The sequence below is a fragment of the Desmodus rotundus genome, chromosome 11 (genome assembly GCF_022682495.2).
Source record: "Desmodus rotundus isolate HL8 chromosome 11, HLdesRot8A.1, whole genome shotgun sequence".
Lineage (NCBI taxonomy): Eukaryota > Metazoa > Chordata > Mammalia > Chiroptera > Phyllostomidae > Desmodus > Desmodus rotundus.
Window position 1 is genome coordinate 9,547,708 of NC_071397.1, and position 275,413 is coordinate 9,823,120.

Consider the following 275,413-nt stretch of genomic DNA (forward strand, 5'->3'; position numbering starts at 1 on the left):
CGAAGAGTCTTTGTTAACGCAGAGGCAGTCTAGTACGATTGCTTTGGAGGATGGCTCTCTGGGGACAGAAACAGGAAGACACTCCCAGAGGACTCCACCGTCCACCATAGACAGTTAGTGTCATCCACGGCAGCTGACACGGCCACCTGTGCGGGCATCCCCACGCCCAGCAAGAGGTGAGGCCTGGTCTCCAAAGGGTGGACTCCTGTGTGGCTGTGGCTCCTCTTGCGCAGAAAGGCAGCCCTCTTACCCAGCGCCCCCACAGACAGCCAGAGGAAGTCGTCCGGACCTTCGGAGGCGGGTGTGGCTGGAACGTGCCAGCAACGCCTTGACTTCCTCTGGCCGTGGCTCAGTCCTGGCCAGGCGAGGGCGTGTGAACGAGACACAGCAGCAGGCCTTGGACTGCGTTTTCGGTGGCGGGAATACTCCCCCATCTTTAAGTTCTCACACCCCATGGTTGAAGAGTTCCTCTTTTCCGCCATCACTGCTTCGGAGAGTCCATTACTCTTAGAACAAGTGTCACTCCTTGCCTCCTTCCACCATCACACACACAAAGTGGCTCACCTGTCACCCTTGGCATTTTTTATTTTTAAATGATAGTATGGCCAGTACGTTTTTCCAGACTTCTGTGCTTTTTGCACCTAGCGACGCTTTGGATACAGGATGAAGCTGCATGAAATTCATGATGGCAAACTCATCAAAGGGACATGGCCCTCAGATGTGACCAGTAGCCACAGGGTGGAAATGAACTCAGGTGCTGGGAAAGAGACAGGCTGGCTGGGGCACAGGCATCCGCTGGGAGGCCACCCTGAGGGCCTGTCCACAGCAGTGGGCCTGGGGGCTCAGTCCCTCACATGTTAAGTCAATCCTTCAACAAGTGTTTGCCATATGCTTTTAGGGACCCTAAATGTTCAATCCCACCACCAAGGAGAGTCTTGGTAAGATGGCCACCCTCCTTGGGGGGTTCAGATTGGAGGAGGGGGACAGTCCGTGTTTCTTGGAGTCCACTACTTCTCAGTGTTCAGGAGGGCAGGGACCCTGGGGCCATCAGCCAGCCTCCGGGGCCTGGCCTGCGTCTGCGCCCTCAACTTCCACCTGGTTACTCTTGCCCAGCCTTTTCAAGCTCTCCAGAAAGGCCTTCCAGGTCTCCGGCACGCTCTTCTCCAGCAGCCAGCCCTCACTCTCACACTCAGCATCTTCGGGGTTGGACACAGTTTCCAGTGCCGTGTGCAGGTAGCGCAGCCCAACTGTGACGGTCACCTGGTGGGGGGAGAGAAGACTTAGAGGAGATCTGGGAGCAGTAGCTGGGGGCTGGAGCTCTCAGGAAACCATGGGGGCCACTGGCCTGTTCATAGCTGGGGCTTTTCAAATGAGGTGGGCTCTGGTGAGCCAGGTTGGGGAGGGTCTGCCCCCATCCAGCCTCACTGACCCCTCTCTCCCTTTCTGGCCACCCTCTGCTTCTTGGAATCCTACCACACCCTAGCCTTTCTCTTCTCCAGCCTGTACCATACGCTGCTTGCTGTGCCTAGAACGTTTTTCCTCTCTACATTCATATGTTAATTCAGCTCCAGCCCTCTGTGCACGTCCCTGCTCCTCATTCTCCTTCCCCTTCCTCTCAGGCCTCTCCTGTCCTGCGGGCATTGGGCCTGGGCTCCTCCTTGTGTCCCGCTCCCGTTCCAAACACGTTATTTGGCACATACTGGGTATTCACTATTATCCGGAAGGAATTAAAAAGTGTATGCTATGTGGTTTCCTCTACTTCTGTTATCTTCAGTGGTATAGGGGTGAGTGGGTGGTTCATTTGGATTTGTTCACTAGCAGTCACTGGGACACACCCTGGTGCCAAAATGCTCGAGTTCACATCCCAGCTCTGGCACTTAGCCAGCCATGTGGTAAGGAAACCTCTGTTTACTCATCTGGTTTGCGAATTTTCAGATGGAAGTGTCGCCTGCCCCGTGTGTGTGCTGTGACACTTCAGACCAAGTAGAACGTGGCACCTGGTGCAGTGAGGATGAGTAGAAGTGTCAGCTGTACTCGGTTATTAGTCCGTGGGGTAAGTGCTGTTTTCAGTTGTCTGCTAATATATTGTGTTAGCCACTTGTTTCTACACAAATTCCTGGTTCGCTGTCTTACCCTTCTCCTTTCAGGGCACAGCCAGGCCCGCCCCTGGGGGACACCCACCCCCTGGGGGCAGGGTTGGCCCTGGCCCATCTGGTCTACGCAGCATCCCGTCCCCACAGCAGCAGCAGCTGGTGCAGGGCCTCAGCAAACACCTGCTGGGTGAGTGCTCCGGGGACATTTCGTAACTATGGTAGTAGGTGGTAACCGTAATAGAGTTTTAGGGCTTTGTTACTGGTATTTTCAATTAAAAGTTTAAATTTGGGGTTTTTTTAAGTCCTCACCCAAGGATATGTTTTTTTATTGATTTTATAGAGAGAGGAAGGGCGGGGAGAGAGAGAGAGAGACATTGATGTGAGAGAGGAGTACCAATTAGTTGCCTCCTGTACGTGCACTGACTGGGGATTGAACCCACAACCTAGGTATGTGCCCTGACCAGGGACTGAACCTGCAACCTTCTGGTTACAGGATGACACTCCACCTGACTGAGCCATCTGGTCAGGGTAAAAGCTTAATATTTTTAACAGTGGAAAAACTTACGTTACCTCTTCCTGGAAGTCCTCCAGGTGTGCATGTGCCCACTGAGATCCCCTCCTGCTTTCCTGAAGGAGGCCCCCTGCCGCACTGAGTTTTGCACGTGGTTCGTTCTCCCTTAGGTTCATGAGTTAGATGTCCATTCCTTACTGGATCGTGACACCATGGAGGGCAAGGCTCAGGGCGGAATTCCATCTTAGCCCAGCCACCTTCATGGCCGTCACAAAGCCCTGTCCACCAAAGGCCACCAGTTAAAGTCAGGGGCATTCAAGCTCCCCGTTCACAGTGAGCTGGTTCTCACCTTATACAGCATCTGGATTCCTGGAAAGGTGGGTGCACTGAGAGGCAGCTAGTGGAAGTCCAGCCTTCTACCAGTGAGCTTCTCTCCTAATTTTATACACTCATTCCCAAGACTTTGCCTCAACATTAAAAGAAGCCCTCCCTCCCCACCCTACCCCCAGGGAGTGCAGGCCTGCTAGTGTGATGAATTTCCGTAGCACTAAGAGACTTTCTTAAAGGAACCTTTCAGTGAATCTTCTCTGATGGAAAGTTTCCCCACCTAATGTTTCTGATTTTGTACATTTGGAATTTGGAGTTTTGATATTCTGCTCTCAGCTCAAAGCGGGAGCTGAGTAGCCCTCTCACACCACTCACTAACCCACGCTCTTGTTCAGCACCTGGGACAGCGCCCGGAGCAAGCTGGGTTTGGGAAATCTCTTCAATAAGTAAATTCAGCATTCACTGAGGACTTGCTACATTCTAAGCCCTATAGCAACAGAGAGGAAATAAACGTTACAGCTGAGATAAGATGAAGCCATAAGTAATTAGAATAACAGGTAAATGGCAACTGACATCTCCAGAGAAGCGTGAATCCACATAGCTCCCGTTTACTGAGTGTTCACCCATACCTGTCATCTCCTGTGGCCTCCCAGTGGTCCCAAAGCTAAGAGCTGTCAGCCCCCTACAACAGAGAGGTTAAATAACTTTCCAAGACTTCAAATCAAAAAGTAGAGGCACGGGATGAACCTCTAAAACATGCAAAGTGAAGCAGCCAGGCACAAAAGGTCACCTAGTATATGAGGTCTGTCCAGAAAAAGTCCAATCATTTGTTAATATAGTGAGAATGGTGTGCATGTGGGGGCTAGCCCACAGCCCCATCAGTGTAACCTGGCAGCCAAGGAAACTGGACTGGAATGCACATCTGTGAACAACAACGACTTCACTGTACTAGTCAGTGGGGGCGGTAGACACTGCTGAGTGAGCATGTGTACTGTGTGGCCATCGCACTCAAAATGACTGAGCAAGTAGAGCGATGAATCTGCATCAAATGTGTTAAGCTTGAACGTTTCTCCACGAAACTGTTCAGATGATTCAGAAGGCCGCAGCTATGGGTATCCGGTGATGGGCATCTTCATCACAACAACGCACCTGCTCATGCATCACGTCTCATGTAGAGTTTATTGGCCAAACATCAAATCACCCAGGTGACTCAGCCCCCCTACAGCCCAGATTCAGCGCCCTGTGACTTCTGGCTTTTCCCAAAACTAAAATCACCTTTGAAAGGGAAGAGATTTCAGACCGTCAGTGAGATTCAGGAAAATGCGACAGGGTAGCTGATGGCGATTGGGAGAACTGTGTGAGGTCCCAAAGTGCCTACTTGAAGGGGACTGAAGCATCATTGTTCTGTGTACAATGTTTCTTGTATCTTGTATCTTCTTCAATAAATGTCTCTATTTTTCGTATTACAGGGCTGGATACTTTCTGGACAAACCTCATATGATTCCATTCATATGAAATGCCCAGATTAGGTAAATGCACAAGGACAGACCACAGATTGGAGGCGGCTGGAGTCTCGGGGAACGAGGAGTGACTGCTTAGAGGTTCCCTTTGGAGTGATGGGGGTGTATGGGAACTAGACAGGTGGAGGTTGCACATTGTGAATGTGCTATATGTTCTGAATTGTTCGCTTCAGAATGGTTGGTTTCGTATCCTATGAATTTCACCGCAATGAATTATTTTTTAAAGGTTTTATTTATTTTTAGAGAGAGGGGAAGGGAGAGAAAAAGAGAGGGAGAGAAACATCGATTGTCTGCCTCTCACGTGCCCCCAACCAGGGACCTGGCCTGCAACCCAGGCATGTGCCCCGACCAGGAATCAAACCAGCGACCTTTCAGTTCGCAGGCTGGCACTCAGCCCACTGAGCCACACCAACCAGAGCTCAATGAATTATTTTTTAAGTGACAGTCAGAAATAAACAAAAAGAAAGTGGAGGAGCTAGAGTGCAAGCCTTGGCCTCCAGGACCCACAGCCTAGCAAGAGGGCTGGTTGCAAGGAGGGAGGCCTGTTTAAATGCAAATGGAGCAAGTGGCACCTTCCTCCCCTTCCACCCACCCCGGGCCAGGAGCCTACCTCGAAGAGCCAGACGAGGAGCGTGACTGCGCCCATGGAGTTCATGAGGCTGCTGTAGTAGCTCAGCAGGGCAGCCCTGCAGCCTCGCACCCACAAGTTGAGCTCCTCCGTCTGGTGGTCATAGCTGTAGTGTGCCGAGTTGTTGGTGAGCTGGTACTGGATGCAGGGCCGCGGTGAGTTGGGGTTGCAGCAGCTGAAGGGGACACCGTCCACCAGGTACCGCCCGTCCACGTTGCTCTTGATGCGACTGGAGGAGAAACAGCCAGCTTGAGTGGGGGCTTCTCGGACTTTTCACCAGCCGCCAACGCCTCCCATCCCCCGCCTATACTGTTCCTTCATTCATTTGCTCTCAATATTTGTTGTGCACCTACTATGTGCCAGTCACTGTTCAAGGCACTGAAGATGGAGCAGTGACCCTAGAGAAGCAACATCCTTGCCTTCCTGGAGCTTACATTCTAGAAGGCTGAGATAGGTGATAAACCAGGAAGCCAGTACATAGGGGATGTGGAGGTCATCCAGTCTCCCTGGCATGCATCTGTTTCTTAGAACCACGGCAGGCTGGTCGGAGCAAGAGCCGTGTTGGAATGGGGCTCTGCCTAGTGTTTGTGACCGTCAGGCTAGCCCCAGCCCCGTCTCTAGCTGCTTCTCTCCCTCACAAGTCACAGGACCAAGACACCCTCCGGCCAGATCGGTTCTGCTCAGTAGGTGTTTCCAGGGCCTGCTCAGGGGATGAGGCCCGAGACAGGTGCAGTCCTTGCCCTCAGTTTGCTCACCGTCCGCGTGAGCTCTGTCCGAGCAGGTGGGAGCTCCTTCCTTACCTAAAGGATGCAGCCCGTGTACCTTTTGAATTTCTCTATTTATGCATCTATTCAGTTAGAGCACATTATACGTCCATGTGGGTTCAGAATTCAAAAACACGAGACACCTTCTCAATAACAGGTCTCCCTCCCAGTCCGAAGGGCCAGGTGTGTCCTGCCTGACCCGAGCAAGGTTACCCAGGGTCTTCCTGTGTCAAAATCCATCGAGCTGCTCACTTAAGATTTGCGCATCTGATTGTGTACATATTGTCTTAAGTGAGAAGAGGCTTTTTTAAGTTGCACATGAACGATGCGTTCCATAACAGTGTCAGACTTTTACAACACGAGAAAGCCTGTGATTGTTTAAAATAGAAATTGTTTTCAACAATGTGCATTGACATAATTCCACCCTAAAAGGAAAAGATGTTCATGTTTAGCTTCTAAATAAAATCTCCTGATTCTTTTGTTTACCAGTTTTTCTATATTTTCATTTATTAACTTGCTGTGAAAAGACTTGAATTTCTAAAAGAAACTTCTAAGAGGAAGAACATGTCCCTAAGTCCCAGGACGGAGATGCAGCTGCACCGTGCCGGAAACCAACAAGAAGACTTCCTTCCTGCGGGCCCGTTCTGTTCTGGTTTGTAGCCTGCTACGGACGGCAGCTGCTAGATGGGTTTTGGGTGCTGATGACACGTTTCACACCTGCTCTTAAAGACAGCAGTGCTGGCTCCTTCGGATTCAACTACGGCAGCGTACCCTGGTCGTGTCCTAGAACAACACCAAAAAGTGGCAACTGTCTCACAGCCATTCCGTTCTCGGATGAGAGCGAGCTGCCCAGCTGATGCCATTTCAGGGAATCAGGTTGCCTTAATGAGAAGGAGTTTAAGTGGTAGATTATTTTGTTACCTCCTGGAAGAGTTGTCATCTTGAATTTGTGTCTTGAGAAATTCTACAAAAAATCACTTTATGATTTAATGTGTTAAACATTTGCTTTATAAAGTAATAAATAAATAAAATTTGCTTAATACAATGAGGTCTCCCCCTCATTCTTACCCCTGGGCCTCCAGTCCCCTGCTATGGCCAGCTTGTCTGTCCTTCCAGAGAGGCTTCATGCAGGGACAGGCAGACACGGATTCTGCAAATGTTCTCATCCTTAGTGTGTGTTTGTTTTTACCCAAGTGGCAGCATTACATATGTATTATCTGAAACGTTCTTTTCCCCCCCCCCAACAGTATCTTAGAGACATTGAGTATGTCAGCGGGGGTGTTCTGAGGCTTTCGGTGAGCTGCCCGGTGTCTCCGTTGTGTGGATGATCAGCAGCGTACTGGGCAGCGCCCCGTGATGGATGTTTGGGGCTTCCCACCTCCCGGTAATAAAACATGGACGCGGGTCCTATTGCACATTGAGACTCTTGTCTAGCGGGTGAATTCCGAGAAGAGGCATTCCTGCGTCAGAGGGTAGGGCCGTCTGTGATGACCCAGCCCCCTCCTGTACTTCTCCTGGGAGCTGTGTGGTCACGCCCCACCAGCCACGCGTGAGAGAGCCTGGCCCCGCAGCCAAGCCCACACAGGGCTAACGACAGAGAAGTGAGAGCTGATCGTGAACAGTAGTATCTCAGGGTGGTCTAAATTCCCATTTTCGTCTTTACACGTGAAGCTGAGTATCTCAGTCTGTTCAAGAGCCATCTGTGGTGCTCGCTGCGGCAGCATGTGCGCTAAAATCGGAACCCTGCAGAGAAGATTAGCGGGGCCCCTGTGCAGGCTGACGTGCAGATCCGTGAAGTGTTCCGTATTTTCACTTGATAACACTTGAGACGATTAAAAACGTCCATCTACGATTCCTTTCCAGTGAACTGTCCTTTGCTACCCAGTATGATTGGGACTTGATGGAAGCTCCATACCACGTGGCCTCCTTGGTTCCAGAACAATCCTTGCTTGGGTTATGACGGCCCTATCTCTACACTGACTTGTACTCCATGGAAAGGACCCGCCGCCTGTGGAGCAGGTGGCCGAGTGCACAGGCGGTCCGTGTGACGAGAGCAGAATGCCTGGGCTTGTTCCCGGTTTATCCCTTTGGACGAGTTCCTTAACCTCCCCAGACCTGAGCTTCCTCACCTGTAAAGTGGAATTGGCAGAAGGCTCGCACGAAAGGGCACATGTACAAAGGCTTCAAAGAGTGCCTGGTACATGGTAAGTAAGCAGTGAACGTGGGGTCCTGGGCCAGGGGTGGGTGGGGTTCGGAGCCAGAGACTCCGCTTGCTTTCTGTGCCCTCAGGGAGCGGCTGTGACAGTGTGACCCACCACGTTGCTGGGCTGACACTTCTGAGTGGGTGGCAGGGTTCTGCCACCTGTGAAGAAGCTGTGAGTGAGGACAGCTCTCCACCAGCCGCCGCGGGGCGTGTTGGACGTTTGTCGGCCCACAGAAGCAGCTGCCACAGTTTTCACTCCATCCCTGCTGACTGCATGTGAGCGGCGTCTGCCCCGTTCTTGTGGGCCAGGAGCCCTGGCGCGGCTGAGCAGCACTAGCCTCTCATTCCAGCACCAACCCCGACACGACCTCCTCAAGGCCAGTGTCCAGCCTCCAATGCTGTTCATCCCCCTTCCTGACCGGCAGGCTGCCCCTGGCGCCCACTCCCATGGCTATAGTATCCCACGGGGGCCATTCCCAGGGTCCCCTGGCACCCCACACTTGTGATCTGCATTTGACTCATCTCTGGGAGCTGTGTGAGGTGGGGATAACCACACCCCCCTCTCAGGGTCTGTAGGGAGGTTTCAGTGGGAATGCAAGGAATGCACTTTGACCCAGGTCCCCAAAGAATGTTGGCTCCTCCGCACTTAGGGCCACTCCATGGGACCTCGCAAACCACCAGATCGTTCACAGAGCAGGGAGTGGGCCAGAAGCAGGGCAGGGCCTCACCCAAAGCCACACGGGAAGTGGAAGGACCAGCCCAGAGCAGCTGGCCTCTCCTCCCTTCAGCGTTCCCTCAGTGTCTCAGATCTTTCCCACCAGCTGGCTTTTCTAGTTAAACTTCCTACGAAAGTGTGACTTTCCCTCCCCTGACCCCTGTCCCAGTAGCTCTTTCCTGTCCACCATGCCCCACCCTTTAGCATCTCCAGGTGTCCCTAAGCTGGGTTAAAGCCTGCACACCTGCCCCGTGTGTCCGAAGTGAGGGCCGGGCCTGCAGTTCTGTGGTCTGAAGCCCGTGGAGTCTGATCTTTCTTCAGTCTGCGGGGTGGCCTTCTGGAAAGCCATGTCTCCCCTCTGACTCGGGCTCCCTGAGGGCAGCGCCCTGTCTCCCCCTTCTCATGTCCCATCTTACCGCCTTCAGGACTTTATATCTGTGCCTACCCCAAAAAAGGAATACTAATACTAGCCCTGGCTGGTATAGTGCAGTGCATTGAGCGCGGGCTGCAAACCAAAAGGTTGCTGGTTCAATTCCCAGTCAGGGCACATGCCTGGGTTGTGGTCCAGGTCCCCAGTGGGGGGTTTACAAGAAGCAACCACACATTGATGTTTCTCTCCCTCTCTTTCTCCCTCCCTTCCCCTCTCTCTCAAAATAAATGAAATCCTTTTTTAAAAGGGAAGAAGTACAAATGCTAAAACTATACTGCACCTGCGGGGTACCAGGTGCTGTGTGTGCGTTACCCCATCTGGTCTCCACCACAGCCCTGTCGGGCACCTACCCCGTCATTACAGAGGTTGTGGCACCAAGGTTCCACAGGTGTCTGTAGCTCCCGTCCCGTTGGGATCTCACTCATTAACAGTGACGCTCCTGCCTCCCTCCCGTCCTCGGCCGCGCTCATTTCCATGTGGCTCTCCTTACTGATGTGTTGATTCACTGACTAAAACTATGTTGGTTTTTCCGGGAAAACACGCGATGATTTTCCCGAGTCCCAGGTGGGGTGGCCATGGGATACTGGGTTAGCTCACAGGCTTCGTCGTAACCAAGACCCCTACAAGCCCTGCTGAGCCTCAGCGGGGCGAGATTTGCGGCCTCAGAACTGCTCTGCCATAAATAGCCGGCTCTCTCCCTCAGGAGCCATCTTTGCCTGGCTTTGTCTTAAGAGGCTGTGTGGGGCCTTCACCCGTGGTTGGAACTGGGGCAGCACTGAGTAAACAAGACGATGCTTGTGGTGGGAGCAAGGGCTCGTTCCAGAGGTGTGACCCCAAGAAGTCCCAGGCTGGGGCCCAGGGAAGCCCCAGCCTCCAGCCCGGCCTGCCTCCCCCATACTGGCCTGGGCCCTGTCCTGAGGGAGACACCGCCCTGCCCTCAGGGAGCTTCTAGCCAAGGGCTAGACTCCTTGAGACGTTTACAAATTGTTCAGGTGAGTGAGCAGATGCCTACAGCCAGAGGTTCCCTTGAAGGACAGTTAAGTGAGGGCGTCTGGTGCCAGCTCCTCCCTCAGTCCGAGATCCCAGGCCAGGCCAACGGGCTCCTTCACGTCTGCCTCTGACCGCACGACACTGAAGCTTTGCCCATCCTGAAACTGGGGAACTATGAAAGGGATTGTCGTAAACAGGCCGTCCCTCCTGGGGCGATGCAGGAAGGTGCCCAGAGCGGCGCCCTCAGCAGCGTTCTCGCCGAAACGGAACCTAAATCCAGTCACACTTGGGCCCCGGCTGCTGCCTGTCGGGGAAACTGGGGACAGAGAATACGTTACAAGATAGCCCTTGGCTGCAGCTGCCCAAGTCCTGAATGAGGGGATTCTGCAGGACAAATGGCCCGGTTTCTTCAGGACACACGGCATGAGAGAGAGGACGGTTTCAGAGGGGAGACCTGGGAGACCCCCCAACCGAGGGCAAGGTGTGGGCTCAGTGTGTGTCCTGATCTGAGCGAGCCACCTGGAAAAGTCGTTCTCAGACAATCAGAATAGTGAACAGACTCTGGGTGTTAGATGATGCCAACGTTACTTTTGTTGATGTGATTAATACTGTGCCTACGTTAGACAAAAATAAAAAGGCGAAACACCCTTATGAAATGCCTCCCACAGGCCCGGGCCGGTGGCTCGGTTGGTTGGAGCGCCGTCCGGGACAACGAAAGGCTGCAGGTTCGATCCCTCTTCAGGGCACACGCCTAGGTTGTGGCTTCAGGGCAGCCAATCCGTGTTTCTCTCTCTCCCTCCCTAACCCTCTCTCTAAAATCCATAAACATATCCTCGGGTGAGGATTAAAAAAAGAAAGAAAAGGAACAAAGAAATGCCTCCTAAAACACTCGCAGGTAAAGGGAAACGATGTCCAGGATCTGTGTTGATGAAACAAGGCAAAATGTTTACGTTTGTTGAAGCTAGGTGATGGGAATTCATTATAATCTCTGTATTTCTGTGAATGTTTGAAATGTTTGTAATAGAAGTTGAAAATGCAAAAACTAAAAGCACTGGTTGAGAGCTACAGAGCCAGACCCAGCTCTGAGGACTCAGAGCTCCTAGACTCACTGCTCCCTGCAACCACCCCCCCCCCACACACACGCACACTGCCCCTCCCCGCCAGGCTGGCAAACACAGAAGCGAGAGGCTGGAGCACAGCCCCAGGGAGGCTGTGTCTGGTGTCGGTGGGGCTACCCCCCGATTGTCTGAGACCCTGGGATCCAGTCATAACCCACAGATGTTCTTCAGAGCCCGCATTGCCTCTGCCAACACCGTCCCTTGTCCCTCTGGAGAAGAAAGTGGAGAGCCAGGCAGAGAAAGACAGGGAGAGGGAGGACAGTGAGGCGCTGTCCCCACCGCCACCCCCAAAGTGGTCTGGAGAGTTAGAGGTTTCAGTCAGTCCTAAATGAGAGATTCGTTCACCACGGAACCTGCACGAAGGCACACGTTAACATCACCGGGGGCAGGGGGCAGGGCTGAACCCTGGCAGTCCACGCAGCGGGGCGCTTATTACTCGGCCCTAAAGAAGAGCAAGGTTCTGACACCTGCCGCAGCACGGCCGAACTCTAAGAGCGTTGTGCTAAGTGAAAGCAGCCGGACCCCAAAGGACAAGCATTACAGGATTCCACCTTAGCGAGACATCCTGCCCAGGGAAGGCCCTGGAGACAGAAGAAGGTTAGAGGTTCCTCAGGGCAGGGCCATAGGAGGCTGGGGACTGAAAGCTGACAGCTATGGGGTTTCTCTTCGAAGTGATGAAAATGTCCTCAAACTGGCTGTGGTGTTGGTTGCACATCCACTCTGTGGATGTACCAGAGACCATTCAGTTGCCCACTTTAAACAGGTGAGCTGTCTGTCATGTGAGTTATATCTCAAAAAAGCTGCTTTAAAAAACAGTCTGCTGGGAGTTCTCTGGCATGTCCCTTCATCTCTCTGAGGCTTAGACTTCTCATATAAAATAAAGAGGACAACTCCTAAAACAATTACGTAGTTTTCAGACTATGAGATGCACTCCCCCCCAAACCGGGGGGGGGGGGGTGCGGGGAATAGGAGTGTGTCTTATAGTCCGAATGTGCCTTACCTCGCTCGCCGCGGGGGCAGCGGTGGAGCGGGATTTTTTGCCCTATTTTCCTCCTCTAAACCCTAGGTGCATCTTATAGTCCAAAAATTACGGTACCCCCCCCGCCCCCAGGAGAGATTTTGTCTGTGAATGAGACAAGTCAGCCAGCCAAACAACATCTCAGCATTTGTGCTCCCCGAACGCCCAGTGTCTGCTGTGTGGAGCACACACATGTTCCTGGCTGGGTCTTCCTCCCCCGGAACGCCTGTCCCAGCGGCTTACATGACTTGGCACCTTCCTCCCACCACAGCCAAACCGCGCTGAGCCACATGAAGCTGCCATCTTTATAGATCAAAGATGTTAGAGTATCGCCAGCTCCATGTGGTCCAACCAAGGACTCCTCACGTGCACGTTAATAAGTTGTGCACAGAGGCCACCCAAAGGGGAGGAAAAGAAACTGGGCTTCCGTGTCCCCCATCGCTCTGATCCCGGGTTGGGAGGCCACTCACTCTTTGACTTCTTTGGAGGAAAAGTCCAGGTAGCGGTTGCTGATCCACTGAATCTCAAACCAGTCCCGGAAGCCGTTGTTGCCGCAGCACCTGAACTCGATCTGCAGCAGGTCGATGGTCTTCTTCATGAAGCACCTGCCGGGCGTGTCTGTGTCCCGGTAGTACTTCATGCCGTTCTTGAGCCCGTGGGCCAGCGTACTCTCCAGGGAGCCTCGCATGAGGAAGCAGCAGAGGGCCACCAGGAAGAGGACAGTATTGAAGAGGACGCAGACGGCCAGGTATGGCTTCAGCCAGGGCTTCCACTTGGCGTACTTGGCAGGGTCCAGAGCATCATAGCAGATCTTGCCCGCCAGAGAGTTGAAGACGCAGGACAGTAACCCCACCCCTATCAAGGAGTTGGGCACAAAATGGCTCTCTGAATTACTCATCACGTCGCTCCTCTTCCGAAGCTCGATCTTCAGGAACAGCCCTAGGCTGAAGATGACAACGCCAGCCAGCACGGAGAGCCAGTTCATGAGCCAGAGCCCCTGGGCCAACTTGACCCGTTTCTTCTGGTCAAATTTGATCTTCAGCAGCGCCATGCTTGCCGGTGCAGTCGGGGCAGCCTCGCCCGGCACAGCTCCCTCTGGTGACTTTACTGAGCTCAGAGCTTGAAGACTCAGGGCTGTGGGAAGGGTGCGGACAGCCCAGGTCGCAGGGAGCTGCTCTGGGGGCTGCCCATGTTGACCCCCTCGCCTGGGACCCCCGTTAACTCAGTAGTCACAGTTCAGGAAGGGGCCAGTCCTCCGTGTCGTTCCTGCAGCTCCCTTCCCAGCCAAGAAGGGACAGCCTGAAGGCAGCAGATTAAAAGTGGGATCTGTAGGACGTTTTGCTAATCTCTTCAGCCAGGTTTATCCCATTAGATAAAGCCAGGCCAGTTTCCAAACAGGGAGCCTCCTTGAACACACTGGAGCAGAGAGCGGGGGTTCGGCATGGAGAATCAGGAGACAAAGGACAAGACTGACCAGAGCAAGGGGCTCGATCTGAGGTCTGGCTCAGACCACATGTCTCTCCAGAAGCACATTTCCAGGCCAAAATTTAAAACTTCAAAATTCAAAACTTCCTATGGACAAAAGACATCATTATTCCAGTTGAAAAGTGACAGATTATGAGAAAACATTTGCAATACGTCAACAACCACCCCCCCAAAAAGAATGAATAAGCAAGTTTTTAAAGATTTTATTTATTTATTTTTTAGAGAAAGGGGAAGGGAGGGAGAAAAGAGGGAGAGAAACATCAATGTGTGGTTGCCTCTTGCGCACCCCCTACTGGGGAACCTGGCCCACAACCCAGGCATGTGCCCTGACTGGGAATCCAACCAGCGACCCTTTCGTTCACAGTCTCGCTCTCAATCCACTGAGCTACCTCAGCCAGGGAAATAAGCTTTATTTCTTAGAGCAGCATTAGACTTACAAAAAAACACAAACAAACAAAAAAACCCCAACTAAACAGTAAGTACAGAGTTCCCATAAACTCCTTTTCTCCAAGCAGTTTTCCTTATCCTGTGGTGGTGTGGTACATTTATTACTATAGGTGAACCAATATTGATGTATTATTATTAACTAAAACCCATAGTTACATTAGGGTTAACTCTTTGTATTACACAGTTTTATGGGTTTTGCCAAATGCATACTTCCATGTCCCCCATTGGCACATCATGTAATATCACACGGAATAGTCTCACCGATCTAATAGTGACCCCTGTGTTCTGCCTACACATCCCTCCTCCTCTCCCTGCCCAACTGCGGGCATCCACTCTCTCTACAATTTTTCCTTTTCCTTTAGCCTTTGTAATTAAAATCATAAAGTATGTCATCTTTTCAGACTTGTTTCTTTCCCGTAGCAATATGCAATTAACAGTTCCATGTCTTTTTGTGGCTTTATATCTCATTTCTTTTTTTTTTTTAAGATTTTATTTATTTTTTAGAGAGGGGAAGGGAGAGAGGGAGAGAAACATCAGTGTGTGGTTGCCTCTTGTGTGCCCCTTACTGGAGACCTGACCCACAACCCAGGCACGTGCCCTGACTGGGAATTAAACCGGCGACCCTTTGATTCACAGGCCACCACTCAACCTCTGAGCCACACCAGCCAGGTATGTCTCATTTCTATTTTTAGCTGAATAGTATTCCTTTGCATGGATGTACCACTGTTTATTTACCCATTCACCTATTCAAGGGCATCTTGGTTTGCTTCCAATTTTTGGCAATTATAAATAAAGCTGCTATAAACATTCGTGTGCACATTTTTGTGTGAGTTACCTAGGAACATAATTGCTGGATTATGTGGTAAGACTATGTGTAGCTGAGTGAGAAACTGCCAAACTGTTTTCCCAGGAGACTGTACTGTTCGCAGCCGCACAGGCGATGAGCAGGAACTCCCACTGCTCTGCACCCTCACCAGCGTCTGCTGCTGTCAGCGTTCCGGATTTTCGCCATTTTAATAGGTGTGAGCAATAGGTTGTTTTAATTTGCTTTTCTCTCATGGTGTAAGATCTGGAGCATCTTTTCACATGCTTATTTGCCATCTATGTATCTTCCTTGGTGAGGTGTCTGTCCAGCACTTTTGCCCACTTTTTACTTGGCTTGTTTGTTTTCTTTAGACTGTAAATTTTATAGCCTTTCAAGATAGTAATTTATTTATCTCTATTAAAATTTAAATAGCACATTCCCAGTGATTCAGCAGGTCCACTTTTTAGAACAGCTTGTGCGTAAGCACAAGTTTTATAACAAATCAATCTTGCCCTCAAATTCATGTTCGCCTAATACCAAAGAATGCCTCATATAATTAGAAGGGGCGCCCATGAGCTCAAGGCAGTAAGTGGGTCAAATCTCCAACCTGCAATCTCCTTCTTTCCTTACCTGCATTTCTGACACTCGACTCAGCACCTGCACACTCTCTTTAAGATCTCCAATCCCTAAGTAAAATCGAAGGAGCATTTCTCCGCAGATAGAGGTGCAAGAACAAACCAGTGAGGCATGAGGTTTTTCCCTCCAGTGCATTACCGGACTAAAGGGGTCCGTGTGCCTGTGCACATCAACGCCCACTCAAAAGGGAACCGGAGCCCCGGCTGGGTAGCTCAGTTGGTGAGAACATTGTCCCAAGATGCCAAGTTTGTGGGTTTGATCCCCGATCAGGGCACATGCAAGAATCAATGGATGAATGCATAGATAAGTGAAACAACAAATTGATGTCTCTCTTTCTAAAAAATCAATAAGTAAATTTTTAAAAAGGTGAACAGGAGTTTTCAGCCAAGAAAGAAAGGGTTTATAAGTTGAGGAAATGGTACCAAGCGCAGAGTCACAGGTAAGTCACAGGTAAGACCTGGCTCCTCAGTGGCTGCCAGGGAATGGGTTCTATAGGGGAAAAACCATTAATCATGGCGGCCAAAGAGTTGGGGGCCTGGGCTCTACTGACTGGTTGGGGCCAGTGTAAGGAATAGTTGATCCTTGTGTCGGGCCCTGACGCAGCCACGGCATTGTGCTGTCTGGGTTCATGAGGGGCATTCTGCTCTAGTGAGCCTGGGGCAAAACTCTACTGAGGTCAAGACGGTGCCTTTAGCTTGACCGAACTCTGTGTCTGTGGTTGACGGCTTTGTTCTTAAGGCCGTTTGATGCGGACCAGAATCTGATGTTCTAAGGGCTTCAGTGTTTAAGGAAGGAAGTAGACAGACAGGAGGAGAGAGGGTCATGTTAAAGAAACGCTATTCCACTGCTGAACCCAAGTTTGGACTCCAATTTGGCAGTGATCTCCCAGGCCAGATTCTGAGCTACACTGGGAAATCTGTCTTGTTAGTTTGTTGTTACATGACATTTTACGTCCAAAATGATATTACCCAGGGCATTCACTCTTCTGTTAGCTAAGACTTGGCTTCCAATAGCTTTGAACCTTCAAAGGATTTCAACTCTTCATCATCAAAGATATTGAAAAAAATGTAGTAACAGTTTCTGGAGCTTCCCCCCTCCCCCGCCCCCAAAGAGAGGATGTTTAGAAGTATGATCAGACTCATATCTCATGTACACAAAATCTGAAGCCAGCTGCCCTGGGAGAAAAGGGATATAATGACTGAGAAGCTATCTCGGAGAACCTCTTAGAGATGCATGAGGGCAACAGAAAATCAGAGGAAAGGAAAGGAAGGAAGATTTGATGTAGAAACCAGAAACCAAAATTTAAAAATAGCTCTATAAGGATAAACTGGATTAGTCAAGGACTTCATTCTCTTCAAATGACCTGGAGAGACAGAGTTGAGCCTGTGGCAAGTCCGTGGGTTCCCCCTGGTGGCCAGAAAGAGAATGGCCTCCGTGAAAGGGGTAGGGGGACTTCACCTCTCAGGCTAAGAATCCTCAAGGATGTTAAATTGTCTAGAAAGGTAAAAAAGAACAAACAGACACAGAAGAAGTGTCCCAGGCCAAAGCTTTCGAGTATAAAGCAAGGAAGGCGGTGGTGAGGAACAAGCAGAGGAAAGTGGCCTGCAGAGGAAGGACTAAGGACTCTCTGTGGAGGGTGGGAAACAGCTGCCTCACTCCCCTGCTGGACCAATGGAGGTGAGTCTAGATGCTACAAATCAATTATAAATATAATAGAACAAGTTCATGGAATTAGGGGTGATTTGTTTTTCTTTAGAAATTCCTTTAATGCTATTATAATAATGGGATGAAAATGATGAAATTATACAATTTTTTAAAAATAAAGAAACCCAAGAGATCATCTCTCCAGACATCCCATCCAAGGAACAATGAGCCACAGGTTGGCTCTTTGAATAACTCACTGACTTTTGTTTCCTTAGCCTCTCTCCCTTGACTGTCTCCCCGACTTCCCTTTACCCTGCCTGGGTTGCGGGCCAGGTCCCCAGTTCGGAGTGCACGAGAGGCAACCACGCATTGATGTTTCTCTCCCTCTCTTTCTCCCTCCCTTTCCCTCTAAAAATAAAATAAATAACATCTTTTTAAAAAGCCATAGAGATTCACACACAGGTACAGAAAGATTAGAATAAAAAGTAAATCCTTCTCCTTCCTTTGATCCCAGCCATTCAGTTCTCTTCTGAGAACAACTGCCCTTTACCTGTTTTCCTTTATTCCTGCGCTCTTCTGGCCCATGCATTTACAAACTCATGTACAAAATTTCCTCTTATCCTCTTTAAAATCATACTTTATATACGATCAAGCATCTTGCATTTTTCACTAACATTACAGTAAGTTGTCACTTAACGTCAACAGGTTCTGTGAGTTTAAGCAAAATAACATATAATGAAACAAACCAATTTTACCACAGGTTAATTGATATAAACAAGATGTAAGTTCCTACAACATCCCAGCAATGTTGTAACGAATGACAATAAATGGAACCACCTTAATTCGAGGACTTGCCATATATTGGAGATCTTCCCCTATAAAACATAAGAGTTCTCACGTTCTCTTTAACTGCGGCATAGTATTCTGTTATATGGCCTGTGCCATACTTATGTAGCCAGTCTGTGGTGAACATTTAGGTTGTTTCCAATCTTTAACCAAGAGAAAAATGCTACAATGAATATTCTTATAAATAAATTACTTAGTATGTGCGCAACATTATCTGTAGGCTAAGTACCTAGAAGTGGAATTGCTTGGTCCATAGGTTATGAATATTTATAAAATTGATAGATCCTATCGAACTGTCTTCCAAAGAATGTACACACTCTCTAGCAATGTCTGAGACTGCTGTTTCTCCACATCTTTATCCACGGAGTATGCTACTAGACGTTTGGATCTTTGCCAATCTGATAGCTATAAAATATTATCTTCCTGTAATAGTAATTGCAGTCACTTCCTAACCTGTCCCCCCATCTCCAGTTTCTGAACCATTCTGCATGCAGCTGCCAAATTCGTTTTTTTAAAGCATGTCGCTCTCGGCCTAAAACCCTCCGAGGTTCCCACCGCCTACAGGACTCTCTGGCCTGGAAGACAAGCTCCTTCACCATCTGCTCTCAGCCTCCTGTTCCGACACGATGTTTTACTGTCTCATCACACACACTTCATGCTCCAACTAGTCTCAACTAATACCCATTAATCAAACACACTGTATCAGTTAGGGACCCGCCAGGAAACAGATGGCACACTCAAAATGGACAATTTGAAAAGAGCTTAATGCAGGAGCTATTTGCAAAGCTGTGGGCAGGGTTTAGGAAAAGCAATACCTGATATATTAGTAGGCCAAATCCAGAACTATGTAAAAAGATAATATATCAGAGTTTATTCTAGGAGACTAGAACAGATTGACTTTAGAAAAATGACTGAATCAATTTATCACATTAAGAGATAAAAGGGATGCCCTGGCTGGTGTGGCTCAGTGGATTGAGCTCTGGCCTGCAAACCAAAGGGTTGCCGGTTAGATTCCCCATCGGGGCACATGCCTGGGTTGTGGGCCACATCCCGGGTGGAGGTGTGTGAGAGGCAACCACACATTGATGTTTCTGTTCCTCTCTCTCTCCCTCCCTTCCCTTCTCTCTATAAAATCTTTAAAAGAAAAAGAAGATCAACACTATGAACATCAAAAAGGTAACAGATTCACAACTGTCAATAACTAAATCTAAAAAAAAAATGAACAACTAAGCAAACAACCAGAATAGGAACAGAATCATAGGTATGGCGGAGGGTTATCCGCTGGGAGGGGGAAGGGAGAGTAAGGAGAGAAAGGTGCAAAGATCAAAAGGCATAATTGGTAGGTACAAAATGGACAGCAGGAGGTTAAGAATAATACAGGAAATGGAGACACTAAAGAACTCACATGCATGACCCATGGACATGAACTAAGGAGGGGGACTGCTGAAGGGAAGGGAGATACCGGGTGGAGGGGGACAGAAGGGGACAAAGGGGGGCAACTGTAATAACACTGTAATAACAATCAATAAAAGATACTAAAAAAAGTGTATGGACATTATACTTATTGGTATAATAGTCCCTCATCGTAATGACTATTATCACTAGGTTTGCATAATAAAAACTTACTAAAATTACTTTAATTGATGCTTAAAGTCAGGGGTCTCACTTTAACATAGGTTTTGTTTTGTTCCGGCTTTGTTGTTGTTGAAAATCCACTGCAGTTTAAGTTGAGGGAAAACCGAAGGTTGAACTTTCTGAAATGGCAGGAAGACTTGAGAGGACAGGATGAACGGGCTGAGGACAGAACTGGCGTGATTTGGAAATCTGTTGCTACAAATCGGACAGCTCAGGGACCGGACGCAGACTGCAGACAAGTTTTGCTTCGTTTGTACAAAGTTTTAAAAATTCTTGAAGTCATCTGCCAAGTCATCTGGTCCCCAACTCCCTATTGACTTATTTCCAGCAGCCTTACTCATTGACTTTACCTGGCTGGCCCTCCAAGCACTGGAGAAGTTATATCAATAAATGAAACATGGAACTTGGGAGGGAAAGAGGTGAAAACGGAGGTTTTAAGGATACATGGAATTCGAAAGGCCGGTGAGCCCACTGAGGGCGGAGGTCGGGGATACGAAGGTAGGACTGTGCATGTAAGGTTGAGAGTTGAGGTTCTGAAGAGATCAAATGCAAGCAGCTTGAAGACAAAACTTGGGGCATCACTCACATTTAATGGCTGTAAGTCACCAGGGTCCCAGTGCAGGGACAGGAGCTGCAATAAGGGAAACAGGGCAGAGCAAGGCCCTGGGGGTCAAGGAAAGGTGGGACTGCAGTCACACCTGGAGTGAAAAGATAAAGATGCCGGAGGTGAGGGAGCTGTTAGATTCGGTACTTAGGCTGCTGATACCGTCAAAGAGCCAGCTCAGCAAAGGTAGAACTACCGACACACAGAGGGAGTAGATGTAGATATAGGTGGACAAGCTACTCTTTTAAGATGCCTGACAGTGGAGGGAAGGAGCTGGAACGTCACTCAGTAATAAGTAGGGTGGAGGATCTCGAGACCCAGCGTTTTGAAAAAGAAAAAGGCTGTATGGAAAAGGAGCACAATCTATAGGAGATAAGAAGGTTTGGGCAAGTGGAAGTAGTAACTCCGGGCAGGAGATAATGCCTCCAGTGAGAACACCAGCGAAGATGGACATTTTTTCACATACTGAGGAATGTTAAGGGGGTGCTGGTTGGATGGCCTCCAATGTGTTAGATGAGGTCAGCAGTTACAGGCATGGAATTTTGAGCTGTAAGAAAATAGAAAAGGTCTGGGAGAGTCGGCATAAGTAACGTGGTGCGGGCCATTCGGGAAAGCAGGACAGGCTGGCTAAACAGCAAGCTGAGATTTGCAAGCATTAGCCAGGGTTCCCACTGCCATGGTATTGTGACCTTATTATCTATTACAAACTGCAGGTTTGCAAAAAGGTTCACAAGGTTCATCCTTTAGATATAGTTACCTTCCTTGTAAAAAGGATTACCTTACATTTATGAATTGCAAGCCCATCAGAGGCCTGAGCATGGAGTATACCGGCTATGAAAGCGTCAGCCTTCAGAGGCAAAGTCTCAGGATGCTTGTCATAGTTTCTAGTGTGAGGACATGGTTGAGAATTTCACTAGAAAATGTTTCTCTTGTTATCACTAGGATTATTTCTTCTAAGCAAGTGATATTCGCCACCCCCACCCCCCTTCCTTGTGCATGTTGCAGGTTGTGAAACTGATGAGGATCCCTTTTCAAGTCAGGTAATAATTGAGGGGAAAAACATCTGGATTAACCTCTGGCTAAGGAATAGAGCTCAGCAGGCCACACCTTTTATTGGCTCATTTCTGCCTCTGGCGTGTGACTTTATCCTGTTCCTCCTTCTCATTTGCTTCTGTTGTCTTGTTACATTTCACACATCCTACAAACCACTTTCAATCCTTTTTTGGAACAAGATAGAACACATAAATATTAAACATATAAAAACTTAAGGTACTTCAAGTACATTCATACTTGTGGCAATGGTCAAATAAAAAGCAACGAGTTGCAGGCCACCAGACCCAAAAAAGCTCTTTAAAAATCTTACAACTCTCCATTTACTGCCACTTGATGGACCTTGAGAATATTATGCTAAGTGAAATGTCAGTCAGAAAGAGTTAAGAATCATGTATTTCACTCACACGTGGGATTAAAACTCAAACTCACGGACACAGACAACAGTGCAGTAGTCACCAGTGGGAAGAGGGTGGGCGCGCAGGGGATGGAGGGAGCCCAGTATGTGGTGATGGAAGTTGATTTGACTTTGGGTGGTGGGCACACAGTGCAAGTTACTGATCTTATATCAGAAATGTACATATGAAACTTACAGGATCCTATTAACCAATGTCACCCCAATAAATTTAATAAAATATATTTTTATAACAGGAAAAAAAGGATAATGAATGGTAGTATAGAGAGCAGAAAGCTAAATTTGTAACCAGATAAATATAGCAAAATTAGTGAAAAAGTTGACTGAGTGAGCTAGATCTTGTCGCCATGCCCTCTTCAGCCTGCCATTAAACGTCACGTTACATATTATACTTAACACCACAGGAATAAAAAAAGACCGAGGCGTTTGCCTCGATATTTTTTGTACGAGGGGACGTGACATAATTATTCCTGAAAATTTTAAAAAAGCAATTTGCCCTTTTAAATTATTCTGGATGCTTTCTTTTCGACTCAATTGCCACTATTCGAAATGGCTCTCTTGCAGGGGGTGAGGAAGTGGGCTCGGGAGCCAGCTTTGTTCTAAATTGCAATTCGCCAGCATGTAGGACCTTAAGCAACATACTTATGTTCCCTCACTTGAAAAATACTGCTAACAGAACCTACCTCCTAAGATTCTGAGAACTTAGTAAGTGTATGTAAGGTACTTAGTGTGTCTGACATTTGAAATGCACAAAAAGTTGGTAGCTATAATTATTTTGGTTTTACAGTTGGGAAGGCTCATGAGCCTCTGGGGGGTCCAAGCTAAAATTGTGGACCCAAACTAGCCAATGACTAGCTGGATTCCAGAAGCCCAAGCTAATGCGTAGCTGGAGACCAGAGAGGAACCTTTCCAAAGAGCGCCCTGCTGAGAAATACCTATCAAAGTCAACCCTTCAATTCAAAAAAATTCTCATTAATGGTACTTTGCACAAGTTTGATACCATAACCCCACATTAATTGGCTCCTAATAGAGCCCTACTGAATTCATTTATTAAACAAGTACTTTATTGAAGGCCTGCTTTATTATGTAATAAGTTTTAAATACCACAAATCAAAAAAAAAAAAAAAAAACACAGAACCACACTCTTCCTCCGTATGGCTTCAGACTATCGTAGCCAAATAACAGCTCCTAGACATTACCAAAGTAGCAAAACCTTTTTTAAAGTGTTACACCTGTCGCGAATTTAATGGAAATCTCAAACAGGAGCCTATCACAATTTCAAGTCTTAAATACTCAAGACATACACTGTGTGACAACAATAAGTAAACTTTGGGGTCCCATTTGTTGAGGTCAGTCCCACACAGAAAGAATCTGGTAGGAGTGAAGAGTAGCAACTGCTTAGTCCCACTGGATCATTCGCTCTTCTTCCGGAAGAATACTCCAGTTCGGCGAGGGCACGTCCCGGGCCAGCCAGTTGAAATCGTCAACGTCGTTCCAGTTATTTTTGCTCCTGTCTAAACCAGAGCCCTCGAAGTCCTTGTCGATCCCCGGGTAGCTCCAGGTATAAGGGGCGAACTGGATCCCACTGCAGTCCTCCACGATGGCCCTGCTGGTCACCTGCAGGAAGATGCGGGTGTCTCTCGTAGTGTGTACTCGGAGCTGCTGGCAGGCCACGGCCAGGACGCACTCACTGCAGTCATCCAGAAACACAGAGGTGGTCACCGGGCCGCAGAGCACCGTGCAGCTCCGGGCCTTGGTCAGCCGCAGGGTGTTGGGATTGCCATACAGTCTGATCGTACAGTTGCTCAGTTCGGTCAAAAAGACGTCTCGCTGGTGCAACTCCTCCGCTTTCTTCTCCAAGACTTGGGACTTGAGGTTGGAGAAGCCGCAGAGCCAGCTGGAGCCGAAGTCTCCCTCCTCCTTCAAAGGCGGCGGGGAGGCCAGGATGCCTTCCGCCGCCGGGGTGCCAGGAACCGCATCTACTTTGGTGGCTGAAGCAGCATCTTTCCTCCGGGTTTTAAAAGCGAAACGCTTCTTGGGCTGCAGCTGCTGGCGCTTGTCGGCCAGGGCCGCCTGCAGCCGCGCTAGCGCTTCTTGTCCCTGCCGCACATCGTAGGCGGCCAGGAATAAAACCGAGTCGTTGAGAAGTTTCTGCAGCCCCTGAAGCCGAGCGGCCGCCTCCTCCAGCCGTTCGACGGACTCCCCGCGCTCCAGAAGCTCTTCCACGGCTGCTCGCTCCCGAGCGAAGGAGGCAGCGAAAAAGTCACTGTTTTCCTCTTCCACCTCCTGGTTCTGCCGCTTTTGCTTCCGTCTTTCCACCTCCAGTTGCCTCTCTTGTTCTCGTTTCTGGAGGCGCTCAGGCACCAGGCTGCGGTCCCGCTGGGACCCCGTATCACCGTTCCCCACGACGGCAGCAGAGCAACTAGCTGTCTCCATCTTGACTGCAAGCTTCCTTTCTCCTGCATTCCTTCCTCCGGGCGCGCCCTCCTTGAGGCCTCCCACCAACGCGTCCTTTGATTGGCCGGCCACGATGACGTCAAAAGACCGGCCTTATTTTCTGCGCCCATTGGTTCATCTTCATTCCCCCATCGGTGGGGGGTATGGGGTGGGGTGGGCTGACAAAGAGGGTGGAGAGACAAAGGTCCTTGTGGATGGGTGGGGTGGGAGGCAGGCGGGGGAAGTTTTTTTCTTCTTAAAGGGGCAGGACTTATATCCGGGATTGTGGGGTGAGTTGCAGCAGCGGCAGCTGCACATGTGGGTTTGTTTATAAGAACAAGGTTAGAAACTCGCAGGCTTCCCCCTCCCCCCCAGCTCCTCCCTACTATCCCCTTACAGGCCAGAGATCTGCTACTGGTGGGGGGAATGTGTGCGTGTGGTGGTTGGGGGGACAGATAGTGGTGAGGAAGATGGAGGGGGGAGGGAATATTGCACCGCCCGGCCCGCGCCGGAGGAAGCGGCAGCTGGAACAGCTGGCTAGGGAGCCGCTTGCATGCCTCTGGTTTTTTCTTTCCTTTATCACCACCCCGTAACCCCAACCTATTCCTGCCACCCCCAAACGCTTATCCTACCCGGCCCCCCCGCCGGAGCCTCTGCAGTTTGGCGTGGCCTGAGGTTCCAGGATCTCCGCAGGCGGTTACTAGCGCGGGAGAAGGCGAGGGGCACCCGGATGGGAGAGACTGGGTTCCTCGTTGCAACCGGGTTCAAAGGGCCCTGGGGGAGCCTAAAAACGGATTACTATTTGTTTTTGGCCAATTGCGGCATTTGGCGGGGTGGGGGGCGGGGGGGTGAGATTCCACACCCCCTTCCTCTTCCTCCCACGTCCTCTTCCCCCTTTCGCTGTCACTCCCTCCGCATCTGGGCGCTGCTGGTTGCGCCGTGGTGAGACCCTAGCCCCAGGCTCTGCTACTCTCCTTGGGGCTGTCGGTCTTTAGGAAAGCGACGGGGGGAAATGTTGCATTATTGCTAGAGGTGGTGGGAGGGATTTGTCACCGGAAGTGAATGAGCCTAGCCTACTGTCGGGACCAGCCCGAGTGTGTGTGGGCAGCCAAGACTGCGCAGGCAGTAGCAAAACCCAGGGCAGCCGGCCGCCGAGAACCTGGACGCGGCCGGGCGGGCGCGCGGCGACCTCGGGTGCTCGGTGGAGCCCGGCAGAAAGCAGGGGCCTTTTTGACCCGGCCCACCCTTCCAATCTAGGGCTTCACCTTTATTCTCCCCTCGCCCCCACATTTTCTGGCCTTCATGGTTTTTAATTGGGGTATTAAACTGCCCGAGAAACTATCACTTGACATTTCACCGATATGCCTGCATTTTCGTGCAGAGAAAGATGGGAGGCAAGGGAAAGAATTAAGACTCATCTCCAAGTCTTCACGCCCTATTTTCCTCCTTTCCTTCCCATTTAAAATAAAAAACACATAAATAGCTGTATTTCCCCACCGAAAGCACAGGTCACCCGTTCGCAATTCTGCGCAGGGCTAGTAGGTGTCTTTGACTATGTGCACGTGCACCCGATGGAAATGGGGGTGCTGGAAAATTCCTGCGCTTACCGCTGGTAATATAGGATTCTTTTCGTTTGCTTTGTTTCATGGACAAGAGAGATGAGGCTTCTTGGGCTTTGTGAGGTATGGGTCTAAGGTTGGTGAATGAAATATACTTGGTTATCTTGTCTGAGTCATTATGGAAGAATGCAATCACTGCTTTATTTTATGAGGAGTTGATTTAACCAAGGAAGATTAGGGGATTTATTTTGCCAGGGCAGGGGAAAAACCTGACCTGCCTTTCCTAAGTTTTTCAGCAAAATCTGTCTCCCAAAAACTAAGAAAGTCTGTAGCCAAACAAGGTTTCCCGGACTTCGGAGTTGCAGCTCGGGTCAGGCAACATTTCTGCATTAGCCGCAATGAGTCTGTGAGTGGTTGTTAGTTTGTCTGTATCAGAAGGCAGTTGAACGTCATTAAACTCATCCAGGACTTTCATTTCTGTCCCACAACAGATTTTGGCATAGAGTCCAATGGACTTCAGAAGTTTCTGAATATTTTTAAGTTGGCTAATTCAAACTTTAATGAGAAAGAAGCAGTAAAGGACAAACATGAGCAGATCACCGGTTGACCCAGTGCGGTAGAGGCAGTTTCAAAGACTGATGTGAAGCCCGAGTGGGGCTGGGTGGGGGTCAGTGGTGGGGTCATCAAGAAGTGTTGTTGTGACAGGTTTTTACAGCCCCCAGCACAACTGCTAGGTTAAGACATGGATTTAAAGCTATACTTCCGAGTTCGAAAGCGGTCAGAAGGCTGCGAAACCTCTGGCATTGCCAGGCTGTACTTGTACCTTCTTTCTGACGTTTGAGAGCAGTCAGTTCAGCGTGTACCCTGGAAATAGACCCCAGCCCCTCCGAGGTAAGAAGTAAAGAGGGGAGGTGCTACAACAGAAATACGGCAAAAGGCGTGCAGCCCTGAGTTCTGCATCCTACTTTCAAAGATACCTTAAAAGGCTTGTGAATCAAAGTGCTGCTCTCTCTTAGACATCTTAAAAAAGTGAAAGAGTTTAAAGGAATTATAGACTTTAAACATTACTTTAAAAATAGATACTTTGGGATTCTATTAGTTAGATTTGCTTTGTAACTTTTTGAAACGTTCAAACGTAGTAAAGTGGAGAGAAGCATGTCAGGTGTACTCATCACCCAGTTTTGACCATTAACAACTGACAATCTTCTTTCTTCTAAAACCCTAGACGCTTCCAGATCCCACTTCTCCCTGATTATTTTATAGCAAATCCAAGACATTATATTATTTCATATTTTACAATCTCTAAATATGTCAATATATATCTCAAAAAGATTAGGACTCCCTTTTTAAGACATAACTATAATACTATCAACTATTACCACACTCTAAAAATATCATCAGAGTTCCAGTCTATATTCCCATTTCTTTGATTATCCTATGATTTCCTTTAAGTTATTTTATTTGATAAAGATCCAAGCAAGTTCCGTACGATTGTCTAGTTAATACCTCCCTTAAATCACCTTTAAGTCCTCTCTCTCTAACTGTGTTGTTAGGGAAAAAAAACCTGGTCCTTTGTTCAGCAGAGTCTCGGAGCGTCTGAACTGTGCTGGTTGCGTCTTCATCCTGTGCTTGTTAGATTTTAAATACCTGTCATACGTACTGGATCTTTCAATGTCATAAAGTGAGTGTTTCTATATTGATGTGCCACAGGAATCAATAACCAAGTAGTGTAGCACTTAAGCACAATGAAACAGTCTTTAGGTGTGGTGGCTATGCGGCAAAGAATAAAGCCTTTTGCTGTTCCGTGGAGTTTGTCAGGGACCAGTGCTATGGAAGATGCCGGCTGTACTCAGGTACCATAAAACACAGCCAGGCCTTGTATTCTAGTCACTTGATGCCAGAAGGAGGTGTCACCTATAGTGGATATAAAGCATTCATTAAAGAGCTCTGGCCCTGGCTGATGTGGTTTAGTGAATTGAGTGCTGGCCGGTGAACCAAAAGGTCACTGATTGGATTCCCAGTCAGGGCACATGCCTGGGTTTCAGTCCGGGTCCCTGGTTGGAGGCTGGGGACATGCGAGAGGCAACCAACCGATATATATCTCACACATCGATGTTTCTCTCCCTCTCTTTCTCACTCCCTTCCCCTCTCTCTAAAAGTAAATAAATAAAATCTTTTAAAAAAGGAAGGAAGAAGAAGAGCTCTATATGTGAAGTAGCAAATGCTAGGCAGATATTCCTACCTTAGTCACTGGCTTTCCTGACACAAAGACAGTGAAAGATGATAGCTGGGGGGTTATGCGACCTTCACTTCCGGAACTTTTCCCCTAAATCCTAGCACAGAGACTGGAATGTTTTACTTATCCGACATCAGATTATCGAGCACTGACTGCATCCTGCACTGAGCCAGAGAGTCCCTCAGGCTGCCAGGGTGAATAAAGACAGACCGTCTCTAGCCTTGAGGAGGCCTTATCTAGGGAAATAATCGCACACACTTGTGAAATTCTAAATGACAACTGTTACAAAGGAAAAAAGAACAGAGAGTACCACTAGTGGGTGGGTGGTTGGACCTTGTTAGGGAGGTGAGTGAAAACTCCCCCAAGGGGCTGCTGAGAGGATGAGAAGGAACTCGGAAGGAGAAGTGAGTGAACACTGAAAAGTGCCTTTGAGATGCATGGGCTCCTGGGGTCCCTGGGGCTCCTGGAGAGCTGCGTCAGAGGGGTGCGCTGGCAGAAGGCGGACTGCAGGGGCGAGACGAGGGGTGGGAATGGGGTAATGGAGCTGGCAGATAACTATTTTTTAATAACATTAAAAAAAATTATTGATTTTTGTTTGAGATGTGGTAAGGGAGGGAGAGAGAGAAACATCATTGGTTGCCTCCAGCATGCACCCCAGCCACACACTCTGCAACCTAAGCATGTGCCCTGACCTTTTGGTTTATGGGACTGAGACACCTTCAGCCAACTGAGCCACACCGGCCAGGGCAAACATATAACTCTTTGGAGAAGTCTGACTGGCAAGGGGAAGAGAGAGAACTGTGGGGGCGAGGAGGGGGAGGCTGGCAGCAGTGAGGTGTTTTTGATTTTCACAGAAAGAGAAGACTTAAAGTTCAGAATATAAGGGTCCTGAAAAAGTTGGGGGGTGGGAACCCAAAACAAGGATTAGCTTTGGGTAGGAGGACAGCTTCTCTGTTGCAGTGTTGTTTTAACTTTTTATTATGAACGTTTTCCAACATAAACTTTTTTTTTACCTCAGATTCATCATAATTGATACAGAAGCTTTAAGAAACAGTAAATTACCGTGTGCAATAGATACCATTTTCTGTTCTGTTTATTGCATTAAAAAAATGCTGATCAAGACCCCCTAAATTAAACTGCAGTTTAAAAACGCTGTATCGGCAGGAGACGGGGCAGCCTTAGGTAAATATGTGTCTGGTAGTTGGCAGATGAATCTGATGGTTTCTGTGTTCTTAATAAAGTAGGCAGTGAGGTCCTTTACTGAGTGTGGGAGGACAGGATCGGGAGTTTCTGGAAAGTGTGGGGAAGGTTTCAAAGCTCTGTGGGCAGAGAAATGGGGCTCAGTGGTATGGATGTGAACAAACACCTGGAGGACGAACGAATGAAGGAGTGAATGAGAACTTTCCAGGGGCTGTCTGGGCTGGGGACCAGTTCAGGGGCAGGAGATGGAGCTCGGGGCAGGCAGAGGAGAGAAGCTGGTATTGAGAGCCTGACCCTCAGCCAGCAGGAAACCCTCAGGAGAGTCTGCAGTCTGGACTCCTGTAGCCCCTCAGCACTGCCTTACCTCCTACTGTCTTCGCAGAGGAAGAAGGCCACCAGCTGTGGACCTCACCTTGCCTCCCGTCTCACTAATACCTGACCTTACCTGTGGAGCTCCACCTCTGCGTCTCCTTCTCTTCTCACCCAAAGCCTGAGTTCCATGCCCTTCCCTTGCACTTCCTAGGGCCTCAGGCCACCAGTCCTCCTCTCTTCCTTCGGGATCTTACATCTCTGGCACTTTTGGCATTTTCTTTGGCCTCTCTTAGCAAGCAAGTTCCCACAACTTAAAATAATTTTCCTTCTGTCCTGGCACCCACCCAAGTAAATGCTCTAGGTTTCTTCCTTCTCTTAACAACTGACTTTTAATTTTATTGTATTTTTTCTTTTATTTTGGGGGGTGAGATAATTGGGTTTATTTTCCCCTCAGCTTTATGGAGACATAATCGATATATGACATTGCGTGAGTTTAAGAGGTACAGCGTTATGACTTCCTGTATGTATATGTAGAGAAATGCTTACCACAATAATGAGTTAACACACACGTCACCCCACATAGTTACGATTTTTGTTTATGTGGTATGACCTTTCAGACAGATTCTCTCAGCAACTGCCAAGCGCACAGTCATGCTGTAAATTTCATCCCCCACATCGTTCACCTTAGGATGGAAGTTTGGCCACCTTCACCACTTGCCACATACCCACCCCTCAGCAACCACTGCTCTACTCTTTCTATGAGTTCCGTTTTAATGGCAGACTTCTAAAAACAGTAATTTACATTGCTGTGTCCAGTTTCTCAATTATCATTCCCTCTTTAGCCCCTTATTAACCGACTTCCACTCTGCCAGTTTATTTGAAACTGAAATTGCCCTATCACCATTCCCTCCTAATTTTCAAGTCCATTGCCCTTTGGCCCTGGCTGGTGTGGCTCAGTGGATTCATTGTCAGCCTGTAAACCAAAGGGTCACCAGTTCGATTCCCAGTCAGGGCACATGCCTGGGTTGCAGGCCAGGTCCCCAGTGGGGGGCACGCAAGAGGCAACCACACATTGATGTTTCTCTCCCTCTCATTCTCCTTCCCTTCCCTTCTCTCTAAAAACAAATAAATAAAATCTGTTTTAAAAATCCGTTGCCCTTTGTAGCTGTAAGCTCTCGATTCTCCCTTCTCCAAGCCCAGCTCCCTGGTTGCCTTAGTTCTCTGTCCATCCTTGATGACTGCTTCTTGTCTCCTTTGCCAACTTCTCTCTATCCTCCCCTTCAATATCCGGGAGGCCCAAATTCTATCCTGGCACCTCTTTCCTTGTTCCTCTCACCTCCTTTACAAGCTTACTTCTCCTAGGGCACCAAGTCCTGCCCATGTGCTGATTGGCCCTTGAATCTCTGTCTCCTCCCTCCACCTCTCTCCTGAGGCCAGACCTGAACTTCCAATACCTGTCTAGATATTTCCACATAACTACATACTATCCATGTAATTATCTACTACCCAAAATACCTAGTGTTTAAGATGACTTGAAATGAAATCCTTATTGCTCCGGTGATGTCCTTTGCCTTCTGTATGACAGTTTCCTTTATTTGTTGCTGTGTAACAAACCAACCCACACTTACCAGCTTAAAACAGCTATAACTTATTATTTCTCATAATTCTGTGGTCTCAGCCAAGGCTGCAAGCCTCCAAGACAGCCGCACTCACGAGTCTGGGGCCTTGGTGCCGGCCGTCAGCTGGTACCCCTCACTTCCTCGCAGTGTGGCTCCCTCTCACACTTGGTCCCTCAGCGTCTCAGGAGTCAAGCTCAAGCTTATTCTCAGGTTGGCTGGCTTCCGGGGCAGAGGCGGGGGGCAAAAGCAGATGCCCCCAGGCCTCTTAAGGCTGCGGCTGGAATTGGCACAGTGTCCCTGGTAGTCAAAGCACATTACAAAGCCAGCACAGATTCAAGAGGGAGAGAAACAGACGCCACCTCTTAAAGGGATGCAAGGGATTGCTGGCAGCCGTCTTTGCAGATAATCCACCAGGCTGTGTCTCCTTAGTTTTGGCATTTGCTATGTGCCAGGCAACGGCTGAGCATTTACACGTATTACCTCACTCAGTCTTCACAACATCCCTGCGATGTAGGTACTACTGTCCCCATTAACAGATGAACTGAAGGGGTGAAGGTGACTTCCTTAGGACTGAGAGCTAGTAAGTGGTGGAGCTAAGATTTGAATGGAGGCAGTCTGGTTGCTGAGCTCAAGCTTCTAACTCCACGTGTCCGATCGTGACGCCACACCCACAGTCCTGCAGGCAGGAAGCCAGTCATCTCCAGGGCCGCATTCTCCCTCACTGGTCCAGGTGGCCTGCAAGTACCGTGTTCTCTGTCTGTCTCTCTGGTCTGGTCCCTCTCTTCATGCCTGGACCCCCTCCTCATCTTCTGTACACCCCCCTCTGGTCCCTTGCCTTTGTGTTTCTCTGAATTGCCCCAGTCCCGCACGCCTAAGCAACTGATTGTCCCAAAGTTCAAGCTGATTATGTCACTTTACTTAAAACTTCTGCTGGCCCCCTATGGTCCAACACCGTTCAGAGTCCTTGGTGTGGATGGATGCCAGGCCCTTCACAGCCTGTGTACCCTGTGTGCCTCGCCAGCCTCATCTCCCACTAGTGCTTTTGCTGCAGCTGCACGGTGCCCTGCTGTTACACCGACCCACCACGCTCATTCACTTCTGTTTGTTCAGTTAGCACCCCCATGTGCTAGGCACTTTGCCAGGTGATATTGATGACCACACAGACAGGGCCCCCTCGGAGCTTGCAGGCTAAGTGAGGGATACGGTTACAGGCTGGTGTGATATATGGTACATTGGGAGGGATCTTAGGTGCTGAGATCACCAAAAGTTACCTAACCCTGACCAGGGGCATCCGGGCTGGTAGTCGCAGTGTCTTGTAGGAAATCTAAGCTGGATCCTAAAGAATGACTGAGATCTAACCCAATGAAGGGAGAAAGCAGAGTCCCTCATTCATTCATTTCTTTCTGCAAATATTCCTGGAGCACCAACTACCAGTATGTTCCCGGCACTGTTCTAGGTGCTGGAAATACAGCCGTGAGCAGAGACAAAAAGCGTCTGATTCTTGGCCAGGAAGCAGCAGCGACAGAGCGTATGCAGCAAACCTGGATGTGAGAAAAAGACGAGTTAGAGCAGTGTCCTCAAATCTGGCTTCACATTAGCATCCCGTGCGGGCTTTGCAGCACCCTGATGGCCAGGCCTTCCGCCGCTAATTCCATCAGAATCTCTGGGAGTGGAGCCTTGGCATTGGATTTGTGAAAGCTCCCCAGGTAGTTCTAATGGGCAACCAGCGTGGTAAGCCACCGTGCTGGAGGAACTGAAGCACACTGAAGCTGGAAGTGGAGGTCGGAGATGAGGTTAGAGAGGTGGGCAGAGGCCAGGCCACCAAGGGTTTCCTAAATCCCCTTAGGAAGTTGTGGTTTAATCTTGAAGCCACTGGGAGCTACTGAAAGATTTAAGCGGGATAATGACAGGATCAGATTATTCCCCCACCCCTTTTTCCCTTTAACAAAGGACCAGTCTGGACGCTCCCTGTGGAATGGACTCAGAGTAGAGTGAAAGTAAACGGAGTCAGTTTGGAGGCTGTTGCAGGAGCCAGGAAGTGTTGTTGGGCTACAGAGATGGGGTGAGGGTGGAGAAGGGAGGGGAATGTCTGAGATGTAGGAGGAGACCAGACCGGACCCGGTGATTAATCGGAAGTAAGGGATACAGGAGGGCAAAAAGTTATGGGAGGTTCTGGCTGGAGGAGCTGATCTTGGTGCCTGAGACAGTGAGCCAGGAGGAGCAGGTTTGGAGAGAGGCTGGTGGGACCATTTGGGACCTACCGCTTGCTCCTCTTCTCCTGCCTGTGATCCTGTGCTTTATCTTCTCTACATCCGTTGCCTCCTACAAGACCTGTTTTATACACCTCTTCTGGGAAGCCTATCTGGATTCTTCCTTCTGTTAGTTCTTGGTGAGTGTTTATCAGCCTAGGACGACAGTATACATTTACAGATATCTGTCCTGCAGCTTGGGCTCCTCCAGGTTTTTTCCCCATACTGTATGCTTCGCACAGGGCCTGATACACAGGAGGTGCATAATAAATGCTTGTGAAATAGATGTGCTCGTGGGTGAAGACTTGGGCCAGAAGCAAGACCTCTCCTGGGACTGTGATTAGAAATGAATCAGGGAGCTTGCTATCATTTCTAGCATAAGGGACAGAGGAGGGTCCAGGGACAGAAGGGAGGGTCTCTTTCCAGCCGCTCAGGAAGGAGGCCGAGTTGAAGAGATGCCTAAGCTGTTGACTCTACCACAGAGTGAGGCACAGTCGCTGTCTAAATTGTCTTTTGAATATGGTTTCCTCTCATGTCAAAGGCACAGGAATCTCTTAAAACTGTTCTGCACCTGTTTTTTCTCATGTCTCTTCCTGTTAGTGAGCTATGGTGGTGGTAATAAGCAGACTGATATGAGTTTAAATTCTGATTACTAGCTGTGTGCCATTGGGCATGACACTTAACTCTCTGAGCTCAGTTTCCAACAACAGTAAAGTGGGGATAAAAAGATACATATTTCTCCCAGGACTGTTAGGGCGTTAAATAAAGTAACGTGTGGCAAAGCACCAAGTACTGGGCCAGGCCTATAGCAGACCCCCAACAATCGCCGGGTTGCTTTCTGCCTTCCAGTCACTGGATCTCCATCCCCTTGCACCGCCCGGCCCTCAAAGTGCGGGGCGGAGCCAGAATTGGCTGTGTGGGTCCTGACCTTCTCGGAAAGAGCCTGGGAGTGAATCTTCTGTGAACAGGTCTCTGGCCTTTCTAAAGTTCTGGGGGACAATTGGGCAGAACTGGCATGTAAATAGTGCTGAAAAAACAAACAAAACCCCACAAAGAATCCTAGAAAGACTGAGCTGGGCAAGCCCATGAGGCATCCTTTAATACCAGGACAAAAACTGGCTTATACTAAAAGGAAAAAATAAGGATGTGTAGTGATTTTTTTTTAATGCCACTTGATTCATTCAGTTTAAAGAACAGTATTGTGAGATTATATCCCTCTTCTCTCTTTTTTAAAGTTTTTCTTTTATGAAAGCTGTTCTATCTGTGAAATCTTCCGTTTTGGGAACCACTAATCTAATCTCGCCTCACTTCACAGATAAGGGAGTGTAAACACATTCGTATGTTGTATAATATTAAAGCTACGTGCGGTCTTTTCACGAACGCTAAACTCTCCCTTGGCTGTGGGTTCCCGGAGGGCTCTGGCTGTGTTTACTATTTTTATGCCCCGTAATCCCAGCATACGGAATCCTGCCCAGTGTAGAAGGCTCACAGTGGTTATCTGTGGAAGGAATAAATGAAATAGTCCTGGCAGTCTGGAATCCTAGTTTGTGATGATACATTTAGTCAGTAAACTCATTGAGGGGACCCTCTTTTCTCTGTGGCCCAGCAGTCAGGTGTTCAGGGAGTGATTGGACCAAGAGTCCTTGGGTCCCACGTCCACGTCAATCGATGGACAGACTGGGAAAAGGTAATCCAAGAACTGATGATAGCAGAGCCACCAGCCCCTCCCTTAGGTTACTTCATTTAATCTTCCCAGTAACCCTGCCAGGAGGGAGAGCATTTGAAGCAACAGTGATTTTAAGGTTCTTTAAAAGACACAGCCAAATTAAAACTCCCAAACAGGTGTTTTCAGTGCGGATTCTTTCTGTCTTAGTTTCGTTCTCCCTTGGTGTAGGGAAGTGATGATGCACAGGATTTGAGATAATTTAAAGGCTTTTATAGAAATGCTCATTCATGAAGATTTGTGCTTTTAAAGCATCCTGGCAGTTGAAAGTTAAATAAGAAGAAACAAATTATTCCTCTTCAGCTCTTCTGCCTAGTTTTACAGTTTCTTCTTTAGGATTTCATTATTTGCTAAAAGATGCCACTTTTCTGTGAAATACTATAAAGTACAGCTTCCAACCCAATAAGGTCATGAAATCCATTTAGTAGATGACAATTTGCATTTTAAAAAAATGGTAAAAGATACTTTGACTGGTGTGGCTCAGTGGGTTGGGCGTCTCGTACCTCAAACTGAAGGGTCACCAGTTCAGTTCCCAGTCAGGGCACATGCCTGGGTTGCGGGCCAGGCCCCATTTGGGGCTTGTGAGAGGCAACCACACATTGATGTTTCTCTCCCTCTCTTTCTCCCTTCCTTTCCTTCTCTCAGATAAACACAATCTTTTAAAAAAGTGATAAAAAACATAAAAAATTATCAAAGAAATAGAATATAAGGTGTCAGAGCACATACATTATGTGGTATGAATAGATTTATTTTTATATATATATTTTAAATATACACATATATGACTTGTGAGATAAAATGTATTTCCTCTTACAGGCGATGGTCAGATAAGTTTGGGAAAATGGTTTTATGAGTGAGGCCTGCACAGTGTGGTTCTCAGAGGTGTTCACTGACGCGGATAAAGGGATGTCTCTTGTGTCGTTCTGACGTGATAGCAACAAGGAGATATGGATTCGGAGCCAATTCTTGCAAAGTGTCAAGTGGGAACCTGTTTGCACTGCAGATGCTTTCTGCTCCTTTTGTTAGAACAGTGAAAGTTTGCTTATAAAAAGTGAAAGATGCCGACCTGGACGAGGGAGCCGTGGCCCGTGGGGATGAGCTGCAGGGGCCACGGTGGAAGGATCGGTGCTCGAACAGCTGGGAGTTCCCCTCTCCACGCTGACTCCGTGGCCCGTGACGTGCAGAAATTTGAGAGTTGCTGAGGCACAAATCTGAGTGCATTCAGGGAGGCGAGGCCCGTGGGTCGGGACAGACAGTCCTTTAGCTCCAGTGAGCCACACCCTTGCCCGCCATCTGCGTTCGAACCTTGCATGCAATTTCTCTATTCTTTTTCTTAAGAGCAAACTTCCTTATAGTAATACAGAGCTTGTTTCTGTCTGAAGAATTAATGACCGTGAAACGAAGGGTGAAGCTTGAGTGGAACTTATGATGCGAGAATATGCTGAGGAGGAAGGCTCCTGACAAGGGGGTGAGTCCCCAAAAAGCCAGAGCTGCTGCAGGTACTCTGCGTTCTTCAGGCCGGGGGGTCCTGGAGCCCTGCGCAGGCAGCTGCAGAGGCTGCCGGGAGCCTGTGTCATAGGCTTTGCTGCCTTTTCAGAACCTGGGGGTGAGCAGTGATTTGAGTCAGTGTTCGTTTATTATACAGGGTGGGCCAAAAGCAGGTTTACAGTTATTCGTATGGAAAATAACGCAATTATTAATAAATAATAATAATCCAGGAATCAACTCTGCGCTTTTGAGTCCTCACAACTGTAAACCTGCTTTCGCCCCACCTTCGATAGCCTCTGGAAGATGAAAACTCAGTGTGTCGAAATCTTCATGTTTGTTTAGAAAGAGGAGACTACCTGTGTGTGTGGCTTTTTGTTTGTTTTTGTTGCTTGTTCCAGTGCTTCTTGGCCGATGCTTTAGGAATTGCTGTGCACACTCTGATGTTATCTGAGCGGGTACACTCTTTAGGACGCTGTGTTGTATGTCTCGGGTTTGCCCAGAGCTGAGGCCTTCCCAGAAGCCTGGGTGGGTGGGGGAGAAGATCTGGGGACAGAACAGGGATTGTCAGTGGACAAATCAGGACCAGATTCAGCTTCTACTTTCACATGGAGATGCTGACTCTTTTGAAAGAGTTACACTAAGGTCACTGTGGGTTGACTCACGTGCAGTTCTTCTAAAACCCTTAAACTGATAACTGGGCGGGGGATGGGGTCACTCCACCCTGTTCTCCAGGAGTTGCTGACCTGAAGTTAGCATTCCGTGAAGTGCCTGTGAGTCATACTTGTGACTGTGGGAAGCCAGGGACAGAGAAGGAAAGGGGAGAGGCATGTTAGTTCATCCGGGTATGAGAATGTGCCACGCTTTTCATTTTAAAGACAGTTCGGCTGAGACTCGTTCATTCATCCCCAGGGGCCCAGCTGTGCTCTCTGAGCTCTGCACACATGGAGGCCAGGCGGGCACCTCACCTGAACCATCCCGTGTGTGGAAGGCTCGTCTGTGCCACCCCAACTGACTGTAATCGATTCAGTGGCTATTTGTTGAGTGCCTTCTACCTCCAGCACCAGCCAGGTGCCTTGATACAGTAAACCCCAAGAACTGTTGGCTTAATGTATTGATGTAAGATGCTGTGACCGGCCCTGCGGTGAGGGGAGGTATAGAAATGAACGAAGTGGAGTCCTGTTCCTTGAGGCGCACGATCCCGGGTAGACAAGGAGACAACCAGCACTAAGTCAAGCCGACTGCAATGTGTGTAGCTGTGAAGGAGGGAGGAAGGGCTCTGGAAGCACAGAGGACAGAGAAAAGAGGAGCGAGGGAAGTGAGCGGGCAGGTGAGGTCCCAGAGGAAAGGAGTGCCAGGCATGGGACAAACACGAGCAGAGATGGGAAGGCACCAGTTGCATTTGAGGAGCTTGAGTAACGCCTGGTGGCAGGAGTGGAGGCTAGTCAGAAGGAGCAGAGGGGTGGGTGGAAGAGGGGCTGCAGCCTGCAGTCATTCTGGAAGACCCCTGGGCCCACCCGAGGGCTTTGAGCAGGGAGTGAGGCATCGGACCGGGGTTTCAGGAAGAGGAGTTAAAGAAAAGGGTTGGAGCCGGGGAAGCGCCGTCCGAGGCTGTTGCAGTGGTTCTTTGGGTAAATGACAGGGCTTGACCCAGGACAGTGGACAGGAAATGAGGGTTACTGGAGAATGAATTCGAAAGCCAGTCTGTGAATTTATAATGGCCATGCGTCTACCCAGCCGCCAGGATGATTAGGTCAGCTGGCCAGAGCACAGCTTTTCAAACTGAAGGACATTAATAACCAAAGGTTTACTGGGTGAAAATGGAATTAGGCCGAAGGAGTTGGATGGTCTGAAGACCTTTTACTTAATCATTAGCAGTTTTTGCATAGCAGCAATAATAAAGCTTAGTCCCTGGCGAGTTGCTTCTCCTCCCTGGAGAGATACTTGGCCTGTCGCAGCAGGAGGAACTGCTCCCCTGGCCAGCGCTGGAAGGAGCTAGTTGGCGGCACATTGGTGTATTCGAGGATCTTTTGGTCGCAAGAAGCGGAACTCACTCAGAGATGAGCAAGTAAAACGGGGAGTAAATTGTAAGGAAGGGGAATCTTCCAACCCAAACACTGAAAGGCTGCTAGGCCTCATGGGGCTTACAGTGTCATCAGGGCCTGCCAGAGGGCACCGGTGTCCCCACTGATGAACACCGTTTGGGCAGAGAGGGTCACATGGCCAAGCAGATAACACCCAGGGCTGAGGGTCATTCCCAGGGTGGGGTATGGGGTGCTCACCTAGACACCTCTGGGCTGAGCATGCTCAGTCAAGGGTCCAACTGCAGGTGCCGGCTAGAGGTGCACCTCCAGGACCTAACGGAGGTAGACGGAGGACGGGAGCTGTGATGGAAAAGTACCAGGTGCCTAGCTGTCCTCAAGCGGCAGGGCTGGTCTGACCAGGGGCCAACCATCTGGGGCAAGCCCTGGTCCTAGACCTCCTGCCTAACCCCTACTAGTTTAACAGTCATAGCGCCGGTAGAGGCTTCAAGCCAGGTTCCACCCTAGGAAGTCAAGGGGCCCGTTTTCTGGCCAGTGTCTGCCTCTAGCTCATAAGGTACCTCCAAAGGTGACTTCATGGGTGCCTTTTGCCTCTCTGGGCCACAGTTCACCTCGCTGTAAAGTGATGAGTGAAATTAAGGACTCTCCAGCCTCTTCTATATGAATGTTTGCAGAGAAAGATGGCTCCATCCTTCTCACCCATGGGTCCATGTACTTGGGCCCATGCAGACAGGACACCCTAGAATGTCCAGAATTCATAGTCGGGAGCCCCCAAACTCCTAAAACACCCCGCCAGCAGTCCCCAATAGGGGGACTTGGGCCTTTTCCATAGCTTGTGAAAATGTGTAGAACCCGAAAAATTCACAAAAGGAAACTTGTAGAATAAAAATGAATGAATTTTTAATTAAATGCTTCTATACATAATATATTAACTTTATGAAATGTTAGATTCGGTCTTTGTAAGAAATGTCATTAATTTTCTCACTTCGTGTGGGACACCTACAGGGGACTCAGCCAGTGGTGAAGCAGATGAGTTTCAGAGGGCCAGAGAATTTAAAAAGCAAAGTTACTTTTTCAGGGAAAGAAACACAGGCTTGATCTGAGACACAGGTGCATTTTACTGTTTAATTTGCCGCCTAAGAGGCCTCAGCGTGTGCACTCCTCCAGCAGCGCGAACTGCCCAGGACTCTGTCTCTGTTGTTCCCTGAGCAGGAGCCAGGTCCCTCACAGGGGCTGGATTGCAGAACCCGAAACTTCTCTGGACTCCGAAAGTCCCCAGACCCAGGGTCCCACCCCCACCCCTCTCCTCGGCATCCTGCTTCCCTTCCTCTGATCAGTGCAATCCCATTGTCCAGCCTCCTCCCATTCGCCCCCCATGTGGCATGGCAGCCATCTCATTAAAAATGATCAGGTTCTTTGTTTTCCCCTCTTCCCTTCCTCTGCACGTAGTGAGAGTCACTTCTTCTCCCTGGCACTCTGGCCTGTCCCTATCCCCTCTCAGGGTCCCATCATAAGTGCCCCAGAGTGATGGCCTTGACCCCAAGTCTTTCCAGCCTCCTAGCCTGCTCCCCACAGCTGACCCAGTTTCCCAGGTACTGATACCAAAGGAGAGAATCTGGTTGGTCTAGGTTGGGTCAGGGGCTTTTCCTTAACCTAGTGAGGCTGAAGATGTGATGTGACAGATGCTTTGAAAAAGCAGAACGGTAGTAACAATGGTAACTCTATATTGTTCGACTCTTCTAGGCTTCAGGAGTACACTAGTGGGTTAGTTGTCTATTGCTGTATAACAGAGTCCCCTGGAACTTAGCAGCCTACCACAGCAAGCATTTACTGTATCACAGTCGGTGGGTCAGGAGCCCGGGAATAGCCGAGCTGGGTGTTTCTGGCTGAGGGTCTGTCTTGAGGCTGTAGTCGATCTGTCCCGTGGGTTTGCAGTCATCTGAAGGGTGGTCTGGGGGGTGACCTGGGTCCAGGACAGACAGAAAGCCTTGGTTCCTCACTGACTACGGGCTGGGGACCTGTTCTTCAACAGGTGGGCCTCTCCATAGACGGAGTGCCCTTACGGCATGGCAGCTGCCCCCCCTGCCCCCTGAGGGAGCGTTGGGGAGGAAGCACCTAGGAGAGAAGCTGAAGTTCTTTATACACGAACCTCAGAAGTGACAGTCACTTCTGCCCCATTTCATTGGCCACACAGACCAACCCGGCACCGTGTGGGAGGGGGTACAACAGTGACAATACCAAGAGGCGAGGCTCGCTGGGAGTCATCTTGAAGATTAGTTACTATACTCAGTCAACAAACATTTATTTAGTGCCCACCGTGTGCCTGGTGCCAGGAACTGAGAGCCGTGTGACGCGGGTCGCTGCCGTGGAGCCCCTCACACAGCACAGTGTGGGGAAGCCCTACTTGACATGCCACCGTTTTGTCCCCAGAGCCTTCACCTCCGTCCACCCGGCTTTCCCACCGCCAGACACTCACCCTCTTGGAATCCACATCTGTTCACAGTGATCTCTCATTTAACTGTCTTTAGTTAAATTAACTGTCCCTTTGCCAAGATTTTAAAAAGCTTCTAATCACCCCCGCAGTAAGAAATACATTTTCTGTCACAAACCAGCACACGCACACACAGACACATTTATAACAGAGACAAGTTTCACAAACGTCCGCGGTCACTACTTGCCCTGTAGCCTGGCAGTTTCCATTCTAAGCCACTTCACTTTTGTGTGGAAGCCGGTCACCTCCCCCGACTTTCACCACCTACTGACTGCATGGCCGCCTGCAGCGTGGGAAAGCAGCCTAGAGCGTGGGACATCCACACTCCCGCGGGAGCTCCGAGCCCCAGCTCCCTGACTGCGGCGCCTCGTTTGTATTTAATGACCCCACAGCCCCTCCCCCCACGAGGCTCCTCTACCTGCAGCTCTCCCCCTCTTCCCCACATTTGGAGAACTCTTACTCATCCCTTAAAACCCAGCTGTGGAGTGTGTCCTCTTTCCCTCCTCCTGTGGCCCCAGAGCACTGCAGTGACACCTGACGGCTGGCAGGCCTCCATTCCACTCCCTGCGGGCTCCCGGGGCCCCCACCCCCGCCCCCACCAAGCCTACAATATATTTTCCTCGGGCCACTCCAAGTGCGTTTCCGAGGACACTGGGCAAATTAGCATCGCACAAATGACGATGCTGCCAACGAGCGGTGTGCAGAGTCGGGGGTGTCGCGGGCAGGTTTCCTGTCAAGGGAGCCACGTGCTGCAGAAAAAGGCTCCCTCCCCCTGCGGGCCGCTGTCTCGCCCGCGCATCCATCACAGGTACAATTCGCACCGGAACTTGCCGCCCGGGTTCCTTACCGCGTTTCATGTTAGCTGCTCTGGTTTCTCTTCGGTTTTTCTACTTTCTTCATTGGTTTGTGTTGATGGGGACAGCCTGGCGAGAAATGGAGCTTTAGGCAGCGCAGAGAGCGAGGCCTCTGGGTCTGCACCCGCCCTGCCGGAGGGGGTGGGTTTCCTTTCTGAAGTGGTAGGAAGGAGGGTTTTGAGGTTTTTGAGTATTTGCTTCTAAGTATCTTACCTAAGCTAGAGATTTGGTTGCCCACATTCGCACTCTTTTGGCAAGCTGGCGATCCGACAAAATATTTTCTGGTTGGTTTTGCCTGTGCGTGGTTTTTATTTTTGAGGGGAAAAAGAATCTTTCGTTAAATGGTACTGAAATACAATGAATGGCTGTTTTTAAAATGTGCTGTGAACTTAAGGGTTGAAGCTAGCGTGGCTCCCAGGCCCAGCAGCCTCTTGGGAGTCGCTGATAGATTACGCCGTGCACCGTAAGGGGAAAAGAAAAAAAATTAGACACGAGCAAAAGCTCTTAAATTATTCCTTCACCAGTATTTTCATTTCTGCATTTGTCACGGCTGCGTAAGTGCCCCAGGAGATGCTGACTTGGTTGTGGTGTGTGCGTGTCTGGGAGGGAGGTGAAGACTGACTGTGAACAGATAACTACTGCGCGTGTGATGAATAGTGTAATAGAGGCATGTATCGCGTGCATAGGGAGGGAGTCGCTTATTCACTTCAGTCTTTTTCAGAGGAGGGTCGCCTCCATTAGTGGATCATAAAATTCATTTACAGGGTAACTAACAGCATTTTTTAAGTGAGATAGAATAGAATGAAATATATCACGTTGCATCCTCCATAGTGAGTTTATTTTTTAAGCTTTACTTACTTATTTTTAGAGAGAGAGGAAGGGAGGGAGTCAGAGAGGGTGAGAAACATCCATGTGAGAGGGAAACATCACACCCATTGATCCAATGGCAACCCAGGCAGGTACCCTGGCCGGGAATCGACCCAGTGACCTTTGGCTTTTCAGGGCATCGCCCCACCAATAAGCCACGCCGGTCACGGCCTCCATGGGAAGTTCAGTGAGTGTTTTCCTAAGCCGTTGTTTCAGTTATACATTTATTGCATTGCAGTGTGAAATACATTCCTTGGTAGTGAGTCTTAGGTGAAGACGTGTGAAAGCCACTGCTGCGGGGGAGAAAGAAAGACCCCCAGAGGAGGCGCCATTTGAGCGGGGCCTTGGAGGATGGTGGCCGTGCCCCAGACGAAGAAGGGCATTCAGGCAGAGGGCAAAGGATGTGCCCAAATGTGGACCAGTTTGTTCAGGGCCAGGATATTCTCTGGATTGGACCACAGGGTACTGGGGGAGGGGAGGCTGGAGATGCCCCTGGGGAGGCAGGTGGAGCTAATTAACGAACCTTAGAAGTAGTATGCCTCAGCTCTCCTCAGAAATTCCATTCCCCGCCCTGTCTGGTGTGGCTCAGTGGATTGAATACCTGCCTGTAAAGCGAAGGATCACCAGTTCGATTCCCAGTCAGGGCACATGCCTGGGTTGCAGGCTAGGTCCCCAGCAGGGAGCGTGTGAGAGGCAACTGCACATTGATGTTTCTCTTCCTCTCTCTCTCCTTCCTTTCCCCTCTCTCTAAAAATAAATGAATAAAATCATTTAAAAAATCCCATTCCTCTGGTGATGGGTTTGGTCTTGGGAACCTGTATTCTGACACGCTGCTTTGGGTAGTGAGGTGCCGACAGAGGTGTAACACAACCAGCTCCATGTTTTACAAAAGGTGACTTAGACAGGGAATTGGTTGACTGGAACTAAAATTGGGAGACCAGCAAGAGATAAGGACCTGAATTTGGGTGAAGGTAGCTGGTGGAAAAGAGGGACTCGGGTTTGAGGGAGGTTTTGGAGGTGGGTTGCATGGTTTAAGGCAGATGAGCGAATGAGAAGGAAGCACAGACAATCCTAAAATAGCGGGGGGCGGGGGTTGGTCTATGAACACAGACACCAGGGAGAAGATCACATTCCAGAGGGGAAATGATTATTTGACTTCTGGTTTGTGCTTATGGTGGAGCAGGAATAACTCATCAAGTGCGCACCAAACCCCACGTGAACTATACCTCAAATGTGTACATTTCCTTTGCTCTGATTGCCCCTCTCCAAACAACCCCCTCCCAATTGGCTTAGACCCGACTCAGGTTAATCTAACTCACGAGTGCCTGATAAATACACCCAACTGCTATTGATCAGTATGATTTACGGTGAGGCCGATGTTATAAACCTTTTTGGGAACAAGAGTACTTACACCTCTGCTCAGGGTGTTGTCACCTTTTACAGGATAGAGTACCTGGAAAATGGAACTAGTAATTAAAAGATTTAGGAAAAAGAGAATTGTGTGGTCTGAGGAAGAGTATTTCATGTGGACTCTTAAAAAACCTGATTAACTTTCTTGTACTCAAATAAGAATGTGGCTGTTTAGTGATTTTGGTGATCAAAATGCTTATGGAGGTTATACTTCCTCTTTTTTTTTTTTCCTTCAGTGTTGAGGATATATCTCAGTGCCTATTTAGAACTTAAATGTTTCTTTGCTTCAACTCGAATTTACAAGTCCTCTCTGTGGGGTGGTTCCTTTTTCAGATGTCTTCCCTCTTGGTCACTTTATTTTCAAAAAGGACACTGACATTTATTGAGCAAGCCCCTTTACAGGGGTGCTCCATCTCAGAGGCTGACTTCCTCACCAAATTCTCAGGGTGCTTTATAGGAGCACCCAGCAGCCTATGGGACTTCTCTCCTGCTGCCTCTGCAGTCCACCGTGCTGCAGCGCATGGAGTGGAAGGAAGGCTCTGTTTGGGGGCCTGGGAGCTGGTGAGTGTCACCTCCCAGCTCTGCCTTCCAACAGCATGTGGCGCCCCCCTAACCTGCTGACTGGCCTCCCCCTCACACACTCTGTGGGGAAACAGGTTAAATGTGTAAGACAGCAAGGCCGGTGGGAGTGCTGAATGCCTCTTTTTAAAAAACAGTTCTGCTTGTACTCCTTATCCTTGTACTAGAAGCTTGTTAGGAGTTAGGTTTTTATTTTTAAAGTCTGTCAGGGAAAATAACCAGCTTGAAATATGTCATGATTAGATAACCTTAGTCTCTACAAAGATGATTTAAAGTGTTTATTTATGTGTCAACTAAAATAGTAATGTAGGCAAAGTATTGGAAACATTTGTGATCACTCCAACTAAATTGCTTGTTTAGTACTGCTTTGAAAACAAGCCTGTGTTACTTCTAATAATAGTATTAATCACAACAATAATGGCAACTGTTACAGAGTATTTACTCTATATCAGACACTAAAGCCAGGGTTTTTATACCTAATGTCATTTAACTGTCTCCCTATCAACTGGAGGTATAGGTATTGTTACTTTTATTTTACAGATGAGGAAACGGAACCAAGCGAAGTAAAAAAAGTAGGCCACGGTCACAGGGTTAGAAAGTGACGATGATAAAGCTCTAACTGATGGAGGGCGGGGGAGAACTCTAAACCATAAGGCTACACTGCCTGTGAGCAATTGCACGATGGCTTAATGCAGTTCAGGGAGACCTCCTTACTCCCCGAATACGGGAAAGTGATACAACAATTAATAAATAATGCACGAATAAACCCTGTTTCATGTACTCGCAACAGTAAACCTGCTTTTGCCCTCCCTGGTGTGGAGGTAGAGACATACTCATTTCTTGTATTCTTACACATCTCGTGGATGGGACTCTTTCATCATGCAAGTATTGGCTGTGAGCTAACTATATACAAAGTACTCTGCTAGGCCCTTAGAGAATGGAAAGGCCTCTGAGGAGCTTCCTATCCAGAAAGGACGTAAGAGAGATACAGGAGGTTGAACCACAGGAGATTGCCACCAGGAGTTTACATGGGAAGATGTCACATGGTTCAACCGGACACACAACTAAAATAAGGTGCCATGACAACATTTCACATGCTCTAGTTCCTGACCCCTTAAAATAACTTTCAAACATGGGCACTATAATTATCCCCATTTTATAGATGAGGAAGTGGAAGCACCGAAGGGCGGAGTGACTTGCCCATAGCCACACACCTGGTGTGTGACAAAGGTGGAATTTGAACGCAGGCCAATCTGAGTACAGAGCGAGGGTGCTACAGCCCAGTATGTACCTAAGTCCCTCTGGGGGTACCAATAAAGGATGCGCCTTTTGATGCACACTGAGAATTCTTACAGTTTTACTTCTCAAACACCACACAGAGCACTTGCTAACTCATCTGGTATATTTGGGGATTTCGGTGGTCTGCACACATCTGGTCCAGCATTTGCATTCATTCCCCGTGAGAAGGGGTGACCGAAAAGGAAAACGTGCGGAGGGCGAATGCAAAAAAACAAGAGCATTTTCACTGTCAATTGTTTTGTGGACACTGGGCCCGTTTATTGGAGGCCCAGGCTCAGGCTAGAATATCTCAACAATAATTACATCCTCTTTTTTTTTTCCTTTCCTTTGTCTTTCTTTCTAGGTCACCTACACAGATAGGAACCAAACAGTGACCATTTAATTGCACATAATTAAATTGTAGGCAATACAATTAAAGTTATTTGCATATAGTTAAGCCATTTTAAGAGCTTTCCTCTTAAAAAAGTTTTCTAATCTTAATATTTAGATACCAGAATCCTATCTATATAAATCATAATTAAAATTTTACATACATAGGCATATTCCTTATTTAAAATGTTACATTTTTCATCACATGGGAAAAAATTAAGAATTTTGTTTTGATATATTAAATGATTTCAATTTGGGGGGTGCCTGGTGAATCTGAAATTCTCCCCACTGCTGCCCCTATGTTTTAACAACCCCCCCAAAGTTTAAAATTAGATTTGACAACTGGCATTCTCAAACTAGGTCTTCATGGAATAGAGGGTTGCCCCCCTCTGCCTATGCCACAGTACCAAACACTGTTTATATGAAAACAGCAAAGACTGCTTGTTTCCAAGATCCTCTTCAGAGCTTGAAGAGAGAGGGTGAGTTTTAGAACCAACCTCACCTGGGTCCCCCCACCAGCTCTTACTAGACCGATGACCCCAAACAGAATTACTAAAGCGATTAGGAGATTTATCTGCGAAATCGGGATCGCTAAGCCTATTCTACAGGATTTCATGAAGGTTCAGCCAGTAATATATATAAATATGTAGGAGGCACTTAGTAGGCCCTCAATAAGTGTCAGTGCTCTATTTGGGAATTCTTTTAAAAGCCTGCAAAATCCACAGTCTTTATGGGTATATGAATTCACGTTTTTGTTGTTGTTGGGGTTTGTTTTCTGTGATCTTTCAAAGTCAGATTTGTGTTTCTTCGGGGTTTTGGCCGACTTGGGAGAATAGCTTCCTGAAACCCATTAATATTTCACTGGAGCTGTAGAGCAACAGCTGTAAAACTTGCTTGCTGGGTCCTAATTGCAATGAATAGTCTATGGACTCTTTCGAAATGTAATTCTTCAAAATGGGTATTGTAATTATATTCCAACCAATCCAAAGGCGCTTTAAAACATGTTTAAAATTTTCCCAAGCCAATTAGAAAACTGGTTGGTCCAACTGTCAAGTGTAGAGAAATATGCTAATTTATGCAAAGACTACTGTTCCAGGAAGGCCTTGGCTGGCTGTGAAACACGTGAGAAAACACCTCGATGATACTGTGATACAAAATCGCTGAATGTATTTTTAAGGAATGTCTAAATACAACGCATACATTGTGAAGGACAGAGTGGCAGTTACTAGAACAAGATATGTTTTTTTTTTTTAAAGATCTATCTTGAATATGACATTGTATGCCAGACTTGACATTTATTTTGTGCAAGATAGTATAGTTACAGTACCCTTCTATAAGCAAGCAAGGTGCGCTATCATTACCTTTTTTGACACTAAGGGGACATAGAAACTAAACAATTTCATGTCCATAATTTAAATCTAGGGATAATTTTACTTAGAAGTCACTCAGTATCTGAGGAACATGGTTTTGCGCATTCTGGTCATCGCAGAACCCCATTGCTGTAGGCATTATAAATTAATGCAAAATAACTTGGAACATTTCAGGGGCTTACATATGTATAGTTTAAGTCTGAATCACACGTGTATACAATTCATCCTTTATCTATCCTTGATGTTTATTTAAAGTAAAAGACAACAACCCCCCCCATATTTTTGTGGGCATTTACAGGAAAAATAAATGTAGTTAATCTGGACCACAAAGGCACCCTCTCCCAATCCACACTGTCCGAGTTAACATTTACTTAAACACTCTCAGTGAGCTGGATGGTTTATGGAGACTCTCAACAATGTGACTCGACATTTAAAATGGGTGATAATTACACTTAAAAGGGTGGGTAGCTCCCTTTTGAAGATGTGGGGTTATGTAATGAAAGTTCCACAAATGTGGGGATAAAGGATATCTACACAGCAAGAGGAGACAATAGGCATTGAATGTTTTGAGAGTGACTTATTTCCTCACCTTTATCTTGGCCGATAAATTTGTTTTGTCTTGTTTAGTGTTGACACACAGCTTTCACAGATAAGGTTTTTACAGCATTTTGGAATGGCAAGAGGGGGTTGCAAAGGAAAGGTCAGTACAGGGAAAAGTTAGAACGAATCAGTTATTTGCCAAATAACTAAGTTAAAAGTGACCTTTTAGTTTTATTTTTTTTTAAAGCACATGTAAAAGAGTATTTACTGGGGCTTGTTCTAATTAGAGTTCTAAACAAATATTGTTTTTTTAATACCCCCCCTACTGCGAGCTAGAACTGGACTCTGTGTGTGTGTGTGTGTGAGTGTGTGTGCAGGGCGCCTGCGGAGAATAGCAGTATCTTGTAGATTTTCATTTGTTTAAAGAGTCTAATAAACCTGTTTCTTGAGTAAACCAGTACATTTCTGAAGTTAACCAAAAAAAAAAAAAAAATCCCAAAGGAAACAGGAATTAACATCTTTGGACCTTGATTTTAAAAAATCTCTTCATTAAAAAAAAAATTCTAATCGTAACGTTTTTTGCTAGGCGAGAACCGGAGTTTGGAGGTAGACGAGCAGGCGAGCGGTTTGCCCGGGCGCAGAGCATGAAGGCCGGGCGGGCGCGGGGAGCGGGCGCCCGCCGCCCGGCGCGGGGGTGAGCGAGAGAGAGAGAGCGGAGCGCGTGTGGCCGGCGCCGCTCGGCCGGGAGCTCCCGCGCCCGCGCCCCGCGCCCCGCGCCCGCCGCCGCCGCCGCCGCCCCTGGTGCGATGGCGCAGAAACCCCGTTGACAAGGCACTGCTTTTTCATGACGGTGAGTTTCCCTTTGAGTGTATTATAATTTTGTGATAAAAATTTCAAGGAGAAAAAAAAAAACACACAACCTCCTTCCTCTGCCTCTTTCCTTCGGGGAGGGGACAAGCGAGGGAGGGGGGACTGGAGGAGATCTATCTCCAGACAGACAGAAAAGAAAGAGGAGCAAATTAAACACCGAGTTGCCAAAACCAGGATATTAGGTTTCAGCCCAGAGAGCTATTGGCTAAGGCTGTTTTTTTTTGGGGGGGGTGGGTTTGTGGGTGGGTGATGGTGGTGGTGGGTGGATGTTTAATGGACACGGAGAAAAGGGGAATCGAGTGTTTATGCCTTTCCCAGCGCCGCCCGGGCCCGGGAAGACCAAGTTCAGAGTCTCGGGCGGGGGCGCGGGCGGGCAGGGGATGGCGGGGCCGGGCCGGGGGCGCCGCGGCGGCGTGGGGGCCCCAGCGCCTTCCTTTTTTTTTTTTTTTCCTTTTCCGCGGATGCAAATTTCTGGAGCGGGGAGAGGGAGAGCCTGGGAAGGGGGGTGGCGTGGCGGTTGGTGGTGGGGACGGGAGGGGAGGGAAGCCTTTTAATGACTCATTGATTGAGCCGGTTTAAAATTAGTTGTGTGCGCGAGTGTGAGTGTGTTTTCCGCCCCCCGGAGCCGCCAGGAGCGGGGAAGGAGGGAGCAGGGCTCGGCGAGGGGAGGACGGCGCGGCGGGGCCGCGAGCCGGGGGCAGGGAGGGCCAAGAGTGACGGCGGACGGAGAAGAAAAATCAGCTTTTCCAATCTCCTCCCCTCGGTTTTACCCCCCACCCCCTCGTTCCTTTTCTCCCTCGGAAGCTCTTGGGTGTGAATCGCATTTTCTTTCTTCTCGGCAAAATGGACCCCGCGTCTTCGGAGGGGGAGGGGAGAGGGTGGGGAGGGAGGCGGCGGCGGCGGGGTCTGGGTTTATTTTCCCTGCCGGTTCTCTCCTCGCCGCTTTCCTGGGCGGCCGCGGCGAGGAGCGCGAAGGCTGGGCCGCCGCAGGGAGAGCTCGGGGCCGGCCGGCCGCCCCGGCCCGCTCCCGGGCGCGCGCCTGCGGGCGGGACGGCCCCTTCCCCGCCGCCCGACTCCGAAGCACCGCCGAGGACCCGCAGCCCGGCCCGGACCAGCCCTCGCGACGCGCGGAGCACCCGCGGCCCAGCCGGGCGCCTCCCACGGGCCCCCGCGGCCGGGCCGAAGAGGAGAGAGACAGTGGCGGCACTGTTTTGGCCGAGAGGGCGCGGGCCCGCCGCGCCCCGCAGGCGCCCCGCTTGCGGGGTCTTGCGGAGGGCGAGCAGCGGCGGCGGTTGGAGGGTGCTAAGATGGCGCTGGGCCTGGCCGGTCGCCAGGGCCGGTGGCGCAGTTGCTCCGCGGGCGCCATCTTCCCCGGCGGCGCAGGCAGCGCCCTTCCTGGGCGCCTCGTCCGCCCGGGCTCCGCGGGGCGAGGGGGAGCCACGCTCCGGGTGCCGAAAGCGGCCGGTGGGGTCGGGGGCGCACTGCTGAGCCGGGGGCCTGCGGAGCCCCGTCCTCGCCCAGGCCCCAAAGACCAGGCCACAGGCTGGGAGGGGGGGACGGGGCTGGGGCTGGCGGCATCCTGCTCCTTCCCACTTGGGTTTGAAGAAAGGGGTGGGCTGCGCGTCCCGGCTGGCAGCCCACGGGTTCCCTCCCTGAGCCCGCATCCCCTCGGCCAACACTGGGGTGAGGGGCTCCCGGCACCCCTACTGCTGCCTGGAACTGGACGGCTGTGTCTCCCGTGTCCTGGCTGCGGGCAGGTCATTGAGGCTTTTCCTTCATCCCGTTCCGATTAATTCTGAGAGTAGAGTGAAACCGGGTTACAAAATGGCATGAGTCCCGGACAATGGCTGTATGCCTTCCAGTAACGTGGTCCTCTCTAGCTGCCCTATGTTACTTTTATTTTTTTAGTTGGTTGTACTTTAAAGTAACCCCGGAGAGACACTTATCTAGTTGTCAAATTGTGGGGAGGTAATGAGTTTTAGTGATTTGAAACTTCCTGTTGGCCTTCATATTGTTCCCAACGGTAGTAAATTAAAAGTGTTTTAGAACTCTGATCTGAAAAACTAAACTTGCTTTGACTCACTGTGAGACTTTAACCCCTTTCTTTTTCTTGAAACAAACGAAACAGAAAAACGGCCCTGAGTTTGGGGTAGTCCCTCATCGACATCAGGCTTGTCAGTTCCCTGACTCACTAGTGTTTCCTTAAAAGCTTCCATGTAAGTATCTGTCCAGGAGAGGCGTAGGTTTTAACTGTTACCGAAAAGATTATTGGGAAGAGGAATGAGTCTGTAAAGCTTTGATCTCTTTGGGAGTCCACAGAGGTGGAAAGTAAGTAGTTAATTTCTAGTGGGTAAAAGTAACATAGTAGCAGCAGTGTGTCCTCGTGTTTTAAAGAAATCTATCTAGTATGCCAACAGTGCTTGGTGCTTTGTTTCGTTCCTATTTATCATATCAGCCCTGCAACATTGATTTTATTTTTTATTTATTTAAAAAATATTTATTTTTAGACAGGAAGGGAGGGAAAAACCCATGTGTGAGAGAGAAGCTATTGGGTGCCTCTCCTACAATCCCGGGGTGGGGGGAGGGGACCGCCTGCAACCCAGGCAGCTGCCCCCACTGGAGCCCAAGTGGTGACTGACCCTTGGGTTCTCAGGCCTGTGCTCAGTCCACTGAGCCACACCAGCCAGGGCTGCAGTATTGATTATATTATCTCTACCAGAGGAGGAACTAATGTTCATCTAGATACTGAGATCTTGCGTTTTAAGTGGTAGAGTTGACATTGGATCCCAAAAGCCATGTTCTTGGCCCTGAACTTGTGGTTTCCAAGTCTGGGCGTTACAATGCACTGGGGAGGAGTTTTTAGAGATTTGCGACATCACCTTCTTGATCCTAAATCCTTCCAATTTTGAAGTTCTGGCCCACCCAGGACCTCCTTATGTCGGAATATGTACCAGCAGTCAGCGTTATGCCAGAGCGCCCCGGGTGGTCACCGTGCCAAGGATGTGCTGTGTACTGCGCTGTGCTGCGGGCCCTCTCCGAGTTGGAACGTGAGCCTTGGGCCGTACTGTTCTGAGTCGCCACAGTTTATTGCTTGCACCATTCTCATTTTTATTTTCCTCCTGTAGCTGCCTCTTACCAAATTGTTAGAATCACTTTCTTACAGAAAGAAGGCTTAGATAGCCTAAGACTAAAACATTTTTAAAAGCCTATCTTATTCTCCCGTGAGAAGTTAAATAACATAGTTTTTAAGGTATAGATGGACCATCTAGCTTAGTCAAGGCCATTATGCAACAAAAATAGAATTGAATCCTGGATTGATAAATTAGGAATAGGGTAGAAAAGATCTTGAAATAAAAGCCTAGAGATAAATCCTTGGGAAAAAGGGATTTTTTCCCCTGAATTTTGAATTTTATCTTTTGGGTTTGGGGAAGTAGGATGGGGAGATTTTTCCAGACATGAAACCTGATAACAGAATATGCGAACAGACACAAGGCCAGGAAGAAATGAAAGCGCCGGTGATGATGAATCGCCAGCCTGACCAAAACGAGAACCCAGTGGGTGATGAAATCATTAACTTCTCTGCAGCAAGGACCATATACTGTTTTGTGCTTTCCTTCCTGATTCCCAGATCACTCTTATGCTTAGTAATTGCTGGAGGAAATGGTTGAAATCTTTTCGGTTTTTTGATGTCAAAATTACATGTCCACATTTACCATGTTTTAAGGAGCAGTTGTTGAATACCCGTGTCCAGGCCGTGTCCGGTCTAGACCAGCGGGTGGGCGGGTCCTAGTTTTGGACTGCCTGTGCGGCTTGTCTCCCCTGTGTCTCATGGTAAATGCCAAAGTAATTACAGTCTTTGACTAAACTCCAGTAAGGCTTGAAATGAAGAGAAATCTAAAATAAACCTGCTTATTAAATAAAAAAAGAAAAAAGACTCATGGACATGGACACCAGGGTGGTGATTACTGGGGGGAGAGGGGTGTGAGGGGACTAAATGGTAATGGGAAAACATAATAAAGATTATATATTTAAATAAAATAAACCTGCTTAGAGGGAAAGAGTAGCTGCCTTACTTTAAAGTGCCCTTTAGTGAAATTCAAGACAGACAAGCTCTCTGTCCTCGTGGAACCTACAGTGTAGTGGGGGAAACAGGAAATAAGTGAACAAGTGATCAAGGTAATTACAGATTAGGAAAGATTCTTAGGAGTGACTAAGCTGGTAGATCCCCAAGAGTGTGTTGTGGGAGTGACTGGCTAGTGAAAGTCAAGGAGCATCCCCTATGAAGAGGTGACTTTTGAGTTGGGACTAGAACACGAGCTTGTGCCATTCCTGGCCTGGGAACAAGTGCGAGACCAGAAAGGCCGAGAAGGTCATGGGTGTTGGAAGCAGGAGGCGAAACAGACTGAGGAGGAGTTGGAGAGATCCTACAGGGCCTCTTGTATCAGGCTGTGCCCGGCCTGGGGATGTTATTTCAATGAGAATGAGAAGCTTTTGAAGGGCTTTAATTAGGGTCGTGATCTGCTTTTGTTTTGTTTTTAAGAGATAAGGCTTAAGACCGGAGGAAGCAGAGAGGGCAGTTAGGGGACCACCACAACAGTCAGCCCAAGAGTGATGGAATCTTAGGCCAGTACCGTGGCAGTGGGGGTGGAGCAGAGTAGATGGTGGGTCTCAGTTATATTTTGGAGGTGGAATTAGAAGTGTGTGCTTAATGGGCTGGCTGTGGAAGGAGAAAGGAGTCAAGGGTGGCTTCGAGATTCTGGCCTGAACCTTGTGGGCTGATGGTGCCATTTGCTGGTTGGTGAAGACAGGAAGAGGAACAAATGGGGAGGGGTGGGTAACAGGACTTCTGTGTGGAACCTGTTAATGCTTTTTGAAATGTTTGTGAGACATCCAAGTGGAAAGTCAAGGGGCTGTGAGTGTTCCAAGTTGAGCTGAGAGGAGTGGGCATCGCTTCTGGGACTCACTAGCATACAGGTGGTATGTCATGGAATGGTTGAGGTTATTTTTGATCGCCGAGGCCTCAAGATTAAGCCCTAGAACACTTCCAGTGGCTAAAGGAGACTTACAAGTTTTGGCCCTTAAAGTGGGAGGCTAAGTTATCCTTTTCAAGAAAGGGGACGGTCCATCTGCAAAATGTTGCTGAGAAGTTGAACAGTGAGGACAGAAAAACGTCCGTTTGGATTTGGCATCGTGGAGGTGGCTGTTTTGACAAGTAGTTTCGGTGGCGAGTGGGGATGGAAGCCAGACTGGACCACATTGAGAGGATGGGAAGTGAAGTGAATATAGACCACTTGTCGTGGAAGTTTTGTTGTAAAGTGAAGAGAGGAACAGCATAGTAGTGATTGGGGAGAGAAGTGGGGTCAAAGAAGATCTTTTTAAAAAAAAAATGCTGGGAAAGAGCATTTTCAAATTGGCTGATGAGACTAGGCAATAGAAGTGGAGAGACTGAGGCAGAAGAGAGATGAGACCACCAAGACAGCAGAGTTCTTGAGAAGGGATTCGGAACGCTGGGAGCAAGAAGACTTGCGACGGCCAGAGAGAAGGCAGAGAACGCGGGCACAAGCTCCAGGAGGTTTAAGAATCGGAGGTAGGACATAGGGTTTCTGTTTGCTCAATGACGTCTGAGGCCAGGCTAGCAACTTAAAATAAAAGAAGAAGGGGTATGGATGATTTGAGGCCGGGACACCTCACCCTGGGTAGCAGGAGGAAACAGAGGTAGGATTGCTGGGCATCATGGAATGCCTGGCTGTGGCTCGCTGCGGGTTGGGTCTGAATTTAAGGTGAAACCAATCAACAGGGTTAATTGTATGGTTTTCTGCTAGCAACCTTCAGCTGTTACAAAGGAAACAAAGCACAGGCAGGTGATCAGTTCAACCGAGATTGGAGTTTCGGCCTCCCAGGTGTGACAGAGGAAGAGCAGAGCCGGGGAAGGGAGGGTGGTTGCAGTGCTGAACCTTGGAATGTTAGCTGGGTAGGATGGCAGGGGGAGCGAGTGGGGGGGGGGGTGGCCGTGAACTTAACCGGGAATCATTCTTGGTTCAAAATGAGTTAATGGGTACAGAATTTCAGTTTGGGATGGCGTTCTGGAGCCGGAGAGTGGCAACAGTCACCCAACAATGTGAATGTACTTTTATGCCACTGAACTGCACACTTAAAAATCTCGTATGTATATTTTACCACAGTAAGAAAATTAACATTTAAACATTGAGACAGGTACATGTGGGGTTTCTTTTTTTTGCATACTTCCTTGCACTGTTTGGAAAGTGCTGTATTTTCTGTGGAAGAAAGTAGTTTTAGAAATCAAACGTCAGCTTACTGGGACTAAAGAGCATTCCCTCTTATCATGGTCGCACGCTGGGATGTGCGTAACAGTCACCCACAGACAGAGGTTCTGGGGTGGCACCCAGGAATCTTTCGTTGTTTCTCTGTGCACTGATTTATTTTAAGCCTAGCATTTAAAACAACCTGGGCATTCAGTAAACATTTGCTGACTAAGTGCGTGGAGAACCCAGGGAGAGTAGAATGATGGGAACCAAAGGGAAACAGGTTTTAGACATAGGTGGAGATCAGCGATGCCTTATACTGCTGAGGGATATGTCAGGAAAAGAACAGGAAAGACCATTGGATGTGATTGTTGATTGTTGTTAGGATTTGACATTCTGAGTGTGGGTGATGATAAAAATCAGATTATTTGGGGGGCGTATAGAGGGAGAGATATAGGGAACCTATCCATGTGGAATGGCAAATGTAGCCCAGCCCTATGGGAAAGCCCGTAGTCACGTGGTGGCTCGCAGGACACCGAACCCACGGATCGGCTCTCCCGTGGGAAACCAGGCCTGCATTGTACCTAGGCTGCTTTTGAGGCTTGTTCTTGCTCTTGCTCAAACTCCCTCACCATGAGCTGGGGTAGCAAATGCTTACTGCGTATCTTTAAAGTAACTTCCTGAAGTCTGCTAATTCTCCCAAGGATTGAAGTATAACCAGACCAATTACTCTTATCGTTACCTTGCATTTGCAACATTTTTTCCTTGTTAATCCGTAGGTAGTAATCAGTAACATCCTTTCCAGTTGCTATCTGTAAAAAGTAATTACCTAAAGCAAACCTGAGCGTAATGAATGAGAACCTTCTTTGATGGATGCTATTAGAAAGCCAATAAAAGCCTGTCAAGGCAAGGGTCGAGGCGCTCTCCCCTTGAGAGTGGCCGCACCGTCCCCGGTAGTCCGTGTGATTTGTCTCATCTCATCCACAATGCCGCAGACACTGCGTGCCAGTGTCCACATCAGAGAAAAATGAGTATTTTTTCTTTTTTAATTGAATTTATTGGACTGTGACACTGGTTAATAAAATTACGTGGGTTTCAGGGGTACATTTGAAATAAGCATTTGGAAATGCTTTTTTAAAGGTTCAAGCAATACCAAGTGGAAGCATGCACCCCTCTTGACCACTCTCCATTCTTTCCTCTGAACCTGCTGTCTCATTCACCTTTTCATGAGGTTCCTCTGTTCCCTAGCTGTCCACAGAATAAGTGATAGTATGTGAGATTGGAGAACAGGAGAGTAGGGTAGATGGTAGGACTCAGTATATTAATAGATGTCTACAGCTCCTTAGAAGGTAGCAAGGTCACATGTCAGGGACAGAGGCAAAAAGGGCTGTGAGTTTAAGGAGAGGAGTGAACTTGCAGAATGTATCAGATGGGGGGATGGATCAGAGAAATGGTACTCAGCTGTGATGAGACAGTGTGAATTAGCAACACCGGGCGCGTCTGTGCATGATACGGTTCTCAGGGGCTGAATACCACCATTCTGTAGCAGGAGCGGAAAGGACAGTGGGTAAGGGGCTGGCAGGAAGGGGTGGAGGCAGTTAAGTAAGTGTGGAGAAGTGGGAGAGCTTGCAGAAAAGGAAAGGAGCGTGGACTTGAAAGCCCTGAACTGGAAACCTTGTAAGTGGCCACTCGCTGAGTGGAGCCCAGGACGCGGCCCTGCTGGGGGGTGGCTCGCCCTTCTGGAGCGCAGCTCCAGAGGCGCAGAGGCTGCTAACGTGTTGGAAGGGAGGTGAACGACGTCTGGGGGAAACGCAGCTGGGGGCTCTGACCTGTTGCTTTTTCCTTACCTCATATGTGCTTCCACCCCGGAAAAGAGCTGCGGCCTCCCTACACCAGGTGTTAAACCTAGGTTCCCCTTACGCCTAATGGACTGTAATTTATGTAGCTGTGATGTCTGAGTTATAAATTGCTTTCAAATAAAGTTGTAAAATTGAACACTTTCTGTTTTGTGGGTTCTTTGGCTGTCTTGAAAGCACGTGGAACACGTAAGTCACCTGGAATAAAAGCCCTGGGCGTGCACGAACGAGGAATGGCAGGCGCTGCCTTTCTCGAGGAGGCTGGCCTCCGTCGGGCCGGAGCCCAGTGTGCGTCCTTGTCACCAGCAGTCTCGCTTTGCGCCCCAGCCTGCAATGGGGACTTTCACAAGGAAAGAATGGGGGGAGAAATGGTGTTTCGTAAACCCCAATAGTATTTCCAGCCCTGGTGGGTTTGACACTGAATTCTCACAACCACCCTGTAAACCGATTTTGTCTCCATTTTCTACATGGTAAAACCGAGGCTTAGAAAGGATAAATAAGTTGCCCAAGGTCACGCCACTATGAAGTCTTAAAATTGGATGACCTTTGTTTCAACAGGAGGAATAGGGAAAAATGGCAACTTAATAGCTAAAAAGAAATTGTGACCAAAAAACTGAGTTCTCTTGGGTCGATAGTCAAATTTTAGGTCAAGGCAGTTATTCCGCCCCTCCCGCAGATACTTCAGCTTTTATTTGCACAGTGTGATGAGTCCGTCATGGAGACCGTCCCAGGTCTACATTTGGTAGCAGCCAGGGATTATGAATCATATCTTTCACTTAAAAAAAATCCTAATTGGAAAAGAGAATCTTTGAAAAATAAGACCTTATTTAAAATGTTGTGCAGCTCGTGTTGTTCCCATTTGAGATACTGTCACTGTAAGCACAGTAGTCACAGCACAGGTGCAGATTTGGGGGGGGAAGGAAGTGTTTAAAATAACACAAAGTATGATTTGCTTTGAAGAAACGTTATTTTAAAGAGGTCCTACTGTGGGTTGAACATAAGACAGATTTGCTCAGTTATGGCCGGTGAGATAGCATGTCAAAATGATTTTTTTTTCTTTTAACTCTATAAAAAAGGTTAGCCCTGATGGGCAACAGTGGTAAATGATCCTGAAAGGCTCTCACGGAGGATTCTGCAGCTCACTTAGGCTGGCAGAGCTCTTGAGCATGTTGTCCTCACCCAACAGTCTGAGGCAGCCCGTCACGCAAGGCTGCAAGAGCTGGCGCGAATTGTCCGCCTCGCCCCGTGAGGCCAACCCTCTCCCTACCTGTTAGTGGTAAGCCTAATTTAGGGAAATGAAGAATTTCAAAATCTTATGGTGAGTGTGTTGTGGGAGAGAATTTCAAAATTTGTTATGAAGACTAAATATTTTGAACCTGAGTAAGGAGTATTGAAACTGCTACTGTATGTATGGAATCCACCATCTTTGAAAGTTGCTTGTAGTACACTCGCATTTCAGACGGGACTCTTTATTGTAATTTTTTTAAGAGATAAATCAGTTTATCTGATTTCTTGGTTAAGTTTTCATTTCAGAATTGGTATTCAATTTTCCTTAGAAAATATTGTATAGTGTTTGGGCCACCCCCATCAGTGGATTTTTAGCAATAACTTTTACTTTATTTATTTTTAAAATTTTAAAGTTGACTTTTAGAGAGGAAAAAACATCAGTTTGTTCTATTTATTTATGCATTCGTTGGTTGATTCTTTTACTTATTTACTTTTCATTTTTTAAATTGTCATTGGTTAATTCTTGTATGTGCCCTGACCAGGAATTGAACCTGCAACCTTGGTGTATCGGGGATGACACTAACCAACTGGGGAGGGCCCAGCCAGGGCCTTAGCAATAATTTGTAAAGACCTAAGCATTTCCCCTGAATTAAAAAGAAAACCTATAGTTGTCAACTAAACTTAGCTTTAGTGCAAAGTACATGAAGGTCTTTCAAATATAAAATGACTTAGAGTAGTTTATAATTTATTCTTTTCTGAAATGATTTCTCAGTAAGAAGTAGAACTAGAGAAACCTGGATGCCATTTTGAGAGATTAAGTTTAAAATCATTATATTTGTGTTTGGCAAACAAAGGTATTAGAAAGTTAGAATTAATACCAAAGAAACTTTTCTAAAGCAAATTTTAGTTTTTTAAATTGGACTTAACGTGGGAGGTAGAATAGGTTTTTTTCTAATGTGGAGAAATGTCTTCAAAGTTAAAAGTAACTCTTCCCATGTATAGAGACTGTCAGACTTTTTCTCCTGATGACTGAGAGTGGAAGTTATTTTTGATCGCATGCTTTTGATTTGGAAGTATTTCTTCTAGGATTTAGAATAAATGAGTGCTGCTGTATTTAGGTTTCTTTTAACTCTCATGTTTCCTAGAGGTGCAAAGAAATATACTCAGAAATAGGCCAGTTCATTCTTCTTTCCCATTTACACTCTGACTCTGTGAGAGTCTCAGGGTCGGGAGGTCCATGGAGTCCAACCCCTTTTCTCTAGGTGTGATCTCACTTAAAAAAGGGAGATTTACAACTGGATGTGTTTGGAGCTGCTTTTATCCAGAAACCTCAAGATCTTTTTTAAATTTTCAAATTGTGAAACTGTGTTACTTCTCATTATTAGTCTGACTCTGTACGTCATATGATACTACTTAGAATCATTTTTTGTTACGGCATTCTTATGTGGGTAAAACAGTCTGAAAGTAGATGTCCAGAGAGTAGTACAAAGAAAAGTGAAATTTGGGTAACCATTTGTTTGAAAATGAGGGGTGGGGAGGACCTAAACTTCCTGGGAAATATAAAATGAATAGTGTGCCACACAAAATACTTAAAGCATACTAGAGAAAATGTGTTTATCTTTTTTATCTGATATTTTATGAGTACTAACATATTACTATACATTCTTTTTACATTTGCACTGTCATGTTAAAGTTTTAATCAATTAAGAAATTAGCACCTGGTTAGTGTAGCTCAGTGGATTGAGTGTGGGCCTGCGAACTAAAGCATTGATGGTTCGATTCCCAGCCAGGGCACATGCCTGGGTTGCAGGTCATGTCCCCAGTGGGGGGGTGTGCTAGAGACAGCCATACACTGATGTTTCTCTCCCTCTCTACCTCTCTCCCTTCCCCTCTCTCTATAAATAAATAAGTAAATAAAATCTTTTTAAAAAAAAATTAGCAGAAGTTGGGCGGGGCCTTGCTCAGAGACCCTCCCCTCCAGCACCCACCAAGAACTGCCCCCACACTACAGCCAGGTGGTTGGAAAGATCTTCCTCTAATGTTAGAAAGTTGTCTAAACTGTCTTTCAAAAATGCTCTATTTCTGTGAATACATGTATAGTGTAAATTGAGATAAATTGTTTTAAAGAACACATTTTCTTCATTACAGTTAGTAGATGCTCCCCAGCTAGAACTTTCTGCTATCATTAGATTTTTTAAAAATTAAATAAAACCTATTTGGCATTAACTCTTTATTTCTGTCACATGTTCCATACGTTCCCAACTCCTAATTATTATTTAAAATGTGTTCTGTGTCTCAAATTACCTTACTATCAAGATATTACCTTGAACCTGACTCTCAAGAATGTCCTCAGGACATAAGATGCTATAGACGTCACAAAGCCCGTATTTTCCTTAAGGAGCACGGCACGGATTCAGTGTGATGTATTTACATCATATACCCACACCTCTAAAATACTCCCGTCCTTTTAAAATTAAATATTTGAACTTTTTCTCATACTGCTTTCCAGGATGTTTTTCTAAATGGAATTTGAAAATTATTACTGAAATTATCCCAAGAAAAAGCCACAGCACTGAAATTTCGTCATCACATATTTACTTAGTGCCAATTTTGTACAGGGCACCTGAAGAGCACAGGAACACTCAATCTAGCTGGGAGGATACTAGGGAACAGAGAATACACGCCGGTACGTGGTAAGTGCCAGATGAGTGGTGCAGGTGAGAGCAAGGGGGTCTGTGACTGCGGTGTTCGAGAGCATCCATCATCTTCACACGGCAGATACTGCTGAGCTCCTGACCTATGCCAGGTGCCACTCTAGGCTCTAGGACGTCTCAGTGAAGAAAAGACCAGGGCCTCTTTCTCACGGGCGGGCAGACAGTAAACCTAGGTAAACTTTGTGGTAAGAGAAAGGGTGAAAAGCAGGTAAGGAAGATGTGGAATGTTGGGTGGGGTGGGAAGGTGGTCACGATAGGTCAGGATCGCCAGAGCAGAGACTTGAAAGTAAGGGGTGAGCCTGGGGACATCTGAAGGAAGAGCGTTCCAGGCAGAGGGCAGCCAGGGCAACGGGCAGGACTGAGAATGCCTGGTGAGCTCAGGGCGTGGGAAGCCAGCAGGGCTAGAATCCGGGCTGAGAGAGGGGCGGGGGCGGGGGGCGGCATGGGGAGAGAGTTGTGTAGGGCTTTATATAGAAAAAGATTTTGAGCGTAGAAAAGGATTCTGGTTTTTACCATGAGGGAAATGAGGATACATTGGTGGGTTTGATTTATGTTTTAAAGGGATTACTCTGAAGGTGGGGTTGAGAATAGACTGTAGGGAGTAAAAGAACGCGAGCAGAGAGACCAGGTGGGACGTGACAGCTTGGACTAGGGAGATGGCAGTGGAGGTGGCACACGGTTGGACTCTGGATCCAATCCGAAAGCATAGCCAGTGGGATTTCTTGGTGGAAGGGGTGCGGGGCAGAAAACAAGCAGTCAAGAGTTACATCTGGGAAACGGAGTTTGAACTGAAGCCTAAAGGAATTTGTTGACCAAGAGATGACATAAGCAGAGAAATTTAAGTGGGAAAGAACTAAATTAGGTGAGGAGTTAAAGGGGCAAGATAGTGAGGAAACTTCTTTGGGTGGAGTGAGAAGTTTGTAAAAGGAGAGAGGAAAGTACAGGGAAGGCTGAGAAGGAACATTGGGATCAGTTTGTGAAATGCTCTAAATGCAGGGCCAAGGTATTTAATTTTTTTCCTTATTAATAAATCATAAAGGTTCCAAGCAAGGAAGTGATTTGACTTAAAAAGAAAGCAGCATTGTAATTAACAATAGCTTGGAACCAGGCAGATCTGAATTCCAACTCCTGTTCTTTTCCTTGCTGTGCCTTCTTGAGTAAGTTACATAACCTCTGAGGGGGGTGTGCTTCAGCGTCTTTGTCTGGATTGAGATTTACATTTCAGAGGGAGTTTTAGGGATTAAGGGAAAGCATGCTTATAAAACATGAACATGGTCCTTGACCCATTTGGGTCTTAGCTATCACTGCTTTTTAAAATTACTACAAATATTAAAAAGTAGTATTAAAGCAGTGTTTAATTAGACTAGTCTGCTAAGAGCGAATGAGTGAATGGCCCCTTAGAAAATAAAATAGGCTTTTTATCTAAAATGAACTATTCCTGTCACCAATATTTCCATCTAGGCCCGGGCGTTGCCCCTTGGCATCCCTGTTGCTTGTCCAGTTACTGTTGTCAGAACAGCAGGGCATGTAACGCGGAGTGTTTCCCCAACAACGTATCCAGAGAGCGAATCTGACAGATTCCCCACTCGATAGTCCCAGGTTGGTACAGAAAAGGCTCCGAGAAATTTAGCAGTAGAAATCCGATGTCCCTTTAAAACCCAGTTTCTAAAAATGAATGTCCTGATAAACACTATTCAGCAGAACACAGGTTTAGAAATTGCTTGGAAAATGAAGAACAGGGTATGGGCTTTGGTGTCATTTAAATATAAAAACATAATGAAAATATACTAAAGAAAAAGACTCATAATGTTCCAAGGTATTAGTCTCCTTGGGCTGCCATAACAAAATATCATAGACCGGGTGGCTTAAACAACAGAAATTTATTTTCTGACATTTCTGGAGTCTGGGCAGTCCCAGATGTAGGTGCCCACTAATTCAGTCACGGGGAAGGTCCTCTTCCTGCTCTGGGGACAGCAGCCTTCTCTCTGTGTCCCCACAGGAGCTCTGTTCTCTTCCTCTTCTCCTTTCCTAAAAAAGAGAAAGGGTTTTTTGTTTGTTTGTTTTTGTTTTGTTTTTAGAGAGAGGGGAACAGAGGGAGATAGAAACATTAGTCAGGTGCTTCTCACACATGCCCCAACCAGGGACCAAATCCACAAACTAGGCCTGTGCCCTGACGGGAAAGGAACCCATGACCGCCTGGTTTACAGGTCGATGCTCCAACGGAGCCACACTGGCAGGACTCTTCCTCTTTTTATAACAGCACCAGCCCTATTGGATTAGGGCCCCACCCTTGTGACCACCTTTAACTTTAATGGCCTCCTAAAGACCCTGTCTCCAAATACAGTCCCACTGGGAGTTAGAGCTTCCTTCAGTGTGAGTTTTGGAGGGACACAGTTTAGTCCAGAGCAGTCAGCTCCGGGCAGTGGAATCATAAGTAATCTTCATTTTCTCTTCTGTACATTTCTGTCCTTCCCACACCTCCTGCAGTTGAGGGTGTTGGGTGGAAAGCACTTCCAGATTCCACTTACGTGAGGTTCCGAGAGCAGTCGCATTCACAGAGGCAGAAAGTAGAATCGCGGCTGCGAGGGCTGGAAGAAGGGAGAGCAGGAGCTAGTGTTTCACAGGTATAAAGTTCCAGTTTTGCAAGATGAAAGGACTCGTGGAGATGGATAATGGCGATGGCTGCTCAGTAACGTGAATTACTTAGTGCCACTGAAATGCATAGTTAAAATGGCGTAAGATGGTGGATTTTATGTTCAGTGTATTTTATCACACCTAGCCTCCTAGCCTCCCCTCCCAGCAAAACAAAAACTTCTAAATAAAAATAGACAGCTTTTGGAGCGAGATTGGGTTTAAATACCAGTTCCATATTGATCTAGTGGTCCTCAAACTTGCACGTGTGTCAGAATTACCCAGAGAGCTTGTTTAAGCGCTCCGAGCTCCTGATCCGGCAGGCCTGGGGTGGGCCTGAGGATGCGCATTTTAAACCAGCTCCCAGTTGACTGAGGGCCACTGGGCTGTTTATAAAGTGGCCTAGGAGCCAGCTGTGGGGCTCGTGGGAAAGTAGCAGGCTCAGGGGCTCTTGGCGTCACCTTTAGTGTCCTTTAGCAAGTCGCTGGCTTGCTTTGATCATCAAACAATTTACCCTTGGATTTGTTCTCCCAGGTAATTATGGTCATTTTACATAAACGTGAAGAAATAACTTCTTTTTAGAAACATGTATTAAAATCTTTAAATACGTGCGAGGCATGTAACATTAACTTTCTTAGAAGATTAGGATTACTTCAGTCTAAGCTCGACTAGGGCTGTCTTTGGAACTGACCTTTAATACTTAGCTTTTCCTTTTACAAATTAAATCTGTGTGTGTTGAGGGCAGTGGTTTGTATTCTGGTGAAAATATGAGTTATTTCCTCCAAACCTCTTCCATAAAAAGTCCCATGAACAAAATCTCTGGGAAATTCTATGTAAATAATTAGGGTAAATATTAACCATACCTCTTCAACTGTTCTTAAATCCTCTTAAAGATCTCTACCTTGTCCTCTCCATAAGCACTAACAAGGGGGAATGAACCTCTAGGCCAGTGTTTTTCCTAAATTAAGTTCTATAAATCCGTAGCCCTGAACACTCCAATGTGGTGACCGCTAGCCACATACGACTGTTAGCACTTGAAATGTGGCCAGCACCATTATGATGGGCTTAAAGTGTGAAGTCCACACCGAATTTTGGAGACTTGGTACGAAAAATGATGTAAGTATCTCATTGATTTTATTTTAGTTCAATGTTGAAATGATTATCTACGTCAGGGGTGTCAAACTCATTTTCACCAGGGGCCACATCAGCCTTGTGGCTGCCTTCAAAGGACTGAATGTAATTTCAGCTCCTTAACAATTAAGGAGTAGTTACACTTATACAGTCCTAAAATAACATTCAGCCCTTTGAAGGCAACTGCAAGGCTGATGTGGCCCCTGGTGAAAATGAGTTTGACACCCCTGATCTAAATATCGATAAATACTAAGTAAAAATATATTTTAATACTAAATAAAATCCCCATATTTTAGTTAGTCCAAAATATTTTTGGACATCCTGGACTAAATAGAATATATTAAAATTAGTTACTCTTGGCCCTGGCCAGGTAGCTTAGTTGGTTAGAGCATCATCCCCATACACCAAGGTTGCAGGTTCGATCCCTGGTTAAGGCACATACAAGAAGCAACTGGTGAGCCCTGAATTGTGTGGCTCAGTGAACTGAGTGCTGGACTGTGGGCAAACCAAAGGGTCCCTGGTTCAATTCCAGGTCAGGGCACATGCCTGGGTTGCAGGCCAGGTCCCCTGTTAGGGGTGTGTGAGAGGCAACTGATGGATGTTTCTCTCATAAATCGGTATTTCTCTCCCTTTCTTTCTCCCTGTCTTCCCCTCTTTCTCTCTCTTTGATTTTATTTATCTTTTTGGAGAGAGGGGAAGGGAGGGGAAAAAGAGGGAGAGAAACATCAATGTGTGGTTGCATGCCCCCTACTTGCATACCCCCTACTGGGGACCTGACCCGCAACCTAGACATGTGCCCTGACTGGGATTCGAACCAGTGACCTTTTTGTTCACAGGCCAGCACTCAATCCACTGAGCTATACCAGGTAGAGCTAGGGCTGAAGTACATTTACATTGTCGTGCAACCATTACCACCATTCTCTTCCAGAACTTTTTCATCTTCCCCATCTGAAACTCAGTATCTTAATGGTGTTTGATAGAAATAACTATAAATATAAATTTCCATTCACAAGGTATTTCTTAGGGTTTGTTAAAAATTTCACACTAGATAGAAGTCTGTGTCTCTTAAATGGAGTTTATAAAGGCAAGATTAATTCATCTGTAAAGTTTTTGTAGAAACTGAAATCTTGCTTGGAGTAATATGGCACATACATATTTGTCCATATTTTTTCTTAAATCATTTTTAAACTTAAAAAAAGTTTCTCTCATTTTCTCCTCCTTAAAAAAAAGATTTTTCTCTACATATTCTCCTTTTGTGTCTGTTTTTATAAAAGAGAATCCTTGCACCTCTTCCTTGGTAACATTATTAACTTTGTAAAATGGAATTTTGTTTGTTAATATTGTTAGTTGTTCTTTAGGGCTTTTTTTTTTTTTTGGAACATTCTAGAAACCAACATATTTTGAATGTTACTCATTGACAGAGAGCAATGAGAGTTAAGAGTTTGCATAATAACTTTAAGCAGATTGCTAATACTAATGATTAAGAAAAGAAAAAATTGTTTACAATTACTGCCATTTCAAAGTAATTTTTAAAAGATTGTATTTATTTATTTTTAGAGAGAAGGGGAGGGAGGGAGAAAGGAAGGGAGAGAAACATCGATCAGTTGCCTCCCGCACACATCCCAAATGGGGACCAAACCCTTAGCCGGGGCGTGTGCCCTGACTGGGAATAAAACCAGCAACCTTTAGCTTTGTGGGACAATGCCCAACCAACTGAGCCACACCGGTCAGGGCAAAAGAGTAGATTTTAAATGCTCTCACCACACACACACACACACACACACACACACACACACACACACACACACACAAAGAGGCAAGGTGATGGATGTGCTGACTAACCTTATTGTGATAATCATGTCACAACATACACATATATCAACTCATCACATTGACACTATCTTACTTGTCTTTTGTGTTGCAGGAAAGCTCGGGGTGGGGGAGGGGGGAGGAAAAAGTTCACTGAGCTCCTGCTGTGTGCTAGGTGCTCTTCTGGGTGCTGAGGTGCATCAGCAAACAGATGTGAACCTCTGCCCTGGTGGGGCTGGCGTTCTAAAGTGGGTATGAGTAACTATATGAGTAACAGAAGAAATAAAGGAACTCTCTGTTGGGAAGGGGTGGAAAGACACTGATACTGAAAGTGGTCTGGAGTGATGCACCCCAAGTAAGGTCTCACCTACAGCATTTTCCTTCAGTCAGATTACCGAGAAACTGAACCCTTCCCCTGAGCTGGGAGAGTCAGCAGCCTCAGTTTGTGTTTCTGGGCTGACCAGAGACCCTGTTCGCAGGTCCCACCTGACTGCACATGAGGACAGGTTCCCCAATTCACCTGAAATTTGCCCATGTGTGTACTGTAACATGGGAGAAAGTAGTGACCAGCGGAAGGGGTAAGGGGGAAAAACCCCATAGTAGCCTCAGGTGTTTCGTGAATGAGAATCTGGAGGATGCGAGGGAGACAGGATTCCATGTTTTTAACGACCAACCCCAGTCTATATTATTTTGAAGCAAATTCCAGACGTTAGTTCATTTACACCTATTTCAGTATGGATCTCTAAAAGACATGGGTCCTTTTTAAAAAATGCAAACCCAATTTTATTATTACACCTGAATATTTTTTATTTATTTTTAAAATATATTTATTGATTATGCTATTACAGTTGTCCCATTCCCCCCCACTCCACTCCATCCTGCCACCCCCTCCCTCCCACATTCCCCCCCTATAGTTCATGTCAATGTGTCATACTTATAAGTTCTTTGGCTTCTACATTTCCTACACTATTCTTACCCTCCCCCCGTCTATTTTCCACCTATCATCTATGCTACTTATTCTCTGTACCTTTCCCCCCCTCTCCCCCTCCCACTCCCCTATTGACAACCCTCCATGTGATCTCCATCTCTATGGTTCTGTTCCTGTTCTAGTTGTTTGCCTAGTTTGCTCTTGTTTTTGTTTTAGGTGTGGTCGTTAATAACTGTGAGTTTGCTGTCATTTTTACTGTTCCTATTTTTGATCTTCTTTTTCTTAGGTAAGTCCCTTTAACATTTCATATAATAAGGGCTTGGTCATGATGAACTTATTTAACTTGACCTTATCTGAGAAGCACTTCATCTTCCCTTCCATTCTAAATGATAGCTTTGCTGGATACAGTAATCTTGGATGTAGGTCCTTGCCTTTCATGACTTGGAATACTTCTTGCCAGCCCCTTCTTGCCTGTAAGGTCTCTTTGGAGAAATCAGCTGACAGTCTTATGGGAACTCCTTTGTAGGTAAATGTCTCCTTTTCTCTTGCTGCTTCTAAGATTCTCTCCTTATGTTTAATCTTGGGTAATGTAATTATGATGTTCCTTGGTGTGTTCCTCCTTGGGTCCAGCTTCTTTGGGACTCTCTGAGCTTCCTGGACTTCCTGGAAGTCTATTTCCTTTGCCAGATGAGGGAAGTTTTCCTTCATTATTTGTTCAAATAAGTTTTCAATTTTTTTTTCTTCCTCTTCTCCTTCTGGCACCCCTATAATTCGGATGTTGGAACGTTTCAAGATGTCCTGGAGGTTCCTAAGCCTCTCCTCATTTTTCCAAATCCTTGTTTCTTCATTCTTTTCTGGTTGGATGTTTCTTTCTTCCTTCTGGTCCACACCGTTGATTTGAGTCCCAGTTTCCTTTGCATCACTATTGGTTCCCTGTACATTTTCCTTTGTGTCTCTTAGCATAGGCTTCATTTTTTCATCTAGTTTTCGAACAAATTCAACCAATTATGTGAGCGTCTTGATAACCAGTGTTTTGAACTGTGCATCCGATAGGTTGGCCATCTCTTCCTTGCTTAGTTGTATTTTTTCTGGAGCTTTGAAGTGTTCTGTCATTTGGGCCTTTTTTTTTTTTTGGTCTTGGTGCGGATGTTACTTAAAGGGGCAGAGCCTTAGGTGTTCCCCCGGGCAGGGTAATGCTGGTCACTGTGCTGTGACACTGTACATGGGGGAGGGGCCGAGAGGGAGCAATGGCGCCCGCTCCACTCTCCACTGGATTTCAATATTTCACTCCACTACCCACAATCAAACTGGGCCCCTCTGGTGCTGGTTCCCGAGTGGGTGGGCTTGTGCACGCCCTAGGCCCCTGTGGGTCTCTCCAGCGACCTCTCCTGTGAGGCTGGGAGTCTCTCCTGCTGCTGCCCCAACCCCCACGGGCGTTTTCAATCAGAGGTTTGAGGCTTTCTTTATTTCCCCGCGCTGGAGCCCTGGGTTGTGTGTTCTGCTTTGCTTCCCTCCGTTTGTCCGGTTTATCTGTGCGCGAATGTGGGGCCGCAGGGTCTGCCAGTGGTCAGACTGCCTGCCCTGTTCGTCCCACACTCCACCAGTCTTGGTCCCGCCACGGCAACGCTGCCCGTCTCCGCCCCTCCTACCGGTCTGCATGAATGTTTATTTTTTATTTCCTTGGTGTCGGACTTCCTTGCCGTTCGATTTTCTGTCAGTTCTGGTTGTGCGAGGAGGCATAGTGTGTCTACCTACGCCGCCATCTTGGTTCTCCCTCACACCTGAACATTTTTAACAAAATGTAATATATTATTTATAAGTCATCAGAAATTGCAAAATTTCAATGATGATGGGCATCTTGGAAATTATAACTTCCATTGTCGGGATTACTCGAGAATTGTGTTAGTGTTTAATTGTGCAGGGGCTTTAGGAGCACAGTCTTTGCATACAATACAGCTGCCCCATATGTAAGCCCTGGGCATCTATTCAGTATTTATTATACCTGTTCGTGTGCACGCTGGGGGTATGAAGATGAACACGGTGAGATGCCTGCTTTTGAGGGTAGATTCTTAAGGGATCTCACAGTTTTGCAAACATGCTAAGCAGATTTTTTATGAACCCTTCGATTTTTCAGTGTGTATCATTCTGGACAATTTTAGAATCTGTTAATGTTTCTCAAACTTGAGAACTCAAACCCCCTATATTTATTTCGTCAGACCCCTTTTTGAGAAACATTGAAACTGCATGGTTCTGTAGTCAACAAACTTAAGATTGTTAACACTGTGTTGGAATTCATCTTAAAGAAGTTTGACATATTAGTCAAATAATATATAGACATATAAGAGTACATAATTATATAATACATTACTACAGTGGTCTTCTCTTATCCGAGGGGATGTGTTCCAAACACCGAGTGGCTGCCCGGGAGCATGGCTCGTGCTGACCCTGTGGATACTGTTGTTCCTATACGGACATGCACTTCACGGCTTCTCTCTGGCACATCTGAGTTGCCAGCTTCACTGCTCTTGCGCTTTGGGCCACTCTGAGTGAACTACAGGTGCCTTGAACACAAGCACCGTGAGTCGTCTGCTAGCCGAGACACTCAGTGCGGAGGGGCTCGTGGGCGGGTGGCCTGTGCAGACAGCGTGGGCACGCTGAACAGGGACTGCTGCTCACAGTTTCAGGCCGACGCGTTGTTGTTTCTGCACTTTTCCGCTTACTACTCTTGGACTGAGGTTGATTGTGGGTTACTGAGACCTTGGAAAGCAAGAACATGCATAAGGGGCGACAATTAGTGTGTTCTCTTGCTGCCGAAATAATCTGGAATGACTTGATTCTCCGGATCCCTATACTTCCTTCCATTTTCAGACCGACCACCATGGATAGCCACTCCCTCACAGCACACAGCAAACCATTGAATCTGGGAGTTGGCTAATTGAAATGGTTTTCACACTTTTTCCTCCCAGTTAAATAAGAGTTTCGCCACTCAGCTGACGGGCAGAAGTGGGAGTGTCGGGGATCCTCCACCAACAACTTTTAGGCCCTCACACCATCTCTTCCATGTCCTGGAGAATCTTAGGTCCCTGGGCGAAAAAGCTTAAAAAAAGGCACTGATGTAGCTACTAACTTCATGTAGGAGCAGGAGAAGGAGCCCTGAGAGATGAGCCCTGAGATTGGAGCTGGTCCAGAGTCACGAGGTTGGTCGATGTCAGTGCTGAGACAAGCGCTCTGACTTTCAGAGTCAGTGTTCTCCCCCACGTGTCCCTAGCCTGGCCAGACTTCTCCCTGACCCCCGACATTGCTCACTTTTCTCCCCCATGTTATAACACGTTGTTTGTATCCAGCTGGACTGCGTAATTTATTAGGTTTATTTCTCTTTTTTTTAAGGAGAGAGGGGAAAGGAGGGAGAAAGAGAGGGAGAGAAACATCGATGACATCATGTGTGGTTGCCTGTCACACCACCCCTGCTGGGGACCTGGCCATTGCAACCCAGGCATGTGACCTGACTGGGAATCGAACCAGCAGCTCTTTGGTTCGCAGGCCAGTGCTCAATCCACTGAGTCACACCAGCCAGGGCTGTCAGGTTTATCTCTACCCCCACCTCATTCCAAGTAGGGATTGAAGCAGCTTAAAGGCCTTTTAATTCTGCCCTTTATGAGTTGAACTAATGTCGAAACTGCCGACATGAATGCTCATCTGTTCTGACTTTGAGGAATTCTTTAATTCCTAAACTTTTCTCCTAAGAATGTTTCTTAGTCTTCCCTCCCCTTTCTCGCTGCTAAAAGCCCCCAGTTGACGACAACATGGATGAAGTTCTTGGTCGAACAGCAACTGAAAAACTCAGAGCCCATCATGTTGAGTTTGATAGCCCCTTTTTATTGCAGATGGGTGCAACTGTGAAAATTAGTCATGTTTTCCTCTAGTGAAACGCCGTTGTTTCACAAAAATGCCCCGACTTCACCCGAGGAAGCTGGGGACCCCACCAAAGACTTGGGCACCTGTCGTACTGCACTGCAGTGGGTCACCGCGCGCCTCTCTTCCAAAAGCGAGTGAGTTCCTTAAAATGAGCGGTGTGGCAGGGTTCACACAGATTGCAGTTACAAAATTTATCAGCCCAGAACAATTAGAATGTGTTAAAAGGAGTAAATGAGGAGATTTTATGTCCTAGTTGACACTAACAGTTACTTGCCCTGGGTGAGTGGCTGTTTTATAGCATAACCTTCTGATCACAGTACTCATCGAAAACCATTACTGGTTTGTTTGCCCAAACCAGTAATTCACGTTTCAGCCTTGCGTTTGAAGCCCTACGGAAAACTCTGACCTGTGTGGCTCAGTTGGTTGGGCATCCTCCCGCAGAGCGAAAGGCTGCTGGTTCGATTCCCATCACAGCACATGCCTGGGTTGTGGGTTTGGTCCCTGACTGGGGCGTGTATGAGAGGCAACCGATTGATGTTTCTCTCTCTCTCTTTCTCTCTCCCTTGTCCTCTCTCTAAAAATAAATAAATAAATAAAATATTTTAAAAAGTAAAGTTCTACAAAATCGTTAAGGGTATTTACATTTATTATTACATTTTATGTCACATTCATTTGATATTCCCAGCCCTTAACACAGTACCTGGCACATTATACATGCTAAGTGTTTGTTAAATGAACAGTGAATACTCTTTTCACCCACCGAAGAGAGGAGAGAGCTGTACAGAGAGAAAAGCCTGGAGCTTTGCCAAGTCTCCCTCAAGTCTTCCACCGACAACGGACCAGCGCATGTGTGCGGGGGGCAACCCCAGTCATGGGAAAGCACCAAAGTGCTGGAGAAAACAAAACGTGGCGCTCACATAGGGCAGCGAGGAGATGGTGCTCCCGCCTGCAAGACTGTAGAAACCCTGTAGCTCACGCGGCTTCACGTGAAGCACCCAGAAGGGTATTGCCTGCATGCAGGCCAATCAGCCATAGGCTGAAGACTGACGGGGTTTAACAGCAAGCCTCAGAAGAGTCAAACTGTTCACAAGTAACTTAATGTGGCCAAGACGACGTTTGCAAATATCCATAGGTCTGCAAAAATCTCCAGTGCTCAGTGATGTAAAGTTAACAATGTCTGTCATCCAATAAAAAATGGCCAGGCATGCAGAGAAGCAGGAAGTGACACCCATAATGAAGAGGGGAAATCAATCAGTAGAAACAGACCCAGAAATGAGACAAATGATAGAATTAGTAGAGAAGGACATTAAAATGTTATCACTATTTTGTATAAGTTGAAGAAGGTAGAGGAAAGCTTTAATAAATTAAATAAAGGTAGGGAAGACAGGGAGTAAGAAGACCCAACTTCCAGAGTTGAACACTCTAATGTTTGAAAATAACAATGTGTTGGATGGGATTAACAGCAAATTAGACTGCAGAAGAACAGAGGAGTGCACTTGAACACACAGCAACGGAAACTGTTCTAAATGAAAGGACGGGGGGGTGGGGAGTGTCAATGAGCCATGGAACAAATTCAAACAGCCTGATTATGTTCATGTACTTGGGGTCCTCAAAGAAGAGGTAGGGACACAAAATATATGAAATACTGGCTGAATTTGTTCTAAATGGGAGGAAAACTGTCATGTTACAAATTCTAGAAGTTTAATGAACCCCAAGCACACGAAGCATGAAGAAAATTATGCCAAGTCCTATCATAATCAAATTGTTTAACGCCGTGATGAAGAGAAAACTTTACAGCATTGGGGAGGGGAGAGAGATCTATCATGCGCAGAAGGACGAAAACTAAGAATGACAGCACACTCCTCTGTGGAATGATGCAAACAAGAAACAGCGTGGCAATGGCTTAAAAACTGAAACAAACAAAAATTCAGTGTAGAGCTGTATGCCCATGGAAAATACATGTCAAAACTGGAGGCAGAGTAAACACTTAAAAATACACAAAAGCAGAAGGAACTCAGCACCAGCACATCTGCAGTGCAGATGTACTAAAGGAAGTCTTTCGGGCGGAGGAAAATGATAGCAGATGAACATCTGGCTTCACTCAAAGGAATGACCAGCACTGGAAATGGCAAATATGTGAATGCAAATAAAACTGATTATAGATTAGTATACCTTCAGTAACTCAGAGGACGCACGATTCTGGAGACTGAAACCATTCCATATTCCATGACTGCTTACATAAAGTTTCTCAGTGGTCCCTCTGCTAACCTCAGCATCTTTTTTTCCAATTACAGTTGATACACAATACCATATTAGTTTCAGGTATGGCAATTTGTCATTTATGTAACTCATGAAACGATCACCCCGGTACGTTTAGTACCCATCTGGCATAACTTGAGCATTTTTTAGGGGTAAATTTGTTTATAAATGATTGGGAAATTTTGGCATGTACTGATGCTATACTAAATTAATACAAATAAAGCAAATGCCAGTCATTTTTCCTATGTTAATAGCCTATTGGTTCTTGGTTGTCTTTGAAGTTTTAGCTTATGAATCATCATTTTCCCTAGGTTGTGTTTTTGGCAGAAGGAAGTAAAGAGAGAAGCACGTAAGACAGAGAACAAACACATTTGTTACAGCAATCACATACCAAAGTCCAGTTTGTGAAGTACTTGAAATCCCATTATGGCTTTGAAAGTGTTATTCTACTGCTACTAACTTCTAATATAGGTAGAATTGATTTGTTTAGCTAGCTTTCCTGAAATATCTCTTCTTGAAACCAATATGTTTCTTGATATGAGAGCTCAGATTATTTACCCCTGTGTGAAAAAAATTTTTAATAGCTTGTTATCTTCCGTCATATCTGCCGTGGAGGTCTTTGAAGTCTGTGATCTTAATGGAAATTAAACTGTCTTTAAGATATTCCTTTCAAGGTAACTGTTGTAAATTATTCTTGAGGCCACTAGATTTCTTTACATTTTCTGAGTTCAGTTGACCCTTGAACAACGTGTGTTGAAATGCGCAGGCCCACTTATACACAGGTTTTTTCAATAAATACACAGTCGGCCCTCTGTATCCCTGGGTTCATGTCCACAAATTCAACCAAGCGTGGATCAAAACAATATCCATGAATGCAAAGGGCCAGTTGTGTGCGTTATTTTATGCCATTTTACACAAGGGGCTTGTGCATCCTTGGATTTTGGTATCCCTGGGGGTTCCTGGAACCAACCCCCAGTGGCTACTAAGGGATGACTATAGTTAAGTTTTAGAAAGATGTGCAGATTTCTGACTGCTGGAGGGCAGGTCGGCGCCCGAACTGCCACTCCATTTAGGACTCCACGGTATTTGATGTCTGTTATGTCAGGCTTACCTAGGGTGAGCCTGACTCAAGGTTCTTGTGTTTCAAGGGTCTCCCTCTTTCCTTTTAGTTTTATTGATTGTATTTATTTGTTACAAATAAATGTGGCACAACATCCAGAAGATACAAAAGGACATATATGAGAGAGTGTACACCTTCCTCCGTTCCTAGCCACCCAGTTTCCCTCTCAGAAGTTGCTCGTGTTCCTGGTTATTTGTGCTTCACGTAGGGTCTGAACCTTTGTAAAGGTTCACATGTATGTATTCTCCACACCCCACACTTGGGGGTATAGTGTACACAGCACAGTGTTCTGCGCCTTTCTTTTCCCATTGACCATGTACCTTTCCAAGTCAGTTTGTATAAAGCTGCCTCATTACTTTAAAAAAAAAAAAAAAGGATTCCAGAAAGAGGGGGAGGGAGGGAGAAAGAGAGGGAGGAAATCACCCATGTGAGAAAGAAACATCAATCATTTGCCTCTTGCACAGGCCCCAACCAGGGACCAAACTCGCAACCCAGGCATGTGCCCTGACCAGGAATCGAACCAGCAACCTTTTGGTTTGCGGGATCATGCTCAGCCAACTGAGCCACGCTGGCCAGGGCTGCCTCCTTACTTTTAATGGCTGTGTAGTATTCCACTGTGTAGGTGAACCATAATTTGTTAACAAGGCTGTCATTCTGGGGACCTATGGTTTTAAAAAATACTTTAGTGTGCTGTCCCTGCCAGGAGCATGACTGCACCTTTCCCCCGCAGGTGTGCACCTCCTAAACTCTGCAGCACCCCAGTGACGTACAACCAGGGGAGCAGCGAGTGGCAGCAGCTCATCCTGAGCTGACCCCATGAATCTACCTCCAAGGCCCCCTTTCTCTGCCTTCCCAGGGAGCCCAGCCCAGGCCCTCCTGTTGCTGCTTCTGCGCCGAGCCCTTCCTATGTCACTGTCCCCTGCTTTAATAAACATACTCTCCAAGTAAAAAATAATGAGATAAAAAAATAGTTTAAATTCAGATGTAATTTGTATTCCATAACATTTACGTTTTTAAAGTGTACAGTTTAGTGGCTTAATTCCAGAATATGTTCATCACCCCAAAAAGGAACCCTGGATCCATGAAACCTAGGCCTTTACAGTCTCGCCAAAACCGGTAACGCTGCACTGGATGTTCTCATGCACGTGTCATTTCCCACACGCGCAAGGGTGTGAGCAGGACAAATACCCAGAAATACATTTGCCAGGTGAGACGATTTTCGCACTTAACATTTTGAAAGCTATTTCTCAATCGCCATCTCTGGAGTAATGAGTTTACACTCTCCACTACCAAGGTATAAAAATTCCGTTTTTTCCACTCCCTGACCAACATAGTTCTTAACCAAACTGTATCTTTGTTATCTGACAGGAAATAGTATCTCATCATATTTTAATTTGAAGAAGTCCCCCGTATCCACACGGGGTTCATTCCAAACCCCACCCCCCACACCTGAAACCGGGATAGTACTGAACCCTATATATACTGTTTTTCCTGTACATACACACACTTTACCGCTTCTCTCGGGCACATCCAAACTGCCAGCATCGCTACGCTTGACTTCGGGGCCACTATGAAGTAAAAGGAGGGCGACTTGAACATAAGCCCTGCGACACTGTGACAGCCCATCCCATAACCGACGGGCTACTCAGGGACGGGCTACTCAGGGACGGGTGGGCGGGAGCGGTGCAGTGTGGAGCCGCTGGACACACGATGACTCACGTCCCTGGGGGGCCCAGCAGGCCGGCGAGAGACTTCGTCACACTGCTCAGAACAACACGCAGTTTCAAACTTATGAAGTGTTTATTTCTGGAACTTTCCACCTAATATTTTCAGGCTGAGGTTGATTTTGGATAGCCGAAACCACAAAAAGTGAAACCGTGGACAACGGAGACTTCTAAAAACTTCTAAGTGAAGTTGATTATTTTTATAAATGTGGGGGCTGTCTTTCTTTTTTTATGAATTATTCGTACCCCTTGATTTTCTGCAGGGTAGCTTCTTTCTTTTCCTTATTTATAACCATTCTTTACATACCAGGGAGAAGAGCCCCGTTTGTGATATGAGTTGGAGATGTAATTCCCACTTAAGTTTTTGGGTGTTTTAGTCTTTGACTTTATATTTTTTTATCATGCAGAATTTTAAAATTTTATGTCATCAAGTTGGTCCATCTTTTATGACTTCTTTGTCTTGCGACAGACTTCCCCCACTCCCAGATTATAAAAAGCAATTTCTCCTATGTGTCAGTGGAGTACTTAAAGGTTCTCCTCCCCACTCCCACCCCGTTTAACTCTTAATTCATCTGGAATTCATTTTTGTGTAAGATAGGAGGTGTGGACCCGCCTTGTTTACGTGGCCAGCATTTCCCCCTGATTTAGTGCACTCGCGCTCCCCCCCCTCGGGAAAGGCCAAGTGGGTAAGTGGATACACTGTGTTCTCTTGACTAAAGGTAGTATTCAGTTTTTGTTGTCTCTGGAACAATTTTTAAAATGAGCTTTAATTTCAGAGTGTCAGCTTTGTGGGGCAGTGATTTCTGAACTCTTGGGGTGCCTGCCTACTGGGACTCTGTAAGAGCTCCAGCCCCTTTTCACTGTGAAAGGTTCTCCTGTTGGAAGCTGCTGGTACTGAGGGGAATGGGTCTTGCTTGAGTGTGTTGGGCCAAGAAGCAGCTTTTAAGCACTGATTTAGGGGTTTCCCTTTAGAGGGGGACTTACATTTCATATAGACTTATAAAAGTCACCTGTTGCCAGAGGCCCGTCTAGTGGTTCCAGGGTTGCTACTTTAATGAGAAAAGAACCTTAACAAGAGTCCAGAAGTAAAGGGAAAACCGTTGGAGAGAAAACTGAACTCTTCGCTTTGGAGTCAGTTCCTGATCCTCAGGTTGTCTCCCTCCTTAGAGTCATACTCAGACTGCACAACCTCACTCAGGTAAATTTGCTCTGGCAGACCTTTCCTGGGGAAAGGAACTGCTGGATTAAGCTGGATTATGACTGTGTTTTGTCACTATGTAGAGCTGGCGGTAGAGGGATAAGGGTCAGCTCTTTTAATCTGAAACTGCTTAAAGTCCAAAATGAGTGTGGCCCTTTAAAAAGCAGAATTCTCAGGGCACCCTAGACTATAAAGGCTCCCAGAGTTCCACCCAAAGGGGGTGAAAGGGGTAGGTCTGTCTGGTAGGGCTGATGCCGCTGACTAGGGGCGGGGGTCTCCAGGTGTCCGTCAAATCAAGTGTTTGGGCAGCCTGTGCGGTTTGGTCGGGGGAGATGGGCAATGGCTTTTAATTGTATTCACTGTTGTAAAATTGTTCTTTTATTTGGGCTACTCAAGTAGCTTGTCACTTTGAACTTTGGGGTAGCAGGTGTTCTCTATGTCAGAAGTCCCAGTGGCAGCGACACCTGGGTGGAGGGACCATGCGGCCCTCCTTTCTCTGTCCGTTTGTTGACCCTGGGCATCTTGTTCTCTAGCTGAACTAGGAACCAGGTGTCAAGTAGTGAGGGAAGCTGGGATAATTGTGAAAGAGTCGTGGGGCTTGGCATTTTTTCTTTTTAGGTTATTTTTCCCTTACATTTTTATTGATTAGTTTGTTCCAGAGACTGTTAAACACTTTAAAAAATAAATTTACAAAGAATCTAGTGAAATTCTAAATAAATGGTCACGTTGAAGTAAAGAAATAATGTCTACTTGGTAGGCTTAATTATTCCCCATGACTGTGATTTAGTCCACGTGATCGTGATGTCTGGGAGACGGGCGCGTGGCCCAGTCATTAGCGACGGCTAATGCAGTCCTGCCATGTCAGATAGCAGATTCGGGGGCAGTCCTTCGCACAGACTTCTGTACATCCGTTTGATGCCAGTTTTCCTCTTTTGCCTTTCTGGCCCATTTTCCTCCTCAAAAGTCATGCCGTGTCACCGCAGTCATGCTAGCATGCCCTGGAGGAGGCCCACATGTTAGTCCTACCAGCAAGTGCCACTGCGCCAGCTGCCCGTGGCACAGCGTTAGCCACGGACGTTACGTTTTGGTAAACTGTCCCACTCTTCTCTTGCTCCCGTCTCACGCATCTTCTCTCCTCTCCCCTGAAGTTTCCCTCAAATGGATTGTAATCACCCGGGTCATTCAGCAACTGAACAAGTTCGCCCACCACCGGGAAGGTCCCATATCAGGGGATACTTACCCCTTCCAGACCCTTCCAGAGGAAACAAGTTTCCTTCCATGTGGCAGGAGCCAGTTTTATATTTGTTTGGCCTCGTGACTGATAGTGTAAGCAACTCAGGGGGAGCGGAGAGGAGATGGCAGCTTTAACAGAGAAAAAACCCTTAGTAGAAATGATCCCTTCTGCCTTCTTCGGGCGTGTCCCGCTTCTGGGCATCTCTTCAGGATTTCATTCCTTCCTCCAACTGCCGTTCACACGCACTGCCCTTTCCAACTGCTGCAGAACTCTTGGCCCTGGCATTCCGTGATGTAAATTATTCCACGCATGGCTCGAAATGGGTGTGAAGCCGTGTTGCCATGTGTCGGACCACTAGTGTAAGTTAAAGGACCTTGGGATCGCCGGGGAGGGAGGGGATGGGGAGAGCCGCACTTGGAATTTGTCTGTTGTCATTGTTTGAGCCAGAACCCAGGAACTGTGCTGGCTGGGGAGGGCGGGGGCTCTGAGCCTGGAGCTGGGGTGAGCGTGGGTTGGGACTTTCTGCTTTAAACATTCTAGTGTGGGATAGAGATTGTTTGGAATCGAACAGTTGGCAGTGTTGCTGCTACGGGAGGAACCTGGGGCCTTCGGGGCAAAGGCTGTAGCAGCGCTGCCCGGGACCGTGGTGCCCTGGTCTCGAAAAGTAGGACGAGCCGACTTTTCTGTTTTCCTAAAGATAGCTAAAATATGGCAAGAAATCTAGATTGCTCCACATGTTGGGAAACATCCAGTCACAAAATTTAAAGACCTCTGTATCCATGAGATTTCTTTCTAAAACAAACACTCTTTCCCCCCTTGTTCATGACACGTTTTGAGGAAGTTACCATAAGTTCACGGTTTACAGCCCCTCTGGGGGATCTGTGTGTGTGGGGCTGCTGCCAACTCTCTTTGATTTGTCCAGCTTCCTTTCTGACTCGAAAGTTAAGGACTTGTATTCAGAAAGAACTATTTAAATTGAATACTTAATCTCTTGAATGATCACAGAAAAATAAAGCCCCATTAGTAATAAGCAATTAGAGGAAAAACTCAAATGAAGTGCAGTTATTTATACGGGAAAGTATACAGTGTATTTTTATGTTGCACGGATGCTACTGGCTTTAATCTACCTTGCTAAAACAGTATTTTTTTAATTCCTTTTCTTACAGTTGTCATGGATGATGATGATGACTCGTGTCTCCTTGATCTTATTGGGTAAGATGCTTGTTCCGAAATCAGGGTGCATCACGTGTGTGAGGTTTGCTTACTAAAACAACCTAATAAGCCTATTAAAACCAGATGGGTTTTTTTAAAAAAAATTAATCATCATAGTGTGGATTAACAAATAAAGAGTCTTGAATATGATAGGGGTCATAATTAGGTAATGCTTTATCCTTTATTAAATTTATTTTCTAATAAGTCCCAGTAGGCAGAAATGAGAGATAATAGGAAATAGAAAAACACCAAAAAAAATAAATAAAAAGTAAAACAAAAAACCACTAATAAAATTGTTTTAAAATAGGGAGATAATTTACTCAGGCTAATATGTCATTTTCTTTTTACCGTAGAAAACATAATCTTAAATATAGGTAACATTTTTATTGTTGCTTTCCCCCTTTTATTGTTTTCTAGAGACCCACAAGCATTGAACTATTTTCTACATGGACCTAGTAATAAATCTGTAAGTAAAACTCAGAACATCACAGATACAAATGTTGTTTCTTCTTCACAGTTGAAGTAATCACTCTGTCGAATTTATACCTTTGCAGAGCAATGATGACTTGACTAATGCAGGATATTCTGCAGCCAATTCAAATTCCATTTTCGCCAACTCCAGTGTGAGTATTAGAAACCGATGCAGTGACCCAGTGTTTCTGTCTCGTTCGTGCCTTGTGAACGGGGCTTCACTTGCTTTGTATCATGGGGAGAAGTACTACACTGTCTTTTGTAACTGACACCGAAGAAGCATCTATTGAATTATGTTAATACCTTCCACTTTTAACTTAGTCAAGACAAGGTATATGAGATTTATTTTGCCGTTTTCCTAAGCTTTCAACTTTTTAAAAACTGACTCAAGTGTTATAATCTAAGAAAGTAGTATTACAATGTTTTGCACCTTGTTTACATAACTTTAAATAAATTATTCTTAGTTGTAGTTACTTGCTAAACATTTTCATCTTAAACAAGAAAAAAAATAATAACTGAAACTTACTAAGCATTTAGTCTATTCGTGGCACTGATGGTTTAACATCATTAACTTCATTAATCTTCACAGTAACTCCAGGAAGTAGCTTCTGTTGTTTACATTATAGATGAGGAAACCAAAGCACAGAGAGGTTAGTACTCCCCCAAACTGCAAGCCAGCAGTTGCAGAGCGAGGATTCTAACCCAGGCCACCGGGTTCTGGAGCCCATATTCTTAAGTTCCAGGAGCATCTAGACAAGACACCTGACCTGGAGAATAGGGAATTCCTGCCTAGAGACTACATCCACATTCCTGTGTTTGAGCCTATGATTCTTCAAGCCCTAAGACGGTGTCCAGCTAATGGAGACCACATTAGTCCCCTTTCAACTGTGGATTGATTGAGGGTAGAAAGAACCAGTCTTGGCTTTTCAGCGTAGTTCTCCCCATCATCTAGCCTCCAACATCTTACTAGCCCAGGGCTGAGAACCTAGTTTTGCACGTTGGACCACTCATTCTTTGTTTTTGGGCCACTCATTCTTTATCGATCTACTGTTGTTTTCTTCTTCACCTTTTAAAAAAAATGTTTTGATTTTGTTAAATACATCTGTCATAAAATTTTCCATCTTAATCATTTAAGTGTACAGTTCTCTAGTGTTAAGTACATTCACATCGTCTTCACTGTATTTTATTTATTTATTTATTTTTAGAGAGAGGGGGAGGGAGGGAGGAAGAGGGAAAGAAACATCAATGTGTGGTTGCTTCTTGCGCACCCTGTACTGGGGACCTGGCCCACAACCCAGGCACATGCCCTGACTGGGAGTTGATCCCGTAACCCTTTGATTCGCAGGCTGGTGGCACTCAGTCCACTGAGCCACACTAGCCAGAGCTATTTATTTATTTATTTATTTATTTATTTATTTATAATTAGAGACAAGGTAGCCTTTTAAAAAATTTATTAAAATTTTTTGATTTGAGAGACAGAGACAGACAGAGAGAGGGAAACATCTATTTGTTGTTCCACTTCTTTACACATTCATTAGTTGATTCTTGTGTGTGTCCTGATTGGGGATCGAACCTACAACCTTGGCATATCGGGATGATGCTCTAACCAACTGAGCTACCCAGCCAGGGTCTGTCTTCACCTTATTTTAAATAGCTGTTGATTCTATATCTTCTTCTTTAACAAGAGAAAAAAACGCACCTTTATTCATTTACTTTTGAGTTTAAATCCATGAGGGGCACAGCATTACACAGATACTGTGTTCAAAAGCCTTAGCAGGAAGGTTGCTTCAGAATTCAGCACAGACCATCCACTGTTTCCTTGAGCACAAGTTCCCTTTCCCCAGAATGCTCTGGTTTTGTCTGGTTTGCCACCAGGAGTCACTGCGATTTTTACACGTAAGCACATCTCTCGCCTAGATAGAATTCAGTTCCATCTGGAGCGCAAACACCTACAATTTTAAGAAGAGCTGTGCACTCCTTCTGGTTCCAGAGACCCTGCTTATAGCCAGCAAAAATGGCCTCAGACCACAGCCTTCCAGACATGTTGGTCTTTGTAGAAGTCCTGCTCCCAGCGGGCTCCAAGGTGATGGGGAGAGTCCGTATCTTTTCTTTTATAACGTCGACATGTCCCAGGAAAAACTGCTGGCCAGTGGAGTGTAGCTTATTTATGAGTGACCATGTTCATTCTCTTCGTATGCCCGTATTGTTGACTCTAGTCGGAATGCCTGTTCCTTAAGGACACCTTAAGGACAGAAACTAACTCGTAACTGGGTGCTTGATAAGTAAATGTCGATAGACTTCTTTTTGGATAGGACACTGAAGTAGGTGGGTTTTTTTTTTTTAAGATTTTAATTTATTTAGTTTTAGAGAGAGGGGAAAGGGAGAAACAGAGAGAAAGAAACATTGATGTGCGAGAGAATCATCAGTTGGTTGCCTCTCTCATGCCCCCAACCTGGCCCACAACCCAGGCATGTGCCCTGACTGGGAATCAAACTGGTGACCTTCTGGTTTGCAGGACAGCGCCCAAACCACTGAGCTACACCAGTCAGGTCTGAAGTAGTTTTTAAAGCATTATAATAAACTAATTACTTCTAAGAAATCAGATGATCATTTACTCATTTTATGTGAAAAGCTTGTTTTTCCTGGCCTGGGCTTGCCAAGTGTGGTAGGGAGGTAGAACGGGGGAAGTTCTGAGAAACCTTGAAAGACAGGGCTGATTCTGGGATACCTTCTGAACCTCTAGTAGAACAACACCCTGAACTCCCAAAACTCACCTAGACTCCTTCAGTACAAAGGACTAGAGATGGCCGTCTCCTAGATACACACATACTGGTCTGAGCCCCTCTTAAGCCTTGGACTAGAAGCAATCCTGAAAATTAAATTCTATGCCAGTATAGCAAAAAAGGAAGCTAAACTCTAGGTAGTCATCACTAAGTTACTGTTATTTATCTATTTTCTATAAAATAATTTATCAGGGCAACGAATGTACATAATTACAAAAATAATGTTCAACATCATTACTTAAGAAATACACTATCAGCCCTGGCTGGTGTGGCTCAGTGGATTGAGTGCCCGCCTGTGAACCAAAGGGTCACCTGTTCGATTCCCAGTCAGGGCCCATGCCTGGATTGCGGGCCAGGTCCCCGGTGGGGGGTGTACGGAAGGCAACCACACATTGATGTTTCTCTCCCTCTCTTTCTCCCTCCCTTACCCTCTCTCTAAATAGAATATAAATAAAATCTTTGTTTAGAAAAAAGCAATACACTGTCAGAATAAGGTGAGCAGTTTGGAGAGTTGTGCTTGAAAAGCACACTATCATGCTTTATTCCTCCTCAAAGGTGAGATTAGTTTTTTATAAGAATCTCTTTCAGAGGTTGGATTTGCCACGTCACACATTGCTTTCATTTTTATTTTTAGAATGCTGATCCTAAGTCATCCCTCAAAGCTGTGAGCAACCAGCTTGGAGAAGGGCCCAGCGATGGACTGCCGCTTTCAAGTAGCCTTCAGTTTCTGGAAGATGAACTTGAGTCTTCTCCTCTCCCTGATCTCAGTGAGGACCAACCTTTCGACATTCTTCAGAAATCCTTGCAGGAGGCCAATATCACTGAACAGACGTTGGCAGAAGAGGCATATTTGGATGCCAGTATAGGTTCAAGCCAACAGTTTGCACAAGCTCAGCTTCATCCTTCTTCATCAGCATCCTTTACTCAGGCTTCTAATGTTTCTAATTACTCAGGTCAGACGCTGCAGCCTATAGGGGTGACCCACGTGCCTGTCGGAGCATCGTTTGCAAGCAATACAGTAGGTGTGCAACATGGCTTTATGCAGCACGTGGGGATCAGTGTTCCCAGCCAGCATTTATCCAATAGTAGTCAGCTTAGTGGTTCCGGTCAAATACAGTTAATTGGGTCGTTTGGTAATCAACCTTCCATGATGACTATTAATAACCTAGATGGATCTCAAATCATACTGAAGGGCAGCGGGCAGCAAGCCCCGTCAAATGTGAGCGGAGGACTTCTGGTTCATAGACAGACTCCTAATGGCAACTCCTTGTTTGGGAACTCAGGTTCCAGTCCCGTAGCACAGCCTGTTACCGTTCCGTTTAACAGCACAAATTTTCAAACATCTTTACCTGTGCATAACATCATCATACAAAGGGGTCTTGCACCAAATTCCAATAAAGTTCCAATTAATATCCAGCCAAAGCCTATCCAGATGGGTCAGCAAAGTACATACAATGTGAACAACTTGGGAATGCAGCAGCACCACGTGCAACAAGGCATCTCCTTTGCCTCTTCGAGCTCGCCCCAGGGCTCCGTAGTCGGCCCACACATGTCTGTGAACATCGTCAACCAACAGAACGCGAGAAAACCGGTCACCTCCCAGGCAGTGAGCAGCCCTGCGGGCAGTATCGTCATTCATTCTCCCATGGGCCAGCCTCACACACCCCAAAGTCAGTTCCTCGTACCTACAAGCCTTTCCGTCAGTTCCAACTCGGTACACCACGTCCAGACCATAAATGGGCAAATTCTTCAGACTCAACCTTCTCAGCTCATTTCTGGCCAAGTGGCCTCAGAACATGTCATGTTGAACAGAAACTCTTCCAACATGCTCAGGACCAACCAACCATATTCCGGACAGATGCTTAACAACCAGAATACCGCCGTCCAGTTAGTGTCTGGGCAGACGTTTGCTGCCTCCGGAAGTCCAGTGATAGTCAACCATGCCTCTCCTCAGATTGTTGGTGGGCAGATGCCCTTGCAGCAGGCGTCACCAACAGTATTACACCTGTCACCTGGGCAGAGCAGCGTCTCCCAAGGAAGACCGGGCTTCACCGCCATGCCCTCGGTGACGAGCATGTCAGGGCCTAGTCGGTTCCCCGTCAGCTCATCCAGCACTGCCCATCCTAGTCTTGGGTCTGCGGTTCAGTCGAGTGCGTCGGGACCGAACTTCACAGGAGACCAGCTGGCCCAGCCAAACAGGACTCCAGTAGCGGTCAGTGCGCCTCATCGTCTTCCAGTTTCTTCTTCCAAATCTACCAGCACCTTCAGTAACGCACCTGGAGCGGGAACCCAGCAACAGTTCTTTTGTCAGGTACGTTCCCTTTACAGACAAACTCCTGCCTGGTTACAGAGTGGAAAAGTAGAATTTGCATGTAATATAAATTCTGTGTGTATAAATTCTATTTGTGTTTAACAGTTGAGTTTTACCTTCTCTAGACTTAATTTTCCTCATCAGTGAAATGGACATAGTAATACTACCACCCCCACAGAGTTATTTGGGGGATTAAATGAGATAATCCACAGGAAGCATTTAGCATAGTCCCTGGCAAATGGCAAACATTCAATAAGCGCCAAAGTTAATATAGAGTAGGTCCTCAAATAACATCATTTCATTCAACGTTGTTTTTTTACAATGATCAGATTCCATAGGAATTTAACTGGTTTTTTTTGTTTTGTTTTCTTAAGTATATTTCATTCATTATGCTATTGCAGTTGTCCCATTTTTTTCTCTCATTTATTCCCCTCTGCCCTGCACCGCCCCTCCCACCAGCTTTCCCCCCTTAGTTCATGTCCATGGGTCATGCATGTGAATTCGTTGGCTTCTCCATTTCCTATACTATTCTTAACCTCCCCCCGTCTATTTTGTACCTACCAGTTATGCTTCTTATTCCTTGTACCTTTTCCTCTGTTCTCCCCTCTCCCCGCTGATAACTCTCCATGTGATCTCCATTTCTGTGATTCTGTTCCTGTTCTAGATGTTTGCTTAGTTAGTTTTGTTTTTGCCTTAGATTCAATTTTTGATAGTTGTGAGTTTGTTGTCATTTTACTGTTCATAGTTTTGATCTTCTTCTTTTTCTTAGATAAGTCCCTTTAACATTTCATGTAATAATGGCTTGCTGATGATGAACTCCTTTAACTTGATCTTATCTGGGAAGCACTTTATCTTCCCTTCCATTCTAAATGATAGCTTTGCTGGGTAGAGCAATCTTGGATGTAGGTCCCTGCCTTTCATGACTTTGAATACTTCTTTCCAGCCCCTTCTTGCCTGCAAGGTTTCTTTTGAGAAATCAGCAGACAGTCTTATGGGCACTCCTGTATAAGTAACTGTCTCTTTTTCTCTTGTTGCTTTTAAGATTCTCTCCTTCTCTTTAATCTTGGATAATGTAATTATGATGTGCCTTGGTGTGTGCTTCCTTGGGCCCAACTTCTTTGGGACTCTCTGAGCTTCCTGGACTTCCTGGAAGTCTATTTCCTTTGCCAGATTGGGGAAGTTCTCCTTCATTATTTTTTCAAGTAAGTTTTCAATTTCTTGCCCTTCCTCTTCTTCTGGCACCGCTATGATTCGGATGTTGGAATGTCTAAAGCTGTCCTGGAGGTTCCTAAGCCTCTCCTCATTTTTTCAAATTCTTGTTTCTTCATTCTGTTCCAGTGAATGTTTATTTCTTCCTTCTGTTCCAAATTGTTGATTTGAGTCCTGGTTTCCTTCCCTTCACTGCTGGTTTCCTGTATAGTTTTCTTTATTTCACTTTGCATAGCCTTCACTTTTCCCTCTATTTTGTGTCCATACTCAACCATTTCTGTGAGCATCCTGATTACCAGTGTTTTGAACTGTGCATCTGATAGGTTGGCTATCTCCTCATTGCTTAGATATTTTTCTGGAGTTTTGATCTGTTCTTTCATCTGTCTTGGTGTATTATGTTATAAGGGGTGGGGCCTTAGGTATTGCCAGGTCAGGACAACCTACGTCTCTGTGTTGTTGCCCTGAATGTGGGGGAGGGGTCATAGAGGGAACAATGCCACTTGCTCAGCTTTCTGCCCGCTTTCAGTCACTTCCCCTGCTACCCACAAGCAAATTGGGCCCTTCTGGTGCTGATTACTGAGTGGGTAGATTTGTTTATGTTCTAGGACCCTGTGGGTTTCTCCAACAAACTCCTGTGAGGTTGGGAGTTTCTTCTACTGCTGCAACCCCCACAGGTTTTTACAGCCAGATACTGTGAGGCTTTCTTTTCCCCTGCTGGAAACCTGGGTTGCATAGTCTATCTCGCTCCCCAGTTGTTCCTCCTGGTTCATCCGCCTGGGCAAATGTGGGACCACCAGCTCCCGCCTTGCCCACCCAATCCTCCAGCTGCCGCCTTGCCTCGCATCCTCTCCGCCCCAGCTGCCTGTCTCTGCCCCTGCTACCAGTCGAGGTGAATGTTTCAACTCCTTGTTTGTCGGACTTCCATACATTTTTACTTTCTGGCAGTTCTGGTGGTTTTCTTTTTTAAATTTGTTGTTGTTCTTCTTCTTTTGGTTGTGCGAGGAGGCAAAGTTTATCTACCTACGCCTCCATCTTGGCCGAAAATCCTCTTTTTTTTATTTTTAGAGAGAGGGAGAGAAACAGCAATGTGTGGTTGCCTCTCATGTGCCCCCTTCTGGGGACCTGGCCCACACCCCAGGCATGTGCCCTGACAGGATTTCGAACCAGGGACCCTTTGGTTTACAGGCCGGCACTCAATCCACTGAGACACACCAGCCAGGGCTTAACTCTTGTTTATATCAATTACCCTATGGTGAAACTCATTTCATCATACGTCATTTCACTTAAAGTTGCAGAACCTATTGACAACCTTTAAGTGAAGACTTAATATTTATATTTGGTCGAATGTGTTATTGACATTTAAAATGAAAGCTTATTATAGATTATTTACTTACCTATCATATAGCAAGCCACTAGGTCACATGACCGTGTACTAGTTGTGGCTGGTTCTTGGGTGCCAACCAGAAAGTCTCAGGGACTCAATGTGACTCATCACAGTGAATAACTGGTCTGCACCAGGGAGCATATACAGGGAGGGACCCAGGGCACTGTTATTCAACCAAGTACTAGAATTTGCTCTTTCCATGCCATTGTGTAGGTAAATTAACCATGGGTAGTCAGCTAAACCGCATGAGGATTATGTTTCCGAACAGTCTCAAATGTCTTCAGCTTTGGTCCTCACCCCCATCTGCCCATCCTAGCTTTCGGCTCCCACTCGTTCCCAGTGCATTCCTTAGTTCCACTGCCCACCTGCTTTCACCCCATGGTCTACCCTCCTGAGTCCTCCTTTACTTTTGGTGTCAAAGGTGTGTGTGTGTTTTGAAATAATGACTTGTCAGACTTATAGAAAAGTTAAATTTGCAAGAATAGTATAAGGAATTTTTACCCTGGCTGGTGTGGCTCAGTGGGTTGAGCGCCAGCCTGCAAAACAAAAGGTTACTGGTTCAATTCCCAATCCGGGCACATGCCTGGTTTGCAGGCCAGGTCCCCAGTTGGGGGGGTTGTGAGGCAACAATCAGCATTTCTCTCACATGTTGATGTTTCTCTCTTTCTCCCTCCCTTCTCCTCTGTCTAAAAAATAAATAAAATCTCATAAAAAAAATTATATTCCCTTTACCAAGATTCCCTAGGTGTTAACTTCTACCACATTTGTTTTATCCTTCTCTCTCTGTCTCTCTCCCTCTCTCTCTCTCTCTCTCTCTCTCTCTCTCACACACACACACACACACACACACACACACACACACACACACACACGGAGACACAGAAAAATTTTTTTTTAGCTCTGGCTGGTGTGGCTCAGTGGGTGGAGCACCAGCCTGCAAACCAAAGGGTTGCCAGTTCGATTCCGAGTCAGGGCACATGCCTAGGTTGTGGGACAGGTCCCCAGTTAGGGATATGTAAGAGACAGCCACACATTGATGTTTCTCTCCCTCTCTTTCTCCCTCCCTTTCTCTAAAACTAAATAAATGAAATTTAAAATAAGTTTTTAGAGTTAATTGCAGGCATGCTGCCTCTTGACCCCTACTTTGGGCTTCAGTGTTTACTTTCTAAAAACAGGGATAGTTCCCTACATAACCTTAGTACAATTATCAAAACCAAGATATCAGCTTTATTACAATATTATCATCTAATCTGTCTACAGCCATATCACCCTGAACACGCCCGATCTCGTCTGATCTCGGAAGCTAAGCAGGGTTGGGCCTGGTTAGTCCTTGGATGGGAGACAATATTATCATCTAATCTATGGACCTCATTCAGATTTAGTCAATTTTCATAGTAATGTCCCTTTTAGCAAAAAAGAAAAATTGTTTTGTGTTGTTTTTATGGTTCAGGAGCCAATTCAGGATTACTGTCTAATTTTCTTGTCACATCTTTAAGTCCGGAACAGTTTCTCTGTCTTTCTTTTGTCTTTCATGCCCTTTATATTTTTGAGGAGTACAAACTGTTTTATAGAATGTCCCTGAATTTGAGTTTCTCTGAGGTCTCCTCATGATTGGACTGAAGTCATACATGTTTGGTAGGATTGCCACCGAAATGATGTGTCCTCACGATGCGGACTCGTCCATTACTGGTGATGCTAACTTCGACCACTTGCTTCAAATGGTATCTGGTGCATCTCGCTAAGTGCCTCCTGGGAAACACTTGGAAACTGTGTAGCTATCCAGTTGCTCGTCAGATTTGCATACACATGTTTAAGCTCCCATTGATAATTCCTAACCGAGTCAGTTATTACTGAACCAGCTATTATTATGATGGTCACCAAATACAGATTTTCTGATTCTATCATTTGTTCTGCATTAATTGTTGGCATTGTAATCTAAGGAAAATTTTTTCCTTCTCCTCCTTTTATTTATATGTTTGTTTATATCAGTATGGGCTCACAGATTCCTATTTTATTCAATGGGTTATAATTTGTTACAATCATTTATTTTGATACTCAATTTAACTTGATGGCCAGTGGGCGCCCTTCTAAATTAGCCGCTGGCCCTTCCGACGTGCCTCCACCATGCTTGGAGCGCGCCCTTCATTTTCTGGCAGAACGAGATGTTCCATGTTCATCTTCTACTTGCCCTGCCCCACCCCGGAATCAACCATTCCCTTAAGGAGCCCATCTCTTCTAGTGGAGAACAGAACTTAGAAACCGAGTTCCCAGTGCTCTGTATACACACTACTGAGATTGCCTCAGCTGCGGCTTATGTGCGTTACACTTACCCAGTATTCGTAGCTATTTATTTATCTATCAGCCTGTGTTACACAGTCCTGTTGATACGTCCATCTGTTCAAGGACCACAGGGCTCATTATTCAAGTCTCCTTCTTTTCTGTACGTGTAACTCCCTTTTCTTACACTGAGAACGCCAGCCCCACAGTGTGTTTACTTATTTGCTTAATACGAGAACATAGAGAGAGTGATTTCAGAATTGCTAATCTATACCCCTGTGAAAAGCAAACCTAGTAATTAGACTTCAGGGTTGACTTACAATTTACAATTCTGTATTTAGGTCTTCTGACAGTATTCTGACTAAAGGTATATAGTCAGAATACTGTGTTTAAAAATTACTTGAGTTACTTTTTCTTTTCTCCCTCGGTATACTATTCATTTGAAATGTAGTTCTGTTTATATTTCACCATTATCCTTGTTGACTGTATCTGTTCAATTTCCTTTGAACCGCTAGTATGGTCCCAGAAGTCAGGGCTGTGCAGAGTGTACCTGGAGCAGCTTCACCCCCAGAGCCTCTCCCCGCCCCACCCCCATCCTTTCCTGCCATTCCCCCCCATCACCTGTAAGCATCAATCTCATTAGCTTCTAAACCTATGTTTTTTGTGCAACTAAGCAAATACATGTGTATTTTCTTATTTCCCTTATTTTCTTACTCCAAATAGAGTACACCATAGGTAATTTTTGCAACCAAGGTATTGCAAAAATTTTTCTAAAAACCCAAATTTTGAATAATAGAATGATTGGGTATGATGAATACTATATAACCATTTAAAATATTTTCAAAAAATAAAGATTTTTGGAAACGGCTTACAAAATAATTTTTTAAAAGATTTTATTTATTTATTTTTAGAGAGGGGAAGGGAAGGAGAACAAGAGGCAGAGAAACATCCATGTGTGGTTGCCTCTCTCGTGTCCCCCACCGGGGACCTGGCCCTCAACCCAGGCATGTGCCCTGACTAGGAATCGAACCAGCGACCCTTTGGTTCTCAGGCCAGCACTCAATCCACTGAACCACACCAGCCAGGGCACTAATTTCATTTATTGTCATGTCTCTCTTTTGTCTACAGCATCCCAGGTCAATTATCTTGCAGAGTGGTCCTCACTGTAGAGCTGTCGGAATGTTTCCTTGTGATTAGATTGCGGCTAAATGGTTTTGGCACGACACACAATGTTGGCTTGACCTATCACTGGTGATTCTGAGTGTGAGCACTTGGTCAAGGTGGCCTCCACCAGGTTTTTCTCAAGGTATTCAGGGGTGCCTTGTTCCCTTTGTAAGCAAGTGATTTCTAGGACGGTGTTTTGGGACCACATGACTCTCCTGCTCCCCATCCTCTCACCCAGGGCTTTGAGATTCCATCGATAATCGTCACCTGAAAGTACATCAGTGGTTGCAAAATGACTTTCTAATCGCGTTATCCTTCCTACAGTTACCGGCTGAGATTTTTCCCCATAAAACAGAGCTTTCTCTTTCCCTCTTGCTTTTTATTTATTTATTTACATCATTTGAAGACTTTTCATTACGGGGAGTTTTAAACACAAACAGAAGTAGACAGACAGGGCGATGAGCCCCCACGCCCCGTCAGCGGCAGTGCTCACCAGCTGCGCTTGTCTCTTCCCTGTCCTGCTCACTCTCCCCCGCCCAATGTTATTTCGAAGCTGATCCAGACAGGTGAGTTTATCTGTAGTATTTTAGTGTATATCTCTGAAAGATCGTGTGTTCCTTTGTGTTTAATGTGTTGCAGTCTGTTGCTTTCATTCTTCTTTTTGATGCTTAAATTGTCACAAATTCGATCAGTGGAGGCCTGCTTAAGCCGGCTTCTGTACTTTTGACACTCCCATTTCCCTTCAGCTTTTTGAGGCACAAGATACTGTAGGCTTGTTTCCCGATTACCTTACTTATGTCAGATCTAGAATCAGGCATTTCTCCAGGGAGCCCTGCAAACTGAAATCTCTTAATGCAGAGAGGAATTTACAGGATTTAAGCTTTCTTGTAAATGGATTAATATTTGAAAGCCAGTTATTAAAGGAGGAGATCTACAAGAGTTTCACCTATCAAACAAAAGTAAACAAATTATTTTAAGGCCCTGTCCCCTTGAGAGCAGTGCCTACCATGCTTTGGGTACAGATTACCAGGAGTGATCACAGCTGAGGTCTCCAGCCCCACCTGCCCCTCCCTAATTCCCTCTGCCCCTCTACTTTACTGTGGAACCACTGTGTCTTCAGACACCCAGATTTCGAAACTCGATGTTCTTGTTGTTCCCTCCCCTTCTAGACCTTTAATAAGTTACCAAGTGCTACAGGTTCTTTGAGTGTCACGTGTCCATCCTTTCCAGTAATCACGAAAATCGTGATCATGTTACCAACAAGAGGTACAGAGTCAGGGGCCACTCGAATGATGTGTAGCTCTTACCCTGGGGCTACAAGTAGCACGTTTGTTCCCATTTCAGTCACAGAGATGGCCTTTCAGAGCCGGGCAAATTACTCATAAAGGCAGACTTTATCTGCTAACTGATCTGTATCTCAACATAAGAAACATTCAGACCTGTAAAAAATTTTATGAGTTTATTGGAGCCAAACTGATGACAATTGCCAGGAAGCAAAATCTCAAGGGATTGAGAAAATGCTTCAGAAAAACAGCAGTTTTAAAGCTTATTTTATACATCAGAATCAATGGGGAAGATGTAAGGGGGTTGCATGAAACCCATTGCTGATAAATTAGGAAGGCAGGAGAAAGCAAAGAGGGGAAATCTCTGGGGTTTGATAAAAACTAAAAGGAATAGATCCATCTTTGCCCCTGCTGTCGTTGCTCAGTGGATTAAGTGCCTACCTATGAACCGAAAGTTCTCTGGTTCAATACCGAGCCAGGACACATACCTGGGTTACAGGCTAGGTTCTGGGTTGGGGACATGCAACCAATCAATGTATCTCTCAAACATCGATGTTTCTCTCCCTCTTTTCCTCCCTCCCTCCCCCTCTCTCTAAAAAGAAATAAATAGGATAGTTGACTGTTAACATGAAAGAGGGTACAAGGGGGATAAATGGTAATGCAAAAGAATACAATAAAAAATAAAATAAAAATAAAATTCTGAGCCCTGGCTGGTGTAGCTCAGTGGATTGAGCACGGTCCTGCAAACCAAAGGGTCACTGGTTGGATTCCCAGTCAGGGCACATGCCTGGGTTGTGGGCCAGGTCCCCAGAAGGGGGTGTTTGAGAGGCAACCACACATTGATGTTTCTCTCCCTCTCTTTCTCCCTCCCTTCCCCTGTCTCTAAAAATAAATAAACAAAATCTTGAAAACAATAAATAAATTAAATAAAATTCTGGAAAAAATAATAGTTCAGCAAAAGCCGAGAAGAAAAAATCAACATGGAAACGATAACAATGAGGGTTTTGTGATCTCCGCTTTGGTGCAGTGTTGGTGCGCAAGGGGTCTGGAAAAAGGAAATGACCCTGGCTTTCCAAAGGCCTGTTATCTAGATGCAAAAAGAAAGCAGACAGGCTCAGTTAGATGAAGAATGACCTTTATTAGGGAAAAATAGGGCCCTAGGACATGCCTGCTTGCCTTGAACTGCTTTTAGTTAGAGAGTGTTAACTGTAGACCATCCTATGTGGTTACTTTAGGTCTCTGAGTTAGTAAGGCCAGGGCCCGGGCCTCACCTGAGCTTGTCAGGTTAAGCAAGTGGATCATTTTTTGGTCCACATATAGCAATTTTTAACCATTTTCATGTTATGGAACACATAAACTAATTACTAAAATTCTGCGGCATACCCAAAAGTAAATATTTTGCCAATTTCCTGACAAAAAAATAGGTATAACTTTGATTTATTCACACTGGATGGCTGTTGTTGTGTTGCTGTTGCCATTTTTTTATTTGACAATCTAAGGGAAAAAGAGGCCAGTGTCCCTGACTAAATAGTCAGGTATTACATATTTTCAAAATTCTTGTGGCACCGGTGTGCCATGGCACCCTGGTTGAAAATCGCTGATCTAAATCAAACTGCTCTCCATTTCTCTCCTTTTCTGCCTTCATACCTAGGTAGACCCACCTTCGTGCCCTAGACTTTAAGAGGGACTGCCATGTGCAGGGGAAAGAAGAGCTGGACTAGGAGTCAGTGCTCACCTGTAGGTCCCACTTTGCCGCGGACTGGTTTTGTGGTCTAAGTTTGTATCTTTGTTCTCCAAGCCCTAGATTTCTCTCCTTGAAAATGAGGAACCCCAGCTATGCAATAGCGTCACTCGGGGAGCTTTTTAAAAATATCGATGCCTGGGCTTCACCTCCATAAATTCTGATTTAAACAGTCTGGGAAAGGGCTCTAGGTGTCAGCGTTTTTCAAAAGCTCCCAGCGTGATTCTAAAGTGCAACCGGGAGAGAGAAGCAGTGGTCTAGATGATTTCCAAGGCTTATTCATATCCTACTTAGACAACTGTAACAATTGTCTGGGTGATTAATCTGCCTTCGCTCTCTTCTGAAAGCGCGATTTCCACCACATTAATCTTCCTAAAACATTTGTTTCCTGACCTGAACAAATCATCTGGGAACTTCCTGTTACCACAGGAGAAGGCGCAAACCTCTGCCCGCCTGGCAAGTAAGGTTCTCCAGCCGGAAACCCTCCAGGTTAACCAGGCTGACCTCCATTATTCCCTGAGTAGGCCGGACTCATTGTGAGCCTCTGGACTTTGCTGATGGGTATGCAGGCTTTGGCGTTCGATTAGATTGTTCTTGGTTCCTTCTTGTTACTCTTCTGTACTGTGAAATAGGGCCCATGTAGAAAAATGCATAAAGCATAAATGCAAATACCCATCCACGTAACCACTCAAGGAATAAAATAGTGCCAGTACCCCCAGAAAGCGCCTCCCTCTGTGTGCCGCCCCAGTCTCAACCCTTCTCCTGACTTTTGTGGCGATCTCTTCCTTGATTTTCTCAATAGTTTTACTACTTAACATATGCGCGGGTTTGGTTCATTTGTCTGTTTAATAGCTCAGAGTCGTTCCAGGTCGCGTCTGATAAATAGGGTGGGAGATCATTTTATCAGAACAAAAAGTACGTGCTCCGAAGCAGTAAGGATGATAGTCTCCTGCTTCGCGGGAACCAGGCGTATTGAAAGAAACCCCAGATGTTGTGTGCTGGCACCGTCGCTGTAGGGCTGTGGTCGTTTGAACACATGAATTCTGGGTCCTCTACTCATCCACTGATCTCGTCATTTCAGAGCCCTAGCTAATGTGTAGCCTTGCCCCGTTGAACTACGTTTCTCCAACTTTCATCTGTTCCGATTTTTCTTCGAAGTAGCCCTTAGAGTTCATCCCCTGGAAATACTTGGGAGGAAGGCCTGTATTCACTGTCTGTCCCAGGCCTCTCCACAGCACGGGTTCCTCCGTGTGAAGAGATCCCCAGGAGTGGCAGAGTGTGGAGTTACATTCTGGGGGAAAGGCTGTGGAAACTGGAAAGTTTTCCCCTCAGGGTTTTCTTACCAAGAACTTCCTGCCCGTCCATCTAGAGTGGTGTGGGTTCGACCTTCCCTGCTAATGGAAGGGTGGACAAGGGCCACGCCAACTTTGTAATGGCCTCTTCCAGTCTTTGTTGGGCGTGGTCCAGTCCCTCTCCATTTTTATATTACGAGAATGAACCAAATAGACAATTAATTGTTTAGAACAGAATTGACATGAGCTTAGCGGGTCAGGCATTGCCGAGGTCTATGTAACACCCCCAAATGAATGGTTGGTGAGAACATTTCACTGAAATCAAGGTCAGCATAAGGCCCCCGTGGAAATGGGTAGACTAAACTCCAGATCTACACAAAATAGAAAACTGAAGAAAGCAGCTCTGAAAACCTAAGGCATTATGAAGTAGTAATGACAAAGAGGACTAAAAATTGAAAATAATTAAAACCCCCTGTATTGTCTTACCTTAAATGATTATAGAGATGACAGATGTTTTAAGAGTGAGAAGGAACTCGCTAGTCCTTAAACATCATCCTGTTCAGCCTCCTCGTTTATGGGAAAGAGTGCACAACCGTGTAGATATCAGAGGAATTTCTCTAACAACGTTTGCGTAAGCTAATAGTTGAATTTACATTTCCCAGTGACATGCCACCTGGTGTGGCCATGGTGCAGACTAGAGACAGACCACATAGCAGGGCTGCAACGCACTGCAGGTCACCCGCACAGGAGACAGTGGGTGTGGGCGGTGGATTTGGGGTCGTCGCTTGGCCCCGGCCAGGTGCTCAGTCAGTGTAGACACCGCGTAGACACTGATAGGCAGGGTCCTAACCCTTGCAGGTGTGATGTATAGTCACCAGGGACGGGAACCGAGCTCCTGGCGCAGCACGAGCCCTGTCCCATGAGCGAGAAAGCGGCTGGTACCGGCTGGGCCCCCACTGAACGGTGTCCAAAAGGCCAGTGTGCCTGCGGGTTTCACAGGTCACTCTTGCAGGTCTCCCAACGTGGCAGGAAAATAACGTTTTAAAACATTTGTTTTGTCTTGTCATCCAACCTGAAGGTGATGTCAGGTAGGCATTAATGGGGTGGGTTGGCATTTTAAGTAACCTATTAAAACTTTTAGTCATTATATTAATTTTTCCATCTCGGTAATATTTTTTCACAGGCTCAGAAAAAATGTTTGAATCAGACTTTGCCCATTTCTGCTTCCAAGACTCCAGACGGCCCACGGCAAGCGCAGATCCCTGGCCTCTTGAGCACCGCACTGCCAGGTCAGGAGCCCCCCCAGCTCGGCCAGGTCCCCCCAGCACCTGGGACACGCCTCCCGCACCCCTCCCCCCGCCTCAGTCTTCCTGCCTCAGTCTCACCTCTCCTCCGAGCACTTCTTTTTTCCGAATACTTTCCCCCTGGTGTCTGCAGCACTGTTTTATGTACTGCCAAGCAAATGAAAAGCACTTCTAATTAAGTGATGATGCATTAAGTTATATGAAAAAAGTGTGCTGCTAGAAACAGCGAAAAAATCAGTGTTACGGGGCACAGGCGGGTGTATGATGGGCCTCGTGGCACCTTGTGTGTGTGTAGAACCCTCCGAGACTAAAACGCCGCGGGCTCTGCCTCCCACTGTCTCGGAAGCTTCGCAAGCGCTAGAAAGACAAACACGAGCACCCCCGGGCAGCCCCTAATTGGGCCTCCCTTTCCTCGAGTTGTGAGGAGGCTGGGTGTTGGTAGTCCCGACAGAGTACTGGCTCGAGGCCTCTTCCTCAGACCTTATATAATTTGAAACTGCAGCGGTGGCAGCTTTTATTTATTTATTTCTACTTCTTACCCAAATAGCCTTTAATAATGCTTACCTCTGCCTCTAGCGCTTTCATCAATCGATGGACTCTCTGCTCCCCTGATCACATCGAGCATCCATGATACAGACGTCCCTTTGGAATGCCCCCACTCTGCAGACATTGGCTTGAGGCTTATTCGATGGGCCGGATTTACTCTCTCTGTTGAACATTGTCTTATGTGTTCATTCCAGCAGGGCAGGATTCTGGAAGCAAAGTTATACCCGCGTCCTTAGGAACCACACAACCACAGCAGGAAAAGGTTGGATCGTCACCTGGCCAGCCCGCTGTTCAGGTAGAACTCAGTTTACATGGCTTCTTCTTAACGTTCAGCACAATTGAGAGGAGGTGTAGTTGTCACCTTCTGCTCCATCGTTGCCGCCCAGCATTGCCTACGCAGTCAGCCCGGTGCCCACGTGTCCATAAGGGTGTGCTCCCTGAAGACCTCCCCGGCGGTCCAGGCCTTGTTGTTAACGTTTGTAGGATGAGTGTGTCCATTCTATTTCCCACACGTTTACAGTGCTATCATTTTTTCATGAGTTAATGATATACCAGCAGCCAACACATAGTAGACACTAAAAAAATGTAGTTTACTGATGAATGTTATCACTTATTATCATATTAAAAGTGACTATGTTCCTCATATTGAGAAAATGTTTTTTCCTGCAATAACAACCAGGAATGTATGAAGTAGTCCCTATGGGCTTTTAACTCAACCACTGATCCAAAAAGCAAGGGGAGCCCTGGCTGGTGTGGCTCAGTGGGTTTGAGTGCTGGGCCGCAAAGCAAAGGGTCATGGTTCAATTCCCAGTCAGGGCACACACCTGGGTTGTGGGCCAGGTCCCCAGTAGGGGGCGTGAGAGGCAACCACACATTGATGTTTCTCTCCCTTGCTTTCTCCCTTCCCCTCTCTCTAAAAATAAATAAACAAATAAAATCTTAAAAAATAAAAATAAAAAGCAAGGGGAGCCCTGGCTGGTGTGGCTCCGTGGGTTAGGCATCCTCCTGCAAACCTAAAGTTCACTGGTTCGATTCCCAGTCAGGACACATGCCTCAGCTTCAGGCCAGGCCCCAGTTGGGGGCGTGCGAGAGGCAAGTGATCCCTGTTTCTATCATTTCTTTCGCACATTGATGTTTCTCTCCCTCTCTTCCCCCCTCTCTAAAAAACATAAATAAATAAAATCTTTTAAAAAATAAAAAGGAAAGGGGAAAGAAATTTGGTTTTCAGCTTACTGAGGCAGCGATTCTTACTGGTGTCTCACAAGAATTGTTAAAACATGCGGTTCCTAAATAGTCAGGGGCACTGACCTCTTCCCCTAGATTGTCAAGTAAAAAAATGACAACAGCCAAGACAACAATAGTTGTCCGGTGTGAATAAATCAAAACTACACCTGTTTTCTTGTCAGATTGGCAAAAAATACATTTTTTGGTGTGCCACAGCATTTTACTAATTAATTTACGTGCGCCATGAGATGAAAAAGGTTGAAAATCGCTGTGCTAAGGCCTTAGTTACTTCTTCATCCAACTGAGCAATTCCTAGTTTAGTGAACTTGTTATAAGCTGGGCCTGCCTGGCCCACTCAGTGGAGGGTCCGGCTCAGTGCTCAGGTTCTCACACAGGTGAATTTGTTTCCTTAACGTCACGTGGGAATGCCCACCAGATCACACACCTAACTGTGTGAAACAGGAGCTTGGAAGTGTTTGCTCCCTCGTTTGCCACGGAGAAAATGAACTAGGTGATGTCTGCTGAATTTTCAGATGTTCATGGAGTCGGAATCCAAATATACTTCTTCAAAAATACAACGATGCATTTGCAGAGGAGGTTGGGGTCAGGCTTTAAGGTCCAAGCCGAGTCGTTCCAAGGAACTGACAGGACAGCCTTCTGTAATCGTGACACAGTGCAACCTCACTACATGGGGCTACAGACTGACTTGTTTAATTTTTTTAGCAGGTCAAATTCGACATTGTTAGGACATGCTCTTGATAGGCAGCTGGAAGCATTCAAAACATAGTGACCTTTATGTGTAACTGCATTCTGCTTATTTTTTCTTCTTGTCTTTTTTAAAGATGTTATTTATTTTTTAGAGAGAAGGGGAGGGAGAGATAAAGAGAGGGAGAGAAACATCGATGTGTGAAAGAAATGATAGAAACAGGGATCGGTTGCCTCTCGCACGCCCCTCACTGGGACCTGCCCCGCAACCCAAGCATGTACCCTGACTGGGAATCGAACCAGCAGCATTTCAGTTTGCAGGCTGGTGCTCAACCCACTGAGCCACAGCAGCCAGGGCCATTCTGCTTATTTTTTCACCGAAAGGGAATACTAAGAGGTGTGTTTTGTGTTTAGGTGGATGGTCACTCGGGAGGACAGAAGAGGCCTGCTGCGAAACAACTGACTAAGGGAGCCTTGTGAGTGACCTTGGAAATGACCCATTTCGAACATTTCTCTAGGTTCCTAACCTTCAATACGTACATATACAACAGAAGTCAGGTTGTAATAATATATATAACTTTTTAAAAATATTCTTTAAAACTCTTGTCCTATAGTTTGTCTCCATAAAAACTGATAGATACCTCAAGTGTAGTTTGAGCCTACTCTTTGCTCTTTTGTTCCTCAGGAGCAGAGCTTTTTGCCTCTCTAGCATACCACGTTCCCTCTGGCTGGCCGAAAGCGTGGTTTGGTACACTCCTACATTCAGGACAGAAATGTTAGTGTGAGCTCAGTTGGCCAGTGCTCAGGCATTGCCAAGGTCTGTGTGAGCCCCCGCATGTGACTGGCTGGTGGGAACACTGGGCTTTTGAGGCCAGGGCCACAGTTTGAGTTGCCTGTGGGGACGCTTAGACCAAACTCTAAACCCACCGTGGTCTACAAAGCATGAAACTGAAGGAAACCAGACTACGATACTGTCAGGAATAACAGCGCTGTGTGTCCCTCTCTGCATGCAGAGGGCTCAGTGTCCTAACAGGGCCCTTGCTGACGTGCAGTTTCTCTTTTATAGCATCCTCCAGCAGCTGCAGAGGGACCAAGCCCACGCTGTGACACCTGATAAAAGTCAGTTCCAGTCACTGAGTGACGCGGTGCAGAGGCTGCTCTCCTACCACGTGTGCCAGGGCTCCATGCCCACTGAGGAGGACTTGAGGAAAGGTAATCAGACTGTAACCCCAGAGGCCCTTTGACCCCAGGCCCCTCTGAGGGCGCCCCACAGGACAGTGAGAGCCCCGAGCCCCCACATGGCAGCCAGGTCATTGTTTTCAACGACACACCTGACTTGGTCCCCATTTACTCTGCTTCCCAGTGCACGATTAGGACTGTGACTTGTTTTTCTCACTATTCTGTGTGGATACCCCAATGTCAGAGTCAGATTTTGGGGCAATGAATGCAAAGCATCGTTTGCACTGCTGGCTGCAGGTGGGTGGCTGTGCGCTGGGTGGGTACTCACAGCGATTTAGGCATGGTCCTGTGTTTAGACAGAATGCGTGCCGTTAGCTCTTACTACCGGTTGTATGAGTTAGATCCGTCCTTCGGCCCCCAACGGCACTCTTGGAGGTTCCAGGTGAGTCAGAGCATTGCTGTATGTCAAGAAACTGGCTGGAAAAGGTTAAGGATAAAGACTCCTTATCCCAACCTAGAACTCAGCCCGTTCTCGTGCCTGGCCCTGCTGCCTCTCCCAGCTGTGCAGCTTAGTTCTGCCCTCCGTCCCACCAGCATTCCCGGCCCTGAGCCGTCCCTTCCCCTCCACTGCTGCCGGCCTGCTCCCCTGGCCGGGGTTTGATCTGAGTATGGGGGTCTCAGTCATCCTGCCGTGAGCTTCCCTGGGAGGCCCAGGGAATAAGGTGCAGATCAAGAATTAAACAGGGCTGTGAAGATTCTGAGAAAAGTGAAGTAGAAAGTGTGAGACCTTTGGAGACCAACAGACAAGGACAGAACCACAGCCCCGTGACCTGCAAGATGTCCTGAACTACTTTGTGTCTTTAGACAAAACTGGCCTGCCAGCCCGGACAGTAGGACTTCGCTGTCCAGCTGTTTCAGGTTTTCGTGCTGTCGGAGAAGAGTGGAGGCCTGCTACTTGTTGCTTGTCTGTGTAATGCGGTTTCTTTTATAGGGGATGTTAAAGATACTATGTTTTTGGCTTCTTAATTAAAGTTGATATAAGCTAATATTGAAATGGCTTTCCGTGTTCACGTAGCAGTGGATGGTGAGGGAAAGCAGTGCAGAAGCATTACGTTTAATCCCAGAAAAACTAATCTAAGAAGAGAAAATTGCCACAGATAAGACATGTGTGAACAATGGGAGAATAACGCATTTCAGTCCCAAGAAATGAAAGGCCGAGTGGGTGATTTTCACTCTCTGTTTTCTCTCTCTCTCTTTGTAAAGTTGACAATGAATTTGAAACAGTTGCCACTCAGCTCCTAAAAAGGACCCAAGCTATGCTGAACAAATACAGATGCCTCCTCCTGGAAGATGCCATGGTAAGAGCTGCTCCCAAGTGAGTTTGCTTCGCACGCTCTACAGGTTGCAGCCACCAGTTACGAGAGAGAAACTCCAGGGACCCGCATTTTCCCAGCATCGTTCCAGAGGCACAGATACTTGAGTCTGTGGAAAACCTTACACTTGACTGTTACTACCGCTGACAGCAGCTGACAGCAGCTGACAGCCACGGCGCTGTACACGGTTGATCACCATCAGTGCTGCTGTAGTTGTTCCTATATACACGAGGAGCCTAGGGCTTTGGCCAAGTGATTCTCCCACGATCCTATAGCCAGTGAGCTTGCAGGGTAACTAGCCCAGCAGGATGCAGACCCGGACCACCTGACCCCCCGCCCGCTCCACACACTCCTACGCTACGTGCCGCCTCTCACCCGCCCAGAGACCGGGGAGAGGGCTGGGGCACAGCCGGGACGGTCGTCCCAGGTGACATCTGAGGAGACTGGATGATGGCAGTGTTAACACTGACTTTGTCCTGTTTTTAATTGTTAACATGCCATAAAATTCACACTCAATTTTCCAATGTAGAACTTGAGGGTTCTTAGAATATTCACCCGAATGTGCAACCATTTTCGTCACTTCATATAGGAACTAAGATTGGTTTTAAAGTGCCAGTCCATTAGAGAAAGGAGTAAGATACCTCAGGAATGATGGAGAGACCAGACCTATTCTGAGATTTTAGAAGCAGTTCTATGGGCTTTAACCTATAAGTTCGTCTCTTACTCGTGGTTTCCAGTTTGCGATGAACTTTGGGCATGCGCTGTGGGGACTAGTGGTGTGCCTTGTACACACCCACATTGTAGTGTGAATATGCACTGTGTGTGTCCATGTTTACTTAAATGTACACATTTCTACTTAAAACGACGGCTCCAAAGTCTGCAGTAGTTGTTCTTACATTGACAACTGTGTCTAAAACGAAACTCTGACACATCAACAAGACTATCATTTTTGGGGAGAGGACCACTTATTCGGTCAAATTGTATCTGCCGTGAGTTTTCATGTTAAATAAGACCTAGATATATAATTTAAGATTTGATTCTGTACAGCAAAAAATAATTTTAAGGAGAGCCCTAATAAAAAACACAGATTAAAACAGATCAGAATATCAAGTAAAAGGTCATTCTAATGAAAAGATTTCCAGAATATTATCAGCAGAAGGGGAACTAAGGAAGGTACCAGAATGATGTGTGTTGTTGCTGCCATTTGTGTGCAAAAAATACAAAGAAAATAAGAACATGCGTGTGCGTGTGCACGATGTATCTGTGGAGTGTAGTAAACCGCTAGGCATGGGGCACCTCCAGGGAGTGCGGGTGTGGAGGTGATGCCCAGGTGAGGCAAAGAAGAAAGGCTTACTTTTCACATCCCCTTTAGTACTTTTGGAATTTTGTACCAATGTGTAAATTATCTTTTCCCAAAAAAAACCACAATTTTAAAAAATGCATCCTATGTAGCCAGGAAAAATAGGACTAAGTGGGACATGACTGAGCTTAGACATTGAACTCCCCTTTCTGATCACTTCCGGTGTTCCAAAGGTGCGGGGAGGCACACTTCCGGTGTTCCAAAGGTGCAGGGGGGCACCGGAAAGGCAGAACTAAGAAGTGAAAATAAAAAGGCACCTGAAATGACCGGCCTCTCTCACTTTCAGCGGGCCCACCCCTCTGCTGAGATGGTGATGATCGACAGGATGTTCAACCAGGAGGAGAGGGCGTCTCTGTCCCGGGACAAGCGCCTGGCGCTCGTGGACCCTGGTGAGCCATGCCAGGGGGAAGGTAGAGGGGAGCTCCCACCCCGGCTCGGGTGCTTGGGGCTTTTGGGGAGTCCCTCTGAACCCTCCCTTGGTATGAAACCTGAAGGTAGGATATGAATGCTTGGGAGAAAACACCCAGAGTTGAGAGCAGGATATGAATACTCTGAAAAGGTCAAGGTCTGTATTCTACAGAATCCAAACTAGAATTTTACATTCAGTTGAGTGATTATTTTTTCCCATTGTAAACTTAAACTGCTCAATCGTTCTCTAATTTTTGAGAACTAAATTAAGTCTGAAGCCCTCCCAGAAGCAATTAAACCTCAGCAAGTTATTGAGTTGCCTCACTATATAGATGGCATTGTTAGAGGGAAAAATCAGTAAAACATGGTCCCCGCCCACAAGCTGTGAAACTGTAATGTAACTTAAGTACTTTTCTCTCACCCCTTCAGCTTCCTACTCCTGCTAAGTGTGTACCTGCTCAATTTGACCCACATTCTGCCTTTTAAAAATTAAATCTCTGTACTTTTTTCTTGCCTCTAAAATTGTTTAATTCAAATAACATTATAACAATTAATGCAACATAGATTTTACCCATTCACCATCTTACAAAAGAAATGTATTCTCCAAATTTTCTTCCAGTTCTGGTTCCCATTTTCATGTATCATTTATATGTAGTTATAATCATATGTCATATGCTAATTTTACTCTAATTTGCTTCCATTTAACCATCTGAAGTTTTTGTCATGTTGCTAAAGTCTTTGAAATAATATTTAATAAATTTTAGTGCATTAAGTTGATACTTAACTAATCCATTCCCCTATACTGGGCTATTACAGTAAGTTCTCACTTAATATCTGTAGTTTCTTAGAAACTGTGATTTTATGCAGAACTACTCTAAGGAGACCAATTTTAACAGAGGCTAATTGGTAGAAAAAAAGAGTTATGTTCCTATGGCATATTTCTGGTCACAGAAACATCAACTTCTAAATAAAGATCCAAAAACACTTCTGATCTTAAACACTGAAATAAATGTGAGCTATGCATGCATTTAAGAAAGATGAATAAAAACAAGGTAATTCCTTTCCAACCCTGGACAGGACACTCTTCCGTGGTAGGACACCTCACACACCCACACTCACACACACACAGACGGGGACACTGTAGACGCCCTGTTCATGTCCCATGCCCTTCTTTGGGGTGGGGAGGAACCAGCGTCCCCAGAGAAACCCCACCAGACATAGGGAGGACGTGCGAAGTCCACTGGGACAGCAGCCCGGCAGGGAACCGGGTTTTTACCTTCATCCATGACAGACGAAACCGAGTGAACGAGACGGTATTGGAGGACAGCTACGTTTCCCTGCAGCTCTGCTCCCATTCTGCTAGTGCCTTTCTGACACTTACAGACCAAGGTCTGCCTTGCGTTTGGTGTGGCTCAGAAATTCCCAAAGAGAGCATACAGCCCTTGCACTCGGTCTAAAGGGAGAGTCCGACAGAATTGCCACGGACCTAGGAGGATCCTCAAATCTTTCCACAAAGGAAGAGAATAGTGTAGGACAGATTTCTGACCTTCCTCAGAGCCTGAGCTCTGTTGTTCGCCAGTGAACTGGGTGTGCGGAGGAAGCCCCTGCTCTGCGTCACAGCCCCCCAGGCGTGAGCCGGCCTGGGGCTTGCTCCCTCTGTGTGGCGCAGGCACAGCCGGTTGTTTGTTAGATGGAATCAGCTCTTTAGGTTTCCAGGCTGTATCTGCTAGACCTTTTATTTTGGGATTTGGTGAACAAGTTCACGGTTGTGGGTTTATAGATGTCACTGCAGCCTTATTTCACTTTCGTGACTTCAGAGTTAACACTTTCTCTGCCCCTGAGTAATAACGATAGTCCGACTTCTTTCCTCTGTAGCCTTCAACCCCCTAAATCCTCACTAGCATTTCTCTCGCCATCGTCCTTGGCTCTTCGAGCCTGGCTCACCCCAGTGTTCGCTCGCAGTTCCTCCATACCCCCCTGTCCCGCCAAGCAGATGTCATTTGGGATCCGTGTGGACCTTTGTTTTGTGCTCCTGGCAAAATGCAGCTCATTATGCCAGGTGCCCTCACACGTGTCCAGAGTGACTGGAGTGCCGTCACCCAAGGGTGCACCACGCCCTTACAAAGCCGCCTTCTGAGCTCTGTGCCCCAAGGGAGTAAACCAGACTGATACTAGCACCTAATTTCTGTTTCTGACTGTTTGAAAGCAGTTGGTAATTTAAAACACTATGTAAAAATAACAGTAAGAGATTGAATCAAAGTGGAGCTTTTTGCCTCTCTGGTTTTTCCTATTGTCATCCAGCAGCTACCTTTTCAAAGAGGTCTGAGCTTCTCATCTGGAGGCTGTGGCCCTATAGCCCTATTACTTTTATGGGGAGCCCCCTCGGTTATTGTGCCCCCGCACCTTCTTGGACATGAAGGATTCTCTCAGTGCGGCGGGCTGGGCTGGAGCAGGATGGCTTTGCACCTGACCCATGGAGGGTCTGTTGTATTGCGCTTACTCTCTCCTCCATTCATTAACGTTCTTTCTGTTCCCATTTCCAGAGGGTTTCCAAGCCGATTTCTGTTGTTCCTTCAAACCTGACAAAGCTGCTCAGGAGACGCAGTTCGGCGGGAGTGACCAGCGTGGCAGTAAAACAACCAGCGCTCTCCACCCCACGGCCAAGGCCCAAAGCAGAGACCGAGCCAGACCAGGCGTGGCAGAACCAGTGAATCATGACCAGTTTCATCCAGTGCCTAATCACATCGTGGTCTCCGCGGAAGGGAACATTTCTAAAAAAACGGAATGCCTCGGCAGAGCGCTGAAATTGGACAGAGCGGGCTTAGTTCAGTACCGGAGTACGTCTGAAGAGAAGACCAGCCGGAGAGACTCCGTGAAGGGCAGCGAGTGCACTCCCGCCCCGGAAGGGCCCCGGAAAACCTCGTCCAGACCAGATCATGGTACCGAGAGCAAACTCTCCAGTATACTAGCAGATTCTCCCTTGGAGATGACGCGTAACAATTCCTTCCAGGACAGAACTCTGAGGAATTCTCCAAAGAATGAAGTTTTACACCCAGACATCATGAAAGGGTCAGGCGAGCCCCAGCCAGATCTCCAGCTCACTAAGAGTTTGGAAACAACATTTAAAAACATCTTGGAACTCAAAAAGGCTGGGCGGCAGACCCAGAGTGACCCCGCCATTAGCGGCTCTGTTGAGTTAGATTTCCCCAACTTTTCTCCAATGGCTTCGCAGGAAAACTGCCTGGAAAAGTTCATCCCGGACCACAGTGAAGGCGTTGTAGAAACTGACTCCATTTTAGAAGCAGCTGTAAATAGTATTCTAGAGTGTTAATAGCAGCAGTGCTTCCCCTGCCCCTGCCCATACCCCGCCCTGGACACGTTACAGTCTTTCCTGGCAAAAGCAAATGGAACCGGTCTCCTGTCTCCAGAACTGCTTGATCTTCCATCACAGGTTATCCTTTCTAATCTCAGCCCTGTTCTTTGTGTAAGAGCAATACTCACCGCGGCCACAGGGGGTCCTTCCGCAAAGCTAACCCTCGCTAGAAAGCGGTCTGACAGGCCCTGCACATTTCAAGTGTTCTGAAAGCGCTTTTTAGTCTTTCGTTTTGTTTTGTTTACCTGTTTTATTTTTTTTAAATACTGTAACTCAATGAGATTACAGTATGCTTGGCCCTGGGTAAAGTTCTGACAATCACAAGTCATTTGAAAAGAATAGACTTATTAAAGAAAATCAAATAGGACTGATAAAAGCTACTATTTAAAGAATTTCCCACTTTATCTTAAAATTTTGACTTTTGGGGGTTTTTTTGTTGTTGGAGGGGAGACCACAAGGTCCTCCCGTTGGGCCACCTCTGGGCAGCAGGTTGCTGGGGACCCCTCCGGGGACCGCTCAGCGCTGGGGCGGCGCCCGAGCAGGCCATGCGCAGGGCTTCCCCGTTCACTGTCCAGGTGCTTCCCCAGGGCTCCTGGAGTAAAACCTCGCGCTGTTTCAGCAGATCCGTGCTGGATTTCACGTGGGCACGCTCTGTTCTTAATGACACGACTTGAGGTCATTTCGCCAGGCTAAACAAAGGGAAATGGAAACCAGTTAATGGCACGGTGTACGGGGGAGGCCGGGATAGAGCCATGAGGAATATAATGTGTATATATGTAAAAGCATATATATGTTAACTATTGAGAAAAACAAGCTTTTTACATTTTACGATTGGATGTAGTCAACATATGATGTACGTTCTTGTTTGTTGCTGGGTTTTGTTTCATTTAACTTGTCTTTGCACCCTCTCCCACCGCAAATAGCCAAGTGTCGAAGCACTTTCATTTGAAGACGATGTTGTAATTTTTCAGTTGAATCCTTAAGGGGACTTTGGCCTTGTTTATGCTTCTTGTTGTCTGAGAACAGTAGTCACCTCTCGGAGCAATCATTACCAAAACACAAACAAACCAAAGGTACCCAGCCAGCCCACCACGGAAAGGAGAGATCTGAGACGTGGGGTTCCCACTTGAGAGCCAAAGGACACGCCCTGTCATGGCTTGTGTTCGGCCTATGTTCATATTAGTGAACGCGACTTGTTGCTTTATTTATTTATATTTCTTTTCAGGGAGCTTTCCCCGTTCTCCTTTCTTCTGTACCTGCCCCAGGTCATCCTATTTCTGTTGTTACTTCCTTCATTCTCAGTGTCATTGTAGCTGTCAGTTACTACTGCCCTTGGGTCTCAATGTCATTGTAGCCGCCAGTTACTACTGCCCTTGGGAAAGCTACGTCATGGTGTTGGACCTGTGCTGTCACACACAGACACGTGAGTGTGCCCGAGCTGCTCAGACCCGGAGGCCATTGTGGGCACAGCTGTGCCCACTCCCTCTTACTGTGTACGCGCTCTCTCACTTACTCCACCTCCCCGGCCTCAGAGGCGCACCCCCGGTCCGCACTCTGACGCGTTGCCAGGATTGGCTTCTGGCTGTCCCCAGAATGGGGGTGACTCCTATTGTCATCATGTTGGACACTTATTTTCCAGATTGCCCTGTGATGGAAAGGAAGGCCTCTGATTACTAGAAAACACAGCAACAGAAGACCTGTACTCTCCCTGCCCCTTTGTCCCTCCACACGAAGACACCCTGTGAGACAGCCAGTCTTCTTAAAAGCGGGGTACCTCCTCCCTACCCCCCCCCCCAGCCAGCAGAAATCGGAAAATCTGGGCCATTTTAGGGTCACCATTTTTTCCTTATTTGTGCCAATGCCCAAGTTGCAGATTTCCCCTTTTTCCTTTATTGTAATGTGTTAGAAAGATAAGTTGGTGTTGCCAGTTGGAACATTCTGTTTGGGCAGCGCTAGGGTAACACCCTGCCCTGAACCCCCGATTTCATAGGCTGTTCTTCCCTTAGGGCTCATACTCCCTTAATTCCTAGCAAGACTTAAAGATAGTCCCTCCTGATCAAATTCTTCTCATTGTGGAACTTTATACCTGGAAGCCTTCATGAAGGCTACTAATGAGTTACATTAATTACTGCAAATCAGTGAAATTCTTAAGAGACAAGATAAGTTTTGTGTACGTTTGTCACACCTCTTCCCTCGCCTGTCCCACCGCCCCCAACCCCAGCTTTTCTGTACACCATCTGAAAGGGTTTTTAAGCCCTAACACTTGTCTAGCAAATGGAGAGCCTAATTTACCAAAATGAAACTTGTAAATTTCTGTGTCCCTGTATGTAAGTTTACTTTTTATGGAGGAAAGAGTCTAGATAATGGCAAATGAAGGTTACAAAATGCATTTTACTCCTGTGATTAGGTTATGTGCACATAGGTCATAACCTGCATGTCGAGCCCCCTCCAGCGAAGGGTAAGAGAGCTCAGCCTCGGATGGCCAACATTCAGTTCAGGTTCATAGTCAAAGTTAAGTTTTAGAACTACTTGTACTCAGTAACAAAAATCATTTTCTTTCTTTTTTTTTTTTTCTGTTGTTGTGGAACAGTGTGGATTTGTTATGAAGCATTTGATTTTCTGTGTCCTTAAGTACTGCCTAAAGGTAAAGCAAATTTTAAACTGGCAATTACGAAAAAAGAACTATTTTAGCTCTGAAGAATTTAGTAGACTTTGTTAGATTAGGGAGGCCTTACAGACTGACTTGACTTAAAAGAGGACGCGTCACTCACTGTCAGTGTGGTGTGGGCTTTATTTGCTTAAATACCTTCATTTGTATAGTATGTCTCACTTGAAATTGCTTTGTATACATTTTGTAAAAATATTTATAAAATGTTTTGTAAAAAAAAAGTATAACAAATTGCAGTTTATTTTGTTATGTTGGATAAATACTGTTAAAGAAACCAGTCAGTGACTATATTGTTAATCCATGGTTAGGAAATGTTTAGTTGGAGATTACAAAATGAAACAACCATTGCAATACAGCCAAAGATTTGGGAAAATGTGCAACTGTGATTGTCTTGATTTTGCAAGTAGGAGTGGCTGCTTTTCTCAGAAGAAAAGGGTAAGTAAGTGTTCAGTGTGAGTGTAAAATATGTTTACCGTTGCCAAAAAGTAGCCTAACCAGTGAGGGGGTAGGATTGTAATTGATTGGCCTTTCCAAACAGTTGCAAATGAAACAAAGTTGGTGGGTGAGGAAATCTAATCATGTACACCGCTGACCTCCGTCCCACTCCTGTCACGGGGGCCCTTCCGCAACTAAGGAAGGACAAGTGGGGTCATTTGAAAGTTCCGTCAGTGAGCTTCAATCTGTAGGACGTTTTCTTCCATGTAGTCTCATATTACGTGGTTTCTGCCAGGACAAGAAGGCTAAGGGAAAAAAGAAAAAGAAATCTAAGGGGTAGTTAAAGAAAACTATTTTACATAAGACTTGTTCCAGAATTAACGTGTTTCTCTTTGGAGTCACACCTTTGACCGAATTGTATTGAGAAATATGTCTGTAACTTCGTCTGTAAAATGAGCACCACGAGGCCCTTCTGACTTCTTGCTCACGTGTGTGGCTCTACCCGCACTGTCGAGGAAACTACGGGAGGATGAAATGTATTTCAAGGGGCCTGGAATTTGTACTAATACCCCTTCCTTTATGGGTTCATTGCTCCCCCCCCCCCCCCCCCCCCGCCATTAAAGGAGCAGCGGCCGTGAACACCAGATTCGGCAGTAATCAGCATGTAATACAAACAGGAAGTTGTCCTCATAACTAACAGAAATTAGAACAGTTACTGCTGGAATCGCTACATCAGAGGATGGATCCCTTCATGTCTTCTGCAGTGTCACCCTAATGTCAGGCTTCTTTGCCAAGCATAAATGCATAAATGTGTCCATCATGACGTTCTTGTCCCTCTTCGGGCCCTTTGCAGTGCAGGCCCCATGAATGAGGAGTTCGAAGGAAGGGCCACCTGGCTGGGTCTTTAGGGTCCTCCGTTCCCCAGCGGCAGGCCTAGAGGAGAGACCAGGCACCTTCTCTGAAGATGGTTAAAGCCCTGTGTGTGGGCGGCCTTGTTTCTGGAGAGGAGCCCTAGTGTTACTCCCGGATTTGGAGAAAGTAGCCAGCGGATTCTTGGGGGTAGAGAAGGGAAGAGAAACAAACGCCACCGTGTGGGGATCTTGGGAACAGCATCATTCAGGCAGGACCAGCTGTGCTGTCCTCAAGGGGCTAAGTCCCGGCCCAGGCTCGGGCTCTGCTCGGCCCTGTGTGTGCTCTCCCATCTCCCGGACAGAGTGAGGGCCGCAGGGGGTCCAGCTGGACAGCGTTAACCACCAAACCTCTGAGCAGTGGACAGACACGGGATAGGTGTGTAATTCAGGAAGGATTTCTTTTTTTTTTTTTTGAAGATTTTATTTATTTATTTTTAGACAGGGGAAGGGAGGAGAAAGGGAGAGAAACATCAGTGTGTGGTTGCCTCTCTCATGCCCCCTACTGGGGACCTGGCCCGCAACCCAGGCATGTGCCCTGACTGGGAATCCAACCAGTGACCCTTTGGTTCACAGGCTGGTGCTCAATCCACTGAGCCACACCAGCCAGGGAGGAAGGATTTTTCTTTTCAAGGAGCGCAGAGTCTCGAGAGAAAACAAGCAAAAAACTACATTACACTTGGGAGCTGACTGGAGTCCCAGAGAAAAGAAACCAGGCCACACTTCTCGGGACTGCCACGTGGTAAGGGCTACAAACCGCGTTTCCGTGCCTGGTTCTTAGTACAGTTTCCTGGGGTATGTTTGAGGGGGGAAAATAACTTCCTCTAGGAATTGAGATAAATGAATTTTGTAATTATAGTGTTAATATGTGGAGAAACCTGGTTTGTATACACATGAATGGTGGAGGCACATTTGTAGCATAAAGTGGATTCTGTTACATGAACAGCCTGTGTCTACATGGCTACAGGCGAAAGGCCTTAATGAGAAACCCTAATCTATATTCCTCATAGGCATGCGCTGTAGCCTGGCCTTTGCAACATTCGCAAAGGCAAGAAGATCCTTAGGGGGAAAAAAATCGTTTCTCAGAAGGTCAAGGAAGGTGGTGCTGGGGTGTGGGTAGAAGTGCCTTTGGCAGCAGACTCTGGACACAGGTGCCCGTACTTCACCTAACGCACAGTCAGACACCTTCAGGCAGGCCACTCTCAGCCTCAGCTTCCTCCCTGGAAGGCCAGGAAGACTTGCCTGACCCTCCGTTTCATCGGGGTGAAATGAGGTGTTATTGAAGACGTATGGGAGGTAGAAAAAGCTAATGTCCCATTATCCCTGAACCAATGCCGAAGAGGTTTGGGTTTTTCCGCTTTAGGCTTTGCTTTTACGCACTGCACGCTGTCTCCTCCTTCCCTGGCTTTCCTGGGTCTACCCGTGACCCTCACAAGGCTGCTGCCCTTCAACTGTTCTTTTTCCTTCCCACCTTTGCTCGCTCATGCTGTTGTGCTAAGATCGAAAGCCGTTGTCCATGTCGGCTTCTCCACCTCCCGGCCAATCTGGCTGCTCTCACGCTGTAGTAAGTCCTCACTTAAGGTCGTTGATAGGTTCTTGAAACTATGGGGAACAGAACCAATTTTAACATAATCTAATTGACATAAGCAAGAGTTAAGTTCCTACAGCATCTCACCGATGTTATGACAAAACAGCGTTATTCCAGGACCTGCTGTAATTCTTGCCCACAGGCTGCCTGGTGACCCACGGCAGTCTATCAGGAAGCAACAAGGAAAGCGTGAAGCAAACAGAGTCGTCTGCAAGAAGGGCCATTATCCAGGAAAGAGGTGTGGAAACTACGTTTCATTTCCCAAAAGGGTAGGAAACTACAGACGGAGCCCATCTCGGGTGAGTTGGTGTGGTGTTTGCTCACTGACGAGGCACCGCCCAACTAGCTCAAGTGCAAAAGTGCAGGGTTCCAAGTGACCCCCAAGTGCAGTGCAGGGGGTACTGACATAACTCATTGTGGGGTGTGTTGGCAAAGGGGTCCTGGGGTCAACTCAGATGACCACAAAATGCTGGCCCTGTAAGGAGTCTTAAAAAATATATAGTCAAGCCCTGGCTGGTGTGGCTCAGTGGACTGAGCACCACTGGCCTGTGAACCAAATGGTCGTCAGTTCGATTCCCAGTCAGGGCACATGCCTGGGTTGCGGGCTAGGTCCCCAGTAGTGAGCATGTGAGAGACAATCACACACTTGATGTTTCTCTCTGTTTCTCCCTCCCTTCCCCTCTCTAAAAATAAATAAAAAAATTTTTAATCTTAAAAAAAAAAAAAAGACCCAGGCAGATACGAAGGTTGCATTAGGTGAAATAAAGAAAAATCCCCAGGGAACCAACAGTGGAGGAGATGAGCTGAGATTCAACTCAATGGTTTGGAACACAATGAAGAAAAAAGCATTCAACCAGAACAGCAAGAAGAAAAATAAACAAGGATAGTATAAGGAGACTCTGACACATCTCCAAACGTGCCAATACCTGAATCCTAGGGGTGCCAGAAGGAGAAGAGGAAGAGCAAGAAATGGAAAACTTATTTGAAAAAATAAAGAGAACTTCCCTGATTTGGTGAAGGAAATAGACATACAAGACCAGGAAGCACGGAGAGTCCCAAACAAGTTGAACCCAAAGAGGACCACACCAAGACACATCATAATTAAAATGCCAAAGGTTAAAAATAAAGAGAGTGAAAGGTTTTCTTAGGCTCCGCCGAGGAAGAAATGCCAATCAGCCACAAAATTAGGCAGTACAGAGCTTTATTGGGGTTTGTGCACCCGGGCGAGGTTCCCCGGTCCGCAGAGCGGGGCTGGGGAAGTCGCACCCAAGCAGGGAATATGGCGGGGTTTTATGCACCAAATTCTGGTTGGCTCCCCTCGAGGGCTATGGATTGGCCTCCTGGAACAAAGCGGCAATCCATCATTGGTGGTTCCCCTCGGGCTCAGGTTGCCAGGCGGATATCCCCGCCCATCCTGACAGAGAGAATCTTAAAAGCAGCAGGAGGAAAGCAGAGAGTTAAAGATAATTTACAGGCAAGAAGGGACTAGCAAAAAGTATTCAAAGTGATGAAAAGCAAGGACCTACAACCTTGATTACTGTATCCAGCAAAGCTGTCATTCAGAATGGAAGGGCAGACAAAGTGCTTCCCAGACAAGGTAAAGCTAAAGGAGTTCATCATCACCAAGACATTATTATATGAAATGTTAAAGGGAACTATACAAGAAAAAGAAGATCAAAACTATGAACATTAAAATGGCAACAAACACACAACTGTCAACAACTGAATCTCAAAAACAAACTAAGCCAACAAGTAGAACAGGAACAGAATCATAGATATGGAGATCATTTGGAGGGTTATCAGCTGGGAGGGGGAAGGGCGGGGATGGGGGAAAAGGTGCAGGGATTAAGAAGTACATAATGGTAAGTACAAAATAGACGGGGATGTTCAGAACAGTATAGGAAATGGAGAAGCCAAAGAACGTATATGCATGACCCATGGACATGAACTAAGGGAGGGGATCACAGGAGGGAGTGGGGGGTAACAGGCAGAGGGGGGCAAAGAGGGGGAAATTAGGACAGCTGTAATAGCATAATCAATAAAATATATTTTTAAAAAAAAACATATAGTCAAGTAGTTTCTGAAACAGACAAATCACAAGAACCTAGAGAGCTTTTTGTTAAACTAAAAAAATAGGTGATAAATGAAGGGCGTACCACAAAATGTAAATCTTGCTCCCATTCCAGGCCCCACTCCCATTTTCCAAAAATAACACCACCTATACTTCCTTATATATCCTTCCAAAAATGTTACGTACAACTACATCTACAGCCAAAAACAGCAAGAACAACCAGGACCACTCTCTTAGACCTACTTTGTACCTTGCTTTTTCAAACACAATACAACACAGATGTTTTCCAAATGTTGGGAACACTATAGTCAGGATTCTTTGCTTGCAGCAACAGAAACCAATCTACTTAACTAGCATAAAGAAGTTTTACAGGATGGATAAGGATGGAAGGGAAGTTTGAAAATACACCAGGCTTGAGAAGGAGAGGAACAAGGTTATTCCAGGAGGTCTCCCTCATAGATGGAAATTCTTAAAAGTCTTGCCCCAAACCTACATTTCTTCCATCATTATTTCTGAAGATTCAGTACCAAAGGAGAAAAGTTCAGGGTCACAGGCGCCTCCCACTGGGCAGGTGGGAAGACCGGAACGGATCTCCCAGAGATACTTTCAACTTATGTACGGAGGGCAAGCACACGGATTTGGTGCTCCACTCCCACAAGAATGTACACGATGAAGGGCAGGCCAGTGCGCAAGAGAACGGGATGCTGTTAGGAAATGGGAATGGATGTCAGCAGGCCAAAAAATGAGAACCATCCACCACTGAGATCTGGGGACCAGAAGACCTGCCTCACCGTATAGAGTTGCAGAGCCTTCCATAATTTCATCATTCCCTGAGGATGGACAACGGACGTGGCCAAGAGAACAGAGGCCCTGAGGACAAGCGAAAAAGAATGAGATTCTTGAGGCTGCAAATGCCCGTACCACATTCTCATTCAGTAACCTCACTTTGAAAAAAACCAAAAACCTGTACCTCACCTACTGTTTGAGCCCATGGCAAAAGCCGAGTTAGTGAACAATTTTTGGTTGATAAGGGCTCCATCCCTTTTTCTCTGACCAGTCTGGTGGAACAATGGCTTTGGCACCGAGAATCAGTTCTCTCCGGGCACCATCTGCCAGCATCGGGAAACCTTTCCCGAATCCCGGCCTCCGGTCTTTTCAGCCAGGAATATTGTCAAAATCCTTGAAATGCCTCCTCTTCTGAGTACGTCAATACCACAGAACCTACGTTTTATCTGTAGACAGCGGAAATTACAAAATATGGACTTATTTCTGTTCCTTGTTCACTGTCTAAAGGATGTCTTACACTTTGGTGACCCTGCTGGGTTTGGCTCTTTACAGAGACGTGTGGTGAGATTTGAGTGCGAGGAAGCCCCACATCCGTCTGCGACCCTCAAGACTGTAATGTCCTTGACGTTCATTAGCAGGTACTGAGCCCTGAGCAGGGTGCTGTCTTTCTGGCTGCACTAGTTACATCTAACACATCCCAGGATGATGCCCCTGCAGGTGCCGTTGTTCTGACAGGTGCTGTAGAAGACTCAGAGAAGTAGAAGACAAGTTTCCTGCCTTCAGACACCCAATCTAATTAGGGGAAAAAATAAGCCAAATAGTACGGGATAAATTCCATGGTAATGTCTCTTAAGTGCTGACTGTCATATAATACCATTACTTTAGGCCCTCGGGGTAAACATACTGTGCCTGATACTTGGTAATGCCTGGACACACTTTTGTCACAGCTGGTGTGGGGTGCTACTGGCTTATAGTGGGTGGAAGTTTGGGGTGCTGCTGAACATCCAACAGGGCACAGGACAGCCCCCACGACAAAGAATTATCTGGCCCCAAATGCCGGTAGTGCCGAGATTAAGATACTTGTGCTAGACCCTTAGGATCAGGGATGAGCAAGGCAGGTATGGGCTCTGCCTTTCTAGTATCTTGAGGTGGGGGGGGGGGGATGCAAAACATATAGTTAACGTGCTGAAGGAATCCAGAGAAAGAGACTAGCCGAGACTTGCTAGTCAAAATTTGGTCTACAGACCTGAAGCCCCCATCATTCTGAAGCATGTTAAAAATGCCAACCCTCTTCTCGAACCCCCCACCCCCTCCTGAATAAAAGCCTGCGTTTTACAAGATCCTCAGTGGCTCCTATGCCCATGGATACTTGACACGCGATGCTCTGGAGGTTTGCAGAAATGACAGAATTTGAGTTATTTTTCGCTGTTTTATGAAGATCAAGAAAGAAGGAAGCCTATTCCAGGCGGTGAGTGGGAATGCTCCGAGATGACAAGGAAGAATTTCTAGTTTTCGGCCGGCACTGGTAACTTACATAGCGTTGACTCCTCACCGTCAGACTTTGTGCTAAGCGCTTTATACGAAGTAGCTCCCATAACCCTCGTGATGATTTTAGGTAAAATCCATTACTACACTCACTTTATGGCTAGAGGAACTAAAGACACAGATAAAGGGCTCACTAACGGAGCTGCGCAGGCAGAATCAGATCTGCCTTTTCCTATCCTAAGTCGTCCACAGCACCTCCGCCCGCCCGCGAGAGCCAAAGCCGCGGGCCCCGGCTCCCCGCCGCTGCAGCGAGCGAGAAGGCGAAGGGGACCCCAAAGCTGCCCGTCTTCCCTTCTGCAGGCGCGCGGCTCCGCGGAAGCCGGAGAGCAGAGCCCGCCCTCCACCAGGTGTCGTGCATTGTGGGACGCTTTTCATTGTTTATACAGTCCAGCCGCCAGCAGCAGGAGAACGTAACTTAAATGAGAAGGGCGGCATGTTAAAGATTATAGGGCTCTAGAACACTTGGAAGGAAGCAGTGCGAAGACAGCTTTGTGCGACTCTCAGCAGGAACCGCACTTAGCAAGACCTCAGCGGCTCGCTGCTCCTAAGAGGGCGCTCGTCATCCGATTCGTGAGCTGGAAAAGATGCCTCTATGGTCAAATGCACATAGAGTGCTTCCTCTCTTCCCCACGTGGTGGCGCTGCGCCTGCGCAGTAGCCGCAGCACTGCGAAGATGGCGGACAGAGAGTGAGTATCTGGGATTGTGACTCTCTGGCGTGGGTTTTGGATCATCTAGAGCCATCCACGATGTTTAATTTCTCGGTGGCGAAAAACAAGCATATTTGTGTGCTGGAGAGAGAGAATAGAATAGAAAGGGCTTCAGATTACAGAGGGTGGGGGGTGAAGGGTGAGAACCCGTAGGGCTGCGGGGGCGGGACGGACGCGGGACGCCGTGGTCAAATTCGGGTGAGGGCTGAAGAGTGACTTCAGGGAAAGTGCGGAAGCTGCGTGCGCCCGGCCTGACTTAGGTATTCCCGCTGCAGGTGGGTCTGCGCCCCGCTCCCCCACCCCCCGCCCCCTGTTCCCACACTGCTGCCGGCGTTTATTAAAGGCTGTGGCAGTACAAACTGCGTTGACATGACGACGAGCACTGGCCGAAGGGCCCAAGACAGTAATGTTTCCCGAAGTCCAGGAGATGGTTGCGAAGTCCAGTGAAGATTCGTTTTCTAAATGTCACGCTCTCAATTTTCTGTGTCAGGCAAAGAAAAAAGATCCCTTTGGTTCCAGAAAATCTCCTGAAAAAGAGGAAGGCTTATCAGGCCCTCAAAGCCACCCAGGCGAAGCAGGCACTTTTGGAAAGGAAGGAGGTAATGGTGGGGGACCAGGAGGATGGGATTAGAATTGATATTGGGTGATTTTTGTGCAGCTGGGGTGGAACTGCGTTTACTATCCCTTCCCGCCCGCCCGCCCGCATCGGTTTGGTTGTACAGGTACATGGCTCGTGTCTTCACTTAGCAAATACTTACCAAACACTTTCTCTGGGCAAAGTACCAGAGTAGTTTGTTAGGGGAAACGTGGAATGGAGCCTGTGCCATCCGGGTTCATACCCAGTGATCTGAGAGGCCAGACGTCTGTGTGTACCCGGGAGAAGACACGTTTTTATAAACGTGCCAGGTTTGCTCTTTGCTAAGTGTCTTTGGATAAATACATAGTTTAGAGGCAGGGAACAAAACAAACTCCTGCTTGTTTTGTACTTTATGGTGCTTAAAGGTTGGGTTCCGTAAACGTTTGTTGGTAAACATTGCCTACCAGCGTGTGAACGAGTGTGTGTGTTTATCAGAGACTTTTCCCAGTAGTTGCCACGTTTCCCCAACTGCACCCTTACTTGGGTGTCTCACTTTTCCTTTGTGTAAGAGTGAAGGCGTTGGTGTGCGCCCCTTGGCAGGACGGGGGCAATGAGCTCTGTAACTAGACTAATGAATTACTGCTGTGGAAGTGGAGACGGCTGGAGACACAGTGGTGGTGATGGTCTGCCTTCTCTGTAGCAGAGGAAGGGAAAGGATATCAAGTTTAAGCGCCTGGAATGGTTCCTCCACGATGCCTGGCGGCAACAGCGTGACAAGGTGCGCCTCCGGCGCCTGGAAGTGAAACCTCACGGTTTGGAAGTGCCGGATGAACACACCTTGGCCTTTGTTGTGCGCATCCAAAGGTGGGTGACTGGGGCAAGCGATTGATTCAGCTTTAGACCCTTGCTAAGGGGACAAGATAATAGGCCTCAAGCCACCGAGGCAGGTTGTGCTGGGAGTTCAGGGCTGAGCACAGCACAGGTTTTGCGTCGGAGGGTGAGGAGACTGATCTTAGACAAACAGACATGAAAATACAGTATGTACTATGGGGGTGCAGTGCTAGATTGGGGGGAGGGGCAGTACGTGTACTTATTGTTGAGGACACTCTTCTAAAGCAGGGACTTAGAGCTGAGGGCTGCAAACGGTCTGGGAAAGGCTTTCCAGCATAGATGCAAAGCTCCTGAAGTGGGGGACCGAGGCGTCTCTAGGAGCTGAACCGAAGTGCGGCGGAGAGAGCAGCGCCAGGGAGAGTGAAACGAGGAGCATTCTACTCCCCCGGCGGTGTTTTCCTTGCCCGCTCCCACCTGCGGTACAACTGCCTCTTCTCTCCCCCTACCCAGTCTCCCAAACCAGAAGCCTGCGAGTTGTAGCTACTTACCTCGGAGCCCTCCTTCCTACCACTGTCCATGGTCTCTTCCCTGGACTGTCGCATTATCGCTGGTGTCCCTGCCTCTGGCGTCACACTCTCAGATCTGTCCTCTGTGCGCAAAAAGAAATCTGATCTTGTCTTCACTTAAAATTCTCCAGAGCTTTCTCTTCCCCATAGAAGCAAATCCAGCTTCCTTAGCTGGACATACACAGCCCTGCGTCCCCCAGCCAGACGCTCCACAGGTTCAGGGATGGCCTCCACGTTCCCACGGTAGCACCTCGGACCCTGCTCCACGTTGTGGGGTAGTGATCTGCTCACGTAGCTGCCGCCGTTCGGCTGAACTCTGAAAGGCACAGCGTGTCTTCCTCTCTGCACGTCCGGTGGTGGTGGCACGTGTCTCGTAGGTGCTTGCTGGGCTGCCATTAACGGAACGGAGCCTGACTTCCTCTGCTGTTCATTTCAGGGTTAACGGAGTGAGCTTAACGGTGCAGAGGACCATTGCAAGGCTTCGACTGAAGAAGATTTTCAGCGGTGTCTTTGTCAAAGTGACCCCCCGAACCATAAAGACGCTGCGCATAGTGGAACCTTATGTGACCTGGGGGTGAGTGAGGCCTTTTTGGTGCGTGGATTCAATTAGATTGTACTTGGGCATGTGGAGAACGTTAGGATGCATGGGGTGCTGTTCTCCCAGGCTCTTGTTGCTGGGTTGAAAGAACATTTTGCTGTGACCACAGTCGTGGCTAGCCATGAGAACCTTGGAATACGGGGCAGGTGGCAGGAGATGCTGGTGCTGCTGGTAATGTGCCCCGAACAGGGCCGTGGCAGGGCTTGTTCCTGTGTTCCAGAGCAGAGGCTGAGTGGACGGGTAGAGCAGACGCCAATTCTTGGGGTCTTGAAGGAGGACCGGGGGTAGTGCTTGTGTACGAGTAGTGCTCCTTCAAATATTAAAACCTCACAAAGGCTTGGCTCTCACTTTAAGATCTTGTACCGTCTTGAGTAGAGGGTCATCTAGGGCCAAAGTCCTAGAGCACAGGTGGCAAACACAAGGCCCATGGGCCGAATTCGACCCGGCACCTTGTTGCTACCTGGCGGCAGCGCCAAGCTCTCACTTAACTGTTCAGGAGTAGTTACATTTACACAGTCACAAAGTTACATTCGGCCTTTTGAAGGCAACCGTGAGGCTGATGTGGCCCCCGGTGAAAATGAGTTTGACGCCCCTGTCCTAGACTATAAACCAGGACTTATCTTTGCCTGGGAAATAAAATTTTTGTCTGGTAACATTTGTGTTCATAAATTTTAATTTCTAGTTACACAGTTAGGGCCACTCTGGTTGTTTACCCTCTTCTTCACTGTTTCCCTAGCACCCCAGCTGCGGTGTGATTGCAGGCCACTTCCTGTGAAGGGAAGGGGTGGTTGGGGGAATCCTCAGCTGGGCTGCAGGACTGAGTGGCCAGTGTAATGCAGTGTGCCAGGGGATAGCTAAGACTATACTTTTTTCTGCCTTGAATAGATTTCCAAATCTGAAGTCTGTCCGGGAACTCATCTTGAAACGTGGACAAGCCAAGGTCAAGAATAAAATCATCCCTTTGACAGACAACACAGTGATTGAGGAGCACCTGGGTAAGTGTTGCATCTTAGGGGTCAGTTAAGGATCTTAGGCGGTGCTGGTGTGGGGTCCAGGTTTTATTCTTTTTTTTTTTTTTTAAAGATTTTATTTATTTTTAGAGGGGAGAAGGGAGGGAGAAAGAGGCAGAGAAACATCAATGTATGAGAGATATGTCAGTTGCCTCTCACACATCCCCCAACTGGGGACCTGCCCCACAACCCAGGCATGTGTCCTGACTGGGAATCGAACAGGCAACCTTTTGGTTCGCAGGCTGGCACTCAGTCCACTGAGCCACACCAGCTAGCTCCAGGTTATATTCTTCTTGAGGTCCCAAGAATCTGCCGGAGAGCCCAGCTCTGACATAGGAGAGCCTCTCAGTGTATCCTGCGGAAATAAAGGAAACCACCCTTGTGTTTCTTAGGGAAGTTCGGTGTCATTTGCTTGGAAGACCTCATTCATGAAATCGCCTTCCCGGGGAAGAACTTCCAGGCAGTCTCAGGGTTCTTATGCCCTTTCCAGCTCTCAGTGGCCCGTCACGCCACCAAGAATAGAGTAGGCTTCCTCAAGGAGATGGGCTTACCTGGCTATCGAGGTGAACGCATCAATCAGCTCATCCGACAGCTGAACTAGACCCAGGTGAGGCGCGGCTGCAGACCACCCTCGGGCTGACTTTATGGGCCATGTCTTGTCACTGAAAAATTATTTTTGGACTTCCCAGTGTTTGAGAGGAGCTGTGGCACTAGGGGGAGAGAGGAGGAGGTTATTTACAAGTCTAATGGAGACATGCTTGAAAGGTGAATGCCTGGTTAGGACATGGTTGTGTGTATCCCAAGAATTACAGGATAGAAAATACTGAGTAACAAAAAAAAAAATCTCTGTATTGGGGAGCAGGTAATAGTACAGTGAATTTAAAAAGGATTTGAAGATCTGAACCATCTATTCAGTTGAAGGAATCTTAACTCTGAAAGTGCTCTTTATTGTGATTACTACTGTAGGCGCCAAGTCACAGTTAACTTGTACTAACAAAACTGTGTTTTCTTCCTCCCAGAATACCTGAAAGCACGGTGCCTTGGAAGCGTGTGTGTGTGTGTTTTGGAGTTACCAGTATCTTCAAAGAAGATGGTTTTCTGCTGTAGCTTCAGAAACTGGAGGGGAAGAGTCGGGGAAAGACGGCAGTGCTCCTAGCAGGCCCTTCTTGTCACGGCCCCGTCCCAAAGGGAAGTCGTGTGTAGTTCTACGTTCGCCACTGTGCCACCTTGAAGTCAGCAGAGGACTCGTGCCATGCAAGGGGGTCCTGCTCTGTCCCATCTTCTCTCTGGGGGCTTGATGTTGATGAAGAGACGCCCAAGCATGAGTGCCAAGCCCAGAGCCATACGTGAACCTGGGGGTTGCTAAGGCTTTGTTTTGGAAAGAACTTGAAATACATTTAGAAGAGCACAGAAACAGTGCTCAGCTGTGTCTGTTGTGAGTTCGTGTTCCAGCTCTGCAGTGACGGCTTCGCAGGCTCTAAATGTATCTGGTGGCTTCCTTACCGTAGCTCAGGACTTTAGACTCTTCTTGGATCTATGAGAAGGGAAGGACCATTTACCCAGGAAAACATGCATATACTCCAGTTCTTGCTTGGAAGTTTGGGGTGTTCATAGGCTCTTCTCAGGGACCCGTGCACCCACCTTTTGTGAGAGAGTCCTGCACGGTCAGGATTGGTTACCCAGGCCCTACCTTGCTGGTCGGGTTCCACGTCCTGTGGAGACCAAAAGCTGCTTCCCTTCAAGCTAGTGGGTGTTTCCTAGTGATAGAGTGTAAGCCCCTGTACCATCTTTAACTCAGGGGGTTGCCCGCCTTTCCGTTCTGCTGTGCTTCAGGGTGGTGGTGTCTGGTTTCCCTGGTGATCAGTCCTCTCCTTAAAAACCCAAATCATGGAGAGGGGTGGGGTCAGAGGTGGAAGAGGGTATAGGAATAAATAGTAATGGGAAAAAATACAATAAATAAAAGGGAAAGTTTGGGGATTAAATGCCTATTTTGACAATCATGTTTCCATTTTATACAATTAGAGTTTATTTTGGCATTTTTATGTCAGGAGGCAATTCAATAAAATAGCCTAAAAAAAACCATCATGAAAGAATGAACCATTTTGTTGGTTTGGCATGGATGAAGTTGGACTGTTTGGTCTTTTAGACCCTGCTCGAGCTTGTTTAGCCCCTTGCTACCCTAGACTCCGGGCTCCGCCAGGATTGCTCGCTCTCCTGGTAATGCTGTAGACCAAACTAGAACACTGGGCTTCTGGGGCATTAACACTTGAAAAAGGGGGTCTGATTCTGCTTGTGTTACCATCAGTGCCCACCCCTAAAGGAGTCTTCCCTCTGTCCTGTCTGTCCTCAGCCTGCCAAGCAAGCAGCTGGTGAAGGTGTGCCAGGCCAGGTTAAAGACCTGCAAGCTGGCTTGGCCGTTGTGTTGCCTGGTCCGTTAAGATCAGCGCTGCCGCAGTTCTGGCCCGTGGGGTCCTCCAACAGCTGTGAGACAGCAGTACAACCGTGCCTTGAAATGCGCCAGGTTATTAGGTAATTAATTGGGTTGGTTGGCTCAGGAGTTAATCTGCCTCAAATGGATGTTACTCTTAACTGTAAAGATCGTGAAATCAGATTAAAGTGATGTAGCAAAAAGTCATGGGGAAAGAGCAGTGTGCGGAAGCCCAGAGTTTATATCCCAAATTTTATACTAAATGCGGGAAGAATGTTTCCACTCTACCTGTAAAGTGGGGATAATACAGTCGAGCCCATCTGCCTCACATGGCTGGTAAAAGGATTAAGCAAAATAATAGTTTTAGCTTAGAATTATATATAAATAAGAGATTATAAAAAGTTCGCATTTCTGAATGGTGTAACATGGTGTGCCGTTCCCTGAACAAACGGGACTGTCCTTATTTCTGGGAAAAGTGAAGGAAGAGTGGGTGCGGGGAGCCACAAGGCCCATTGTCTTACCCACCGCGTTCTCAGAGCCCCGGGTTCTCGGGGTTTTGCTGACCGGCTGTTCTGAAATGCTTTGGGCTATCATTTGGTGTATTTTTTTTTAAGTCATTCTGGAGAATGGCTGTCTGAAACCAAAATGCCACTTGAATCACAAATTCACTTCCACAACCACCAGAATAAAAGGAAGCGCGAGATAAACCTTCTCAGTATTTCTAAGTAGTTTCCAGAGGGTGAGACCCCAATGTGTCTGTCCTAAGTTGCATTTTTTTCAATGAAAACACATCTATGCATCACAGATAGTACGAGATTTGTTTCGATTACACTTAAGGGCCGAAACAGTATTTTTAAAATTTTTAATGAGTATCATGGTACGGAAATACGAACGCAGAAAACGCCGGTGGCGCTCACAACAGGCTTTTAAGTCCATCCGAGGCGGTCAGGGCGAAAGCACGAAAGATGAGTAACTGGTCAGCACTCGGACTTCAGTAGGGTTTATGCCGGACAGTCACACCCGCCGGACCTCAGGGCTGCAAGGATCTCGAGCCTCCAGAACCCACTGCCTGACATTTAAGAAGACTCAGTCATTGCGTGCGCGGAGCCGGCTCCTCCCGGGTCTTTCTCCCTCCAAACCTGGGGGTCGGCGGTGCCTGCGGCCCGAGTCAAGCGCGGCGGCGCGGGGCCCTCGGTCGAGCCCGCGGCCTCCCAGGGCTTGGGCCTCCGCGGGAGCCGGGACGCCGTGGGTTCACCTCGGGTCGCCGCGATGTGGCGCCTTTCCAGGCCCGGGAGCTCCTGGCCCCGCTGGACCAGCTGCAGGAGCTGCGCCAGGGTCACCGAGGCTGCGGCTGGCTCCGCAGGCGTGGGAGCTCGGCCCGACCAGCTGGGACTGGCTCCTGCCGCATCCATGTTGCCGAGCGCGGCTGAACGGCGTGCGGGAGGCAAACATTTCCGGGAAGCGTGGGTTCAACCACCACGGGAGGGGGTCACAGGCCACACCAAGCCGCAGATGGGGGAGCAATTGAGAACCGTGACTTGCGCTGTGTGGAGACGCTTGACCTACAAGGGAAAGGCTGAAGAGGAAACTGGAAGGCTTGCGCAGAACTGAACATGCCTGTGGACGGGCTGATGCAGGTCAAAGGACCAACGTTTGCTCACGTTCCTACTGCCAGGCACCCAGGGAAGTGCGCACGCGCGTGGACCCCGATACAGACACATGGTGAGGGATCATCTCCATCTCTGTCTCCTTAGCGCCCGCCAGAAAGTAGCCGAGGAGCCATCAACAGGGGCCTCAAGAGAACTGGGAATGGGTGACATCACTGCGGAGCCAGGCCGTCCCTTCGCATTTCCCGCAGTCGGTGTTCATCCCGCCCCGACTGGTGAGTCCGAGTTGGGGGCAAAGCAAATCGTCGCCGGTTGATTCCGGTCGGACACAGGCTTAGGTTGTGGTTGGTCCCTGGTCGGAGCACGGGCGGGAGGCAACCAATCCATGTTTCTCTCTCTCTCTTTTCCCCTCCCCCTTTCCCAAATAAAATATCTTTTTTTAGTTTTCTTTTTTTTTAAGACTCATTTCCAGAGAGGATGAGAAAAGATAAAGCCAGACCAGGTGTGCTGCAGTCAGTGCCAATAATTCTCAGGTTTCTATGTTTGTCGAAAGCTAGCCTGATCTAGCCTTAGTAACATAATCAGAGTTTAATTACTATTAATAGGACAGACTAGCACCATGTGGCACCTGATACGCACTGAGAAGGACACTACAGACGTAAGAATGCTACATCTCTTCTGCTGAATTCCTGCCCAAAATGTCCACCCTGAACCTAATGATGAGGAAACGAACAAACAAATAAAGTGAGAGCCGTCCTGTGAAATGACCGGCCGGGACACTTTATAAACGCTGATGTCGTGGGAGGTTGCTCTGGACCATCAGGACGGGCAAATACCGTTACAATGGTCCCTAGAGGAAGGACGAAGGAGGGCTAGGATCCGAGACGCAGGTGCGAAGATGGAAACGGAGTTCGATCAAACGGGGTTTGATCTCTGGCACCTGAGAGAATCAGCCAATGAATGCATAAATAAGTGGAACAACAAATCAATGTTTCTCTCTCCATCTCCAATAAATAAAAATTTTAAAAAGAGCCCTGGCTGGTGTGACTCAGTGGATTGAGTGCCTGCCTGAGAACCAAAGTGTCACCGGTTCAATTTCCAATCAGAGCACATGCCTGGGTGGCAGGCCTGATCCTTCCCCAGTAGGGGGCGCAGGAGAGGCAACCACACGTAGATGTTTCTCTCCCTCTCTCCCTCCCTCCCTCCCTTCCCTTCTTTAGAAATAAATAAATAGACTGATGGTTGCCAGAGGGGAGGAGGGTTGGGGGGCTGGGTGAAAAGGATGAAGAATGGGAGTCACAGAATAGTCACAGGGATGTAAAGTACAGCACAGGGAATATGGTCAATAATATTGTAACAACTATGGACGGTGCCAGGCGGGTACTAGAAATACCGGGGGGAACAGTTTGTAAGCATATGCTTGTCTGCCCTCTATGCTGTACACCTGAAACTAGTACAAAATAATCCTGAATGTCAACTGTAACTGAAATAAAATTAAGAAAACACAGCCCTACAACCACCACCTTGGGTGTCCTCCCCGGCACCGTGAGGACCGGATTTTCTCCGGATTAGGAAGTGTATGTGCTTGCGAAGTGGGGAGTTGTCTTGGCATCGTTCGTTCTTCTCTCGCATTCTCCCATTTTATCCTCAGCACAACGCCGCAGGATGGGCAGGACAAGCCTAGGAATCAGGGATTGTCAAAAGGGACCTCAGACCCAACTGAGCTCAGCCTGCTACTACACAGCCAAGTGCGCAGACTGAGCCCATGAAAGGGAGTAGCAGAGCCCCTGACTCAGTCCCAGGCTGCCTGTCCTCGATGGGGCACAGAGGCCCCGCCCCTGTGGGCAGCCATTGTGAGTTTGAACATGGCTATAGATATACATACAGAAGGCAAGGAGGCGAAAGAAAGAAAACTGAACGAGCCCACAGACAGGGAGGTGGAAGGTATTTCCCAGCCAGGCATATCCGCAGCCTCTCCAAGCATCAGGTGGGACCCCCGAGGCCAAGAGGTCGTTTTGGCAGGGGTGGAAAGACCAGGTATCAACCTCTAATTTTAGAGACATTATCCAAACCCTCCAAGCTCATTTATAACTCACTAGACATCTTTCATCCATGATTTTTACATAGTTTAAAAAAGATTTTATTTATTTTTAGAGAAAGGGAAGGGAGGGAGAAAAGCGAGGGAGAGAAAAACATCCATTGCTTGCCTCTCACAGTCCCCGACTAGGCACCAGGCCCGCAACTCAGGCATGTGCCCTGACGGGAACCGAACCAGCGACCTGTAGGTTCACAGGTGGGCATCGGTCCACTGAGCCACACCAGCCAGGGCTCATCCGTGATTTTTAAAAGTCTATCTCAACAGGAAATACCCTTCCCTCTCTCACTTATTGAAACCCAGTTCATCCTGCAAAGGCTTCCCCTCAATGGACCCACCCCTTCCATGTTGTCGTCAGAATTAATTTTCTGCACTCCCGCGATCCCTCGTCACCTCACCTCTGCACGTCGTGTGCAGATTAGACCAAGAGTCATACTCATCGAGTATCCCCGTGTGCCTAGACTAAAGCCTTAGAGACCTGGTGCCGCTCAAAAACCGTTAGCTAAATGACTGACTGACTGATGTACTACCAGCACCTTAAAGGGGAAAGGCTGAATTCAACTCCGTGTAAGCACTGAACTGACGGAGAGCCCGCCTTATGCCGCGCACGGTGCCAAATGCTTGGTGCGCAGATCCCTGTCCTCAAGGGGCTCGCACCCGTCCCAGGGAAGATGTCGCAGAAGTAAGTATTGCAGTAATTATGGCATAATCAAATGATACATATAAGCCATAAAACTTATTACATAAGTAATAGAGTGCGGTGCCAGGTGTGGTTATGTGCTAACTGAAATAAGCAGCCTGCACATTATACTGGTATTTATTTATTTATGTATCTATATCAGAAAAGTGTATTTAGAAAGTCACAAAGGTAGATCCTGGCTGGGTAGCTCAGTTGGTTAGAGTATCGTCCTAATGCACCAAGGTTGCAGGTTCAATTCCCAGTCAGGGCACATACAAGAATCAACCAATGATGCATAAATAAATGGAACAACAGATCGGTGTTTTTCTCTCTCTCTTGAAAATCTATAAACAAAACCTTTTTTTTAAAGAAGAAACTCGCAGAGGTAGAAGTGAGCTGTGGAAGAAATGGGCCCAGGAGACAAGTTACAGAAGCAACAGAAGGGCCCTCGGAGCTTCGGAGAGAGAGAGACAAGAAAATACACCTGGGGAGGAGTGGGGGGGAAGGTGCAGGTGTGCTCTATAGACAGAGCCTCTTTATTTTTATCACTGTACCGCCCCCTTCTGTGCTCACATGGAAGGAGGCCGGGAAATGGTTCCAGGCTGCAGGTTACTCTGGCACAAGTACACTGTGAGAGGCCCCAGAGAAGGGCCCACCTCAAATCCATTACTGTTCTCTGTACTGGTATTAAAACGTATTTGATAGTAGCACACACGTGTGTGAGCTGCTCTATGGTCAACTTGCCAGCCAGCAGGGCTGGCCCCGGCCTGGCCCTGGAGCCCAGGTCCTAATCTCTCCTCTGGCTCTTAAGAGCTGCGGGACTGTGGAGCCACCTAGTTCGCTTGCCTGCACTTGGCCTCCTATCTGTACGATGAGAGTGCTGATAGCGCCCACATCACAGGGCTGTCCGACAGATTAAATGGGAAATGAGCGATGTCCACAAGGCAGTCGTTAACATTCTTACCAGATGACTGTTGATGCTGGTTCTCTTCTGTCGGCCCCTCCAGGTCCTCCCTCTACCCTTGTCCACCAGCCTCCTGGACAGTGGCATCCACAGACACCTTCTACAGGCTCCCTTACCTGCTGACTTTTGGGTGTGCACAATGGGGGGTGGCTCCAGCAGAAGACAGGAGGAGAAGGAGGTCAGGGTGTTTACTCCTCAGTCCCCCTCTCTACGGAACCTCTGCTGGCTGCAGGATCCCTCCACACAGCTCTCTGCTATGGTCCCCTCCCCTCACTCCTCCAGGCCTGTTACCAGTCCCAGGTACTACACTGTCCCTTGGGATTTCCCTTCATGCTGCCACACCTCTGGGAATAGTCCTTTGATGAAATCCTCCTCCAACGACCCAATGAGTGTGCCCATCTATTGCCTGCCCATACTCGCCAATACAGGAATGGACTCCAGAAGCAGCCTCAAACAGGATGCTGGGATTGGGTGGATCATGGCTTCAAGGAGTACAGGGGGAGCCTCCTTGCAGAGGGGAAACGCTCCCAGGTGTCTCACTGTATGCAGAGGCCTCACCATCGCTCAAGTTTTCATTGAGGGTGGCATGGGACGAAGCACAGGGTACTGCATTGTTGTGGGGGGGCGATGGGAGATGAAGTGGCTGTGGCTCTTCGTCACTGAGGCATGGAATCGTCTGGCTTTTGAGGGCCACGGGGGACACGTGCAGGGGAAAGGAGAAGAGGATGTTATCGGTGTTTGATGGGAAGTGTGAGTGAGCAATCGGGACAGCTTGATGGCACATTGAAAAAGTCCCTCATCTCCTATAGGCAGAGAGGGCTCACATGGCTGAGGTCTGGCCCAGGATGTCATTGTAAGGGTTTCCAAGTAGCAGTGCCAACTAAATGCTCGGCCCTCTGGGTCTCTCATGCTAAGGTAAGGGCATCGATGGGGAACGGGTGGGACACTGAGGTGGGATAGGGACATTCGGGCAGACATGGATGAAGCTGAGAACTTTGAATCCCCAAATTCTCTTGAAATGGCCTTGTCTGTGGAGACAACGTCCTCTGTAGTGCTCCTGTCTCCCAGGGCGTCAGCCTCAGAACCCTTCTGGCCTTGACCCCAGGCCCTTTGCGAGTTAGATCCCAGCACAGCCTGGGTGGGGAAGTACCGAGCCCACGCTAAGAGGAGAATGCCCAGACAGAAAGAGTTATAAGCCCTGCCAAACTGCCTTGGCAGGAGCCATGGGAACATGTGTGGGAAATAGACCCAGGAGACTGGAATATAAGGCTCAGCTTGGCCAAACTCGTGGTCGTGGATGCTCCTCCAGGATTTGGAATTTAATGCATTGGCTCCAGCACCTGGCAGAGGCATTAATAGTCTGCTGGGTTGGTTAATTAAGCCTGAACTGAATGGTGGCCTATAGGTAATAAACTTGAAATGCCAGAATTTCCCTGGCATGCTATAGAGGAAGGAATCTGAAATCTCAAAGAGATAGGAATGCTGGATTGGATTCATGACTGGTAACTGGCTTAGCCACCCTAGCTTCACAGTTTAAGGGAGTCAGGAAGACACTCCCTTTGCCAAGACATTAGGAAGTGCGTTGGTGAGAGACACCAGCATTCTCGACTTGCTCTGATGGCTGGAAATGCTAGCGGGGGATGCTGGAAGGATCACTCGCCCTGGATTCCCTGAGCTCAGTGAGAGTAACGGCATCCTGCTGATATAAAGGGCAGGTGGTGATCTTTACCAGCCAACGGCAAGGAAACAGCCATGACCCACAACAAAACATGGGAAAGGATGGCCATCAGGTAGACAAGGCGACAGGTCTGTTGACCATGATCAGCCTCTTTCCTCAGGTGCTCTAGGGCTTGTTTTGTCCACCCATGATGGCAGAGTGGAAGCTATGCTTTGTCTCAGTAGTACAGTCCCCCTCCGCTCTCTACGGCTAAGCTGCCTGTGGCCAGTGCTGGCTGTCCTTCCTACTTACGGCCCAATGCTGGCTCCTCAGTCGGGCAGCACTCACACCTGGCTGTAGATGGATTTGACTGGGGCTACACCTGAGCCTCACAAGAACAGACACATCCCAGGCATAAGTTCACCTCTGCCTACTTTCCTTCTGACAGCACCACCATTCATGGACTTGCAGAAACCTTATCCATCGCCATGGCGTCTCCTCCGGCCAGGGCAGATGTTTTACACCCAAGGAAATGAACGAATGAGCTCATGCCCAGAGAATTTACTGGTCTCACCACATGCCCCACGACCAGAAGCAGCTGGCTTGGGAGAATAGTGCGTTAACCAGCTGAAGGCTCAGGGAGAGCAGAGTTGAGAAACTACGTCCTGCAAGGTGAAGGGTCCATCCTATAGGACTCAGGGTATTCTTTAAACCAAAACCAGAATCAAAATCACACACAGCCAAGAGGTTAGTATAGCAGCATCCTCATTATTACTTTAACATTTTATTTTTTTGTGAGACAGAAACTTGGATTTGTGGCTCTCCTTATTTATGCATTCATTGGTTGCTTTTTATAGGTGTCCTGACTGGGGGGGTTGAACCTGCAGTGCCTCAACCAACTGAGCTACCCAGCCAGGGCCCCAAAGTCTATAATTTTTGCTACCTATTTCCATAACCTGGGACTCGGTAAGTTTGGGACAAACATTTCCTCCATGGAGCAATCATACTACTGGCTTGGAAGCTGAGACAGCCCCTGGCCGTTTTCATTTCTCATACTACTGAACCAACAGGCAGGGAAAGGGGTCACCGTAATGTCTGGTTTGGTTAATCCCAAATACCAGAGAAATTAGGTTGCTGTGGCGAAATAGAGGTCGGCACTAGATCTGGAACCCAGGGGATTCACTGAAGGGCCTCTTAATAACCCTCCGCCCAGTAGTCCTGGTTAACGGAAAACCTCAGCAACCCAACAAAGTCAAGACCACCAAGAACTCAGACCCTATAGGAGTGAAGGTTTGAGTCACCCTCCAGGTAAAGAACACTGTCCAGCCAAAGCGTCGGCACAGAATTATCAGACGGCGTCCTTGGGGGTGGAAGCAGGTGGCTATGGTTATAAATTCAGACCTCATGACCCCAACTGACCCCTGCTGGCTTCCGTGAAGAACTCTGGTGGTAACTAACATTGTAGGTTTCCATAAGAGTATTGCCAAATTGACAGTCCCTCCCAGTGATACATCAATAGTAGCGGATAGGACACTGTGTGTCCTCTGTGCTGGGGTCAGGGATTTTTTATCTGAACCACGGATATGAGGAACTTCCTGTGACACTCCAGATACACCCTCCTCTGCTCCAGCCCCAGGCCCTGTGCCAGGTAAGCCCAGCTGCATCAAAGGACACACCCTCCACTTGGATTCAGCCAGTGGGGCCTCCAGCCCTGTAACCTAGTTTCTCTGAGCATCGGTTTCCTTGACTGCAAAACAGGGATGAAAATACCCTTATGAGGGGGTGGCTGTGAGGATTAAGTGAGATGTCTGTGAACATAGCCTGGCTCTTAGCAGCCAGTGGGCAAATGGCAGGTTCAGTCCCAAGTGAGGAGCTCAGTTAAGGGATTCAGCTCCAGGATCTGACGCCAGCTGTCAGGATATCCACCCCCTGCCCTGAGAAAGGGCATCTTTAGGACCAGCTGGGGATCCTGGAAGGAGGGAATCTGTGTGAGAACAGACAAAGAATGCTTCCAGCCAGACCTCTGGCCAGGGAGCTGGAGTGGGCCGGTGCAAGGGTAGCTTTAGTGGCACAAGGCGGCCCAAGTGATCAGTGGGGTCTCCACCTTCCTCTCCCTGGGAAGGTCTTGAAACCAAAAGAGGCCAGCAGGCTCCTCCCCATCTGTAATGTGGTAACGGAGCTGGGCCAAGACCTCCCCAGGCTGGAGAGCGGGAGAGTCGTTAGGGACACCTGCCTCCCTCCCTCGCTCCCCCTCCCAGCAGGAACCCACGGTGACTGAGCGCACCTGGGCCGGGCAGCGCCTGGGAACACGTGGAGCCCGAGGCTTCCAGGCTGCCCCACAGGGAAGGGGCGGGAGGGAAGAAGAGGGAGGGAGGCCCTGGCTGGAGGGCTTCCGACATCCGAGAGCGCAATCAACATGATTATTAAAACTAAATCATGGGAGATTATTAAAATAATCAAAAGAAAATTGAGTGAAGCTGGCATCAGAATAAAGAAATCCAAGCCAAAAAGACGTGAACCTGCCAATGTAAAAGACATCAACATCTAATAAAAAATGTTTCCCAAATAATGGGGACAGGAAGGATTTTTCAATTAATAATCCTGGGGTAATTGATTAGCACTTTGGGAAAAAAACTTCAGATGTACATTTTTCATACACCCAAATTAATTCCTGATGGCACTAAATCGGGGATAGAGGGAGCAGGGATTAAACTACACGCACACAGAAAGACAATAGAAGTGAGTGGACTACGGTTCTCTAAAGGGGGATGTTTGCTCGGTTTCAAAGTCGAGAGAAATCCCAATAGGGAAGCGGGATATGTTGGCTCATATGAAACGAAAAACTGCCGGTTTAGAAAAGAAAAGTGAAATTACAAGTAGTCAGTGAATTGGGAAAGGCTCCAGCCAAGTGCCACGCACCGCGGGCTGGTGTCCTTAGGAAGGGAAATCTCTAACGGAGACGCCGGGAATGCGGGAGGGTGGCCCGCAGACCTCCCAGTGAAGGGAATGACTAAGTGGGAGAACAGTGTTGTGATCAGACACATGACGTACCATCTTTAACTAAATTAGTATTTCCCCCCACCAAGAAATGCCAAATGCTGACGGGGATGAAGTGGGCCTTTAATACAGTCTAGTAGAGTATAAATTACTGCAGCAGACGTGTGTTAGGGAGCCTCAAAATACAGAGGCTTTAGATGTTCAACATCACTAATTGTTAGGGAAATGCAAATTGAAACCATGCAGGGCCCTGGTTGGTTAGTTCAGTTGGTTCGAATGTTGCCCCGATACTCCAGGGTTGTGGGTTCACCTTCCCACCAGGGCTCCTATGAGAATCAGCCTACGAACACATAAATAAGTGGAACAACAAATTGATGTTTGTCTCCTCCGGCTAAAATCAGTAAATAAAAAACATTAAAAATAACATAGTGAGGTACCACTTCACAGCCATTAGGATGGCCACTCTCAAATTAAAATTAAAAATACCCCTGGGCTGGTGTAGCTCAGTGGATCGAGCGTGGATCTGCAAAACAAATGGTCCCCGGTTCGATTCCCAGTCAGGGCACAGGCCTGGGTTGTGGGCTAGGCCCCCTCACCCCGTCTCGGGTACTCGAGAGTCTACCACACATTGATGTTTCTCTCCCTCTCTTTCTCCTTCTCTTCTCCGGTCTCTAAAAATAAATAAACAAACTCTTTAGAAAAAAATAAAATTAAAAAGAAATTACCAACTGATCCAGCAATTCCACTTCTGGGTATATACGCAGAGGAACGGAAAGCAGGGCTGTGATGAGACATTAGCGGCCCACGCGCACAGTGGCATTATTCACAGCAGCTAAAACGCAGAAGCAACCACTGAGGAACGTGCACTGAGAAATGAGTGCATAGGAAGCTAAGTGTAGTATACACAGACAATGCAATATTATTGAGCACTAAAAAGAAGGGAATCCTGACACAGGCTATAACACAGGTGATGAACCTTGGTGACACCACGCTAAATGAAATCAGCCAGGCGCAAAAAGACGCATTCTTTATGATTCCACTTCAATGCGGTAGTCGAATTTACAGAGACAGAAAGTAGAACGCTGGGCAGCAGGGCCGGGCCAGAAGGAACGGACAGTTGGGTTGCTTAGTGGGCTCTGGGTTTCAGTGCTGCGGGGTGAGAGGGGCTCTGGCGCTGGGCGGCGTTTGGTGCGGGCCGCACGCCAAGGCGAAGATGCCTAATGCCCCCGCGTAAAGTGGTTAAGGGCGCGGATTTTATGTTATGTGTATTTTACTACAACTTAACCTTTTTAAGTTAATCCAAAAAATCAAAGGCCTTTAAGCCAGTCATTTTAAGGAAAATTCTTCATGAACAAAGATACATCCACCGCCCCAAACTGGAAAACCCAAATGTTTACTGATAAGGAATGGCTACGTAAACTGTAGTACATCTCTAGTTTTCTTGTTAATAATGTTTTATTTTGTGATTTTAAAATAATACAGGTTCACTGTAGAAAATTTGAGAAATAAACGATTCTAAAGATGAAAATAAAAAACTATCCCAAATCCTAACATGCAGAGGTTTCATTTTTAACATTTGGTCTGCTTCCTTCTAGGAATAGTTACATATTTCTTATACAAAGTTGGGTATATAGAGTCTCCTTAGATTTGTATCCTGCTTGTTTAAACCTTCTGCGTATGTAATGATGTACACAAACATACAAAGAGAGAACATTTATGACTTCTTACTGTACTCTGTAGGTATTCCACATCCATAGGTTCTTAAAAACATTGGCTTAAAGCAAAATGATGTATTAGGAAACCAATGTTACCATAGGCTAACTGATATAAACAAGAGTTATGTCCCTGTGGCGTATTTCTGGTCACAAAAACATCACAAAAATTCTAAGACCCAAGACACTTCTAATATTAAACATTGAAATAAATATGAAGTATACATACATTTTAAAAAGATTAGTAAAAAACAAATAAGGTAATTATTCTCCAACCTGCTTATTCCAGTTCAGGGTCATAGGGGGCTGGAGCCCGTCCCAGCAGCCCAGGGCACCGGGAGGATGGACACCCCGGACAGGCCGCCCTTCCGTTGCAGGGCGAATCACGTGCACCCACGCTCACTCAGACTGAGGACAAGGTAGACACCCAATTCACCCCATCTGTGAGATGTGGGAAGAAACCTGAGTCCCTGGAGAAAACCCAGGCAAACGACACAGACAGTGGCCCCGTCAGAAAATGATTTTATTTCCTCATTAATGTTATAAGGAAACAACATTGAACGAAACTGTATTATTCAAGAACGTGTCGTATAAAGAATGGTGCTAAATCCTCTCCGTGGTTTATCCTGTTTAAATATCACAGGACCCTTGGAGGCATTACATCCCCACTGTAGATGAGCCCATTGAGAATTAGGGAAGTAATTAATTTGGTGAAAGTCACACGACTCCGGAATGACCTAGTCAGGGTTGAGAGCCAGGCCCTCCGCCTCCACAACGCACACTCTGAACCAAACTCTGTTCTACATCATCTGCCACTAAACAGTCTCTGGGGGGAGGGGAGGGGGGTAGGAGGTGTTTTAGGGGGATAAACGGGGATGGAAGCAAACTTAGGGTGGTGAACACAGCACAATATATACAGATGACGTGTTATAGAACTGGGCCCCTGAAACCTGTATAACCAATGCACCACAATGAATTCAATTAAAAAGTGAGAAAACAAACCCCTAAAAACCCAACCCTTCTTTGAAAACCTGATTTGAAGCTGCTGCCTAATGTTCACTAATATAAATACACCAAACATGAATTCATTTAACCCTTCCCCTAGCGTCGAACAGTTAGGTTGTTTCCAGTTGCTTTTTCAATGTAACGCTTCAAAGAACACTTTTGTGCATAAATCTTTGTCTTATAATGACCGAATCTCTTATTATTTCATTAGGGTATATACCTAGATGGGAAGTTTTAGGGTCAAAATGACACCTAGCTAAAATTTGTGGAGCCATTGAAAATGGCACTTATAAAAAGTTTATTTTTTTAAAGGGGGCGGTCTAGGTGACAGGGAAGGGAATATATGGGAAATCTTTGAACCTTCGGCTCAATTTTGCTGTGAACTTGAAACTAAGAAAAATAAACTCTGTTTCAAAGGGGCGGTGTGATAACATGGAAATAAGTTCACTGGGCTTTCTGGCTATAGGAAGGCCAGCTATCAGGAAACACTTCAAGCCCTGGCCCTGCCACTTGCTAGGCACACGGCCTTGGACAGGCCACTCGGTCTCTCTGAGCCCCAGTTGCCTCACCCGTGAAACAGAGCTTGCAGCCACTGGGTGGATGGAATGAAGTGCTATGTATTAAGTCCTTGACATACTACCTCGTGCTTTGTATCCTGTGGATGGCAGGGCCGGTGACTGGGAAAAGGCTTTGCAAACTGTGAAGCGCTCTTCCGACGGGAGGGAGTGTGGCCATGAAGCTCCTGCTGTGGGAGGGGCACCCTGAGTTTCCTGACCCCGTGAGAGAGAATTGGGTTTGGGGGCTGGGGTGGAGTGGGAGGGGCCCCTCGCGAGGGAAACGGCTCCGTGGTGGAGCAGCTGAGGTGCAGCTGGGCCTGTGGCCTGGGAGGCAGCCTTGTGGGTGCCTCCTCCCCCAGCCCACACCTCAGGTCTGCAGCTGTGTCCTGCCTCCTCTTAGGTGGCCCATGGCCGAGACTTGGCTGCTGCTTCTCCTGGCCCTCGGGTGTCCAGCCCTGCCCACAGGTGAGTCCCCTCCCTGCATCCCTCTCTGTGCCCCATTCCTCTGCCCCAAGCCCCACTCCTTCTGGGCCTCCGGGTGTGGGTGAGATGCAGGGAGGCAGAACAGAGGCATTTCGGACCTGGAGAGGGCCTCGCCAGAAGGTCATCTTCCCCTTCCTCATCGTACTCTGCCTCCCAGCTACCTTGCTCTGGGGCCCCAAGTCCTGCTCTCCTGGAGCCCGCAGTGTTTGTAGGGAGAGCAGTCACCTCTTGGAGGTATAGAGAAACAAGAGCAAGCTGGACGGGTGTCCATGGGCATCAGGTGGGGTAGCCAGGGCTGTATTCTGTGATACGGGGTGATGGGACGTGGGCAACCTTGTGAGGTCCCCTCCTGTCCTTGCAGTCCAGGCCTCCTGCCCTGGGCGTGCCCTATTCCAACAGGGCTCAGAGTGTCTGTCCCATGTCCACTCCCATGTCCCGCTATCAATGGGCTCTCAGGAGAAGTCCCAAGGCCTCCTTACTTCCCAGGTGTACTTGCCCCCAGTCCTCCAAAGATCAATGCTGGAGCCAAAGGACTCAAATTTTGAGAATTCCAGCTTAATCTAGAAGCATGTGAATATTTGCACATATGTGGTGAAGGAAAAGTCCTTGACCTTTGAGTTAGGACATCTCCTTGAGCTACAGCTGGCCCCCAATGTGCCACCACCTCTCCCTCTTAAGGAGATGAGCCACACTCATGGGGAGCAGGACATGCCCAATGCAGGAGGCCTGAGCTCTGGCGAGGAAGCAGCCAGGGTGAGGAGGAGCGATCCTGGGAGGCTTTCTGGAGGAGGTAGATGCTTAACTTCACCTGGGGAGGGTCTCTGTCCGTATAACTGGAAGGCTCCGGTTGTGGATCCTGGAGCTCATGCCCAGCCTTGTCTACGCCCTTGGTTAGTGACCTCTGACTAATACTGGTGTTGATAAAACACGACTACTCATCTCCATGGTGTTTCACGTTCATGGACTTTATCCTTCACAATGCCGTTGTGGGGCTGGTGTTATCGACCCCGTGTTACTGATGGGACCCCTGAGACTCAGCACACTGAGTGAATGCGACAAACCAACTATGTCCGAGGCCACATCCCAGGCTTGGCCCTCTGTGTTACCAGCAAAGTCTTAGTCATCCTTCCAGGGGGAGTGATATGAGGGGTCTGGAGTCACCGAGATCACTCACATCTGGAGTGAGCTACTAACCATCCATGTGCCACTAGCTCATTTATTTGACCTTCAAGAAATCTCACATGAGCACCCCCCCCACATCCCCACAAGGTACCCTGGCACCCTTCCCTGCACCCTGGGCGTCTCTTTGCCCTGGGTGCACTGAATCACACTTTTAATTTGTTTGGAGGTTTTCACCTTTGGGGTTTCATTTATACAAACAAATATCCAACTATTCAAAAATAACATTTTGTTATATGTTACATGAGTCCTCTTTGCTGAAAAGAATAAGTTTGTGGAAAATTAGGACTATTCAGGAAAATACAGGACGGATGTTTGCAGTGTCTATAGGACTTGTTTTTGGTTTTTTAATTATGAAATAATATAGACATACACTTTAAATAGGTGGCTTGTACGGCACATGAATTATATCTAAACAAAGCTGGAAAAAAAACCCCAAAATAACAAAACACTACAGCCCTGGCCGGTGTGGCTCAGTTGAGTGGAGGGTCATCCTATACACCAAAGGGTGGGGGGGCCAGTTCCTGGTCAGAGCACACACCTAGGTTGCAGGTTCGATCCCCGTTCAGGGTGCGTATGGGAGGCAATCAATCAATGTTTCTCTATCTCTCTCCCCCTTCCTCTCTCTCTGAAATCAATAAACATATTAAAAAGCACACACTACAGACTTACAGAAAAGAACCTAGAATAATACAATAAATACCTGTGCATACTCCACCCAGATTCACAAATGGTTAAAATCTTGCCATATTTGAATCAAACTTATATATTTATTTTTAATTTTTTATTTTTTATTTTTGAGACTACGTTTATTAAAGCTGGAGACAGTGAAACAAGGAGGAGCCTAGGATAGAAGCAGCATCAGGAGGGCCCAGGTGGAGCTGCTTTAGCTCCCCGGGAAGTCAGAGAAAGGGGGCCTTGGAGACAGGTTCGGGGGGTTAGCCTGGGAGGAGCTTCCACTGCCCATTGCTCCCCAGGTTGCAAGTCTCGTGGAGACCCTTAGAGTTTAGGAGGTGCATGCCTGTGGGGGAAAGTGAATCAGGTTTTTGTCTGTTTGTTTAAATATTTTATTTATTTATGTTTAGAGAGAGGGGAAGGGAGGGAGAAAAATGGGTGTGCCAGAAATACATGGGTGGGCTGCCTCCTGCACGTCCCCAATAGGGACCTGGCCCGCAAGCCAAGCATGTGCCCTGACTGGGAATCAAACTGACAACCTTTCGGTTTGCAGGATGATGCCAACCCACCGAGCCACACTGGTCAGGGCTGGTTTTTGTTTTTTGTTTTTAAAGAAACAAAAAAGTTACAGATACTTTTGAAGCCCCTTTGATCTCATTCCAGATCACGTTTCCTTGCCTTCCTCCCCAGAAGCAACCTCTCTCCTGAGGCCGGCACAACAAGGTATCACGTGTTTGTGTATGCATCTGCTGTCTTTCCATGAGACTGAGTTCTGAGAAAGCAGGGACAATACATTAACTGATGTTGTACCCCCAGTGCCTTGCACAGACAGGTTCAAATATGACAGAGAGGTGAGGAAAAGATGGAATGGATGGATGAGCAGACTGACAGATGGGTGGGTGGATGGATGCACATAGAGATGGGAAGTAGAGAGAATAGATGTAGGAAACATGGATGATGGAAGAAAGGATGGATGAGCAGATGGGTGAGTAAAACGATGGAGGGGAGGAAGGGTGTTTAGATGGGGAAATGCAAGGAGAGAGGGATGGTTGAGAAGCTGGAAAGATGGATGGGTGGTGAACGGACAGATAGAAACCTACAGTGAGATGCTGGCCTGGTGGGGGGGGAGGCACGGACAGATCTAGTCCCCCACAGGCGCATGCTTTCTTACAGGTGTGGGCGGCACACCCTTCCCCTCTCTGGCCCCACCAATCACACTGCTGGTGGACGGGAAGCAGCAGATGCTGGTGATCTGCCTGGTCCTTGATGTTGCACCCCCTGGCCTTGAGAGCCCCATCTGGTTCTCGGCTGGCAATGGCAGTGCACTGGATGCCTTCACCTACGGCCCTTCCCCCGCTGCAGACGGTACCTGGACTAGCCTGGCCCAGCTCTCCCTGCCTTCTGAGGAGCTGGCATCCTGGGAAACCTTGGTCTGCCACACCGGGGCTGGGGCTGGGGATCACAGCCAGAGCACTCAGCCCTTACTGCTGTCAGGTGGGGATGGAGCCTGGGGCTCCGTGGGTGCACCCTACCCCCTTCACACACCCTGGAACCAGGGCATGGTGGGAGGGAAGGCAGGGCCACACCATGGGGGCATGAAGGGTGTCCAAGTGCCAACCATCTAGGTGAAGTGATGGCTGGGTCCAGAGCAAGGTTACCTCAGGGCCCTGAGTCCTGGGATTTGCAACTGTGATATCTCATTCAACTCCAGGCTCTGGTGCATGACTTCCAAGAGGTAATGATGCCTCCTTTCTCCTGGGATTGAGGTACATATCAAGGTGAACACATATATTTATATGTATGTATACACACACATATCTAAATATGTATATAAACCCTATTACCTAGGGCTAACCTCTCTCTATATATGTCTCTAGGATTACTATCCATGTATCACCCTATGTACAACACCTTACCTGTTAGAACCAAACAATAATTAAATACAATGCCACCACTTACTTCATCAGTGTTACTCTGTGCCAGGCAGTATTGTAAACACTTTACATTTATGAAGTAGGTCATACAATTTTTCTCATTTTACAGGCACAGGGAAGTTAAGTAATATGTCAAATCCAGCTGACTGACTTCCTCTTTTTTGGATTATGTTAGTTTTGTGACCTTCCAAATGGCAATGTTTGTTGAGCAAATGCCCTGCCTTCCAAGGAAGGCTGCTGAGAAGATCGATTCTGATTCCGTATCTAATAGTGCTGAGGCGCCTCAGCCTTGGTGGGGGCGGGGAACAGAACAGCGGATAGAAGGGAGTGTGCGGGACCTGGGCCCCTCCGGTAGTTGCAGCGAATGAGCTCGGGGTTCCCACTGCTGGTTGATTTGTCCGTTCATCCCACCTGCCAGGAACGCTGCCCTGCTTCTGCGCTGGGGCACAGCCCTGGGCTGGAGGGCACAGCCCACCCCCAATCTCACTCCCTTCTCCTTGGCTGGCAGGAGAGATTTCCTCAGCTAGGACCTGCCTCTGGGAACCTCTTAGAGGTGAGTACTGGGGACCAGGACCTTGAGGCTCTGTTGGGCTCTGGCCTGATGGGTCCTGCTGGGGGTTGGGAGGTGTTCTGTGAGGCTGCCTTGCTGGGTTGGTGCCCGGGACAGCCTGGGCCTTTGTCCAGCAGTGCGTAAGACCCTTTGACCTCAGCCCAATTCCTGGACACCAGCTGAGAAGCACAGGTGAGAGTTGACAGGGGGTTCTTGAGGTCTCCTTGGACAGCCTGGATGGACAGTCTCAGCACCAGAGCCTTGGGAGACTCTTGGGAGAGTCTGGGTGGTGGGAAGTCCCACCACCCGTCGGGTTCTCCGAATAAGACTTTTGAGCTGGTTCCTCTTTGCACCGAATTCTGATTCCTGCCTGGCCTACATCCCCCCGGTTTGGAAGGAATAAAATAAAGGCCAGGCACATATTTGGTATTATTACCAGTAAGAGTTGAGGTTAGACACCAGGAAGGACTTTCCCTGAATTTGGGGGACGTCACGGAGGAGGAACGGCCAGGGCAGAAGACAAAGCTCCTCTTCTCGGGTGGACGTTGGGGGCGGCGGGTGCGTGAGGAGCCCGAAGCAGGCTCCCAGCTTCTCCTCCTCCCTCCCGCAGGGACGCCGGGCGAGGCGCTGCGGCTCGGGGCGTTGCGGCTGCTGCTGTTCAAGCTGCTGCTGTTTGATCTGCTCCTGACCTGCAGCCGCCTCCGCGCCCGGACCGCCGCGCGGGGGCACCGGCCTGGGGAGACTCGTCCGCCCGACCCCGGCTTCTCCGCCCCGGCCCTGGGCCCGCAGCCTTGGCCGCTAGCACAGCCCTGCGCCCGCAGCGACAGGAATCGCCGCAGTGAGAGGGGCATCACGGGCCAAGGGCAGCCCCGGGCCGGCAGCGGGGTTCACACCCGCCCTCCGGGTCCAGGTGCGGACCCCAGCAGGAGCCCAGTCTGGGAGGAGGGGCCGCTCTCCACCCACGCAGCCGGGGCCTGGGGCTCAGGCCCCGCCCCGGTTCCCGCCTCCCGCAGCCGGGAGCTTCCTGGGGGCGGGGCTGCCTCCACCTTCCGCCCCAGGCCCTTCTGCGGGTCTCCCACCAGACTGGGGGCCCCCTGAGGGTTGTGCCTGACCCGGGCACTGGGACCTGCGAGGTGCACGTAACCGAGGACTATTAAAGGGGAATTTAAGTGGCACAAGCAAATGAAAAATATGTATTTTAATTCATGTCTCCTCTGGGAGGAGGGAATTTAGCAGATGTAGAGGGGGCAGAAATCTGGGAAGGCTGCCCTGAGGAAGAGGGTTTGCTGAGGGCAAGACCCTAGGAATTGCGGAGTGGGGCTGGGGGTTGGGGAGGACTCTGTCCCTCCGCTGTCTCCTCGCGCCACAGCCAGGCATGAGACAGGGCCCCTTCTCTGTCTCCTCACGTTGGCCCAAAGCCTTGAGAGGTCAGGGCAGGGAGTCCAGGAAGCCGTGAACAGGGCCAGGATCCCAGAGTAACGGGAGTCTGTCCCATGCCAAGAGCTCTGATGGTAATTCCAAACTTACACATTATGAATCAATTAAGAGTCATTACTCATCTCACAAACATTCACCGAGCATCAGCTCTGGGCCAGGCACCACATAGGTTTCTGTTTTGTTTTGTTTCCTAAAGAGGGTTTTTGCACTGAGAGACTATGAGGCTCCCATGGTGGAGGGTGACCTACGTGCCCCCGGTTTCTCCAGCACTGCCAAGAAATCCAGCCTTTCCCAGCGGTTCCAGCAACCAGCCCAAGAATCTCTGGGTGCTTTCATGTGAATCTAGATGTGCCCTGGGCAGCACAGGACATCTACTGGATAAATGGTGCTGCCTTGGTCTTCCCCCAAGGTGTAGGGGGAGAACTATGCTCTAACACTGACCCCCCCCACCCCGCCCCCAGCCGGGTGTCCATGACACCTCCAGCTTCCTTGAGCTTCTGTGCCCTCTGAGCTGCTGGTCCATGAAAACCCTCAGTCTCCTCCACTGCCCACCTCTCACCAACCTGTAGGAAGATCCCCCCGTCCCTTTTTGGATTATTTGGGGTGGGTGGGAGTGTCCTACAACCTCTAGGGATGAATCTGTCCACCAGGCCCACAGGGCCTGCTCCTTCCCCGACACTCAGACGGAAGGGCGGAGGCTGGGTCAGGGAGGGGGCATGTCTACTCACAGCCTCAGACTTTATCCAGACGTCACCCCTTCCCAGCTTCCAGTCCAGATGCTGAGCTTCTTGCCTCAGTAAATGTCTTCTCATTCTGGAAGGGGATCCCTTAGCCCAATACCCTTCTCCATTTTGTTCCAATTCCCCCAATCCTGCCCTGCTCCAGACTACAAATCTCCACGGAAACTGGCTTAATGTTATTTTCCAGGAGGGCTCCTGCATCGAGGTATTAATAAACGAAGTCCCTGACTTCTGGGAACTCAGAATCCAAAGAAATAAATTATAGGGCATTAAAGGACTAAGGTTACGCACTACAAAGAAAACTAATGCGTTTACTTTTTACAATCTGCTCGATAAGCTTTAAGTCCATTAACCTATTTGAACTTCCAAGCAACAGGCAAGCCTTGAATAGCCGCTAGAAGGATCACTTGGTCATCATACAGCTAGAAACTGAGGCTCAGGTGGGAAGGGATGTGTTCCGAGTTCTCACTGGGACAAATCTAGGGTCCTTGGGCACTAAGAAAGCTATCGAAAGGCTGGAGACTCTTTGAGTCATCCTAGTCTCACTCACAGCGCCTACCAGACTTGCTGGCAATAAAAACAATAATAATACAATTTAAAAACGGGAGCTCAGTAAGAACTCTCGCTGCATTATGGCCCCAGCAGGGAAGTGACGTGAAAGGAGGCGGAGAAGGCAGGGAAGACGGCTTTCCTCCAGTCTTCTAGGACCAGCACGCCCCACCCGCGCCGATTCAGGCCCAGAGGGCAGCTTCCTTTCCCGGAGTCTTAGTCTCCCCCCCCCAGCCCCTCCCAGAGCCTGCGATAGGGCGTGGGGAAAGATGTTGCCATTGGTCACTGAGGACACCATCCGCTCTCTTACTGGTCCAAACCTAAAAAAGATCATCCTCCCATTTGCTAGAGGGCGAACCCCGAAAAGCCTATTGGCTGCTTGGTCCACGGGCCTCCGTTGGCTCCGGGGGCGGGCCGCGGCGGCTGGAGGAGGGAGCGGGCCGGGGCTTCCAGGTGCCCGGGTGAAGCCGAGGCACGTGTGCAGTCCCGGAAGCAGCTCCCAGAAGCCACCCAGCACGCGCGATCGTGGGAAGCGCAGCCCTCCGGGTCGGGTCCCGCTGGGCCATGGAGCCATTGCCTGAGCCCGCGACCCAGCCTGGGACCCGCTGGCTTCGGCTTCTGCTGCTCCCCCTGCTGCTGCAACTGTCCACCCCGGAGCTGGGCCCGAGCCAGGCCCAAGCCGAGGAGACCGACTGGGTTCGGCTGCCCAGCAAATGCGAAGGTGAAGGGGCGGGGCCCCCCGGGAGTGTCCTGTAGGAGGGGCAGGGCTTACGGAGCACGCTCTGGCGGTGCAAGGTGCTGCTGTCTCCCGAGCGGGTCTCTCCATTCACTTCACCTGCTATGTGCCTGGCTCTGTGCGGGACGCTGGGGACACGGGGCCGGGCGACAGATCAGGTCTCGATGCACGTGGAGCTCACAAATCGGTAAAACGAAAAACAAACAAACAAGCAACCAGTTATCATCCAGAATAGTAGGTGCCGTGATAGACGAGGTGCAGGGTTTTGGGGGCCCGGTGAGGACCACGAGTCCGGCCTCTCACAGAGATAGGGGGAAAGGCTTCGTGTAGGAAGCACAAGAGTAATTAGGAGTTAGCCGGGTGAAGAAAAGTAAAAAGGGAGGGTCCCACTCAGGAAACGACAAATGGAAAGGCCAAGTTTGAGGAACTGAAAAGATACATATGACTAGCCTGAGGGGAAGCAGAACCTGAGACTCGCCTCTCTGTGCCCTCACCGAAACCTAATTTGTGTAATTGGCTGTCTCCCTCGCTAGCTCTGAGCTCCTTGAAAACAGGGGCTTTGTCTCAGGTATTTTTTTGAATACATAGAAATAAACGGGGGGCTGTGGATGTGTGTGGAGGAAGGAGGAGGGTCTGAAGCCTAAGGAGTAACTTTAGGAGAAAAATAGAGCCTGGGAGAACTTGGTGATGGAGGGAGATTTGAGGGATATGGAAAAAGAGAGCATCCCAAAGCCAGGGGTGGGATTGAGAGAGAGAGAGAGAGACAGGGAGGGAGGAGCACTAGCACACAAAGCAATGACCCAGGACTATGAAGGGCCTACCCTTTCTCGTTTATTCTTTTGTTACTGATTTTTAGAGAGAGGGGAAGAGAGAGAGAAACATCAATTTGTTGTTTCATTTATTTATACATTCACTGGCTGCTGCTTGCATGTGCTCTGACCAGGGATCAAACCTTGGTATATCAGGATGCTGCCCCTAAGCAACGGAGCTGTCCGGCCAAGTCAGGGCTACCTTTTCTTCTCCCCTCCATTCCTCCTCAGGCCTTTACAGGCAGTCACTCCTTCCTTTCCACCTCCCTAACCCCAGGCCATCCGGAAAGCTGGCTATACATCTGTTTCATCCCAATTCAAAGCCGACTGACAGCAGACCAGATGTTCGCTGAGCCCTGGGAAGTGGGGGTGGGGTGCTTTAGGACACACAGTCCCCCTGTTGGTGAGACTGAAGGGGGGTCGCTTCGGAGCTGGGTCAGCTTCACTGGTAGGCCCCCAGTGCACAGTCCAGCCGCACCTTCTCCCTCCGTCCCTTGAATAGGCAGTCAGAGGGCCATGCTTTCCTTTCACTCCTTGTCTAGTCCCAGCTGACATGCTGCGGAGCTTTCGCTTCCTCTTCTCTGTTTTCTATTTTATTCTCATACCAAAGAGTGCCTGCTGTTCCTCTTCTTATTCTCACAGCCTAAGAAGCCCACATTTCTTTTTCTTAGAGGTATTCACAGACTCACAGAAGGATAGAACTGGCAAGGGTCTTTGAGATTATTCTTGTCCACCCTGATTTTGGAGGTAACTGATAAAGATTACTTTAAAAGGGATTTGCAGTCACAGGGAGGTTTGGCAAACTCCAACCCTTAGGCTTCTCTTAATAGTGTGTTTACTTTTCTTGATCATTGTTCCACCTTTGTGATTAAATGCTGACTGCGTGCAGCCCACAAAGCCTGCCTCCTGGCCCAGTAGCCTGACGGGAACAGGCCCTGGCACACAGGAAGGAGAACCTGCCCAGAAAGAGTAGGTGGATGTCCATGGGGGTCTGGGGTCTGTTCCATGGGTCTCCTCTAAGTGAGTCTGGGTGGGATTTTCAGAGGGGTTCTTGAAGAGTTAAGGTTTGGAAGAATTGAGCAGCAAGATTGTGGCTGGCTAATGAATATGAGAGAGATGAGTTGATGGGTTCCAACCTTAGAATACTGCACGTATGAGAGAAGGGGGCAGAGGAGCCAGGAAAATGATGGCCTTACACAGAGTACAGGACAGAAGAGGGGATGGAGCCCAGATGGTCCTGGATGGAGAGCCAGGGAGCCGAGACGCCCTCAGTTCATTGCGGACTCTGAGATCACCCGCTTATATTTTGGAATTTTGGGGTGTTCCAAGTTCTCCAAGCCATCTAGTAATGTATGTGTTATAAAATTTCACCACGCAAGCCTCCAGGGGATGTATTCATTTTGGTGGTAAATTGGTTTCCTACCAAACTCTGCAGTTAGTGTTACAGCAACACTAGTGTTATGCTGATGGCATTTAGTCTGCAGACCATATTCTGTTCAGACGCATCAGAGGCTGCTCAGCCACACGGTCTCTCTCAGCAGCATTCCCCTCGTATCTAACGCATACCGAGTCCCAGACTGGAGGAATACAGGAAACATCCAGGCGGTGGTGCTCCCTCTGGGTACTCTCCTAGTCTAATTGGAGAGACTGTGAAATGACCAAAGGCCCTTAGTGAGAACATGGGCTCTGCACAGTCCCAGAATGAAATTCAGAGCAAGTGGGATTAGTTCAGAAAGGCTTCCTGGGGGAAGAGGCTTTTATGGGGAGGTTGGGAGAACGGGCAGAAAAGCCCTGAAGGCCCTAGAGAGCAATAAGCACTTTCCTAAGGCCTGGGCCACCTCACACCTCAGTGGTAGCACCCTTAGGCGGTGAAAATTATTTGTTTATGCTTCTTTCTGCTTGTTAGGCTGAGTATCTGGAAGGGAGGAACCTTGTTTTTATTTCTGTGTGCCCAGGCAGTGCGTGACACTTAGGAGTTGCTTAATAATTGTTTGTGGAAGAGTAAGAGGAAATGAGGAAATAAATGTACAGAAACAGTAGAAACAAGGCCTTTGGTGAGGATTGAACAAACTAACTTTGCAGGGATAGAGAGCTGGGGTTGTCACAACATATGAACTCCAGTGATGAAACAGTCATAAAAGACATTTGGGGGACAATTGGGGCAATTTGAATATGGACTAAGTATTAGGTGATCTTGGAATTATTGTTAATCTTCCAAGTACCAAAATTGTTTCGTGGGTAGGTAGGAGAAGGTCCTTGTTCTCAGAAGACGCATGTGACACATTTAGGCGTGAAAGGGGGTGATGTCTGCAACGTTCCAAATGGTTTAGCAGAAGCAGTGTATCCAGGTGTGGGCAAAAGGAGGTTTACGATTGTGAGTACGCAAAACAGCTATTCCTGTGTTATTTATTGTAATGACCTGGCCTGCCCCGTACACTGTTGATACATTATCACGCTGTTTTGTGTTACATATTGGAGAGAGCCATTGGTGCATCATCGACCATTGTTGCATATGAATGGAAGGTATACATTCGCTGTACTCTTTCAGCTTTTCTATGTGTTTGAAAACTGTAAAGGGAAAACTATTGTGGGGAGCAGAGGAGCGGGATGAAGCTGGGAGAAATGAAGTCAGTGCGGGATAAGGACCAAGAGTGCACATGGGCAGTGGATCTTGAGGCCAGGTTTCACCCACTAGAACGCCATTCGGTGGTCTGGTGCTAACGCCTTCTCTGGCCCGAGCGCTGACTCAACCCATTCTGGGAGAGGCATCCGCTCGAGTCTGTTTTGCTGGGAGCTGGCTGCCAACAGACACGTGTACTCAGTAGACTGTGCTGTGTCTCCCTCCCCCAGTGTGTAAATACGTCGCTGTGGAGCTGAAGTCAGCCTTTGAGGAAACTGGCAAGACCAAGGAGGTCATTGACACAGGCTATGGCATCCTGGACCGAAAGGCCTCTGGCGTCAAGTACACCAAGTCGTAAGTGAACGGGTCCCACTGGCCTGGCCTGCTTTGTTCCTCAAGGCTTCAGCAGCTCGGAGTTCCTTTCTCCTTTCTAGCCAGGCAAACCCACCAAAGGGAGGCAGCTCTCACTGAGACCTAAATTTGCACATTGGTTCTACCCCAAGCTAATTCTTCCTAAATCCCTTAACCTCTCTGGGCTTCAGAGTCATCCGTAAAAGGAGGACCATTGGACCTTGTCAGTGATTCCCAAACTCGTAGATTTCATGGACCAGTGCAATGTTTAAAGTACTGGTAACACACGGTTACCGACTTTTACTTTTGCCAGAAACATTAAAAACAAAAAAAACTTCCATCAGCTATGATCATCCTTTCAAATGCAATATTTTAACACCAAACTTTTATACATTTTACTTTATTAAAAAAAAATCTACTGACTCATTGAGCTTTATAAAAAAAAAAATTCCTTCCAGTAGAGCTGTTAAAATTTTGTCTCTCTGGTCTGTGTTCCAGCATTTCAGAGCACCCAGACCAGATGACCTACCCTCCTTCCAGCTCTGACTTCCCATTGGTGAGATTCGCAGGTGTTGGGGTAGCAGGGCTGGAGGGACAGACCGCTGACCCGCGGGGCTGGGTGGGGGACTCAGCCCCTGCGCTGCTGTCTCGGCAGGGACTTGCGGTTAATCGAAGTCACTGAGACCATTTGCAAACGGCTCCTGGACTACAGCCTACACAAGGAGCGGACTGGCAGCAACCGGTTTGCCAAGGTGGGACTGGCTTGTCCTTCCTCCTGCTAGGCTCAGCCCGCACGTGGCTGAGTGTGTCTGTTGGCGTGGGTGTGATTTGAAGATCCTGCCCGAGCAGCTTCCCTCCTTGGCTTCTTCCCATTCTTTGAGGATTGCTGTTCACACTCCTCCTTTGCTGGGTAGCCTGACTTTTCCATGGCAATAAGCACATTCGTGATGGCCTTAGCTCGCCCATCAGGGTCCTGCTTCGGTCTCAGACAGGCAGAAATGCTCCCAGGCTCAGCCCCCAGGAAGATCGAAAGCACTTGTGCGGGAGACAGCTGGATGGTGGGGTTTAGAGAAGCCAGAAGACTCTTAGCAGGTGGTGACTGCTGTCCCTCCCCTGGACCCACAGGGCTCCCACCTCCGCCTCCATCAGGGCGCCTCTGTGACATTTAAGGCATTTAATGTGTGTGTAAATGCTCCTCTCCCTGGACAAGGAGTTTTTCACAGCACAGCCCACATTTCTTCATCTCTGCATCTTCAGTGCCTGGCTCGTTTCTCCACTGCAGTGCCCTCCTAGCAAAGGAGCCCGAAACCCCTGGGGGGTCCAGAGGGACAGGGTCAGGCAGCAGAAGTCTTAGGTTTTCTCTTTAAAATTTGTATGCATGTTGTACCCTAGTTGGTAATAAATTAACGTTTGCTTTAATGGAAAAATTTAAAAAATTATTTTCCATGACAAGAAAATGAAAAGCAACCTGGCCATCCACCTGCAGGGGGAGTGGTAAATAAATTGGTGTGGCCGTGCAAGGGACTGACTGTTCCACACCTGAAAAACTCCATGTCCGGGAAAAGGAGTACAGGTTCAAAGGGCCTGAGGGCAACAGCAGGTCTTTTCAAAGGATGAGGGGTGGGGAGGCAGGACGGGGGGGGGTGGGGGGGGGGGGGTGGGGTGGGGTGTGTGTGTGTGTGTGTGTGTGTGTGTGTGTGTGTGTGTGTGTGTGTGTGTGTGTGTAGGGTTAGGGGAGATAGGCCTAAAAGAGGGGAGAGGAAGGAGAGGTCAAGTATGAGAAGCCTAGAGGGTCTAGATGACTCCGAGCTAGGTCCTTGGGCTTCCGACACCACCTGGAGAGGAGGGCAGGGGGTGGAGGAGCGACTCTGCCTCTCATGTCTGGTCGCCTCCTCCAGGGCATGTCAGAGACTTTTGAGACGCTGCACAACCTGGTACACAAAGGGGTCAAGGTGGTGATGGACATCCCCTATGAGCTGTGGAACGAGACCTCTGCAGAAGTGGCTGACCTCAAGAAGCAGGTACAGGCCCTTCGGCCCTCAGGGGTGGGTGAGGATTGGTTCTGCTGCTGAGGAAGGCCACCAAGAGGTGAGGGACTTTGGTCCTTTCACCTGTCTGGCTTCAGTTTCCTCCGGAGAATCACAGCCACCTGCCTGCCCTGCGGTGGGTTGTGAGGCTCAGCTGAGCTCCTCTGGACGGGAGTCGGTGCTGGGGCTTTGCCAATTCGAGATACTGTGGTTGACAGTGTGACGTGCTGGTGGAAGAGTTTGAGGAGGTGATCGAGGACTGGTACAGAAACCACCAGGAAGAGGACCTGACTCAGTTCCTCTGCGCCAACCACGTGTTGAAGGGCAAGGACACCAGTGAGTCTGAGCGAGGGAGGAGGCAGGGCGGGTTGGCCTTCGATTTTACTGTTTGCTTTCCCTCAGGGGAGGTGGATAGGCAGAGGATGGAAAAGAAATAAGAAGAGCTTGTCGTAGGCTCTCTGCTCTCAGGGAGCTTGGTCTGACAGGGCAGGGTAGGAGGCACCAACACCAGGTGCAGAATAACACGCAGAGAACTCAGGTGTCCCCAGAGGGGCCTGGGGGCCACAGTGAGGTGGAGGAAGTGACGTCAGGCACCAATTCCAGTTGCTACTCCCCGAGCGGCGCTCCTCACCCAGGAAACCAGTCTGTTGAGGGTGTCTCTCCTCACCCAGGTTGCCTCGCAGAGAAGTGGTCTGGCAAGAAGGGGGACACAGCCACCCTGGGAGGGAAGAAGTCCAAGAAGAAGAGCAACAGGGCCAAAACATCCAGTGGCAGCAGCGGCAGCAAACAGAGGAAGGAGCTAGGGGGCCTCGAGGGAGACCCCAGCCCCGAGGAGGATGAGGGCATCCAGAAGGCATCTCCCCTCACACACAGCCCCCCTGATGAGCTTTGAGCCTCAGCCAGCACCCCAGAACCAAGTCCCCTGGCACAGAAGTTGAAGAATCTGGGGCACGGCTGCGGCAGGCAAAGACAGACCTCCTGGCCTCGGGCCCTCCCTGCCTCATCTGTGTCCTCTTCCCATCGGAGAAAGACACAGCCCTGGGAAGAACTCGCATGGGCTGCAGTCAGCCCGCGCCAGCCTTTTCCCTCTGGCAAGCATTGCTGTCTCCTCAAGGCTTCAGGCAGGCCGTGCGATTTCTGGACTGCCAGAGACTCCAGTGTGAACTCAGGAGGGGCAGGTGTCGCCGGGCCCCAGGACTGGAGCCCTCTGGCACGTGGGGGGAGGGCACACCTGGCCTCATCGCCCCTCACTCCTGCCCCCACAGGAAAGTAAGGCTACAAGCCCCAGCTCCTCCTCTCTGCTCACCCTCCTGTGGACACCTTGTGCTCTGCCTGGTCCTCCCCAGGGCTCATGGAGTAAAAACCTTTTGGCCTTTTTTGTTCTGATTTCTGAGTCACCTGCAGCCCCTCAGAGGGGCTTGCAGCCCCTTGTTGCTCATCCTTGCCCCTCACCTTCCATCCTTGGAGACTGGGGATGGGGAGGGTCCAGGCCATTGAGAGGTGAAGGATGGGCATGGGATGAGGCCCAGCACAGTGCTCCGGCCCCTCCCCTCAGCTGCCCTTAGTCTCCCTGAGCTCCCCAGGCCAGGAGGGGCCTCATTTGTGCCCTGGGCGCCTGGCTGCCCTCACTCCTCTCCCGCCTCTCCTCTCTCCCCCAAGGCCTTCCCATTTATTGTGTAGTTTACTGGTGACTCCCCCAGCTCCTGCCCCTCATTCCCACCTCCATCCGGCCCTGCCTGTTGGTCTTGAACCTTGTTCCCAGATTGATTACTGTTCTAGCTGTTCCTGGAGCCTAAAGGGGAGGACACCCCAGTCCTCTAACAGCAGCTGGTTACATCATGTTCCCTGGGAGCCGAGGGGGACAGGAAGGCTGGCCTCTGGGGAGGAGGGGTGGGCCTCGGGCACCTGCCGTGAGGGTAGGGGTCAGGGCGGGCAGTAGCAGTGGTGAGCACAACTGCATGTTCAAAGTGCTGTGCGTTCCCCCTACGGTGTGCTTGTGGACTGGGTGCTGTTAACCTTGTGTTGTAGAACAGGAAACAGGCTCAAGTCAAGTGACCTGCCCACAGTCCTGCTGTTGCTACGTGCACAGCTGGCGCGCAGGCTCTGGTGTTCAGGCTGCAAGCCCGGCCATCGTACTTGCACTACCCCGCAGCTGCCAGGGCGCCATCCCCCAGCGTCTGGCCTGGGCGGTGTGATTCACATTGAACTGGTTTGGTTTGGTTTCTTGCCCTTCACCCACCTCCACCAACAAGCCTCTTTTAAAAGAGAAATGGGAAACAGCCATTGCTTAGAAGGAGGGCTTGGTAGAAGGTCCCGCCAGCGCAGCGCCCCCACGGGGTCCCCCGCCAGCACCCACACAGGCTTCCTCACACTAACTGACTGGCTGGGCCCAGTGGGCAGGAGGGGATGCACTGCTCAAGTGCCCCCGATTCTTCAGCTCTGGGGTCTGAACTCCTGGGTTAAGGAGCCCCCTCGTAGCCTGGGCTCAGCCTTTCCCCTTTCCCGCGGTGGGGTAGCCAAGACCAGACAGTGGAACAAACTGACCAGTGAGGCTTAGGACAGGTGCTTTCTCTCCAACTTTCAAAAAGAAAGGCATGATTTTAATATTGAACAGTATGTTAAAAAGTAGCCAGGCAGGCGTCTGTGTTAACACAGCCGCACGCTCTAACAGACTGGATGGTGAGCACTGGGTGGACGTCGTTTTTGAACTTTCTTTTTTTTTTTTTTTTTTTTCTTTTTTTTTTTTTAACAACTGATAGTCAATTTATTAAAAAGATTGATTTAGGCATCTGCAATGGTGACTTCAACCTCAACTCCTGGCTCAATACTGATGGAAGTAATCTGCTTAACAATCTCAGAAGGGCTGTGCAAGTCAATGAGTCGCTTGTGGATCCTCATCTGAAATCGGTCCCAAGTCTTAGAACCCTCCCCGCAGGGAGTCTTTCTTGTAGTGATTCTCAGAGTCTTGGTAGGCATCCGAACTGGTCCCTTCACTTTGAGATTCTTTTCCTTTGCGCCTCTGATCAAATCAGCACACACCTTCTCCAAAGACTTCACATTCCGACTGGTTAGAGTAATTCTAATTCGGTGAATCGCCACCTCTGGTTCCACGGGTGTCTTTCCGGTGTCTTTAAAAGCCATGGCTGCGGCGCGGCTTCCTGACCGACTTGTTCCTCGGCGAGAGCGAACAGCGGTGAGCCAGGAACAGGAGCGGGCTAAACGGCGTTAAGTAGCAGCTACTACTGCGACTTCCTCAAAAAGGCGTTTTTGAACTTTCTCGCTCTGCGGGGATCTTACATAAGCTGGGGGGTCAGACACAAACAGCGTGACCTGTATACTCTTAACAGATTGTGGAGATGAAAGCATTCCTGCCCCGCCCACCTGCTTTGAACAGGTCCTTGAAGGATGATACTTTTTTGGTCTAGCCCCTACTGCTCCATCTGCAGGGGTCACAGTGCCCTGTTAAAAGGGCTGTGGGATCCTGTCCTCGACTTTGTTCTGAGCATAGGAGATGACTGGGGGTAGGGTTTGGGGCTGGAACCTGGGGCTGGAGAACCACTTGCAAACCCCTGAGCTTTCTAGGATTTGATAGCCAGTCTCTGGTTCCCCCATTCTGTCACAAACCTGAACCCACAACACTTCAGTGCCTGGCTTATGTCTGTCCCCAAAGTTTTATTGATCCTTAGAACAGGATGAGGCAAAGATCTATTCCCTTACCGGGGTGTTGGCCCAGTGGCCCAATCCCAGGCCGGGCCCAGACCAGAGGGCAGACAGCCATGTGCCTGCTTTGCTCTTTGATCTGCGGCTGCCCTGTGATGAGAGCCCTCTCCCTCATCCCAGCCCCCTCAAGGGCAGGCATGTTGCACTCTTACCAGCACTCCACCTGGCAGCTTCTTCCCCAGCCCAGCCTAAAAAAAGGCAGGAGGCAGGCTTCCGCTTGCCAGGTTTTTCTTTTCCTCTCCCCACCCCCTCCAACCACCCCAACACATACAAGCCTTTTTGAATTTGAATATTGCCTCCCACTTTCCCACATAGGGTGAAGGGACTGCCTGAGCTCAAGTTAGCCTGATTTCAGCCCCCTTCTTAGAAACCCTATTAGAATAGGACATGAGAGTTCCCTGGGATGCTTGTTAACTTATGGATGTCTGGGCCCACCTCGGATTTGCTGGGTTGGAGACCTAGGAGCTGGCACCCTTCACAAAGATCTCTCATGGTTAGTGAGATGAGGCCAGCTCTAACCCACTTCACCAGCAGGAACTTGGGGTGTTGTAGTCAGAAGGAGCAGGGCCTCACCGGAGTCACTCTGTCAGGGTCTCATCCTCAGATACACGACCTGTCGGAAGCCCAGAGAGGATCTGTCTCTGTGGAAGACTTCTGTCATCCAGAATCACAAAGGCTGACGGACGAAGCATGAGGCCAGTTTGTTCCGACTCAATGACTAGAAGAACCATAGGCCCAAACGGGCGAGTCTCAGGGGCTGGGCCTCTGTATTCACTTCAAAGGGCAGCTCCTAGAAGGCAGAATCCTCTCTGCTTCCAAGTCTCTGGTGGCATTTCCATTCAGCATCTTTTTGCACGTTAGAAAATGGTGCTCTTCACACCTTTGACTTCTGTTAGAAAGATGTTTTAATACAAATTTTGTTAAAATTAGATACTTGACCACCAGAATTTCTGCCAGAAAAGTATAATATACAAACCCATGAGGTCTGTGGTATGAATGGCGGCCCCTTAAATACGCAGCGCACAGCCTACCCGAATGTTCACGGCGGCTCTGCATCACTTAGCTTGCAGGTGCTGACAAAACTCTTATATTTTGATCTTGAAAAAAAGAAAGCACATTTTTCACGACAGAGGCAGGATCCGTGCCTAACTGGTTTATGGAAGGGCTCTGTGAACTAATCCTAGTGGCAGAGCCAGCCGGATCTCTAGAACATCCCCCAGTGGCCTAGTTTGTTTCATTAAGGAGTTACACTGAATTAATAATAGAAGCCACTTGCTTTGAGTGCTATGTGGCAAGCACACAGCTCTGCATGCTTTACTCATTTAATACAGCTGTGATTGCTACACGGCTGTAGGGTTTTTAACATGTTGGAGTAAAATACATCTACAGAAAAGTGCACATAAGTGTATACAGCTCAATGAATTTTTACAGACACCACCCAAGTCACCAGCATCCAGGCCATCACCCTAGAAACATCACACCCCACAAAAAGAACAAGGACTTTTGTCTATTTTGTTCCCTGTTGTATCTCCAACACCTAATAGAGTGCCTGGCACAGAGTAGCTGCTTAATAAATATCTTTTGAATGAATGAAGCACAGAAAGGTTAAACAACTTGCCCAAGGTCACACTAAACGTAAGTAGCCCAACTTATGTTATTAGTAAGTGGCCCAACCAGGCTGAGCCTGGGTGGAATGGCTTCAGTGACCTGGGGCACAGCCATATGTGTCATTGTACCCTGCAGTTACAGCTGGTTCGGACACCGTCCTCCCGTTCCTTACACAGCTCTGTTCTAGCAGGCAGACCAGCTGCTGTCTGCTAATCTAAAGAGGAATCCAATTTTATTCACCCTTTCTCTAAAATTGCACCCTCCATCTACTAAGGTTGTACAGACCAGCAGAATTTAAAATTCCACAGAATGATTTTGATGGTGTACAGGGGGGTGTCGCTGCACATCGGGAGGGGAGAGAAGCAGGCTGACCCCATCACCAGTTTCGGGGGCAACACTTACCACTACCACCACCACCCCTCAAGTACAAAAGGTTCTCTATACAAGAAACAAAACAAAACATTCCAAAAGAAAAATGTTATTTTGTTAGGAATTACTTACCAAAGTGATCTTGGTATTTTACTTTCCAACTCACCCATATGTGATGGCATGTAGAAAGTCACCTGTTTCGTAAGCAATGCTTAGCCTATTACCAGTGGTCAAAAAGCGGGTTATTTTCATGTGGAAAAACAGCTCAGAGAGCAGGTTGGCATATACCAAAAAGATATTACTGGAGGTCGGCACACCTTAAAACTGCTTTTAACAAAGCGTGGAAAGGTCAAAGAGAAGCTCTCTCATATACGTGGGTGGAATTCTCATAGATGCATGCAGCTAATAGAAATGTCGACACCATCAATTAGTGTTACAACCCAAAGATACAGGGACCAACTTTACAGTCACTTAACAAAACTTTATTAAATGAATTGTGCCTTATTTGGTATATTAGTCCAAAAAAGGATCCATTGTAATAAACCTGCTAGCAGAGTCCATGGGCATGATGGCTCCCCCCCTCCCCCCAACACACACAGCATCCCAGTATTCGAGCTGGGTTGGCAGTCACCAGAAAATACTTTTTTCCAGTAGCCTGGGCTGGAGTGCAGAATCCATCATTTGAAAAATGAATTTCTACCTGTTGTGAATTGAAAACAGCCAGGATGTCTTCCATTTGTAGTTACTCCATATATTTCACAATTCCAGGGTTTTAATGTGTCCTCAAGTAGGAACTGACTTGAATTATGTCCAGTGGCAGCAATATTCCCAAGCTAAAGTGTTTTTGTGTGTTGGGGGGTGGGGTCCCTTTTACGGGCTCCAGACGATTTTGTGGTGGAAAGGGATGGAGACACCGGTGGGGTGGGCTCACCCACCTGCCCAGAACATGGCTAACATCTCAAGGGCTGTCCAAGAAAGGATGCATCCCTCCAGGGAGGTCGCAATCCTCAACTTAGTGCCAGGTGGATGGGAAGCATGAGCTGCTTTGGACTAGTGGCTGAGGGGACAGGAGAGAAACTGAGCCCCTCAGCTGAAGCCCTGGCTGGTCCCGCCAACCTCGGAAGACATTCATTTTGTCTGGCTGTGCTCTGGTTGGTGCCTCCTGCCCGAACCACCAGTTGTAGTTGGACATAGAGCCTTGGCCTTGATAAAGGCCTCAGTTGTTGCTGCCGCTGCTGTCCTCACTATCCGAATACGCACCTAGCTGGCTCAGCGAGGAGGTGCCAGGTGTCCTGGGTGCAGGGTCTGCCGCCTTCCCGTTCTTCACAGTGCCCAGGGTGGGTGCCGGCTGGTCCTGTGGGGTACTGCAATTCACGTTTGTTTTCTTCATTACGACGAGGCCTGACAGCTGGGGCCTGCTGCCAAGGGTGCCCACGCTCCGCTCCCAGCTCTCCACCTTCCTCTTCGCCTTGGGGGCCTCGTCCAGGATAGCGGTGGGTTTGGGCCGGAGGGTCGGTAGGGGCGGGGCAGGTGCAGGAGCAGCTTCCTCTTCCGAATCGGAGTCCTCCAGCAGCCTTCGTTTCCTAGCTTCTTCCACCAAGGCCGCTGTCTCCCTCTCATCCTCCTCCTGCTCCTGCTTCTGGCGCTCCTCCTCAGACAGGCGATGCTGTCGCAGCATGGCCTCAAAGTCCACGTGGGCCTGCCGCTGGTTCAGGTCCTTGAGCTCCTGTAGGTTCTCCAGTACCTCCATCTCCAGCTTGGAGTCCTTGGTTCGGTTCTCCAGCACCTTCATGGGGTTGTTCAGCTCCTCATCCTCCCGTTCCTTCTGCACTCTCTTCTCCTCCTCCTCCAGGAGCTTCTCAGCCTGGAAGTTCCGCGTGGCTCCGTGCTCCATGGTGTAGTCTGTGTTTTCGGGGTCTGTCTTGAAGGTGATCTCTGCCAGGCAGCGCGTGCACTTGATATAGAAACGGAAGATGGGCAGGCCAAGGTAGACCTCGTTCTGCACAGTCTCTTTGCGCGCGTTGAACTTCTTACCCTTATAGATGTATTCTCCGCACGTTTTACACCTCATATTGAAGGGGGCCATCAACCGCACCACGTACTGCCGGTCTTTGGGGAGCTTGAGCTTGGGGATCTTTGACGGGTCAAAGTCGGGAGGATAGTATTTGTTTAAAACTTTTCGCTCCGACATCTTCGCTTTCTGTTCTCAGTAGCACAGAACCGTTTAGGATCGGTGTTTACCGAACTTCCGCGGCCGTCCCGCACACTTCCGCTTACGTCACTTCCCTGCCTCTATTATTGGCTGCAGTCTCTACCTCTCGCCCTTTTCGTTAGCTCCATCTCCGCCTTTCAGCGTTCGAGTCCGTCTGTCGTTCCTCCCGAGTTGCCACGTCGGTAGCGCAACAAAGGTTCCGGGGGCCCGTCTGGATTGGGGAAGGTACGAGGCGCTGCACTAGTTAAAATTCGTTCGTGATACGACGTGGCTGCTGGGCGCGACACTCCCTCTTGTTCACTCTTAGTCCGCAAATAGAGCGATTAGTGTTGAGCGCTCAGCCTGTCTGCTGGCCTGCGGGAACCCACATGTTCCGTTGTCCCAGTGCTTACGTGGGGGACCGCGGGCAGTTCCCACCCGCTACCCAGGTTGCCACCCGGGAGCATCCTGGAAGCCCCGCCCCAAGTTTATCCTGAGTCACAGGCAGACGCAAAGACTAGGTGCCAAACTCACCTCCCCCGTACCCACGCACCAGCTGCCAAATGTCCCCCCCTGCCCACCCCACGCGTTTTTCCTTTAAGAAGAACGCCCGGCTCCGTTCTTGCACAGGCTTCCCTGCTGCTGCTTCTCCTACTCCCCGCGCCCCTCCCCCCTTCCTTCTTTTGACTGAGGTAATATCGATTTTTTAACGTTATATAAGTTTCAGATGTGCTTTATAGTTCAACACGTATATATACTTCAACGTGATCACCACCAACAGTCTAGTTTCCATAAGTTGACCCCCTTTACACATTTTGCCCAAGCCCCACCAACACCCTTTTCCTCTGGTAACCACCAATATGTTCTCTGTATCTGTGAGTTGTTTTTGTTTTGTTTGTTTGTCCTTTTTTTTTTTTTTTTGTATTTCACATGAGTGGAATCATGTTATTGTTCTCTGACTTATTTCAGGTAAGGTAAGGCCCGCAAAGTCCATCCATGTAGTCCCAAACGGCAAGACTTCTTTCTTTTTTATGGCTGAGTAGTATTCCATTGTGTTCATCCATTCATCTGACAATGGGCACTTAGGTTGTTTCTATAGCTTGGATATTATAAATAGGGCTGCAATGAGCACAGGCATCCATATATCTTTTTGAATTACTGTTTTTCTTTTATTTGGATAAATATCCAGAAGTGGAAGAGCTAGATCATATAGCAGTTCAAGCTAAAGGTATTTTTGTAAACATTTTGGGATGAAGAATTTAGTCTTTTCAGCCAATTCCAAACAATAAGCACTGCATATGTAAAATATTATCTATTCTTACTTTCTGTGAAGTCAAACTGTACTTTAATTTCTATTCTGTGATATTTTGTCCCATGGCCCAGGGCCTCACATTTGGGTTACCTAAAATTCACAGGGACTAACCAAGTAAAACAAAAGACAGCTTCAATATATGTCAGTGAGCAGAGGACATGGACAATTTAGAGATAAAGGACTGTAATGATTTGGTATATTTGGTAGCACTAAAGAAGATTAAAACAATTAGATACAATTTTCTCCCTAATGAAATATCAAAGAATAACATCTTCATGGAGAGAAGAGTTTAAACAAACATTAAATTTGGGTGATAGTTTCAATTAAAAGAAAAATTCCATTTGGAAAGTGATTTGATCATAATCATCCACATGTTCACCCTCTTGAAAAATTGTGGGAGCATTTTAAATGTTCAGAACTTGGGAAATGATTAACAAGTCTCAGCTCGTCCACTCAGTGTAGCCATTAAAAAGATGCTTAAGGACAAGTATGATCAAAACCAGAAAATATGCTTTGACAGTTAAAAGTTTAAAAAAAAAAGAAAGAAAAGAAGTCCATGAAATTTCATGTGCACTATATCTTGACATTTTAAAAAATACCTCTGGATGAGAAAGAAATCCAATAATTGTTAAGTCAGGATAAAAATTTTCATCTATGAAATGGAAAGTACATTTAGAGGCTACTCACAACCTATAATTTTTTAATCTAAATTTACCACCAGCATTTTTATGAGTTTTAAAAACCATATTATGGTTATGTGAGTAAAATTTTATATTTTTCAAAAAAATCTTAAGCATAAATATTTAAATTAAAACCAAATGTTTCAATAAAATTTCTTATCATTATGGAGAGTATGGCCTTTAGCCTTTAAAGGCTGAAAACCAGCCCTGGCTGGTGTGGCTCAGTGGATTGAGTGCTGGCCTGCAAACCAGGGTCACCAGTTCGATTCCCAGTCTGAGAATGGGAATCTGCCCTTGGGTTTGAGTCCCAAGGGCACATGCCTTGGCTGCAGGCCAGGTCCCCAGTAAGGGGTGCAAGGGGCAACCACACACTGATGTTTCTCTCCCTCTCTTTCTCCCTCCCTTCCCCTCTCTAGAAATAAATAAAATCTTTTTTAAAAGGCTGAAAACAATCATAAAAATACTGAATAAACATTCAAACAACTTTGTTTTAGAACAGGCAAGGGTAAAAAAAAGAGCTGAAACAGTTTCTGGCCAAGAAAAAATGTTTCTAGGGAGGGTTAGGGTAATCATGTTACACCAAATCAAATGCAAGATACTTAAATAATTGTTCTAGGTAATTCTTTCTCTGTTTTTTTTCCCCAAGGTAATTTTCTTTCTAGATGAAACAAAAGAAGAAAATCAAAATGCTTTTTCAAAATTTAGTTTTATCAAAAGGCTCCAGAGTCAAATCTTGGAATGACAGTTTCTAAATGAAAATGTGGGCAGAGATGTCTAAATGTACCAATCAATGCTCTTCTCCCAGGCTTCACTATTATATACACACATATATAAACATTAGGAGAAAAGAGTATTCAAAATCACAAGAGTACTTGTCCTTAATATTGAGCACCAAAGAGCCTGGCAAGCCTGTCGACATGATTACCTTGGTTATTTATTTATTTATTTTTATAGAGAGAAAGGAGAGGGAGAGAGAGAAACGTCAATTTGTTGTTCCACATATTCATGCACTCTTTGGTTGACTCCTGTATGCACCTTGCCCAGGGATCGAACCCGAAACCTTGGTATATTGGGACAATGCTCCAACCAACTCAGCTATCTGGCCAGGGCCTATTCTAGTCTTTTAGAGGTGACATTCCCCAGCAGCATGTGGAGTCCTGAGGAAATTCCAGGTTTGCCTCAGATTCATTTGGAGAAGGTTAAGAGGCAAAAGTAAGTGGAAAAGAATGCAAAAGGGAAAAAAGAATAAATTGCCTTTGGCCACTTAACTTTTCAAATATTTTCTATCCAGTAAATTAATGTATAAATAGTGACAAAGAAATTATTTTCCTACTATTTTGGTTGTCATTCCAATTTCATATCATTCATCATTTTTCCTCAAATTTCTTAAGTGCACTTCAGAACTCCAGTATGCAAAAGCAAATAACTTAGTAGGTCTATTTTCCCTTAAAAAGTCATTTCTTATGGCCAAATTATAAGTTAACAGATATTACTCTCAGCTTATTAATTTATAGCCAAATAATTATTTTCCTCCTGATTTGGGGTAAAATAAATATCAAGTTTAAGAATGCATTTTACTTAAAAAAAAAAAAAACCAGAATGCATTTTTCTTTCCATGGAAGGAACTAATTTTCTTGGAAAGGACTCATACTTAAAAAAAAAAAAAAAAAAAAAAAAAGCCACCCCATAGAGACAGGTGGTTATATACAGGGTCCAGCAGAATTAACACCTGCTTGAGTGTGGTTGGTAGGGTAATAATATGGGTGTAATAATTTAGACTTTTAAGTCTTGTAAGATTTTATTTATTTATTTTTAGAGAGGAGGGAAGGGAAAGAGAAAGGGAGAGCAACATCAATGTGTAGTTGCCTCCCATGCACTCCTCACTGGAGACCTGGCCTGCAACCCAGGCATGTACCCTGACTGGGAATCGAACCAGCAACCCCTTGGTTCGCAGACCAGCACTCAGTCCACTGAGCCACACCAGCCAGTGCTAGAGTTTTAATTTGAACATTTCACCCAAAATGTCATATGGTGTGCTTGAGTATGATATTGCTATGGTACAGAATTACAAACTTACGATTTTGTAACAAAAAAAGGGGCATTAGCCCTGGCTGGTGTGGCTTAGTAGACTGAGTGCTGGCCTGCGAACCAAAGGGTCACTGGTTCAATTCCCAATCACAACCTTTGGCTGGGTTGTGGGCCAGGTCCCTGGTTGGGGGACGTATGAGAGGCAACCACACATTGATGTTTCTCTCCCTCTCTTTCTCCCTCCCTTCCCCTCTCTCTCAAAAAAAAAATATTTTTTTTAAAAAGATTTACAAAGAAAAGGGGGCACTATTTGTGCTGGACCCTGTGTTGTGCCTTGATGCAAGGACACAGGACACCGATTGCTGCCCATAAATGAGGACAATTCTTTGAACCTGAGGTTTTTCTGCAAGTCTAGGAATGGTGAAGTGGATTTCCCCCAGAGTGTTCTGAAAAAAAGGAAGCTCCGGGTTTACTTGCAACTCCTCAGTACGATGCCTTTGTAAGCCTGTTGCCAAAGACCGGCCTGCAGGGTCAGCATAAGCACGAGGCTCTGTTCCCTGGTCGTGGACAGGCCCATTTGAGGCAGTCTGTGCACTAGAGTTAATGATTACACCCTGACCAGTGTGGCTCAATTGGTTGGGTGTCATTCCGCAACGCAAAAGGCCACTGGTTCAATTTCTGGTCAGGGCACATGCCTGGGTTGCTGGTTCCATCCCCGGTCAAGGTGGTCAGGGCACATACAGGAATCAACCAAGGATGCATACGTGAGTGGCACAACAATTCGACCTCCCTCTGAAATCAATTAAACACATGGTCTTTGGGGAGAGGTTCCTTTGTTCTGACGTCTATGCCTCACTCTTTCTGCAGCCAGAAGAACAAAGACAGGTGGGGAAGGCTGTTCTTGCTGTCTTGGGCTTCACTGGGTGGAATCATCTTACTGAATCCCCCTCAGTCCAGAGTCTTTTCTGAGATTAAGACCTTCTGCTTTGGAAGGAAGAGTAGAGGAAGACACCAGCCAAACCAAGACCAATTTATGAAGTGACAATGAGCAATATAATAGCAAGTACTCTCACCCCTAACCCTGGACTTCCTACCCTGTGGGCACCCCCGAGAAAGCAGACGGTCTGTAGAAGCATGCTTGGTTAGCAAAGACTTCTAAGGAAGGACTCCTCACTCGGCTCAGGAAAAAGCTCGATGTGTCACCTACAGCACAGAGGAGCACCAGCCTCTGGGGGGACGGAATGATCCTTTGATCCAGAACTGCTCCTGGACTTGGGTGCCAGACCAGCCTTATCCCCAGAGACCCCGCATTCCTTCCTTCCCTGGCAGACCAGGCCTTCCTTCAGCTGGATATTTCTTCTTCACATATGCTGATACCTTCATTCGCAAAGGATGGTCCAGTCCTGGGCGCTGGGCTCTGTGTGGACGGAAGACTGAGCAGACGCAGCCTCTTTGCTCCTACCTGGAGCTCAGGGGACCAGAGCGAGCACCGGCTGGCACCGAAGAAAATCCTTTCCTTTCTTTCCAGTTTCGGTGGGGGTGGAGTGGGCAATCTCACGGCTCCCCGTTCTCCCAGACCCTCCCTGGTCTTCCTGCCGGTTGGGTTAAGTGCGCGTGGTGCCGGGATGGTCCTTGCCTGCCATGGGTCTGTCCAGAGGGCTCGATCTTCAGACGGGAGAGAACGGTTTGTCCAGGATTTTGAGGCGGCGCCTCCCTGGCGGGTGCCAGGCCCTGACCCAGGAGGGGCGTGTCCCCACGCTCACCTGCTATTGGGCAGGTGGGGCTGCCGGGCCTCCCGCAGGGGCCAGTCTATAAATGCGGGGCCGTTGGCCACAGAGCCAGGTGCGTTGCAGGATGGTGGACAGCGTGTACCGAACGCGCTCCCTGGGGGTGGCGGCAGAAGGGCTCCCGGACCAGTACGCAGATGGAGAGGCAGCGCGCGTGTGGCAGCTCTACATCGGAGACACCCGCAGCCGCACAGCCGAGTACAAGTCCTGGCTGCTCGGGCTGCTGCACCAGCACGGCTGCCAGCGAGTGCTCGACGTGGCCTGCGGCACTGGGTGAGCCTGGCTGGGGGGCAGGGATCCGGACCCGGACTGCAGGACTGTGGCCCGACACGTCCGGGCAGCCTCCGCCGCCTGGACCAGGAACAGTGTCTGCACGGGCAGATCGGGCAGGCGGGCGCACGGGGGAGGCGGACTGGAGGGTGCCAGGACCAGGCTGAGAGTGAGGGTGTGGGCGCAGCGGGTGGGAACGCGGTTCGCCCGCCCGGCAGCGCCAGAGCTGGGCGCTGGGCCACAGCGGCAGGAGACCCTAGCCTGGATCCAGCATGATTCCTCGGGTGATGGCAATTGCTAACAATTAATGTTTGCTCAGCATTTGTCCATGCCAAGCACTCTGCCAGGAACTTTTGAAACACGTTTTTTAAAAAATCCTCAGAAGACCCGCCCTGGCTGGTGTGGCTCAGTTGGTTGGAGCACTGGCCCATAAACGTAAGTGTCGCAAGTTCGATTCCTGGTTACAGCACATGCTGGGTTACTGCTTCGGTCCCAGTCGGGGCGCCTATGAGGCATCTGATGGATGTTTCTCTCTCACAACGATGTTTCTCTCCCTCTCTCTTTCTCTCCCATTCCCCTCTCTCTAAACCAATAAGCATGCTCTCCGGTGAGGGTTTAAAAAAAAAAAAGAAGTTAACATTCAATAGGTACTTGCTTAGTAATATCACATTTACAGCTGCGGAAATTCTGCCTCAGAGAAGAGGATGAGGAGGATCAGGTTGGTTAGGGTGTGGCCTGTGCTTTAAACCATCTCGCAATCTGTCACAAGTTACTTCACTTCTAACTTCCAGGAGCCTCAGTTTGCCCCAGCTCTCAAACGGGGTACTTCACAGGATTGCCATGAGGATTAATGCACATTTGTAGACTGACCGAATGGGTGCTAAAACCCCAAACGCAGTGCTTCCTGGTAATAAAACCAGATTTGTCAGGTCATTTGAGGTCCGTGGCGAGGGCCTAGGGAGAGGAAGCAGAGGAATGGGGTCTGGAGGGCCTCCTCGCCGTCCCAGGCCGGCCGACTGCCCCTCTCCCTCTCTCGTCCCGGCCCTGCCCAGGGTGGACTCCATCATGCTGGTGGAAGAGGGCTTCAGCGTGACAAGCGTGGATGCCAGTGACAAGATGCTGAAATATGCACTCAAAGAGCGCTGGAACCGACGGCATGAGCCCGCCTTCGACAAGTGGGGTGCGTGGGTCCAGCAGCCAGGCCCCCCCAGCCCAGCCACCAAGGACACAGTTCTCTCTGCCCTGGGTTCCTGGGGTGGGGCGTTTTGTTTTCCTCCGGGCACAGCAAAATCACTGCCATTTCCCTGAAAAGGGAGACTTGGTTGCCACAGTGAGGTATCAGGTGCGAGGGGCTAGTTTTAATTACGTTTGTAATGGCTTGTCCCTCCCTCCAAATAAAAACCCACAAGCACGGACTCATCCTTCCGAACCATGGCCCCTCCTCTCTTGACCCCACCTCCCCTTCATCCTCCATCCCCGCAGTGACCCCCCTCCTCTAACTGGATGTGGAGACCCTGTGTGTCTCTCGAAGGGGAAACTGAGGCAGAACTGCACTCAGCAGAGATGGGTTCTGCTGGTACCATGGTACCAGCCTGATCTCCCCTTCCTGGCCCTCAGTCATTGAGGAAGCCAACTGGATGACTCTGGACAAAGATGTGCCCCAGCCTCCAGAGGGTGGCTTTGATGCCGTCATCTGCCTTGGAAACAGTTTTGCCCACTTGCCAGACTGCAAAGGTGAGAGAGGGTGTGGCCTTGGGCATGGTTCTTGCTTTGGGCTATACCCCCTTTGCACAGACCCCTGGGTGCCTGCTCTCCTGCCAGAGCAGACTATGCCTTTTGCCCCTCTTTGCCTTGGCACTGGTGTCCCTGGGGAGTAGAAAGATGGGAGGGAGACTGGTGCTGACACAGCCTCTCTGCCCCGGCTCGGAGTTCAGGGGACCAGAGTGAGCACCAGCTGGCGCTGAAGAACATCGCGAACATGGTGCGGCCTGGGGGCCTGCTGGTCATCGACCATCGTAACTACGACCACATCCTCAGCACGGGCCGCGCGCCCCCAGGAAAGAACATCTACTATAAGGTGGGCCCCTATGGGAGGGCCCGGAGCAGGGGTGTGATTCTGGGGCCCAGCCCCCACCTGAGTGGCTGCAGAGACTAATGCAGCCAGCACTGCCACTTACAGAGTGACTTGACCAAGGACATTACGACATCAGTGCTGACGGTGAACAACAAAGCCCAGATGGTGACCCTGGACTACACGGTGCAGGTGCCAGGGGCTGGCCAGGACGGTTCTCCTGCTTTGAGGTATCTGCTTGGCTAGGTGGGGGATGAGTTGGGGGGGCGGTGCCAAGGCCACCAGTCCTCGTGATTGGGCAGGGTCTCTGTTGCAGTAAGTTCCGGCTCTCCTACTACCCTCACTGTCTATCGTCCTTCACGGAGTTGCTCCGAGCAGCCTTTGGGGGCAAGTGCCAGCACAGCATCCTGGGTGACTTCAAGCCTTACAAGCCAGGCCAGACCTACGTGCCCTGCTATTTCATCCACGTGCTCAAGAAGATGGACTGAGCGCGGCCTCAGCTCCCACAACCCTCTGCCCAGGCGCTGCCAGGCTCTGTCTGGGGAGCCCCACACCAGCAATACCACGTGTAGATCCTGGGGGTGTGTGGGGGGGCAACTGCAACTGGGGTGCAGGGATTGGGTTTAGGCTAATGCAAGGATGACAATATAGTCGCTGTCTTTTTCAGTTCCTGCTGCCTTGTGTTTCCGTCAGAAGGATCAGGCTCCAGTGGAGCCCACCCTGCCCTCCCTTGGGGCTGCTCCTCTGGCAGTGTTGCTCTTCCCTGCCCCACCCCAATCCCTCAGACCACACCACCAGCAGAGGGCAGCATACACTTTATTTTCAGCCACGCACCAGGCTCCCTCCCGCCCAGTTCCCTGAACCCTAGGTTCCCACCCCTCTTCCTAAGCAGATAGGCCTCTGTCTTGGGGCTGGCCTGGAAAAATGGACAGAGGATGTCTCTTGAACTCTCTCAGGGCTCCCCCACTTGGCACCCAGGGGATCTCCTGGAGGTAGGCAGCCTTCAGAGGAGTTGGCAGCAGCCTGAGAAAGAGCTCTCTGCTGTCTCAGGTCTCTGGAGATATATCTTCAGCACTGTGGGCGGGGTCGGGCCCCAGACTGTAGGAGGCTCCTAGGAGGCAGCAAACTTGCGCTGGATGCGCTTGTACCGGAGCAGTTCCTGCTCGCTGACGGAGGGCTGCAGGCGGGCGGCAGCCTGCAGCAGGTCCTCCATGGTGAGCAGCAGCGCGGAGCTCCCAGGCTGCAGCCCTACAGGGCGACAGGGGGAAGGTGAGGCCAGGGTTCCCATCCGAGCTGGCGAACTCCGGCTATGCCCAAGCGAGGCGGAGCCCTGGAGGAGCACTTTCTTGCCCAGAGTCCCCCAAACGTTGGGAGTCCCTCCTCTGAAATCGGAACCCGGCCTGGTTTTCCCACTAGCTTTTTGGTTGACCTCTGGGGCTGGCGAGTGGCTCACCTTTCTCCAGATCCTGAACCCTGCGTTTGAGGGCAGCCGTCATGGCGTCAGAGCAGAGCGAGTAGAGGTCCGCGCCTGTCAGCTGGGGAGGGCAGTGATCCAGCACGTTCACCAGGCTCACAGAGGATTCCAGCTTGAATCTGTCGTGGGGTTACAGAAAGAAAGTTTTACCCGGCATGCCCTACTCCCGCCAAAGGCATCCCCGACCAGCCTATTCTGCACACTGCACGGTTCCCCAGCCAGCCCAAGGCCCAAGCCCTCTGGGAGTCTCCAGCAGGGCGTACCTGCGTGTGATGGCGCTCAGAACACGGAGCTGGGAGGCACGGTCCTCGCTCACCCCCACGAACACCAGCTTGTCAAATCTTTAGGGAGATAGGCGGGCATCCATGTCAGGGAGCCCAGCATCAGGGTGAGTGAAGAAGGCACAGGACGGGCTCGAGGGACAAGCCTAGGTGGGCGTGGCAGAGGAGAGGTACCAGGTGCACACCTGCCAGGCCGCAGAAGGGCAGGGTCCAGGAGGTCTGGCCTGTTGGTGGCTCCGATCACAAACACGTCCTGAGTGCTATGAAGCCCATCCAGCTCAGCCAGGAGCTGAGACACCACCCTGCAAAGGAGGTGTGATGGGGAGAATCGTCGGCCTATCCTCAGGTTCTGCCCTGCCCGTGGTGCCTCTCCTTGCAAGCCTTCTCCGCGGGGCCCCCTGCTTAGTTGTGTCCTGGGCACCCTTCCATGCAGGCGCCCACTCTCCTCAATGGCCCCCACCCAAAGACACAGCCCCCATAGCGCCTACCACACTACCTCAGAACCGGAAGGGCATGGACTCTGGGTTCTGAAGACTGCTGCCACCTATCCCACATCCCTCAGTCCTGGACCCCAGGACCCACTCTGGCGCAGCCCCCACCTGTCCATCACCCCTCCGGAGTCTCCACTTCGCCCCCGGCTTGGGGCCAAGGAGTCCAGTTCATCAAAGAAGATAATGCACGGAGCTGCAGCCCTGGCCCTGGCAAACACTGAGGAGAGAGAGAGGGCCCACTGGAGGGGGGATCTCAGGGGGGGGGGTTGAAATCAGGATATGGGGGAAGGAAACCCAGTTTAACTAGCACTCCAGGTGATAGACCCCACTGGCAGGAGCCTGACTTGTGGAAAGGAAGACTAGGAATGACCACCAGCAGACTGAGGGTCGGTGGGGGGTGTGTGAGGGGGGGTGGCACAGGGGCCTTCAGGGCTTGGGAAGGACTGGAAGCCTTGCTCTGTCCACTCACTCACCTTCCCGTACATTTTCCTCACTTTGGCCCACATACATGTTGATGAGCTCTGGCCCCTTCACACTGAGGGAGAGGATGGGGAGGGTAACACTGCTTTAGAGGCACAAACACACCATTGACCTCTTTGCCTGCCCCACTTGCTCCCAATCACCCTCCATCCCCTCAGGGCCCCTGGCCACCTGAGGAAGGTGAGGCTGCACTCAGTGGCTACTGCCTTGGCCAGGAGGGTCTTGCCAGTGCCTGGGGGCCCATGGAGCAGGAGGCCTGAGCGCCGCAGGCCCAGGCTCAGAAGCTCAGGGTGCTCTAGAGGAAGCTGGATGGTCTCCAGAATTTCCTTCTTCGCCTCCTGCAGCCCGCCCACATCGTGCCAGGACACCGAGGGGATCTAGGAGATGCAAAGTGCACGCTGGATGGTATGCGGGAGCGGGGAGCTCGGGTCCCACCTCCAAGGGCCTCAAGTGTCTACCTTGGGGGCTCCGATGGCCTGGGAGTGAGCCGACTGCAGCTGCTCCAGGGCCTGTGTGAAGTCCTCGGCCAGGAGAGGACAGCCAGCAGCGACCAGCTCCCCCTCATCCTCCTCGCTCAAGCCGCCTGCCAAACTGCAAGGAGAAGCTCAGGCAGCTGTCTGGAGGACCTGACCCGAGGCTCTCACCCCTCTCCCCACCAGGGTCCTGGTCCCTACTCCCTTCCTCACCAGGCCCCACCCACCCACTATTTCCTCTTGTCTCCTCTGCCCTTCTGTGTCCAACTTTCTTACCCAGAGTTCCTGATCCTGGTGCAGGCTGCCCTGCTGCTGTGGGTCAAAAGGGCATAGAGGTCTCCTACCACAAAGCCCTGGGGAACCACAGGAAAGGACACATGAGCAGGGCGCAGCAGGCAGGAGCCCTTGGGCAGCTGGTCCCCCAGCTGGAGCAGAGGCCCAATGCTGATGCCTTGGGGCTTTGTGCCCTCCCTGGCAGGGCAGCAGTGCGAGTCCCCATGACGAACAGCGAGGGCAGCCAGGCCCTGCCGCGGTACTCACTGCACACCGCCGAGCCAGCTGTGCCAGGTTCACCTCTTGGCCCAGGGGCAGGTGGGCAGTGAGGGCCCGCAGGATGCTGAGCCGCTGCCCCTCCGACAGCACAGGCACCTCCAGCTCATGAGGAAACGCTGTCTGCACCTTGGCAGGCAGGTCCCGGGCCCGGCTTGTGGTGGCCACAACCATCAGTGGGGGGAAGCTGCAGGCAGAGTGGGGACTGAGGGACAGTACGCAGCTGGCAGCCCCTGGGCACTGCTAGTCCCGAGGGTGGTGTGGGAGGGCGGGGAAGTGGATGGGTGCTGAGATGGGAGAGGGGGATGAGCACCCCGAGGCTTCCTGGACGGGGCTCCACGGGAATTCCTTGAGGGGAGCCTCTGTTTCCCCCTCACACAGGGAGCTCACCGAGGGCAGAGGCTGTGTTTTTCTGCACCCTACTGTCCCCCAAGAAAACTAGGGACCACATCCTTCTTCCTCAGGACACCCCTAAGCCACCCAGGGCTGTCAGGAGAGCAGCCAAGCCGGCAGCCGACGTCGGCTGGTGAGGACAAGGATGAAAGGCTGAAGAGAGGGAGGGGGCTCAGCCGGCTCTGCACAATACCTGGTGAGGGGGTCCTCCTCGAGGAGGAGGCGACGCAGCGTGGCCACCACACGGGCGTCCTCGCCCAGCCCATCACGGTCCCGGCCCAGGAGGTCTAAGGCTGTCAGCAACAGAACCACAGGCCTGCAGCGCCGGGCCCGGGAGAAGGTGGCCTGCAGTTTTGCCTCCACTGCCCCACTGCTGTCTGCACAGAGGCTGGAGCAGGGCACCTGGGGAGGGGGTCCCAAAGGGCCTGTGAGCAGGGGCAGGTGTGACTGGGGCAGGAGAACGGGGGGGAGGAGTCTGAGGAAGGTGCAGGCCATCTCTTTTTGAAGGGCAGGGATGGAGGAAGAAGGTAATGCTGGCAAAGCCCTACGTTGTCTTTATCCTAACCTCATTCCCTGGACTGTCCACCAAAATCTTGAAACCCCCTCCTTGAAAGCATCTCTCAGGAGCTGAGCATCATGGGAAAATAGCTGACCCACTGGGCTGAGGTATCAGGGCCAGGCTAGTAGCCAGAAGGGAGAGGGGAGAGGGAGAGAGGCAGAATCTGGGCCGGGCAGGGGAAGCAATTGGGGTTCTACCCTCCAGGTACCCTCACCTTCAGTAAGTGGAGCCCGAGGCGGCTGCAGGCGGCAGCAACTGCTGTGGTCTTCCCACTGCCCGGGGGGCCCTGCAGGAGGACACTGCCAGTTCCTGTCAGCAGGGCGCCCCTGCAACCAGAGAACAGACTTTGTCTCCTCCATTCTGCCCCAACTTCAGGGTCCCTGAGAACAGAGGGACCCTTGGATCCACAGTGCAGACACCCTGTTTCTCCCTCCTTGAGGCACCCCCTTCCAGGGCTGTCTCCACACCGTGAGGCCATACTTCCCACACCGCCTGTGGTGCTCTGGCAGGGCCACGGAGCATGTCCAACAGCCAAGACTAAGTACCTTTTGTCACCGCTGTTTTCAAAAAAGCCTTGACTGTTGTGTCTGGTCTGGACCATACTGGAATCAGGGCAGGGTCTGTGTCTACACGTGGGCCAGTGGTATGGGGGGCTGTGTCTTTCAGGGTCCGGGTGGTGAAGACCGGGATGGCTAGTGGGCTCCCCAAGGGCAAAAGGGGTCTCAGAGACAGCTGTCCCCGGTGGAGAGTCTTCTCCCACAGCCAGCCTCGGAGGGTGGATGCCATCCCAGGAGAGGGGTCTGGGAACCTGCGCCGGACAGCACGTGGGCTAGCGGCCTTGGCACACTGGCTTGAGGAAGGTTCCCCCAGCAGCACTTGCACCAGGGCATGGGAACTACTTGTCTGGCCTGCTGCCCCCCGGGGGTGTCGCGCGCAGGCTTTCCTCGCTCTCTGGGGCTGCAGCCTCACGCACCCGGGCTGGAGGCGAGGTTTCAGGACAGCACACAGCTCGGTCACCAAGGCCTCCAGGCCTGGAGGAGACAAGCTGCTCCAGAGACTGGGTTCTCCTGACGGGGTCCTTGGAACAGGGCTCAGGGTGGAACCCACCTGCAAAAGGTGGGAGAACTATCAGTTTCTACAAGTTGTTTCTCCTCCTTTCCTCAGGTCTACTCCTAGCCCAGGGCCTCACCAAGTACAAGGACGTATGGGTGGTATCGGCCAGGTAGGTGCTGGCTGGCCCACCTGGAGCTTCCCCAACTGTTTTCTTCACTTTAAAGAACATCTCCGGCCACCTGCAGGAAAGAGGCCCAATGAATCCCAGATCCAGACCCACGTATGCCCTCCCCAAGGACAAGGTGGCTGTTTCCATCACAGAGGTCCACTGCTGGGACAAACTCCAGAGCGGCACAGACAAGTACGCAGACACGGTGGGGATTGGGCTGGGGGGAGAGTGGGGGAAAGCAGATGGTCCTTCTTATTCCCCTCACTGGATCGTAATCATTTTGAGGGCAGCAGCTGTGCCTGTCCTCCGCACCCCATGTTGCAACCATTAGACAGCCGTGGCGGGGGGGTGTCCGGGTGGATGGCCCACCCACTCAGTCCAATGGGCGAAGCCACTGCTGCTCTGAGCAGTGGTCATCTGGCCATTTCCAGGGGCTTCACAACGCAGTCTCTCTCCCAGGTACATACCCACCAACACCCCCGAACCTCAGAGGGAAGGGCCCTTGGTTCTTAGTCAATAATCCACAAAATCTTGGCGCAGGCGGATTCCTCAATAATGACATCTAATGATTAAGGATTCTCTATTTGGGCTGCACATTAGAATTATCTGTGCAACTTAAAAAAAAAAAAGCAGAACATATTTTGATACACAACTTCCGTACAACCAAAAAATTAATCACCACAGCAAAATTACAAAAAACATGGGATTTCATTTGCAGTGCATGAGAAATGGTGAACGTTTTAGTAATAAATAAGCTCTTAGAAATCAGCAAAAAAGACACTAATAATCCAAGGAAACTGGAACTGCGAGACCTTTAAAAACCAACATCTCTCACATACTGTGCGATTCCATTCAGCAGATAAGTGGTTGCCAGGGGCTCAAAAAAGGGGGGATAGGGGTGGCCACTAATGGCTTCGAGGTCTCTATTAGGGGTCATGAAAATGCCCTGGAATTAGGTTACGTGACCTTGTGAATATATTAAAAACCACTGAACTGTGCATTCTAAAAGCATGGATTTATGATATATGAACTGTATCTCAATTAAAAATGAACATTTTCCCATTCTTTGGGGGAAAAAACCAAAAAACTGCACAGGCCCTGGTTTCACCTGATTCTCACCCCATAGGTCTGGGGCAGGGCTCAGGCGTCTGTATTTTTCAAAAGCTTCCCGGTCACAAACGGGGCTGCACCGGCACTGGCTGGCTTCAGAGTGAGTGAGGGTTACTCAACCTCCTGCTGCTGCTACTGCGGGCGGCAGTCACTAGCCCACCTTTCCAGATAAAGAAATGACCAACTATCCCCCTTTATCCTCAGGCAGCAGGCCAGTGAGAGTCAGTCTACAGCCTTGACCTCCTTGGGGTCCAATCAAGGTGCTAATTCCTTTGCTCACAGTGCCCCATGGTCACAAAGCTGCTCCCTCTGGGAGCAAACGGGGACTGGTGGGAACGCCTCGAGGTAGCAGGGGGAAGCACACCCCATTAGTATCATGAAATTCTTGGGGCTATTACGGTAGACAGTGATTAGGCTAAGAACTAGTACACAGGGAAAAGTGTATCTTACTATTCATCACTGTGAACAGTGAGTGATCTATAACCTAGGGCCTCACTCAATGCCAACATCCTGAGTCAGAGTGCATGCGGCCAGCACTGGGGTCCAAGGAGGAACGGCACTCCACTGGAGGGCTAGGGAGAGACTCCTCCTCTCTTCCCTGGAGGGAGGGTGGTTGGACCGCTTCACAGAGTACAAAGCCCTCATTCTTATCTGTCCTTGGACCCAACTGCCCATCCCCACCCTTCTTTCCAGGACCTGCTCAGGGGGAAGAAGTATGTGCTCAGCACCCAGAGGAGGGAGACAGATCTCTACAGCGTTAGAATGGCAGCCCTCCGTGAACAGGATTGGCTTGCTGCTCTGTCTCAGGAGGGCCCAGTGCCTGTTTTCCTTCCCAAGTACGAGGGGCAGACATTCTGTAGTTTTTCTGCAGAAAGCTAGCTCATGGACACTTGCTATATTCAGGACGGGAGACAGAAGTAGGAAGTGACCGATGTGGGCCAGCAGGGCATTTTCCACCGAGCCCCGTTGTAGCTTTGACCTGGGAAAGCTCAAAGAGGTGCCGTGGGCTACACAGGGCACTGCCACAGCCCTGAGATTGGGCAGTGGCCAGAACCAGGCTGAATGTCTGTCAAGGGTAAATCAGGCACTCCAGGCAAGACATCTCTCTCTGGGAAGGGGACCCAGGCTGGCTGGGACTGAGACCTTGGTCCTGATGGCTCTTACGCCCAAGTCCCCGCAAGGTGGTCCCACCACCTCACTGAGATTTCCCTGAAAGTTGGGTTTGTGTGTCTATCAGTTGTGTTCTTCTAGTGAACTGCTACAGGGAATCAGTCCGGAATAGAGGGACTGCTTGGGGTATGGGGGCCTCATATTGTTCACCCTTCACGTAAGGCCAAAGCAGTCTCTGAATTCCTTGCCTCACCATTTTACAAGGAACCTCTGTGGTCAAGAGTCAACAGGAAGAGAAAGGCTGGACTCCTTGTTTTAAGGTCCAGAGACTGAACCTCGGCTCAGTTCTGCTCTATTTCTTACTCTCTGTTGGGGATGAGGAAAGAGAGAAGGCTCTCAAGGACAGCACAATCCTTCTCTCCCTCTTTTGGGACATAAGACTGAGAAGCGGCATGTGTACCCGCCATCAGTCAGGGTCTCCTGCCACCAAGTAGTGGGAGGCATGGCCCAAATCCTGCCCGAACGACGTTGTGATTGAGGATGGAAAGCAAGGAATTCCGCTTTGGTCTAGGCCATTAAGAAACTTTAAATGTTTTACTTTATCTAGGACCACCACTCAGTTTGAGGATAAACCCCTGCCAAAGCTAGCAGGCGCGGTCTTTCACCTTTTTCTGTCATGTGCCCATTTGAGAACCTGAAGATTGCGTGCCTTCCCTCCAGAAAAGTGTGTAACAACACAACGTCCTTACGCACAAAATCATTCCACACCGCTTGGGAAGAGGGGGATGTAGGACTCCTGCACCCGGATTAAGAATCCCAGCTGTAAGACAGGAGACGGCGGCGTACCTGGGCAGTTTCTCTGGGCTTCCTTCCAGGATCTCTACTTGCCCAACTGTCGGCACACACAGAACATCCCCTTCCTGGACTGCCCTGCAACACAGCAGTGGCCCCGGTCAGCTCCCGGGGGGAGTCAAGAGCATGTTCCTGACATGCTCCCTCCCCACTCCCACCCCCAACCGGAAGACTAGTTCTCAGGGGCCTACTGCCCATCCAGAGATCCCAAGCAGTTGCCCAGAGAACAAGTCTGACCTAGAATGAGCTGGAAGAAATGGCTAGAAAGGGGAATCAGAAGCCAGGGAGGGCCCCAGCTGGTGTGGCTCAGTGGATTGAGTACTGGCCTGTGAACCAAAGGGTTGCTAGTTCAATTCCCGGTCAGGGCACATGCCTGGGCTGCAGGTCAGGTCCCCAGTACAGAGTGCAAGAGACAATCACACATTGATGTTTCCCTCTCCTTCTCTCTCCCTTCCCCACTCTCTAAAAATAAATAGATAAAATCTAAAAAAAGAAAGAAACCAGGGAGGGGTGAAGCAGGACCCTGGCTCTCTTGGAGTCCTCTCAAATCAAAGCAGTCTCTCAGTTTAGAAACGTCAGGTTTCTCTACTATTGTCTGACACGCCAAGACGCTTCTAGCCACAATATTGCTGTGGCTCTTTAAAATCGGAGGCTCTATGGTACCCGGATCTAGGTATGATGGGATGGGAGAGCAACTAGGGTGAGATGCTATTCTCCTAAAAAGAAAGGGGGGCAGGGCGGCCAGCCAACCTGGGTGTCTGAAAGTGCCGGTAAAGAGCATGGTCATAATTTCCGCTAGTGCTGTAGTGGGGAGAAGACACAATTTCGATGTGTAACTCTTTGGCAAACGGAGGCCCAGGCAGCACTGAGCAGCTTCCTTTGTCTTCAGGGGTGCTGGAGCCTTCCAAGTATCTCTATGAAAGAAATATCCAGCACCTTATAATCATCTGCCAGAGTCACCCGCTGCCCTATCTGCTAGCAGCCAACATTTCTACTTCCGTCCTCTTTCATTCCCACAAGGCTTACAGGAGGAGAGGCCTAGGGTAGCAGAGCTGAGTGTCAGTATCTTCCCTAGAAAACAGAAACCTCTCCTAACGAGCGAGCGCCAGGAAGAGGTTTCTGACTGTGACTTTTCTGACATTAGTTCCAAAAAGTTCCCCAGTAAAGATAAGTCTTCTGAGATACATTTAAGTTGGGCCAGAGCCACTAGAATGGTGGACACTTAATTCCCACCGTCCTTTGAACGGCACCAGGCAGTCACTGGGATTGATGTTAAGTGGACACTAGTGGGCACACTCTTGAATTCAGGCTGTGGGAAAAGGATATGATCTCACTGAAGCTTAAAGGGTTGGTTTGGCGGAATGAGCTCCAGTCTGAGTACTCCGGCAGGTTTTCCCTCCCTTCAGAAGGAAACCCACTCCTGGCTCCCATTCATTTCTGTCTTATACCTCTTCTTGGCATCCCATGCCCCTAACTGGGTATGCCAGCATCATCTAACAGAACTTTGCACTGTGACAGAAACGTTCTACATCTACGTGTGTCTATTGAGCACTGGGCATGTGACTAAAACAACCAAAGAACTGAATTGTTAACTTCATTTAGTTTTAATTAAAGACTCACAAAGTGGATAGTGCTTCCATATTGGGCAGTGCAGGCCTAACCATACACCTAGGTGCTTAACTAAACATTAAGCATTTGGGGGGATATATTTGTCCCCCCAAATACAATTATCTTCTTGAAGTAACCTCCTTAAAGACAGAAACCAAGAACTTCACTTGGATATATTTAATAAGATATTAAAATTAAACACCAGGCACCAAACATAATAAAGAGCTCTCCCTCCAAGGAATTTACAATATATAATTGGGGATTAGACAGATTACATGAACCTAACAAGGCAGAATAAAATAAATGCCATAAAAAAGGCACAAAACGCTATAGGAAGATGTCATGTTAAAGTGTTGATGGTGAAATTATGGAAGGCTTTGTGGTGATGGTGGTATCTTTAAATGGGTTTTGAAGGAAAGGATGGTAGCATTTTAATACATAAAGGTGAAAAGAATAGGAAGGAATTTGAAGCCAAGGATAAGCATGGGCAAAAGCCTTGAAGTATCACCCTCCATATTCCCAGCACAATATGGATACACTGTAGCAATTCAACAGACCTCTGATTAGATTGAGATTAATATACCCCTGGTAGCTTGTGCATCTCACAATTCACCTGAATGGAAGACAGCCCTTTCCATGCACCACCACACTCTGGAGGATAATGATACTTTGAATGTAGAGAATGAATAAAGCTGAGACATTAAGCGAAAAATCCAAGATCTAAGGAGTAAGAGACCTCAATTTTACAGCTCTGGTCTCCCATTTCGGTTACAATAAGAGGGGATATGGAGGATAAGACTTCCTGACCTCAGTCCTATATCATACCTGAATTCTGAGTTCTCCCACTTCTAGAAGATCACAGCCGAGGTTGAAAGCCAGAGTGGCAGGCACGAGGGCTAGTCCATCAGCGAGGGGCTCTCCCAGATGCCCGGAGCCGGGTCCCAGCCTTGCAGAGAGGTCCCAGCGAGGCTCGAGGACCTGCACCGTGGCCAAGTGTGGCCGGGAAGTGTTTGCTGACTCTCCGGCCCGGGTCACCCACACCCATTCGCCCTGGAAGAGGCCGAGGCTACGGAGACAACTCCGGCTCACCCCCAGTGAATCTCCAGTCCCTCCCAGAACTCCCCGGAGTCTCCGGACTGTACCGGAAACCGCGAAGAAGGACACCAAGGGCGGGGGTGTGGGCTGGCTGCTGTCCCCAGTCTCCGGGCCCAGTTTGGACCGCCCACGGAGCTCAGTCACAGCTAGCCGCGTCCCTGGGCCCAGCAGTCCTTGCAACGCCGGCCGTGTCTCCAGCACCCGGGGCCCGGGCACTGGTAGGACCTCACCGCGCCTCACTAACAGCGGCCCGATTCGCGGTCCGAACCCGGGCCCGGGCGAGGTGCCAAGCAACGCCCAGCCCAGCGCCGGGGGACGCCGCACAGGCCGCGCCCGCACCCACGCGCCGGAGCCCAGGGCCAGAAGCCGCAACAGCGCACGGCTAACCAGCAGCTGTGGAGGCCCGGGACCCTGCTCTTCGGTCCCTGCGCCTATTCCTTCCAGGGCGGCCACTAGCAACGCCGGCCCTGCCGGGCTCTCTTCTGCAGGCCGCAGGGCCAGCACCAGGCCATGCCCCGCCGCAGGCCACGGGCCCCCGGGCGGCAGCAGCACCGCCAGCGGGGCCGTCTCGTTCGGGAAAGGCTCCAGGACTCGCAAGACCGCCAACACCATGGTGACAGGAGACCAGGAGGAAAGCGAACCAGTGCACCATCCGGAGCCGCACCGGCGTGCACGCCGTTTCCGCTTCCGTCGGGGGAGGCGCGAGGCAAGTGGGTGGGGCGTCGGGTGCGGCGCGCTCTGAGCGGGTGAGCTGCGCCCCGGCTGGACTAGGGTAGTGCCTTGACGGCAGTAACCCAGTTTCCGCGGTTGCCTAGTCTTTACGCACGCGTCTTTTGAACTGTTTCCAGGGATTTGCCTTTCGTGCCTGCTAGGGAAGTAACGTCCTCTCAACTACCTTACACATAGCATGGACTTAACAGTTTATTGAATGATCAATGAAGGGTCAGCGAGCCGTGGAGGAACTTCGGCCTGGGGCTGGGAGCTGTGGGTGGAGTGTTAAGAAAGGAGTGCATTCCTCTATAGCAATTCTACAGTTCCCACTGTGGAACTGTAGGCAGTGAGGTTTAGGGGTTGTGGGAAGGTTGCAGAAGGGAGAGGTAGAATTATAAAACTGTCTCCGACGTGCTTATGGATGTGGAGTGCCTGCTGGCTGAATTACTGAATGTGATTCATGTGGCCCTGGAGTGCTTGGTGCTGCCACACCTGTTCCCACACATCCTACACAAAACCCACGTTCCAGTGTTTCTTGTCCTGTTTCTTCTACTCCCACCAAGCATGAAGCAAAGACAAAGGAGATTCGCTTTTTCATCCCTACGAAACCAGTTGTTCTCCCCCAGCCAATCCTTACAAACCATTTCCTGTTTCTAGCCTAGGGAGAGCAGAGCAGGCAGAAGAGAGGGGTTCGAGGCCTCAGTCACGAGCGCCAAACCAACCGCTTGTTTCCAGCCTGTCCTGTTACTTAGACCCCATATTCGTTCCTGTCTCCTTGCTCTGTACAAGACACTGGACACTGGTAGGCCATGCTTCCAGTTACTAACAATATATTTGTACTTACAATCAGTGGATTGGTTGGTGGCAGTCTTCTCTTTGTGGTCCTTGCATTCTTTTCCAGCTTCTCTACACCAGCCAAGGCGGAAGATATATTTTTAAATGTCTGATTATGTACCTCTAGTCCTAAACCTGAAATTGCCCAGTTCTACATCTTTATAGCAGCATGCAAGAATGCACTAGATAGCCCTGGCCAGTATGGCTCAGCCAGCTGGAGCATCATCCCTTGCACCAGGTGGTTGGACATTCAGTTCTGCGTCAGGGCACATGCTTAGTTTTTGGTGTCGGAGCCCATGTGGGAGGCAGCCAGTCAACATTTCTCTCTCACATAGATGTTTCTCTCACTCTAAAATCAATAAATGTATATATGTGTGTATATATATATATATGTTTATATATATATATATGAGAATGTACTAGGTAGCTGAATTTGCATGAATAAAAATTCCTATTTGGTAGTTCTAAACTATTATGTGCCTCTGTCCCCTGCCTCTTGGAGGGACCAAGGACTGGGAGGATGGTAGGATGGATCCAAAGAGGACCCATGTGCCTGCTTCATACACAGTAGCGGGCAAGCTTTAGGCCTTAGGACTACAGTGCCCCTTGAGGCCTTAGGAACTGGTAAAAAAACGTCTGGTATTCTGTGCCTGTTGGCACCCATACAGACACAGATATCCATCCACAAATAAATGTCCTTTCCTTTCAGGTGTTGCCCCCAGCAAATAATGGCTGGCATGCAGGCCACTCTGCATTACCTTGAAATCGTCATTAGTCATTGGGAGCCAAACACTACTTCTGTAAGATAGCCAGAAGCCTATATTTCTTGTTTTTATTCCCACACCTTTTGAGGCTCTTCAACCCACTATAAGCTTCCTTCTACTCCTCTGAAACTTTCCTGCAAAGATCACCCATAACCTCTCACCTGTAGAATCAAGGTGATGCTGTTTGATCTTTATCTTTCTCTGGAATCTTATAGTATTGACCAATTCTTTCACTTCCTTTGCTGTTATGACACTGGTTTTCCTCCTACGTCTCTGATACTCAACTCCTCCCATTCCCTTACTATCCATCCTCCCAACAACCCAGTGAATCGCCAAATACTGTTGATTCTACACATTTCTCAATTCCATCCTTCCTTCTCCATGCCCGTGGCCATTGTTTTATAACGTTGCTCTCCTGGGCAAGGGCCACAGGCTTATTCTTGAGCCTTCTCCAGTTGCTTCGTGTAATCAATCTGTTACTGGCATCAACTTTCTGAAACATATTCCTCCAGCAGCCTCTAGGTTTGTGCAATTCATTACCCTGTATCTTAATCATCTGTTTATACATATCTGTGAACTTCATCACACTGGAACTCCTTGAGGGCAGGAACTGATCTTATCCGTGATTAGGACAATGGCTTGGGCAGAGTGGGACCTAAGGGATGTACTTCCCGAGACACTAAACATTGAGGTAGCTTTTCCACCGCGTTCCCAAGCGCGCAAATCTAGCTGGTTCCCCAGTCCTGGAACACTTGCAGTAGGAATAGGGATCCTCTTCCCAAAGTTGCAACAAACCCAGGATTCTCATCTCATCTTACCCATGCCCCAGCCTGCCAGGCTTCCCCTTTGACTCTCTGCAAGCCCTGCCTAGAAAACGGATGCCCTCTAGTATTCCTGGGCGCTCTCTGCACTAATTTTGCTTATGCAATTAGTGCTGCAATACCCTGATGAAGATAGGTACTCTTCATTTTAGGGCTTCTTTCGAACTGGGAGGAGGAGCAGAGTGCGAAATGAGTGAGAGCCGCTTTAGAAAGGAACCGGTTGCGAAGAAAGGCCGACGCCAACGTACCACAGACGCCGGAGTGCGGCACTAGGTACTAAGCTCGGGCTTCCCCTTACCCCCGCCTCCTTCACTAAGCTCGACCCACTTTGGGGCGGGACCTCCCACTTGAGCCAATTCTTGGAGCCTAACCCTGGCGGTTTGTACTCTTCCTTCCCAATGAGAAAAAAAGGAAGCAGCTTGGCTCCAATGACCAATCCGAAGAGGCGGTGCCTGGTTGTCAGGCAGGTTTGTAAGAGTTGGAGCCAATTGGAGGCGCAGACACCGATCGACCCGGGCGCAGCGCGCAGGCGGTGGCGAAGAGACGCCGAGCGGGCCGAGTGCGGCCGAGCAAAGCCGGAGCCGGAGCGGGGCCGCAGAAGCTGGGCCGGGTCCGGACCGGCCGAGATGCCCTATAAACTCAAGAAGGAGAAGGTGAGCGTGGCCCTTTAACCCGCGCCTCCGCCTTGGGGCCTGCGCGGAGCTCTGGGAGGGGCCCGAGCCAGGCCCGGGACAGCCCCAGACGGACCCTCCCGTCCGGTCCCCGCAGGACTCCCTGGGCCAGCCCTCAGGCCCCGCTGCTGGTCGCACCCCCCAGCCAGTGCCGCAGCTGGTAAAGAGCCTCACCTTGCGCGGGATAGAGTCCTCCCCATTTACACCTCCCGATCTATCCCGGGCCCAGGGTAACCCCCTCCCTGCAGATCTGCCCCACTCCCAGGTCACTTCCCTGCTTTCTCTCCCCTTACCACTCACTCCCTCCAAGCCCCCACCCGTTTGCCCATTTGGGACAGCCCCTCATCTGGGTAGTCCCTCCAAAACTACTCCCCCTTCCAGCCCCTTCTCTCCCCTTCTGACCTGCCTGGGCCTGAGCCGGCCTTCTCCACCGTCCCCTACAGCCCCTTCTCCTGTTCTGCCAAGCTCCCTGACCTAGAACAGCTCTGCTCTCTCTTCTCCATCAAATCTGGCCTAGGCCCCTCCCTCTAGTTCTTTCTTCACACACAAACTTGTGAGCCAGGACTGAGCCTTTCCTTGTGTCCGTGGAACCTCAGAATGTCAGTGCTGGACTGGACCTCTGAATGCATTCAATGCAATCCGGAGTGATACAAATGAAGAGACTGAGGCCCTGAGAGGGGAAGGGACTTGGCCAAGGTCACACAGCCTGCTGGAGGCCCAGCTGCAATATCAGGGCTCTTCTAAGACGCATCAACCAACTCCCAGGTTCATTCTAAACCAGTCACCTTTCCTAATCTGTGCAGGTTCCTTCCCTTGATCCTTTGCATTTTTCTCTTTTTGCATCAGTGCTGGACTTATGTCTTCCCTGGGCCATACTGTCCGCAGACCTGGAATTTGCCCTCGCAGATTAATTTTCCTTCGTACCCCCTGGACTAGCAGCCCCTGAACACCCTCGCCTTTGTTATGGTGTCCTGATGCAGGCCCTTCTTGATGTTGCCTTCTTTCACCTTCCTCGTCTACCTCCATACTACCTTCCGCTGTTCCTCATCCCTGCCTTTCTCTACCCTCTGTTTCCTGCTGTTGCTGAGGTCTGACTCAGAAGTGTGGTTCCTTTGAGATACAGACTCACACAGAGGATGCTAGAATACCAGTTTCAGCCTCCCCCAGCTTCTCCTCTCCTGGGCTGGCCCCTCATGGTGGGGGACAGCTCTGGCCTAGTGTTCTGCACCAATATAAAGCAACCCACTTTATGACCCCAGAGGTGTCAGGCTTTCATTTGCTCTCTGATTGGCTGGGTTGCTGGGCTGTCATGTCTGACCTTATTAATTAAACTCTTTATCCTGGGGCTGTTGGAGATCTGCCAGGGTTGTCCCCATAACCTGTCAGGGCCTGACATAGGGTTGGTGATGTTGTAGCAGGCACTGAACCTCCTGGGGTGCTGAGCTGGTCAGCATTGTGTGCCTCACCCAGACCCTGTCCTTAGGGAGTGGGCATGCCGCGGTGGTTTGGACAGCTTAGCTTTGATGATACACGCAAAGTCAGCCACACTGGGGGCGAAAGGGCTCCTTCAAAAGGGCAGAGGGGCATGGAATTCAGGAGTAGCTGGTGAGGTTTCTACCTATCTGTAGTTTTTAGTCTGATGGAACAGATACTGTCTCATCTACAGAAAGCCTTTTCTCTACTAGATGATTAAGAAGAAGAAAAATTTGGATTAGACTTGCTAGGACCACAGGTATAAGTATTTGGTTAGGAAAGCATATTGGAAGGATTAGGGTACAGGGGGCTGGGCATCTCCAATCCCCTTCAAGGTTTTAACATTCTGCTTTTGATTTCCAATTGCATTTGGCCTCCTCCTTGGTTGGCATGTCCTGAGGAGGAGGGGGGTGACATGTGACCAAAGTCTTGCTGGACGGGGTGGGGACCAAAAGGAGGGGTGGGTAGAGCATCTTTATTGCTCATCCATCACTTCTCCTGTTTCTCCTTCATCTCTGTTGCTCCCAATCCTGGCCATCCTTCAGAGCTTCATTCCTCAAGCCTTTCCTGAACCCTTAGTTGGGAGTGAGCTCACCCTCCTCCCCTGGCTTTGCAGAACACTTGGTAGGTCACTTATGCCCCTTTTGTGTTCTCTTGGACTGGAATTAATTATGGATAAGTCTTTTCTTCTCCTTGAGATAATAACTAAGTTCCATTTTGGCTTGGCATCTTCCTTGCACACAATAGGTGCTCAGTGGATGGGGTGCTGAGTCAATCCCTTGGGGAGATTTGCATCCCTCCTCTGCCCTTCTATTCTGATCTGGGACTTACATCTTTTAGGTTCCTGAGTCAGGTGTCCCCACTCCCTCTCCCTTTGTTCTTGTTCATAGTGATAGTAATAACATTGACTAACGTTAAGGTTTTCATGTACTAGCCCTGGCTGGTGTGGCTCAGTTGGTTGGAGCATCATCCTATAGCTGAAAGGTTGTGGGTTCAAGTCTCAGTCAGGGCACATGCCCAGATTGCGGCTTCAATCCCCAGTCCACGTGTGGGCGCGTGTGACCCCTGGTCTGGACGCCTTTGATTCCCAGTCAGGGCACATACAGGAGGCAGCTTCTCTCTTGCGTTGATGTGTTTCTGTCTCCCTTCTACTCTCTCTAAAAGCAGTGAAAAAAAAAATGTCCTCAAATGAGGATAAAAAAAAGGTTTTCATGTACCAGACACTATGCTAAGGGAAATAGGTTCCGTGATCGTCATCGTTTAGTAGATGAGGAAACTGAGACTCAGAGAGGCTGGGTAACTTGCCGCTCTGATTATATAACTAGTAAGAATTTGGCCCAGGACACAGGGCTGGTCCCGCGGTGCCTTGCAGCCTTGGACTGCTGGGCTGGGCTCAAGTGTGTGCACTTCACCTGCTCTGCAGGAGTCAGGGAGCGGGGCGAGTTGTGGGCCTGGTCTTCCCACACCTGCACACACCCAGGCTGCTGGGATCTCTCTTAGGTGCACTTCCCGAGAGACATGACTGAGTGCTGTAGGGTGGGTAGGTAGGTAGAAGGGCACAAAAGAGAACCAGGAGCTTATGATTAAGTAGAAAGGTGAGACATATATGAAGAGGGGTCAGCTTTGTGCAAGTGGCCCATGGCTAGGGTGTGTGCAGCCCCCTCGGTGTTGTGTCCTGTCTGTACCCTTCATCCTTTTCCTCTCCGCACCATGGCTCGAGCCCCTCTCTGGCCCCTGAGGAGGGGTCAGGGTGCCCAGCCCAGTCAGTAGGCACTAGGAGAGCACTCAGCGCCAAGAAGGAGCCTGCCTGCTGATGTGACTGCTTGGAGCTGCTCCGCACCTGCGAATGGCTTTCTTCCTCCCCGCCCCCACGAAGCGTTCCCCCTACTCCAGCCCACACAGAGCTTTCTTCTCTCCGAAATCCTTTTGCCCCCATAGTCACAGTCATTTGATTTAACACTTCTCACTGAAGGGGCTTGGATGTCGTTGAGTCACAGAATCTCAGAGCTGGAAGTGATTTCCAAGGTCCTCCAATCCAGTCTTCGTTTAAGGCGTGAGTCCCTTCTGTGACATGCCTCGGAGCAGGCATGAATGCCCCCCTGCTTGATTGCTCTTGGGGTTGGGGAGCTTGCAACCTCACCAGGCAGCCTGTTTCTGTGCAGCTGTTCTGGGAGAAAATACTTCCTTGTTTGGAGCATCATCCCGTCTTCCTGCCACTTCAGCCTGTGGCTCTTAAGCCTCACGATCCACATAGAACAAGTTGCATCTTTTGCCCACAGGGCAGCCCTTCCGTCATCTGTGAAGCCCCCTCTTCTCCCCCTCCCACCTGACTCCTCCCTTCCATTGTTACCTCTCCCAGTTTCTGCAGCTGTTGCTCTCAGGACAAGCTTTTGAATCTACTTCCACTATGGGTTGTATTCCCACCCGCCCCCCCCCAAAGAAAACCTAGAATTTGTCTTTGTCCCTCCCAAAGTCTGATGCTCACAGCTGAACCAGAGCCCCCAGAACAGCTCCGTCTGGGCCAAGGACAGGGTTGCTTTCATGTCCCCCCGTGCCAAGCACTCCGCAGTCTGTTAACTGGATGGAAGGTCAAGTGCGCTGCCGAGACATCCCTGGCACACAGATGATTAGTTTTGAGCCTGCAGTCAGACCACAATCCCCAAGTCTTTTTCACATTTTCCCCATCCTATCCCTGTACAGTTGCTTTTTTTGGCCCAAAGCATAGAAAGAGTTGCTGAGCAGGGCTCTGAGCCAATGGCCAGGTCCCCAAGGGAGACTGGGACTAGCACTCACTTTTTGCAGCAACTCAGGGCCTTACCCCCACCCCTGTGCTTGTCCACAGAAGTGTTCTTGGGACAATTCCTACACCTGTTAGCATTCCTGGGCCCCAGCTGATTGTGCCGGTAGCACCCTCTTGTGTGGATGCAATTTGTGACATCAAAAATAAAAAGCCTTCTGCTGTTCCTGACGGCCTTGAGGGGAGAGTAGTGACTCCTTCCTGTCCAGCACGAGAGCCTCAGGCACCCTCTGCCCCCAGTAGCTTGTCCCATGGTGCTTGTTGTACCCCGGATGTTGACAGAGGCCCTCCCTGGCCCTAATTCACACACCAGCCTCGGGAGGGGAAGAGCATTATCATGCATAATTGTTGTGTGTTAGAGATGTCTTCCCAACCAGATTCTCAGCTCTTTGGAGGGACTGAATTTCCCTTTGTGTACCCCAATTCCTCCTCCCCTGGGCTAGGGACAAGGTAGGTGCATGGTGATTCTTATTGATCGATTGATTCCATGATTCCACTGGACAGAGGATAATTACAGCAAAGACCTAAGGGGCCCAGACAAGTCCTCTCCCTTCTCCTGGCATGTACTAACTCTAACCCCATCTTCTTCCTTCAGGAGCCCCCCAAGCTTGCCAAAGGCACAGCCAAGCCCAGCAGCTCAGGCAAGGATGGTGGAGGCGAGAGCACTGAGGAGGTAATAAATACGAGTGTGGGCGCCGCCCTAGTTATGCTGCAGGCACCAGCTCGGGGGAAGGAGGCTCCAGGGCCCAGGAGGGCCCATCCAGTGTGCCCTCGGGCAGGCTGTCCCCTTGGCTAGTAAAGAGCAGATACGCTCTCCCATTCTTCAGACTCCCCAGTGGTTCCTGTGAAAGTTGTTTCTCTGCCTACCAGCTTTGAATATTGAGAATTCTTTTTCCTTAGGACAAAAAGCTGGGGGTACCAGGTCCTGGGGAAGGGAAGAAGTACATGGGTGCTCAGTGGGGTGGCAAGTGGCTTTGGGTGGGGTGGGGAGTGGCTGGTGTTCCTGAGTTGGGCTGGGCCCACTGCCCTTGGTCCCGATCAGATGGGAGCTACTGAAGGACAGCACAACCCAGCAATCTAGGGCTATAAAGCAATAAATGGCAAGCGGAGAGAATACTGCAGGGAGGAGGGCCTTAAGGAAGTCCAGAGTATGTCCAGGAAGGTTTGTGAGCATGCTCAGTGGGCTGCTCGGGGTGGTGGGTGACCCTCTGAATACAGTGAGCCAGTGCCTGGGTTCCCCGGGGGCTGGTGATCCTCTATGTCTCTGCTTCCTGCCTCCTGTTCTAGACTGTTCAGAGGGATGCACAGGAATAGGGGCAGCTCTTGTGTGTTTGGGGGAGAAGAGATCTATTAACAACTATTTGGGGTTAAGTCTGGATTTAGATTTTTCCGGGTAATTCTTGTCCCTATCCTGTCACCTTTAAAGAAAACCGAGCACTTTTCACACCTGTGGCCATTGTTTTGGGCCTCACTTGAGTAATCAGAAGCAGGGTGGCTTTCCCCTTTTTACAGACGTGAGAGTTGAGGATCACAGAGATAAATTCCTCCGTTCTCTACACCGATACAGCAGTCTGGTCAGGTCCCCAGAATAGTCCTGATCACTGGGTGTTGTAACTGTTTGTTCCCACGTGTTCCCCCCCACCCCGGACTGTGGACTCTGAGGGAAGAAGCTGGCTTCTTCCCCACCCCTGTGTGCTTGTGCACACGGTTCGCAGTAGCTCGGTCTACACTGGTGGGGAGCGCTCCCTCTGGGTTCAGTCTCCCCTTCAGGAACAATGACATCTGTGGAGCCCACAGGGAAGGTGGTTGGGAACTGGCACCTGAATTCAAAGCATCAAGGGAGCCTTAGAAACAAGATTTAAAGGGACAGAAAGGGCCCTGGCTAGTGTGGCTTAGTGGACTGACCGCCAACCTGCAAATCAGAGAGTCCCGGGTTGGATTCCCAGTCAGGGCACATGCCTGGATTGCAGGCCAGGTCCCCAGTTTGGGGAACACAAGAGGCAGGCACACAGTGATGTTTTTCTCCCTCCCTTCCCCTAATATTTATTTATTTTTAATAAAAAAATATTATTTATTTTTAATAAATAACACAAATTATTAAACAAATTAATTAAATAAAAATAAAATCTTTTAAAAAATAAGGGACAGAAAGGAACAGTTAGGGGCTATACCTTTTGCCTAACTAACTCCTAGTTGTTCAGTTATTACACTGATGTCATTTCCTGAAATCGGCCTACTTTGACCACCCCCCCAGGACAGGGTCAGGGGTCCTGCTCTTTGCTCCTCTGGCACCCAGCACATCCCGGCAGCACTTAGCCACAGCCGCAGTGCAACAGTGCCATGCGAATTCCTCGTTTATCAGTTGGCTCCTTTGTTAGCATGTGAGCTCTAACGTGAAGCCTTTTAATGTCAGAGGCCCTGGCACACCAGACACCAGCATTTAAACGCGTCCGCGAGTGAAGAGTGAATGAGCAAATAAACCAATTTCAAATGAGAGCTGTAAGGAACCTTAGAGTCTAACCCCGCCTTTCATAGGTGGGAGAACGAAGGCCAAGCAGGTTAAGGAATATGCCAAGACCAGCTCCTAGAATTTCTCCACTGCCTTCCTGGACAAATCTGATAAAGGCAGTAAGTCAATATCGGGCCCTCTGGGAAAGGAGCGAGTTCACCTTTTGCTCTGTTTTGTGAAACGCTGCTCAGGGCTTAACTGTAAGGCCGCTGGAGGAATTCCGCTCCATGCTTTTTTAGAAACGTACCCATGTGGCTCCAGGGAGAGGGACAGTGGAAAAGTTGGTGGCCAGGTTGTGAAGCCCAGATCATCAGAAGCTGTTTGGCACAGTCTCTTCCTCACCCTTCATGTAGTGCAGAATTCTGGGCTCTTAGAGCCAAGTTTGCCCCGTGTTAAGCATTTGCCAGTCTTTGCAATTGACCCTAACAAGTACAGTAGGCAACATTGATTTTATTGAATTTGTGTGTATTAGTTTCCTAGGGCAGCCATAAAAAATGACTACAAACTGGGTGGATGAAAATAACAGGTTTATTTTTTCACAGTTCTGGAGGCCAGAAGTCTGAAATCAGGGTGTCAGCAGGCCATTTCCCTCTGAGGTTCTAGGGAAGAATCTGAGCCATGCCCCTCTCCCAGCTTCCGGTGGCTTCCCAGGATCCTTGGTGCTCGTAGATGCATCACTCCAGTCTCTACCTCCGGCCTCACGTGGCCTTCTTCCCTGTGTGTGTGGCCATGTCTCTGTGTCCAGATTTCCTTCTACTCAGTAAGGACACAAGTCCTGTTGGATTTAGGGCCCACCGTAATCCAGTACGACCTCATCTTAACTAGATTACGTCCTCGAAGACCCTATTTCCAAATAACGTCACAGTTACAGATGTTGGGTTGATGTGAATTTGGGGACGGACACTGTGCTTTCTACTCGGTACACTCCATCCACACCAGGCATTGTGCCACGTACTTTGTATGCATTTAATCTTGTGACCTTCTCATTTAATCCTCACCGTGCTCCCATCGGGTCACTCCACTATCATTACCCCCATTCAACAGATGAAACTGAGGCTCAATAGTGCAAAGTAACTTTTACGTGGCAATAAAACAGCAGAGCTGGAGTCCTCCCTAGGCCTGTGCGCCTCGGGAGCCAGTTCTCCTGTGTCCTCGATGACACTGCACACTGGCTCTGAGATTCTGGGGGACCATCGTAGACTGGAAAGGGGCCTCAGGAGATCAGGTCAGGCTTACGCTACCTGCTGCTGCAGGCGGGGCTCTTGTTTGGTCTGTCTCCGGATAAAGCAGTTCAGGGCTGTGGGCTTTTCCATGCGCCGTGCCCTGTCCTGAGTTCTGGGAGGGGAGGTGGAGGGAGGAAGAAATTATCCTACTCTTCCCCACTTTAGCCTGACCTCCCTGTAGCCAGATTGTTACCCTAAAACCATGTTTGGTCATATCAGTCCTCCACTTCAAAAGCTCTGTTGGCTCAAAATCTCGTTGTTCACAAACTCAGACTCACATGCTCGGCCCTGCCCAGCTGGCCTACCCATTCTTTTCCCTCCCATCCTGGTTTCTTTTATGAGCCCTGTGGAGCCCTTTTATGGCTCAGGGTCCTTACTGATGTAATTCCATTGACCTGGACTGCTTTCTCTTTCTCCTTTATGGGCCAAAATAAAAGTCACCTTTTCAGGAGCCTCTTCCCTAATCCTTTAGGCAGGGTTTGTAGTTCAGCCCTCCGGGCTCCCGTCTGCTTTGTTGCTTTCCCTGCCTTTGCCTTTCCCGTGTTCTGATAGCTGCTTTCCGTGTCTGTCTCCCCCACTGGACTCTGGGTTCTTTGAGGGCAAGGGCCATGTCCCATCCACCTTTCAATCGAATGCTGAGCATGACGTTTATTGAATGGATGAAGGAAGGAAAGCATTAAGCACAATCGGACAGAGCTCTAGGTGTCAGTATAGGAGCAAATGCCTCTGTGATTTTCAGGGTCTGAAACTAAAATGATCTTTATTTGGCTAGTTAGTTTATTATATAAAAGCTATAACATTAGTCTTGGCATTTTTCACTCTTTATCTTTCATCTTTCTGTTACAACACTTTCTGTAGTGTGTAAATAATATTTCTACCTCCTACTTTTTTATGTTTAAATATGTGGGTTGAATTTTTTTTTTTAATTTTATTTATTTATTTTGAGACAGAGGGGAGAGGACAGAGAAAGGGAGGGAGAGAGGCATCAATGTGGGGCTGCCTCTCACGCGCCCCCTACTGGGGGCCTGGCCCGCATGCGGGTTGAACTATTAATGGCGGCTGTCAGGATGCGGTCGGGCCAGCACCTGTTCAGAATTAGCAAGTACGGTTGTCGTCTCCTGTGTTTGCGTGGCGTGTAAATCAAAGCACCGCTGGACGGCTGGAGGCCTGAGTCTAGGGGGGCTTCTTGGAGTTTGGATCCTGCTGGGAGTCCAGGCAGAGGCGATGGCCACTGCGGAATGTGCCACTCAGAAGTGGGACCAGACGGGACACGGTAGAGGGTGGGGAGCAGGTCGGCCGCACTGTCTTTGGTCCAGTCACGCTCTGACAGCTGCAGGAGGTCCTCCAGGGGACTCACCTGCCTCCCACAGCCAGCCCCGGTCAGGGAGGGGAGGTCAGAAGCTGGAGCTTGTAGGAGAAAGTGTTGAACATGAAGTGAGTGGCACCTCTTCATGGGCCAGCATGCTTCCTAGTGAAGGGAGAACAGACCAGGGATGCGCCTTGGGTCTGGGGCCTGGGAGCCAGTGGTCCTTACAACACCAGTGTGGTTTTAAATTTTGATTTTTAGCCATGCAAGCTTGTCTTGAAACCTATGTGGAGAATGGTTAGGAAACCACTAATCTAGCCCCACCCCCTCCTCATTAGTAGAGAAAACTGAGACCTTGCTTTTCCCAGCGTGTTCTGGGAGGAATGCCTCCTTTCCCTGCATGTCCTCGTGGTGTGAAGTTTGTGGAGGTGCAGGGTGTCTGCGTCTTCCCTGGGAGGACGGAGCGGGATTTGTTTTTCCCTGAGGTTTGTTCCTCTGCTGCTGCAGGGCCCCTCACCCTACTATCACTAATGTCTCTCCCTCCCACTCTGCTCTGCCGCTGTCGGGGGCTCTGTTCTGAGGCTTTCCAAGTTGGGACAGGAAAGGCCTTGGGCCCCAGTCAACCAACCAGACATTCACTGAAGGCCTGTTAGGTGCCAGTGTTGAGAGGACCCAGAGCAGTGCAAACCAGCGTCCAGGCTTTCGAGGGGCTCACTGTCTAGTGGGGGAATGATACTCGAACAGACCAAGAAAGCGGTGTCACTGGCGATGATCAGAGAGCCAGTGGTATAGAAAAGTAGTGTCAGGAGGCTGGGGACAGGGGATGGACACCCAGGGCCTGGGGTCATCTAAGAAGGCTTTTGGAAAAAGATGGGACTTAAACTGGGTTTTGAAGGATGCAGTGCCCTCTGGTGTCCCCATTTGAAAACAAGGAGGGCAGTGCATTTGAGGAAGGAAGTTCCAGGCTGCATTCCTAAAACCCTGGGGCCGGGACACAGTAATAGTAACAACTACCTCATCGAACTGTAATGGGATTAAATGAACAGTACAGGTGTGCCAGGTGTGGAGAGGAGGTAGGCACGGCAGGTGTGAGCGCAGGAGGGAGGACTGCTCTCCTGCAGTTCGGGCCCAGCTGGGTGTGGCCACCTGTCCTGCTGCAGCTGGTCTCTGGTTGGGGGTGAGGGCTGTCCTGAGGCTCAGCCCCTCCCCTCTCCCAGGAGGGGTACCAGGACCATGGGGGGACGGGGACAGCCTGCCCATGTCTGTGTGCAGGCTTCATGGGGCTCGGACACCCATGTCTGGGAGGAAGTAAAGAGATAGCTTTTAAAAATTAGCCGTATTTACAAAACACAGAAAAGCAGAAAAAGGTCACCGATCATCCTGCTGCCACAGGAGGCCATCAGGACCAGTGGCGGACTTGCTCTTGGTCTTTCCTTCTTAGCTGGGTTTCGGGTTCCACGTGGCGTGGAGTGAGGGCTCAGGTGTGTCCAGTTTGGTATCGCCCCTACTCACTCAGCGTAGCAAGCCGTTTTCTGTCACTACATAGTTCTAGGCTTTTTGTCTTATAGTCAATTTTTATCAGCGTGATAAACTCGAACAACACGCACAGCTTTCAGACAGCCGGGCGGTCCTCTCGGGCTGCCTGCGGTGAGGAGGACAGCCTGCCCAGGCCCCCTCTCCTCTCATGGCTCTGTGGCAGCCACTCCCAACCCCTAACTCTCTCCTTGGGGAGTGACTTCTGTACTTCCAGATAAGATTCTTTTACTGCTTTTTTTCAAATTTTTTGAGATTTTCATATGAACGATCGACTCGCTACTGTGGCAAATTAAAACCGCAGTGTCTCATAACCCTGCACACACATCTCCCCTCCTCTCCGAATGCTTATCACCGATTTTGGGTACGTGACTACGACCGAGTAAATATTTTTCACAGCTGAACCATGTACGATTCCATTTAGTACATAGTTTTCATAAACGTAATTTTGACCCCGCGATATCCCATGTATTTATTTGCTGTTGTAAACAAGGTTGTAAGAAGTATAAAAAGGCCAAAGCCCGTTTTTATAGTTACAGTTTTTCTTAAGCTACATTTCTAGTAGTTAAACCACTGAGACATGGGGATGAATTTCTTTTAACTTTTCATGGAGGAATGGCACACATTCAGTAAAGTCATACAGTGTAGTAATCTTAGGTGTCTGCTCAATAAATTTTTACATACGTTTTGCTATGGACTCTCTCCCAGATCCAGTCAAGATGTAAAATGCTTCCATTACTCAGAAGGTTCCTCATGCCATTTCTCAGTCAGTACGCACACGACACCCCCCACCACGTTAGCCCGGCCCTGGAAACGCAGCCGCCTTTCTGACTTCTATCACCACCTGTTCATGAACTGGAGTGATCTTTTTTTCTTTTAAGATTTTATTTATTTATTTTTAGAGAGAGGGGAAGAGGGGGAGAAAGAGAGGGAGAGAAACATCATTTGGTTGCCTCTTGCGCGCCCCCTACTGGGGACCCAGCCTGCAACCCAGGCATGTGCTCTGACTGGGAATCGAACCAGTGACTTTTTGGTTTGCAGGCTGGTGCTCGATCCACTGAGCCACACTGGCTGGGGCTGGAGTGACCATTTTGAAGGCTCTTGATGCACAGGCTGTGGGCATTACTTTGGGAGACATGACTTCATGAACACGCCCTTCCGGGGATAACCCGTCGATATCTCTGATCCTGGCCTTAGTTCCTTCAGGGCAGGGGACATATGTGGGTTGGGGGGTGAGGAATGGCCCAGGCCTGGGGTGGCGGACGTCACTTGAGGAGTGGACTTCAGCCACTCACTTCTTTGACCAGGCTCAGCCCCAGCTGCAGCCGCAGCCCCAGCCTCAGCCGCAGCCCCAGTCCCAGCCACCGGCATCCAACAAGCGTCCCAGCAACAGCACACCACCCCCGACGCAGCTCAGCAAAATCAAGTACTCAGGGGGCCCCCAGATTGTCAAGAAGGAGCGACGGCAAAGCTCCTCTCGCTTTAATCTCAGCAAGAACCGGGAGCTGCAGAAGCTTCCTGCCCTGAAAGGTACCTGGGAAAGGTCAAGGGGGCCGGGGCACCAGGCCTAGGGGGCACTGGGCATCGGCAAATGGAGGTTTGAGGTATTTCGCGAGGATGGGGTTTCAGCAAATGTGAGGGGAGTTCCACTGGGCTGAGGGTGCCAGGGAGCGGGATGGGGTGGCGGAAGCCCTGTAAGACAAGTAGGGGTGGCGGTGAAGCACTGGGGAGGAGAGCCTGACTCCCGGGCCCCCCTCTAGATTCGCCAACCCAGGAACGGGAGGAGCTGTTTATCCAGAAGCTACGCCAGTGCTGTGTCCTCTTTGACTTTGTGTCAGACCCACTCAGTGACCTCAAATTCAAGGAGGTGAAGCGGGCAGGACTCAATGAAATGGTGGAGTACATCACCCACAGCCGCGACGTTGTCACCGAGGCCATTTACCCTGAGGCTGTTACCATGGTGGGCGCAGGGAAAGGGGAAAGCGGGCAGGGGTGGGGGCCCTGGAGAAGCCCGACCAGAGCTCTCACCTGGGCCCAACCTTCAGTTTTCAGTGAACCTCTTCCGGACACTGCCACCTTCATCAAATCCCACCGGGGCCGAGTTTGACCCAGAGGAAGACGAGCCCACCCTGGAAGCCGCCTGGCCACATCTCCAGGTTGGCTCTGGCTGCAGGGACTGGGGCACTCTGAGACCTGTAGCCAGGGGCATCTCCTGGTCCTCGGGAAATACTCCCTGAGTGTGTGCTCCTTTCTCCCCACAGCTCGTGTACGAGTTTTTCTTACGTTTCCTTGAGTCTCCTGATTTCCAGCCAAACATAGCCAAGAAGTACATTGACCAGAAGTTTGTCCTTGCTGTGAGTCCCTGAGGTTCCTGTCCTTTCCCTCCTCCTAGCACATGAACCCTAGACCCACACCCCTAACTCCAGTCCCAGCTGCTCTTCCTCCTTCTGCAAATATATTGGGTTTCAGCTGTGCCTGTACAGGAGGAGACTGGGGGGTTAACCAAACCTACTCTGCCTTCAGAAGCTTCCCGCATGATGCAAGAAAACAGAAAAGCAGGTTATCCAGCCCCCTCAATGGGGTATGCAAAAACGCATACTCAGATGTCACCTTGGGTAGAGCAGTATAATAAAATCGCTCCCCCGAGACACATGTCTCCAGGCCCCCTCTCCACGGAGCCTTTGGGCTACTCCCAGCTAGGGCCCTAGGTCACCCCAGCCCGGCCTGTCTCAGCTGCTGCCTCACTCGCTGCTTTTCCTCCTGCCCGCTCCCAGCTCCTCGACCTGTTTGACAGTGAGGATCCTCGAGAGCGCGACTTCCTCAAGACTATCTTGCATCGAATCTATGGCAAGTTTTTAGGGCTCCGGGCGTATATCCGTAGGCAGATCAACCACATCTTCTACAGGTGAGGCCAGGACCCCAGGCTCAGGGGCAAAGCAAGCACCGCTAAGTTGGGGGAAGAAGGGAGGTAGGGGGTCTTCAGAAGGGGCATCAGGGTTGCCAGGAGACACTTTGCTCTTCTTCCCTCAGGTTCATCTATGAGACAGAGCATCACAACGGCATTGCCGAGCTCCTGGAGATCCTGGGCAGGTGAGAGGTGGGGCGGGGGTGCATATGCCTGATAAAGGTTAGGAGGTGGGTGCATTCAGCTTGAACCAGGCCCTTTGGCACTAACAAACCTCTCTTAACTCTTAGCATCATCAACGGCTTTGCCTTGCCCCTTAAGGAAGAGCACAAGATGTTCCTTATTCGTGTCCTGCTTCCCCTTCACAAAGTCAAGTCCCTGAGTGTCTACCACCCTCAGGTAAGCTGCCTGCCTCCTGACCATCCCTGACCCTGAGAGCAGAGAAATGCCAGGGAAGGAAGCGCTCTGGCTGGGATGGGGAGGCAGAGGGAGTGGGTGAGGTCATTTCCAGTCTGCACCTCCTTTTCCATTTGGGGTCTCGCTTCTGTCACTGACCTGCGGGAGACCTGGGCCCTGCACCTCACCTCCTTTCCACCTCAACCTTTTGCAGCTGGCATACTGCGTGGTGCAATTCCTGGAGAAGGAGAGCAGTCTCACCGAACCGGTAATTCCCTTCCTAAGCCCCCGTGTCCCCTCTGTCCGGCAGTAGCTCTCACCAGTCTGTATGTGTCACGCAGTGCCATAGGCAGGTGCTCAGGAGGGGTGTAGCCCGACAGGTGACGTGGCTTCCTCTTGAAGAAGAAAAACCTGTGTACACCTAGGAGATACATCTAAGCCAGAGAAACATCACCAGCCAGCTAAGGCCACCCGTGCTCTGCCCACTGTGGTGGGGACGGGGAGGGAGACTTCCTGGAAAACCAGGTAGTTGTTGAGAGTTTTGTCCCCATGTCCTCCTTGTCTCACAGGTCATTGTGGGGCTTCTCAAGTTCTGGCCGAAGACCCACAGCCCCAAGGAGGTGATGTTCCTGAATGAGCTAGAGGAGATTTTGGATGTCATTGAACCTTCAGAGTTCAGCAAAGTGATGGAACCACTCTTCCGCCAGCTTGCCAAGTGTGTCTCCAGCCCCCATTTCCAGGTGAGACCCAGACCCAGCATAATCCCAGCCCTGCCTCCCGGGAACTGAGGGGGTTCTTGAGCAAAGCGAGCTGTACCCCCACCGAGTCCTGCCTGTCCCCACCAGGTGGCAGAGCGCGCCCTCTATTACTGGAACAATGAGTACATCATGAGCCTGATAAGTGACAACGCGGCCCGAGTCCTCCCTATCATGTTCCCGGCGCTCTACAGGAACTCCAAGAGCCACTGGAACAAGTAGGAGGCTGCGGTGGGGCTCTGGTTTTGTAAGCTGTGAGGGTGTGGGAGGTCTAAAGAGCCAATGATTTCATCTGGTCACTCTGCAAGCGGGATGGTGCCCGCTGTCTGTTCATAGGACCTGGAGGGACTGGCTGGGGAGCAAAGATAATATATGTGAGAGATAACGTATCTCTCTGGAATAGCAAACAGCAGAGCAGTGGCCTGCATTACACCGCTCCTTGCAGTCAGATATTGTGTCTTTTTGGAGACTTAACTCCATGCTTTAGGAAGCTGATGTGATCATCTTAGTGTGTTGAATCCGTGTTGTAAAAAGGCCTTCCTGCTAAACACAAACCCTGCGGTGCAGGCACACGTCCCACTGCCCGGAGGCCATCAGTGCGGGCTGCAGCAGAGGAGGCAGTGCGGGGAAGGCAGGCTTGGAGCATGGGGTGAGGGGAACGAGGGACAGGCCGACGATATCCGCCAAGCTTGTCACACGATTTGACCAGAGAGATGAGTTTACACTGTAGAGAAGTTTGTGAAATGGGCGTGGTAGATGAGAATGCTCTTAGCAGAGACACCTCCTAGAAGAGAGCAGAGTGGGACCTGGCACGGAGGACAGGCTCTGGCCCCTCACCCCTTGTCTCTCCCCCGGTGGCAGGACAATCCACGGACTGATCTACAACGCCCTGAAGCTGTTTATGGAGATGAATCAGAAGCTGTTCGACGACTGCACGCAGCAGTACAAGGCAGAAAAGCAGAAGTGAGTGCGTCTCTGCCCACAGGCTTTGGTCATCCGTCACCAGCCCCCTCTGCTTCTCTCTCAAGCCCCCCTGTCTTTGCTCCCTCAGGGGCCGGTTCCGAATGAAGGAACGAGAAGAGATGTGGCAAAAGATCGAAGAGCTGGCCCGGCTTAATCCCCAGGTGAGGTTTTCCTGCTGCTGCCCTGAGCTGAGGGGCCGCCTTAGGCTGGGGGAGGGTTTGGGGAGGAACAGAGCCAACAGGCCCAGACTTCTGAAGTGGTTCCCCCACTTGTCGATGCCTCCTTCTCAGTATCCCATGTTCCGAGCTCCACCACCACTGCCTCCCGTGTACTCGATGGAGACAGAGACCCCCACAGCAGAGGACATCCAGCTTCTGAAGAGGACAGTGGAGACAGAGGCTGTGCAGGTGGCAGGGCACAGAGGGAGGGGGGAGGAGACGGGAATAGCAGAGCCAAGGAGGGAGGGGGGGAAGGAATAGAATGTACTGGGAACCGGTCACCATTCCTTGTTTTCCCCATGTCTGCACACAGATGCTAAAAGACATCAAGAAGGAGAAAGTGCTGCTTCGGAGGAAGTCAGAGCTGCCCCAGGACGTGTACACCATTAAGGCGCTAGAGGCTCACAAGCGGGCGGAAGAGTTCTTAACTGCCAGCCAGGAGGCTCTCTGACGCCCTCACCTTCCCTGCGCAGGGCCACAGCCCACTCAGCCCTGGGCCACCCCAGCCCTCCACCCTCTGCTCCCCACTGGCTGACTTGGGGCAAGGCAGTGCCTCCCTAGCTGCTCTAGGGAGGGTGACGCAGCACGTGAAGCAGGGACACTCACAGAGTGGTCCCTCTTCTCCCCGAAACGTGTCCGTGCCTCCCAGCGGCTAGTGCAGTCAGGCTGAGCAGAGACATTTAGCGCTCAGACAGCCGGGGATGCCTGTCCCCTCCTGCTCCCAACCCCACAGCTACCTGAGGCTGCTGAGAAACACACACAGGAATCCATATGCTCCTCTCCTCTTCCCTTCCTCCTCCTCTGAACTCCAGGGGTCTCTCCTTTTCTTCCTCCTCTGCAGAGCACACAGGGAGCAGCAGGAGATTCTTCTCACCAAAGTTACGTCAAGCCCCACTGGCCCCTAAAGTCAGTAGCTGGAGGTTGCCAACCCCCAACAGCACAAAGAGGCCCCCAGCCCCTGCAATGTGCAGGCTGACGGGGCTGTACTGTTTCCTTTTACCCCCTGCCTGACCAAGACCACATAGGTGGTCAAAAGGAGAACTGCGTAGGCTGTGGACAACAGGTGATGAATAAAGAGCCCAGATGGATCAAGAGAAGGGGGTGAACAAACACCCTACCTTGTGCCCCATCTTCAGTGAGCAGCAGCCCTAGGATCATAGATACGGAAGGGACCACCTGGGGCTGACTGCTTTCCTGTGCTGTTGGTTCCTAAAGTTAGGAAGGAAGCAGGGAGCAGTGTCCTAAGCATGGCTCCCCCTCAACACCTATTTATTTCCTTGTTTGTGCTGGGCAGACCCTCACTTGTCCCTTTCAGGCGTCATGGAGGGGCAAGGGACTTAGGAGAGACAGACCAGGGTTCCAGGGGCACAGGCAGTGCAGCTTTTGGCTGTGTACATAGGGTGCTTTATTCTCCGGAGTGATACATGCTGTGGTGGGTTGGGCTTGGGCCGATGTCCCCATATGTACAGAACTGAATAAAGTGGGTCTCTGAGAAGAAGTCTGGTTTGCCTTGATGTGGAAAGGGAGATGGGGAGGATGGAGATGGGCATTACAACCAGGGATGTGTCCAGTCCTGTGCTGGTTCCAGTATGGAATGCTGGCAGGTAAGGCAGCTGTCAAGATGGTCACTTCCAGGCAGGGGATGCCTGCCGGGTTTGGAGAGCCTTCTGTACCATGTCTTCCCACTGGGCATCTGATATCTCCCGAGCCCAGGCAGGAACTCCTGGTGCAGGCAGGCTTACTCCAGCCATTGTCCTTTTCACCAGCTCTACATGTTCTGAAAGCACAGGTAGAGACCAATTAGTGGATAGAAACCATGGGACCAGCTCCCTTTCTATTCATTGAATTAAACCAGGGCCATTGGGTTAGCAAAATCACCAAATCCATCTGGTATTTCTAGGCAAGCCTGCCCATTCCCTAAGTCTAGCAGAATGGCATTTCACCGGGATCCTGAAGTCTGCAAAATACAGATTACAAACTTATTTTAGGAAGAGGGTGTTGTTCTGTGACCTCTACTGGCTCTGGCCAGTCCCTTTCCTCCATAATTATACAAGAATAAACAAAAAAAAATGATCTTTTTTACCTGGATCCATGGGAATAGAGCTGTGGTTGCTCAGTGCCGTAGCTCCCTCCTCATCTTCATCATCACTCTGTAACGGTGGGTCTGGCAAATGAAGCCCCAGGGCCTGAACAGCCAGAGAGAAGGCAGTTCAGGGCCAGCCCTTTCAAGGATCCCAGCTTTACCCCCTCAGGAACAATGCCTCCTCCACCATACCTGGATCCGATCCTGGATATCAGCAACTACATCTTCTCCATCCCCCACTGGTGCCAGCTCCACCTCCTCTGGTTCAGGATCTTGGTTCAGGGGCTGGTAGGAGTAGCCAGCTGGGCCTGCCCCGGTCTCCTCTTGCTCTTCCTCGGGCTCCTCACTGCTCCAATCCCCAGTGCCTTCTGTAGGGCCCTGCTGCGGCCCCAGTTCCTCAGTCTGATTGGGGAAGATACGCTCAGGGCCCATGATGTCTCCCCCTAGAACTACTGTTGCCATCCGGGCAGGGGCTGCAAGAATAGGGAGGCAGGATAGGACTCTGATGAAAATCAGGTTTACATTCAGCCTCCAATCCAGCTCCTTGTGGTTTCTTGTGTCCACAAAACATCTCAAAGGCCCCAACCCGCCCCAGCATCTCCTCGGCCTTCCATCTTTTAACTCAGGTCTTATTTCGACACGAGGCCCACTCGCCTTGCTCCGCCATGTCTTAAACAACAGCCCAACCGCAGACCAAGCCTTCTCCCAAAACACACCCCCACCCCGAACCCCGCCTTCCCGCCCCCACTCCCGACTCGGGAACTCCGGGTCACCAAATGAGCACCCCCAGACAGGGAGTACCCGTTCCCTCCTCCCCTCTCAATATCGTTCCCCTTTGTACCACCTGACAAAGGCCCTTCAGGCCCCAGGGGATCCTCTTAAATGGACCCAGCTGAGCACTCCCCACCCACCCCCACCGATTGTCCGCGCCGGTACCCCCGCGCGCCTCACCAGCTCAGAGCCCGGGGCCCAACCCTCACCTTCACTTCCGGCGGGGCCAGACGTGCTTAGTGCCCAGCCCTCCAGCCCCTCCCCGTGCTCCTGATTGACGCGAGGGAGGACAACGACCCCGCCCCCTGCCCCGCCTCCGTTATGCCCGGTCTAGACAACAAAGAACTACACTACCCAATGACCCCCACGAGTATTTTTTTGTTTTTTGTGTTTTCTTTTACACCCAGGAGTAGAATCTCTTTGGGCTCCTGCCCACTCCTCAGCCCCTTGCGTGCGCCCCGAAACCCGGGGACTACAAGTCCCGGTAGGCTTCCGGAACTTAGCCCAGACTGTACGTGCGCACTCAGCTGCCCGCCGGAAGAATCGAGCTTGGCTGTGTTTATCTTGTTGGGGACCGAGTCGTCGGTTGACGCGCAGCGGGTTCCAGGCTGCCCGCGACCCCGCCCCGGCCCGGCCTGGCAAGGTAGCGCAGGGTGGGTGGTGGTACAAGGAAAATTGGAGGTGCTGGGGGCGTCCTTACCCAGAGCTGGACTCGTGGGGAAGGGGCCTGGGAGTGATGAGGTGGGGGTGGGGAGGGAACTAAGGGAATGATGGGGAAGGAGAGTGTTAATGGGGAAGGAAGGGTCGGGGGAGGATGGCGAGGCGACGGGCGAGAGAGATCTGGTGGCTGGAGAAGGCATGGAGGAGATTGGAAGGAAGACTGATTAAGAAGAGAACGGGGAAGCTGAGGATAATGGAAGCGCGGGTGGGGGGGCCGTCTGGCGCTGTGGGGGAGGGGAGGTTGGGATGACTGGAAGAATCCAGAGATCGCGTCATATACAGGGAGGAATACTTCTGGCCGAAAGATGTCAATGACTAGCATTTTCACCCTTAGTGGAAGAGGGAAAATGGGAAGCTGTCGGATGGAGCTTGGAGTGGTGGGGAAAGGAAAAAGGAGAAAACTGCAAAGCTCTCACATCGAAAAGGGCCAGAAACGGGGAATGAAAATTGCAAGAGACCAGGGAGGGAGTAGGCACGTGAAGGGAATTAAAGAAGTTAAGGATGTGGTAATTATGGCATATGGGGGAAACCTCAAGATAACAGAGACCCTGAGACTTTGGGGGCTTGTTTCCTGTGAGCTTGAGTTCTTGTGGAAGAGAAGCTAAGATTCTCTCTCCACCTTTGCGTGGAATTGCTTCTTTCTGCCCTTATGAATTCTTTACCTTGACACAGCTGAAGGGGAGTAGAAGCTATGAGGCAAGGCAAAGGACTCCCGTTCTTAAGCCCTTCAACCTCCCTACAAGTCCAGATCCAAGATATTTTGGATTGAGGACAGGAGTCATAAAGAGCTCTTGCTGGGGCTCTTTCAAGTTTGGCAGGGTGGCTATTTAAAGCCTGGGGTGGGGGACTTGCAAGCCCGCTGAAAGCCATGTCTTTTTTTTGCGAGGGGCCTCCCTCACTTGAGCTTTCTCTGTGCCTGAAGTTCTGCCTTGAACAGGGAGCAGATGATCCACCCGAGCACGGCAGGTGCCTGCCAGCGAAGGCAGTGCCAGCTGCAGGAGGCTTTGCCTGACAGAGCCTTCAAATATATACATTATCACTAGGTTGCAGGTTGTCTTAAAGAGATCAGGACCTCTCGTACCTGGGTCTTTTTCTTCTCCTACCCAAGGCCAATTTTGCTCCCCTTCTTTCCAGTGCACACCCCCATCGCCACCCCTGTTTCAGGGACCCAGGTGGGAGAACAGCTGCTGGAAACACCGTGTCTCTGCCACAATAGCAGGGTTGGGGACGTGGCAGAAAAAGAAAACCCCTCCTCCCCACCCCCACTCCCTCAATCTACAGCAGACACATACCTTTCTGGCTTAAGGTCCTAGTTTTGGCAGCACACCAGGCCCAGCTGTTAGAGGAACTCCTCATGCCTGTGAGGTGCCCTGGGTGACCCCAGCAACAACAGCTCCATTTGACAAGAGCTTCCTATGAGGGGCTAACTACCCATGGTAACACGGAGGTCCCTATCCTGGATCCCACCCTGTCCTGGAAAGCGGGACTGTCCCACTGTAAAAGCCTAAAAGCTCTTCTGCTGGAAGCACCCATGCCAGCTTTCAGTGGACTCTTTGGGGCTGGCTGGGCTATTAATAGCTCTGAGTATTTTGAGATCCCTCTCCCCACCTTAAAGAGCACAGAGATTCTTAGAGAGGTGGCAGTAAGCAGAGCAGAGTTGGAGATACAAGAGAAGCCATCACCCTGGGAAGGGAGCTTGGGGCTTGTGCCAGACCACGGGCAGGGTGGAGCCTCCGTGAGTAGGGGGCGGTCATGCTGAGACCTCCATCAGCAGACTCTGAGCTGGCCGGCAGTCAGGCCGGAGTGGCCCCACCCTTTGCTTTTGGAGAACACAGAACCAGGGCTAGCTCCTTGACCTTAGCAGCTCCTCTGGGGCAGGGCCAGCCACCTGAGCTGTGGAGGGGTGGTGTGGGAGGACACCAGGGTGACGCATAGAGGAAAGGGCTGGTCCTGGGCAGCGTTCTAGTGAGACAGGCAAAGAACGTTGCCTGAGTAGGCTGTGGCCCCAATTTGTGTGCAGGTAGCAGAGGCAGCAGGCCGTGCCGGGGGGGCATGTTGCTGTGACCAGTGGCCCAGGGGATGTTACGGTGGACAGTGCACCTGGAGGGCGGGCCCCGCAGGGTGAACCATGCCGCAGTGGCTGTTGGGCACCGAGTCTACTCCTTCGGGGGTTACTGCTCTGGTGAAGACTACGAAACACTGCGTCAGATTGACGTGCACATTTTCAACGCAGGTAAGCCAGTGCTCGGAACGTCCCTGGGTGCCCACATCAGGGAGGGGAGTAGGTGGTTGAGTGAACTTTGGTGGTGGGCCCCATGGCCAAAGGGGATGAGAGAAAGATAGCTTGTTTGGGAAAAGTTAGACAGCCTTGGAAGAAGGTTCCCAGGGCTGAGCTGAGCTGTGTCCACAGTGTCCTTGCGCTGGACAAAGCTGCCCCCGGTGAGACCCACCATCCGTGGGCATGCTCCTGTGGTACCATACATGCGGTATGGACACTCAACCGTCCTCATCGACGACACGGTCTTCCTTTGGGGCGGGCGGAATGACACAGAAGGGGCCTGCAATGTGCTCTATGCCTTTGACGTCAGTGAGTATGGAGCTACGTTCTTCCATATGGTGCCGCATGGGGCTGGGAAGGTGTCGGCTGGGCTGGGAAGGGGGTACTCCAGAGTCTAGGAGGACTGTCAGGGGTGCTCACCTGGCCCGTCCTCTCACCTCCTTCAGATACTCACAAGTGGTCCACACCCCGCGTGTCAGGAACAGTTCCTGGTGCCCGGGATGGACATTCAGCTTGTGTCTTGGGCAAGACCATGTACATTTTCGGAGGCTACGAGCAGCTGGTAGGTCTGGGGAGAAAGTGGAGGTTTAGGGTGGGAATGAGAAAGAGGAGGGCAACTGAGGGTGGGGGAACTGGAGGCTTTGGCTTGTTTTGCCGGTTTCAAGGGGAGGCATGGAGGGTCAGAGAGTGACTGCTGACCCCATCTCATATTCCTTCCTGTGCTTCCTGTCTCTCCCCACCCAGGCGGACTGCTTTTCCAATGACATTCACAAGCTGGACACCAGCACCATGACATGGACCCTTGTCTGTACAAAGGTCTGCCCTTTCTTCTCTCTCCCAGGTCCCCGCCCTCAGTTGAAGAGACCGTAGGAAGCTCAGATAGTGAGAGTAGATCCTCTCGCAGCCTTCGTGCTCACCCTCATCTCTCTGCTCCTGCCCAGGGCAATCCTGCACGCTGGAGGGACTTCCACTCAGCCACAATGCTGGGCAGTCACATGTACGTCTTTGGGGGCCGCGCTGACCGCTTCGGGCCATTCCATTCCAACAACGAAATTTACTGCAACCGCATCCGAGTCTTTGACACCAGGACTGAGGCCTGGCTGGACTGTCCGCCCACTCCGGTGCTGCCCGAGGGGCGCCGGAGCCACTCAGCCTGTGAGTGTCTGCTATGTCCCCGCGATCTCCCCCTTCCTGCCCACTGTCCTTGCACCCTGGACATTCTTCTCTCCTTCCAGTTGGCTACAATGGGGAGCTGTACATCTTTGGCGGCTATAATGCAAGGCTGAACCGGCACTTCCATGACCTGTGGAAGTTTAACCCTGGTAAAGAACACTGCCTTTAAGGGAGAAACAAGGAGCGATTGAAGGGGGAGGAAAAGGAAAATAATCCTGAGTAGGTGAGAGGTTGAGGTTGGAGAGGATATTGACTGGGCAGGTATCAGATCTCCATATAAACTTCTCTTTAGTGTCCTTTACCTGGAAAAAGATTGAACCGAAGGGAAAGGGGCCATGTCCCCGCCGGCGCCAGTGCTGCTGTATTGTTGGTGACAAGATTGTCCTCTTTGGGGGTACCAGGTTAGTAGGGGAGAGGGGAGGGCTCAGGGAAGGGACTGAGTCCGTGACTAACATGGGAGGCATTTGAGCAAGGCGGTCTCATGGCTATGCGTTCTTCTCTCACCTCTCTGTGCATCCCTGCAGCCCGTCTCCTGAGGAAGGCCTGGTGGATGACTTTGACCTCATAGATCATTCTGACCTACACATTTTGGACTTCAGTAAGTATATTTATTCCCACAGCGCTCCTGTCATCAGGGTCCCTGTCTGTGGGTGGTGACACCCAGGACCGAATCCTTTCCTCAGCTTTGACCGTCTCCCTCTCCCCCGTTCCTCCTCTCAAGGCCCTAGTCTGAAGACTCTGTGCAAACTGGCTGTGATTCAGTATAACCTGGACCAGTCCTGTTTGCCCCATGACATCAGGTACAGTGAGTGATAGGAAAGGAGGGATTGGCTGAGGGTGGGCGGCAGCACAAGCTTGACCTGGTTAGCTTGGGCTCAGTCTGGAGGAACAGTTTTTGTTCTGCTAGAGGTGTAGCAGACTTGCGGAGAGTGAGATGGAAGGGGATGTAAACTGTCTGCTGGGTAAATTACATGAAAAAAAAAATGTTTTTCAAACTAAGCTCAGAAGCATCACTTTTTTTTTTTTTAAGATTTTATTTGTTTTTAGAGAGAGGGGAAGGGAGGGACAAAGAGAGGGAGAGAAACACTGATGTAAGAAAGAAACACTGGTGAGTTACCTCTCGTATGTGCCCCGACTGGACTGAACCCGCAACCCAGGCATGTGTCCTGACCAGGAATTGAACCAGCGACCCTTTGCTTTGTAGGACTGCACCCAACCGACTGAGCCACACCAGTCAGGGCTTGTTTGTTTGTTTTTTTTAATTGATTTTAGAGAGAGAGAAACATTGATTTATTGTTCCACTTATTCATGCATTCATTGGTTGCTTCTTGTATGTGCCCTTACCTGGGGTTAAACCCACAACCTTGGCACATCCGGACGACATTCTAACCAACTGAGCTGCCCAGCCAGGGCAAAAGCATCACTTCTTGAACCCTGAGCCTATACAGTTGCTTTTAACATGCTGAGGAAGTTTGGTTAAATCTTAGGAGCTAGCTGCAAAGTAGACAAGTTCCAGAATTAAGAGAAGTTTTTCCTAGCTACTTCCCTTTGAATATCATTCTTAGGTCCAAACCAAGCACTGAATGTCCTTCGTGTATAATTGTGCCCTTCTGGGTCATTCTGTGACACATCCCTCTCCTGTGTCAGTTCAGTTTAACTATCACTTGCTGAGGGTCTGTGGGCACAAGGCTGACCTGGATCGTAGGCTGGCCCAGGACTGACTGACATGCAGGCACCTAATACCAATTAGATTACAGTGAGGGTCTCAGCATAAGGAGGTTCTTGGTATATCTTTTTAGAATGACAGAATTGTCAAAAAGAGAGATTTAATTTTACTATGAATGGGATGAGTGGGAAAGGCCTCACTGGGGAGAGGAGAGCAGAATCGAGCTCCTGGGAAGGGATGGCAGTTCAGAGCAAAAACGGGCGTTCCCAATGTGGGGAGGGGGAGGAGCTGGGTTCTGGGCAGAAGAGAAAAGGTAGGTCAGGAACTTTACTGAGATGTGTACACCCATGATTTTCTCCAGCTGCTGGGCACACGAGTATCTATATAAACATAAACAGGAAGGCCACGTGAGGCTGCAGGTGGAGTTGTGGGTGGTGTTGGATTTGGTGATGGGTGGGACCTGATAAACATAGTAGGGCTGTAAGGAAGAGGTGGCTGTTGATAGTTAAGCTTTAAAGAAGTTGGAGGCACTGGTGTATTCATAGTTTTGTTAGCAGTTCTGGGCTTGGGAGGTGGAGGCTCCTCTTCCTGTCCTTTATGCCTGTCACCGTTTGCCTTCCAGGTGGGAGCTGAATGCCATGACCACCAACAGCAATATCAGTCGCCCCATTGTCTCCTCCCATGGGTAGGAGGAAGTTTCTGCCGGCACCCCTTCTGAGCCTGCTCTTGTCTTCACTGCCCCTGCCCATCTCTCACCTGCCTGCCCCTTTGGACCCTGGTTTACCTCTACGTGGAGTTGTTGGACTAGAGGTGTTTTCAGTGCTGTGAACTCAGTGGGGAGCTGGGGGGGGAGGGCTAGGTTCCCTCCCTCCTTGGGCCGAGGGCCCCTTCCCTTGGTGCTCTGTCCCATCCACCTCCTTCCAACTGCTCCTGGGTCTCTGCTCTGCCCCAGGCTGGCCAGGCTCTGCTGAGAAGTGAAGGGAATGGGGAGAAGGGAGAAGCAAGCAGTGTCTGGGCCTCAAAAGCTTCCCCCAGCTCTATTTTCACTCCGTCCCTGCTTAAGCCATGAGCACTGATTGGGATCTGAGAGAAGTTGCAGCTGTTGCCATGAAACCTCCTTCTCCCTGACCTGGGGAAGGCGAGGACCAGCAGATAATCCCACCCCCCTTCCTCGAGCTGTTGCTGTAACCCTGATGCTGTCAGCCAGCTCAGATTTTATAAAAATGAATTAAAAACCTCCAAACGTAATTATCTGTTTTTGTGGAATGAGATTGCAAAGGGCGCTGGGGTGCTGATGTCCCTGCTTCTCAGCCAGGAGCACTTGGAAATCGAATGCCACTGCGACCTGGCCCTAGCTTCTCCGGCGCTGAGGCTAGGGCCCTGCGACAAAAAGGTGGACAAAAAGGTGGCCGTATATCGAGTGGACATCCCTTGCGGCCTAGAGCTTCCAGGCGGCCCTCTGGGTTCTCTCATAGCAGCTCAGCAGTCGGCTTGTCCGGCTGTAGTCACTCTGTAGTCACTCGTGTGGACTCCGCCTCCGCAGCCGCCGGAAGGGGCGGGGCGGGAGCCCCGGGGCGGAAGTAACGCCATTTGTCTTCGACGCGCGCGGAGCGAGCTGATGCCGAGAGTGCGCTGTGGCGTCTGGGACCTCCCCGGGTCTCCCGGCGGACCCCGGGACGACGGGAAGGACAGCGGGGGTGTGGGGCCCGGGGACCTACGGAAGGGTGAGGGTGCGCGGCAGCGCGGGTCGGGAGGAGGGCCAGATGCGGGGCTCCCTGTCTGGTGCGGGCTTCGAGCCTGCCGCGCAGTTACTGTGAGCCTGCTAAATTCTCTGGAAGGCTAACACGAGGAGCGTCCCCAGCGCAATGGGAAGTGAGCAGTGAGAGGGGATGCTCACTGGACTAGGCCATCCTGAGCAGTTTCTTAAAGCGAGGATGAGGAATTTTCCCCAGGGAGAAGAGGCATGTGCAAAAGCACAGAGCCAGGAAAGGGGATGGGTTGCTGGGGAAGAAGGGGTTAGTATCAAGATTCAAGAAATTTAGCAAACATTTATTTAGTATCTGTATGCAGGCACAGCTCTAAATGCTGGATACACAGTAATGAATAAAGCAAACAAAACCCCCTGTTCTTACAGAACTTACCTTTTAGAAAGGGCAGTTAAAAAAAAAAAAAAAAAACCAAACACGTACCCTGGCTGGTGTGGCTCAGTGGATTGAGAGCTGGCCTGTGAACCAAAGTGTCCCGGATTGGATTCCCGGTTAGGGCACATGCCTGGGTTGCAGACCAGGCCCCCAATAGGGGGTGCATGAGAGGCAACCACACTGATGTTTCTCTTACTCGCTCCCTTCCCCTCTCTAAAAATAAATAAAGTCTTTAAAAAAACACGTAAGTTAATATATTAAAAGGAAATATTAAGCACAGAATTGTATATTGTAAATGGAGAATTTTATGGCATGTGAATTGTATCTCAATTTTCCAGAAAGGTGATAAGAGCCATGGAAAGAAAGAAAGCAGGGGGAAGGTTGCAATTGTAAGTGATCAGAGTAGGCCTCACTGAGTATGTGACATTTGAGCAACGGTTGCAGGAGGTGAGGCAGCGGATGGGATGGTGTCTTTCCAGCAGTGGGAAGTGCTGAGCTGAGTTGTGTGTCCCTCCCCTACCTCCACCCCCTTCCACAGACACATCTGACATGTCATTTGAGGAGCTGTTGGAATTGCAGAGCCACGTGCGGAGGAAGACTTACAAACAATCGGTAGCTGGAAACAGCACTAAGAAGCAAGGATCTAAACCACCTGTCCAAACTGCATGTGCTGCAGATAAGCACAGGTGAGGAGCAAGGCCTGCCCCAGGAGTTGGAGGATACCGGGACCTTGAGTAGGTGTCTGCTTTCTCAGGTGGCAGGCGGGAGGCTTTCGACCAAGACTAGGGTCCCCGCAAACTGTCCTTTAATTTCTCCACAGGCCTCTGGAAATGTCAGCCAAGGCCCGGGTGCCATTTTTGCGTCAAGTTGTCCCCATCAGTAAGAAGGTGAGAGAGAGGCAGGAAATGCTTTCTTGTGAAAGGAGACTGAACTGATTTTTTAAAAATATTTTCTGTGTTCTCTCCACAGGTAGCCCGGGACCCCCGCTTTGACGATCTGTCAGGGGAATATAATCCTGAAGTGTTTGACAAAACGTATCAATTCCTGAATGACATCCGAGCCAAAGAGAAAAAGGTGTGCTTGTGAAGCTGGTTCACAGGGCTCCGAGGGGTAGGACACGAGGGCACAGGTTAGAGAGTCTGGCAGAGGGCACCGGGAACATGGCGGCGGGGCAGGTTTAATTCTTCCTAATTCGGTTCTTACAGTCAAGTCCTGGCTTGTCAGCGTACTAGCTGACCATTGGCGAGTTATTCAACCTGGCTTTGCTTCAGTGTCTTAATCATAAAAAGAGAGCAATAATTGCTCTCTCACAGTGTTCACTGAGTTAATGTATGTGGACCTCTTAGAGTAATGCTTGGCACAGAATTTCAGCTAACATTTACCGAGTGCTAACCATCACATTGATTTCCTACTGTGGAGCTTGTGAAAAAGCAATTGAAGAAGCACCGTGCAGGGGAGGAGCATGAGAAGCTGCAGCTGCTGCTTCAGCGAATGGTGAGTCAGAATTGGGGGTGGGTGGTAAAAGTAGTTCAAGGCCAGAGATGATTCACAGCCTCTCCTATTCACCCATCCCGTCGTTGCTCCTCAGGAGCAGCAAGAAATGGCACAGCAGGAACGAAAGCGGCAGCAGGAGCTGCACCTGGCTCTGAAGCAGGAGCGGCGGGCTCAGGCCCAGCAGGGCCATCGTCCATACTTCCTAAAGAAATGTGAGTGGGGCTCAACTGTCACAGGCTACTTTCAGGGACGGGGTTGGAGGCCATGGTAGGGTACTGTGTTGGAGGTCCATGAGCTCCCTAAGGGAGGCGTGAAGACGATCCCATGGTAAATTAGAGGAAAGTAGAAATATAATAGGGAGGAGTTATGTGTAACGATTCTTGTTCCCCTAATTAGATTATGGGCAGGGGGTGTCGCTTTTATCTCTGTCCTACCCCCAGCATATGCTGGGCTGGGCACATAGGAGCTAATGGTTGAACTGAGAAAGAATGGAATCAGAAAACATCGATTTGCATACACACACCAGAGAGCTCTTAGCAAGTCGTGTCTCTCAGCACAGTGGTTGGGAATTACTGCTGGGGAAAGGGAAAGAGGCTCACCAACTTTTTTTCCTCTGTTATCTAGCTGAGCAGCGCCAGTTGGCCCTAGCTGAAAAGTTCAAGGAGCTGAAACGCAGCAAGAAGCTAGACAGCTTCTTGAGTCGAAAAAGGCGCCGAAACGCAGGCAAGGACAGGAGACATCTCCCTTTGAACAAAGACTGATGAGGAATTGTCCTCCGCTCTGCCACTGCCACTGAGCAATGGATCTGTGGGGACAAACTTGGGCTTGGTCTGTTCTGGTTCTTTCCCATTCAAGGACAAGAATCATAGGTGCCCTTGAACTAGATTGGTTCAGAAATGACTCTTATTGTCCAGCCCCAGGGTTGGACAATAAGAGCAGCTCAGCGTTCTGCCATGATCTGATGCGTCATGCCCTCATGGCCTCCAGTCTTTGCCTTACACCAATGATTCTGACCTAGAAAAATGGGTCAGCGACCTTCAGGCTGGGCAAGGCCATGCAGTCTGTTGATGGCTCCCAGGAATTGTCACTCATCTTTTTATTATGCTGCTTTTTGTTTGGGGTTTGTGGGTGGCCTAGAACTACTGTCTTGGTGGGCCACGTGTGGGGGCAGCAGAAACCTAAGGCCCTTACAGAGTGGGAAGTGAGATCAGAGATCCCTCCTATTTAAACCCAAAAGATGACACAGTCATTTAAAGAGTGAACCAATACCACAACTCACCTACTTAACTTTCATTTTGGATGCAAGGGGAGGTGGGAAGTAGGAAAAAACGCTTCCCTAATGATGCAAGCACAGCTGGCTCTCCATACTGTTTGGGCCTAGAAGTCACACCACCCATGTGGACTGGAAAATCCTCAAGCTGATAGTTCAGTTTAAAATGGTCTCAGGTTGGTAGTGCTTCCAGGCATTTGGCAGCAGCAAAAGCGGGTCTCTCTTGAGGACTGTCCTTTAAACCTAGGCCTCAAAGAATTAGGTACCTCAGATAAAATTTCAGAGAGTCTGAGTTTACAATGAAACAGAAAGCCCAAGGAAAGAAACCACTGTGAGCAAGTCGTTAGGAACAACAGATAACAGACCAGCAAGGACAGATGTAGAAAGTGTAACATGCAAAATACAAAATGTCTTCTTTAGTGAAAAAGCATGACTAATGAAAAGGCTATCAAAGCACCAGATTAGTTTGTTTAAATCTTGAAAATAACACATTTAGAAACTTCATGGTTAAGCAGATTAGACACCCCTGAGAAAAGGATGAACCGGAAGTAAACCTGAAGGAGTTACACAGGTAGAGCACAGGGATACAAAGAAATGGAAACGAAGGAAATGAGGGTAGAAAACACGACGGGAGGAGGATATAAGGGGACTAAATGGTAATGGGAGAAAAAAAAATCCTGAAGATAGAGTGAGAAGGTGTGACACGCCAGAGTTCCAGGAAGCGTGGATAAGGCTGAAACTTTTCTAGAAACTTATAGACCCTAGCTCAGGAAATTCCAAGTAGGAGGGGAAGAAATACTAGATAAATCACAAATTAAACAGGCCACCAGGAAGACTAACATCTAGAAAACAGCTATAAAGTAAAGGGAGAGCGCGTTGGCCAGGCAGCTCAGTCGGTCGGAGCATTGTCTTGGTACACCACGGTTGTGGGTTTGGTCCCTGGTCAGGGCACACGCAGGAAGCAACCAATGAGTGCATAAGTAAGTGAGACAACAGACCGGTGTTTCTCTCTGCCTCTAAAATAAAATTTTAAAGAAAAGCAGGGGGCAGAGGAAAGGGAGTGAGAAACTAGGATGTGACTTGGCTGCTGTGGGTCAGTGGATTGGGTGCCAGCCTGAGAACCAAAGGGTTGCTGGTTCAATTCCCAGCCAGAGCACATGCCTGGGTTTTAGGCTAGGTCCCCAGTAGGGGGCACGTGAAAGGCAACCACACATTGATGTTTCCCTCTTTCTCCCTCCATTCTCCTCCTTTAAATAAAACTTTAAAAAAGGAACTAGGGTGTCCATTTCTTGATACTTCTGGGATGGGGTGCAAGATGTTCTGCCGGCAGTAAGAGGAAGCATGTAGGTGCTCTCCCAGGGATTGTAAGCAGAAGGCTGACTGTCAGGATAGTCTGCCTTGCCCAGAGGGAGGAGGGATCTGGAGCTGTAGGGACCCCAGTGACTTGTGACAATACTATTTTAAAGCCAAAGAACAGATTCTGGCTGATAAAAGCAGAAAAAGACTATTGAACCATTAGGCTCACAGAAACACTAAGAAGGTTGGAGAGTAGCTTTAGAAAGTGTGCTGGGGAGGAGAGGTGGTTCTGAGCAGTTAAAAGCACTCTAAATGCTACCTTGGAACCAGAGTGTTGATGTGAAGATGTCCCTGCTGCCGCTAAGGGTACGCTCCACTTTTCCTCCTGCTTGGCTCTAGGTGTAGAAATTACCGGCAGAGGCATCCGATTCACCAGGCCTTGGTTACCTGACTGCGAGGGTGCTGGGAAAGCAAGTACCTGCTCTTTTCCACGGTGGGAGGTGGGCTCTTATGTTACATCTAGATTTATGGTGGTAAGTTTCCCCGCATGAGAAGGGGTTTCAGGTGAAGGCTGGTCAAGAACACCTACCTCCGCTGCAAGGCTGTATTGGTTCCCAAGCCTTCAAACTGCTACTTTGCCCTTCAGGGATGCGGAGGAGACTTGGAGAGCTCTGAGCTTCAGTTACAGATTTGTTGGGGTGGATTTTGTTGTTCTTTTCTTTTGTTTTTAATTGTAACAGATTTATTGAGATACAATTCACATATACCATACAAGTTACTCATTTAAAATGTACAAGTCAGTGATTTTTAGTACACTCAGAATAGTGCAACCACCATCACAATCAATTTTATAACTTTTTCAACACCCTTCTTAAAGAAGCCCCAGCCCTCTAGCACTCGCTTCTCATTTCTTCCCAGTTCCCCCAGCTCAAGGCGATCACTAAACCACCGTCTCTATTTTGGGTCACTTCATAGAATGGAATCAGTGTGTGGTCCTTAGTGTACAAACCAGCTGTAGGGATACAAGGAATTGAGGCTGTGGGGATGGTCTCACGGGGGGTCAGGGTAGCTAACTGCTGTCCCGAGTCATCCATGGTTTGCCCTCTGGGGATGGCGGGTTCTGAGGACGGACAAAGAGGCTCAGGTCTTCACTGGTGCTGGCGAGAGAGGGGCCAAGTCAAGACTGCTCCCTGGATGGCTGAATGAGGGCAAACCAGCCAAGCCAGAGTCTGAGGGTGGGGCTAGATTGTGTGCTAAGGACACCAGGCAACACAGGAACTGGATGGCAGACAGGAACACGCCAAGTTGTGGGGCCACAGTTGGTGAGTTCTTTGCTTGTGAAATGCTGGAGACTTGTTGCAGATGAGCAGGTAGGTCCCTGTGGGAGACCGAGGGTGGACGGAGTTGAGCGAGTGCAGAGGAAGACCAGCGGCGTGGAGCTCAGCCCACCTGGGAGCCCAGGGGGCGGCAGCAGCGGGCAGTGTTAAAGCAGGAGACCCATCTTGTCCCCTACACGCGCTGCATACTTGCCTGGCTACTAGAGCCCAGAGGCGCTCTGGGTTTCTGGTGGGGGATAGGCTCAGAAAGAGCACAGGAACCAAGAGAAGGGCAAAAAACTCTGGACCTAAATGCTACCTCAAGAATAGGCATGGCCTGGACCAGTTAGAGAGTAGGCCATGATCTCTGGCGTGGAGGTGGAGAGGCACCAAGGTGGGACACTGCAGCAGCCCGGGTGTGCACTGGGGCCTGGCACAGCCTGAGACTGCTGAGGCCTGTAGCTCTGCTGTGAGGATCACCAGCAGCTCCGTGGGGCTGCCCTACTGTAGAGCAAAGCAAGCACAGGCCCTCTGGTCCGTCGCCTTGTCCTGGGCGCCCTGACCTCTTTTCCCCTTACGGATTCTATTCCAAATCTGTCCTGGGTGGCACCCAGTTCTCTCTGTCTGGCCTCTGAGCCCTCTGTCACCACCTGACTCACCCCGTCACCCACCTCCTTTCTTCTGTAGCTTTCTCCTAGTCGCCTCTTGGCTGCAAGAACCATGGACTCAGGATGCCTGGGTCACTCCTTCCCTCCTCCCCTGATGGCCTTTGCCAAAAGGCAGAGCTCCACTGCTGGCACGCGGCCCCCCTAGCCTGACCCGCCCTGCCTCAGTGTGGGTGGTGCCAGGGGTTCAATCTGCAGTGCAGCCCTGCCTACCGGGCTGGTTGGGGTTTGGCTCTGGTGACAGTGGGCTGCTCTGCACCGCCAGGAGGAGGAGGAGAATTCCATCTAGGTCCGCTTCCAACCCAGACCCTAAAGTGTCTGGGCGGCACACATCCGCCTCCTGGGTGCCTTCAAGGGCCCTCTGTCTCACGGTCCCCTGCCAGCCTTACTAGGGAAGGCACCCTCACTGCTGGGGCTGGTGGCCATTGGCAAAGCCTCGCCGCGCCAAATGCTCCCACACCCGGTGCTCGTCAGAACCCCACAGTGACCGGTCCACTTCCACAAAGAAGGAAAATGGAGCCCTGCTGGATAATCTGCCCAAGTTACATGAGTCTCCAGCCTGCCGGGGGAAGGCACTGCTGACCACACCCCCTCCAAGAGGGGGGTCCACCCCTGTCCACTTCATCCCCTGCCCAGAGGGCATTGCTAGTCACGCCTGACTCCTCCACCTTCCTCCCCAGGAAGTCACCCTCACCCTACGAGTGGCTGTTGGCACGAGATGGCCGCGGAACCAGAGGACTCGTCTTCCCCTTTAGCCAGGAAAGTGCTCTGCGCCCCTGTCAGATCCCAAGTAGTCAGCACACAGGCCATGTCCTCCAACTCCTGTGTTTTATTTCTGTAGAAAGCCCCAGCCCTGGCCCCATCCCCAGGGCTACCGAAAGGTAGAGAAGCTCTGGGTGACAGTGCAGGAGGCATAGGGCACACCCCGAGATCGAATCTGCAGCGTGTGGAAGGTGAGGGGTGGGTTGGGGCCTGAGGAGCCTGGGTTCAGGGACTCGGTGTGAGGCTCCATCACAGTCACGGGGACTGCATAGGACAGCATCTGGGGCCGGTCATCGTGGCGTCTCACCGTGCCCTTGCCCAGGAGGTGCAGGATGGAGGACAGGACATCGCTACTGCTGCAGGCAGACCCCCTCCCCAGGCTGCTGACCAAACCCCTGGGAGGACATGGGCCCTTCTGCCAAGCCTCCAGCACCTGGTATGGAGAAGGAAGGGGGAACAATGGGTCAGAGACACCCAGCTTACCCCACATCTCGCTTCCACCCCAAGCACAAGCTGCTAGAGCAGTCAGTTCTAAGGACACCAGGTGCACGCCAACCTCAATCTTCATGCCTACAGGCACCACAGTGAACAAGAGGCTTCAAATGTGGACCCACCTGCCCCTGTGGACCACATCCCCCATCCCAAAGCTCCCTCATCCACTGCCCACCCTCACCTACCAGATAGACAAGCTGATCGATGTGCAGCCCCTGCTCCCCCCGGGCCTTGAGGATTCGGACAACGAGGCAGTTCAGAAGGTTCCGTCTCTTCTCCAGGTCCTGGCCATCTTCATCTTCAGCTTTCAGGTAGGTCTGAGGTGGGATGAGCCACACACTGCCCCTCCTGGGCCTGGGCTCCTCGCTGTCATCTCGAATCCTGAGCACACCTGAAACAAGCACTATCACTCAGTGGGGTGACCTATGGGGAGGCTGACCCTGGACCACGCCCCCCTGCCCTAAGTACAAACCTCCTGGGACATCCTTTTGCTCATGAAGGTCCAGGGGGCCTCTCGAAGAGGTGAGGAGCCCAACTGCCTGATTCAGCATCTCTGGAGAGAGCCCTGAGAGCGCCAGCATACTTTCTATGGAGACTTCCTTAGAGAAGAGAAAGCAACATTCAGGGTTTCCCCCAAAAGTGGGGCGGAGAGGGCGGAGGGGAGGAGGATGGGAGTCAAAGCTTAGGAAGAAAGGTGGGAGAGAGCAGGGAGGAAGCTGGGCCACCTTGAAGTCATTGAGATACAGCAGCAGCCACATCTGCACGGTGGACACGTGCAGGGTCTGGTCCCCAAACTGCAGCTCAGCCCGGCCCAGCCACGTCCACTGCAGCCGCCTCTGTGGGATCTGCTCTACGGTGGGGTAGCTCTGACCTGAGAAGGACCAGGGAGGAGGAGGGAGACTAAGAGTAGGGAAGGGAGGGAGCTGGGGCTGGTGAGGGTGTGCCATCAGTTGAGCTTTGCCCCTGCCAGCCTCCGCAGAGTGTGCGGCCTGCAGATTTGTGGACACTGTGGTTCCTGGCCTGAGCCTTCCAGAGCTCAGCCTTCTCTGCTGACTCCCCCATGAGCCTCAGGCATCGGGGAGCCTGGCCGTGTGCATAGCCCTGTACCAGGCAGGCTGATTAGGGTCTCTGAGGAGTTCCTCACTTAAAAAATATTATTTACTTACTTTTAGAGAGAAAGGAAGGGAGGGAGAAAAAGAGGAAGAAAAACAGTAATGCATGGTTGCTTCTCGTGCGCCCCCTACTGGGGGCCTGGCCTGCAACCCAGGCATATGCCCTGACTAGGAATCAAACCAGCAACCCTTTGGTTCACAGGCCTGCACTCAGTCCACTGAGCTACACCAGTCAGGGTGAGTTCACCATTTTGGGGGGGAGACAAAACCATGAAGGAAGGAAGGAAGGACAGGGGCTCCCATTAACTGGAATATCCCTGAGAGAGAAGCCAATGTCTGGGACTCCCTGAGGGCAGGTCTGATTCTCTTCCCCTCCTTTGCCACTGCCCCGCCCAGGATCAGCCCCAAGTGGGGAGCTTAGGTTACGGTGACTGACCAGGAGCCAGAAACCTACCACTGAGGGAGAGAGAGCCCTTTCTGGTGGCCTCCAGCCTCCATCCTCCTCACCACCCAAAGACAGTCTTGGGTCTCATTTTAAGGACAGAAAAGGCAATACTCTGGGGACCTGGTGCCTAACAATCCCACTCCCTGCTCTTCTTTCTCAAATCCACCCCATTAAAGCTCCCAACCCCAGGTTCTTCCCCAGTATCCCAGCCTCTTCCCAGCCCCCAGCTCCCTCTGCCTTCCTCCTCACTCTTGTCGTAGAAGTTGGAGTATCGGTTCAAAGTGCCCCTCAGGTAGGAGGGCAGGCAGGTTCGGGGGTTCAGTGTGTGGCAGATGGAGGCAATGGGCCAGCAGCGTGGTGACAAGACTAGCACAGACACTTCTGGCATTGCCCCCTCATAGTAGAGGTCCTCGTTCTCCTCCCCTTCTTCCGCCACATCTGCGGCCGCTGCTGCTCCAGCTCCCTTGGCTTCCTCTTCACACTCTCTCTCATGCTCCTTGCCACTGGCCTTATGGCCCAGCTGAAGGGAAGAAACAGAGTTCCCAAAAGCCAGTGGGGCTCCTCTGGTTTGCTCCATGTCACCCTTCTTACTAGCTACCATCTGCTAATCCCCTCCCTGGCCCCCACCTGTATTTCTTTCTCTGTGTCCTCCAGCTTCAGGAGTTCCTGATCGAGCCGCTGGAGCTGGTAGACGTGGAACTGGCGCTGCAGCTCCTCGGAGGTGCTCAGGCTCTGCAGCATCTGCTGGGGGAGGCGGCTGGGGAAGCAGGGACCGATCTGCTCCAGCACGGCCCCCTCCAGCCAGCTGGACCCCAGGCTCAGGAGACGGTCCGCCATGTAGTGCCTGCAGCACACACAGCCCGGGCCCGGCCTCAGTGCACGGCCCAGCTGCCCGCTCCCACCCTCCAGCCTGCCTGGACCCTAGACTTCCAGGCCCCGAGAGCTAGACCTGCCCCTGTCGTCCTGCCTCCCCCCAACTCTCACTCCCTAGGTCCACACTCACTGGTAGTAATGCTCGAATGTGGTGGCCATCTCCAGGCTGGAGAAAATCAGGACAGTTTCTAGGCACCGCTGCAATTGCACTAACATCTCCATCCCCCGGGCCCCACCAATCCGGCTGCCCTGGATCCGCTGGTCGATGTGCCGGGCAAACTGCTCACTCACCTGGGCAGTGGGAAGAGCACAGGAACACCATGCACTGGCAAGTGGAGGCGGTGGGTGGGAGCAGGGAGACGGGTCAGGCACAGCAGGTAGGAATGGCTCAAAGCTTCGTAAACTGGTCAACACTTTCATAGGACTCTTTCATAAAGTCATTAACAATCATGCAAACCAACATTCACAATTACGAGGTGTTTTTTCACGTTGAGCGTGTTTAAAAGTCGAACTAGTAACAATAATATGAGGAAATAAGTTACGTGCACGGAGATGGTCACGCTGCAGTGTTGCTGATGACACAGAGCCACCAGAAGCAACCAGGCAGCTGCTGCCCCTGCTCCCGCTGCCCCAGCCTTTGCGCACCAGGGAGCCTGTCACATTTTCGTTGATTTATCATTTGCTTAACTCTGTGTCTTCCCTAGAAGATGGTAAACTTTTGAGAGGAGAGACTTTGTCTATCTTCAGCTTTCATCACAGTGTCTGATACATTTTAAGCACTTGTTAAATATTTATGGGAGGAGGGCAATGGGGGAGTAAATTATAGTACATCCATTAGATGGTATTTATGCACAAATAAAAAATAAGGGTGAATAACAACACTGGAAAAGGCTTTTAATGTAATGATCAAGGAAAACAGGAGAGAGAATTTTAGCTCCTCTTGAGTAAACTGTTAAATCATGAATTCAAAGAGGAGAAAGTTTATCAAGATATAGTAGGACTGCACTCTGTGGGTAATGATTTTTTTCTTTGAACTTTAGGTAACATGGCTATAGGCCGATACACGTTGCTCGTTGAATGGGAACGGAAAGCTGGGCCACTCTGAGGAGGTGGGAGTGGAGAGCCTGTGGGAAGAGGCCCAGGGCGGAGGCGAGGTTGGGATGCTCACATGAGCAGCTTTGAGAAAAGGGAGCTTCAGCAAGGCCCCAGCACAGCCGTTCTGCAGCGCCAGCAAGAAAGCCGCCCGTGGCCCGAACAGCTCAGAGCTCGACTTCTGCAGCTTATTGAAGTGTTCGCAGTAGCGCGGCACGAAGTCATCGTCCTGCCAGTGTGAGGTCAGAAAAGTGTTCACCTGGGGGGAGAGGGGCAGCTGTGTGAGCAGGCAACCCAACAAGCCACCATTACAGCTCCACCCCACTCCCCGCCCCGGCCCCTGCCCACCTGCTCCTCCACCACAGCCTGCCAACAGCGGGTCAGGTTTTTCAGGATGCTACTGGGAAGCCCCCGAGTAGCCAGGGAGCTCCAGTCGTGGCTTCTGTTTCTGCCCTCTGTGGAGACAGAGGGAGGGGCAGAGGCAAGATGGGGGCAGCCCCTCAGCTCCTTGGTCCCGTTTCAAGGGTGAGCCCTGGGGCCTTTCCTGACATGCTGCCACCCCAAATGGTGCTCCTGGGTGGGAGTGACAAAGAGCTGGAAGAGGAATAGGCTGAGCACATAGGGAGGAGTAGGGTGAGGAGGGGCAGAAGCTGCAGTATGTGAACGGGGGCTCACAGGGCCGTACTCCTACCTGAGCTCCTGCCTGAATCTCCCGGTACTCACTGGGATGAGGAGTGGCCCCCACCACGGCAGGCGCCTCACAGGGCTCCACGTGCACCAGCAGGTGGGTGAGGTGACGCACCCTTGAGGAGAAGGCTGCCGTGCGGCTCTGGGGGTTGGGAGCAGCCTCGCGACACTCCAGGTACTGGTCCAGCAGCCAGCCCAGAGGGCTGATGCCATCCTCATCTAGAAGGCAGGGAAAACAAGCCCAGGCAGAGCACATCTCCAGGGAGAGGGAGAGGCTGGCGGGACTGGAGTGTGGAGAAAGAGCAACTAGACAGACTGATATGGGGAAAGGAGGTGGCAAGGTCCCTCCCGACCTTAGGGTGTCAGCTGGCACTGAGAGACCTGGGGAAGGAGCTGGCCCCAGGCTGTGAGAAGGGGGAACTGGGGCTCCAAACAAACATGCAGGTCCTAAAAGGGCCAAGAGAATCACCAGGGTGGCTCTAGGGCAGAGCAAGAAGAGGCCGGTTAGTGGTGAACAGCAGGACAGTCAAGAGGGCCAGGGGTCGGGATGCTTACCAGGGGAGGTGATGTTCTGCACCAGGGGGCTGACCAGGGCCTCCCAGCAGGTCTTGCCCAGTGCTTGGGCCGCTTCGTTGTCAGGGAGGAAGAGATCGGCAAAGTTCTGCTCCTGGCGCAGAGCCCCATTGAGTCTGGAGTTGATGATGGAGGAGGAAGGCATCAGAGAGTCGAGGCCTAAGTGACCCTGGTGACCACCAAGACTAAGATTGCCAGCTCACCCCCAGCAACCAGACCAAATCCCCGCGTAGTACTGGACAACTCCCCACACGTTAACTGGTACATCCCACTTGCAGCCCACCTGCAACATCTCTTCTCTTTATTATTTCCTCCACTCCCCAAACTGCAGAGCATCCCAGCCCACCCCCAAGCATGTTAGCTCTCTATCTTATGCCCTCCCCTCCGCAGAACCCACCCAGCCATCTGTAATACTCTCACCCTTGGCACACACAGGCACACACATGCTCACGCTCACCTGGAACTCAGGTGCAGGAGGCTCCTGCGGTCCTCCACTATGTCCTGGCTCCAGGCCTGTGCCCGAACCATGTAGAAGAGGCGTGTGTGGCGACACAGCTGCTCCCGGAACACTGGCCAGAACGTGGGTTTGGGGCCCAGGACCTCCAGCCCTCGAATGCGCGTGTCGATACCATCCTGCAAGGCACACACCTCCGTTCTCACTGGTCCACATTCTCCTCAGAATGGGCTGGAGTCAGCCACACCCTCCCTCATGCCTCACCCCTGGAGCGGCTCACGACCCAGGCTGGAGCTCTGGCCCACGATGGACAACAGCTGCAGGGCACAGGGCCCCGTGCCCGGGAGCCGCCCACCACAGCCCGCCCTACCTGCTGGCAGCGCTTTATGCGAATCTGGATGACGGGCCAGAAGCGGTTCAGGTTCTCCAGGAGGGTCACCCGGCTGGCGGAGGGCATCACATTCACCTGGCGGGGGGCGGAGAGGGTTTTCACCTCCACGAGTGTGGATGAGAGTGCTGAAAGCGCAAGTTGGTTCCTGCCCCCTCGCTGTGTGTCCCCCCGGCCCTGGCCCTGCAGCGTCCTGATGAACGGGTGCTAATGCCACCCTCGCTGTTCGGGGCCTGATGCCATCCCAAAGGCACAGGGATAGAGGACCGCTTTCTATAGGGCACACGACAGGGAGGAATGTAGGAGTCGGGCAGGAGAGTTGGTCCTGTGAGGGGTGGTCTGATGGCACAGGGGTCCCTACCGAGTTGAGTTCTGTGGTAGGAGAGCTGGTGCCGTCGCCCCCGAACACCACCACCCTGGCCGGCATGTAGCTCGAGTCTTCACTAGCCACCAGCAGAGTCAGCTGCCTGGGAGCAGGGAAGAGGAACCAATTGGAACTGGAACCAGTCATGTCCTTGAAGACAGAGCCAAGGGGACCCTTTGATCATGTTCACAGGGTGATGCTTCCCCCAAAACAATCATGGAAATTGTGCGAAAGTACAGGTGTGGCCAAGCATGGGCGTGGAGCGCATTACCTGATGAGGACGCCCTGCTGCATGTGCAGGGTGATGTAGTGGGAGCCGGTGCTGCCGTTGGACTCCCAGTAGGTCTTGGGGTTGCAGTCCGTCAGCTTGCTGGCCCGGTGCGGGTTGGAGGACACCTCCACCTTCTCCCAGCACTTGTCCTCCTTCACTTCCACACTGGAGCCTGGGGGCAGTGGGAAGGGGTGGTGGTCACAGCCTGGTACATGTGGAGGGAAAACAGATGCAGGGATGGGAACACGGAGGCATGTGGGGACAGGCACAAACCCTGGCACAGATATCTGAGGAACACGTCAAAGAAGGGGATGTTGATGGGTCGGTGGGTCCGTCTGTGGTCTTCGATCTGACCCAGCACCATCTGCAACCGGAACACCAGAGAGAAGGGGCACAGGGAGGACAGAGGAACGTGGAGAAACACAGAAATACTAGTGGAAAAAGACTCAGCAGCAATGGGACTCCTCCATAACCCTGGCAGAACAGGTCCGGGTGGGGCACAGGTGCAGAGAACAAATGCCCCCAGGTTTACTAGACTCCCCTGCCTGCCCCTACTTCAGAAACAGCCCCCTCCCCTCCAGTGCTCAGGTTTCTATTCTTACCCACCTATGAACCCACAAGCTTCCCTGTCCTTCCTCCTGACCTGGATGCAGCCTCCCAGGATGTTGGTGGTGAGTTTCTGATAGAGGTGGGCATGCTTCTCACACTTGGACACCATGTCCCGCAGCTCCTGAGCCAGGTCCAGCTTTCCCAGCTGCTTTTCCAGGGCCTTGGAGATGGCATCTCGGGCTCCCAGCTGATTCAGCACCACGGCATAGTCCCTGCTCACCGAGGCCAGGTGGTGCAGGAAGAAGATCAGTTCCTGGAGTACCTAGGACAGGGGCAGAGGAGGTGAGTAAAGGGGATAAGGTACAGGCCACAGGAGCATCTGCAGCAATGTTTACTTACACCGACTGTGTGCTGGGGCTACTGCAGTGAACAAGACAGAGTGAGGAAGGAAAAAGACAGGGATGGAGGAGACATGAGGGCTGGGTGGAGGGAGGAAACCAAAGACAACTGAAGTGGAAAAGCCAGGAGATGCCCTGCCCGGCTGGGGTTCTTAACTACTGATTGTGTGCAATAGGTGCGGAGTGCATCCCAGCTCGTTTCTTTTCAGGCCCAGCTGTGGGGCTGCATTTTCGGATCCTCAGGCACCAAGCAGACACCTGTCAGCAGGGCGGCGGCCAAGAGGGACCAGAGGTGTGTGTGAGCACTCAAGGGAATCTACCTTGGAAACTGAAATCTGGTAACAGCCAAAGGTGAACACTGCACATGCCCACTATCACCAGGACCCTAGTCCTCAGACCCCAAGTCTTCCATGCCCAGGATGTCATTGTGACAGGGGACTATGGGACATGATGGTCCCCCCTACCTCCTTCACCCCACTGCCCCCTCTACGGGTCCAGCCAAATGGGAGCCACCGAGGCTCTTGATGCAGTACGTACATAACCTTTTGTGTAAAAAAGGGTATGGCAAATAAGATCATACATTTGGAGGGATCATATATTTGAGTTTGTTTATATTTACATAGGAAATACACACGGATATATAAATTAATAAAGTGGGTACCACTAAGGGGAAAACAGGAATTCAGGTGGGAGTGAGAGTTCTTGGTGTATACCTTGTTAAATCGTTTTGATTTGTCAACTGTGTGAATGTATTACCTATTTAAAGAAATAAAATTCAGCCCTGGCTGGTGGGGCTCAGTAGAGTGAGTGTCGGCCTGAGAACCAAGGGGTCGCAGGTTTGATTCCCGGTCAGGGCACATGTCAATGTTGCAGGCCAGGTCCCCAGTAGGAGGGTGTGTAAGAGGCAACCACACACTGATGTCTCTCCCCCTCTCTTTTTCCCTCCCTTCCCCTCTCTAAAAATAAATAAATAAAGTCTTTAAAAAGTAAAATTCGATTTTAAAGACAAAGCCCACACCAAGAGCACAAAGGCTCCACTGCGCCCTTCAGAGCCCCACCCGGCAGGTCTGCCTCATCAGAGGTTGCCTTTCGCCCTCTGCCTTCAGCGTCTCCCCAGAGCAGGGCAGGGGTACCTCCCGGTCTGTGTCCGCGGACCGCAGGCAGGCCATGCAGGCATCCATCGCCTCGTGCCAGGGGAGCAGCAGTGCTTCGGGGAAGTCCACCAACCGCGTCAGGATTCTGGGGTGCAGGGGTGGGAGGAGAGATGTGCAGCAAGCCTTGGAGATCCCCCTCCGCCTACCCCACCTCTCAGCGTCCCATCACCTCAGAACGGCCAGGTGCAGGGCCTTGTTGGCCGCTGGAGTGTCCAGGCTCTGCATCAGCACCAGGAAGGGCTGGGGCTGCCGCTGCAGCCTCCGCAGCAGTGACTTGATCTCGCTCTCCTGGGTCCCCTCGGAGCTGAGGGCTTGCTCCAGATCCAGCACAAGTTTCCCAGCTGGCCCATGCCCCTCCACCAGATGTCGCAGGGGACTGCTAGGGCACGGCGTCAGGGGCTCCTCTGCTACAGGATGGGGGAAGTCACAGGGTTGGCCACTGTTAGTGACGTAAAGAATCAGAGAAGGACAGATTCACAACTCTCAATCTTCTTTCCTAATTTCTCCTAGAAATGTCTTCAATTTGTTCTGTCCCCCTACAAGGTAGGTTCTGGGATCTCATTGTATCTTGTTATGTACTTATAAGACAACTTCATGACAAATTTTATATCGTATGTCCTTACATTTGCAAAGGAGCTTCCTGACTACAGAAAAGCAGAGCATTTCCCTGTATCTAAAATCAAGCAATAATTTGTTTTTCTCTACAATGGGAAAAATTAAATGCGGGGCGTGGGCTTTTGAAGGAGTTAAACGTTACATCCTCCTTCATTCTGTGGAAGGAGCACATCGTCTGCTTTTCTCATTCATTGCTCATCTCTAAGTTTTGGTTTCTCCCCGAGGTGCCATCTCTTCCAAACGGGATGATTGCACAAAACCCAGCACAGCCCTCTCTCCTACGCTCACGCCCTCCTGGAGGCCACTCTGCAGAGCTGCTGTTTCTGTCTGGTGCCCCACCTTTCACTCTGGCCACATCTACTGATTCCTGAGGCTGAGCCTGGGCTTCCAGCAGAGACGGGTAAGTTGGCTGCCCTGCCAGGGCCTCTGGCGCGTATTTCCTGCAGACACGGCAGTTAAGCAGGTCCCTGAGAGTGCTGTCATCGAGTCGCTGTAGCAGAGCCAGCAACAGGTCCTGAGCCAACTCCACAGGCATGGCCAGCTCAGCCAGGATCTCGTCATCCAGAATCTGTCATCGGGGAGAAGCTCTCACTGCAGGCATCCCTGCCAGCAGAGAGGCTCCAGGGCCACTTGGTAGGGGTGGGGATCTCTGCACATGCCTTCACCATCCTGAACCTCCCATTGCTGGCAGCTGGCTCCTCCCGAACAGCTCGCCAACACCCCCGAGCATTTTAGATTCCTCCCCTGAAGCCCCTCACACTGTCAATCTACCCACCCATCCCGAGCCTCCCAAATGCTCTGTCACAGTGCAACCCTTGCAGCGGAGACCTCCAACTTCTCTGTGTCTCCAGGCCGGCTCTACCTCCCCATCCAGGTTCTCCTGGAGGATCTGGAGAACCTCCTGATGGGCAGGTCCATCCAGCTTCTTGATGAAGAAGAGGAGCTCCCACCACTCAGCCTGGGTCAGGTGTTCATTCTCCTCAGTGTCCTCATCCTCAGGTAGCACGTAGGGCGTGGCGTAGAGCTCTGTCATGGGCTTCCACCGCCAGGAGGGCAGGGCTATGGGAACGGGTCATAGGCACGGCGATGTCATGGCCCACCCAGCCAGACTGCTGCTCCTGTGCCCAAAGCTTATTCCAGGTTCCTCTCCAGGCTCACCTACACCCTGGGCTCCACTGACCACTGCCCCCTGGTACTCGTCGGCCTCAACCACGTCCTCGACGTCTTCTTCAAAACCCAGAATCTCCAGCATGTGCCAGTGTACCCAATAGGTGCGGCCTGTCGATCCCCACAGCACCTGGAAGACGTAGGGGGAAAACAGAGAGGGAAGGGAAGTAGAGAGCTCGCTTAATGGCTGGCTGTGGCCCAGTGATGAGGACATACAGTCCTCAGGTGACCCTTGTCCAGGTTTGGAAAAACCTTCAGATAGCAAAACACCGGCATAGGGAGAACACGAACATGCACACAGGACGCGTTCCCCTACTGACACTGGCTGTGCCTCATCTCCTCTCCCATCCTCCATGGCTTGTGCCCCTACACTTCCTCCTGGCCTACAACCACCTTGCCTTCCTGACCCTGGCCTTTGGGAGAGCCTTGCTGTATCAGTTCCTTCCTGGGAATCTTTCTGACCTCACAGACTCCTAAACAGATTTTCTCAGCCCTTCAAATGCCCCCCTTCTCAATGGTTGACCCCTGTTTGACCATTTCAATTCTCTTGCGGTTTTCTCCTTGGGTGACCTCCCAGATCCCCCTGCATGGAAGCCCCAGCTATGTATCACCCAAAAAGATGCCCGACAGTGTCCCACCACCAAGCGCTGGCCCACCTGCACGGGGGGCACGCCACTGTTGCTCTGCCGGAACTCGCCCTCGTCCCCGGCACTGATCTCCTCATAATCGTCCAGCATCCGCACTCGCATCCCGGGCTGCAGTGTATCCCGCACATACAAGGCGTAGGTGTTGCCACTTGCGAACTCAGAGCGAGGGCGAAACCGCCTTGACCTCCTGAGGGAGTCCTGGGCCTGGGCGGGTGGCAGCCCGAGGCCTGCACCTGCCAGCGGGGGCTGGAAGATGGAACTGGAGGACCGCGCCGAGGGCCCCTGTCTGCTTGAGGCCCAGTCCCAGCGCATGACCTGCACCAGCTCTGAGATCAGGGTGCCCATGGCCATGCTGAACTCCAGCTCCAGGCGACCCCTCTCCCCACTCAACTCCTCGGGAGCAGAGCTGTTCTGGCCTCCTGGTTCTGCAGCACTGTCATTCAGTTGGTCCAGGAGAGAGGTAGCGTACAAATAGTGCTTCCCCAGGGAGAAGAGTAGTCTTCCTGGGACCTGTAGGACACAACCTTTGGCCTACATCCACTTTGTCCAGCCTTTAGCCCACTCTCTACACCATCCTCTATGGAGAGGTGTAAAGGCCTGGTCCCTCGATTTTCCTAGCTTCACCCCGAGTGCCCCCAACAGAATACCTGTGGCAGCTGAATGCCCTCGAAGGACATGGGGTGTTCAGAGAGTGTGGCCTGTGCAAACAAAGCCAGAAGAGCACAGCGGCTGTCAAAATCCAGGTGTTTTTCAATGGCCTCTTGCTGGCTCAGTGACAGAAGGATCTGGGTCCGGGTCCCTGTAACCCACACCCCTGTCAGTAACTGCTCCCTAACCTCACCCTTCCCAGGCACCTCTCCTAGACCCCCCCATCCCTCGGTCCAACCCTTTTTCCACCACACACTAGGAATGACGTGATTTGCTGATTTGCTTCAAAAGATAAAACTTCCATAGAAAGCCAATTAATATGAGCTTTTGGACACTCAGTCTTTCTTCTTTCTGCAGATGTGCCCATACCTACCTCCCCACCTCCCTTTCTTCCAACTCTGAGAGAAGAGCAACAGATCACTTATGTACTGATGAGGTCCCACTCCTGCTACAGTGTCCTGTGAAGCCCTAAGCCGACCCAGCCCCTCTGCTGCTCTCCCTTCCTCCACACACTACTCCTCACCAGCATCGTGAGAGGCCAGGGCTTGCATCATCCGGCCTGCGCTCCAGCGAATCTGATAATCGGGACTACTCAACATGTGCATGAGCAAGTCCAGGACCCTTGGGTCTTTGAAGACCCCAGTGAGGGGCTCGATGCTGGCATAGGCGCTGAGCACATGGACAGTGTGGAGCAGAGGAGCAGGCGGGACAGTGCCCACACACTCCTCCAGCTGCCGAAGGGCCCTCTGAATCAGGGACTTCACATCCGTTTCCATCTCCCCCAGCACAGATTTGTCCAGAGCCCCAGCCTCCCCTGCAGTCTCCTGGGAGGGCCCGACAACGTGGCCATCCTTGCCCAGCATCTTGTGGCAGTTGGCATAGATCTCATCATTGGACATCCACAGCAGGATGTGCTCAGCTTTGCAGTCCGCTTGATCTCCTTCCCCATCCTCCTCATGTCTCAGGATAAGCCAGCGGATCTGGTACTCAGGATGCCCATCGTGGCCCACTCGCTGGCGGATCAGCTCATCAGGATAGGCATGCAAGCTGGGCCCCAGGGGCACTCTGAATTCCCTGTAGCGGAGTTCCCCCACCATCCTGGCACCTGGGGCAAACAAGGAAAAGAGAATAGGCAAGCGGGAGTGAGAGAGGAGGTCAGAAAATCAAGGACCTCCAGGAGAGCAGAAGCAAATGTGGCACCAGCTGCTGGGCTGAGTGGGGCAAACCAGGGCCCAGGAGTTGCCTGCTGCATGCTGGGTGGGGCCAGAGGCAAGCAGAACACTGGGGTGTTTGTTGTGAGAGAATATACAATTTGGGGGCTAAAATCAGGGTCTAAGGCCCTGTAGCCTAGAGTGGATTTGTTTGGAGCAGTGGGAAGGGGACAGTGGGGGCTGGGCAGTCTTAGACAAGGGTATCCTGGGGCCCTGGGACAGGTGGAGGTAGCCCAGAGCAGGGTGTGTTGGGGGTGGGGCGCTGAGGAAAGACAGGAGTGTGTATGGTAAGCTCCGATGCTTGAAGCACAGGAGTGTGAGTCGCAGAGCAAGGAGACCCAGAGAACTAGTGGTTGGGTAGAGCGCATGGCGCCATGGATTGGGGGCAGGGGCTGGTGGGCTGCAGGCGCCTATGACTGGTGGCACTGGAGCAGCAAGGCCAGTGCGGTCAAGGCAAGGCCCCGGGCAAAGTGCACAGGAGACCCCGTAGGTGAGGGGTTGGAGGCTTGGTAGACGAGGGTAGCAGGCAAGAGGCTTGGTAGACGAGGATCACAGACCCGAGAAGCCAAAGAGGGCGGGGGCACGCGCGACAAGGTGGGGGTGGGTGGCCGGAGGCAGGATAAAGGAGAATCCCGAAGCACAATGGAATAGGGGGACACGAGGTCGGGTGCAGGGAAAGCTCCGGAGGGCTCGTTGGGGAAGGAAAACCCAGGGTAGGAGCAGGGGGCCGCGGTGGGGCGCTGGCCACCTCAGAAGTCGATTGGGGTCCTGGTGAGAGGCCTGTCCTTCTCTGAGCTAGGGACGCAGCGCAGACGATGGCGGCGATGCTGGCTGGCAGATTTGGGCTCCGCCTGGGTCCCCCAAGGGGGTCGAGGTAGAGAGGCAGGAGGGGGCGTGCCTCCGCAGGACAGGCGTTGGGGCAGGGGGTGTGGCTTGCAGGGGCTCAGCGTCCGGAGGCTGGGCCACTGTCACCGTCAAAGTGTGCAGGTCTGCTACAGCCGGGCAGGGAAGGGCAGATCCCCAGCCCTTCGTGCCACCCACCCAGCTCGGGGGGCTGCGCCACTCGTCCAGCGGCTTAGCTGATTCCGTTGCACCCCAAGGAAAGCGAAGGGCCCTGGGGCGGAGCTGTGGGTGCCACCTCGGCGACACGAGGCTCCACCTCCTCCTTTCCACCCTATCCTCTTCCTTTCCCTCCTCCCTCCTGCTACCGGAAGTGCCTTCTGCATGTCCCCAAGTCACAACTGTGTAAGACCTTGCAGGTCCTTTATCACCCCCTCCTCCATCACCTGTGAAGGAACTGAGAGAAACGAGGCGGTTGCAGCTGCAGTCTTTGACCCATACCTCTCTCCTCCCCACACACTTGTTTGCTCCTTTCTTTTCCCCGGGTCCAGTATTTACCATCCCTCCCTTCCAAAACAACAGTAACAGATACAAATAGAGTCATTTTATTATAGTCCAGGGGTATCAGCTTTGGGCAGCAGCCGAGGGCAGCTTCACATAACTCTTCATTGGGGGCAGCGGCCGAATCTTTCGGCCAGCCCAGCCCCCCTTGCGATGCCACAGCCCACTGGAAGGCCTCTTGCCCAGCCAGCGGTTCCGGCCAGCCTTGCCAATGACCCGTTTGTTGTGATCAACATTGGATACGCGGCCTACCGTTGCTATGCACGTTTCCAGCACCTGACAGAGAAAGCAGAGGGAAGAGAATGCACCGTGGGGGGTGGGAGGGGGGCCGGGAGCCTGATAGGGCTGAAGGTAGGGCACTGGGGAAGGCCGTGACACTCAAGGAGAAGGGAAAGGACGGAAAGCACGGCACAGGTGAGCCTGAGTGTAGGTCCTTCAGAAATTGAGAACAAAAGTTTTCTATCCCATTATGGTGACAGCCCGACTAAGCATTCTTGGTCACTTCACGCAGCAGGAAAGGCCAGACCCAGCTCTGGCTAGTTCCTAACACAAAACACCTAGGGGTTATGTGGGCCAGGAAAGGTACATTCCAAATTCCTCCCTGGCTGATCCCTCCCACGTACACCCCCACACACACCTGCATCTGCCTCTTAGAGGGCAGCTGGATGATGGCCGTCCCATTCACCTTCCGGAGCAGCACCCCGCACGTCCCTGGGGAGGGAGAAGCAGCTTGGCCACCCTCCGCAAAGGGCAGCTTTGCCCTTTAGGAGAATATACACTGAAGCAGGATGCGTGCCATGTTTTAGGTAAAAACACAAGCAGCTCTTCATCCTCATTTTCTTCGTTTTTTCTTCTTTTCCTCTGCCAGTGGACCAGATGCGGGCCCATGGGCTCACAGAATTGTGACCTTGGTTACCCCCTGGCCTTCCAAATTATAAGACCCCAAACAGCTCCTTCCTTCATACCTGCAGCTCGGATATACTGGGCCCCCCGGCCTGGCGCACTTTCCACGTTGTTGACCAGGGTCCCCACGGGCAAGGCCCCAAGAGGATGTGCATCCCCTTCCCGAGGAGCAACTAAAAGAGAATTTCATCAGCACCAGAACACTTGCAGCCTCCCAGCCCACGCACATCCGGTGACCATCTCTCACCTGCCATTCGGCCAATGTGGTCAGAGTTCAGGATGATGTCTCCAGCCTGCATGTTTTCTGTGGCAATGATCCAGCGTTTCCGGCTGCCCCCAGCAACCAGAGCTATGTCTGCTGACCTGCTCAGGGTGAGTGACAGGTGAACAGACCATGTAGGCAACCCCACTTCTTTTGAAAAGCCACAGAGCAGTCATTCAGTCATGCCATCATCACCCCACATTGCAAACTTGCCTACAGGGATCATAGCGGACGCGGACGACCTTCTCCTCAAAGGGTCCTGGCTTGGTTTCCTGCTCCGGCCGGAACCGAAGAAAGTCAATCATGCGGTAACGTTGCTTGTGGCCCCCGCCAATACCATGCACTTTGATTCGGCCTGTGGTTAGGACAGTGAGGGGACATAAGCCAGGTCAGAGGAACAGGCCCGTCTTTGGCAGGGAGCAGTGCTTCCCAAGATTATGACTCAAGCAGAAAATGATAAAAAGTTTTCAGAGCACAATGGGGTGAATGGGGATGGGGAAACACACAAACCTTGGTAAAAACATAATTAAATGATTATTAAAATTGTACAAAACCTCCAGATAAATTCTTTACAGATTACTAAGTTCAGTAAGTTTACTGAGGGCCATGTAAACAGTGCTTGATTTCGACTGTTACAGATTTTTTTCTTTTTTCTTAAATTTATTGGGATGACATCGGTTAGTAAAATTGTATAGGTTTCAGGTTAACTGTTGTCAGTGTTTGAAGGGTGTGAAGAAGAATGCCATGAAACTTGTTGGGTATGTCCAGTTTCCTTCAATTATCTAGACTGTCTTTAGGAACACAGAGCACTTGTCTATTGCTTTGTATTCTATTCTCTCATTCTTAATCATGTACTATATGTAGGAGGAGTCTGATAAATGTGCTTTAATTACATCCCTCTGCCTGTATCAATACACAGAACCAGGGTCCTACCATGTTTTTTCTCCTTACTGCTTAAATCCTCTTGCCCTTGCTCCCACCTGTGTGGTCTCGGCCCCCAGACTTCCTCATCTTCAGTGGTTTAATGGTGTACTTGGTACGACTCTTCCAGGACACAATCTTGGCACCAAGGGCCTCAGAGGTAAGGATTGGGCGGCAAGGTAGCAACAAGGCAGAGGGAAACTGGAGGAGGCCATTGTTTATCACCTGGAGATAAACAGAAATCTCTTTCACTTCAAAGCTACTTGAAGGAGAGGCATCACAGAACCAAGGGAGAGGGCAGAGACCAAGTTTAGCGTGTAGCCCAATTCTTCCCGGAAGTGTCCCAGACCAGCAGTCCAAAAACTTCACCCTTCCTGGCTTGTACAAACACCAGTGTGCAATGTTTATCCAGGTGTGTGTTGATTACCTCTTCTCATTCTATCCTCTCACCTCTGAAGTATTTCTATTCTATAATGGAATGTTCTTCCCTTGATGCTCTACTAAACCTGGCTCTATTCTCCTCCTCCAGGAAGGAGAAGCTTTTCCTTCCCCAAACAACTCCCTTTTCCAGAGCTGGTAACTTCCACACATCCATATACCACCATCAGCACCAATGCCTTTTGCGAATCTGCACTATATTTCTGGGAGTTTTTCAGATACAAATGGGGGGGAGGGACCATTTCTGTCTTGTTCCCTGCTATATCCCCAGGATTTCCCAGAGTAGGTTTTGAATTTTAAGTATGCATCTGCCAAACTCTACCATCAGCCTGAGCGGTTCAGAGCAAGACTTCAACAAGTCTTTTCTGTGATTCACGAATCACCCACTAGGGACCTTGTGACCTTCACCCTAGGCTCGTATTCTTGGTGTCTTGCCCTGTATTCCCTAATCTCAGCATTCTTAATGGTTATCATAATGATCAAGAGCTCAGGTTTTGAAGCCAGACTGCCTAGCTCAAATAGTCAGTGTATGGCCTTGGATTGCTCATCAGTTTTCTCATATGAAAAACGGGAATGTTCACCCTGGCTGGTGTGGCTCTGGGGATTGAGTGTCGGCCTGCCGACCAAAGGGTCGTCAGTTCGATTCCCAGTCAGGGCACATGCCTGGGTTGCAGGCCAGATCCCTAGCAGAGGGCTCGCGAAAAGCAACCACACATTGATGTTTCTCTCTCTCTCTTTCTCCCCCCCTTTCCCTCTCTCCAAAATAAATAAATGAATAAAATCTTTTTTTGAAAAATGGGAATGTTAACATAAGGTGTAACTAACCACCTTGTAGAGTAGTTGAAAAGAGTTCACTTATTTAACACGTCCATTACTTATGCCTGGCTTATGATAAGCACCCAGTAAGTGTCAATTATTATTGAAACCTGTACAACCGTTTCTCTGCAAAGCACTTTCACCTTCGATATCTCGTCTGAGGAATCCAGCGGCCCTGTGAGATGGCAACATTTAAAGAGGAGAAGGCTGAGGATTAGAGTGACTTATCCAAGGCCACGGGCTGGTGTGACTACTGACCAGACTCAGATCCCTTCCCTCCAGCCCCGGGGGTCCCCAATCCGGCGGCCCGAAGGGAAACAGCCTCATTTCCAGGTGAGGTGGATTACCTGGGCGGCCCGGAGCAGGCTCGGGCCGGGGGCAGCGGCAGGCGTGGGCGCCAGGCTCAGAGAGCCCAGAGCACGGGTCAGTGTCCGCAGGGCCATGAGAGTATCCAAGGTCCTCTGGGCTCAGCACGCCACCATTACCTTTGACAACAGCCGGGCGCTCCTGAATGACGCTAAAGACTCCCTGTGCGTCGCTTCTTCATGACGTAAAGAGGCGGAGGGAGAACCCGAGAGCCGGCTGTGTACACACCTCCTTTCCGGCCTGCGGCTGGTCAGAACCAATCCTCTGGCGGCTCTTAGGTCGCGTGACTGCAGAGCAGGCCCCCGCCCCTCTGACCCGTCAAAACAATTGCCTCGAGCGGTAGCCATGATGCATTTAAAGGGGCAGTACCGGCAAGCGCAGCAGCCAGGTCGACAGACGGCAGGTGAGTCTTTGAGATGCCTCTGGGGCTGAGGGTTGAGGTTCCGCTACTTCTTATTCCCGCACTCATGGACAGATGAACACACCCTCGCTGAAAGACCTCACACAGCTCCAGACTAAAAAACTCCGCCCCGCCGCTATTCTTCCCGCCCCTCCGTGTCCAGACAGAGCAGTCGGCCTGCCCCGCCCCCTGCGCTACCAACTGTCTCAATGACCTCGGGATTGTGGGGCCGCTGAGTCCTCACCCATGACGCATACTTCTGTCCTCCACCTGTACCTCCTCTCTGTCGTCCCTGCCCATCTCACTCTATCCCCACCCCGGGCCACAGGGCAGGTCGATGGCCTGGGGCACTGCTCAACCGCATTCCTTGGCCCTCGAGACTACCTCCCCGTGCCGCGTTTCCCAGTGACTCTGCAGCAGCTCAGCAGACCTGCCATTCTTTCCTGCATCGTCAGGCATCTGGGAGGCACGCTAAGCTGACTCTGTCAGAGCCTGTTAGTAGGTGATCATAACAGAGACAGAGCCATGGAAGTGACTGAGCCTGGAGTGACCAGGTCTTCCTCTTTACTCTTAGCCAGACACGCCCCTTGCCGCAGGTTCCAGATCAAGTCTCATTCCCTTCCTGGGAGAAAATAGCTCCCCAGGCTTGGGGCGAGAGGTTGGCCTGGAGAAAGAGAGACACTGGTCGTCTTTGAAGACTTGCGGGCAGGGGGAGGGAGGGTGTTTACTCTGGGTGGGGCTCTGTGCCAGGTCTTCTGGGTGTCTGTGAAGTGGTGAGAGAAGGGGTGGGAATGCTGGACTTCTGGACTTTGGGCAGGGAAGCTCCTTTTGAGTCCCTGGCTGCTGAACAGTTTCTTCCGGGCTCTGGCCTGAGTGCCACAGCCAAGGGCTGTGCTCTGTAAACAGGTAAGAGGACTTCAAAGATGAGAAACAAGGCCCTTTTGAGGAAATAGGAAGACAGCCTGAGACCTGGGGGTGAGGGGCGGTGAGGGTGTGTGTGAATATGGGTTGAAAGCTTGTGGGGAAAGAGATAGAGCTGAGCAGATTCGGAGATGGCTGGTCTTAGCTCCGTGGGTGATGCAGCCTGAAGACCTTGAGCCTTTTGGGGCCCATTCATCTGGGTCCTGCAATGAAGGCTCCTGTTTTCTTCCTTTCTCTCTTTTCCCTGATTTAACTTTGAAACTTATTCCTTCCCTTTTCCCAAAACCTCTGCACCATTTTCTACATATCTGCTGTCTGCTTCAAACCTATTTCCTTTGTAACTGTCCCCAGACACCCTCTGTGTTTCTTGTAGTGCTCTCATCTCTCACCTCCTGATTCCTTTTTTTTTTTTAAAAAAAACTTACTTATTTTTAGAGAGAAGGGAAGGGAGGGAGACAGAGAGGGAGAGAAACATCCATGTGTGGTTGCCTCTCACATGCCCCCAGCTGGGGACCTGGCCCACAACTCAGGCATGTGCCCTGACTGGGAGTCAAACTGGTGACCCTTTGGTTTGCAGGTGGGCACTCAATCCACTGAGCTACACCAGCCAGGGCTCCTGATTCGTTTTTTTAAAAAAGATTTTATTTATTTTTAGAGAGAGGGGAAGAGAGGGAGAAAGGGAGGGCAAGGAACATCCCTTGGTTGCCTCTCATACGTGCTCCGACCTGGGCAGAACCTGTAACCTAGGCATGTGCCCCGAATGGGAATCTACCCTTCACTTTGCAGGATGACGCCCAACAGAGACACACCAATTGGGGCTCCCCTGATTCTTTTTCCTAACCCAAGCTCTCTCTGCAACTCCTTTTCTATTTTGGTCCTAAGTTCTAAATCTCCCTGCTAGTTCTCAGGACCTTTGTTCCTTCTCTATTCTTTTTTAAAGATTTTATTTACTTATTTTCAGAGAGAGGGGAAGGGAAGGAGAAAGAGATGGCTAGAAACCTTAATGAGCAAGAGAAACATCCATTGGTTGCCTCTTGCACACCCTCAACTAGGCACCTGGCCTGAAACCCAGACGTGTGCCCTGACCTGGAATCGAACCAGTGACCTTTCTGTTCTCAGGCTGGTGCTCAATCCACTGAGCCACACTAGCCAGGGGTCTCTTCTTCTTCTTCTTTTTTTTTTTTTTTCATTTAAGTTACTTCCTTTCCTTCTGTCTTTCTCACAACCTTAAGCCTTGTGTTTTTAGTATTGCAGGATCCCTCCACACTGGTCACTCTCTCTGATTAAACCACAGGGTTGCCCATACTCTCATCTGTTAACTTGGATCCCACCACCCTCTAACCTTAGCCTCTTTTTCTTATCTTTACTTGCCTGAGCTCTGTTTTTTTTCTCCCTAGCCCAGGCAAGGTCTTCCAGGCCAGGATGTCGGGCCTGGTGTTGGGGCAGCGGGATGAACCTGCAGGGCACCGGCTCAGCCAGGAAGAGATCCTGGGAAGTACTCGGCTGGTGAGCCAAGGGCTGGAAGCCCTACACAGCGAACACCAGGCTGTGCTACAAAGCCTATCCCATACCATTGAGTGTCTGCAGCAGGGAGGCCATGAAGAAGGGCTGGTGCATGAGAAGGCCCGGCAGCTGCGCCGTTCCATGGAAAACATTGAGCTGGGGCTGAGTGAGGCCCAGGTGAGAGGGAGGAGGTGGTGCCAGATGGCCCATGGAGGAGCAGTTTTCTTACTGGGGTTTTGGGGTCCCTTGGGATCCCCTTGTCCTAGATTCTTACATTCATTCAGCAAATATGCATTAAGCCCCTTCTATGTTCCAGGCACTACTCCTCTGGGCTCTGGAGACATATCACTGAACACACCACTTGCCATCTTAGAGCTTACATTCTATCTGGGGGAAGCATATAGTACACAATAAATAAGTAAATGATTCCGTATGCCCGAGTGGTAATTGCTAAGGATGAAAAGGGAAAAATAAAGCAGGGAAGGGGATTAGGGAGTATGGAGAGAACCTATGGCTTTAGATAGGGTGGTGCCAAGGCTTCACTGAAATGGCGACATTGGAGCAAAGGTTTGAAGATCAGGGATTGGGTCATGCAGTAAATGGGGGCAGAGCATCCTAAGCAGAGTGGACAGCAAGTGCAAAGGCCCTGAACCAGAGTTTTCTCTATGAGTTCAACAAGGGGCCATTGTAGCTGCAGTAGAGTGAATGAGGGGAAGCAAAATAGAAAATGAAGTTCAAGAGGTCGTGGGGTTGGGGAGAGGAGGACAGATTATGTGAACAGAGGAGAAGAGTGATGTTCTAACTTAACCTTTTAAAAAAGGTCATCTGGCTGCTGCGTTGAGAATAGACTCTAAGGGAACAAGGGCAGAAACAGGAGAGGCCCAGTGAGGGGGCTGTTGTGGTAATGAATGCACGTGGGAACTGATGGTGGCCTGGCCTAGGTGGTGACTATGGAGGCGGTGAGAAATTGGACACAGGGTGTATTTTGAAGGTAGAACCATTGCTCCCCAACCCCACTTCCTGGCTCCTGCTAGTCTTGCCACCTCCCAGTAGGCTTCCCTCCTGTCATTCCTGAACACTCCTAGCCAGAGTCTGGTGCTCACAGGATGTGCTCACCTAGGTGATGCTGGCTTTGGCCAGTCACCTGAGCACAGTGGAGTCGGAGAAGCAGAAGCTGCGGGCTCAGGTACGGCGGCTGTGCCAGGAGAACCAGTGGCTCCGGGACGAGCTGGCAGGTACACAGCAGCGGCTCCAGCGCAGTGAGCAGGCCGTGGCCCAGCTGGAGGAGGAAAAGAAGCACCTGGAGTTCCTGGGGCAGCTACGGCAGTATGACGAAGATGGGCACGCCACCGTAAGCGCTACAGGCGAGGCTGGGTGGGGGATGGGTAGTTGGGAGTCATCACAAACGTGGGGCAGTTGCTCCGTCATCTGCAGGGGATGGCAGCACTGCCCAACCTGCTCCTCATAGCACAATTCAGGTCCTGCCCCCAACTCCAGATGACAGCAATGGGGAAAGAATATTCATTCATTCAGTCGCCATTTAACTAAAAGACTATTACGTAGGCCAGGTGCTGTGCACTCCACCGGGGATGCAACAGTGAACGAGGCAGGCAGAGTTCCTGCCTCACGGTTGCAGGTTTGTGTGGGGGACACAGACGAGCACCCGGACCATTCCACCCAGAATCCTAAGTGTGGGAATTAGGGAAAGTGTAAGGCGGTTGAGCAAGACCCTCCTAAAGTTTGCTCTTAACATGTATAAAATTAACCCTCACTCAACAGGCATTTGTATATCTTTGTGCCTGAAGCAGTTCAAGGAGGTGTGTTTAGGGGACATATAAAGAACTGGAAAAGAGGGTTCCCTGCTTTTGTGAGCTTGTAATGTGGCTGTAAGGACAGGAGTCACACAGGAGAACACCTGTGCGACCACACGAGGCCCAGGTGCTCAGTGCTGGGCGCATGTTCAGTCAGTGTGGGCGGGGTGGGGGCGGGTTCCGCAGAGAAAGGCTCCTGGGGGCTGGGATGGTCTGAGAAAGAGGCATGAGGAGGGCAGGGTGCAGGGATGGTAAGGTTTAGACTGGATTTTTAAAAAATTTAAATGGTTAGGGGTTGGCATGGAGTTTGATGGGTGATGAGGGAGAGGGAGGGGCTTTCTGTACTGTGGGAAGGGGATGGCACTGACGAGGCTCCAGGGCCGGAAAGCTGGTCTGTTCAAGGGAAAGTGGGATGCAGTGCATGGGACACATTGGCAAACCTGGGCAGGAGGGCCAGAGGTGTTTGTACAGGGCTGCGATGCCTGGTGGACACAGCAAATTTGCCCAGTGTGGAAGCAGGTTACACAGGCGGGCTGGGCACTAACCCTGCGTGAGCTATGGCAGATGACGGGCACAAGGCTGAGGTAGACACTTGGGGTACGTGTCAGTAAGATCAGACACACCCCCTGCCCTCAGAGACAAGGCAGACATATAATCAATGTAAACACACAGGGCTATAATTATGAGTTGAGGGGGTGAGAGGTGGAGGCTGGAGAATGAGGGTGCTTAGGAAGGAAACTCTGAAGTGGAGGAAGGGAAAGCTACGAGATTTGCAAACGAGAGGCCTGAGGTTGGCAAGGCAAATGCTGGCCTTCCCAGGGGTGGGGGCATGAACAAGGCCTTCTCTTGGGCCCCACCTGTCAGGGGTTGCCTGGTTCGCAGGAGCTCTGAGAGGTTACTGGGGATCTGCTGGCCCATATGTGCTGCTGCTTTTTTTCTAGGAAGAGAAGGAGGGCGATTCCAGCAAAGATTCCCTGGATGACCTCTTCCCCAATGAGGAGGAAGAAGACCAAAGCAATGGCCGTGAGTCTGTCTCTGGAGTGGGAGGGTGAAGAGGGGCAGCAGGAGCCTGGTCCGGTTGTTCCCCAGCCCTCGCCAAGTACACAGGGTGCTCACCATTCAGAAATAAGTTCTCTGCTTCCTCTGGAGATGGGCAGAGACTGGGCCAGTACTTTGATTTTCTCAGCCTCCCCATTTATTTCTTATTCATTAACATTTATTACACACTTAATATGTGCCAGGTACTGTGCTGGGCACTAGGGATACTGAGATGAGAACGACAGGGGTCTTGCCAGTAAGGAGTTCACAGTTGAGTAGGAGAATGACCCTGGAGTGGAAGAACACGAGCTCCTCAAGGGAAAGAACCAGGTTTTTCTTGTCTTTGTATCTCTGGCACAGCCCCTGGCTCGTGCTCATATAGTGAATGTTTGTTGAGTGAGCGACTTACCGGGTGAACAAATGGGACTGTGGCGAGCACAGGTCCAAGAGAGTGGGCGAAAGAATAGCAGTTGAGACAGGTCTCCAGAGAGAGAGCCTGGTGGGGGCAGGTGCAGGCATGGAATAAGACATGGAGCATGGGTGGGGAGGGCAGGCAGCAAAGGAGAGAGGCTGAGTCCCGTCACGAAGTCTCCTGTTTCCTTCCTGGGATGGCTTAGTGTCCCGTGGCCAGAGCACCCAGCATAGTGGCTATGAGATCCCAGCGAGGTTACGGACTCTGCACAACCTGGTGATTCAGTATGCAGCCCAGGGGCGCTATGAGGTGGCCGTGCCGCTGTGCAAGCAGGCACTTGAGGACCTGGAGCGCACATCTGGCCGCGGCCACCCAGATGTTGCAACCATGCTCAACATCCTTGCTTTGGTGTATCGGTGAGTAGTGCCCTCCTCCTGCCCTCAGATCTGCCTCCAGGTTCTCACCTCGATCCACCTTTGGCTCTCATTCCTTCTCTCCACCGGGTACCTCTTCTCCCTGCTGTGCCTCCCGGGTATGTGCCACTTGGGGGCTTTCTCCTGTACCGGAGCTCTCATTCTGTTCATACCCGAGCCCTTAACCTCAGAGAGTACTCATCTCTCAGGCTCTTTGCTGTTCCCATCTTTCTTCTGGGGAGGGTCTCTTTCTCTCTCTCTCTGTCTCTTGTGTCCAATAACTTGTGGCCTCCTCTTGACATGGCACAGTTCTTGTTCAATATGAGCGTGTTGGTGAACCCTCGCGCTGCTTACACACACCAGGCTTTGTGTCCCCTCATGGTGGGCCCAATCCCTAAATGTATCTCAGTCATCCCAAAGGAAAGGAGGGAGTGGGGTGGCTTGGGCAGAATTCAGGGTAACCCCCTTGACACTTTTGTCCTCTTCCAGGGACCAGAATAAATACAAGGAAGCCGCCCACCTGCTGAATGACGCCCTCAGCATCCGGGAGAGCACCCTGGGCCCGGACCACCCTGCTGTCAGTATCCTTGCCCTCCTTGCCCCGTGCTCGTTTGACCTCTCCCAGGTCCCCCACCCGCTGCCCTCAGCCCAGTCACTGGGGTTGCTCAGGAGGGAGGTGTGAGGACTCCTTTCTTCCAGACCCCGTCTGCTGATTCCATTGGTTCTCAACCGTGAGAACCAAGCGACTCCTTCTCATAATGAATGTTTTCCTGAGACTTAATTCATAGATAATGTAATCTACCTACATATATAATTTCCAAGATGTCGAATGATACCGTATTAATATAAAAAGGAAATAAGAAATATAATTTATAATAAAATAATATACACAATACACTACAATGAAGTAAAAATACAATGTAACAGTTGTGGTAGTGAATACAACTATACTAGAAGACATAATATAGTAGTCTGATATGTGATGAATAACTTCAGATTTAGAAGGAGTAAGACCAGGAAACCGTTCTTTTTTTATTTTTTTAAAGATTTATTTATTTTTAGAGAGAGAGAAAGGGAAGGAGAAAGAGAGGGAGAGAAACATCAATGTGTGGTTGCCTCTTTTTTTTTTTTTTTAATTTTTATTGTTATTCAATTACAGTTGTATGCCTTTTCTCCCCATCCCTCCACCCCACCCCAGCTGAACCCACCTCCCTCCTCCCTGCCTCTTGCATGCCTCCTACTGGCGAAACTAGCCTGAAACCCAGGCATGTCCCTTGACTGGGAATCGAACCAGCGACCCTTTGGTTTGCAGGCCCGTGCTCAATCCACTGAGCTATATACTAGCCAGGGCAGGAAACCATTTAAAAAATTTTTTTAAATTTACTTTTAGAGAAGTAAAGTAAGGGAGGAAGGAGAAAGAGAGGGAGAGAAACATCTATGTACAAGAGATACATAGATCGGTTGCCTCTCACACACCCCAACTTGGGGACCTGGCCCACAACCCCAGCATGTGCCCTGACTGGGAATTGAACAAGTGACCTGTCAGTTCACAGGCTGGCACTCAGTCCACTGAGCCAGGGCAAAGAAACCATTCTGTATAAGATGGACTAAAAACTGGCAGAGCAGAAGGATTGGTGGATATGAGTTTAAAATCCAGTGTCAGAATAAGTAACAACAGACCAGGTTTATTTGCGTGTGGTAGAGAAATAAGTGGGGATAGCACGCTGAGATAAAAAATAGGCTGCCAAAGTGAAGGAAATGAGAAATAAGACATTTCTGAAAATGAGCGAACTCTGTGAAGATAATTCCCCATGTTACGACAGGTGATAGGCAGGGGTGATGTCTCTCAGAAGAGATGACCTCTCCGCTATCCCACCAAGTGTCAAAGCTCACAGTCAGTGTTTAATGTCTTGCCGACATTGAAAAGCTGGCGCAGCTGTCCCACACATGCAGAACATCTGTAGCTTCCTTGCCTCCCCAAAGGTAGCAGTGCCCCCAATTTTCATGGCAACCAAACCAAACCAAACCAAAACACACCTTTAGAAATGTCTAAAACTGCCCCTAGAGGGCGATACCACCCCCATGGAAAACCTCAGAGCCATCCAGTTCAGCAATTTCCCCTCCCCTGACTCTGGCAGAGTCCGCTTCTCTTGGGGTTGTACAGTGCGGGGGAGAACCTCCAATTCTCCGGGTCCTTGAAAGTACTAGCATCTGAGGGGACGGACCTGTCTTCCTAGGTGGCCGCCACACTCAACAATCTGGCTGTGCTCTATGGCAAAAGGGGCAAATACAAGGAGGCAGAGCCGCTGTGCCAGCGGGCACTGGAGATTCGAGAAAAGGTGCCCACGCCCTCTCCCCATTCTTCCCCGCTGCTGCGATCCCTCTCCCACCGTCTCTCTTCCGGTCTGCCCTCTTGTCTCCCTTTGCTTCTCACCTCCCTCTCTCCGCCTCGTTTTCTCCACCATTCCCTTTCCCCATTCCCTGCAGGTGCAGGTGCACGCACGCATGTGCCCACCTGGACACACACACACACACAGCCACCTATCACTGCTTTGCTTCCCTTCAGGTCCTGGGCACCGACCACCCAGATGTGGCAAAGCAGCTGAACAACCTGGCCCTGTTGTGCCAAAACCAGGGCAAGTATGAGGCTGTGGAATGCTATTACCGGAGGGCACTGGCCATCTATGAGGGGCAGCTGGGGCCGGACAACCCTAACGTAGCCCGGACCAAGAACAACCTGGTAAGGGAGGAGTGGGCAGAGTGGATGGAGGGAGGGGATGGGTCAGCATTATAGTCTGGCACACTAATCCCGTCACCTCTGTGCGCCCCCCTGGGGCTGCAGGACCTGCTTCATTCCAGTGGGAAGGCAGAAGCTCCCTAACCTCTTGGGAGTGGAGTGGGGTCACCCTTGACCCTGCAGCTAGAAAAGGAGGTGTGAGGAGGGTGTCTGGGGAAAGTCAGAAAGGGGACAAGAAGTAGAAGTCCCTGAGCCTGGCTGAGATGCTGTCTCCATCTCTTGCTCCTGCATTTTTGCCTTCCCGCCCCTAGGCTTCCTGTTACCTGAAACAGGGCAAATATGCTGAGGCCGAGACGCTCTACAAGGAGATCCTGACCCGCGCCCACGTGCAGGAGTTTGGGTCTGTGGATGGTGAGTGGTGAGGGCTTGGGAAGGGACCTGTAGGGAGGAAAAGAAATGCAGACCCAAGGCGTGGGGGGATTAGGCTGTAGTGGTTGGGGGTGGGTGGGGAGCCAGACTCCTTTAGTCCAGCCCTGTGGGCCTCTGGGTCCTGGCTTCCCCCATACTGTCCAGCTCAGTTCTCTAACCTTGCCATCCCACGATTCACCTCCAGATGACCACAAGCCCATCTGGATGCATGCAGAGGAGCGGGAGGAAATGAGCAAAGTGAGTGGGGGAGCCCAGCCCGGGGAGCCCAAGGCTGCCAGGGCTCCTATCTTACTCCTTGCACTAGCCCAGTTCTTCACTTCCCAGCTCTGCCCCAGCCCCGGACCCATGGCGCCTTCCCCATCCCAGCCCGCACCCTGGCCCAGCTTGCACTCCAGTGTCTCTGTACTCACACCTCTGCTTCCCCCCACTTCTGTTCTCCTGCAGACGCGGCCCCGTGAGGGTGGCACACCCTATGCTGAGTATGGAGGCTGGTACAAGGCCTGCAAAGTGAGCAGGTAGCTGCAGAGAGGTGGCTTGGCCTCTGATACCCTCCGTTCAAGCCCTGATCCTGGCCTCCTGGACCTTTCCCCTTCTTCCCTTTGCCCTTTCCTTGGCCTTAGCTCTGCTCCCTCCCTCTCCTGTTTCTTTTCTGAACCCATCCTGACTTCCTTCCCTGGTCTCACCACTCCCACAGCCCCACAGTGAACACCACTCTGAGGAACCTAGGAGCTCTGTACAGGCGCCAGGGAAAGTTGGAGGCGGCTGAGACCCTGGAGGAATGTGCCCTGCGCTCCCGGAAACAGGTCAGAGACCAGGAGGGGAAGGGTATCAGGAAGGTAGGGCCCACTGAGGCTTCTCCTGAGTCTCTGAAGAATAAGAGGAAAGACGGAAGAGGGATACCTGGGGAGGAAGATGAGACATCCTTGTGGTTGTGGTTGTTTTTTAAGTGTGTTCTTAGCCCCCACATGCCCTCTGTGGTCAGGACTCTGAGTTCAAGGTTCACTTCACTGAATGGGGTTATTAAAAGGGAAGCCCTACCCCTTCACCATTTGAAGAATCTGTTAACGAGGGGCAAGGGTGGTGTGGATGAGAGGGCAATGGTTGAGGGGCGCCCAATGTCAGAGTTTCTCAGATTGCAGGTGTTAGCTCATTAGTGGGCCATGGCTAAACATACCTCTGCATCTCTGAGTCGGAATACACTGCAGATAGAAAGGGTGGGTGTGGCTCCAGGATGTGTGTCCTGGGATGTCACGAGGAAAAACATCTGCCTGCCCGTGGCTGGTGGTGATAGAAGCTTTGAAAGCCCCATCCTGAGGAGCTAAGGAGTGGGAAGTCCCAGGCTCTTCCTTTTCCTTTCAGGGCACTGACCCTATCAGCCAGACCAAGGTGGCCGAGCTGCTTGGGGAGAGTGACAGTGGAAGGAGCTCCCAGGAGGGCCCTGGGAGCAGCGTGAAATTTGAGGGAGGTGAAGATGCCTCTGTGGCTGTGGAGTGGTCAGGGGTAAGTCTGACTGTTGCCCCTTGATCTCTCCTGCCCCTCCTGCTGGTAGCAGTGAGAGGCTCTGACCCCGTCCTGAAGGGCATGAGAACCTGTTGCCCCCACTCCAGTTCAGTGAACCCCCCGCCCCCCCCCCCCGGAGGCACCCCTGTGACAGGGCTCCGGCCTCCGTCAGTGGGCTTTTCGGGGAGAGGGGGTATGTACAGAGTAAATGGCAGGAGGAGATTCAGAAGCCAGTCTGCAAGGGATCCCCTTAGCTTCTGTTTCCCATCTCTCCCTGCCAGGATGGTAGTGGGGCCCTGCAGAGGAGTGGCTCTCTGGGCAAGATCCGGGATGTGCTTCGCAGAAGCAGTGAACTCCTGGTGAGGAAGCTCCAGGGAGCCGAGCCTCGGCCCTCCAGGTACTCCGCGAGACTGAGAGATACACTGCGAGAGCGGCAAAGCAGACAGGGAAGCCCCGCCTCCAAGTCCTCGAGCCCCTCACCTCTGGAGGAGAGGTGTCTTGGGGAGAATCTTGGAGGAGGTCAATGGGATGGCTATGGAGAGAGTTCAGGAAAAACGGGTGCCCCAGGGTGGGGTAAAGACACCCGAGGAGATGAAGATAGGAGAATGTGTGTGTACGGAGAAGGGGGTGGTGGGGAGGCGGTGACCTGATTTCCTGTGGCAGCCCCACAGTGTCAGGGACACTCAAGAGAAAGAAAGGAGGCCTCGATTCTTTCTTTTCCGTTGTAGCAGCAACATGAAGCGGGCAGCCTCCTTAAACTACCTGAACCAGCCCGGTGCAGCACCCCTTCAGGTGAGCGGTGCTGGTGGGCATTTGGGCGGGTGAAAAAGAGAGGACAGCCACAGGGCAAGCCCAGCAGAGTTAGGGAGGAGGGGGGAGCGACCTTGAAGACGGGAGCTAGGGAACTGGGGTTGTCTGACGGAATCAGCCAGCCAGACTGGTGGTGGTGGTGGTGACTGGGAAGGGACAGTTCCGGGCCAGAGGTAGTAGCAAATGAATTAATCAGGAGGACAACAGGAACTGATGTTCTCTAAACTGGTACTTTGGAATTAGGATAATTCAAGAAAGATTTGGGGGTTGTTACTGCTCTTCCTCATGCAGCTGCCATACACCTTGCCTTGGGGACTCGGTAGTCAGTAGTCAAGAAGAAGGGAAAAAGAAAAAGTATTCAATCATCTCCATCTGAAAAAAACAGTAATGGCACTTTTATGGGAAATGATCACTGGTATCAACACATTCAAACTATAGGCCAATATTCATGTGACTCTTCCAGGTATTTTCTCCACCCGGCTGTGGCCTTCTGGAAAATCCTAGCAAAGCCTCAGAGCTGAGGTTGAGGTTACAGGCTCCATCCTAGATCCAGAGATGAGACTGCAGCCGCGAGACGGACAGACTCCACAGAACAGTCTTCCGGAGGCCGAGGTCCCTGGACTGACGGCATGTGTTGTCCGTTTCAGGTCTCCCGAGGCTTCAGCGCCAGCACTATGGACCTCTCTTCAAGCAGCTGACATTCACCCCACCCTCCAGGTCTGCTGGGTTCCTCCACAGCCCTCACAGCATTCCCTGTTGCTCCTGGCTCTTCCAACCCTGTGGTGGGACAGTGAAGGGGGAGCAGTTACCAAGAAGATTGCTGCTGCCCTTAGGGTCTCAGCTTCCTCCTCAGGAATCCCCCCCGAGAAGAACCCTCAGGACATCCTCTCCCCACCCTGTAGTCCTCTAGAGTAGCTAGCTCTGAGCGTCCCAGGGTGGGTAAGGGCAGGTATGCACATCAGAGATGCAGCCTGCTGCTGGCTTTTCTGCCAGCCGGTTTAGGGCTGGCCAAGCGAGATGCCTTGCCCTGGCCTCTCTTGTTCCCTCTGCTGCCTCACTTCAGGTCCATGTATTTCACTTTTCTTAAATAAAAGAATCAGGTAACCATTCTGCCACCTGAGTCCTGCTTGAAGAGAGTAGGAAGCAAGGGCTTCATGGGGGCCCTTCACAGAAGGGTGAGGGGCAGTGATGGATGCGGCAGCAGGAGTGCTGATTCTTGGATCTCTTTTTTCCTTCCCCTGTTTGTATCCTCTCCAGCAGGGCCTGCAGGAGGGCATCTGGGGGATGGGGGAGGAGGCCCACAACCCAAGAAGGTGCTGTGGACTGGGTTGTCAGGGACATGTGGTGGCCATGTGGCAGGACCCTGGGGTCCTGGCGCCACTGCTCCCGGGGCTGAGGCCCTCGGTGGCTGCCCCTCCTCCTCCCAGCTGCTTGCGGGAAGGGAGGTCTGAGCAGGATCCATCCCCTCTCAGCATATCCTGGAGGCCTGAGCAGCAGCTGGGGCCCATCTTCTAAAGCTTGACTCCTCCTGACCCGCCTCCTACACCCCTTGCTGCTTTCACAACAAAGAAAGAATGTGGGGGTGGTGGCGCTGGGGGTGGGGGTGCCTGGAGCGCGGGCTGTGCTGGGCCTCCCCACAGCTGGACACTTGGCCGTGCCCTGACACAGCCCAGACTGCCTGGAGATGGACTTGGGGTGAATTTGTCAGTTTAACAGCCTTCAGCCTGGTGCTCCCAGCCCAGTTCTTTTGTACGTTTGGGTTCAGATTGGCCTAGACCCAAACCAGACCCCAGCAAAGCACTGGTCCCTCACTTCTTCGGGCCACATCTCTCCTGGAGCTACACAGTATCTCCAGGTCACCTTGCTTGGGGAACACCGAAGATAGCCTTTTGTTCTAGGTGTCCCTCAGGATTTCAAGTTGCAAAGACCCCTCGCACCCAGAGACCTTGGGGAAATTGTTGGTCAGAGTCCTAAGGAAGGCCCAGAACTGACCATCTTCCCCAGGGGCCACGGAATCACAGAAGTTATTTTGGTTGCCCAGAGTCCCTGAAGATTAGGCGGTAGGCACAGCCTACCTCCCTTTACCTTGCTCAGGTCATCCGCACTCCCAGGGGCCTCCCGTAGTCCGGGATTCATTTACAGACCCCTCCCCCAACTTCTAGCTCCTCCCCACCCCGGCGGGGAGGGGGCGTCGAGGGGGCGGGGCACCGCGCGGGGAGGGGGCGTCACGGGGCGGGGCTTGGAGGCGGCGGCAGCGCGCGAGTACTCAGAGGTACCGAGCGCGCGCGCGGCTCCGGCTAGGGACGCCTCGGGCTCCGGCTGCTGCAGGGCACTCGCGCTCCGGTGCGCTCGGCCTCCTGGGCCAGCCGCGGAGCGCAGTCTGTGCGTCCGCCGTGCGCCCGCCCGCCGCCTTCCCCGAGCCCGCAGTGATGGGAGCTGCGCGGGGAGCCTCGAGCAGCCCCCGCCGGCTGCCCCTGCTCAGCGTCTTGCTGCTGCCGCTGCTAGGCGGTGAGTCCCGGCGAGCTGGGGGAGCGAAGCTCAGGGAGCGCGGGAGCCCCGCTGGCACAAGGGGTCACCCGGGAAGTGGGTTTGGGAGGCTGGAGCGGAGAAGATACACGGGAGTGGTAGAGAGGCTGGCGGAGGGTGCAAGGTTCCGGCGGCTGGGAGGTGGCCAAGCCCCCAGCGGACTCGGTCTGTCGATCGGAGACCCTCTGCCACCCACGCCCACGATCACAATCGCTTTTCCAGCCTCCACAGAGTTTTCCCGGCCTGAGCGAGAGTTTTGTTCGGGAGTTGCCGGCGCACTCCCTGCTGGGGAGTTTTTTTTCCGGGAGAAAAACGACTACCCCCCGCTTGGGGGGGGGTGCAGTGAAGTGGCTGTCGGTGGGGGAGATGGAGTCCCCGGGCGGCCTCCACCCAGGTGAGGGAGGCCGGCCTGGGGCCGGATGCTGGACCGACCTGCGGCACGCTCTAGCTTTGTTACCTACGCCGGCCCGACGCTCCCGGCTTCCCTCCTCCAAGTTCCGGGGCCAAGCTGGGACCCCTGATGGCCCTGCTGGCGAGGGCGGAAGAAGGGAAGAATTAGGGGCCGCCCCATCTACTCTAGCCCCTGGGCCGGATCCCACTCCTAACCAGGGTTGAATCTGGGGAGCGGAGTCCCAGGCTGTCGCGGTGACTAATGTGTGAAGGCCGCTGCCAAAATCGGGCATGGCCGGCCTGCAAAGGTGCGGACGGGGTTTGTTCTGCTTTTTCCTGCCTTTCCATCCTGTATCTCCTCACCGAGGAAAGCAAATCTCACTTTCTATGGGCCAGTATGGCAAAAAGAGTTCATTCTGTCTTTTCTTTAAGGGCCTCAGCATTTTGATGAGGGTGTGGCCCATATCTTTAGGACGGACTGGACCCCGACGTCCCCCCTCCCCCCCCACCTTCCCGCCTTTATTTCCTGTCTTCCTCACACCTGAGAGTCACCACTAAGGTGTTGAACTGCTCTACAGGAAAGCACCAAGCTACCTGCAAAAGCCTGGACCGGCAATATCCCGCCCCCAATTTTATCCCTCCAAAAAAACGCCAAAATCTTTGGTGGTGATTATGGCAGCAGCCCTCTCTGGGGAGCTCTGCCCAGGGGACCGGGTACTAGCTTATCACTTTCCTCTTTCGAAGAGTGGCCGTGGGGAGGGTGGGGGTAAAGAATTGCCTTTCCTGACATCTTCCTGGCCTGCCAGCTGTTGAGGGGTTTTGGTGCTGATGGAATCAACATCTCCCCCGCCTCTAGTTGTAAAAGGAGAGATAATTATAACCGAGGACCTAGAGGTAAGAACAGGCTCCAGGGATTTGTGGGAGGTGTTTCTGGAGCTGCCCCATGTTCCTTGTGATGTGTGGGGTGGTTATTGCTCCTGGCAGAACCCACATCTGCTCCCAGAGGAAGTATGGAAGGTTTTTTTTGTGCAGCCAGGATCAGGGGCCCAGCCATATGGGCCAGCAGCCTGTGTTCGCAGGCTGCCTAGGTCGGCCAGCTGTTTGGGTTTCGGTGTGCGGGTTGCCAGATATGGCTGCCTTCACTGCTGATGTTTGAAGTTCTGGAGTCAAGGGGAGATTCTGGTGGAGACAGGGCTCTTGTTTAACAAATGCTAAATTCCTTCCGTGAGAAGAGGACTCTAATGTTAATCGTTGTTAATCTGGTGACTGGTGGTTGGGGGGGGAGGTTGGGGGCTCTGTGGGGGAATTTAGGGCAGGCTGAGGGTTTGGGACTGGAGGTCTGGAATCCCCTCTGGGGGTGGGGAGATGTCTTGTGCTCGACAAAGGAACATTTTAATGAGAGCCTTAAATCAGTTCCACCAAACGTGCCTTGGTGTGGGACCTGTCCGTGTGCTGTAAACAATTTCAGTCAAGGCCGAGGCGCCTGCTGTCTTCTGGTGAAATCTGGGGACTCAAGCTACTCGGGCTGCATGACTTCAGGGGGCAATGATTTTTAAATAGACTACAGTAGATTTTTCCATCCCGTTGTTTGCATAATTAGCTGGGGTTGTAGTGAGACCCCGCCGTTAATAAGGTTGGAGTAAGGGACCAAGGGACCTAGACTGGCTAGGTTTGTGGATTAGACCATTTTGAAGTTTGGGTAATGATGCTGTTAATGGCTGAGTAACTTTCCAAACTTTGAGATCCCCCTTGCATTATATGGTAGGGGAGGAAGAGAGGCTTGATGTTTGAACCTGGGATTCTGAGCTCCAGCTGCAGCTCGGGTCAGTTGTATCTTATTCCCCAACCCCGCCCCCCCCCCCGCCCCCCAACCTTTCCTCCAGGCTCTTGTTTCTTTGGGGAAATAAAGTTGTCATGTTCTGAGTGAGGCTGTTCGGTAGACTCCTCGAGGCTCCGCAGCCTGTAATTCAGGTTTAGGAATTGCTTTTATCAGTGATGGGCTTTCCTGGATGTTGGGAAGTGCAGTGGGAGGGCGTGAGTAATTTCTGTGCACGGCTGAGTGGTGGAGCGAGCTCAGGCTGTGGAGATGAAGAGTTTGGCAGAATAGCAACTCCAGCTCTCACAGGCCCTGTGGCCAATTTCTTGACCTCACAGTTGGCCTCCTCTGTGTAGGGACTTACTTCCTGGAGTTATGCTGCGGATTAAATGTAATGAAATATATAAAGGACTCCTTTCTTGTTCTTCCTCTCCTGTGGTGTGTTTCCAACATGCCTTTGCATCTTTATAGTCGCCCCCAACAATAAATGTTTTTCACCTACTGGAACCCTCCATTCCAGCCCAGCTAGTCTCATTCCCGTTGCCTAAAACCCACGTGCTTCCTCAGACCCCTTTTCCCTCTCTGGCCAGTCCCCGGTCACAGACAGCCTCCCCATCTCTCTCTTGGCCAGCTTTACCTCCTCTTCTTCCCCCAAACTGTCCTCTCTCTCCTGATGGAAAGTGGATGCTTGAGAACTTTTGGACTCTTAGGGTGTCTTCCATATTTTTGCCCCAGTTGGGTTTTAATTTACTGAAGGGTCCCCCCTTTAGAATTCAGCACAATATCTGATTTTAAAAACTTTTTTATTCATTGGTTTTAGAGAGAGAAACATCGATTTGTTGTTCCACTTATTTATGCATTCATTGGTTGATTCTTGTATGTGCCCTGACCATGGACTGAACGCGCAACCTTGGCGTATCAGGACGATACTCTAACCAACTGAGCTGTTTGGTCAGGCCCAGTTTCTTATTTACAATGGATCTTTATTTAGCTAGGTTTATTAAAAAGGTCAGTGAACCTTTTGAGTATAGGGCAGAGTAATTGAGGGCAAAGGTACACAGCCCCTTTGCCTCGTAGGCACAGGGGGGTCTTTTGTGCCCTTTCCAGCCTCTCTGGGTTGGGGTGGCCTGTTTCTCTTTGTGCCTGCTCTGCCGTGACCCAACCAAGGGACAAGCTCTTCCTTCCCTGTTTCTGGGCTGTCTGTTCTTTGTGGTGCTTTCTGAGTTTTGATGTGGCTTCTGGCTTTTCCCAAGAGTTCCTGGGCATGGGCAACCACCTCTACATATGAAGCTGACCTGCCTGGAAAGGCCGCAGCTTAAAAACCATGAACCGGGCCTTGATTATCTATAACTTTGCCCCCCAAGATCAGGTCCAAAGACACGTGGCATCAGCATTCCCCGGGAGCATGAATCAATACCAAACTGTGTTTTAACGAGCTCCCCAGCTGACTGTACCCCAGGGTTCCAGAAGGTCCTGCTCTGGGTATCTCTCCTCATACAGAAACTCCTGTTGCCACAGGGCAAGGTAGGGGCCCTAGATTTTGCACAGTATTTAGAGACTTACCTCAAATAACTATTTCTTTTTTAAAAAACGATTTTATTTACTTTTAGAGAGAGGGGAAGGGAGGGAGACCGAGAGGGAGAGAAACAAGGATGTGTTAGAGATACATCGATTGGTTGCCTCTCACACGCCCCCCCACTGGGGACCGGCTGCAATCCAGGCCTGTACCGTGACTGGGAATCCAACCAGAGACCTTTCGGTTTCCAGGCCTGTGCTCAATCCACTGAGCCACACCATCCAGGGCTCACGTAACTTTTAGTTCACGTGCACACTCTTCGGTGTGATGTATTTTTAAAAAACCCCTCCCTTTGGCCCTGGCTGGTGTGGCTCAGTGGATTGAGTGCCAGCCCGCGAACCAAAGGGTCTCGGGTTTGATTCCCAGTCAGGGCCCATGCCTGGGTTGTGGGCCAGGTCCCCAGTAGGGGGCATGAGAGAGGCAACCTAATCCAAGTGTTTTTCACACATTGAGGTTTCTCTCCCTCCTCTTTTTCTCCCTCCTTTCCCCTCTCTCTAAAAATAAATAAATAAAACTCTTTTAGAAAACCCACCTCACTTGGGGTCAAATTTGAATTAGATTCTGCCAGGAAGCTTGACCATTGAATGTGTGTCTCTAGAAGGTTCGCAACGTGAATGGATGTTCTGTTCCTCTTGGAGCCTCAGCTCTTCTCAGAGGGGTGTGTGTCTCATTTTGTAGTGGAGAAACTGGGTCTGTGAGGCAGAAATTTGGTCAGCGGATGACTTTTCAGGAATATGTTTGGCTCCTGAAGGGAGGTGACGTCTTTGCTGGGCTTCGATAGCTGTCGTGTTGTTAGGCTCCAGAGTATTTCATATTTTGGAGTGAAGGGATTTGTGTGAGTTTGTGTTTAAGCCAGTTGCAGCTTCTGTGAGATTCATCTGGGATGGAGATTGGCCGGTTCAGACTCTTAATTTTTGAGCCAACAGCGTTTGGGGCCAGGGATTCAGCCTTCCGTGTTTTCCAAATGGAAGAAAGGGTCATTAAACAGGGTTGGATATCCTTGGCCTGTGTCCCTTGGCCCCCTTCTGCTCTGCTAGCCTCAGGAGCATGCCTCTCCGCTACTGTGCCCCTGGCACTACCCCTGGCAGAGCCACATGGCGGGTTACTACGGGCTCGGGGCCACGGCTGCTGGCGCAGGCTCCAGCCTTGTCCTCCAGTTGCCAGCATGCCTCTTTCCTCACTTCCTGCTCCGGCCCCCAACGCCTGCTCCTTTTCTTTGAGGTGGTGGAAGTTCTGCCATGGTGTCTCGGGGTTCTCTGAGTTCACCGCTGGGTGCACACTCAGCCCCCCGGCACTTTGGTGGAGCTGGCGCAAGGGCAGTGACTCTGTAGTACGTCGCTTTTTCCATCTCCTTTCTTCTCCCCGTGTAGACCGTTTCCCTCCCAGCAGCACGGGGCAGGGAGGGAGCTTTGCTGGAAGGGCAGACATACGCAGGCGCCTTTCCCCTCTTCCTGCTTGGTGTGGGTTCTCCTGGCTTTTGCGTCCCTGGGCGTATTAACACTGAGTGAATGCGCAGGTGAGTGGAGTGGAGTCTACCTGGGGTTCTGTAGATCCAAGCTCCTGCCCGAGGCTTTGACCCCTCCTGATGAACAGGCTGTGCGCTTGCTGTTTTAGGTGTGCGTACGTAAGTTCTGAAACCTGGGTCCTGGGTCGTGGGGTGGGGATTATGAGGCGCATGTTAAGGTGTAGATTTGTTATTTCTCAAAAATGTGGTCCAGACCATCCAGGAATATAGTGGCAGGCAGCTAACCATAGGGACTGGTTAAAATTTGGGTTGCCTGGGCCTTACCGCAGGCCCACCCATAAGAACCATAGGGGGAGAAACTAAAATGTATTTTAGTTTCTTATTTGTTAGAGTACATTATATTTTCTGAATAGCCAATCCAGTTACATAGTTTAATTCTCAAAAGGAACTGCATTTTGAAAGAGCTTCCCGGGAGATTCTTACCTCCACTCAAGTTTGAGAAGCACAGGGCGGCCCTAAGGAGAGTTTGGCAGTCTGAAGTGGGGGTGTGGTGGTGAGAAGGAGGTCAGTGTTCATGGGAAGGGGCTTCGGAGCCAGTCAGTTGAAAGTGTTGGAGGTTCTCTGGGCGACGCTGTCTCAGGTTGGATGGGAGGCAGGAAGGAGACAAGATGGAGAGATGCGAGTCGGATGAGGTATAAGGAAAGACACGATTTGGGAAAGTGCTGAGTAAGATAGAAGAACAGTCCAGAGTGTGAGGCAGTAAGTCCACGCCCGCAGGATAGTACCTACGGGCAGGGCTTCGGCGATTGGCTGTTGGCTGTGTCTGACAGCCTGGGCGGTTCTTTCCTATGGTCACAAATGTCACTGCATGAAAGAAGAGGAGAGGTGACATCTGCAGCCGTGTGACACCTGCTTTCCCGTGTTCTGGTCCTGGCTCAGGTGCGGCCTAGCCGCACAATTCTGAGCTCCTTCATTAAACCTTCCCAGCCTCAGTTTCCTCATCTGCAAAATGCAAATGATGCTGACCCCTGCCTTGCCCCCTGGTGCTCTGGGCTGTGGAGATGGTTGCTAACATGGGAAGCAGCCTCTCTGGCCAGCCCTGATGTCTTTCCCAGAGGCTGCCCTGAGCCTTTGTATCCCTTTTCTTCCCAGTCCTCAGACAGACTCTAGAAAGGGTTGCAGGGGCTCCCCAAGGTCGCTCTTGACTGGCAGCTTTAGAAATGGTTTCCTCATTCTAAGGCACAGATGTTCTAAGTGGGTCTCGGTATATGCTAACAGCAGCTCAGAAATGTGGGCACAGCCACTGCGCATTTCCTGGTGGGAATTCTTGCTCCCTCCATCCCAGCAGCAGCTTTCCCCCAGGGTGGTGGGTGCTGGCGCCCGGCCACCATCTCCCTGGCATGCTGACCTCCTTTCAGGGAGTGGGTCGCAAACGCTGCTTCTTGCAGCCCAGGCAGACTTTTACATTGCCTGAGGGAGGGGCTGCTGTCATCCCAGGATGGCTGCCGGGGCTTCCCCAGTCATTCAGTCTGTGTGACTTGTGGGGGCTTCTGTCAGCACCATGGGAGGTTCCGGAGGTGCTGTGTGGTCTCCCTATGGGTGGTTAAGGTGGTCAGAGTGGGCAGTAGCACACACTGACTCTCTTTTGTCCGCTTCTTGGGGTGGTGGGGCAGTGAGGAGAACGCTTGTCCTCTTTGGGGGCTGCTGAGGTGTCCCAGCAGCTAGCTCAAACAGTGCCTTTGTGTGAAGTAGAAATAGGCACCCTTGCTGCGAGTGAATGCAACCTGCACCAGGGCGCAGGGCTCTGGCTAGCGGGGCACCCACAGACAGTGTTTCGATTGACCCAGCGTTTTGAGCAGCGCACGACCCGGACGCGTGTGGCTGTCTCGTTGGAACGAGGGCCTTGTAGCCCATGGCTCTTTGCTTCCTGGTCTATGGGCCAAAATGATTTTGGTGACCTCTAATAATATATTGCAGGCCAACCCTTTTCACTGCTGTTCTGCCTCCTATGGTGGGGTGGGGTAGGGGTGCGGGGGGCACTCCTGCTCAGACAGAAGGAAGAAGCCTGGGTGGCTGGGGCCCGGGCTGCACCTGCTCCACAGTATGCGCCTGTGGCTGCTGAGGTCTCGGGATCCTCTCCCTGCCAGAGGGTTTTGCTGCCTTGCAGATGCAGGCTTTTAGCCTCTGTGATAATTGATAGAGATGGCTGGCTGAGTCTTCAGGGAAGAGGGGCCAGGCCGCCCAGTGTTGACTTCACACTTAATAAGGAGCTTCAGGCTTGTCTCTCCGCCAGGGCACACCAGGATCTCCCGTGGCCCCACTTAAAGTGGGTGGGCATTCCTGATTGACAGGAAGTCCTGTAGGAGAAGTGGTACCACTTGAGTCACAAAGATGGGGCCTCGGTCCTGATGGGCTCTTGTTCCGGGTCCCCTGGAGGTGTACATCCCTCTTAGCCTGAGGAGGCACTGAAGGAATACCAAGCCGGGAGTTGGGAGACATGGACCCTGCTTTCCCACATTGGCCCCAGTCTGCTCGTTGGGCAAGTCCTATCCGCTACTTGGGCTTCAGCTTGAGGACAGAAGACCTTGGAGGACCCTTTACTATGGTGACCTGTGAGACCGACCAGACTCAGTAATGCCATATACACCCTCTAGCTGTGTCTCTGCCACACCTACAGCCTCTCCTCCTTGCCCTTGGTTTTGGGGAGAGCATTTTATTCTGGAATCTCTAGTGCGTGGGCACAGATGTGTTTAGACTCGATCAACTGGAGCTGTGGCTGTAATTCCCTGGGTGCAAAGGGGAATGGAAAGGTTTGAGTGAATTTGGGGGAGATTTCAGGGGAAGGTCTTAAGAGAGAGAGAGGAAAAGAGTTCTTATCTGAGTAAGAGAAGACAGCAATACTTACCTGGTTAGTGCTCAGGTATTTGGGGGACTGGGCCTGGGTGGGGAACCTGTTTTTTCCGTTTGCACAGACGGGAGAACAGCCGAGGGGGGGGCCTTCAAGTTGAGAAGGAGGGGTTGGGTGTGCTCTGGGAGAGCCTGCTGTAGTAACCAACTTACTCTACCTGGCTTCGCAATGTACAGAGTGCTTTCACTCACACTGACATTTGATCCTATCAACAAGGGTGCACGGGTGGCAGAATGAGGGTGCTGGGTTTTTTTGCGGGGGAGGGGGGAGGGTAAGAGGCATTTGTCAGGTCAAGAAGCTGAGGCACAGGCTAAGATCCATTCAGGACTGCAGAGCCGATAATAGAGCTGATTCCTGTTCTCATACGTCCCTGTATGCATGTCCTCGCTAGGAGCTATGAAATGTCTCACGTGCATGTCTTGGAACTGGGAGGTCTTTGGGGAGTGGGCTTTGCAGAGGAGGTGACTCTGGGTGAGTTTAGGAACAGTCCTGCTAGAGTCACAGGGTGGAGTAACCTTTGTTCTTCCTACATAAGGAGTGTATCAGTAACATTTATCTTCTGCAAGAAGACAAAGGGCCACAGCCAATTTTTCTCTGTGTTTTAGTTACAAGACAGTCAGGTTGAGGTTTTCAATGGTCCATCCTGAGGCTTGAATACCTCTTAGCATCTTTAGAATTATGGCCAGACTGTATGTACTCTGGAAGTCCAGAACACTGTGCTCGAATCCCTAATATTTGAGCTTTTCTCTTGAACCCGTGGGTTCTTAGAATCTTCTGCCTGGTGCTTCTAGAAGGTCACGGGCGGTTACAGGCCCCAGCTTGCAGGTGTGCTGCCACATTCCAGACCAGTGTGCCTGCTGGGAGCTGTATACCGGGTGACGCTGTACTGGAGACCACATGGGTGCTGTGGAGCCGTCCCGGCTGTGGTTAACGGCTGGCCTGGTTTGCTGTCTCTCACTGCTTTTGTACGGGTAGATGTGCTTGTGTTTGGTGGTGAGGACCCTGGCACACTGTAGGGGTACGATGGATGCAGGTTTCCCCGTCATTTCTGACTTTGGAAGAAAAGGCTTTGACTTCTCAAAGGTTCCAGAAGAGGTTGGCAATGACCTCTGACATTCTGGGGCATGTAGGCTTTTTTGTGCCTGGTCTTTCTCCCTCTAGCAGAGCTGTTGACTGCTTTTGGCCATCCTGCCAAGTTTGCTCTTCTGCCCCTGAAGTTCTCAGGTTCCAGCACGGAAGGGTGCAAAGCGACACTTCGGTGTTCTGATTCTGTTTAGCTCATCTATTAAAAACCGCAAAGCTGAGCTGTTTCCTGGCTGGGAGAAGAGAGAGAGGGACCCCTTCAGGCCAGCAGGTGATGTGCTAGGGTGGCATCTGAGGTCCCAAGTTCATTTCCAGCTACCTGAAAAAGAAGACAAATCACAAAGAAAACAGTTGTCTTGCAGCCTTAGGGAAAAAAAGGAGGCGGGGCGGGGGCGGGAATGCTGTTGGTCTTGTAGCTCCGGCTACAAAGGGCAAATCATTCTTTCTGGTTGGTTACTTCAGCAGGTTAAACTAATTGTTAAACTGACTGATTTAAGATATGCCCAAATTGCCATCAGTTTTGCCACCTGTGATCTGGTCTCCTCCACCCCAGGGGTCCTGGCCTTTTTCGGGGAAGCTTCTAGGAGAGGGGGGAATCTCTGTCCACCCCCCCCCCCCACCTTTCTGAAAACTCCTTAACACAAGAGGCTTTTATTTAGTAAAAACGTGCCCACTGCCTTGATAAAATATCCTGAGTTGCTCGGTGCAGTGCATGTGGTGGGTAGACATCTGTCCCTTTATTTCTGTGCAAGAGGTCAGGCTGCTGACTCTTCACCTGTACTTGAAGGGCTTTCTGAAGATGGTCTGAGCGGTCCTGTGGAGCTGGCTGCTGTCTCTGGTAGCACTTTCAGGCGAGTCTCTACTTGAGCCTCCCCGTGAGACTCAGTCCCCCTGAAGCTGCCGCAGGAGACCCACAAAGGGGGCAGGAGAGCCTGGCCCAGCCTGCCCTGGGCTTGGGTGGCACCTCTCTCTGTCCCCTTCCCACCAGCTGCATCAAAGGAGCCTCCTCAGGGAGCAGGGAAATACCTCTCCCAATAGCCCCACCGGTGAGTAAACAGCCAGGGCCTCTTGCAGCTTTTGAAGCACGGGGCTTCAGGCCTGGAGGAATGCAGAACATTTCATTTTAGGGGTGGACTTAGGTTTCCACTGCTTTCGGTATTTGCAAATTTGAAACAAATGCCCTCATTTAGCAGCAGGCAGGCTGGGCAGTAAACGGGGGCTGTTGAAGGGCATTTATGGCAGTCACAGGTATTTGTGGGAAGAGGAACCCCAGCAGGTTCGGGAGAGGACAGAGGGTTTATGGTTAGGTGGGTCGTACAAAGACCCCAGCCAGGTCTCCGGTGGAGGGTGGTTATTAGGTGGGCTTTGTCATAAAAAGCATTGCTGCCTTCTGACCCCCAGGAAGTGTCTCCTCCTGTCAGACAAAGGGGTTTGTTGGGACGGTGTTTATCCCCCAGGGCCCATGCAAAGGGCCTTGTCCCTCTCGCTGGGCTGCCAAAGTATCAGATTTCCAATGAACCCTTCCTTCTCCCACTCCCGGGGCTTGAAAGGCTCGTTAAATGTGCTTTATATGTAACAAGTTGGCTGAGAGGTTCCCGCCTCACTTCACCAGGCCTGCGAGGAAGGAGCTAGGGAAACCTGTTTTCCTTTTGTTGTTCTTTCGGGAAGTAGGATCTGTAAAGGTGCAACCGCAAAAGACTCTGGTTTTAGGAATCAGCCAAGCGCCCGTTAGGAGCCTTTGATAGGACAGCTTACCCGCGGAGGGTCTGAGTCCTCATCACCCCCTCCCCTTACCCGTCAAGGGAACTCAGAAACCTGCTTATTTAGGAACGGAGTTCTGGCTTCACAGCTTGCTCCCTGAGAGACCTCGGTCCACTCCACCTCTCGGAGCCTCAGTTTCCTCTTCTGTGAGGTGGGGACACCACCACCAACCCTATTGGAGAGTGAGCGAGAATTCGGTGAGAGTGCGCTGTAGTTCACTCCCTCTGAAACAGTGATTTTCAAACAGAGTGCCACCAGAACTTCTAGACCCTGCGACCCCTGACTGAGTAGTCCGGGGCGCTGACCTCTTTTCCCTTAGAGCGTCCAATTAAAAACTGGTAACAGCCAACACAGCAATAGCCATGTGGCGTGAATGATTCAAAATAACACCTATCTTTTTAATCAGATCAACAAAAAGTAGAATACATTTTCTGGTGTGCTGCAGTTTTAGAGATTAGTTTCTGTGTGCCTTGAGATGAAAAGGCTTGAAAATCACGTCTCTGTAAGATGCTCCCCCTCCCCAGTTTCTTTGAAATCAGGTTGTGACATCAGTCATACAGAATGGTTCTTAGTGTAACTGGTACCGTTCTTTTTAGTGGAACGCAAATAACAGCACATCTTAAAATCAGCGACGTCTTTGAAATGCAGCGTCCGCGGAGGGCTTGGTCTGTCATTAGAGTGAACACTCAGTAAAAGATAACAATGTGATGTGGGTGATTTATTTACAGGCCTGTTTTTGTTTTCCGTCCCCCAGTAACTTTGAATAGAAACTGTGTTCCTTTTAGTCTGGCACATAAATAATAAATGATGCTTGAGGCATAAGGCATCATGGTGTGTGTGTGTGTGTGTGTGTGTGTGTGTGTGTTAGGTGGGGGTATGGCTGGGGGATTTTTAAGTCCTTAGAAGGCAAGAGATACCCAGAAAAGGGGGTAGATGTCCCTAAGAGGGTAAGAAGTCTGTTATGGAAAGAAAATTCCTCGCTGATGGTACGACCTCTGTTTAAAAAGGCTGGACTATTCCTCGGGGACACTGGAGACTCACTCCAAGAATGGATTGTCTGGTAGGCAAATTGAGACCAAGCCAGAAGAGAGTAATGAATAAGGATGCTGAGAAGCACCAAAGAGGAGGACACTGTGAACACCAGGCTCGCAGAGGGCGGAGACCGGAGTTGGGTAGGCAGGAGACACACAGGAGGTGGCAGGGTTTTCCTGCCCCCCCCCAGGCCGCGCAGTTGTGTGGGATTGGTCCCGGCCACGTGGAGACACCTGGTGCCGTCCATTCAGCTTTGTGCTGCCCGCCATTCAGCTTTGTGCTGCCCAAGCATTTGCTGCTGAATCGCACCTTTTCCTCTTCAGGACTCAAGTGGCCCAAATGGTGGGGAGTCTTCATTTGGTGGAGTTCTGGTTCAGGTGATGGTGGGCTGGGTGGGCTGTAGGGTTGGGTATTAGATGTGTGTATGAGTGAATGTCAAGAGCAAAGCTTTCCCCCCCTTTTTAAATGGACTTGTTTCAAACCTTCTAGATGTTTCTTAGCGTTAGGCACTATTCTGCCTTATCAGGGTTTCAGAATGCAGGATTCTTCCTGTGTTCTCAGGGGATTGTAGATGTGCCCCACTAGGAAAGGGGCTGACTAATGGATCACCTGGACGGCAAGAACTCAGGTCCACGGTTGAGGAGACCCATCTCTCCTGTGCATACCTTTGGCGGTGTTTTGAAAAAGAATAAGGTATTGTAGAAGATGGGCCTTGAACAGTTGGGAAGAATGCAGCTGAGGTGTTAAGATAATTCCAGTGCTTTTTTCCCTGAAAGCCTTTGATATACTGGTAAGGATATTTTTTATTTTTTTAATTTTTAAAAGATTTAATTTATTTTTTTAGTGAGGGGAAGGGAGAAAGAGAGGGAGAGCAATGTCAGTATGTGGTTGCCTCTTGAGCACACCCCCTTCCCACCCCCACCCCTCCCCCCTCCCCCCACCCGCTGCGGGAACCTGGCCCACAACCCAGGCCTGTGCCCTACTGGGAATCGAACCGGCAACCGTCAGGTTCACAGGCCGGTGTTAAGGGCTCTCCAAGGTCAATTTTTAAAAAAGAAAAGAAAACTTTATTGTTAAAAAATGACCTGCCCTGGCTGGGTGGCTCAGTGGATTCAGCACTGGCCTATGAACGAGAGGGTCGCTGGTTCGATTCCCAGTCAGGGCATGTGCCTGGGTTGCAGGCCAGGTCCCCAGTAGGGGGCGTGTGAGGAGCAACCACACATTGATGTTTCCCTATCTCTTTTTCCCTCCCTTTCCTTCTGTCTAAAAATAAATAAAATCTTAAAAAAAAAATTAATCTTGGAGAGAGAGAGAGAAACATTGATTTGTTGTTCCATTAATGTATCCATTCATTGGTTGCTTCTTGTATGTGCCCTGACCGGGGTGACACTCCAGTCAACTGAGGTATAAGGCCAGGCAGTAAGGGCATTAAAAAAGAAAAAGACTATTTAGTTTTTAGAGGGGGGAAGGGCAGGAGAAAAAGAGGGAGGGAAACATCGATTGGTTGGTTGCATGCCCTGACCGGGAATTGATGCGGGATGACACCCAACCAGCTGAGCCACACCACATCGGTCAGGGCCGTGAGGGCACTTTTGACAACATAAAGCTTATTTTTGAAATTTGTGAAATTCAGTATGAAATTATCTTCCGAGGAACCTGCCCATCCCATTGATCTGTCTTGCGAAGGCTGAAAGAGGCATTGGTTCTTTCCAAACCAGGTCAACACACACTCTAAAGCAGGAATCCCCAAAGTCAGAGTCCAGGGCCTGTGATGGTCCGGGCCTGCCAGGACCCGGGCCGCACAGCAGGAGGTGAGCTTGAACGTAATGCGCTGGAATCATCCTCAACCCACCCCCCACCAAGTCCGTGGAAAGCGAAACCTGTCCCTGGTGCCAGAAAGGTTGGGGCCCACTGCTTTTGAGCCCCTCTTATGTCTCAGGAACCCAGAGTGACATACATGGGCCCTCAGTTGTTGTCAGGTTAGCCAGTTGCCTAGTTCGGGTCGCAGCCTCCTGATTCCTTGTGTCCATCCGTGACCAGAAACGCCTAGAGAGGACTTGCAGGGACCTCCACGGGTCCCCCCCTGCCAGCTGCTGGCCTTGGGGTGACGGCTGTGGCAGCTGAGTTAACAGCTGCCTGTTCTGGGCCAGGCCGCGGCCTCCAGCCCTGGGGAGAGGTGTTGATCGGGCTCACGGAGACAAATCCCCCCTGAGCCCAATCCCCCCTGAGCCCTCGGTTGGAAGTAAATTTGTTAAAAGTTGCTCTTAGACTCCTGACAAATTGCTCTCAGTTTTTGCTGCCAAAAGAGAACTCTGAAAACAGGGTGTAAATTGGGTTATTTACACCGTCTCTGTTTTTGTTGCTCTCACGAAGTTGGGGAAGGAGGGCGCTGGTCCAAGGGAGCTTTTAAGGTTCTGGGTGCTCAGCTCCTCAGGTACCTGGCTGGCGTCGGGTGAAGAGGTGGTGGGGGTTGGCGCGTTGGGGTGAGGTGCCCTGAATGCTGGTTGTGTGGTGACCGGACAGGCCTTTGAGGTGCCTGGGACCAGCCCCTTTCATTAGATCAAAGAAATAACCTTTTGTTTTCCCTCTCACACTTTCCTCTGCCCTGGAGCCAGAGTCATAAAGAGCCGGCGTTGTGAGGGTGTGCATCTGGTGGCTGGGGTGGGGGGTGGGTGGGGGCGGGGGTCTGCCCTGGTGCCCAGCACTTACTGCATGCACTCAGCTTCTGCTGTCCAGGGGTCTGCCAGGGCTAGTCTGGGCACCTCTGCGCTGCTGGGCCACCCGCCCAGTAGGGCCCTTCCTGAGTTGGGCTGTACAAGCTGGTGAAACGAGCTGCACAAAGACGGATTTCACTCTAGGCTAAGTGTTTTGTTGCTGAATCATTTGCATTCATTAAAAGTAGTGGAGGGTGAGTGATATTTAAGGCAACAAGCCGGGTTTGCTGGAGGCCGCTGCTTTAGAACCTCATTAAGAATTCTCGGGGCTGGGGAGAGAGGATGGGGGCAGCTCATTCAGAGCTTGCTTAACTTCTGACTGCCTTGGGCATAGGCCAGCTACTAAAATATGAAAAATGTTTGCCCAGCAGCCCCCAGAGCTTGGCCAGACTGCCCTGGCCAAAGAAAACACACACTTACAATTCATTATTTAGCCTCCTCCTGTGTGCTCGCTCCTGTCTCTTCCTCCCCTGGGACCTCGCTCAGTTGGGGGGAGGGGCAGAAAAGCCCTTCATATTGTAAAAGGGAGTTTGGCCTAAAGTGCCGTCTGCATTCACACCCCCACCACCCACCACCTCTCTTCCCGGGTTATTTCACGGGATACTTGCTGATAGACTTTAGGGTGTTTCTGAGGGTTTGCGATTTTAAACAGAGCCACCACAAACATCTTTGTACCTGGCTCTGTCCTTGGATATATCTGTCGGGTACATTCCCAGAAGTGGAGCTGCTCTGTCAAAGGATATCAATGTGTCAAAACTGTGTACAAAATGTTATGTTTATGTCCTAATTTTTCTGGGAGTTTCTAGCTTTCACCCAATTTCTAAGTCACTGCTGCACAGTGGGCCTGTGAAAAATCACGTGGGATAATGTGTGAAAACTGGTAAGCGTCGTTCACAGGTGGGGCATTGCATGAGGGACCAGAGAATTTGTCATCAGCATACACCGTGGTTGCTCCATGTAACTCGGGTGTGTGGTAGCCCGGTGCCTGCCAAGGGTCTTACTCCGTGATCTCTGAGGCACGCATCTTCTCCTTCCACACCATGGAGGTCTGCGTTACCTGCTCCTTTTCGTTTTCCATTCTCTCAGATGTGTTCTGTTTGTTGCCGACCCCTGCCCCCCAACTCGATGATGAGCTTGGTGGCAGGAGGTGGGGGGGTTCTCTTTGCCCATAACCCCATCCCAGTTGCTCAGTGGGAAGTTCTTGGATTCCTGAGACCAGGATTCCAGTCCTGGAAGCAGTTTCACTTTCCCGAACTCCGTTTATTCATGAAAGTGGTAATGATAAAGATGGAGATGGTAATGTCCGCCTCACATGGCTGCGGTGATGGTCTAGTAACCGAGTGAGACTTGAGCCGGGGTTGGCGTCGGTGTCGCCATGATTAGTGTATGGTCACCCTCATTGACGTGTACTGGGGAACCCTGAAGGCACAGCTAGATGTGCATTTGTTACTGTCCCTTGATTGCTCTTTTATCTGTTCCCTCCCCTTGTATCCCATTGTTCTGGCTTCCTTCAGGTCTAGTCATTTCTCTCTTGGAATACTGCTGGAAAAAAGAAGTGAATTTTTGAAGGCATCTTTTTTTCCTCCCCTTCAAAAATGTCAACGAGACATGTACTTTATGAAATCTGAGATTTAAAAGAAAATCACACGAGAAACAACACACTGACATGCAGAGGAAGCTGACTCAGAGGGGGAAGGAATGGAAAGGGGACTGGCTGAGGAAAAGAGCGAGGATTCGGAAACAAAAAATGCAATAGCAGAGTTAAGTTTCCAGTGTAGCCTCTAAAGGGCCCAATCAGCACTGCAGTTAACCCAGTCACTGTCAAGCAGTTGCGGAACTCTCGGAATCCGGGAGAAATGGAGTGGGGTGAAAGTGATTTTAAAAACATGGTCATTAGAGAACTAGATTCAAGATTTTTAAAAGTAACAAAGGGTATCTTAAAAGGCGATGAAAACAAATGAAACACAATGCGTACAACAGAGGAAGGAGCACCGTAGTATTAAAACATAAAATAAATAAAATAAAACCGTTGCGATTTTAAATTTCAGTGGAAGTCTCCCACTGAGTTAAGGTTAAGATGGAGTAAAAAGAAGTTGCACCCTCTTTACATGAGACGAACCTAAAATAGCCGCAGAGTTGCTTTATGGTTCTTAGTCTGACCCGATTTCTTTCACTTATTATTTAGCAAGTAATATAAGATGATTTAATTCTGAATACAGCTTTGAAACGAATACATTTGAAATGAAAGATACGGAAGAAGCAATTGAGAAGGTGCAAGAATAAAATAATCGTATACCCCACTTTCATTAAAAACTTAAAATGAAAAAACCACAAAAACTCTGGCAAGTCCAATCAGGAAAAAGAGAGATAAAGGTCAGTAAGCAAAACAAGAAAAGAAAAAGAGGATTTAGCTTCATTTTACGCTTCACTACGACTTCATGAGTATGTACTAGGTACCTGTTAGATACTGGGGAGATGGAGCAGCAAGTGGGATGGCACCCCCTCTTCAACAGGGCTCAGGAAAATGGGTTACACTCGTGATCATTGCGATAGAAAGACTTTTTAAGTTATCAGGGGTTATTATGTTCAATGCTATGCTAAGAAATCTATGCTGGGAAAATATAAATTACTGAAATTCAGGAGTCATAAGATTGACTGAATGGATCAGTAACTATTAAAAACAATTGCAAGATAGTTTATTGTCTTTTTTTAAAATACCGAAGTTGTTGCCCTGGCTGGTGTGGCTCACTGGATTGAGTGCCCGCCTGTGAACTAAGAGGTCACCGGTTTGATTCCCTGTGAGGGCACACGCTTGGGTTGCAGGCCGGGTCCCCAGTAGGGGGTGTGCAAAAGGCAACCACACATTGATGTTTCCCTCTCTCCCTCCCTCCCTCCCTTCCCCTGTCTCTAAATGTAAATAAATCTTAAAAAAAAACCCACCACCACCAAACTTCTATCAGGGCTTTGAGGGGAAATTTCAAAAAATGTTGAGAAAATAGAGTCTTGCAATGCTTTATGGAGCATTCTAGACTGTCGCAGAGCTAAGGAACAGGGCGGCCACCCCATATGTCACAGATTTGATACACAGATTTGGTATAACCTTGCTCCCAAATGCTGGCTGACGGTGCAGAAAAGAAAGATGCGCTTCTTAGAAATACTGTGTAAAATTCTAATATAAAATATTGGTACATTAGCCCTGGCTGGTGTGGCTCAGTGGACTGAGTGCCGGGCTATGAACTGAAAGGTCACCGGTTTGATTCCCAGCCAGGGCACATGGTTGGGTTGTGGGCCAGGTCCCCAGTTGGGGGCGTGCAAGAGGCAACTGCTCAATGTATCTCTCGCACATAGATATTTCTCTCCCTCTCTTCTCCGTCCCTTCTTTTCTCTCTAAAAATAAATAAATAAAATCTTAAAAACTATGCTGGTAAGTTATCTCTAATACTCTCTTAAAGATAGTGTACTGTAAACAAAGGATTTATTTTTAAAATGCATGGATGGTTTAATATCATGAATGATCAAAATAATTCGGAGGAGTCTCCCAGTTATTTCAGTACAGTCAAATAATGACATTAGATACAAATTAACATCTCGATGTTTACATTTTTAAAATATATTTTATTCATTATGCTATTATACTTATCCTGACTTTTCCCCTTTGCCTCCCTCTGCCCAGTAGCCCCCATTCCCTTCAACAATCCCCCCTTTAGTTCATGTCCATGGGTCATACGTATAAGTTCTTTGGCTTCTCCATTTCCTGTACTATTCTTGACATCCCCTGTCTGTTTTGTATCTACCAATTCATACTTATTAATCCCTGAAACTTTCCCCTCATTCTTCCCCCTCCCCCTCCTAACTGGTAACCATCCATATAATCTCCATATCTATGATTATGTTTCTATGCTACTTGTATGCTTAGTTTGTTTTTTAGATTCAACTGTTGGTAGTTGTGAATTTATTGCCATTATAATGTTCATAGTTTTGATCTTTTTCTTAAATAGATCCCTTTAACATTTCATATAATAACGGCTTGGTGATGATGAACTCCTTCAGCTTTACCTTGTCTGGGAAGCACTTTATCTGCCCTTCCATTCTAAATGAAAGCTTTGCTGGATACAGTAATGTTGGATGTAGGTCTCTGCCTTTCATCACTTTGAATACTTCTCACCAGTCCCTATTAGGCTGCAAGGTTTCTTTTGAGAGATCAGCTGATAGTCTTATGGGAACTCCTTTGTAGGTAACTGTCTGCTTTTCTCTTGCTGCTTTTAAGATTCTCTCTTTATCTTTAACCTTTGGCATTTATCATTTGACAGTTATGATGTGTCTTGGTGTGGTCCTCTTTGGGTCTATCTTATTTGGGACTTTGTGCTTCCTGGACTTGTATGTCTGTTTCCTTCACCAAATTAGGGAAGTTTTCTTTCATTATTTTTTCAAATAAGTTTTCAATTTCTTGCTCTTTCTCTTCTCCTTCCAGACCCAAATGTTGGTATATTTGAAGTTGTCCCAGAGGCTCCTTGGCCTGTCTATGTTTTTTGATTCTTTTTTCTTCTTGCTGTTCTGATAGCATTTTTATTCTTCTTCGTGTTTCAAATCATTGATTTGATTATCGGCTTCATCCCCTCCACTGTTGATTCCCTGTAAATTTTTCTTTATTTCACTCAGTGTAAACTTCATTTCTGCCTGGGTCTTTTTTACGCTACTGAAGTACCCAATGAGTTCCTCGAGCATCCTTATAACCAGTGTTTTTGAAGTCTGCATCTGATAGATTGCTTATCTCCATTTCGTTCAGTTTTTTTCTGGAGTTTTGTTCTGTTCTTTCATTTGGCCCTGTTTCTTTGTCTGCTCATTTTGGCAGCCTCCCAGTGTTTGTTTCTATGTATTAGGTAGAGCTGCTCTGACTCTCTGTCTTAGTAGCATGGCCGGCCTAATGTAGAAAAGCACACCGATAAGTTGGATGGGGTGGAACCTTAGGTAATTGCCTGGGCAGGGCAATGTGTGTGAACCAGGTTGATGGAGTCTCAGATATGGGGTTGCTGCTCTGTGGGCCTGTGTCGGGGAGGGCTCAGAAATTAATCAGTGGCCCCTGCCTGGCCTTTGGAGTTTTGTCTGGGAGGAAGCTGTCCCCCAACACTGGCCCCGGTGTCAGACGCTTCCGTTTCTCCCATACCACTGGTGCCCTTCAAGTTGCTTCCCGGGTGCTGGAGCCCAGAGGGAGTGAGTCTAGGTAAGTCTAAGTTCACTGTGGACCTTTTAAGAAGGAGACACCTGAGAATCCTGTAGTTGCTTCCACTCCCCCAATCCCTACTAGTTTCACAGCCAGAAGTTATGGGGACTTACCTTCCTGGCACTGGAACCCTGGGCTGAGTGGTGTGCTGTGGGGCTGGGATCCCTCACTCCTGGGTATCCCTCTTGATTTTTATCCATCACATGTAGGTGTGGGACCCCCTGTTCTGTGTCTCCTACCTATCTGAATGCATGTGACTTGTTTAATTCCTTGGTTGCCAGACTTCCATGCAGTTCCATTTTCGGACAATTCTGGGTGATAGTTGTTTTGTAGTTTAGTTGTGATTTTTTCCTAAGGTTGTGGTAAGAGGTGAGCCACGTTTACCTACGCCTGCATCTTGAATGGAAACCTTAATTTTTTTTAAAAATCTCAAACCACAGCTAATATTATACTTAAAATAAAATTATGCTGTTCTCATTAAAATAACAAAGTCACTATTATTTAACTAACATTCTAGAAACTGTAGCTGAAATAATTCTATAGGAAACAAAAGTCAAAATACAGTTTCTGTTCTTTGCTGATGGCATCTTTTGTTTTACATGTGAAGCCCAAGTATCAACGGAAAACACTGGAATCACTAAGACCCTGGAGTCATTTGGCCAAATCCAAAAGTGCACACAACCCAGAAGGATTAATAACTATCAGCAATTAACCTTTTAGAAAATACAATGGAAACATTTATCCCTTTCACAAAATCAACAAAACCCCGTAAAACACTGGAAACTGTATGTTGAAGGATGCAGTAAATGTCACCCTTGTCTGCTCTGAATTGGAAACCAGTGGAGGCGGAGAGGAAAGAAAAACGCCGGACCCAGGAATTGGGTAGACGGAGATCAGTGTATCACCTCTGTTATTGATAAAGGCTAGGTTGAGGAACACAATTGTTCCTGAAGAGGATGAGCTGGTCCGATTCATCCCTGTATGTGTATGTAGGCTGCCTCTATAAAATGTTCTCTCTGTGCCCTAAGTAGGCGGGGGAGGAAGGGTCAGAGCCAGACATACCCAGTCACACATCACCCTTTCTGGGGCTTGTGGGAGGGGGTGGAGGGGGGCTCCAATGATACTTCCTCTGCTGGAATGGGGAGGAGTTAGTTATTTCTTCTTAAAACTTCCTTGGCTCTCTGAACTCCAGGGGCTTAACCACTGAAGACCCTGGACACCTGGGGGTGGGGCTCTTCCTCTGCTGCCACCTTCACTGATCACGCTGCTCCTTTGTAGATGCTTCCAGGACAGCTGGAGAACGGAGGAGATTTTTCCCGAGAAGGCTCTCAAATGAATCATACAGCACAGTATTTAAATTAATTTCAGGGGGATCCTGCACCCAAGGGTGAACATTTTCTTCCTATCTCTTGCCCAGCCCAAATCACATGCAGGCACATTTTCTCGTGAGAAGTTAAATAACAGTTGCGGTCAGGAACCCTCACTGCCCCGTTCTGCCGTATTCCAGCACTTGGAACAATGCCGGGCACATAGAAGGCCTTCAGCAGCTTGATGACCATTCTCGGGGGGAACATGCAACATGTAATCCAGAAAAGGCCTTATCTTCCTGATTACAAATCAATAAAAGGTTAACAATAAAAAGTAAACAGGGAAAATATTGGTAAGGAAGTTGAATAGCAAATGGACAACAAAGAGTTCAGCTAACCAGTAAAAACGTGAAAGGCTGCTTTATCTTGTTAAAGGACAAACTAAGTGTCTCAAATTGCACATTAAAGCAAAGTACTATTTTATGTCTTTCAGATTAATAAAGGGTAGTAAGTATCAGTGTTGGTAAGGAAGCATAAATTGGCATATCCGTTTTAAAGAGCAGTTTGTCATTTTTCAAAAACTTGAAGCCGTATTCTCTTTGGTCCAGGGGGGATTCTGTTTCTAGGAAGTCACCCTACAGAAACGCTCTCATTACCAATGTGCACGAGTTCCTATACGGAGAGGGTCCACTGGAGCATTGTTTGAAACGGCAACGTATTTAAAACCATTTGCATGTCCATTAGGGTGTTTTACAAGTAGTTACGGGTCACTCATACAGTGGAATGGCAGTTGAAATGAATGTGCCAGAATCATGTGAACAGATATGGAAGGATATCTGCGGTTAACTGTAGAAAAAAAACTAAGTTGCAGAATAGCAGGTTTTACGGGTTGAACAGTGACCCCCCAAAGGGAATGTTAAAGCCCTAAGTCTGGTACCCGTGGATTTGGTCTTATTTGGAAATAGAGTTGTTGAGAGAAGTCATTAAGGTGGACTTTAATCGTATATGATGGGCGGGTGGTGTGTTTACAAAAAGAGACACAGGCGTGCACAGCGGGAAGATGGCCAAGTGAGGATGGAGTGGGAGCATCTGCAAGCCAAGGAACACCAGGGATTGCCGGCAGCCACCAGAGTGGAGAAGAGAGGCCTGGAACAGACTTCCTCAGAGCCTCCACAAGGAGCCACGCTTGCTGACACCTTGGTTTCCAGCTTCTGGCTTCCAGAACTGTGAGAGAATAAACTTATGTTGCTTAAATCCCACCCGGTTACGGCGATTTGTTACAGCAGCTCCGGGAGACTCAGAGAGCAGGTGTGGCATTGTCCTGTGGTAGTGCCTTCTGTGAGCGTGCCTGCTGCACGGTGCATGACAAAAGAGCCTCTAGGTCTATTTTCTACCTGACAGTGGCCTTCTGGGACACACGGACTCACTCTGGTGGTAATTTTTTTTGGTCAGGGGACAGGTCAGCCTGAGCAGGGTAAATCTGTATCCCGCTCCTTTGGCTCCTCCACCAGCCAGTGTTCCTGGGGCCTCTTGCTGTGCCCCGTCATCATGCCTTACGCTCCGAGCACCCTGAATTACCCGGCACTCTCTGACCATACTTCGTGCGTCTGTCTTGTTCTCCTTGGAAGCCCCATTCCGTCTTAAACCCTTGTTTTGAAAAGCCTTCTTCCAGAGTAAAGCCTTCTCCCTTTACGCTGAGTCAGGAGCTCATCGGGTGCACTCACCAGCTCTCTGAGTTATCGATAACGTGGAAAAGCCCAGTGACCGTGACAGCTCTCCCCTGGAGACAGATGCCCTGAGGTTTGGTTCTCGCATTTGTCACTTACTAGCTCTGTGACCCTGAGCAAGTGGCTTCACCTCTCTGTGCCTCAGTTTCCTCATCTGCATACTGGGGATCATGGTACCTACTTAATCACTGGGTGATTATGTGCATTAACAAGCTAATAGGGTTAAAAGCTCTTGGAATAGTGCCCAGCACAGAAGCGGTCTGTAAGTGTTAACCATTATTGTAATTATGTTTGTTTATCGGACTCCCCCACTAAACTGAGATACTTAAAGCTAGTAATTGTGTGTTTTTCTCTCTCCATCCCCAGTGCCTTGCAGAGTCCTTGGTAGCAGTAGGCTCTAAATAAATGTTTGTGGAATTAATAATGGTAATTAACGTAATTGCCTATGAGGATCCCATATTAGACTTTGACCCCCTGCTGGTCCCACATCGTGCAGGGGTAATGGGGCCAAATACCTGGCTCAGTAAAACCCCTGCAGACCAGCTGCTGTTTCCTGAGCACCTGCAGCAGAGGGGGCGGAGGAGAGCCAGACCAGCCCCGTCCTCGGGGAGCTTGGAATCTAGTCGGCAAGGCAGGTTGTGAGCACAGGAAAGTTCAACAATACTGGGTGTCAGTAACCGTTTCTGGGAGCAAGAGAAGACGCAGTATGTGCATTCACAGTTGTTTTTGTTGTGGCACATCGTTACCCCTCCCTTGCTTTCCAAATTTGTTCTGCAGAGCTGCTTAAACTTTTTAACAATGAAACTTAGATCTAGAGACTTCATGAGGTTCGGAGGGGATTTTTTTTCCATGTGAACATCAGGAGACGCAACATCTGGTTCTCTTGGGAATTGGCAGCCGTCAACAGCCATTGCTAGGTCCATTATTTCGTTAGGGGTTGTAAAATGGTAGTATTCTGTTTATCCACAGGAGACTTCTAGAAAGACAAGCCTCCCTTCAGAAACTGTTCGGTTATACCGGTTGTCATGAGGTATAGCTTTGCAAGAAAGGGAAAAAAATGCTTCATTCTTTACCAGTTTTTAAAATAATAAGTTGGGCCCTGGCTGGTGTGGCTCAGTGGAGTGTGCGCTGGCCTGAGAACCAGGGGGATGCTGGTTCGATTCCCAGTCAGGGCACATGCCTGGGTTGCAGGCCAGGTCCCTAGTGGGGGGGGGGGTGCGTGAGAGGCAATCATACATTGATGTTTCTCTCCCTCTCTTTCTCCCTCCCTTCCCCTCTCTAAAAAAATAAAGTATAAAATAATGAGTTGGTTTTCTGGCATCTTTCAAAGGTGACCAATGGAAAGCTTTGGGCTTTTTTTTTTTTTTTAACATTATTATGAGCTCAGGGATTTTAAACTTATTTGATGTGCTTAAGTCAGTGTGGTTGTTATCTTTATGGTTGCTTAAATGGCCCAGTCTGTTGTCCATGGGACCCCCTTCAAGCTGACCCTGAACCTTTGACGGGACCCCGCTAGTCTTTGCTTGTTTCCTTGCACATTTCCTGCCGCAGACTTGGAATCCGGCCCTTCTCCAAGGAGGAAGGGCATGGGGTTTTTTTAGGATATTGGTACAGTTTTACCAAACCACTTTCCAGAAGGGAGTTATTGGCATTTATACTCCATTAGCAAAGCACGAGGACCATTTTTTCCGTAGACATGCCAGTGTTGAGTGTTATTTTTAAATTCTTGGCATTCGTCTGGTGGGCAGAATAATTTGTTCTAATTTGCATTTCTTGTGTTGCTCATGTATTGGAACATTTTCTTATATTTATTAATCATTTACATTTGTTTTGAGAGCTCTTCATGTTGTTTTGCTCATGTTACTATTGGAATTTAGAAGTTATGATTGGTTTGTAACTATATATCAAGGCCAGCGACCCCACTTCTGTCAATTGCTGGAAATAATTTTCCTAATTTGTCGTTCGCCGTTGAGAGTTGCTTACGACTTCTATTTTATGTAGTCAGGTGTTTTCCTTTACAAAGCCAGAACTTCCCGGTGCTCTCCCACTGGGGCCTTGTGAGACCAGAAAGCTGAAGTTCCGTGGTTGTTCCAGACACGAGCGGGTACGTAAACGCCCGCTGTGCCCTCCTCACCTCTCCACGGCTGTGCTCCTCGAGGCCAGAAGCCTGCTCTGTACGGAAATGGTTTGGATCCCTTATCACCCAGACAGACAGACTCGCTTTGATTTTTTTTTTTTTTTTGCCTTTTTCAGTTATTTTTTTAAATTGAATTCATTGGGGTGACATTGGTTAATAAAATTATATAGGCTTCAGTTGTACAATTCTGTATCACTC

At 49.8% G+C, this 275,413-nt stretch overlaps 17 protein-coding genes, 1 long non-coding RNA gene, 1 other non-coding gene and 1 pseudogene across 39 annotated transcripts in view; 11 read left to right on the forward strand and 9 right to left on the reverse strand.

Annotated features, from left to right (window-relative positions):
• Positions 1-567: 567 nt before the first annotated feature.
• On the reverse strand, positions 568-13,626 carry PRPH2 (peripherin 2). Its single transcript, XM_024557973.4, has 3 exons — positions 12,788-13,626; positions 5,062-5,308; positions 568-1,260 (listed from the first exon to the last, which is right to left on the reverse strand). Exons 1-3 carry the CDS (start codon positions 13,366-13,368, stop codon positions 1,048-1,050), a joined length of 1,041 nt encoding a protein of 346 aa, XP_024413741.2. The 5' UTR covers positions 13,369-13,626; the 3' UTR covers positions 568-1,047.
• Positions 7,549-7,654, forward strand: LOC112302505 (U6 spliceosomal RNA). The gene has a single exon (XR_002974562.2). It is a non-coding gene; the product is annotated as a U6 spliceosomal RNA (small nuclear RNA).
• Positions 13,627-21,908: 8,282 nt separating the features above from the next.
• On the reverse strand, positions 21,909-24,355 carry TBCC (tubulin folding cofactor C). Its single transcript, XM_024557869.4, has one exon. The coding sequence runs from the start codon at positions 24,318-24,320 to the stop codon at positions 23,283-23,285; it is 1,038 nt and encodes a 345-aa protein (XP_024413637.2). The 5' UTR covers positions 24,321-24,355; the 3' UTR covers positions 21,909-23,282.
• A 223-nt stretch (positions 24,356-24,578) lies between these two features.
• On the forward strand, positions 24,579-111,045 carry BICRAL (BICRA like chromatin remodeling complex associated protein). 7 transcript variants are annotated; one of them, XM_071219637.1, is made up of 14 exons: positions 24,579-24,610; positions 49,111-49,374; positions 61,359-61,433; positions 80,570-80,615; positions 81,033-81,081; positions 81,170-81,238; positions 84,504-86,180; positions 97,714-97,819; positions 98,575-98,675; positions 100,724-100,785; positions 101,376-101,521; positions 102,752-102,846; positions 104,508-104,610; positions 107,173-111,045. In XM_071219637.1, the coding sequence occupies exons 4-14, from the start codon at positions 80,575-80,577 to the stop codon at positions 107,958-107,960; spliced, it is 3,237 nt and encodes a 1,078-aa protein (XP_071075738.1). In that variant the 5' UTR covers positions 24,579-24,610; positions 49,111-49,374; positions 61,359-61,433; positions 80,570-80,574; the 3' UTR covers positions 107,961-111,045. The 7 variants fall into 7 exon arrangements, with proteins under 7 accessions (XP_071075738.1, XP_053770163.1, XP_045049343.2 ...); XM_053914188.1 differs by lacking the exon at positions 61,359-61,433; XM_045193408.3 differs by lacking the exon at positions 61,359-61,433 and having other exon boundaries at positions 98,578-98,675.
• Positions 48,076-124,277, forward strand: RPL7L1 (ribosomal protein L7 like 1). The gene is made up of 8 exons (XM_053914074.2): positions 48,076-48,115; positions 49,965-50,124; positions 119,202-119,310; positions 119,989-120,152; positions 121,122-121,259; positions 122,169-122,278; positions 122,686-122,900; positions 123,313-124,277. Exons 1-7 carry the CDS (start codon positions 48,076-48,078, stop codon positions 122,892-122,894), a joined length of 930 nt encoding a protein of 309 aa, XP_053770049.1. The 3' UTR covers positions 122,895-122,900; positions 123,313-124,277.
• A 1,537-nt stretch (positions 124,278-125,814) lies between these two features.
• On the forward strand, positions 125,815-127,357 carry LOC139440346 (uncharacterized). The gene is made up of 2 exons (XR_011650533.1): positions 125,815-126,603; positions 126,934-127,357. It is a non-coding gene; the product is annotated as an uncharacterized lncRNA (long non-coding RNA).
• A 2,291-nt stretch (positions 127,358-129,648) lies between these two features.
• Positions 129,649-129,777, reverse strand: LOC112302515 (small nucleolar RNA SNORA42/SNORA80 family; annotated as a pseudogene).
• An 8,544-nt stretch (positions 129,778-138,321) lies between these two features.
• On the forward strand, positions 138,322-143,913 carry PTCRA (pre T cell antigen receptor alpha). Its single transcript, XM_071219694.1, has 4 exons — positions 138,322-138,459; positions 141,505-141,825; positions 142,774-142,818; positions 143,426-143,913. The coding sequence occupies exons 1-4, from the start codon at positions 138,402-138,404 to the stop codon at positions 143,911-143,913; spliced, it is 912 nt and encodes a 303-aa protein (XP_071075795.1). The 5' UTR covers positions 138,322-138,401.
• Positions 143,914-145,912: 1,999 nt separating this feature from the next.
• CNPY3 (canopy FGF signaling regulator 3) lies at positions 145,913-153,470 on the forward strand. 5 transcript variants are annotated; one of them, XM_024557705.4, is made up of 7 exons: positions 145,917-146,262; positions 149,937-150,060; positions 150,556-150,613; positions 150,690-150,809; positions 151,956-152,078; positions 152,303-152,420; positions 152,756-153,470. In XM_024557705.4, the coding sequence occupies exons 1-7, from the start codon at positions 146,106-146,108 to the stop codon at positions 152,974-152,976; spliced, it is 921 nt and encodes a 306-aa protein (XP_024413473.1). In that variant the 5' UTR covers positions 145,917-146,105; the 3' UTR covers positions 152,977-153,470. The 5 variants fall into 5 exon arrangements, 4 of the variants coding, with proteins under 4 accessions (XP_024413473.1, XP_024413474.1, XP_045049121.1 ...); XM_045193186.3 differs by lacking the exon at positions 145,917-146,262 and adding an exon at positions 146,456-146,464; XM_024557708.3 differs by lacking the exon at positions 145,917-146,262 and adding an exon at positions 146,724-146,845.
• Positions 153,471-154,817: 1,347 nt separating this feature from the next.
• LOC128779542 (small ribosomal subunit protein uS10) lies at positions 154,818-155,349 on the reverse strand. The gene has a single exon (XM_053914031.2). The coding sequence runs from the start codon at positions 155,223-155,225 to the stop codon at positions 154,866-154,868; it is 360 nt and encodes a 119-aa protein (XP_053770006.1). The 5' UTR covers positions 155,226-155,349; the 3' UTR covers positions 154,818-154,865.
• Positions 155,350-158,241: 2,892 nt separating this feature from the next.
• YJU2 (YJU2 splicing factor homolog) lies at positions 158,242-160,494 on the reverse strand. Its single transcript, XM_024557703.4, has one exon. It carries the CDS (start codon positions 159,970-159,972, stop codon positions 158,998-159,000), a length of 975 nt encoding a protein of 324 aa, XP_024413471.1. The 5' UTR covers positions 159,973-160,494; the 3' UTR covers positions 158,242-158,997.
• A 5,327-nt stretch (positions 160,495-165,821) lies between these two features.
• Positions 165,822-168,786, forward strand: GNMT (glycine N-methyltransferase). The gene is made up of 6 exons (XM_024557704.4): positions 165,822-166,052; positions 167,102-167,229; positions 167,667-167,783; positions 167,984-168,126; positions 168,229-168,350; positions 168,437-168,786. Exons 1-6 carry the CDS (start codon positions 165,847-165,849, stop codon positions 168,606-168,608), a joined length of 888 nt encoding a protein of 295 aa, XP_024413472.2. The 5' UTR covers positions 165,822-165,846; the 3' UTR covers positions 168,609-168,786.
• A 93-nt stretch (positions 168,787-168,879) lies between these two features.
• On the reverse strand, positions 168,880-180,515 carry PEX6 (peroxisomal biogenesis factor 6). Its single transcript, XM_053914026.2, has 17 exons — positions 179,548-180,515; positions 177,865-178,028; positions 177,109-177,192; positions 174,010-174,112; positions 173,794-173,927; positions 173,035-173,146; positions 172,455-172,663; positions 171,860-172,055; positions 171,596-171,672; positions 171,305-171,437; positions 171,018-171,223; positions 170,840-170,901; positions 170,475-170,583; positions 170,061-170,177; positions 169,858-169,935; positions 169,574-169,713; positions 168,880-169,368 (listed from the first exon to the last, which is right to left on the reverse strand). Exons 1-17 carry the CDS (start codon positions 180,427-180,429, stop codon positions 169,232-169,234), a joined length of 2,943 nt encoding a protein of 980 aa, XP_053770001.1. The 5' UTR covers positions 180,430-180,515; the 3' UTR covers positions 168,880-169,231.
• A 2,908-nt stretch (positions 180,516-183,423) lies between these two features.
• On the forward strand, positions 183,424-201,194 carry PPP2R5D (protein phosphatase 2 regulatory subunit B'delta). The gene is made up of 16 exons (XM_024557669.4): positions 183,424-183,600; positions 188,484-188,561; positions 195,767-195,989; positions 196,220-196,419; positions 196,505-196,615; positions 196,721-196,813; positions 197,234-197,364; positions 197,490-197,549; positions 197,655-197,763; positions 197,975-198,028; positions 198,330-198,500; positions 198,606-198,733; positions 199,377-199,478; positions 199,567-199,639; positions 199,769-199,885; positions 200,010-201,194. The coding sequence occupies exons 1-16, from the start codon at positions 183,574-183,576 to the stop codon at positions 200,145-200,147; spliced, it is 1,815 nt and encodes a 604-aa protein (XP_024413437.1). The 5' UTR covers positions 183,424-183,573; the 3' UTR covers positions 200,148-201,194.
• Positions 201,085-202,809, reverse strand: MEA1 (male-enhanced antigen 1). Of its 3 annotated transcripts, none has more exons than XM_053914029.2 (4): positions 202,760-202,809; positions 201,972-202,252; positions 201,780-201,882; positions 201,085-201,473 (listed from the first exon to the last, which is right to left on the reverse strand). In XM_053914029.2, exons 2-4 carry the CDS (start codon positions 202,239-202,241, stop codon positions 201,322-201,324), a joined length of 525 nt encoding a protein of 174 aa, XP_053770004.1. In that variant the 5' UTR covers positions 202,242-202,252; positions 202,760-202,809; the 3' UTR covers positions 201,085-201,321. The 3 variants fall into 3 exon arrangements, with proteins under 3 accessions (XP_053770004.1, XP_024413438.2, XP_024413439.2); XM_024557670.3 differs by having other exon boundaries at positions 202,731-202,794; XM_024557671.3 differs by lacking the exon at positions 202,760-202,809 and adding an exon at positions 202,624-202,713.
• Positions 202,810-202,877: 68 nt separating this feature from the next.
• Positions 202,878-214,565, forward strand: LOC112302105 (kelch domain-containing protein 3). Of its 4 annotated transcripts, XM_024557667.4 has the most exons (15): positions 202,878-203,193; positions 205,291-205,503; positions 205,681-205,857; positions 205,995-206,110; positions 206,293-206,364; positions 206,490-206,703; positions 206,784-206,870; positions 207,014-207,122; positions 207,246-207,319; positions 211,067-211,214; positions 211,349-211,415; positions 211,498-211,602; positions 211,948-212,022; positions 212,117-212,234; positions 212,647-214,565. In XM_024557667.4, exons 2-15 carry the CDS (start codon positions 205,350-205,352, stop codon positions 212,781-212,783), a joined length of 1,653 nt encoding a protein of 550 aa, XP_024413435.1. In that variant the 5' UTR covers positions 202,878-203,193; positions 205,291-205,349; the 3' UTR covers positions 212,784-214,565. The 4 variants fall into 4 exon arrangements, with proteins under 4 accessions (XP_024413435.1, XP_024413433.1, XP_024413434.1 ...); XM_024557665.4 differs by lacking the exons at positions 211,067-211,214; positions 211,349-211,415; positions 211,498-211,602; ... (1 more) ...; positions 212,117-212,234; positions 212,647-214,565 and adding exons at positions 207,443-207,521; positions 209,010-209,635 and having other exon boundaries at positions 202,881-203,193; XM_024557666.3 differs by lacking the exons at positions 202,878-203,193; positions 205,291-205,503; positions 205,681-205,857; ... (4 more) ...; positions 207,014-207,122; positions 207,246-207,319 and adding an exon at positions 209,957-210,111.
• Positions 214,566-215,338: 773 nt separating this feature from the next.
• CUL7 (cullin 7) lies at positions 215,339-231,615 on the reverse strand. 4 transcript variants are annotated; one of them, XM_045193093.3, is made up of 27 exons: positions 231,220-231,615; positions 229,784-230,365; positions 229,260-229,411; positions 228,622-229,122; positions 227,957-228,095; positions 227,661-227,857; positions 227,138-227,366; positions 226,353-226,587; positions 226,163-226,268; positions 224,726-224,953; positions 224,356-224,446; positions 224,083-224,254; positions 223,809-223,914; positions 223,430-223,525; positions 223,063-223,238; positions 222,588-222,721; positions 222,069-222,251; positions 221,694-221,800; positions 221,422-221,604; positions 220,384-220,544; positions 220,008-220,224; positions 219,630-219,900; positions 218,549-218,694; positions 218,296-218,422; positions 218,009-218,214; positions 217,639-217,764; positions 215,339-215,966 (listed from the first exon to the last, which is right to left on the reverse strand). In XM_045193093.3, the coding sequence occupies exons 2-27, from the start codon at positions 230,355-230,357 to the stop codon at positions 215,766-215,768; spliced, it is 5,064 nt and encodes a 1,687-aa protein (XP_045049028.2). In that variant the 5' UTR covers positions 230,358-230,365; positions 231,220-231,615; the 3' UTR covers positions 215,339-215,765. The 4 variants fall into 4 exon arrangements, with proteins under 4 accessions (XP_045049028.2, XP_045049026.2, XP_071075724.1 ...); XM_045193091.3 differs by having other exon boundaries at positions 215,340-215,966; positions 226,353-226,590; XM_071219623.1 differs by lacking the exon at positions 215,339-215,966 and having other exon boundaries at positions 217,349-217,764.
• A 283-nt stretch (positions 231,616-231,898) lies between these two features.
• On the reverse strand, positions 231,899-235,750 carry MRPL2 (mitochondrial ribosomal protein L2). The gene is made up of 7 exons (XM_024557844.3): positions 235,560-235,750; positions 234,018-234,183; positions 233,251-233,392; positions 233,023-233,138; positions 232,838-232,948; positions 232,510-232,583; positions 231,899-232,148 (listed from the first exon to the last, which is right to left on the reverse strand). Exons 1-7 carry the CDS (start codon positions 235,653-235,655, stop codon positions 231,936-231,938), a joined length of 918 nt encoding a protein of 305 aa, XP_024413612.1. The 5' UTR covers positions 235,656-235,750; the 3' UTR covers positions 231,899-231,935.
• A 159-nt stretch (positions 235,751-235,909) lies between these two features.
• On the forward strand, positions 235,910-248,662 carry KLC4 (kinesin light chain 4). 3 transcript variants are annotated; one of them, XM_024557928.3, is made up of 16 exons: positions 235,910-235,981; positions 238,297-238,579; positions 239,523-239,753; positions 241,155-241,236; positions 241,869-242,079; positions 242,566-242,653; positions 244,314-244,415; positions 244,643-244,816; positions 245,125-245,224; positions 245,427-245,479; positions 245,687-245,757; positions 245,937-246,045; positions 246,602-246,742; positions 247,024-247,139; positions 247,471-247,534; positions 248,200-248,662. In XM_024557928.3, exons 2-16 carry the CDS (start codon positions 238,322-238,324, stop codon positions 248,248-248,250), a joined length of 1,851 nt encoding a protein of 616 aa, XP_024413696.1. In that variant the 5' UTR covers positions 235,910-235,981; positions 238,297-238,321; the 3' UTR covers positions 248,251-248,662. The 3 variants fall into 3 exon arrangements, with proteins under 3 accessions (XP_024413696.1, XP_045049025.1, XP_024413697.1); XM_045193090.3 differs by lacking the exon at positions 235,910-235,981 and adding an exon at positions 236,231-236,884 and having other exon boundaries at positions 247,474-247,534; XM_024557929.4 differs by lacking the exon at positions 235,910-235,981 and adding an exon at positions 236,246-236,884.
• Positions 248,663-249,811: 1,149 nt separating this feature from the next.
• PTK7 (protein tyrosine kinase 7 (inactive)) overlaps positions 249,812-275,413 on the forward strand; it is a 60,584-nt gene continuing 34,982 nt past the window's right edge. Inside the window, exon 1 of the mRNA XM_024557655.3 lies at positions 249,812-250,060. Coding sequence (XP_024413423.2) covers positions 249,982-250,060 — 79 coding nt within the window. The 5' untranslated portion in view covers positions 249,812-249,981. The remainder of the gene's footprint in view (positions 250,061-275,413) is intronic.

Bases quoted from the DNA above. Each gene is read 5' to 3' on its own strand.
- LOC112302105 (XM_024557667.4), top strand. From the start codon at position 205,350: ATGTTACGGTGGACAGTGCACCTGGAGGGCGGGCCCCGCAGGGTGAAC. The intron at 205,504-205,680 runs GTAAGCCAGTGC...CTGTGTCCACAG, and splicing joins CGTGCACATTTTCAACGCAG to TGTCCTTGCGCTGGACAAAG. The intron at 212,235-212,646 runs GTGAGTGGGGCT...TCTGTTATCTAG, and splicing joins TCCATACTTCCTAAAGAAAT to CTGAGCAGCGCCAGTTGGCC.
- LOC128779542 (XM_053914031.2), bottom strand. From the start codon at position 155,225: ATGGCTTTTAAAGACACCGGAAAGACACCCGTGGAACCAGAGGTGGCG.
- KLC4 (XM_024557928.3), top strand. From the start codon at position 238,322: ATGTCGGGCCTGGTGTTGGGGCAGCGGGATGAACCTGCAGGGCACCGG. The intron at 245,758-245,936 runs GTAGCTGCAGAG...CCACTCCCACAG, and splicing joins AAGGCCTGCAAAGTGAGCAG to CCCCACAGTGAACACCACTC. The intron at 246,743-247,023 runs GTAAGTCTGACT...TCTCCCTGCCAG, and splicing joins TGGCTGTGGAGTGGTCAGGG to GATGGTAGTGGGGCCCTGCA.
- MEA1 (XM_053914029.2), bottom strand. From the start codon at position 202,241: ATGGCAACAGTAGTTCTAGGGGGAGACATCATGGGCCCTGAGCGTATC. The intron at 201,883-201,971 runs GTATGGTGGAGG...CTGGCTGTTCAG, and splicing joins ATATCCAGGATCGGATCCAG to GCCCTGGGGCTTCATTTGCC. The intron at 201,474-201,779 runs GTAAAAAAGATC...CTGTGCTTTCAG, and splicing joins CTCTATTCCCATGGATCCAG to AACATGTAGAGCTGGTGAAA.
- PPP2R5D (XM_024557669.4), top strand. From the start codon at position 183,574: ATGCCCTATAAACTCAAGAAGGAGAAG. The intron at 188,562-195,766 runs GTAATAAATACG...TTCTTTGACCAG, and splicing joins GAGGCGAGAGCACTGAGGAG to GCTCAGCCCCAGCTGCAGCC. The intron at 195,990-196,219 runs GTACCTGGGAAA...GCCCCCCTCTAG, and splicing joins GAAGCTTCCTGCCCTGAAAG to ATTCGCCAACCCAGGAACGG.
- PEX6 (XM_053914026.2), bottom strand. From the start codon at position 180,429: ATGGTGTTGGCGGTCTTGCGAGTCCTGGAGCCTTTCCCGAACGAGACG. The intron at 178,029-179,547 runs GTATGATATAGG...TTTCTTTCATAG, and splicing joins TGGGAGAACTCAGAATTCAG to AGATACTTGGAAGGCTCCAG. The intron at 170,584-170,839 runs GTGAGTGAGTGG...CTCTCTCCTCAG, and splicing joins TGAGGAAAATGTACGGGAAG to TGTTTGCCAGGGCCAGGGCT.
- MRPL2 (XM_024557844.3), bottom strand. From the start codon at position 235,655: ATGGCCCTGCGGACACTGACCCGTGCTCTGGGCTCTCTGAGCCTGGCG. The intron at 233,139-233,250 runs GCAAGTTTGCAA...CACCCTGAGCAG, and splicing joins GTCCGCTATGATCCCTGTAG to GTCAGCAGACATAGCTCTGG. The intron at 232,584-232,837 runs GTATGAAGGAAG...CTCCCTCCCCAG, and splicing joins CCAGTATATCCGAGCTGCAG to GGACGTGCGGGGTGCTGCTC.
- TBCC (XM_024557869.4), bottom strand. From the start codon at position 24,320: ATGGAGACAGCTAGTTGCTCTGCTGCCGTCGTGGGGAACGGTGATACG.
- PRPH2 (XM_024557973.4), bottom strand. From the start codon at position 13,368: ATGGCGCTGCTGAAGATCAAATTTGACCAGAAGAAACGGGTCAAGTTG. The intron at 5,309-12,787 runs GTGAGTGGCCTC...TTTCTCCTCCAG, and splicing joins TCCTCCAAAGAAGTCAAAGA to TCGCATCAAGAGCAACGTGG. The intron at 1,261-5,061 runs GTAGGCTCCTGG...TCCCCCCACCAG, and splicing joins TCCTCGTCTGGCTCTTCGAG to GTGACCGTCACAGTTGGGCT.
- GNMT (XM_024557704.4), top strand. From the start codon at position 165,847: ATGGTGGACAGCGTGTACCGAACGCGCTCCCTGGGGGTGGCGGCAGAA. The intron at 167,784-167,983 runs GTGAGAGAGGGT...CTCGGAGTTCAG, and splicing joins CCACTTGCCAGACTGCAAAG to GGGACCAGAGTGAGCACCAG. The intron at 168,127-168,228 runs GTGGGCCCCTAT...TGCCACTTACAG, and splicing joins GAAAGAACATCTACTATAAG to AGTGACTTGACCAAGGACAT.
- RPL7L1 (XM_053914074.2), top strand. From the start codon at position 48,076: ATGGTTTTGCGCATTCTGGTCATCGCAGAACCCCATTGCT. The intron at 48,116-49,964 runs GTAGGCATTATA...TCATTGATTGAG, and splicing joins CATCGCAGAACCCCATTGCT to CCGGTTTAAAATTAGTTGTG. The intron at 119,311-119,988 runs GTAATGGTGGGG...CCTTCTCTGTAG, and splicing joins CACTTTTGGAAAGGAAGGAG to CAGAGGAAGGGAAAGGATAT.
- YJU2 (XM_024557703.4), bottom strand. From the start codon at position 159,972: ATGTCGGAGCGAAAAGTTTTAAACAAATACTATCCTCCCGACTTTGAC.
- CUL7 (XM_045193091.3), bottom strand. From the start codon at position 230,357: ATGGTGGGGGAACTCCGCTACAGGGAATTCAGAGTGCCCCTGGGGCCC. The intron at 222,252-222,587 runs GTAAGCATCCCG...CCTGCCTTCTAG, and splicing joins GCAGAACATCACCTCCCCTG to ATGAGGATGGCATCAGCCCT. The intron at 221,801-222,068 runs GTGAGTACCGGG...CTGTCTCCACAG, and splicing joins GGGGGCCACTCCTCATCCCA to AGGGCAGAAACAGAAGCCAC.
- BICRAL (XM_071219637.1), top strand. From the start codon at position 80,575: ATGGATGATGATGATGACTCGTGTCTCCTTGATCTTATTGG. The intron at 81,082-81,169 runs GTAAGTAAAACT...ATACCTTTGCAG, and splicing joins ATGGACCTAGTAATAAATCT to AGCAATGATGACTTGACTAA. The intron at 98,676-100,723 runs GTAGAACTCAGT...TTTTGTGTTTAG, and splicing joins CTGGCCAGCCCGCTGTTCAG to GTGGATGGTCACTCGGGAGG.
- CNPY3 (XM_024557705.4), top strand. From the start codon at position 146,106: ATGGAGCCATTGCCTGAGCCCGCGACCCAGCCTGGGACCCGCTGGCTT. The intron at 146,263-149,936 runs GTGAAGGGGCGG...TCCCTCCCCCAG, and splicing joins GCTGCCCAGCAAATGCGAAG to TGTGTAAATACGTCGCTGTG. The intron at 150,061-150,555 runs GTAAGTGAACGG...TCTGTGTTCCAG, and splicing joins GGCGTCAAGTACACCAAGTC to CATTTCAGAGCACCCAGACC.
- PTCRA (XM_071219694.1), top strand. From the start codon at position 138,402: ATGGCCGAGACTTGGCTGCTGCTTCTCCTGGCCCTCGGGTGTCCAGCC. The intron at 141,826-142,773 runs GTGGGGATGGAG...CTTGGCTGGCAG, and splicing joins TCAGCCCTTACTGCTGTCAG to GAGAGATTTCCTCAGCTAGG. The intron at 142,819-143,425 runs GTGAGTACTGGG...TCCCTCCCGCAG, and splicing joins CCTCTGGGAACCTCTTAGAG to GGACGCCGGGCGAGGCGCTG.